The sequence below is a fragment of the Numida meleagris genome, chromosome 18 (genome assembly GCF_002078875.1).
Source record: "Numida meleagris isolate 19003 breed g44 Domestic line chromosome 18, NumMel1.0, whole genome shotgun sequence".
NCBI lineage: Eukaryota > Metazoa > Chordata > Aves > Galliformes > Numididae > Numida > Numida meleagris.
Genome location: NC_034426.1, coordinates 3923908 through 4153804, shown reverse-complemented (window position 1 = coordinate 4153804; position 229897 = coordinate 3923908). Strand labels below are relative to the sequence as shown.

At 45.2% G+C, this 229897-nt stretch overlaps 1 protein-coding gene across 7 annotated transcripts; it reads right to left on the bottom strand.

Annotated features, from left to right (window-relative positions):
- On the bottom strand, positions 16996–193767 carry CUX1 (cut like homeobox 1). 7 transcript variants are annotated; one of them, XM_021415472.1, is made up of 23 exons: positions 193657–193767; positions 147766–147813; positions 137471–137549; positions 124942–125079; positions 121489–121612; positions 119439–119515; positions 118559–118625; positions 87448–87496; positions 77861–77965; positions 75435–75623; positions 71157–71215; positions 66802–66850; positions 65685–65781; positions 63918–64589; positions 62905–62970; positions 61414–61515; positions 58540–59366; positions 57003–57168; positions 56335–56391; positions 40754–41056; positions 36319–36507; positions 31335–31599; positions 16996–26889 (listed from the first exon to the last, which is right to left on the bottom strand). In XM_021415472.1, exons 4-23 carry the CDS (start codon positions 125024–125026, stop codon positions 26172–26174), a joined length of 4266 nt encoding a protein of 1421 aa, XP_021271147.1. In that variant the 5' UTR covers positions 125027–125079; positions 137471–137549; positions 147766–147813; positions 193657–193767; the 3' UTR covers positions 16996–26171. The 7 variants fall into 7 exon arrangements, with proteins under 7 accessions (XP_021271147.1, XP_021271152.1, XP_021271148.1 ...); XM_021415477.1 differs by having other exon boundaries at positions 63918–64283; XM_021415473.1 differs by lacking the exons at positions 56335–56391; positions 147766–147813; positions 193657–193767 and having other exon boundaries at positions 63918–64283; positions 137471–137545.

Below are 229897 nucleotides of genomic sequence, written 5' to 3'. Positions count from 1 at the left end.
CCTCCCCCCGCTTTAAAGGGCCCCGCCCGGCGCTGCTCCGCGCCGTGCTATGCCGTGCTATGCCGTGCCGTACTGCGGGGTCAGCGGGGAGACGGCATCCCCCGGGGCACCCCATCCCCCCAGGGCAACCCCGAGTTCCACAGGGCCCCCCACATCCCTCACGGCGCCTCGTACCCCACAGAGCATCCCACACCCCCAGGGTACTCCGCATCCCGCAGGGTACCCCGCACGACGCCCCACATCCTGCCTAGCCCCCCATATCCCGTGCAACATCCCACGTTCTGTGGGGCGCCCTGCAGGGTACCCCAAATCCCATTGCATCCTGCGGGGGCATCCCATATCCCATGCGAAGCCCCATCTCCCATGTCGCACCTCATATCCCGCACAGCACCCTGCATCCTAAATGCACCTCGTGTTCCATACGGCACCTCCCATCCTGCAGGGTACCCCAAATCCCACCGAGCACCACATATCCCACTCGGCACCCAGGGCACCTTGCATCACGCGCAGCACCCCGCATCCCACAGGCACCCCATGTTCCCCAGTTCTGTGATTCCATATCCCACCCCGCATCCTGCAGGGCACCTCGCATCCCAGAGGGCATCCCGGCAACCTACAGGCACCCCATATTCCGCATCCCACCTCACATCCCGTGGGGCACCCCTCATCACACAGGGCACCCTGCATCCCCCATGGCATCACGCACAGCACCCTGCATCCCACAGGAGCCCCGTGTTCCACATCCCACCCTGCAGCTCTCGTGGCACCCCACATCCTGCACAGCATCCCGAACCCCACGGCATCGCATCCCACCCTGCACCCCCATCATCACACAAGGCACCCTGCCTCCTCCACACACCCATATTCCACACCCCACCCTGCCCCTCACGTGGCTCCCCGCATCCCGCACAGCACCCCAATTTCCTCCTCCAGCATCACCCCGAGGGGCAGCACCTCCACCCCCCCCCGCGTGACCCCAAAACTCATTTCCCCACTGCTTAAGGGAGGGGATTGTGGGCCGGCAGCCCCCCAGGAGCGCACCCAGCACTGGGCTGGGCCATGCAGCGGCTTCAGCCCCAGGTCAAGGTGTCAAGGTCTGTGGGTCGGCGCTGGCCTCGCTGTCCCGCTGACATATTTATAGGGCCACTGCCGTCCCTGCCAAGGGGGTCAGGACACGGCCATAATCCTCCTCTCGCCGCGGGGGGACCGGAGCCGGGGGAGCTTTAAGCGATTTACAGCGGGGTCACATTACGGCGGGGGCCTCCCTGGCGGGCGGATCAGGATGACTCACCAAAAAAATGTAACGGGGATTTGCGGGAGGAACAAATCCTTTTTAGTTCTGCGAAGCACCTGTAGGATTAAGGCAATGCCGGTTATGTAAGGGGCGGAGAGGGGAAGGTTTGTTAGGATTGTTGTTGTTATTTATTAGGTTTCTCCGCCATCCTTTTACCCCACAGGGCGTCACCCGGTGGGATACTGGGAGAGGTTTGGGGTACGTGGGGAACACGGAACCAGGGCGGCTGTGGGGCCGGGGCTGTGCCTCCTCCATGTGAACCGTGGGGCAAAGGGTGCTCCTCCAGCCTGGGGGATGCCAATGGGGCTTTGCTCAGCGATCCCACAGAGCATCTCCGGCCCAGTGGGGCTGTGGGGCAGCCCCATAGGGTTCTCTGGGGCACCGCACGGCCGGAAAGCGGCGTTTGCCATCAGCCTCTTTGGAGATGGCCCTTGGGTTGGGTATGGCCAAATCTCCGGCTGGGAGGAGCTGCTGGTCACCAGCACAGGTCTGGGAATGGGCTGAAATGAGACATAGGGTGGGGAGTCACCGGGATGAAAGGGGGAGAGGGAAGAGACTGGGAACAGCTGGGAAACCCCAATGCCCACTGCGATGGGAAACTGGGAGCAGTGCAGGGAAACCCCACTGGGGCCATCCCGCAGCAGCACCACACCGCCATCGCCTTTCTTCCCATGAAAGACCCCTGCAGGTGCACCCCACGACCCCCTGTGCATGGGGACCTGCAGAGCCCCATCCCCTCGTGTCACCTCGCAGCATCGCTCTTCCCGGCAGCGCAGACAGCGCTCGCATGGACCGGCACTCGCAGAAAGGTTTCCATAGCGACCGGCACCCGAAAAGCCCCAGATCCCGGCTGCTCCGCAAGGACGTGGGGCTTACTGCCACGTGTGCCCCCCAGCAGCACGGTGGCCTTGGGCACTGTTGTCCCCAGGATGAATTCGTGGGGGTGGCATCTGTGCAATGGGGACAGAGCTCCGTGCAGTGGAGACAAAGCATCACGCAGTGGGGGCAAAGCATGAATGCACGGCAGCGACGCATTAGGGATCGATCTCTGTGCAGTGGGGACAAAGCTCCACTCGATGGGGACAGAGCACCAGTGCAATGGGGACAAAGCACCAGTGCACCACACAGAGGACAAAGCATGAATGCAACAGGGGCGAAGCTCCTTGCAATGGGGAAAAAGCTCCGTGCATGAAGACAAAGCTCCATAAAACAGGGACAAAGCACCAACGCACTGCACAGTGGGGACGAGACAGCAATGCAGCAGGGACAAAGTTCCATGCAATGGGGGCAAAGCTCCGCTCAGTGGGAACGAAGGACCAATGCACCACACAGTGGGGAAAACCTTAATGCAAGAGGGAGAAAACTCCACGCGGTGGGCGCACGGGGGAGCAAAGCAGAGGTGCACTGTGCAGCGGGGGCAGGACGCCGAGCTCCATGCAATGGAAGCTCTGTCAGTAACGTGGGGGGCACGCGGGGGCCAGGCTGTGTGCTGCCCCATCTCTGGGCCCGGCTGCCATGGGGTGGGAGTGACAATCCCCATCGCTGCTCCCCCCAGTGCTGTGCATCAATCTGTCCCCGTGTGGGCGGGGTGGGGGCTCCCTCGGGGTATGGGTGCTCTGCTGTTGGGATGCTGGGACATCTGGGGTGCTGGGTGGGCACAACGTGGGGTGGGCAGCAGCGGAGACACCGCTCCCCACGAGGTTACATTGCACCACCAGAGCCCTTCTGCCAAAAATAACCACTCATACAGAACCGCCGATCGATCCCCGGGGCCGGGCTGCACCCGCTGTTAACCCTTTGGGCCCCGTGCCCGTGTTTCCAGCTGCGGTGCCACGGGGCAGCGGGCGCTGCTGGGCGCGGGTGCCTGCATCGCGTGCACCCGGTGCTGGCGAGCGCTATCGATTGCAGCGCTCCATTTGCAGAGCACGGACCCGGCGCTGCCTCGTGGCTATGGAGACAGCAAGAGGAGAAGAGCTGGGCCCCCACCGTGGCCCCCGAAATGCGGCCCGGGTCTGCGTGAGCAATGCGCAGGTTAGAGGGATACAGAAAGCACAGGTTTCCCTTTAATTATTTCCCTGAATGGCTGTCGATACTAATTAAGACTGTTTCCCATAATCAAATTTAAAGCAGCGAGGGAGAGCGGGGGGTCGCCGAAACCCTTCTCTTTCGCGCTGCATTGGGATCAAAGCGGCTTTCAGAGTAAATTAGCAGCAAGCTCCCAGCTCCCCCAGCAGCTGCAGTACCAAAGGACGGCGACGTCTGAGGGAGGGGTCCTGGCAACCCTGCAAAAAAAAAAAAAAGGAAAAAAAGGAAAAAAGGAGAAAAAGTGCCACTCTTTTCTCCCGTCTAGGGATGCCCGTCAGCTGCTCAGTGGGGATAGGACAGGGCCCTTACAGCACAGGGATGGGGATGGGCATAGGGGTGAGCAGAAGTGGGGCTGGGGCTGTGCTTGGGATGGAAAGGGAAGGGAAAAAGGGTGGGGGGAATCACGGTCAGCCCCGCACTGTCCTCTTGCCTGCGGGGATGGGATCCTGCAGACTCCGAGGATCACTGGGGTGGGGAAATAACCACAGAGCTCATCTCATCCTAACATGCACTTGAGCAGAACATCCCGGAAAGAAATCCCCAAACAACTCGCTCAATGCATAGCTGTTTATTTCATCAGTCATCCTGCAGAACTCTACATTATTTGAAATCATTTACGAAGAGTACAAGTGTGAATAGCGGCAGAAGTTTTGCGGTTCCAAGCCACCCTACGTAACATCTAAAAAAAGCCAATGGAGCCATCCCAGCGAAGCCCCAGCGAGCAGCCCACCCCTCCCTGGATCATGTTTCCCAACAGCAGAGAGCAAATACCATCATCTAAAGCCAAGGGGCTTGCGGGGGAGCAGCCCTAACACCCTGCCCACGGGTGGTGCTGAGCATCCCACGGCCCCGGCTCCATCCTTGGTGCACGCATCCTCAACGTGCCGTGGGTCGGTCTTACCCCGCACTGGGGCTACTGGTTCCCAACGGGGGCTGAGGGTGCGGCGCTGCCTCCATCCAACGAAGCAGAAAGCGAAGCGATAGCGAAGGGCCGGATCCTGCTGCGGGAGGAGCGGCGCAGTCAGGCTGTCACTGCCACATGTCACCCGCGTCCCCGTTCTCGTGGAACTTGTGCAGGTGGTCGGCGAACCTGGGGAAAGGGCACGGCCGGGTTAGGGCGTTCCTGCAGACGTGGGGGGAGCCAAGAGATCCCATCCTGCCCTCACTCTGCCTTTAGCTGCTTCCCCAACCCGACTCCCACCCTCACTTGCAGCACCCAGCGGTGCTCAGACCCCCGGCCCCATCTGGCCCCGCTCACACCCACTTCTTGGCGCAGAACGCAGCGCAGTCCCTGCCCACGCTCTCGCTCCAGGCGGTTTTGTAGAGAACCTGCAAAAGAAAGAATGTGATTGGGGTGGGCTCGTGTGCCAGACTCTGCCTGATGTGTCTTCGCTGCGGCATCCCATCCCTACCATGACATTCCATGACATCCCATCCTCACCATGACATCCCGTGACATCCCATCTCTACCATGACATCCCACGATATCCCATCCCACCATGACATCCCACCCCCACCATGACATCCCATCCCTACCATGGCATCCCACCCCACCATGACATCCCATCCCTACCATGACATTCCATGACATCCCATCCTCACCATGACATCCCGTGACATCCCATCTCTACCATGACATCCCACGATATCCCATCCCACCATGGCATCCCACCCCACCATGACATCCCATCCCTACCATGACATCCCATCCCTACCATGACATCCCATCCCTACCATGACATCCCAGTCCCATCATGACATCCCACAACATCCCACCCCACCATGACATCCCATACCTACCATGACATCCCACCCCACCATGACATCCCATCCCTACCATGACATCCCAACCCCACCATGACATCCCATGACATCCCACCCCCACCATGACATCCCAACCCCACTATGACATCCCAATCCCACCATGACATCTCATGATATCCCATCCCTGCTGCAGCATCCCTTCCTCACCATGACATCCCACCCCCACCATGACATCCCTCCTCCCTGCAGCATCCCATGACATTCCCATCCCCAGCAGTGCTGCAGGAGCCGCAGCTTTGCCCACCCTCAGGCAGTGCTGGGCTCGGTCTCCAAGCCCTTTTGTTTCTAGGTGAAGCCAGATCTTCCCAACCATGCAATATTTATGATTTTTTTTTTTTAGGTTAGAGCTTTAAACTTTAATGATGCTTAACTTTTTATTTTCTGTGCTCCTTCCCTCACCAAAATAACACAAGGTTGGATTTACTTTGAGACGATCGGGATAGAAATATTGTTCTGACTTGTCTTTCATCTCATTTCATCCTTTAATTATTGATGTTGAGATTTTTTATTTTTTTTCCCCTTGAAATGATAACTCAGCCCCCAGCAACCACGTGAGGTACGGGAGCTTGGGCAGCCCCAGCACTGCTCCACGTGGCCGTGCTTTGCTCCCACCACACTTACCAGGAAGACAAGGCAGTGCAAGAGCAGCGTGTAGAAAAACGCGACGGTGCGAGCGGTCTTGTTGGATAGGATGAGCCGCCCCTGCAGCAAGAGCAGAGATTAAATCCCATTTTGATGTGTGCTAGAGATTCAAAGCCCAGGGTGAGTGGCTCGGAATTTGGGTGAACTCAAGGCTGCGAACCACAGGGCTGAGCCCCCTGGCAGACGTCAGCCCTCGAGGATGACATTGGCCATTGATGTTGGCTGAGGTTGGATGGAGTTGTGTGTCCATCCCTTGGAAAGAGCCAAGCTTGGGAGCGACCACAGCCCAGAAAAGCAGCTTATGGAGAACAGATCCTACACTGCCACTTTGTATTCCTGCCGTGAAAGCTGGGGATTCATTATGGACAGAAGCAAATTCCCCAAAACACCATGTGGGATTTCCGAGGGTGGCATTAAAACCCACAGATCTCCCACCAAACCAACCCCGTGCTGAAATCATCTTTGCTATTCAGGGCCACGGCGGAGGCTGCTGTAACAAACAAGATTATGTTCTCAAATATTCCCAGGGAGTAACTCCCGTAAGTCAGTTTTTTTGTAAATGCCTCTCATTAATTCTCCGTGGCGCTGGCACACCACCCGATCCATATTCATGCTGGCATTTGCTTGGTTTTTATGCAAATGACAACTTTGCCTTCGTTACGAGATATTTCAGCATTCTGTGGCTGCTGCAGGCCAGCGTTAACCTCTGTCGTGCTGGATAGCTGGGGGTCACCATCCCAAACCCCACACCCGGGACATAGATGAGCGTGCTCCGTGTCTCACCATGCTCAGCGTGGCTTTGTCCCAGGGACTCAGGCTCAGGTACTTGCGCTGGCGCTCCTGCAAGTAGAAGGGAGCACAGAGCTGAACTGGGGGCCGGAAGGGGGGACGTGGGGGATGCAGAGCTGGGAAGGTGCGGTGCTGGTGTGGGTGCGGGGTGTGGGCGCACAGTGCGGGGTCCCGTACCTTCCTGCTGAAGGATGAGAAGGGGTCCAGGCGCTCTTCGTACTGCGAGGAGTAGCGCAGCTCTGTGTCATCCCTGCTGCTGCCCTGTGGGAGGGAAGGCACGATGAGACCCGTGGATGGCACGGCCACGTGTCCCTGTCCCACACCCCTGGGCACAGGCGCTGCCCGGCCTTATTGGGAAGAAGTGGTCCCAGTGGATGGAGCAGTGCAGGATCCAATGGACAGACCAGCAGGACAAACACTTCTGAATATCACACCCCAAATCCCTGTTGGACGGAGCAGTGCAGGATCCAATGGACGGACCAGTAGGACCAATGCGTTCTGAACATCACACCCCAAATCCCTGTGGGATGGGCAGGACGAGGACAGTGGTTTATGGGAAAGAAATCAGTGTTCCACCCCATAGCTACTGCCAGCAGGGCAAACGGTGAAGAAGAGTAAGGAAACCCCTTGACAGAAGGGAACGGTTGGGATGGGCTCAGGGATGGAGGCCCTGCCCTGCCCTCACCAGCACATGGCTGGTGAACCAGTGGCTTCAAGGCACTCAAACCGCGCTGCAGGAGGACCTTTAGCAACTATGCCCTTACGTCCTGCAACGCGATACCCCGATGAGGCCACATCCCGATATAGGGACGGTGAATTCATCAGATCTGGCCTTATTGAATGATCTTTGATGATTATTTTTAACTTGTCACATGCCTGATTAGGTTGTGAATTATGCAACGCAGCGCGCGGGAGCCGTGTGCTCTTTAGCTCATGCCAATGGCATCCAGGGGTTGCCCTGTGGCACAGATAAACATGGGGATGATCTTCTGTGGGAGACACAGGGAAAAATGTCAGAGGGGCCAACCTCACCCCGGCGTGAATGAGACCCAAATAAGGTCCTGCTCAGCTGTGGGAGTCTCCCATCCCCAAACGTCATTAAAATGTCCATCAATGACAGGGGAGGAAAGGCAGGGAGGTGGCAGGGGACAGTCTCCTGCTGGTGTTACTGGGACGAAGGGGGGGGCTTGGGGTCTGCCTGTCTGTGCCAACCCAACTGGAGGACAAACGGCAGCACTCACCCGGCCGGGGTAGCTCTGCAGGAACTTGATCTTCTCATAGAGCTTGATGTTGTCAGCCCGCAGGTTGTCCAGCTCGCTCTGCAGTGCGTGCACCGTGTGCTGCATCATGCGGTTCTCCTGCACGGGGAGCAGGTAGCAGCAAGGTTCAGCCCCCGTGGCACTGCTGTCATATGGGACGCAGAGCCCCACTGCACCAATGGGGCTGGAAGGTTCACCTGTCTGAGGTCCCTGAAGCTAAAGGTGCTGGGTGTCCTCAATAGCTCAGTTGCATGGCTCCACTCTTGGTTCAACAGAGCCATGCAGTGAGGGTGATGGGGACGTGATGGGAGCCTGCACTGCAGTGTCCCCCAGTGGGACTCAAAAATGTGGTAGAGGGGGCTTGCTGATGCTCAGTTTTGCCACCCCTGATGCAGCACCACATTCCTCACCATGCTCTCCCTTCTCAGTACCCCAATCCCCCAGATCTCAATTTAAACTGCTCCTCAATTAGAACTGTCCCTGCTGGCCCAGCCCTGCCTCACTGAAGAACCCAATCCCATGACGCTATGGGAGCTGCAGAGCCTGTTCTGCCCATGTAAGAGGTTATTTGGAGCTGTCCTTCAACTTCTAGAGCTCTTGGGTGAACTCTGCCCCAATCCACACACATTATGTGCTCTTTTCATCCAGCAGCCCCAGTGCTACGCTGGATGGCCAAGCACATGGGGATGCAGGACAGCCAAGCACACCTGCACCGCAGCAGGGATTTGGATTGCCCTTTGGAGCAGCACTGACAGGTGGAAGGTCCTGGTCCCACTAACCCTAGAATTTATATTTCCTACTGCTTGCACTGGCACTGTGCTGATGGCAAACCCCACACAGCAGAGAAGCAGCCCACCGCAGCACACAGGAGCCCTCCCCACCCTGCGTACCCCCTCCAGCTCCTGGTTTCTGGCTCGGAAGCGTTCCCTCTGGCTGGAGATGATGGAAAGCAGCGAGTCCACCTGTCCCTCAGGGAATGGGGCACTGGAAGACGGTGGGTGACCTGCGGACAGCAGTTAGTGTGAAGCAAAACCCAATGGACACCCACCACCCACCTTGCAGCAGCACTGCCCCATTCCATGGGTGCCCCCTATGGGTGCTGGGCTGTGGCCAGGAGGACCAGCAATGCGTGCTGGACATAAAACCCATCACTGTCCCCAGTGAGGGATGTGCTGAGCGGGTGCTGTCTGTGTCCACCTGGGAGCATCTCCATGTCACTGTCCCCAGGAGGTGAGCTCCCTGCCCACGGCTTCAGGATGGCTCCCACCCGCACCCTGAGCAGTTTCATGGCTGCCTCTCACCATAGAACAGCGCGGTGGCCTCCTTGATGGGCTCCGGTATCTTCTCCAGGCTGGGGATGGCTGCACCCTGGGAGCAAGCAGAAGGGATTCAGCATTTCCCACTCGGTGCCCATCTGGGAGCATCACTGCCAGACGGGTGCTCAGCAAGGGTCAAGCCAAAGACAATGATGCTTGACCCTAAGAGCTGCAATGCTCAACCCTAAAACCCATCCCTTCGTGGGAGGAGAAGGGCTTGATGGTGCCCAGATGTCACACCTGCAACCTCTCCCATGCCAGCACCATCCTGTGGTATGGGCTTGATGCAGCACCCAGCTGGGCAAGGGGTGGGAAAATAAAAGGAAAGAAAGAAAAAGTGGGAAAAAAAACAACAACGAAACCAAACAGAAGAAGAAAGAAAAGAGGAGGTGCTAAAACATTCCCACGCCTGCTGTGAGCCCTCCACTGTTGGTGGTCATCCCTGGGGCCACCCCGAGTCGTGGAGCCGCGTGCCATGGGGTTACCTCTGCGTCTGGGCGATGCACGGCGGAGAGGGCCTGGATGGTGCTGAGGTCGTGCTCCAGTTTGGCCACCAGCTCCTTCTGCCCCGCCAGCGCCGACACGGCCTCCGTCAGCTGGATCTGCAGCTCCGCACAGCGCACTGCAAAACAGAGCCGGGGCCGTCACCCGGGGCCAAGGGGACACCAAGAGATGCGGAGTTCCCACCCTCACAGGCAGCAAATCCCATTGCTGCAGGGCTCCATCCCTGCTTCTGGGGGCAGCAGGAGACATCAGCAGCCCCGGGCTGCTCCGAACAAAGTGCCCACCTGGCTGAGATGGGGGACGGGCACATCTCCGGCGATGGTCCCTGCCCAGCTTCCAGCAGGAGAACATCGTGCCAGCACCCCCAGCCAAACCCACACCCCAAACTGCAGCAGAGCAGGACCCCAAAAAGGGCCCATCCAACCCCAGAGCTGCGCTGGCGGAGCTTCCCACTGGAGGTCACTATTTCTCAAGAAATGGGGACGGCTCCGATCCCAAAACATGGGTGGCCCGATGCGAAATACTTGCATTAACAAGATTTGGAAAGAAGAAAACCTCTCCCCTGTGGTGAATTATTTAATTGGATATTTTATTAAATTTGCCTGTTTAAGTGTAATGGGGAAGCTCTCGTTGGCCAACGGAAAGCGGCCCTGATGGCGCGATGCTGCCCCGCACTTCCCCATGCCCCGCAGTGCTGGAGCAGCTTTGCATCCCCATTTCTTCCTCAACCTTTCGGGGTGCACGGAGCAGAAGTGCAGTTTGCTTTGGAGAACAGAAGGTCTCCAGGGCAGCGCGTCTCCCAGTTTTAAAGAACAACTCATTCCTCCTTCCCTTGGGGTTCATCTCCATGAGAACAGAAAAGCCGGGAACCACCTCTAATCCTAAAGCAACTGAAACAGACGGAGCTGCTCTCTGATCCCACCACCCTGCATCTTTGTTCAAAGTTTTTTTAATCATAACTTTCCCTGCCCCAAAGGGCAGCAGCAGGAGCAGCCCCGGCACAGCTGGGCACTGGGGATGAGCGTTGGATTCCGCCTTTGCGTCCTCGGAGCTGCTGTGCTGCCACGACCCGGCCCTGACCCTTCAGATGTGCAAAAGCCTCGGAAGAAAGACAGAGGCACTGCAGAAGACAATGGGACAAAGAAGGTGAAGCCCTGAGGAAAATGGGATTTTAAACCCTATGTCTTTATCCTCAAGCCTCACTGTCCTTGACTTTTCAGACAACAGAGAAGCCACGTCCAACTTGCCATTGCTTTATGAAGGCGATGCAGCAACCGGACACCGAGCGCTGGCAGAAGTCCCCAGCCCTGCCCCGTGTCCCACTGCAGTGCTGCCTGGCACAGCGGGTCTGGCTGTTCCTTGCCAGCTCCACCTGGGACACAGGAAACACGCAGTGCAGATGGCAGCGGTGCTGCAAACCTTCCCATGCCGTCCTTGGCAAGGTGGTGTGCAGACGGGAGCTGCACCAGTAGCTGTGCGCGGGGCACTGGTGATGCATTCGCAGTGGGCCGGGTGAACCTGCACCCGATGACGGCTTTCCTCAGCCAAATCCCCCAGGACACTGATCTAAAAGTCTCAAACTTTCACTGCACCCGGCTGGTCAGTGTGGGTCACTGCAAGGAGTGCAGAACCATAGAATCATTAAGGTTGGAAAAGACCTCTACGATGCCCCATCTCTGGAGGTGCCCAAGGCCATGGATGGGGCCCTGGGCAGCCCATGGCAGGGGTTGGCACCAGCTGATCTTTAAGGTCCCCTCCAACCTAAGCCATTCTGTGGTTCTATGATAAGATCATCAAGCCCAACCACCGGCCCGTCCTCATCATGCCCTCTGAGTTCCTTGGTGTCTGCAACAGGGCTCCCAGCAGCTCAGCACAAACTTCCTACCCAAACACAAGGGTCCACAAATCCACTCAGCTTTGGCTACCAATCACTGAACTTGGGCTACTGCCACCGCAGCACAGCCCCGCAGGCACAACCGTGGGACCCTCCCAGGAGCCCTGGGCTCAAGCAAGTGACCGACCACACAGCTCTCCCCACGGCCTTCACTGCTGGCGTGGAGAAGAGTGAGGGTCCCTGCTGCTGAACAAAACTCATGGAAACGGCGTAGCACTGACCAGATGCATTCTGCGTTAAACAGGCACTGCAAAAAAAAAAAAAGCACAAACACGAAGCAAAGATGGAAAAGCCCAGGTCCCCTACGGGCACGTTGTGTGCAGCTCATCAGGAGCGCCCACCAGACCTCGAGCCCCACACGGCTGCCGAGCACTGGCAGCTCGGCCTCTTGCAACAAGCCCCAGCAATGGGACTCCCTTGGCAAATCGTCCAAAATAAACAGCATCTGTTTTCACAGATGGAGAAAATTAAGACGTACTAGCAACTTAGTTTGAAGTTATAAGGCCAGACATAAATAAATGAGTGGCAATCTTTCCATAAGATGGTGGCTTGATTACTGAGGATGGAGACAGATGAATAAATCACCTTGGGGTGAGATGGGCTGTAACTTGCTACACGTCCATGGGACTGCAGGAACTGCTCGTGTGAATCCTCTTAGCCTGAAGGAAACGGGAGCTGAGTGATACTGCAGAAGGGACCTGCAGGGCAGGAGCACACACATGGGCAGTTACTGCAAATTAGCTGACGCTTTGCAAGTTCACACCCTCATTTGCCTGATGCTAACTTTTTAATCTGCCTCCGTTACTGTCTGGCATCCTGGGATTTACAGAACTGTAAAAAAAAAATAAATAAGAAAACAAGAAGAGAAATGATGTGGCATGCTTGGAGCTTTCTTTGAAAAGCTATCCTTTCAGAAGTCAACTGAAGTGCACTGAAATCCAGTACTTCAAAGGCTTCAAGCCCATTTTATTGACTGGAAGGAAGATGATGGCAAGATAAGGAAGGCTCGGGCTGCCTTGAGCCAAGGCTGAGAGCCAAAGACAGCAGCAGGGACTGGGTCTGCCCTTTGCAGGTCACCGAGCCCTGCCCATGCTGGGCTGCCCTGGTTAATGACCGTGTGCTGAGGACAGTCACTTAGAAGTCGAAATGGGCGCTCTTCCTCGTCCGAGGGCTTTTTGGCATCTCTCCCCCATGAAGCTTTCCAAGCCAGCAATGTCTCAGCTCCAGTCCTACCTGATGGCAGAGCTCCCAGGTTTATATTTGTATTAAGGCACAACTTGAGGTTCTTGAAATACTTTGCACTGGGCTTTTAAGGAAATCCGAGAAAGATGGTACTATTATAGCCCAAAGTGCTGCTCCCCTTCCAGGAGAATCAAAGGGGGATGACCGTGATTCGTGGCTGCAGGGATGAGGGGGGCAGGGTCCGTGGGCTGCAGATCCACTCCTGGATGAACCAGGTCATCTTCTTTGTCCTCTTCTGATCCCAAGGAACAAAAGATCAGAGCAGAAGTCCTTCCCATAACAGGAAGGTCGTCAAAAGCCTTTCTGTGTTCTACATCTCAACAGTTCGTGTTCTACCTTGTCCTTTTTGTGGTGTGGGACAGCGTTTCTGCGTGGTACACCACTGCATGGGGTCATTCATTCTGTCCTAACTCTCTTCCTTGGGGCTGCTGTTGCTGCGAGCTGTCAGTGGGCTGAGGAGCAGGACAAGAAGGCAGGGAATGATTTAGTATTTCTTTACCCAGGGCGTCAGAGCCCTCTCTCTCTCAAATCTGGCAGCGTCTTCTCTGATGCAAATCTGTTCTGCTCAGAAGGAAATGCTGCCATCAGGCTGCAGCCCAGCAGCCCAGCCAGGCTGCCCCTCAGGTTCATCTCATCTTACAGGGCAAACAATAAACATCACCATCACCTGAAGGGTGTGCATTCTTCCAAAGACCTCCCCAGAGTGAACGAAAGACACTGGAGATGGGAGCCAAGTGCTCCAGAAAGCCCAGCAACTCCACAGAAGTTGCACATGGATTGGTCTTCTGAGGCATTTTAAAGCAGCCTATCTAGAGAGGGAAGAAAGGTCTCAGAGAGGGAGGAAGGTCGGGCAGCTCCGGAGCAATCAGAATGTTCGTGTTTGCCCAGGAAGCAGATGACAAAAAGGAAGGGATGATGCCATCCCTCACAGCACCTGCAGCTCCCGGGCACAATCCACCCCATCTCTGGCCACAGGTAGCAGCCCTGGAAGAGCTCCAAAGACCAAGTGTAAGGATTGCTCTGAAGATGCAGAGGATGCGGAGAATACATCAAGAGGAGCTGTCAGTGATGTCCTTCGGGGATGCGTGCAGAAGATGCGAAGACCAAGATGGCAAGGGCTGGGCCTGAAGGCAGTGAAGGCAACAAATCTCCTTTTCACTTCTGTGCACTGCCAAAAGGACAAGAATACACGGGGCATTCCTGCTCCCTCCCTTCCTTCACCCGTCCTTTTTACCCCTCTCTGCAGTGTGAGGGCTGTGGGATGGGAAGGGCTGAGGGCTTTTCTCCTTCCCCTTCCTCTGGCCCGGCCACTCCATAATAAACAGCCCCCAGAAAGCAGCACAGTGCCACTTCAGAAGTTCACCCTGCGAGGAGAGATTTCATAGAAGAGCGGATTATTTCCGAGGGTACTAAGATAATTACATGGGTAACGAGGAAGAGTTCGAGAAAACAGTTTGAATTTTCTTATCAGTTTCCCATAGCTTGGAGCAAAAAGAAAATAAAATGCTTCGCTATAATCAAATCATGCTTTCCAAAGCCCTCTGTTGGCAAGTACGCCGTTTCTTCAGCGCTCCCATTAAAACAGAAATGCTTTTTGAAGTGGAAAGAAGCGGGGCCCAGGAGCACGACGTGGGCTGCTCGGCCGCGTCCCCTCCCGCGGGGACGTCCCCATCGTGTCCCCATCTCGCGCCGAGTGCAGGGCGGGCCCAAGGCCACTGCCCACCCAACGCGGTGCCAACGCGTTCCTGCACCCAGGGCTACAGAACAGGTTTTCTGCCATTCACTCCGTCCCTTCTCCAGCACCAGCTTCTGTGTTTCCACGCCAACACCGCGCCGCTGCCACGGCCACGTGGGGCTCCGCTCCTCAGTGCAACACCACCGCACCGAAAGCAAGGCGTGAATTAGAAGCATGCACATTAAGCAACTCGAGGAGTCACACTGTAAGAGCTTTGAGCTCAGAAGCTTCAAGCGATTACGGTGAAATTACACAACGCCGGTGATGGCCATCAACGCATTGACCGCACATCAAGCAGCAGGAAAAGAAAGTGTTTGTTAAGCACAGAACCTTCACATCTGTGGAACAAGCTGTCAGACACGTCAAAAACAGCAAGCAGACATTTGCAACGAAATCAAGGCAGGACAGAGCTCCACGTCCAAGTGAGTCGCTCCTGAGCAAGGCGGGGCTGGAAGGTGACGCAGCGCACGCACCCGCAGGCGCTGCCTGAGAACCAGAGCGTCCCAGCTCAAGGCTTGGGCTGCTGGTTTTCAGAACGTAATTCAGCGGATGGGTTAAGGTACCTGCTCCTTACCAACACCAAACTCCAACCTCTCCACTCCGTAAAGACTCAGAAGTTTATAGGCACAACATCTTACGAGGCACTGGAACTGGAACCGATCTTTATATGCAGTAAAAACACAGCGCGAGCTAAAGATCTGGCAAAATTCCCATGCCTTCCATTCACATCTATTTTTAATCAGCTCATATATTGGTTTGGTGCTCAGCACCCCCCCCCCTGCAGCCTTAAAACACAACTCTTCTGCCCAACATTCGCACCTGAACGTCGCTGGAAAAGAACACGGGTTGGAAGCTGGCACTTCAATCAGGCACCGACGTCACCTCATCCCCCCTTGCACAAAATGATGCAAAAAAAGGTGATTTTGCTTCAGTGATATCAGAGCAAACCCCACGGAACCCAGCCCCACCGCCGCCCCACACGGAGCCAAAACCACCAATGTAAATGTTTGCTGCTTGGACTCAGGTCTCACCTTAATAAAGACAGCCCACGCGGGATTGTGTTTGTATAAAAGATATTTACTTCAATTATCACACCTAGGGTGCTAGTGAATAATAATAATAATAATACATCGTGTGAGTTTCATACAGTGATATTGCTTCTCCATATCATATAGGGACCGTTGTACAGTGCTGAGAACAAACATTATATGGCTAACCAAACAAAGACAGAGAAACAATGCCATTCTGCTGACGGAGGGAGCGCTCCCCGCTACTGCCAGCCATATAAACTCTTATTTTTCTTTTTTTTTTTTATGTTTAAACAAATACCAAGAAATAAAATGTTACAAAAGATGAGTCACAGCAACACAACGTGGGCTTCTCGAAGCTACTTGTACAAAAAAAAAAAAAAAATTTTTGTTTTTTATTTTTTTGAACCTCAAAGTACATTTTTAATGTTTGGGTTTTTTTTTTTTTTTTACTTTTTTTTTGTTTTGTTTAAATCTGTGATTGTGAATATAACAAACAAGCTCTAAAACCACCTAAGACTTAGTGCGTTACAGAAAAAAAAAAAAATATAAAATACTGCTAAAAATGTAAGACACCACAATACACTGGGGTAAAAACTGAGCTTATTATTTAAAAAAAAAAAAAAAAAAAAGTTCTCAGGAAAAAGTACACCACTTTCTGTTTGAGTTCATCTTGTGCTGTGTTAGTAGTCGGGGCATTACCAAGGTCTGCCCATCATCATGGCAAGTAGTTATTGCACAAATGCAGAGAGTTACGTTTTCAATAAAAACATGACAAAAGGGAACATGAGGGAAACAATTCTAAAAGGAAACGAAAACCAAACCAAAGCCGACAGAAGAGACGCCATCCCCCCAGCCCAGCCAGCCTCCATCCGCCGGGACGCAGCGAGCAGTGCCCGGCACAGAGCGCTTCCAGCACAGAACTGCATAGAGAATTCCGACAGCAACAAGCTTCTTTCTCTCTCCCCTCCCCACCCTCCCCCCCCATTTTTTAAGGGTTATCCAATCATTTCCAGAGGGGTCTTCCTTGTTCTTTGCTTTCAGACCACGTCACCAAAGGAAAGAAACCTCGCGTGGGAAGTTCGCCGGGTGGTTTCTAGCGGGACACCCTCGAAAGGCAAAGTGCAAATTTGCTTCCCAACCCATTGGCAGCAGCTCAGCCCCGGCCCCACCGAGCGCGGGGGGAATGGCCATTTCATTTTTGCTTTGGCAGCTTTTCTCTCGTGTCACCTCGCCAGGGATGGGCCTGTCCTAACGTGGTCCTGCACGGCGAGAGCCACGCGGGATCAGCGTGCACCAGGAAAAGCTGCTGCTGCACAAGGTGGTCGGTTTTGTTTTTCTGGTTTTTTTTTTTTTCATATTTTTTTCCTTTTTATTTTCATTTTTTTTTTTTTGTCGTTTTCGATCTCGACCAACTTCGAAGGAGAAGAAAACCGGCTCTGAATGCAGAAATTCAAACCTATGCCAACCAAGATGAACGTCACAGGAAACCAGTCTCTCGTTTTACATCAGCCCTGCAGGAGATGGCAGCGTGCTCGGACAGGGGGCACTGCGTCTTCATGACATTCTCAGTAGAGGCTCTAGGAGGCTAAGGGGATTTTCTCTCTCTGTATATTTTAAGTCTCTTCTCTCACCACTGAGGCTTCTTATTCTCAGTCCTAAATTACTTTAAAACTATTTAAATAATATTATTTATTAGGCATTTAGATAAAACATCTTTAAAAAAAAAAAAAATGATTGCTCTAAGAAACACAACAGGGGCACAATGATATGGATACTCAGACAAGCCGCCAGCACCCCGCTCCATCCAACGTCCAGCTGCAGGATATGTATGCTCCTGCTGTGTTTATATCCAATAAAAACAAACCTCAACGAAGAAACTGACAAAATCAATCTCATAAATAGGAAATACGACATGGTTTTCCTAACGACAAACCGCCTTTGTGTGTTACACCTTAGGATGCTGTAGAGAGAGCAAGCTTGGAGGATGACACACGAGTGCTGCTAAGGGCTGAGGGCGCTGGCGGGTGGAAGCCTGTTTGTAACGACTGGGTGAGGACTGGGATGAACTGCGGTGCCAACCACGAAGGATGGCAAGTGGCACCAGTAAGGATGGCCAATGGCACCAGTAAGGATGGCCAATGGCACCAACATGGCACCAGCAGCAATGGCCGGAGCCCACGAGCAGCTCCTGAACGCTGGCAGACCGCGAGCACAAACCAGGCAGGTTTTGCCTTGCAACCTTTCTTTCCAAGCCCAGAACCAACCCTGCTGCCGGAGCCAACCCAGGCAGGCTTGTTTTTGGGAACCCGAGTTCTCTACGCTACCGCTCGCCTACGCTCATTGGATGAGCCAACGACCTCCGGATGCAGAATGAGAATTTCTATTGCACAAAGACGTAATGCACAGTGCTTGAAGTGCTCATCAGCAAGAGAACAACGAGCGCTGGGCCACGAATCGCTCCTCAGTTGGCGTTTCCTTTCCCACACTAAATGACAAGCAGGTGGCTGTGAATGCTGCCATCGAGATCACTGTGCTTTAGATTATTCTCCACGAAGAGATTAGAAAATAAGGCACATAGCTTTCCGAGTATAGAAAGTTTGTTCAAGAGTGAATTTTAGGAAAGTAGCGAGAACTGAAAACTGAACGGGAAATGCAGTAGCGTACAGAATCCTGACGACACGCCCGCTGAATCAAAATAAAGCATTCCAAACTAAACTAAACTCTTCTCATCCCCACTCCCTGCAGGTGGAAGGAACTGGAAGCCCTGACGGAGGAACAAGGACCAGGACCCGGAGGTGACCTTGCCGACTGCCCGCACGCTGGAGCTCGGGTACCGCTGCGCAGCTGTGCAAGCATCCAGAGGTAACCAGGTACTTTGGAAACACTTTTAAAGCTAGTAATAATTTACTCACATAGATCACGCGTCAAAATAGTAGGAGGGCTCTAAAAGGGAAGCTAACAAAAGCCAGAGAGGTCTGACTGAGGGACTGATTGTAGGGACAATGTTCGTTACTTGGGGATAGGATTGTACTTCGGAGCAAGTCAAGTGCCGGGTTTTACTTCTTCTCTTCCCAACACAGACGCGTGCCCTCGGAGAGGAACGGCGTAACACAGAATTTCAGTCTCGTTCCACAGAGTGCTTGAATATTCAGCTCATGGAGAGCAAGACTGAGCCACGTGCTCATATTCATTACTTGGCTTTGTGTACCCAATCGGCTGTTTTTGCACTTTTCTAAGTACATGGCAAACTCTTCACCTTCCCACTGTACTCAGATACAGAAGAATACATGTGACTTGAGCAAGCGTCCATCATATGAATTTCCTGCAGGCTGTGTTGAAGGGGGATGTTACAGACACAGCTTGACTCCAAATTTTGAACCACCTGGCTCTGGCACATCTCAGACCCTCAGAATTATTCATATGTATTCTGAACGCAATCTCTTCCCTACCCAGGTGAGCAAAACCCACAAATCTCAAGAAATCCGACCTCTCCGATGGATGATTCCGCATGTACAACATGGAACTTGTCTGACAAGCAGGAAAGCAGCATCCTATGCATTATAATACATATTGGTTTTATGCCTCTGCTCACTTGTGCCCCGAATGATTTCACGTATCTGGCTGCAGCAGTTCTATTGATGCCAAGCACGTCAATGCTACACATACAGAGGGGCTTTCTCCCTATGGAAACACTTATGTAGACACTTAAAAACTCCAAAAAATGCATATTAATTACCCGCATAGATGGAAAATGACAACGGAACTCAACACTGCTATTCTTGCTACCGACAGAGAGGCTGTGCTGCTACGAACATTACGACACGTTACACAGTAACCATGCCACCCCCAGCAATGTCACCACGAGCAGGAATTCCTGGCCTGACTCTCCGCTTCCATGGCTCTTTGGATGAGTATTGTACCACGTCGTACAAGTGGCTCTATAAACAAAACTTGAAGACGTGATGTCATGGGGACTGGAGGCACCCCCTGCTCCCTGCATTATTTTGCTGTGGTTAAGAATTTAGTCTGCACACGACTGTTTCAACAAACTGAAACAGCATCACGAAACCAACAACTTTAGTGTTACCTAATCTACAGCACTGTGACAAAACTCCTCTACTGGCATCCACGTGAATAAAGCAAGCCTGAACAATGGCAGAAACTGTCCTTTGTGGAATAGCTGGACAAGGGAAAATACAATAATCTCATTAATTTTTTAAAAGCAGACATCTCACTTTAATGCACTTTTGTGCCTGAGCATGTCTGCGCCTAGCAATGGCAAACCAACACCGGGCATCAGATCTGATTTAAATTTCATTCACAAAACAGCTGCAGAAATGCAAACTTCCCTGGGCAGGCAAGGGCTGTCACGTGGAGGGTTTGGGTCCTTGGCTGCACCAGAGGCTCTCGCTGCTAACACTGCAATGAATGACTTCCTCCTGCTGGGAAACAACCTTCCATCCAGTAATTGCATCACATATGCTGCAGAACCGCTTGACTGGGAGAAATCATCCCTGAGGAGGGGATGGCACCACTCACACACCTAGTTTTAAGGCCTTTTTGAAAACTCAAGTGCACAGCCTCATGCTAACCTTCTCCAAAAGGATAAACCTCACCTTTGGAGCACAGAAGCTCAGTATCCTTGCATATTCACAGGGCAGGGTACAGGACATGACCTAGTCATGTAGGACAGATTAGTTCCTAGGCATAGCACAAAGGGCTTGTCTCGCTTTAAAGATCATTAACAGCTATATTTTACATATGGCATAGTCAATGCACCCTACAAAAGGGGTGGGGAGGAAAGAATTAATTCATGAAATAATATTTCTACATGTCAAAGCTCAAATGCACACAGGGAAAGAGACAGGGACCACTCGGTCACTTCTTCAACTAAGACAGCTGAGTGTCAGAAAAGAAAGTTAAGATTTTGTGCTTTCAAAGCCAGCGATTGCAATTTAAACCATCTGGCAAGATTTTAAACAGCTGGAAAAAACAACAACAACAAAAAAAGGAACAAAAAAAAACTTTGCTCAAACAGAATTTTTAAATTCTCTATTTAAAAAAAGAAGAAGAAAAAAAGCTGATTGTATATGCAACGCAAAGGAAGAAAACGTTGACGTTCCAATTGTGGGGCAGCAGAAAGTGCAAGGGGAACGCAGCAGGCCAACGTGTGGGTGAGCTGAGCGCTGCCCCACAGCCGTGCCAGCCGTGTGAGCCACACTCCTGAGCACCACGAGGATGTGAGCAGCTCGTCTCACCACCCCAGCACACACTGCATGTGTGTCCGTGAATGTGAAATCAGGTTCCCCCACCTAAGGACCAACTTCTCTCTTCCTCCCGTGTTTCTGATAGTCTTCAAGGAACGCTCACAGCACAGGGCTCAGCCACGCGGCGGCTCTAGGACAGGGAATATTCTAGGATATGTACACTGATGAAGAAGTAATAGGAGAGCGTTTGAGATTGGTGTTAGAAAGACACGAAGCAAAAATAGTGCCCTCCATCTGCACGCAACAAATCGCTCAGGGAGATGACTGCTCTCTTTGCAACCTTGCTAAAGGCACTGCTCCGGCTCACTGCAACCTTTTGGACTTGGACTCAATGATCCCTGGGGGCCCCTTCCAACCCAGGATATTCCACGACTCTATGATTTCAGTTTAAATAAACTGGTTTGGATTTAAGTGCAAAGAAATGTTCAAAACCAAGTAATTTTTATTACTTTGTCAGATTTCCCTCAACCCTATTTTATGTAAATGTATCACCTCTATAGTTTGAGCTACCACCAGAACGATGCACTTGTCTAGCTCCCTATTTCTCCTACTAAAGGACTGAAAAACAGCCACTCTTCAGTAATTGGACAGGGAATATTGCATAGAATTCTGCCACGTTCATTAACCCCCTTCTCTTCACCATTCCCATATGAACAAGTTAGATAGAAATAACGCAAGGATCTTTCACCTTATGAGAAAGGCACATGTATTTTCTTCTCTTTAACTCTATGATAGATCTTTCTTATTACAGCAAGGAGTTCCTACTGAAGGATTCACTAATTCACGGTATGGACACAGTGCACTCATAGAGGTTCCTTTAAGGACTGGCTCTATCTACAGACATTTTACAGATGAATAAATAAAACGGTCATATTTTACAGCATCAACAGCAACTCTAATTAGAGACATTTCTGCCAATTATAACGTGCAGTCTCCTTGCCTGAAGTCTGTATCCTCAAAAACGGAAGCGTACCGACAATCCCATGTATGACAATCCCATCCTCTCCAAGGGATGCTCTTCCCTACCTTTCAGCTAAACCAAGTATTGGACCTTTCTCCTTCCCCAGCCACCCAGAGAGAAAAACAAGTTCTGCTGCAATACAAAGGCATTTGTGTTAAAATAGCCTAGGCCCTTCACCCACAGCTTTAGTAAGAACGCGGAACTGGAAACAGAAAGAGAAAATAAAAATATTTTTGAAGAACCTCAAGATAAAACCAGGCTCTGGGATTACAGGTTTTCTGCAGTCTGTGCTTTTATCCACTGGGAAAAGAAACGCTGGCAGTGAGTGCCTTGCTCCCAGGCTCCGCGCTCCACAGAGCGATGGTGCCATGGGACAGCCCCTACCCCATGTCCCTAAGTGCCACCTCTCGCCTTCCCGTGACTGAAGAACACAAAAAGCCCCAGTGCTACTCTTTGGCATTTCTTCTCCTACAACTTTTTTATCCTCATCTGTTCACCAAATGAAAAAACGACCCCAATATACATCTTCCTAGAAGCGTTACTTTCAAATGCCGCACTAGATAAGAGATATAGCTAACATCTTTCAGCGTTGCTGAAGTTGAGTCTCTAAAGCAGGGAGGTCTCGGACTGTTTGGAAAGCCAGTAGGTAGCTCATCTCCAGCAAGAGAATCTCAGCAGTAGTTCAAGCTAATCCATTTACTTTCCACTGGAACAGAAAAGCAGCTGCGGTCTTGGCTAAAAACGGGGAACAAAAAGCTGGGCACATCGCTTCGACTCTAGGAGCTCGGCCCGGGGGTGTCGGTCTGCCCGTGCCCCTGCACAACGCGGCCACGAGGGGAGCGGAGTGACGCCCAGCCGGGGCACCCCCCAAGCATCTCAGCAGGCTAATCCACATTCAACGCAGATCATGACATACGAAACAACAAAAGGAGCTAAGTCATTAATAAAGTGCCAAAAATATTGGAAATACTGACAGCATTTTATTTGATTAATTTTTTTTAATAGATACCAGTGACAACCCTTGGCAGGATGGAGTGACTTCTGACTTAGGAATGCTGTCTTTATCCAGCAAAATTACATGATTCGAATGGAATAATGGAGCTCAGAATTAACAGTTAGTGTTATAAAAGAAACATTTCCTCTAGGGCAAGCTACAGATATGCTTTTAAAAAACCATTATAGCATTAAAAACCGGGCAGACGCTAAGGAACCCTAAAGAACTAGTGGAAGTCTGAAAAGCAACCCAAAAACGAACAGGAAAAGAAAAGATAACAAGTTTCAAGGCACTTACGTATTGCTTATTAAGAAGAGAGATTGACCTTAAATGCTGCATTTGTGTTCAACCTGTGAATACAGTTCTGCTGTCGGATAATGCAGCAAGAGCTCTCAGTAAGCATTATGGAATGCAATTATATAGACACAGGCACAAGAACAGTTTGGGGAATATTAATTTAAAAAAATAAATCAAACAGAAAAAAAAACCCTCCCTATCGAGAAAGCCGAGAGTAACCACTTGGCTGCATCAAGCACCTGGATCTCCAATCAGCAGACAAGGACAGTAGAACCAGACTGGCAAACGGATTGCCCAGAATTAATTAAAAAACCCAACCTGAACCGAACAACAACAATTAAAAAAAAAAAATATTAAGAACATACGAAAATATCTGTGTCTTCTTGTCAGAAGCTTTGCTCCGTGGCTGAAGACACATCTTGTTGTGACTCGTATTAAGGTATGCATACTTTTGCCAGGACGTGCATTTACAGATGGAGCTGTGCTTTGTAAGTCAAACCACTGTACAGACACAGAGAGGTGCCACTCTGCTTCACCACGTTATTTCCCTCGCTGGCCATTCCTGTGGGCTAACTGCACTCCAGATAAGAAGCCGGAATCGCTTCCAGCACTGTCACACGCCGGTGTTTGCTCTTACAAACCATCTCCTCAGCTCATCACAGAAAGGGGCAGTTGCTCTCTCTGCTCCTCAGTTTGAGTTTTGCATCACAAGTCCCCAGCTACCCAAGGAGGTATCCTGAAACAGCTAGCAGTAGAAATAGGAAACGAGTCCCTGCCTTTCAGCCTCCTAGAGCCTTCTTTTCTCAATCATGAAAAGGATTGGTTTTAGTGTACTGATTCTCAATTTGTGAAACTTGCACTAAGTGCTGCTGTTGCATGTTAAGAGACTGTAAATGAAATACATACGTTCTAAAACATCATGCAAGAAATGTGGTTTCACATCTTACAGTCAAAAATCCTACTAATGAATTAATACAAGCACACTGAGGTGTAATATTGGGAACATACCTTTAAAGTCGGAACTCCTCTCCCCATCCCTCCCTCCCCCAAAATCAGAAAAGTAATATTAATTAAACTTAAGAAGTAATGAATGCACCATTAAAGTGTCATCAAAAAGATGCTGACCTAAGACAAAAGTTCAATGATACACAATACGGTCAAAAAGTCTTCAATCAATAATATACAGTATGACAACTACATCTTGTAAATTATACCCAATACTGCCGGCAGTCTATCCCTCTAAAGAATATTTGCCCCCTTTCATCCCTTCCTAACAATCAGATAATAAAATACAGCACCTATAAATAAGCAAAAAAAAATTATATATATATATATTTATATATATATATATATTCCGAAATCATCTATTGTTAGTTTTAAAGATATGGCAATAAAGGAGTCTAAATTAGCAAACTTGTAGAAGCCATAACTGATAAAACAGCTTATTGAAAAAAGGTGGCAGTAATGCACTCTATGTGTGCACAAGTACGTAAGAAAATACACAGACGTATAAAATTGCACGCACACGCTCACGCACACACATCCTTCCACACACCTCTATGCTCACGCATATACATATAGACAACAGGAGGAGTTAGAGACAAGTTAGAATTTGATTTGTACTTTGATCAGCCCTAACCTGTGCATAAAATAATGGCGAAAGGCTGTATTTCTGCGGGGCAGAACGGGCGAGACCGGGACTGGAGAGCATCAACGTTTTGGTTTGGAGTTTGGGCTCTTCTGCCCTGGTAAGAGCCTGTCTGGTCATTGCCATGTACTATTCCTCCACGTAAAAACAAGCTTCCCACGACTAAAACATATTTAAAATCAGTGCTTGCGGTGGGAAGAGAGTCAGTAAATGGCCACCTACAGCAGGAAAACTTCTCCATCTGAGGCAGCTCCCGTCCCCTTAGTGGTGTGACAGCAGTCGTACACATGAACTACGCTTCCCTCGATTCCAGGTAAGGTGAACATTTCGGGTCACGGAGCGTGTCCCCGAAGAAGCAGGCTGAAATGTTACTGGCCAACGTTTTTGGAGCAATCTGACTTGACTGAAAGGAAATCCTGTACACTACGACCCAAGTGAAATGATCAAGTACATGCTGTTTCTAAGTTGTCTCCTAAACCTCCCAGATATGAGGTCTGATCAGCGTGCTCTGTGGTTAGAGGTTAAAAAGCAGATTATAAAATACCTAGATTCAGATTTTTTTTTTTTTGTCCTGATTTGGCCTAAAATGGAGTGTATTAAACAAATTCTGGGCTGCAAAAGACCAGAATCAGTTAAAGCTATGAAACAATGTGCACTACGTGTCAATATTCTATTTCACTTACAAGAAAACACTAAGTCAGCTACCACAAATTAAGATATTTTCCTGATGTGACTTTTTTTTTTTGTTTTGTTAAAAAATATGTGGAGTAAATGTGTTTTTTTTTTTTTTAATTCAAAGTTTCAAACAACAAGATTCTTTTCTTTTCTTGAAAATATGTAGGAATCCAAACTAGTGTGTTTAGAGTCGGTTGACTGTGCAATCTCTTAGTGGCAACTGAACAGCTACAAAAAACTTTCTTTTTTTTTTCTTTTTTTTTTTGAAAAATCTCCCCTTTTTTCCTGGTTTAAGAAGATAATAGTGTATTATCGCTCTGTAGCCATTAGATGGCAGATAAAAAGCCCCCTTTTAATACGTGGGTTCGATTTTTTTTTTTTTAAAACGTTTTTCTTTTTTTTTTTTTTTAAAGCCCACACCAAAGAGGAGGGCACAAGGCAAAGCTGTATGAGTTATTCCAGAAACTGTGGAAATCACTTAGGGCAATAATAAAAACACTTCAGGGTACAAAAAAGCTCGACTACACATTTCAGTTTTCTTCCTCGAAAACACAAACATAAATTGGGCTTAACGCTCCTTTTGTTTTCTATATGCACCTTGGCCTATGGCGTTTTTGCCCTGTGGCCCGCAGGGCGGATAAGTGCGCAACACAATAAAACCAGTAGAGGTCCAGTTTCACTTCCCAGCTCTCCAGAGTTGGGCGAGTTTTAATCTCAAAACTCCCACTCGGCAGCCTCTTCCCGACTGGCGGCCTTCTCCAAGCGGTGGATTATGTTGTTCAAGTTTGCGGCTTTCTTTTTCCTCAAGGAGCTGTCTCGTGTGTTCCTGGAGCTCGCGGCCTCGGAGAAGCTGAACAAGCTCTGCAGAGAGTTGGCTTTCTGCGAGCCTGCGGCCGGCGTCGAACTCGTACTTGGCACGCTGGAGCTTTTCTCTGAACTTTCCTTTGACTTGTAGGAGCTCTCCCCTGTAAGGACTGAGGTGGAGGCAGCTGAGGTAGAGGCATCCCCTTCCGTGGCGGAGTTGGGCAGTGTCTCCGGAGCTTCTCCCGAGCGCTGAGACCTCGCCGGAGAGCCCTGGCGCGGTGCTCTGGGCCTGCCCTCGTCGTCAGTGTCCTCCAGGCCCTCGGCCGCCACGAGGAGCGGCTCCGCTCGCTCTGTGGGCCGGGCGCCCGGCACTGCCTCTTCCCCCGCCTCCAGAGCCGACTCCGCTTGCCCTCCCTGAGACTTTGTGGTTGCATTGCTGTACTCGTCCGCCTCCGGACCGCTTGGCTTTCCTTCAGGTGGGCCCTCCGCGTCCACGCCATCGCAGCTGTCTCCCTCCGAGCTGTGGGCGGCTCTGCTGCTTCGCGCCGAAGGAGAATCGCTCGACCCGGCCTGGCTCTGGCTTCCCGCTTGGATCTCCTCGATGAACAGCTCCCGGCGGATGCGAGACCTGGGGGGACAGACGAAAGGGACGGTGAGTGCTGCCACGTAGCAGGCTCCTTCCCAGGGAGCCATCAGCGAAAACCAGTCTGCCTTGGCTACAGGACAGCCGGGGTGGTGGAAGGGCCCACACACTAAAATTCAAAAAGACTGGCAAAAAAGGCATTGGGAAAAATGTGAAATATGGTCAAGATGTTCTTAATTTCATTCATCCCCGGCCACACACCCACTTCTAAGCCTGCTGTGCAAGGAGGGACCCAGGCTGCAAAATGCAGCTTCTCCAGAGCGCGGTGGGAGGGAGGCTGGTGGAATCCCAGACTTTCAGCAGAACAGCACTGCAGGTAACCTGCGTGGTGCTTGGTTATTGAGAACGACCCATGTGTCATCATAGAATCACTGAGTTGGAAGGGACCTCCACAGGTCATCTGGTCCAACCCCCTGCAATGCCCAGGGACACCTACAGCTCTAATGGGTGCTCGAAGCCCCACCCGGTCTGACCTTGACTTCAAGCAGGCCATTTGTTTTAACGACCGTTTCTTCTAAATAACCACAGCAGGCATTGTGGAACAAAGCGAAAATGTAACGTTTTACGCAGATGATGATCAACTTGTAATAATATGATTGCTGAAAACCAACGTGAGAATTTTTCCTTTATGATTTTAAATCAAGTAACATTCATAATTTTATGCTCTATTTTTACAGGGCTGGATGCAGTTTCATGGACAGAGATGAAAGGCTCTGCAGTCTCCCATTCTCCCTGGAAGTCTGACATCAGGAACATGAAAATTTACAATACACTGGACCACAAAAGGGATGATTTTAAAAATATGAATACATTTCTAGTAGATCCAGAGGAAAATAGCTTATAAATACAAAAGAATTCAGACTTCTCTAAAAATGAGCCGCAATTTGTTTCAACATAAAAGAAACGAGGAAAAAAATCGGGGGAAAAACAGCCACCAAGGAGAAAGCAAGATGAAAGTCCGTCGTCCCAAAACCCCTCCGGGGAAGCACAGCCTTCTGACAGGTTGTCAGTCTAAAAGCTAGCCTGACTTCTGTCTAATTTTTTATTTAAAAAATCAATTTCAGAACATGAATAGTGACAAGGCAAGCAGTGCATTTCAAGGGAATTAATACACTCCACATGTGACTAAAACTGCCTGGTGTTCCACCCTGTGCCTCCTGTTACTGGAAGCATGTAATAATCCCCCAAACACACTGTCTATGCCATCAGCAGGAAAGCTTACGACCACTGTTCAGGTCCCAGTTTGCAACCAAGAGGGAACCTCCATGACCCGTGATCAGGGATGAGAGCACAGACCAGCAGAACTTTATCTTTCACCTTTGGTTTTTACCAGGAACAACTGCTAAGGGTCCTGCAAATCGCAAGTGAAACACTGTCCCACAGATGGCTGTAAGAATTTTTAGTTTATCCCTGATCTTGCTATCAAAGGCAGCACACGATGGAAGGAAACTGCAATGAATGCAAACACCAACTGAACACTGCTTTTGAAGCTAACGATATTATTGACTTGCTTGAAATGCAACGGAGTATTTCAGCAGCACTTGCTGACTCCACACTTTTGAAGGATTTAGAGGGTCTGTAATTTTCCCTAAGAGAAAATTTTTCACCTAACACAAGAACACAGGTGCTAGCATTAATTTTCTATTACCATCAGTGGCATGCATTCTGGAACATCAATTATCAGGCGCTCTTCATGCCTATAGCCTCCCTGCATGGACAGTGATACAGAACATGCTGCATCTGTAACATTCCCCAGGTCAGGAGAGGAAACGAGTAAGAGCTTCATGCTTGCATGGCTTTTAAAATACCTGAACACAGGTTCAGTGTCTGCGGAAATCCCTGGAATTCACTCCCAATCCATCGCTTCTGGAATCTAATCTGGCTCCAGATTAACTTAGTATTAAAGCCCTATGGTGCTGGCCTTACAGCAACACATCCTGTTGGCATTCATCAAAGTAACACAAAATATCAGAGATCTCTATGCCAGTATCCCCATGTGAAGATGGATAGCAATTCCTAAGACAGAGGAGCATCAGACTCCAACGCATACGTACAGGGCTTCACTAATGCAAGTATTAATTCAAGGTATATTCTTATTTTTGTTGTTCCCAGAGCTCTGCAGTTGGTATAGATGCAGAACAAAAGACTGGGACAAGTTTGCAAACACAGCAAAATCCCTTATACCTATTTATTTATATTCTGAAGTGAATTACTTCTTCGCCTGCTGAGGACTTTTTTTGAAGTTTCTTCTACTGTGGCAAATAAACACTACTGCTGACTTCCCACCTGGCAGGCAAAAAGCCAGATTCTGCTGTGGCAGCCACCTCTGGAAAGCGAGCTTTGAGCTGAATCCCAAAGGAAGCATCACTGCAACCAGATTCCCAAGAGACAGCAAGACTAACGTGTCCTAATCTGTCCCTCCCTAGTGAAAGGTTCTTTAAGGAAAAACTAATGTTACAGAACAGCTAGGTGGTCCAAGGTGTGGAACTGCTTCTGTATGAAGAATCTTCAGTGTGGAAAGGAAACGGTTGAGGGAGGAGTAGAAAGGGGATAAATAAAATTGTGCGGCCTGAAGAAGATGGAATTACTATCAATTACTTGTAGCATATGAGCTGCAGAATAGGAAGATTCTGTTCCCCAAGGAGAACTCCTAAACTGTATTTCTCTGGTGACGTCCTGCAAATGTGCTAAGAGTACTTCATGCATAAAAGCTACGGCAGTTACTGTACTAAGCAATGGAACAGGCAACGTGACTTGATCTTCAGTGCCGCTCCAAACAGGCTTGCAGCATCTCTTTAAAGCCCTACAGACTCAGCAGCAGCACATCTGGGAACAGGTCCAGACCACTCAGTGCTGCGAGGCTCGTGCTACCCACCAGCTTACAGCACCTTGTTTGTGCATTTCTCTTTTGTATACAACTGTCAGCACCTAGTCTGCATCGATGTATAGCTTGGTGTGGCTAAACGCGCTGATCAATCATGACTTGTCACGCTTTCTCGCAGCACGCCTGAGCAGGAGATCTCATGATAATGAGGAAGATGACACATGCCACCAGTGCTCCCGCACTCGTCTGCGTAAGTGAGAACAGCACATTTTGCTGTCAGGCCGAAGGGAACATATTTTCATAGGCATTCCTCCAACTTGTGTATAATTGCCTCGAAGTGGGAGCTGGAATAGAGGCCTGTATTTGGAGAACTGAGCAGTGAAAGAGGCTGCATCTGTAGCGAATTCAAGTCAATGAAATTCAGTGTAAATATGATTACTGGATGGTTATAATTTTTCAATTTTACATTGTTTACTATAAACATTATTTTACCATTGTACATAATATTTCTGAGATATCTCATTAAACTGTGCTTCTGCTTCAGCAACTTGCCTGTGAAAAGCTGAGAAGGGCTAAAGTGGAAAATACCCTTTAAATGTTAGCAGTTTTCTAAAAACAAACAAGTTTAGCAAGCCGCTGTTAGAATAATTAGGAACATTACTGGCTCCGAGTGAAGGAGCAGAATGGCATTAAATCTGGTGTCTTAACTGTACCTGTTTAATATTCATTAGAACAAATTTCTCGGAGAAAAGTCTGCTGAACTAATTAAGATTCCCAATCCTAAACACAGCTGAAAATATGTTTATTCAAATCCTCCTAATTCTTACATGCCATTCCAGCATTGTTTCTTTTTATTGGAGTCTCTAGGCCAAAACCTACTTCAGCTGTCCAAACGCTGAGAAGGTTCCCTTTAATAAGAGAAAGGAACTACACAGACCTTATTTCATCTCAATGAGACTCAATGATTTAATTATAATAATGAAATAAGTCCGTGGCAACATGTGACTTCAGGTTATTGGTTCTCTGTCCTTCATGACTGCAGAGCTTCCCAGCACACATCTTGCCTATTTTCTGAGCTCACTGACCCAAGACATAGAAGAAAACCTATTTTTTGCTCTTATTCTGCAAAGATGTATGATGGAAGCACTGCAATTCTGATGCCATCCAGTAGAGGACACTTTCAAGCAATCCCCACCAAGGTATAAAATGCACAACACACACCTATACGTAGATGTATGTGAGTGTGTCTGAGTGTATGCATATGCAAGTAAAGAAGACCAGTCTTGCTTACTGCAGTGGGCTTTATAAATATTCAGCACAGCCGTGGACACCTCTAGATCAATGCCCATCCCGAAGGCAAGACTTTCTGTCTAAGAGCTCTGCTTACATCAGTATGTGAAGATTGCTCTTCCTCAGGGATGACTTAAAATTAGGCTGGAGCACTGGCACTGCTGTTAGTTAGAACCTCCCCGCTGTCGAAACTGTTCACTTTGTACAACCGCTAAACGCTAGCAGAAGCAGACACAGCGTGCTGAAGGAGAGCAGCGCCCTGCCAAAGCAAATAAAATAAATCCTTTACGAGCAGGGCTCCTGGGAGATCTCCTACCTGTAATTGTGGAACCAGTTGATCACGGTGCTGGTTTTCAAGTTGAGCTGCGTAGCCAGTTCCTCAATGGTTTTTGGTGATGGGTATGGCTTTTGCTGGTAGGCTCGTTTCAGAGCTTCCTTCTCTTCTGGTGCCAGCACCACCCGGGGCTTCTTCAGCTGGTGCTGAGGCTGCGGGCTGGCGCCCTGGCTGTAGTCGATTCCAGTGGAGGAGGACTCGCACGACTGACTGTCGCTCACGGAGCTGTGTCGCCGCTTCATGTAGGCTGAAAGAGAGGCGCATCGGATCAGCCCCGGCTGAATACAAATGCAAAATCAATGAATATACAAGCCGCGGAATAAATGAGAAGGTGACAGGCTGAGCCTGCACGGATGGGCTGTCTGGGGAGAACAGGAGGGAAGGGGCATCACCAGAGGGAAGCAAAGGTGGGGAAGATGCAAGAGACAGAAAAAGAAGAAAGAAGGGAAAGAAAAGAGGGTAAATCAACTGGAAACCTGCCAGGGTTCTCTGCTTTTTCACCGGATATGGGACTGGGGTCAGCTAACAGGACGTGCCTGAAATTCACAATTTCGGGGTGGTGAACTTCCACATAAGCACCTGATTAGGACAGTTACCCCTCACTTCAACCTAAATGGCTCTGGCTGTTAGACACGAGGGTCTCTCTAACACTTAAGGTCTCTCAGTCAGCACGGTGGAAGCTGGAGGCAGCCGCAGCTCCGTCTCCAACACACGATGGCGCCCGGAGCCCGGGCATCCCAGCGAGGGGCTGCGCACCCACCCGGCGTCTGCTGTTTTCTCTTCCAGATTTTTGCTAGAGCGGTGACAGGTTACGAAAGGAAAACAGCCTACAGCATCCTCCTCCCCTATACAAGGCTCTTTTAAAGATGCCTGTACTTGTAATAACTCTCGCTGCGCTGCTGCAGCTCCGGGGCTGCGAGCCACCGCCAACTCCTCCCCTACAGGGACTGAATTATCCTGAAAAATCCTGCAAGGAGAGTCCCAGCAAACGCTGTCACCGTCTTGATGGATTTACACTGGGCAAAGGCAGGTGGGATTTACTGTACCTGGCAGCACCATGCACAAGCATTGCTAATGAGGGGGTTGAAAACGGCAAGTATAGATGAATCTTGTGAATAAAACATTTAATGCTCTGTTAAATACCTTCTAGATATTTAAGAGTTTAGGTATTCAGGAGCTGCAATTTGATAACCTTGCCTATTCAGTTCCAGCTTACAGCAGCCTGACATCAATCAGGCAGGCAGTAAATCTCCAGCAGGCAGGAGCTCTGATTGGAGCCAGGGAGCAATGCAGGGCAGGTCACACCGGCCAGAAACCAAATTATTCAAAAAAAAAAAAAAAGGAAAAAACCTTTCTCTGCACAGCTCTGCCTTTAGACTGAGGGTGCACAAAGAAGAAAAATCCGATGCAATCAAACCAACTGAAATGCTGAGAGCCTTTCTCATGCATGCCAACCCTAAAGGTCTAGCAAGGTCTTCTGCCTCCAGTGGGTTTCACCATCCTGTCCTCTACATGGAGCTGTGCCCACTGGGATCTTTCTACACAGTGTCTTACTTTTGTTGAAGTGAATTCTGAATGTGCTCTGTAACCTTTGGGGCTATCTGCATGGCCCTCATTTTGTTCTTCCTGAATATGACAGATTACCTATGGATTGCCTGCTGTGTAAGATCACTGATACGGAACAGAGCGTGAGTTGCTCATGATCCATCACTCTGCTATGATGCAGTGCTGCATGTGCTTGAAATAACTATAAAAAGAAAAGTTTTGGTTTCCTTTTTTATTATGATTTTTCAGCAAACTTCATTAAAAACCACCCATTTAAGTTGTACTACTCACTGTGAAGTGATTACAGGTAAATGTAATGCCTTCAGTTTCCAAGACTGCCAGGTGTTATTTCAAACCTGCACTGATATGCAAACTATATACAAGGTTCCCTTGCCTACTTTGACAATACAATTAAGAAAGCCTCTACCTCTTCAGCAGCGTGCAGCAACTTAAAGGAGGCCATGAGACAAAACAGAAACTTGTGTTGAAGATGCTGAAAGTGTGTAGGCTATCTCCAGCTGGAGGTGCTGGCATTTGGTCAGGTGATGGTACGCTCTGCATCTCTTCCTGCCCTCCAAAGGATGGCATTTCTGGCAGCTCAGAGCTCCCAGGAAGGCTCCTGAAGACAGCACACAGCTGTGACAGCTCAGGAAGAACTCCATGCCCAATGCCCACCTCTGATTTCGTAACCTCACTAAAGGTGTAAAGACTTAGTTGGGTCTCTCGTGTGAATGGAACCGATTTTACAAATGTTCATATTTCTTTAACACAGAAATAAAGAAAAGGAAGTCCCACTGTTAGGACACAACCATTTCTGGAGAACAATATATTATTAGAACAAACTTAGAACCACGGAATTATTAAGGTTGGAAAAGACCTCTAAGATCGCCAAGTCCAACTCCAACCCACCTCACCGTGCCCGCTGACCATGTCCCTCAGTGCCACATCTCCAATGGTCTTCAACACCTCCAGGGTCTTCCATTGGGCCAAAGGCACAACCCTGGCACGAGGCCACATGCTGAACTAGTACCCAGATTTTAGGCTTTAACAGAGCTCTCTGGAAACTTTATGAAAGCTCTTCCTTTCATTTCTGATTTTAAACGTATGCGTTGCGTGTAGACAACATCAGGAGATCACTGAGCACATTTCCAGCAACAGTGAGGCTCAAACTGCAATCCAAATCGCAAGCACACCTGATGTTTGGAGACATTTGATTTTTTTGTGTGATTGGCCTCCGCTTCTCAGGAGACCAAAGAAAAAAAACCATGCATGTAATTTGGGCAAAGGTCTGGAGGCGAGTCTGAGACCAACCTGTCAAGGCCAGCTCCATCTGCTGAGTTTCGCTACCTCTATTTTCCCCCTGCTGTTGCCAGCCCAGCATCCCTGCGTTCCTATGGGCAGACTCCCCAGCATGGGCTCAGCTTCAGATGAAGCAGCCACCACTGCAGAACTAGCAGCTGCCCACTGAGGTAAAACAGAGCCCCTTTTAATATAATTTTTATCTTATGCAGTATTGAACAAGATTATTAAAAAGTGAAATAATGGGGAAATAAAGGGAATTAAATTTTCTCCTGACAGCAGGCTTCAGTACTGTTCAGTGAGGAGTGTGACGTTACCAGCAGCACACACACCGGGAGCTTGGAAGGAAGGGAATGAATTCCTCCCTGGCAGAAAACATGGAGCAGAGCGTCTCAGCCTAGTGAGCGTGACCCCAGCTTCCTCCATGAGGTTACTTAATGTACATTGCAGATCTTCAGAATCTCTTAAAAGGGGCATTTATGACATAAACTTCAGGCTGGCAGAATAGGAGGAAGAAAAGAGGTATGTGCAGCTCAGCTTTATCGTAATTATCAATCTAGTCTCCTAATAAACTGTGGCAGAGAAATAATTGATAATAATGTTCTACTGGTAGTAGATACAGCTGCATTGTTCTTTAATTGACATTAGCTTAAGGGAAAGTTAAATTCTTAATGCGGTTCTAGCGCAATTTAAAAGCTTACATCCCAGGATCCCTACCTGCGTGAAAGGATTTTGCAGAAAATAAAGGGCTGGATTCACTGCAGAGTGCTCTGCCATGAGGCCAGCACTGGCACAGCTCAGGAGCTCAGCACTCAGATGATTTACAGCCCTCTCTCTATTCAGGTGCCATCTACACAGCGTATGTATTGCACAGCATTTGATAAGAACCCAGTTTAGAAAACAGCTTTGAAAGGATATTGTCAGTACCACTTTTAAATTATTTTTATTTTATTTTCCTGCATTATGGCCGAAATTCTCTTTGAGGCTATAAAAACCCACCTAGTTGACAATTTTATTTCTGCTGTATTTCTGATGCAGCAAAAACCATCATGGCTCCCTCTGGTTTACAGTGGGAAGTGGGAAACCCCTCTGGATTGCGCTCCCAGCGGCAGATTACACACAGCTTGAGCTAAGGTCCCGCCCTGCATGTATCACACGGGTTTCTGTAACGAGGATTTGAATTTCTTTCCAGAAGCATGCAAGATCGCTACTTCCCAGAACCTCCTTCACTGTCATTTTTAATATATTCCCAAAATTCTTGATCAAATGGATTCATGTTTTCAGGACATCAGTCAACAGCAGCGCTTCCAGTGCACACGATTAATGCTGTCTGTGCTAATATCATTAAGGGATAGCTCGAGAGATGGATACATCATTAATCAGTTAACTGCTGGTAATGGCAGCCTATAAGCCTCTCTTTTAAAATCACATGTATGTACTAAAAGCAGGCTCTGAATAACTGCTGTTTTCTAGTAATGAATTTAAAATATATAGAGTAGGCTGAGATTAGCAGGATACGCTCCCTAGTAAGAGACCAAAAGAAGTTAATCTCTCACAGGTGCGTGCTCATGGCACAGCCGCTTTACACAAGCGTGTCTGAACACAGTCACCTTCCCCATCCCTATACAGGCTACAGATTTAATTATTTGCACACAGCCTCTTATAAATGCTGCATTTCTCTTTCCTCTTAGTGGCCATCCATGCAGGACTGGCAAGAAGCTCTCTCAGGAATCAAAGCATGGTTTTCAGCGCAACATCTGTGAGCAGCTGCAGTGCCATTAACTAACAACCCAAAGCCAGCTCCCCAACTCACATTTCTCATTTGCTAAGGCAAGTTATCAGTGATACACTAGGGCCTCAGTAATTAATCTATAGGAGAGTACAGCAATGATTTCATGACAGCTGGTGAATATTCAGGGTTGTTTTTTTTTTTGTTTTTTTTTTGTTTTGTTTCTGAGATGCGTCTGCTTGAGCTAGCCTCAAATAAAGCTAACAAAAAGCTGCTTGAGCTACCTTCACAATACTGGATCAGCGTTGCCTCTACACTCTTTATGGAGAATTATAAAACCCAGTCATCTTTGAAACAATGGAGAGCGGGACTCAGCAGCCGGCTCCACGTTACCTTTTTTCTCCATCCGTTTCATATCCATCAGCTTCTCCACGTTGTTGGGATCGTTCAGCCACAGCTGCATGCGGACAAAGGGCTCCCGGCCCTTCAGACTCAGCTTGTGCCAGGGCTTCGGGCGAGCCAGCAGGTCTGAGACAGAGCCTTGTGTCAGCCCCAGGATTGTCTCCCCAAACAAACGCTGACCTAATGCGGAATTGAAAACGGCATGAATTCACTAAGAGACAAGGCAAACTAAAAAGACAGAGCACATCTACAAGATCACTCATCAATTATCCTCATTTCAAAATCGCTTGCAAACCCGAAAGAGGGATTCAGAGGCATAAAAGCTCTCCCCACCCACTAAAGGTGCAAATATTGAGCTTCAGATTAATCCTTAAGATCTGACCGTGACAAAGATGTGAGCCCAACACCTCTGGGGATAAGGACCTCACGGTGGAAACAGTGTGCGAAAAAACCCCAAATTGATGAGATTAAAAATAAACCAAACTTTCAGCTCAGCAGGCAGCGAGTGAGAGCAGTGAGGCTACTTAGCTCTTATGCAAGAGGTGCTGCAACAGCTTCGTTCCAGCAGGGCAATCTGAACATTTCAAGCTATCAGCGAACCAAAACCAAAGCAACACCCATTCAGCAATAGTCATCTACATGTCCTCAAAGGCATGTAAATGTTTTCTGCGTTGTACTCGCTGTTGTGCTCTAACAGTGTTTTAGCAGCTGTGGATAATCACATTTTACAATATAACAGTTTTTCCTGTTTCTATAGCCTCTACAGTGCTTCTGGTTAATTATTACTTCTACTTCTTTCAAAATGCTATTGCCTAGCAGGGTAAAAACTAAAAATGGTTTTCAGTGTATGGCATTTGTAAGCACATTAATAACACTAGTTTTACATGGTTAAGATCTCACTCACTGAGGACTGTGGAAAATGCCTGTGCAGCACAAGCCCAAACAGACAGCTGGTTTCCTGACAGCCTCCCCTCAGCGTTCTCCCTAAGCTAAGATGCCCTAATACGCAACAGCTTTTGTTACAAGACAGAGCCTGGAGTCATCTGAGTCATTGATGGGGATTTCTGATGGAAGTGAGGCTATCGTGGCCTTGCAAGTTAACCCAAACATCTTCCCATCCCGATCAAGTCGAGGCCTCAAGGTCTGGTGTCTGATCCTTGGCTCCTGAACCCCTCACTCCAGCACAAAGCAGAAGGCTGCTTCACTTGCCAGTAGTGCCAGCAGTATCAGCCAGTGGCAACCAACAGATCCCGAGGGACAGGTAAAGGACCAGTGAAAATATCAGGTCCACACAGCCAGCCCTCTGCATGCCTGACTCCATCATCTCCCCCTCTGCTTTACACCCCCCAAGACTTCTGGCTTCACCCCACAGGCTAAGAAGGAAGGTGGGAGCAGCCGGGAGCTGCAGCACATCCCATGTGGATGGACTGGGGCAAAGCTTTGGAAGGCAGCAGCTGGGATCATGAAAAGTGTAGAGGGAAGCAAGGATAGGGCTCAGAAGGGCATGCTCATGCCTCTAAGGCTAACCCTCAAAATGGATCTTACAGACTGAACAGAAACCTAAGATCAGAACTTAATTTCCTAAGTGTTTTTCAACTTTCAACTCAATATCAGGAAAATCAGAAAAAAGCTGTACTTCAGGGCTTATTTTAGATCTGCATTTCAGAGGTAACGTGCTCTCTCCCTTTACGTTAGAAAAGAAAAATCAGGAAGAACTCATCAATTTACCTTTAAAACAGCTACTTTTGAGCCAAAACAGCTACTTTAAGCACCTTTCCATCTGCCTCTGCAAATAACTTCCCTCTGGCATTCCCACGCTCCCTAAGGCCACGCTTAGGCATCAGCACAGGCACTGCAACCAAGGCAGAGCTGTGCTGTCAGCAGGACCTGCCGTGGGTCAGAGCAGCCCCCCAGGAGTGTAACAGCCACCTGTGACCCAGGCAGCTGCTGTGGTTTGCTGTGCAGCCACCAGTAAGGAATACTGGAATACAGAAGGGGCAGGAACAAGCATCCCAGGGAAGGTACGAGCAATGCTGCTGAAGGAAATGACCTTCAAATTACAGTCTAGAAATTAAAAATCCAAGGGAGGAGACAGCATTGCATTCTCTAGGTGTAAAGGAAGAAGCTAAATATGTTTGTGTCACTTATTGTATCCTAGGATACAGGAGAACAGGATAAAACACCTGAAAGACTCCTGAGCTAATAGAGACTGTGTCAGAAACCATTCTCAGGGGGCAGCAGGTGTATCACACTCCATCTTCATCAGTGCTATTAATAACTTTAGTATTTTTAAGCACAGGCTTCCTAAAATTCCTGTTAAATCTCCCTGTCTTTTTGCCTCCTATCTTTCCCGCTCCTGTAATTCCTCACAGACACAACCTCCTGCCAGTTGTGATAGTTACAGGCCTAGTCTTGGACCTCTCATGGTGGTGATGGGCTGATGGTTGGACTTGGTGATCTTACAGTTCTTTTCCAACCTTAATGATTCTATCATTCTACGAACCCCAATACTGCAATCTTCCAACAGCTCACTGCCTTTGCTTCCCTCGGTATCTAAGCTGTATGCTGCCCAACACGAAATCCCTGATAATATGATATTTGGGGCTGGGAGTACTAGCAACATCCCAGTGTCAATGCTGTATCGTCATCTGCTAAACTGGTGACTGCTGCATGAAAGCTTAAAAATCACGGGATGGGAGACCCACCAAACCCAAGTCTGGTTTGCTGAGCCGCCCTGAATGGCTTCACACAAATGTGGTCTTTAGTGGCCAGTGGTGTCGGAACTGGGCCGCCAGCAGCTGCCTAAGACAGGACGACAAGGCCCTGCGGCCTGAGACACAGAAAGCTGTGCACCAAGTCAACGTGGTGCAGCAGCACACTGAGGGCGCAAAAGGAGACATTGAAACTGGTTCCACACCTAATGCAGAGTTTGGGGCACATTTCCTGGCTCTTCTGCTGCTTTTTAGGCTTGTCAGCCACACTGTAGGAAAACAAAAATCATGGGAAATAAAAAAGACTAAGTAAAAATGGCATCAAAGCAAATGTAAACAAAAATACTTTTTCAAACCTCCCTGGAACACCAGAGCAGGCACAGCACTCAACAGTATTTTGCTCAAAAAGTAGGGGCTTGAGCCTGCAAACTCTTACCTGCGGCTTTATCTGTACATACCTCCACTGAACAAGCCACCACAATTGGCCTACGCCAATGTGCAAGAGCAGTAATGCTGCTGGGTTCAGTGGAACATACTCTCATGCAGGGTATGCCCAGGATAAGGGCCTATTTTTTTTCCTTCCCCAATTATATTTAAGGAGAACTTGCAACCTCCCCCACCCCAGTAAAAATCGAAAAGAACAACACCTTGTAGTCTGTGTCTAGCTGAAAAAAGGCTTCCTTATGTACTAAAATAAAGGAGTTTTTAATGAGACAGTCATCATGCTCAGATGATACGGATGTAATCCTTCTGACGTAAATATCAGTAATCAAAACCTAGGTTTATCTTTTAGGTTCTAGTTCTTGTGAATAGTGGGAAACTGGCATCTCCGGAGAGCGATTCCTCTCCACCATCTCAGACATCTCTTCCGAATCTCTCCATGCAGGTGGGATGGATACATGCTAAGCACCAAATGCACGTGCAGGTAACACTGGTGCAACCTGCCTGCCTTCCAGCTAGCAATTTCAAAGGACTCCTACAAGTTTCCCAGTGCCGTGTGAGGGAAGCAAGCGTTAAACAGGTATAAAGAACTTGGGATTTACAGGGATAGTGGCAGTATTAAGTGTAGATTTCACATGCTCAGGTGCGTTATTCCCTTTGACTATTCCAAATATTGTCAGTCATATCAATATTACACTTAATTTGATACCCAAAACCTCATCTGCAGCAAAAGCAGCCTTTGCTTTGCACGTCTCAGAGCAAAATAACTGAATGACCCCACGTGATTACCTAAGGCTTCACATAAACCTCCACTGAGTCTGAATTTGCCCTCCTAGCTCTAAGGCACGCTACTTCCATGTGATGCACCCCCCTTTGCAATCACATTGCCCAGCCCTGCTCCTCTTCTGCCTGCCCTGCTGGGGTCCTGAACCTACAAGCACTGGGAAATCTGCACTTCTCAAGGGGAGACCTCACTGGCCTTGGGGTTTTGGCCCTCTCGACAGCCTGCCGGCCTGCATTGAGGGAGGTGGGACTGGTACCTGGCTGCTGAGCCAGAATCAGAGCTTAAGGACAGCGAGGGTAAGATAACATATTGTTAAGCAGATGTGACAATCCAGAAGGATTTTTTTACTGGCTAAAAAAAATCTTTAAAGGATGAAAGCCAAGGCCAGAGTCAAAATTGAATGGTCTTGTCAACATCTACTGAAATATAGCTTCAGAACAACAAAACCAATACTTTACTTCAGCCAAGAAATGGGAATAAAGCGATTTACCAAGATTGTTGTCCGTTAGCACTTCTTTGACCCTTTTTGTAATGCCATACGTATCCAGCTCCGGGGACATAGCGACCAGCTCTTGGATGCTGAGTGCTGAGTGGCCTGACAGCGGCAAAGGCGTCGTGGACTGGGATTCAGAAGCAGGCGGCTCGCTGGGCTCCTGGGATTTGCCATCCTTACTGGTCTCTATAGAAGGACAGGGCTGCTGTACCAATTCTGTCAGGCTTTTTACCGATTCGCTGGAACTCATGGGAGATTCAGGAGCAGGACTGCAACTGGCAGAAGTCTTTGGAGTGCTTTCTGTAATTAAAACAAAGAAAGAAGTCCCCACTTTAGCATAATTGTAATGTTTTGATTGCAGGATATTTAACTTCCCTTCCCGTTTATATTCTACCTACTTAAAGAAATGCCTACGTTTGCAAAACACTACTTCTTACAACTTGGTTACTGAAAAGCCTCCTTTCGAAAACAGAATTATTTTCTTATTTTATCTTCAGTAATCTTTCATAAAAAGACAAGAATACACACCTAAAAATCAGGAATAAATGAAGTGCAATACTTTGCAGGGTTGCAAGGAATCTCCTTGGTCAGGAATTTTTATCGCTTTGCCTTCGCAACATTTCTGTCTAAGAACGCTCTTTAATACACGACTACAGAGGTATAAACCTCCTCCTATGACCTGTAAGAAAATCACCACTACGTGGAAGTGTTCGTGGGGGATTTTCTACAACTGATGCAGCTTTGTATCTTGAGAGTGTTATAGATTTCATATTGTTTCTTATCACTCACATCACATTTTTGCACCTCTCTTTGCCCAGGAATAACTTAACACAATTAAAATACAGTTTGCAATTACGTCGTATTAATTAATGTGTTTGAGAATCCAACATAAAGATAGCTAGTGGATCAGGAGACAACCAAATCTGTTATTTTGACACTTCGAAAGAAAGCTTTCTGAATCTGTTAATTTGCCAACAACAATAGTTTCTGTACAAAATGTTGTTTTCCCTATGCAAGTTCACGTTTATTTCTAATACAACGCTCTTCATCGTGCAGAGATGAGGCCAAGTCCACCCCAAATCCTATTCTTCACAACAGGACTGTGCTCCCCCGAGCGCTGCACCACCACAATGGCAGCCAGCACCATAAGCTGATGGTTAACAGCAAATTTCACCATTTTTTGCTGTCCACAACACCACCAAATCCTCACAGTCTATCTGGGCTCTATGTTTCGTGGAGCTCAGGCAGCATGGGAAGCTTATCCTGAGCATTACAGGAAACACTGCGCAGGTTCAAGTAGGGTTCACTCGGCGCAGGGTTCACAGCATAATCGCGTTGTTCAAGGCAACAGAAGCTTCCAGGATGCTGCAATTTAAGAGAAGTTCCCTGCCACACTTGCATAAAGTTGTCTCTCAAACCCAGCACCTGGAGCTTTCGCTTAGCGCTTTGTGAGAGATGCAAAATAGGCAGGCATAAAAGGAAAGCGAGGTGCATATAAATCTTTAAGGCAAGAGGGATCTTGCAAATCTTATTTCTTCTCTCTGTTCACCCTAGGTCATCATACAACTGAATATAAAACCCAGCAAATGTTATTTTTGTATCGAGAGCAGCAAAGGAATTGTACTGTAAATTTGCCCTGATTCACCCATGCGAGGGACCAATTTGGCAGATCATCCATCTTGTTCACTGTACACTGTCAGGGATGGCATGAATTCCCTACATGATAAACAGATTTCTTCTCAGGTCTGCGTCCTTTAACCCACAGCAAGGTCAAAATTATGGCTGCCTAGCTAATAAACAGCGCGGCACTCGCTCAACTTCCCTCTAATTTTGTCCCCTGTGCCAGCTTACACAAATCTTACTGAATAACTAGAGCAGCTGCAAATTTCCTATACAATTCCTCATCCGTGCACCGCAAAGCACACGCACGCACGGAGTGCAGAAAAAATCTGAAATAAAAAAAAAACCCAACACCCATAGAGGAGTCAACAAAGCATTTGGTAATGCCTCCTCCTCCCGCTCCTTCCCTGCCCAGCCTAATTATGTAAACAACAGAGGTAATCTCTGCCATCATCTATCACTGCGATGCTCGATGCCGCTCACATATTAGCTTATTTATTTTTTATATCACATATCAAGAGCTTACTTGAATTTCATTTTTAAGACCAATCTGCTGCTTATTTACTCAAAAAGGTAGGATTATGTGGATCTAATTTTGGAAGGCAGTACAGATGACAAACTGTTTTTTTTCCTCCCAAGGAAAGGCAAGTGTAGAGTGGTTCCAATGAGACATTATGTGCATAAACCACAAATAACTCCAAATATGTTCCCCATTCACTTCTGGCACTTTTCCATTATGGAAAAACATTTTAAATGCGATACAAATATCGGAGGAAAAGGCCCATTATTTGGAAAAGTCAATTCGATAATCGAATAATGCAAACATTTCCCGTTAACCTATTAAAAAATTAAATAGACATTTAAAGTACATGTGACTGCCGACAGAACAAAGGGAAAATTGGATGTGTTCACTATTACAAATTGAACTGTCAATCTGCAGTCATTTCAGATGTTTTATGAAATAGTTTGTCTGTATTCATTTCTCCCAAGTTCCTCACAGGACGACGAAACAAATTCAGACATACGAAAAATACAGACTGAGATTTCAAAGCCAAACATCTCCGACCGAAATAAGAGCGAGAGAGCATTTCCTTAAAACCTGTTCTGCTTCCCTAACTCCAGACTTCACTGAAAAACAGTCCTAATCTAAGGATGATCCAGTTCCTATGCGAGCCATGCCCTGCACTTATAGAGCTCTAGAGAAAGGTCTGCAACAAGCTCTCTCCACGCCAGCTTGGAGGAATGATGGCGTCCGTCAGGGCCCAAGGATGGCGGTAAGACACAGTTCAACAAGGGCACTTTAAAGGATGAAGAGCTTGGTGTAACTCCTGCACATCTTCAGGTGGATATTGACAAGTGTCACTGAAGATTCCAAGGCACCGTAAGTGCGTTTAAGGGATGGAAATCTTCTAAAACTGCAGATACAACCAAGTCACGGAAGGCCAAAGCCATGTCCTCCTTACATTACTCATTCAGAATTCATTTTTGGGTACAGGGAAGTCAGGCATTATCAACTCATTTTTAGAAGCACGTTTGTACGTGCAAATAAACAACAATCAGATGCAAATCAAGTACTGGGAGCTGACATCCAACATCAGAAACACTTGGCAAGAGCGACTGGCCTCCACTCATAGCTAAAACAGAACGACCACTGGACACTGACACCAGGTATTTCACAGTTAAAGAAAGCAGGAAAGCACAGTGAGCTCTGGGCACACACTGATGGGGAGCCTGCAAGTCTCTGAAGGCGATTATGTCTTCCTGAAGAGAAACACATCTGATTCAGTTTGGGGGAACCAGAGCGCATTAGCTGGGCAGACAGCACTCCTGGTAAAACACACAGCCCTTATTCTCATGTCAGGAAATCCTTCACTTTTGTGTTTGCCTACTACAGCCCTAGAGAGGGACATACAATCTAAAATGAAGATATATAAATGAACGGAAACAAGGTCAACATGATACAAAAGCCTTCCAATTTTGTCTTCTTTCTAAATACTATTTTTCAAACATAAAATTGCTTCTTGAATGACCATCCTACTGCAACAAAACCCAGCACCATATTACAGCTTGCCCATCCCTCCATCTACTTCATCCCTATCAGGAAACGAACGCTGCAAACAACTTAGTGTGTAAGAACAGGGTCTGCCTGAGCTCCTTACAGAACTGGCTGAGAACTGGAACAAACTGGCTTTGTCTTCGTTATATGAATGCAGAAAATCTGTTTGATGATGGTCTTGCATCCCTCATGGCAATGGATGAAGCCAAACCATGCTTTGGTTCCATCCATCCTCTCTATACCTTAATCAGTTTCCACCATGATGGCGATCTGGAAAATGTGAGACAGCCTGAGACAGAGTCTCAGTTCATTGGTTATGATGTTTATCCTAAATTTAACATCAGATTCTCCTGTTCTTCTCCAACGACAAGATTTACCATTCTCATGCTGGGGTCAGATCTCCAGTATCGGCTCCTGAACTGCCTGAACACTGCCTGTAAATGCTCTGGACTATGACTATCCCACCAAGGCCCATTCTGGTGATGCACAGCAACTCCTCCACGTGCAGAATGCAGCTTCTCCACCACAGCCTCTGCGCAGAAGCAGCAGGACAGCCTGGACCCATAGCACACGTGTCCATACACAGCACCCTGTCCTTTGTCTGCCCAGGAACTGCTGTGTTGCCCACGTGAGCTCAGCTCATAGGCTTCAGAACGACTCAGGGGAAACAAGGTACAGAGCACGGAGAAGTTGGGGAAGATCATGCGAAATGCAGAAGGTATTCAGGGGCCTCTAAAAGGATTATGAAAAATACTATATCTAAAGACAGCAGGCAGACAACAGCTGCCTTAAGTTTCGGGGAGAAGTGGATTGGAAAAGCAGATCCACTGTAATTTTCAGAGACAAATCTCTGTAGTTTATCTGATCCACTATTTAAATTTCAATACAGAGTCCTCTATCTGCAGTAATAATAACCTAAATTCCATTTAGTGTTCATTTGAGCAGTCAGGATAAAGTCATTTCTTATTATCTCCCCACTGTGTAAAAAACAGCTTGAAGGTAGGAAGTCAGCAAGCATTTTCACCAAAAAGTAATTATTGTAAGTGACATTTTTACTGCTGGCATGCCATAAGGCGAACTGCGCATTTGGAAGGACAAGTTGCTAAAACAAAATGACAGGGTACTCCGTGACATTCCGACAGGAACCCAAACACGATTTAGCCGGCGCTCGGTTCGATGCACCGCTTCTCACGGTGTCCGGAGCCCGGGCTCCAGGTCTGTGCCATCCAGCCCCAAGTTGTTCCCCAGGAACAGCAGCAGTGGCGATGCGCCATGCAGGGCAGTGAGCATCCCGTGCTCTGCTCCCTTCCTCTATGGCAAAGTCCTACAGAAGATGAAAGCAGACAAACGTGGATAGGAAATTTCTTGGCAACCTCTTGAAAGAGCATTGGATACTTGAGGGCCCACGTTCACCTACTCGCACAGATGAGTTAATGGACAACAAGAGCCCTGGCGCGTTGCTGGAGATCCCAGAATCTCACACTGGGACAGGGTTACATCCTGTTTCCCCTGTTTCCAGTCACTGGGCTGCCCAGTCTGCAGACCCAAAACTCATTGCTCTGTTCGCCAGCATCTGGAAATCCCAGGCAGAGCTTTCGTTCCCGACCTCCCACCCAATCTAACCCCAGGTTCTCTTCAAGCACCCAACAGCTCCTCCCGTTAACAGAGCGTGGGTTTGGTCTCTAATAAATCAGATCAGCATTTGCAGAGCAACGCTGCAATGCATCCCTCTTCTGACTAATTCAACAAGAATATCCCTGAACGCTGAACCCTTTCTCACAGGTAGCATTTTTGGTGGATCTAATTTAAGTGAGTGAATCTTGCCTATCTGCAATGTGCAAATTAGTGTGGCTTATGAAAATACGATCCTCCCTAGAGTTATAAGCTCCCCCAGCTATATGTAGGGAGCATGAAAAGCTCCCTCCTGCGTGCACACAGAAGGATGCCATGCATGCAGGCACATGCAGCCATGACTGCAGCACGTGCTTGCCACAGTTATGGTTATAGATTTCCACGGCGACCCTGGTGATTTTGTTTGTTTGTTTCACAAATGTTTTAACTTTGGGGAAAATGTTATTCTGGGTCCTGGCTCGGGGAAGTTTCATGTGGCTGGGGGAAGGGATCAAAGGAAAAGCCCTTAGGGGAGGCACGCAGAGGTCTGCGTGTCTGCACCACGAGGGAAGGAACCAGCGCGGGTAACTCCGAGATCACCGGGGGAACAAAAACAACAAATGTCCCCATTCTGCACAGGAACAGATGTTACAGACAAGCACACAGAACGAGTTGAATGAGCAGGGTTCAATGCTAAAAGTACCTGAAAGTTCTGCTTCTGAGCATTGTGGAAGGATTGCAGGGCGTAGCAGCAACTTTATGCTGCGTGTTCTATGATTACATGTTAGCTCTACGCCTATACTAAAAAAAAAAGATGTTAACCATTTCAGAAAGCAGAAGGAATTAGAGCAATCTGAAGTTCAGCACGGGGCTGGCAACTGACTCATGAAGAAAGGCTGACAGCCGGACACGTAGAAGTTCTCCGTGCAGTCAGGTGATGGATTCTCCTCTTAATAAAGGCACAGTCCCAGCTGCCTCCCAGCCCGTCTCGAGGCGCTGTCTCGCACCCACACCCCATTAGAGAGGTGCTCTGTGTCCTGCTGATGCACGATGCCTCATAAGCTGAAAGGTGTGGGCTGCACAATGCACGTGCCAGTATAGACTGCTATGCAGGGCAGCTGGGACACGTGGATATCAAGGATCCCGTGCAGAAGGATGCAGCTTGAGTTCATTAAAGAGGCACAGAATCACAGAATGGCTTGGGTTGGAAGGGACCTCAAAGATCGTCTAGTTCCAACCCGCGCTGTGGGCTGGTTGTCCCCCACCCAGGGCCCTGTCCAGCCTGACCTGGGCACCTCCAGGGATGGGGCTTCCACAGCAATCTGGCCAGAAACATCATCAGGCCAGCACTCAGGTCAGTCCAGCAGCCCCAGAGCCCTTTCCAGCCTAAGGGATGTCCGTGGAAGAGGCAAACATTACAGCAAGCATGCAGGGAGAACTTCCTCAAATGCCTGCCAGCTCACGCAGAGGTTCTCGAGGTACAGTTTTTGCACTGAAAACTGCTGAATAGTGGGTTTTTTTGTTCCTTTTTTTTTTTTTTTTTTAAAATATCACCCTTAACAATTAAAAACAACCTTTATAAAATGGAATCGGGTTTTAATTTAGATGATTAATGGCAAAATCATGGCGGCTTTAGAAGGAATTCCTCTGCTGTGCTAATCTTCATTTAATATGCAGATTTTCCCGTGTTTCTGTACCTTAGTCAGAAGTCAATATTTAGCAATAACTGCTGGAAAACGCCTTCAATCACCTCGTTACTAAACCAGCTTGTGTGCACTAGCTTAATTCAGGATTTTCTGAATATCAGAACAGATATGCCATGAAAGTGATCAATCACCATGCCACAACCCCACACAGTTACACTTCTAGCACCAGCAACATAAACACGTGGACAACACCTTTTGGAAAGCAGAGCTTCTGGAGGCCCTGGTGTCTTTGCTGGCGATGACCTTGTGGTTAGACACTAACTCTGAGGTATTAGCATCTTTCTGACTGTTGTCCTCCTCTACGGTAAGCCTGAGCGTGGAGGTATTTCTGTGTCCTCCTTAAGATTGTAACCTGTTGTCTGCTCCAGACAAGCAGAACACAAACACGAGCTGTGCATCCCAATTTGCATCTATCCAAATTTCCTCCTCTAAGCAACGTGCTACGGGCAAGATGCTTATGGGATGGATCTGAGGCTGAGGACTGGGTTCCCTCCCCAACAGCCCAACCAACCACAGCAGTGCTCTTAAAAGCAAGCACTTCTTAAAAGAAGAGTGACCCTGACCACTGCTGCACCTAATGCACTCCTCTTCAGGAGGAGTGCTGGCAAAAGTACTGAAACAAAATGACATTTACACTGTATGCAACAATATTATAAAAGCGATTAAGGTACATTATTTTACACATCCTCATAATCTCTCCATACTGCTTTACTTAATTTGTGATAAAATTGTTGAGAAAGGGTACTTAATGTAGGACAGTCAGTAAAAGTAATTTATCATTTTCCCGCTTCGGTGCTCACGTTATCAGCGAACTCATTTTCTGCATTCATCATGCAATCAGCCTATTATTTGCATATTAATCAGGCAGTGGACCATGAAAGAGCCGCATCCCAGCCAAATGCTGCACTATCTCAGGAGGAACACTCAGTAATTATCATACATCAGTGTTATGATGTGGTAATTGATTATAACATCTTTCTGTTGCCCCTGGGGAGTCCCACTGCTAACCCAGCTTCAGGCATTCTGTGCAGATTTTTCTCTGAAAATTAGAGAAACCATTGCTGTCCTTTCATTAGATTTTTTTTCTACCTTTACAATAGGCAGCTCTCTGAGCATTTCCAAGTTACTTCTGCCTTTTTTTTTTTTTTTTAATGAAACCTTCATTAGAAAGAAGCACATCTGCCTCATATTAGAAAATGCAAAAAAAAACCCAAAAAACCCAAACCACCCTGAAACAACAGTTGGGCTTGTTCTTGTCCGTCCTCTCTCTTTCAAGGTCTGGTGGCTTTTTAGGTACTGGTATTGCTTACATAATGCCTTTCCCCATCAAACGCAACAAAATGTTGCAACTTCAATAGCCAGTAATTGCAAAGTTCGTATAAAGGCAGTTAAGCCGCTTAATTTAGGTGCCAAATGAGAGGCTAATTTTGGTCCTCTCGTAAAGGACAAATGAAACATCTGCCAGTTCAAACTTGCACTATTTTTAGGATCCTGGTTCCAGGGGGGGTAAAAAGAGAGAAACAAATACAAAACACCACCGTAGTTACAGGGCAGCTAATGCCACACCTCATTCGTTTGTGCAGAACGAGATGGGGAGAGCTAGGTGGGGAAGGCTCCCATCCCAACCTCCCTTCGGCAAGCAAACACACACGGGGTGGATGCTGCAGGAGAAGCCATGGGAGAAGCTGCAGGGAGCATCTGGGACAGAACTAAGGGTGCCTGGGCTCTGCGGCGAGGCTGGACGGCCAACTGGGAAGGCTGGAGAGAGGAACAAAATGATGCTCCAGAACAGCTCGTTGGCTTTGGACAGCCCCATCGGAGGGATCTGGAGCGCTGACACCAAGTGGGGACGTTTTGTCAAGCTTGGGCTGTGCCAGTGAGTGGAATCAGAAAGATTATTCTGGGGAACAATCACTCCTTTCAACCACACTATAGGGCACGATTCATAGAGCCAAGAAAAATATACTTTCAGTTGCTATTAGCAGTATCTTCAAGAAGTGTAAAAGTGGAATATTTACAGATCGGGCTTATTTTTTGTTTCTGATTGTCACTGGATTCTCCTTTCATTAAGCTTATTAATTAGACATTGTTCTATTTTCACTCGTATTTAAATTCGATTTCAAATCCATTTTGTTCTCAGCGCAAGCTGTGTTTCCTATCAGATTTCTATTAACCACAGGATTCTTTCATTTACTGTTTCTTTGGGTGGCTGTTGGCAAAGGTTAAGACCTCCAATACCCATCAAATTGGGTGAGACAAAGTTGTCAGTTTTTCTCCCTTCCTACTGCACCCTAAAATGCAAAGGACAGGCTAGAAAGCAGCTTAAAAGATATTAATTTTCTGGTAATTTTCTTTTTTTTTTTTTTCTTCTTAGGAACAATTTGATATAAGTAATGCATAACTCTTTATAACCATAAGAGGATTTTGTTGTTCGAATCTAACAGGCTGCTTATTTCCCTGTTTCAGAGCAGAAGACAGCTGCTTCGTAGCTCCATCCCCATTATAAAATGGAAATAACAACCTGCACATTCATTGCCAGCACACCTCTTTTTCAGTATTTTGGGAGGAAAATAGCCCATTATCTGTTCTTTGAGTTGAAAGCAAGGCAATTTTCATCCCCAGAGGAGCACGGTGTGACTCAACGGGCAGTGGGTGGGGCTGGTACCTGGGAGGGCAGCTCCATCCCAGCAGCTCCATCCCAGCAGCTCCATCCCAGCAGCTCCATCCTGCTGGCAGCAGCTCCTGTATTTCCTCTTCCCATAAACAACCAGCGACCTCCTGCCAGCTGCCGGAGCCTCCCAACAGCAAAACGCCCGATCTCCTCGGAGCCCTCCCGACCTCTCCTGCAGCTGCCAGCCCACGGGGACGGAGCCCAGCCACTGCCCCAGCTCCCGACCCCCCCGAAGCTGTGACAGCCCTGCTCGCCTTTCAGTGCTGCTCCAGTTATTTTTGTATTTGGCTTTGTAACGTAGAGGCTCAGTGCCTTCCACCCGGCTCCACTGCGGTTGGCAGCTGGCAGGAGGATCCCCATGCACCCAGGAAGAGGGAGAGCAGGCACGGGCCCCTTCCATAGAGGCCGCTTCCCTCTGAATGAGCAACGGAGGGAACAGAAAGCACCAGTAATTAATGAAAGGAGGTAATAAGTAATGAATCACAGACGCACAAAATGGTTGGGCTGGAAGGGTCCTCACAGAACACCCAACCCCAACCTCCTGCCATGGACTGGCTGCCCCCCACCAGCTCAGGTTGCCCAGGATCCCATCCAACCCGGCCTTGGCTGTCTCCAGGGATGGGGCACCCACAGCTCTGGGCAGCAGTGCCAGGGCCATCTTCATAGCAAAGAATTTCCACCTGACATCTAACCTAAATCTCCTCTCTTTTAGTTTAAAGCCATTCCCTCTTGTCCTATCACTACCTGCCTGCGTACAACATTGCTCTTCCTCTTGTTGATTAATGCAATGATGGAAATCGGAACTAACACAGTTCTAATATTCTGAAGCCATGGTTTCCTTAAAAAATACCTGACCAGAGAGCAAGGATGCCTGGATTGCTACCAAAGGGAAGTGGAAATACGTATTTACAACCAGACTGGGAAACTTCTTGAAAGCGGACACTACCAACTCAAAGCCACACTTCAGAGTGAATTAAATTTGTCTTCAGAATACAGCAGGAGTCTCCTCTTGCCATATTAATATGAAAAGTGTGTTGGTGCTTTGTCATCGTAATTCAGCCGCAAGGAATATCTGCCTAGAAAATAGTGTTTGCTCCATGATTATGTATTTTCTGTTAGCACTTTTCTAATAGTGCAGCTATGACCCCAATGAGGATGGAGTCATCTCCTGCAAGTTTAATCACTGGGTGGCTCAGTGCGCAGAATGGAACGCAACCAGGACAGGATTTCCTCCCCAAGTCCCAACTATCCACCAAGCATCCCTGATGGGCAAAGGGCTGCAAGGCAGCGTGTGCAGGGCAGACCCAGGCGGCAGGCAGGAGTGAGCAGGTGATGACATCCAGTGCTACGTTAAGAACTCACTTGACGCTCTGACTTCATGCTGCGTTCCCAGGTCCCAGTGAGGTGCCCAGTCCCAGCTCTACTGATACCAGAAAGGTTGCCAGGAAGGTTTCCATGGTCCAAATGTCAGAGAAATGGCACAGCATATGATCACACGGACCACAGACAGACTGCAACAGCTGCCTGTACCAGGAGCCAACTGATATCCCTTGGTTTGAAATCCAGGGCCAACTGCTGCAGCGCCGCAACCTCGAGCCCCACACAAAGAATGTGGAGAGCTCCCCAGTACGCACCAGTGTGTTTTGGGGCTCATGGAGACAATGCCTGGCTGGTTTTGTGGCTCAGCTCCAAACTCTGGCACCCAGCACAGAAGGAGGTAACTTCCTGACCAAACGCAGACCCAAACAGAACCTATCCACCCCAGGAATTCTCAGCTATTAAAGAGCCATGTGATCCTTCTCCTCTCCCCATACCAGAACCATTTCATGCCATGCACAGTTCTGTTCACTCAGAATGCCCGCAAATGGCTGCAAAAGAATCTCCCTCGTCCTTCTGATTCACCAGCAAAGCACAACTCAGACTGGGGAAAATCCAGCAGCGACACCGGGTCAACTGCTGGTGGCACCTCCAGGTGCTGAGTGCCCAGCTCCGTAGGCTGACCCCCATCACAGCCTAGAGCACCAGCAAAACAAACCAGTAAAACCAGTACAAGGAAGGAAACCACCACAGCCCATGGTCCATTGCCTTCATGTACCATCGAGCCCGGTACGTGTCGGGACGGTAATCTCAGAATCATCCTCTACGTGGGCTGCAAGCCTGAGATGTGCTCTCTCTGCACTTTATTTCTCTCAGAGCAGTAAATGTGACAGCATCCTTCTGTTAGTAGGCAAACAGGGAGCGCTACCTGGTGCACAGGAACCACCTGCCCCCTTGGCAGCTTCTGAGCTGAGAGATGCTACAGGAATAAGTAGTACAGACATAAAAACGTAACGCGTACCTGGGTCTGTCATCATTCCCAGTATGTCTGTTAGTATCATAACTACAGGAAAACATAGATTGCGTTCTGATTTTTTTTCAGATTTCTTTCCCAAGAGATGATAAGAAGTAATCTCCCTGTTACTACAATTGTTTTATTTTGAAAATAAAGCTTTTGTGCATATTTCAGTTGATCTAAACACAGTAGATCTTGGGTTTTAAAAATCACCAGATAATATGCAATTATCTCAAGCTAGATTCTGATTTTGAAACAAGCTCTAATTAGCTCCCCATTTTATGCTGCTATAATCCTTTCCTCAACTCCCATGAGCGTTACCATTGCTAAGCAGCATGAGGTTAGGAATGATGGATGATACCCAGAAAGGAAGACAAACAAAAGGGAAATTCAGAATCCCCTGAGATCACCCGCAGCTGTATCGGCAAATGAAGATTTCCACATTAGGTCATAAGACGACCCTTACAGAAACACATACCAAAAAGGCACGTCTTTATCCCGCTGAGTATTTGCTAGTCTTTAATGTAGTATATAGAGAGTGTATGTCCTTCACAAAGGGTATGCACTAAAGCGAATAAGAATTCAGCCTGCCTGGGAGTAGTCATGAAATCAACAGCAACAGAAACTTTTCCTTACTGTCGTGTAGATGCTCACTAAAGATATAAGATCCCGAAATAAAACCAACCAATAAGGGCGACATACAGTGCAAGTATTCAGAAAAACATCCAAGCCCATAAACCTTCTCCTGACACGTGGCTACTTTCCAAACCCAACCCAGCCCTGATCATCAGTAATGCAACTAAATAAGGGCCAAATTCATCACGAAAAACCGCTGATGCACTTGGGTGACACTAATTCCACTTTTTTTTTCCATGTGATTTGGTCCACGCTTTTGACACATAAATCATTAAAAAGGCAGATTTACCCAAGGGCATTAGAGCATTTAGGTGGAAAGAAATACACAGAAGAAATGTTCGAAGAGGCACAGTGATGCTATTTTTGGCCACCTAGGGTACAGGCACCATTTTTTGTGTAGATCACGTCCACTAGAACTTGCACAGAGCTCTCATCGCCAAAGCCTTCACCAAGCTCACGGGCACTAAATACAGATAGATGTATCTGGTTGGAACTTTGGTACACACAGTTTTTCAGAAATTCATAAATACAGCTCGCAGAGGAGAAAAACGAGCCCGGTTTATCTCTAATTATATCTACATAATGCTTCTCCATTCATCCTTACACACAAAAGGCTGATGGGTCCATCTGTCCACGTGTAACAATGGAAAAGTACCGGACAAAAGAACAGATTTTCATGAATGAGGTGTTAATCAAAGCCTTATGATCTGGAAGCGTAACTAACTGGGTCAGAAATCCAGAAAATCTTGCTAGTTTGATATCATAGTGCCAAACAGTAATGAAAATACTCACAGCTAATAAAAGTTCGAGCCGTTACTATGCGTGTTGACACTCCATACACTGAAGACCTTCTTGGCAAAGCACTCAGGAGCCACTGAATGTATTAGTTTAATTTCACTTCTTTCCCTTCATGCATTCAACAAGTTCTGTGCCAATTATAATACGTGGAAAAGGCTCCAGACCTCTTCTCATTTTAAAATTGTTCTGATTAATTTCTATTTTAAAGTTACAAGCATGCAACCTTTCCTGCCTTGATTTTCCTGGGAAATGTCTCGGAAGGCCTGAAAATTGTAGCTGTCTTTTTCTTTTTCTTTTTTTTTTCTGCCCTGGAGTGGAGGATCTTTCACAAAAGCATAATTATTTTTACCTTTTCCAAACTATTTGCTGCGCTTTTAATTACAGAACAGCTGCTAATAAAAGAAAATTACCCATTACTCATTCAAATATCTCGGTTTTGCTCTTTTGTTCTGCGCAGTGCCACAACCCCCTCATTCCTCCATACACAGAGAGAGGTGCTGAGAAAAGAACGCCTTGTAAAACAATTTTGTTTTTAATCATCGGGAAGGAGAAAGGAAAGGGCACGAACCCATTTTCTCATTTGTAAGTTTGCTTTAAGGGAAGAAGGACAGCGATCATCAATAACATGATTTTATTAGCTGATAGGAACACGCCGCGTCACAAAATATTAGCTCAAGGGCAGGAGCTGACAAACGAGATTGGGAGTGTGGGAGTGGAGCAAAATATCACGGCAGCAAAACTGAACTTCCTGAAGGAAACCACTTCCAGCTACCAGTGATCCTCCCGGGGATCCCGAAGGTGGTCGGATTTTAATGCTCTGGGCTTGTCTTTCAATCTTGTATAATCACAGTTAGTCATAAATATGATGATTAGCAATAACAATGCAGCCTTTTCCCAGCTCCTCTGATTTCAAATTCCTCTTAAAATGGCTATAATTAATTACTCATATTTTCCATGCTGTCTTAGGCATTTATAACGGTTACTCTTGCGCAGTATTGATGCTACAAGAAGTAGTCAATGGCACGCTCTTAATGAACAGCAGCGTATAAAATGTCATAGGAAATTTGCACGTTTGCTAAATGCTTGCCTGTAAGTAACAATAGCTCGATGACTGCAAATAATTTTTCCCTTTTTGGTTTTGTTTTCATGCCCTGTTTTTTTTTTCCAGGGGCATATTTTTGCTTTTATCTATTTATTTATTTTCAAGTGTTCTTAGGAAAAAAACATGGACTGAATATCATTTTCTTCTAGTAAAAATCTTTTAGAATGCAAAATAATTTCCCAGAAGCGAGGAGAAACAGTTCAGTTGGGGTATTCAGAATAAACCCAGCAAGCTCCAGAAAAGGAACGTTTCAGAATGGTAGGAAGGAGGAAAAACAGCACAACCCACAGCGCTCTGTACCCTGCAACGCCGCAGCTCTCGAATACAGGGCACGGAGCAGGGCACAAGAATTTTTCTGGAGCACAAAACAGCCGGAGTGGTTTCCATCAGTGAAGCAGATCGCCGCTAAGGAGTCTGTGTGGGTAGAGTTTGGTATCTAACAGCAGGAACACAGCTGTTCTGCTCCTTCCTATGCTGCGGCTGGCTTTGTAAAACCTTTAGCAATTCACTTCTCTTTGACGCTCATCTTTGTTACATCTGCTTTTTTGCAAACGGAAAGGGAAGGGTGAGAAAAGGCTGGCTCGGAATACTTAACGAAGCTTGAAGCAGAAACACGTAACACGGTCTTTTCCCCACCTTCAAATTAACAAAGCAGATTTTGTGCAAATGAAAGTGGAAAAATATGCCAGCGAATCAGGCAGCTGGGCTATGCAGATCGCATTACAAACCAAAGCCTTGTTTTACAGCCATTGTCACATGTCAGCCTGATAAGCTGAACTATGGTAAAAAAAAATCCTACGGAGCCAAGGATCCCTAAGATCAGACGGAGTCTCTTCATCTCATGTATGCAGCTAAATATGTGTATTCCCTATATCTGCCATAGCAACAAGGAGGGAAGGAGGAATTAACTGGGTTAATAAAAAAAATTGGAGGGTCTCCCGTATGATACAACAAAACAAGAGAAACCTCTTGGCATCAAAGCAAAAGAAATGTAACAAAAGCACAGAGAATTATTTCAGAGCAAATCATTGAAACCAGCTGATTACCTGAGCTTGCACATCCCTGCTGTAGGGAATCCTGTAATGATGTCACAGAGTGAAGGACTAGATAAGAGAGGAGAGGAAAATCAGGGAACAATAAAAGGAGATGCCAAACCACAAACTAAACAGTAAGCAGCTCAACAAATAGCAAACTGCTGAGCTCAGCAAGGGCACACTGCTCATAGAAGTCAGTGGCATTATAAGGGTACTACCGAGGCCAAGCTCTAGTCTGGCCTTTCTGCATCAGTGGATATTAGGATAAGAAAGAGAGCCACAATAAAAGCATAATTGCAACACAGCATTCCCCCTTCAGAGCTGAGTTCTAGCTCACCTCCTGAGAAAGCAATCAATATTCTCCTAGGAACGATAACAGTCCCCTGTGCAACACTAGAAAACAGCGCGCAACATTTTCCAGCTCTTTGGCCAAATTTTTTTGGATTACGTGCGGTATTCATGCCTACACAATATCGTCCTCATTAGGAACTCGATAACGGCTGCGCATCAATTACGCAGAAACGAGCGCTCCTCGTGTAAGCGTTCCCAGAGACCCCTAGGAGCTGGCTGGGACGCGAGGCCGGGCGCGTCCCTTCCCAGCACATGGGTGAAGTCCTGCTCACTGCAACCTTAAAAAGATCTCCTCCTCAACTCAAACAACAGAGTGGAATTTTAATTACCTTGTCCTTGTTGCTGCCCTTGTGCGGGCAGGACACACTGTCCCAGCTCACCATTCAACCAGAGCTGCATACGAATAAATGGTTCTCGGCCTTTTTGTGTCAATTTACTCCATGGCTTTGGCCTGGAGAGCATGTCACTGACACTTCCTTGGGACAGCCCCAATACCTGAAGTGAAGCAACCAAGAAGGGCACGTTAACACATTTGCTTTGAAGGGGGTCACGTAAGTCACCGCAGCTTCCTCTACTGCTACATTGCTCAAGTCATTTTAACGCGGACAATTAACAAAACTTTGAAATGACGTGGATATGCACTGGGATGGAAATGCCTTTCCCTTGCCATTGCTTTGCTCTGGAGAGTGTTTTGTATTTGTTTGTTTTATTTTTCCTGCAGGAGTGGCAGTACAAATAGCAAAAGGATGGTACGAGATCTGCATGCTTTCCATAGTGTCAAACACTTTCATTGGTTCTAACAGGAAAAACACAGCATAGCAGCACACAGAGGTAGATAAAACAGGACATGATTGTCATGTATTTTGTTCTCAAATGAAAATAATTGGGACTTCTGAGACTAGGCCCGTATTTGGTTCATTTTTTTTGGTGTGAATTCTAACAACGTGTGTTTTCACCTGTAGCAGCAGCTGGTCCATGTAAGTAAATACTCAAGAACACAGCCGTGCACAGCAGAGGGGTTCAGACAGGCAGAGCACACTCATCTGCCTGGAACTCAGCACAGGAGCAGGGATTAAAATTCACCCTTAATGAAAGGTGCCACGGGATCCTTAACGACCCCAAGAGGTCAGGCTTTTCATTGAGCATTTAGTGAAAAGGTAAGAGGGCAATAGCAGCTCCTTCTGCACTACTAGATCCATTCAATTTGTTGTGGGAAGAAGGAACACTGGATGCACGCCACTGCTCGCAGCCTGGAAGTGCCTTCTGGTGGCCAGGGCCTGGCAGCTCCACGTGTTCAGGGCTCCTTATCTCGGTTTGCATCTGTAATCAGGCGTGCTTAAACACCTGAGATGCTCAGCACCAGATACACGACACGGCTGTGAATTCTTGACTTAAGACGAAGGAGATGGAGGGGATTTTCAGTGTGTTTGTTTAAATACTCCTGTGCACATTTCCAAATATTAAAAAAAAAAGGAAAAATGCTCTCATGTCCATAATCTTCAATCAAAACAAATGTAAGACTCTCCAGTCACGACAATGGCATCACTCAAATATTCCACGAATTCATTACATTAAGCATGAAATATTGAGTCTCAGTAATGTTTGCTTCAGCTTCCCGTGTTTCTAAACTCAGTGGCCCAATTTTTAAGTGCAAGGAACTGAAGCCAATCTTTGTACAAAATCTGTGCAGTTCACAGAATGCAGGAAAACTACCACTTCCCTTTAACATCCCGAACAAAAACATTTTGTCATAAAACACGTGCATACCCCTTCCGCGGCACGGCTGGGTTAAACTGAGCCGCGCACTGATGTAAGGAGCACAAAGCACATCAAAACCCCGGGGTAATAAGAGAACCAATTCTTTACCTTTTCCCCAAAGATCCTTTGGCAGATGCCATTCTTTGCTAGCTTTTCTTTGACCTGCCGCGTTAGTTCTATCGTATCCACTTCCTGGTACATATAAATCTCATACTGCTCAGGTGTCAGAGGAGGAACTGAAGGTTTGGATGGCTTGGACAAGGACACGATAGGGGATGAAGGGAGGGGGCTATTTTGTGGCGTCTCACTGCGACTCGCCCCAGTCATGCTCAATTCAGAACTCTGCGAGTACGGAGATTCAGCGTTTGGCCACTCTTTCCAATACTCTGAAGAAGATGGTCCTTGGAGCTGGCTACGATCTGGCCTAGTCTGATTGCTGACCTTTTCTTTTCCACCACTGGCTTCCTCAACTTTTACATCTTCGGGAAGAGCTGTATTTCTTCTCTCATGCTGCACAGTATTCCACCAATGGTCCTTCCAAACACCACCACGTCCCAACTCATTTTTAACATGCCTCAACATACCCTGGGCAGAATCACTTATTCCATGAAGCTCTAAAACAGGTGCCTCCTGCGGCTCCTTTTTGAGCCCAGAGAGGTTCTGCAATGCAGAGATACTGGAATCAGTAACAGATGAATGTTTCTTCAGGGATATGGCCAAAGGAGGATAGCTGGAAACCGAAGACATTGTAGATGTAGATACTAGTTTGGGGGACAGGATAGAAATGTCAGCTTGAGACAAAGGTGTTGTTTTTAAGGCAGGATCAAGGGCAGCCTGCTGTGCCTCCATTTCGCGTCGGGCTTGTTGCAGAATGGATCGAATAGCATCATCAGAATTGCCACTGCTAGATGCAGAAGGCGGCTGAGCCGGCTCAGCTATGAAAAACAACCAAAAGACTAAATGCAACAGAGGAACATGCTTTATATTCAACATGCGCTACTGTAAATATTCTCCTGTACGAAAAAGGGCTGCAATAAATTTCTGGATGGGAGGGAGGAAGGGAGGGAGGAAGGGAGGGAGGAGTTTTCACTAAGCAAAGATTCTCACTTTTCAAAGTAAGGTGAGATTTCCAAAGTTCTTCACTGGAAATTTTTTTACCATTGCCAAAGGGCTGGATGTTTGCACACCCTGACTCAACTGCAGAAGTCTGTTATATTTGCATGCTTTCCACCATTGTAAAAATTTTCAAATAAGTGCCTTTGAAAAATCAAGCCTTCAACTCTTCTTCTCCCACCCCCAAGTGGTCAATAACGTTTTATGATTCTATTTACGAAGTTATTTAACCTTTCGCTTCTGTCTCCACAAATGAATCGTAACGCGCTCACAGCTGAGCACAGCTGCGTTCACCTGGATGGCCCATTAATAACCTCTGACAGTATAAATAAGGTGAATCTTTTTAACTCCGAAAATAAAACACACAGATTACGAGAAAGCAAGAAGTTTAGTAAAAGGCTTCATCATTTAATTTGACGAGCCAAATGTGCTTCAGCTTCCTGTTTTCTCATTCCATGGTTCCAATCACTGAAATAAACAGCTCTACAAAAACCAGACTGACGCCTGAACACCACTCTCTGCCCCATCCAAACCTCCAGAATGGAGACATGGGTGCTCTTGGAAGTGACAGCACCTAAACGAGATATTTCAGTTGTGAACTAGGGTTCTGCAGCAGTTAGGGGATGAGCAGAGCCTGGAACATGAGCGTACAGTTATCTCTGCAGAATATGAAAGATTTGTAATGGCATCTGTTTCCCCTGAGGATCCCAGTGCTTGAAAACCAGTTCCTCTGAAAGCTACTCTATGAAGAATGGGAAAAGTGAACCACTAGGGAAACCCATAAACTGCAAATAGTGACCTCAAAGTGAAGTGAGATTGTCCTAGCAATACGCCTCACCTGAACACATTTCCAGATCTGCCTCCCTCCCTTCCCTCCTGCCACATGCTGTAAGACACATGAAAAACTAAGAAGTGGGAACAGGCAGTGGGGCCATCTTTTTGGAGTTATCTGCTGGTTTCACAGGGAGTTTGGAGGCTGAGTTTGTATTTGAAATGAAGTCCGACAGGCTCAGATAAAAGATGATACTGAACAACCCGCTTCCAGCTTCCTGCACACAGCCCACATTTTTCTCTACGTAATCATTAGTGGTATAAACTCATTTAAATCATGTATTAACTAGTCTTTTGCATTTTGCCATGAAATCAGCTTAGTTTTCCTTTCAAAGATGACTATCCAAAACTGCAAATCAGTGTTAATTTTTTAGGAAAATGAAACAGAAGTATTGCAAAGCAGTGCCTACTTCAGCACCAGCCCTCTAGATGTACTGCAAATTCTGCTAAAGCTGGGAGGGCTGCGGAGTAGACAGAAATATTAACTACATGGCAGTAGTTAGTAGTTACAGCAGGCAGTAGTACAACGAGAAATTAAACTTATCTCAGGCAAACATGTTAGACATGAGTTAAATTTTTGGGAAACGAACTTCTTTTCGGACTTTACAGCTCATTCACTGAAAAGGGCCTATATCCTCCCATTCTGTAAGCAAAAATAAAGTCATGCTGGAGTTTGCCTGCTCTATAATTTCAGTACACAATGTCCACAGTAAGCTGGTAGTGAGGTTCTGGTAACTGCTGGCTGCCCTGTGGCCTGCACTCGGGCAGATCCCCTCTGCTCCCTCTCCCATGCAGCTGTGTCCCTGGGGCCTGAGCAGGAGAGCGCTGAGCAAAGGCCCTGTCAAGCAGTGATGTGTATTAACTTATCTTGGGCTGCATTACAGACAGAAACCACTCCACGAAATAAAGAAATTTTAAAAGGCTCTTTAAACCTACATTCAAGGTTTTAAGAATATAATTAACTGACCAGAAAGCTCAAGGTAATTGTTTTAATTAAATTCTGAAATAAAAGGAGCAAGAGACAAAATGAGGCCGTACCTGTTTTCTGTACTTGCAGCTCCCTTTTGGCTTGTTCAAGAATGGATTTGATGGCTTCATCAGAGCCAGTCTCTGTGGTTCGGATTCGTGTGGTTATATTACCTGAGGAGGAAAACAGAACTAATGACACTGGGAAAACGTATTTGTTTGATTGTTTTTTGAACACAGACAGCATAGACTGATGTGCTGCCAGCACAACCTGACAGCAGCTCACACTGAACCTTTACCAACATCTACAACACCAAGAGCGCCCTTAACACAACAGAGGAAAAGCATCCTCTGCATGAAAGCTGTCCACTAGCTGCACTGAATGACGAGAGCAGTAACATCACCAGAGGAGGAGCTATGTGGTCATATTTCATTTTCAAATCTAACACACACAAGTCTATATTTTTACCTTTCCTTTCCCTTTTTTTTTTTTTTTTGGTCTTTTTGGAGGGGAATGGAAACAGAAGGGAAAAGAACTGGAGGGGAAAGGAAGAAAGACAAAAACATAAGCTCAGGATCTATCCTTAAAAACTGCATCAGCTACCAGGCCAAGTAGGATGAGCGTGCATTCGGATCAGAACAGAATTTAAAAAACCTAGATACGGGAAATCAAAAATAATTGGTGCCTTTCTGGAGGCTGGTACATTAAGAGAAGCAGTCATTTAAGCACCGATACCATTTGAAGTACTCTCCAGCTAAGAGCTGTTTCTTGTGTTTTGTTGGCTTTTTTTTTCCCCTTTGGTTTTTCTTCTAACCACTATGGGCAGAGAAAGAAGGGAAAATTCCTAAGACTGTGAAACTACTGCATCGTGCATTAATAGATTATCAATTGCAAGTGAGCTATGTAATTTCTGACTGAAATCAAAATAACCGAGGGGTTTTGAGGTAGCAGTTTCTGTTTCTCTTCTTCTTTATGTCTGGCTAAAAGCAAAATTCTGCAGCTGATCTATTACAAGGCAAAATGTTCATACTTTAATGATAATTTACTGATCTGATGTTCCCTTGTCTTTTTGTTCAGTCTCTTTCATACACCATACTAAAGAAATCACCACACTAATTTAACAGCTTATTCAAGTGTATTTGTCAACATAAGCCCCGTGAGGAGAAAGAAGGAAAATGTAGAGCAGAAGCAGGATGCGACTGGACTTGGATTACACACAATCGTGCAACTTTCTTGCTCTAAAATAATAAAAAAAGCAAAGAGAGCATTCCAGTAGATGTGATGATTTTCAAAGCCACTTCTGTCACTTATCTCTCTATCTGTGTATCTAGTGAGGAGCAGAGCGCAGAAAGGATCCAAACAGGGTTAAGTTAGTACAGCAGCAGCAGAATTAGAAAAGCAAAGTGCTGGTCTAACCCATGGTTTGTTTTATACTTACTGTCTGTTTTTCTATCAGATTCCAGGCCAGAATCAAACTGCACAGTTTTAAGGAAACACACAGCTAAAGCACACTCCACTTCCTAGGTATTGACTGCAAAGAAAAACACCTGCCTGTGACGTACCTTCAGACCCATTTCTTCGTTTCGGTACTTCCTGAAATAGTCTGTTCAGGTTCTGGCCTGGATTCTCTGTTGAAAAACAAGTTTGGTAAGAACAAAACAATCAGGGGATGGTTGCTCTGACATCATGGGCTGTGTGACATGAGAAGATAGCAGCTGTCTCTAGAGACGAGGGTTCAAGCGTTCCTCAAACCCTCGAGTCTCTGTCTGAGCGCTGGAGGAGCTGGCTACTTTGGAAGAAGCAAGGCTGGCTGATTTGTTAATAAAGATTACAGCTACGTTCGGAAAGGAGATTAGACAGATATAAATAAATGTCTAGAGATACCAAAAATGAAGAGGTTAAAGATGGGCAGATAATCCCCTCAAGTACAATCATCAAAAGGAAGAGCAGATTATAAATCTAACAGCGTTCACTTCCAATTAAACAAAATCTAGACAAATCCTGCCTGTCCTTTCCAATATTTCTCGACTGTAAACAACTTACTTTTCAGTTTCTCTAAATGTAAATCTCAGTCTCTGTTTAAGATGAATCACAGTGAAATGCATACGTTGTTTCTTAAAACCACTGCCCTCCATACGCAAAGCCGCTTTAAATTGGCTTCCTTTTTTAATTACTCATTTCATGCATCACCTATGATATTTTGTCAAAATACCGGGAAAAAAAAAAAAAATCACAAGACACAACAAAAACATGGTGTCTATAAACAATCCCCAATAAGAACTGCCAAGTATTTCTGATGGCAGCAGCCAGAGAGCCCTTCTCACTCCGTATCTCAAAGTCAGGGATGTGAGTCCCTGCTCCCTGCCCTGGCTAGCCAGTGGCTGAAGCGTCGGCCAAGGTACTAACCTGCACCGGTGCTGAAAAGCACGGCTACAAAGCTGCAGCTTCTGCACCTTACGTGTGACCGAGGTAACAGCAGCAATGCACAAACAGCCTCGAACATGGAAACCTTCAGCTTTTTGCACTTGTAACTAAGAGGAAAACAGGGCAAGTCCCTCGGCTGCCGAGCGCTTACCTCTTTGTCTACCCTGGATGCTGCGAAGAGCCAAGATGTTCTGCTCGTCCGACAGGAACTGCTTCATCTTATGAAATGGCTCCTTGCCTCTCACAGTCAGTTTATTCCATGGCTTTGGCCGGGCTAGTATCTCACTCACAGACCCTTGCGACAGTCCCAACACATAATGTCCAAATATCCGCTGTCCAATATTGTGCTTGATCAATTGCTCTTTCACCTGACGTGCAATTTCGGCTGTGTCTATCTCCTCGCCTTCGGAGATGCTCCCAGCACTTTCTGACTGGCTGGGAGATGGGGCCATGCCATTTACATCCGGACTTTGTTGTAATGGACTTTGGGAAGAGATGGAGTTTGTGCTGTAAGGACCTGTTGAAAAAATCATGCTTGTGCTTCCTGCTTCCTGCATTGCCTTGGAGTAGAAGGACTGCATTAGCTGTCGCTGGAGGAGAGAGTTTAGTGCAAATTTTCCTGTGGAGGCCAGGGGTAAGCTGGGGCTTGCCAGGGATGAGCTGAAAAAGTCTTGACTTAAACCCGTTGGTGAGAACTGGTGTGTACCATTAGTATTGGAAGCCTGCTCCCCCGCGTTGCGGAGCAACTGAGAAGGAGGGGAAGCCGGCAAGGTTGCAGGACGCTGACTCTCAGGCTGGTCTTTCCCTTTTCTCCTGGCTGACCCTACAAGGAAGGTCAAACATAATGCATTATGGGGGATTAAAGAGGGAAAAACCAAGATAAAAAATGCAAAGTTTGCCCCGCAAAGGGAAAAAGTGCAGATTGACAAGGGCCAATGAAGTGGTGGTGGGATTTTTGTTTTTTTTTTTTGGTTTGGTTTTGGTTTGTTTTCATATATATATTTTTTTTCATAATTCAAATTTCAGTAAGCCAAACAAGGCCCCCAAAACAGACAACATGCATTTCATGTTTGCACCTTTCTTGTATGTTGCAGCCTGGAGAATCCCCCTTACAGACATTAAAACTAGAACAATTACATGAAGTGCAGTTACACATTTAAAATCAATGCAGTTACAGACAGCAAGTCCCTTTGATGTCTCTCATTCAAGACATTACTCGTTGGACCTGACTGAGCCCAAATGCAGCAAACATTTACATTTTGGAACAAACCAATTCGAGTAAAGGAATCACCAATAGGTGGATGCACCAAGATCACTCAGTTAAGTCATAAAACTCTTCAGAATTCAGTAATCCCAGTGCCAGTGGCAACTTTTAACTTTCTTCCAGCTGCAAAAACCATAAGCATTCAAGTATCTGGAAATTCCATGACTTGCCATTTAAAAAATGTGCACACAAAATGTAAAAAGCCCACATTAGGAAAGCTGAACAGCAAACACACTTCACTAAAAAGACAGTATTTTGTTTTTCCAAGCTGACCTGCTGGTAATATATCTAAATGTATCAGACAGGAAGATTATTGTGTTCTGCATGCAAACATTTTGCATAACATTGTGCGTGGGGGGAGAGACTTCTGGTGCCACAGATGAATTTGTTCCCAAAACAGCAGACAGCCTCAAACACTGCCACTCGGTACATCTCGGAACGCCTCTTTCCTAACCTTTAAAGAGTCTCCAAGGTCTCCAAGCTTTATTTTACTATCCAGCCTATAAAACGGCAGAAATCAAACACTTCTCAGCGTTCTCGTTGCCTGTTCATCTTCCTGCCGTGCGTTAGCTCACGCTCTCACATCTTATTCAACCCTCCCTCCCTTTATGAGACACAAACATACTAGAAGAGCCGAAAACGGTGTCAACCTACCACTCAGGTCACTGTTTGTGATACGCAGCGTGGCGTTCTCGGACTGCAGCGAGCGGTTCTTCTCCAGCAGCAGCACCTCCAGCGGTTTCGATGCATCCTAAGGAAAATCAAAGCGGGAGGTTTGTTTCCAGCAGCATTAAAAGTCTCACTCGGGCACTAAAAAGGGTTTCAGAAGAGGAAAACAAGTGCTCATCTCTGCTACGAGCGCAGCTAGGGAATTCACCATGCATACATTTGCAGGAATCACTCAGCGCTCCTACATGGGCTGTAGTAGAGATGCACTGTTTAATTTCCAGTGGAAATCGTTCATCAATTCTGCGTTACTTGGAAATGTGTAATGGAACATTTACTTAATCCTACTTCTTTTAAAATGAGACTGGCGTGCTTTCAGTTTAAGAGCTGTAGACTACTTTTAATCTGATTATAATAGGAGTTAAGATTATTTTATTTCTCCTAGGTCAAGCGACCCAAGCCAAGCGTTCCCTTGAAATATCGCGTTTCAGCACCGACACTTTGCTCAAAAAGAAATCCAGCCACAGAAAGCCGTCATTTACTTTCCTGTAAACAGCCAGCCCTTGATCATCAGAAAGCACTCTGAAAATTAACTGATATTCCACTCAGATTTCAGGAGCAAGAATTTAATGCAAGGCGTACAAACTCGTGTAAGAGTCGCTCATTGGGAGAGCAGAGGTCTTTTCCTGCTTTCTCAGTGCTCACAGCTCTGTTTTCTTTTGTGAGCACTGTTTTCAAGGCTAACATCTACAAATGCTCCAGTCCTTGCCCAGCGCACGACCAGTGCGAGACGCCTGCAAATCTCAGCTTAGCTGGGTATCAGCTCCAGCATCTTTAACAGACCCAACTGCACAGCATTACTGTTACCAGTGCAGCACCAGCTGAACAGGCATTCTTTCTCCTTGGCCGCTTAAAGGAAACTAACAGGCAAAAAAATGTTCAGTTCAGCTTTTTGCATAGAGATCATCAGGAAAGCAGCGATCATCCCGCATGTCTCAGCGTCAACAGCAAACTGCCCGTGCTAACGTGAGCAAGTTGAAAGAGAAATTCTGGTTAATTAACTGAACAGCCAAAGTAATTAAGAAAAGAAAAGTAGATTCAGTACCTGCGCACCAGAGCTTTCAGGTGGTGCAAACTCCATGGATTTCAATATACTGTGGAAGGCAGAAGAGAAATTATTTTCTGTTTCTTCTCCTCATAACAAGCGCACTAATGAGCATTAACATTATCATTTCCTAATCTCCAGCAACACTACAAGCGGTAACAACTTTCCTTGCAGTAATTCCATCTGATAATGAATACAGAGTAACTATTCAAACTAGTTATTGGATAAGAAAATTTTCTCAAGCGTCTTCTAAATCATTCCATATGCAATCCCACAAGGCCAGTTTAAAGCGTAAATTTAAAGGTTAATAAGGATATAACATTTTAAGCTGTCAGAAACAATATTAATTTATCTGTGAAGCTTGAAGGGAATGGAAAAGTTGCAGCAAAGCAACAAGACAGGGGAATCACCACCATGGTTACAGTGCTTTATATAATATACACCAGCTCACATATCAAGGAAAATATGCACAAATAATCTTCCCAACCAAGTCACTACAGGCTAAAAGGCAGTTTTTCATTTTAATAACCTCCTCGTTCTATGGCAAAGGGAGGACACAATGGCACAATATTTCTTAAGAAATAGGAAAGATCCACGTATGTATAAGTACATTAAGAGAAGAATCTGATAGTCTCATTGTCGATATTTTCCATAAATACTGAGTGGTCAAAGGCTGTCTCCTTTGTGTTGGTGTTGCCTGCTAAATGAGAGCCTTGCAGGAACACAAACTTATTACTGTGCTTTGTCTTATATGGTTTTTTAAATAGGCCACATGCGGGCAGGGTGTCATGCTCCTCAGTAGGAAGCAATACACAGAATATCAGAATCAAAGAATTACATGATTTGAGCTATCAATGGCATTCATTTGTTGAAGAAAAACACATCAGCAGATAGAGACAGCGCTTATGCAGCGTTTTTCACATGTGAAGCACCAGGAACTTTGTGAAGCAGGGAGCGTATGGAAACTGAGTCAAAATGAGGCAGAAGAATGGTGTGAATGTGAATGAACTGGTTATTTACAGTACAGCATCACTGGGTGATACTTTGGCCAGCAGAAATCAGCGTAGGGCTGTGGTTATCCTGGGAAGCACTGCACAGAAAGCAGTGCTGCCAACACTCTGCTTTACAGGGGCACCACAGCTCACCTATATGCACAAGTGCTTCTTTTCTGCCATTGATGGAGCCACGTCAGGTGAGAGATCATGCTCTAATGGCTCAAGTTCTCAAAGCTGCTGGCATCATATGGACTTCACAGATGTTTACTCGGGCTGCTAATTGCTGCTGAAAGCAAGGGTTTCCTAGGACACCCCTGCAGAGGAACAGCTCTGTCTGTCCAGAGCTGGGGAAGACAAATACACTGAGGAGATCCATCCAGGAAATCCCCCAGGCTCATGTAAGCAACTACGTGTGTCCTCCCATGGGCCCTGCACAGTATGGCCTTGAGAGGTCAGCACATGGCAGCGCGTCCCAACAGTCTAATATGGAGATCCACCTGAACTGAAAAACGTGACAACCTCTCACAGCAATCCATCGTGTGGCAAGCTTTCCATGGCAATCACTGTTGATTCTGTCACTTTAGTGCAAATCAGCGCCAGGCCTGGATCCCAATGCCCGCACTTACCGCTGTGGCCGTGAGGAGCAGTCCCGGAGCACACCAGCCACGTCCCCTCCTGGGCGAGCTGAGCCAGAAGCGGTGTGCTCCCACAGGTATGCACCAGACTGGAAGCAGTCTGGAGTGCAAAGTAAGCCTGGACGTACTCAGTGCGTGCACTGGGTTCTCAGCGCTAACACCAGGGCTGCAGAGCCCTGTCCTGCAGTGCTGACCACCTGCACAGGCTGCCCTACCAGTTCCTCTCAGCTCCCAGCACTCTCTGCCAGCTGGGACCAGCAAGGCCCTGAACCCTGCAGCCGCTGCGTTTTGCCTTGAGCTTGGAACAGGCATGAGCAACCTCAGCTGGAAACTCAGTGACCTCTGCCTGTTTGAAGTGGCTTCTCTGCTACCTGAAATAGCTTACTAGCAATTTCACAGGTAATTTCCTTCTCTTAGATGCCAAAATGAATTAAAAATCAGGTCGATGGTATCTTGAATTGCCCTTGGAGGGCTACTCAGTACAACAGGTTCATTTTTTCAAATCATGTACAACTTAAACATGTTAAAAACGACTCTCCAAATGTGTCATGAAAGAGACATTTTCTCAGCAATATGAGGAAGCAAAATGTTTCTCCTTCGGATTCCGGGAATATCTTTGCCCATGAGATCTCGACTCAGTCTGCTGCTTATCAAGATCAGTTATCCGCTTTTTAAAAGAACGATCTTGTGACTTCAATCTGCACATCTAAGACTACTTGAAAGACCTTACTCTAAAGCAAAATGTGTATTGGGACAGTTCGACTTTCTGTTTTTATGATCTTGGCTGCAAAGGCAGGAAGGTTAGCACTGTCGTATTACTCAAGAGGGAACTGAAAGGACACACAGAGCTCTCAGATCTCAAAAATAGTCTTAAAAGCCATACGGGACAAAAGCCTCTGCAGAAAGCAAGGAATTCTTCCACTCCAGATTTTGACGTGGACCCCATTCGGTTTCTCCAACATTGGAAGCTGGCTGCGGTTTGAGATCCCTTACTCTAGAATACCTCTACCATCTCTGGAGGATTAAGGAAAACAGAGATCAGTGCCCAAAGGTTTGAGAAATATATTCTCACTGACAGGATTCTTTTTCCTCGGTACACATGTGCATTATGAACAGCTAATTCTTGTCAGTGCTTCAGGGCACTGTAGCAATGTATGGGACACCAGATTTACAGCAATACGCTTTTTGTGGTTTCACTTCAGATCAGACTGCCAGGTGACGCACTTTCAGGTTCTGGCACATCTTTTGGACCAGATGGGACCAGAGAGGGTGGCAGGCATGGGCTGCTGTGACGATGCAGCACTGTGAAACTGCAAACAGTGCTCTCGCCAAGGGCTGCAGCCCCCAGCCCAGTCCAGCAGGTGCACGAGCCCCAGGCCACCTACAAACTAGCAGCTGTCTGCCCTAAGTCATGCTGCCCAGATAAAAGACAATACCCACACATGCAGTGACATAAAAACTACAACAAGAAGCATTTGAATTTTCATTGATCCAGGAAAATTGTTTTAGTTCCACTGATAAAGAGAAGTCCAAAGAACGGGGGATGATTTCTGCTCTTCTTCCCAGATGCAGGGCTGCATTTGACAGCACTAAAAGGAACTGAAGCGGTGAGATGGCAGACATGCCACCCATGCCTTCATCTTTGGCCAGGAGAAGGGGGAGTTAATTTGCTGGCAGCCAACACAGGCCACTTCCAAGAGGTTCTCCAGTCTATTTCACTGCAGGCTTCTCTTTCTCTTATCTTGAAATAATGAGAACATGCAGAACGATGAAGCTTTTTGAGACCAGTTAACACTCACTTATAGGGACCAAAGAAATGGTCAACTCATTTTACTTTACTGAAACCACACACCTGCATCAGCACACACTGCTGCTGGCACTGAACCAGAACTGCAGCCAGCATGGTTTTAATATAATAGCACCAGGTCTGGGAAGTCACTGGGTGTGCAAAACCAAACCTGCTTTCCACATTCTCCAGGGAAGTGTAAACAAAAGCACATGACTCCAGCTTCATCTGAAATACCTCATTAAACAAGGTAACATTTTTTCAATCTTCTTAAAATACACACAAAAATGCCAGAACGATGAAAGAAGAGATGGAGTTCCTTGCAGTTACTTAAACCTTGACAATAAACATATCTCAAGAACCTTCTCTTCTGAACCTGACAGCTTATCTTGTTATAGGTTAAAATGAGGCTCTTTTGAGTCTCTTAAAAAAAAAAAAAACACCCTAGAAATAGGAAGAGGCTGTTTGTGGCTTTAGTTTAAAACCACAATATATTAGCAAAAATATACAGTGAAACAAGCACAGCACTAAAATGGTAAGTGCTGAATGCTGGCTGGCAGAAGCAGAGAAAAGGTATTATGGCCAAAGGCCATGTATTAAACTCTATGTCCACACTACATTAAGCTGTTGGCTGGGGACTTCTGAAAGTGGTCCACCTAAAACACCAGAGAATTGCAAACTTTTTACCCTCGGTGGATAGAGCCCTTTCTTCACGGACACCTGTATTATTTGCAATACTCTGCTAGAACAAAAAAGGCATACTCTCAGATACAGCAGATGACAGGTTCTGGATGCAATTTCAGCCAATATTCCCTATTTCCCCGTCTTTGTGGTTTTGACTGAATTCGTTATTGTTCCAAGAACACAGACTTGTGGCTTTATTTAACAAGTATTGTTAAAATAGTTTGTGAAAAAATTATGTGAGCATTTAACACTTACTTTAATTCTTTCTTAACCTCTTCATAATCAGCCTGTCCTTTCAGTTTTTCTTCCAGTTGCTTTAAAAGAAAGAACATGAATTTAGTTTAGATGTTTTTTTCAGCAGGCTTTCAAAATCATCTTTAAATTATTCCATATACACAGCAGAGCACAAGTGAAGGTTAATGACTCATACCTAATTTACGTATATTAGGAAACAAACTATAACCAATTCAATGTAAACACAATTATACCTCACTGTTCCTTTATTTACAGGGTGCCAAGCGTTACAGAATTCACTAGGTCCCAATTTGGCTGTTTGTAATGTTGATGCCATACATTCAGTAAAGAGATCGGCGAAGGAGGCATTAAAAAATGGGGCAGCTGAAATTTTTACAAGAACTAATAAACTGAGTAAGCAAGCAGGATGCTTTGGCACACGCTGTATTCTCGAGATGACAGCTCCCGATAACCTTATCCAGATGACAAGAAGATTGAAGAAGCTGCTGTTGACTGGAGTACCTTAGGCTTGTAAGACTTCTGCAGCGCCTCACGCCCCAACAAAACAGCTGTATCAAGTTATTTTACAAGCATTGCTTATCGCAGTAACTAATATGATTACACAGCAGAGATGAAGTATTGAGACCACTCGGCTTTTTGCTCAGGTCTGCCTGTCCTGGGGCAGTCTCAATGGCTTCTCTCCGGTGTGAAGATGCCACAAAAGCTGAAACAAACCTCCTAACGCAATCTGGAACGCAATGCCACGCATTTGGACCTTACCCAAAAGCCCCTGCTCCCAACAACAGTGCTCATCACTACAGGATAAATGCTTCAGGAGGCCTAAAACATAGTGATACCTAATTGATGCCGGTGATGTTGCTTGTAGAAGCCACATTAATTCCCCACTAACCATTTCTTTGCTTAGTACAGGCGTACCTGACCTAAGCAGAGAAAGAACAGAATTTACTGACTTGCAATGTCCATGGTTAAGTTCAGGCTAGCTCTGCTTCGCTGCATTTCTGGTAGTAAAATTGGCACAGAATCCCAAAGGCCACAGAAAACAGAAATGACACAAGGGCGTACCACCCAGAATGAAAGAGCACCTGCTTTGAAAGGGAAAGAATGACACGACAAAGAACAGGGCTGCGTGCTCAGGAGAGCTGCCTTCGGCGGAGATGTGGATTCAGGACGAGGAGGGAGATGCTGGGTGAGGGCTGATGTGAACTTGGAGCATTCTCAGCAAACTGCTTTCACATACAGCCCCACAATGTCCTGCAGCGGTGCGGATCTGGGTACAGCAACGGCAGGGCTGGGGCAGCCACTGTGGGCAGTGGGAACCTCGGAGCCATTCTCCTTAACTCTGTGACTCGTAAGGTAAAGTCTTATTTTGGAGTCTAGAGCAGAACAGCTGTAACAGCAGGGATAACTGGCTAATTACACCAGTCCTCGGTGTAAAAAACACCGGAGTTGAGTGTAAAACAACCAGTGCTGTCAGTTAAGATGTTAGTTACTTAGGCAAGGGTACATTAGGAAAAAAGCCTTCTGCACAAACACACATAAAACACAGAAAAACGAATGATCTCCATTTTAATGCAACCCGTATTAAATGTAATTCTGCATGGGTATGTGTCATATTCAGTAACTCTTCTAGGAAATTTCAGGCACGAAAACATTTAAAAAAAAAAAAGATACAGATAGAATGAAGCTGGTTTGGACTCTCGGGGCATAAGACCACTTTTATGCTGTTATAGCAGTATGACAAGCAGCAATATTTTACTTTGAATTGTATAAAAAACACATACATCCATCATTCCCAAGTACCTAATACAGAGACTGTTGCCATGGAAAATCTGCACCTAAATGTATACTTTCACTAAACAATACAAACCAACACCCCGGAATGCAGTGCCCATATATAAGCAGACCATTTAGACACTTGGCATCTTCCCAGTCAATGACTACTTTAAAATGTATTAGTATGGTAATTGTCTTGAAGAACCCTGTAAAATGCACAGAACATAGCATAACAAAGGCTCAAGCTGTGAGACAATCTGGAGGAACTAATATCTTGCACTAAATATCAACCTGGTTAATTCAGACAAAATACATTCTAACATCCTCCAACACAACAAAACGCATTGAGCCAGAGGACAAAAGGAATAGAACGGTGGCGGTTCTGTAGACTACAATTGCAAGTATTCCATGTTAAGGAATCATCTTGCATTTGTGGTATGAACAAACCTATTAAGCATGCACATACTGGGTCCCCTCTTATTTAAAAAAAAAACCAAATAACCCTTATTGTATTATTAACTAAAGTGCCCTAGGAAAAATAGCATGGACTTTATTCATGGGCTTAAAGCATTAAAAACAAAAAGACTAATGTCTTAGCTTAGTCTGGAGTGATAAACAAAAAAGACCAATTAACCAAGGTTACTTGATGTATCTTTGCTAACTAGCACTGCTGTGCTTTAACTGGGTGGCAGGGAAGCTCTAACTCCCAGCAACAAAGGGTTAACATAATTGCAGCTAGAAAAGTCTTGTTACTAGAGGACATATTTTGATTATTAGATCAGATGAAGATAAAGAAGCAATAATTTTGGAAGTATTTCTGTATTGTTTCATTAAGTCATAGAGCATTAAAGAATTCCCCCAAGATATGGTCTGAGAACATTGCTTTAATTTGCGAAACTGTGATTCATTAGTTGTGGAGGCAACCATTACCATCTCAGCTATTCTAGAAGCAATTCCTCCACAATCAAACATGAGATCAGCACATCACCACTGAGATTTGGTTCTTTGCACGACAGACCTCAGACACAGGCACAGTTCCCAGCACTTGGGGAAAAAAGAAATGCGTGTTTCAAATATTTTTGTAGTGCAACAAATAAGGTTAGGGAAGGTTGAAATGACTGAAACTTTACCAGTAGCATCACTGCATAATCAACGGGATCCTAAATACAGAGCATCAGCTGGGCAAGACTGAGAAAATGGAAGGAGATTACTGAAATGCAAATCAAAGACGTGCTTTGTCATTTCTGTGATCCTATTCCCTTTGAAGTTAATGGCTCAACTGGTACTGACCTGAACGGGAACTTGCTTTATTCCAAGAAAATCTGTCAAGTGCAAGGATTCAAGATACTTTCTATCTGGTTTTATGAAAAAATTAAAAAGCCCCACTGCGTGGGGGTAGCCACCAACATCTGTCCCTCAGCACCAGCTCAACTCCTCTCTCCTGCACTGAGTGGTGCCCACATGGTGACAGATGGGCAGAGTCTGATCCCAGTGATGCAGGAACCCCTTGACTTCCCCAGGCTTCCTTGGCTCCACTGAACCTTCACAACAATTCTGCAAAGCTGTCTTAAAACACGTAGAATGCAGAAAGCGTACTGACTGCATCACTCTGACTTTCACCCCTAGCAGATATTTCCCCCCACATAAATTACACTACACCAGAGCAAAGTGAGTATCCTCTAAGAAATGTCAGAATTAGGACAATTTGCAAGAGTTTCAATTGTGCATTAAATCATCCTGATAGAGGAAAGCTACCCACGCCACAGTTAGAGCTAAGTGGGTACTATCAGCCTCCTGCTTTCAAAAAACTCTCAGACTATAAAATCTGCAAAACTGCGAGGTCTTTAATGGAATAGATAAATTTATCTTGTTTACAATTCGAAGCTCAGAGATGGTAGAACAATGGAAGAGACAGGAGTTAAAGGAAACTGATTCATAACGGATGTCAGGAAACATTTCTCATGCTTATTGATAGATCAAAAGTGTGGGACAGCACGACAAACAAAGTAAAGTTGCTGGAAAAAAGGGTAAAGGGGTCACTCACAAACCTGGTGCATGTTTCTGCTCTTCTAGTTTTAGTGCAGTGCTACTGGTACGCAAATGAGAATACGACTGCATTGGTAATTAAAAATGGGAATTACTGCGCAGCAAACAACAGCTGAAAAAAATTTCAAATGCTTGTTAAGGCTAAAAAGCCTTCTCTTTGTGTCTTAATTTCACTTGTTTTCACGCTCTAAATGGTACACTTCCTTTTTCAGTGGGTGGAGAAACTGACGGAGTAGCAGGTAAATTCAGAGATAAACCGGAGCACAACAAACAGCCATGGCAAACCTAGAATACCAACCACTGGAATGGGAGCTAAGTTTTAAAACACGGAAAGGATTTTCCGTGCCTTCTCACTCCAGCTATTCCACTACAGCCCTTGGCAAACCCAGAAAGCTTACATCAGTAAAACCCAACATTGGTACGTCAGCCGTGTACTTCTAGCACCAAACGGAGCCTTACTTTAAGCGTGCTGTTCTTGGCGGTCAGCTGCTGCTCCAGCTGGGAGATCTGGCTGCTGGAGTTCTCCCGCAGCTTGGTGAGGCTGCCCTGTAATCTCTGGACATCTTCGACGAGCTGGGCAATCTCCCGCTCCTTCGCGGCCAGTTCTACTTCCAGGCTGGACCGTGTCAGCACCTCGATGGCCTGCTCCTGATGTGAAAAACACATGAGACCACATAAATAAATGCAGGCAATGAGCTTGAGTTCAGGGCAGTTAGGTAAGGCCCATGCGTGGCATGGGACAGCATGAGAGACAGAAACAACTCCTAAACCTGGTACATGGACCGCATGAATCTGGAAGATGGGCCTTTCTACCCAGGACAGCTCCTTGGTAAAACGGCGATAGCAGGTTGAATAAATCTCCCTGCTTCCCAAGTGTACTGCAAAACTGCAGTAGTGAAAGTCAAAGGACTCGATTTAGATTTATTATTAATAGTCCAAGTGTTTTGACAACTCCGAAAATCCGTGCTAACAAAATACTAATCAGATAAAATATTCTGAAGTAATGGAGCAGAATTTCTTAATCAAGACTAAGGGAGACATGTGCCTTTGGCTCTTCATGCGTATGCCAGACATGTCAGAAATTGCCCCAAACTGCTATTTCCAATGAACTTGCTCCTCGCATGAAAATTATCCAGTGGTATGTTACTGCTAGCAAGCGAAGCCTCTTCTCCATAGGGATGCAGACCCACGTGACACCTGTAAGACAAGGCTGTTCTGCCTATGCACTCCACTTTAAAAAATTCCCTTCCCTAAATCAGAATCTTCATTCCAGTTTTCCATGGCTGCTAACTCTGTCCTCAAGCCTGAAACGTCCTTGCTAGACTGACAAGAAATAAGAAAGGACAGAGAAGGAAAGGAGGTAGATCTTTTCAGAAAAGGTAGCACAGGCTGACTGCAACATCTCTTTTGTCTCCTTTTGTGTTAAGAAATCAATAGCTATAATGCACTGGAGAGCTCTGAACCTCTCTTCCAGGAGGAACACAAGGAAACCCCTGGGCAGATCCAGGGAGCATGAGGCAGCCCAAAGATGAACACACATTCCATTAAAAAGCCTAAAACGCATCTTAGAAAGGTTAATGGCTGCTCCTCACAAAACACCAGCGAAGTAGGAATGAATCCATTTACCAAGAGAGAAACAATGATCGTGAGCATTATATCAAAGATCCTACGGTGAAGGAGCTGAAAATTCAACCCACCGACGCTGTCACCCAAGCACTTTCCTTACAATTCAAGCTGACATTGCGGCAGACTGAAATTTACTCCATACCCTCTCGTTTGGAAAATACAGGCACAACAAAATACCTTTTCTGTATCTCCTAAACACTTAGCTTGATTCTCAGTGACTACGTACCATTGTGTCTCGCAGAAAGCTGCATGTACGAACAGCAGTTAACAACGCTTTCCTATTACACTGAATTATACTTTTAACTTGAAAAAACCCTCTAATTTGCTTGCATGAAACATCACAAGTTGTATAATCATCTGCTGCTTGTGCCTATTGAGACTAGAATGTAGAGTCTGAAATAAGATAGATAATGATCATTTTCATCCTGCAGTAGTTGTCATATTAAATATAAATGAAGTGCAGAAGTACTATTAAATACAAGAAAGACCTAATGTTAAAATAATGATAAGACTAGGACATGAGATAGGAAGAGGCAGGTAATTCAGTTACAAGAGAGATTCAGGCTTTTTATTTTTTGCTTTGCAGCCTGCTTCTCTGTCTTTTGACTTCTTGAAGAAAATGTTGGGTCATGTTAATAGGCGACCAAACAGATGTGGAGGACTTGCAATTTGTTACTCATTCTCTGCAAAAGTATTTAAAGGCAACCATGTGTTTTTCAGATACCGTGCATGTGCATGGTTTCCAAGAAAAAAGCAATATAAGGAGCAAGATTTGTTTGTTTAATCTGCTGCTTAGAAGTGGACCAAATTTCACTGAATTGTGTCTTTGCATTCACCCACCCGGACTCGCTGATGCCCTTTGGGTGAAATTGGTTAAAGCCCCTCAATTAAAGGCCCTTGAGGCACGCAGTGTGTTAATGGCACTCTGTTACATGGTATTGCTGCTTTACTTTTCCACAGTTGAAGCCCGTATGAACGTGGAATGGTTTCTAGGAGTTGCTGCTATCCGCCTGCACTGGCAGCAGTGGATCACTGCTCTGGCCAGCACGGACCAGAGCCATTTCTGCCCTTCTCAGGGTCTTTTGCAGCTACCAACCGCCTTCAAAGACTAACAAAACTGCAATCCCAAAGGAACACAATTCCACTGCAGTTAAAATATTATTCTGAACAGGTATTTTTATAGCTGCGAGCATAAATTGAAAGAGGCGTACGGCAGGAATGTCAGAAACCTGTAAGAGTCAGAAAATATTTTCTCTCACCACATCAGGTGCCTTCTGGATCTGCGTAGCGAGCTGGAGAGATTTGTTAGCTGACGAGAGCTGCTCCCTTAAGGTCTCTGCCTCTCTCTGAGCCACCTCTGCCCTCTGAAGGAAATGAAAAGGGGTGAAAAGAGAAAGTACATTCAGTTTAACAACTGACAATTATTACAAGAACATTCATCAATTCATGCCTGACTGAATATAATTGATTTTCCTAAACACTCAACCTAATAAATGTTAGAAAAAAAACATAGAATGTGATGGATTTTTATTTTAAACAGTACAAGGAAGAAATAATTGAGCGATTATGACAGTAATTTAACGCTAGGAGCAAGGAATCCCCTGCTGATACTAATGCTGCGGCCCACTGAATTTCCCAGACTGAATAAATACAAGTGGAAATGGAGTCTTTTTATTCAATTTCTTTCTATTCTCATAGACCAAGCAGATTTTATTGCAAGGTTCCTCATGGGAACAATTCTCACGGGTAAATGCTGAATTAAAAGATATTCTGACCATTCTCTCCAACACACATACAATGTTGTGGGCTGTCTTTCTTCAGTAATTATTTCCCAAAACATGAATAGTTTGATTCTGTTCTTTCAGCAGGTCGATTTATTCAACAATATTTAACCCTACACTGACAATTTTGTGCAGATCAGTTACAACTGCTGAGGATTTACGCAATATCTGATAAGCCTGGGACTTGGCTACCAGACAAAACTGCCATATAAATATTGAATAATAATAGAAAGGAGAAAGGCAGAGTTATGAGCAAAGACTCTCTGTACAAGAGTCGGGGGAGAGGCAGATGGATCAGTAACATCAGGCAATAAATAGCAGCAAACTCGTTTCCAGAAGTGCATATTAGCTTCTCTAAAGAAAAGTGGAACAACACCTGGTTGTCTTTATTCTGTATGTTCCTTCTGGCAAATTTCTTCCTTCTCTCTTTTCCAAACACATTGCTTACCTCCTTGAGCAATCACTGCTTTTCACCTGGGCTGTTCCATGCAAATCACACTGCACTGAGCTATCTCCATTTCCAAGACACGGCCAACCCTTCCAAACCCACAAACTGCCACCGATCAAGGCCAGAACTTTTCTTGACTACCTCTTGTCCTTTACACTGATGGGTCCCTTCCTTTATGGGATAACAAATCCATGCCTCCATTTTTCAGCTACCAAAACTGCCATATTTCTGTGCGCTAGACTCCTCTCTTTTTCAGCTAATCCTTTTGAAAACCTAAATCACAGAGTCGCAGAATCGTTAAGGATGGAAAAGACCCCTAAGATCATCAAGCCCAAGTGTCAACCCATCACCACCATGATACTGAGCCATGTCCCTCATGTCATTTAAGATACGTCATTAAAACTTTATGAGTATAAAATCCTATATACTCATGTATGTATGCATGCTCTTTGAGTCACTAGTCAAAGCAGATTCTGCTGCGTGTTTAATCAATCAGTAAACTAACAGCAATCAAACACTAACTACATCATCTGTGCTATTTGCTCACAACACTATATTAAATGATTTTGCATAGGTTCTACAGCTGTAATTAAAGTGCAATTGTAAAAAGTACAGTAACAGAGCTCTAATAATCAGAGCACGGTTTGCAACCCATTGTGTGCATGAATAAAATGGTAGCAGCATTAACAAGAAAGATCCAAAAACGAGAAAGTTTACGTTGTTTGTGCAGCTGGATGGTATTAGGATGAAAAACTCAGCTAACAATACGGATTGAGATCATTATTTTCTTGCATTTCTTTAGATGTGGAGGTGAATATACTGACTGAATAGCTGCTAAGCAGCTACAGCAAAGGAAGACAAGGTACTACACCACAGATCTTGCATCTACTGCTGTATAAGTAATGGGTTTTGCAGCCTTAAGCAATTCTGCTGATGGCTTCCATTCACAGCAGCATTGTTTTGAGAACCTATTCAGCTTGCATGCAAGTGAACCACAGAGGATATTTCTAATAGATGTTACATCTGCATGTACAGTAAGCCGTCAGCTGCCCTTTCTGCAGAGCCTCCCCAGCCAACTCAGAACACCTGTTGAAATCCTGCGAATAATATTAGACAACACGTCATACCATGCATTGTTAAAAACACATCAACAGAAACTTTGGCCATTCTATTTGGGAAATACGGGTCCATTTTTCTCTTTTTTCTCCCAGAATGTAAGTTCTTTACAGCCAGAATTATAGATGCGTTCAGTGCCTCAAAAGCACTTTTGGGTGCTATTGCAATATGAATTATAAATGACACACAAAAACCTGTTAAAAGAACGTTACGGTTTCAAAATGGAACGCGTAGAAGTTGTTCTGAAAGCCCAGCTCAGCACTGCTGTGCTCAGCCTCCCCTGTGCTCAGGGCTTTGCGCATGGTAACTCTCCACTAACCTGCTACCTCTGCACTCCAGCGAGCCCTCCTACCTGATGCAACCTTCAGGATGAATACTGCTCAGTGAACGAATATTTTGTTTTGTTCTCGTTCAGCGTGTGACCTCTGTGGCTTATTTGCTGCGAACTAATCCTACTCCACTCCGAAGACAGAATTCATCGCTTCCTCCCGGCCTTCCCCCTGCTCTTCCCTGCTATGGGACCCAAGGGCTTTGGAAACATTCATGAAGACACACGCAAAGCCCTGCACTGAGCCGCACACACCGCAGCGTGCCTCCTGCCAGTGCTCGGCACGGCCATGCCAGCGCTGGCTCCTCCATTCTGCCCCTTCTCCCCCCCAGCAATCAGCTGCACTGCTGCCTGCCTGCCGGGCACAAAGGGCTCTGCAGCCCTCGCTCTGCCCCTCGGGCTCCCAGCCCTCCTGTTTGTCATTTTGTCCCCTTTTGAAGTCACTGTGGCATTTCCATCTTGTGCACGTTTAATGGTTGCCATTAGCTCCAAGCCGGCGAAAGCAAGCTCTTGCCTCAGACAAGCCAATAAATAGATAGGAACTTCCAGAATTTGTCTTACCCCGATGACCTCCTGCTTTCCCTCGCTGGTTCTTCTCCAGCCTTCCCCAAAGCAGCGCCGTCCGGCTCCTTCCCTCCTCCCCACAGCCTCTTCTCCAACTCCTGCTCTCACCCCAGCATTTCCAGTTTCCCCCTCCCCTCCCACTGCCCCGCGTCGAAGCGGCACTGGCTCACTGCACCCAGCAGAACAGCCTGGCTGGTTAATGTTCACCCGGCTGCACAGTTAGACAGCAGCGTGCTTGGGACAGCCACGGACATCAAAGCCCTCAAATTCAAACCAGATCCCGTTGGGTTTGTGTGAACTCAGCTCTTGTCATCAGACACTTATGGGCTGGCCAAAGTTGGGGCTGGGTTGTTTTTTTTTCCTACTTTGCTACTTGAAGCAATGAGAAGATATAACCTTGAGAAAAAGGCAAAGCCTCCCTCACTGAGTGCCAAGCCTCTTCTCTTAAATCTGGGCACAGCAGGCTCCTCACCAAAACAGCAAGAGCAGCTCCTAACATGTGGGAAAATCTGGAAATTTTTTTTCCTAATCTTGTTCTTAGAAATGGTTGAACAATTTTTCCTGAACTTAACAGTAAGCAGCCAGAGACAGACGCCCAGTATGGAAAATGGATCAAACAGCAATCTTGCACAACTTGGAACCACTGGAAAGTTCACAGAACCTTCTCTTTGTGTGAAACTACCCTGTTTGAGCTGAGAAATAGGTGTTCCATAGCAAAGTGCTAAAACTCTTGGTCTGTCACTTCCAAATCTATTGACGTAGAAAGGCCTCGGTGACCGTGACAGTCACAACGATGGCCTTGGCAAAGACCATTCCAATTCAGCACTTCCTAAAAAAAAAGCCATTTTTCTGGATACAGCAGCCAAATAATTCCTCCTAACTTCTATACCCCTCGTTTTCAAGCATAGTGTTCCCTCCTTGCTACCATAATAGAGCAAAATACGTTTGTTCTCCCTAATATAGCATGTGAGCATTATACTCTTTACAGCAAAGCCAGTAGGTCACAATCAGAACGTTGCCGTGTGCTTTCCACTTACAAAAGATAAAAAGCCTAACACAATATATCCAGTTTAAATTATTCTCATTGTTTCCTGACAAGATAAATAACAAGAACTGAGCGCTCTTCCGCTCTCAGTAAAATGTTAATTTGATCAAGGACCAGTGGTGTGAAGGGGGAAATGAGATACAAGGAAAAAGTATAATCTTTCCCTTAGAACAGTTTGGCTCGTGGAATTTTTTCTTTTCACATGCTAAATCCAGGGCAGTACGTGGAAAAACCTTCCTATGGGCTAGCAGCATACATTATCACAAGTCACTCTGTTGAAGTTAATGAGCCCGGTTATGGCAGTCATCCTCACACTTGGTGTAAGCACTTCCAGTTCACGCTGTCTTATTTTCAAATGCTGTGTTTCTCGCAGTGCAAGATCAATTAAAGCACACTGGCTCAAGGTGATTTAAATTTCGTCTAACTTTTGTGATATACAAATTTACTTCAAGACCTTTAAGCCACCCAACCAGCTTCCACAAAACAACAGTAAGGTTATCAGAAAATCTGTGACATGAAAGACTCTCCAGGACTCTGGCACCTATTTTTTCCAGCAACAGAGAATTACACGAAAAATAAAAGAAAAAATACCCAACAAACAGAAGAGGTTGGGTTGTCTTCGTTCTTGTCTCCAGGCTATTGTGCTTTTCTTTCCACCTTGAAAGGCTGCCAGATAAATGTATTCCCAACTGAAAGCCGAGCATTTACAAGAAACTCCTGTGTTTGTATGAAACTAATATTAACCGTATTTTGCCTTGATACAGCCCTTTTCCATGCAAGGATCTCCATGCACTTAATAAAGTCAATGTTATTGTTCCCATTTTACAGACAGTGAAATTAAATCACAGTATTAAGTGCATGACCTCACCGGCTATAAAATGGCATCGCTTCCCCAGTCCAGGGGAGCCGTGGCACAGCACGGCAGCACCGGCTCCAGCTCATGGCAAAGGGGGTCAGAAACAAAAAGCTGTAGCACTCTGGCAAGTACGTGTGCTAGCACTGGTGCAGATGAAGGAAGCGTGTCAAGATGAATACCCATCTTCATGGAAACCCAACAACGAGGGCTGGCTCGTCACTGGGTTTGCTACCACTGGTGGTTCACAGCGCTCACACCTCGATTCTGCTGCCATTTGTGCTGCTCAGTGAAAGAGGAGAATTTATTCCATCCGCCGCTTGAAAACATACATATTTTATAGCGATCTCACTTAGTGGGAATATCTTTTCAAACCATTTTCCAATGTGATTTGTTAGAGATAGGAAGGTACCATAACCAATGAAATAGAAAAAAAAAAAAAAAGTACCTGAGAAGAGCTTTCCTGCTATGACCAAGCGAGGCTTTGTTCGTGCTTCTACAGCAGACACTGCTTTATTTATTTCAGTGGTAGTTTGATTCAAAAAAATGATAGAACTCATTAGCCCTCGCTTTATAGATCTGAAAATCTAGCACTGCATTTCTTTGGGATACAGAGTACTGATCCAGCCCAGATTCTGTCGTAAATGGCTATGTAATTCAGAAGGAGCTGTTGTTTTATTGATAACAGAAGTTTCTATATTTTATTTCCTTTCCCTCGGAAAAAAAAGCCGAAGAAATCTGGGAATACAATCAGCACTGCAAAGACGGGAAGAAAACCAATGGAAACGCTTTGCTTTTCCAAAGGGATAACATGGCATAGATACAGAAGAAAAAAAGAAATTTAATTATTTCTCTGTAACTTTCACAATACAGTCTGCAGGAAAAAAAAATTCCTGCGCACTCTTTCTATTATTACTCTCGAAGTCTAAGGATACCTCTATCTGAGACTTTTGTCAAGTCCATTTCCTCCTAAGATTAAAATATAATCATCTAGTGTCAACCAACCCTAGCTGAAGTCCTTCTCTTTATCTTTTAGAAGTGAAAAAGCACTTCCTTTCTTTTCTTTCCTTAACAATGAGAAGGGAGTGTACAAAGTCAGCAGACGTGGATACATCGATGCCGTGTAACGACAAACTTAGACTCGATACTAGAAGCTTCAAACCAGCTTTCTTCTCCCTCTTTTCCTTAAATGAAACACTCCAAAGTGTTTCTGTTTTTCCAGCACACAAGGGACAGTTTTGAACGGAAACCTCAGTGTTTCCCATGCACAACTGGATGACTCCGGGTTGCCAGATAAAAGATAGAAACAGAAGGACTGAATTCAATTTCATTTGAATAAATTCGTCATCCCAAATATTTGCGACTTACTGCCATAAACACTTATGGGAAAGGTGTAAACTTGAAAAGGTACAGAAAAGGACTAATCATAAATATTTATATAAAATATACATTCACATAACTGTTGTACATGCAGAAAAGTACACTGGAGCTTCATTAACTTCGCTGATTGGAAACGGTAATATTCTGGGAATCAAACAATAAAAAATTCAAGGATGCTATATCCCAAACTATGATAAATCATTTATTTTGACAAGTAAGGGCAGTTTTGTTTTAATTATTTATTATTATACTTCGTAGCGTATCAGAAAATATGCAGTGATTTATTGTGCAAAATGAAATCTTAATAAAACGAGTCCCTTCCTCAAACTACAGGATTATTAAATCTTCATGGAAACGCGAGGGTGAACTCTCAGGTTATTTTCCACTATCGAGCTGGCTGGTTTGTAATGTGAAAGTAAGCAACGCCTACTGCATTTAGTTACATTCTGACTTCAATCTCTTATGGGCCCAAGTCATATAACTGCAGGGACTGCGGGAGAAAGAAAGCTCACGCACACCCAGCTGCCCACAGCTCCCCTGCTGCCGTGCAGATGGTGCAGCAGCATCCTACTGCTCAACAGGAGGGGGCTGCTGGATGCAAACCTTCAGCCCCTACACCCCTACCACAGCTCCCTGTTACAGAGCTCTGGCATCACTGCTCTTAAGGGAGATACAGTAGTACCGGGCATTTTTATGCACTAGTCTTGTCCTTTTTGTATTGATTTACACTTCTCAAGAGGTTAAAGCAGACCACCGCTGACACCCACGCTCTTGCCGGGTCCTGTCTGTCTGTAACAGGGCAAGCTGCAATACTTCAGTTACCCTCTCTGAGCTTTGCCAGCCTGAGCGAGACCGTCTCAGCTGCAAAACATCACTCAAGCTCTTGGATTACCCACACTGAGTGCCTGGATTAGCAGCTGATGGAGGGCTGTCATCTGAGCTGCCACTGCATTGCTACCTCCAGCACCAGGGCAGCCACCCCGTGCTCCTCGGCCCCAGCAGGCAGCTTGCTCCTACAGGCCATGGATTTAGAGCTGCTTCTCTTTGATGAGAGGTACAGCTGGGAACAAAGCTCAACTTATACCTTGAGTTAATGAAGAGAAACTGAATTTTGTGGTCACTTGGTCACTACCTCTTTTTCTGTCTAAGCAGCAAATTGTGAAGTATTTAAAGGTAATTATGTCTGTGAGCTAGTCATTTCTTCTGGGGATGAGAGTGCTGTGATAACACACAAACACGCCAATAAGGCTCCTGCATGAAACAATTTGAGGCTCCTAATGAAGGAAAAACAGTGGAGTCTGAAGACGGAGGACAATGGTTCATGCAGCGGCCGTGCTCTATCCAACAGAGCATGAGGGTGGGAATTACATCCACTCTGACCCCTTGGCTTCCATCACACAGAACATGGAAACCTGAAGAAGCACCTGACATTTAAAAATTTAGACCAAATAAATGTTACAATTTGGCACAAGCATTTTGCAGTTCTGTGAATTTCTCCTCTGAATCCCAGTTCAGTTTGGGTCAGTGTTAATTCCAGAACAGCAAAACACTGCATCAAAATCAGCAAGGCAGTCGATTTAGCCTCAAAGTAGGAGTCATGCTGAGCATTACTCTTTAAAGGTAGCCATAATAACGGGGAGTAAGCACTTACTGAAACATTAAAAGGAAATGTTAATTTAACTATTAAATACATAATTATGTTAAGTACTTGTTTCTGCAATTGTAACACTTCAGCCTGATGCAAACTCACTTTCTGGCCTGTGCACTTGATTTAATTTCTTCCAGCTTTTTTCCAGCGGTAAAGTGAGGCTGCTACAAAGATTACTCAGTTATCATTTGTAGAAGTGTTTTACAAAGGTAAAGCATTGCACAAGGACTACAGGGATGGTCTGGTAACCAGCTCCAACACTTCCCCTTCCCTCCTTGCCCTGAGCTCATGCTCTCCTCCTGTCCCCCCTTGTCCCTTGCTTTGCTGAGCTGCACCAACACCCAAACCCACAGAAAATAAACTCGGTCCCTTTACCCAAATTCATGGTCTTCTGTAGTAAGTGAGCTCAATGCTTTTGATGAAACAACTGCACAGGGTGATTCTAGGGGGGACAGGACCATGTCTGCCCCGATTCACAAGAAGAGGTGGGGGGAAAAGGGGAAAGAAGAGACAGAATCACCTCCTCTGGCATTCCAGCACCTTAGAACTGCGCACTTATGTTTACGTGCAGATCCAGAATTTGCTTAATTATAACTACAACAAGGATCACACACATAAGCAGTTATAAACTTCGACTTATTAAAAAAAGATCCAAGTAAATTTAGAAAAAAATCATTGGAGGTTTGTTCCAGTAAGGTAGGAAAATATCGTCAGCATCTGTACGTAAATGGGTATCTTCCATTTTAATGCGGCGATAAGGAAGTAAGAAATACCTGTTCCTTAATTACAACTTTTCTACTTGAAGGAAAAAACCTACTGGGTAAATAACTGCTACAACTTTGAAAGACATACTGCCTTTGCAAAAATTACAAAATAATTCTACCAAAACATCTTTTACAACCTACATAATTTCTAGAAAGTCTATGGATTTTCAAATAATTACTAGCACTTTCATAAATATTTAATGCTGTCTACAAAAGTTCTTTGACAGAACTAAAAACCCACTGTGCAAAAACCCAATTTTCCTTTACTGACTATATAATCAAACCAACAACTTACAAATCTGCCTTCTCCTTTATTAATATCTTTCCCATGTATATAGAACTAATATAAAGAACAATACACTTGCTGTGATGATCCAGTCCCACATAACAAGACATCATGCAGACTGTGGTTTGGACTAAAAGGACAGAGGCTGAGATTCATGTCTGGTTTATTTATCTAAAAGGGGACAATCCTCCTCCTAATCCACAACTGTACATCCCCCCTTCTGTGCAACTGAAAGCAAGCTGCTCTTGCGTACGCTTAAATTGGATTATAAAACCATAACCTGAGCAACTTATGATCTGCAATCTCTGATCTTACCTGACAGATGGATTAATGAAGCTCACTGACAAAGAAATGCCTGGCTGAGGTTTCTCTCTCTGAAACCATTACCTGTCTCATACACCACCTGGGAATCTGCATGTCCATACACATCTTCCTCATCACCTTATATAGTCACTCCGCATACAGAATTGAGAGTATCCACAAAGATCTGTATTTTTCTCTGAATGTATTTTCTTACTGTACAGTTATAACTGTTAATTGCATATAAAAGAACTGTAATGAAATCCCAAGGAGGAGGGAAAAAAAAAAATCAACGTCATACTTAGAATGCGAGAAACTGATTTTAAATCCTACCTGATTTGCTCTTTCAAGGTCTGTCATGATCATCTCGATTTCATCAGCCCTGGGAGAACAAGAGAGCAGAGGTTCTGTTATCACATGAAGAATGCCTGCAGTATGAGTTCATGCACTGTACAATTGTGATATTCATACAAACAATACCAATTTTCTTTTTTTTTTTTAAGGGCACACAGTAAGACTGAGCAACTAAGCTTTGGACTGGTGAAATCCTGTTGGATTTTAGCTCTGTGGGTTGGTTTGTAAATCTCCAAATCTTCTGCTTGTTCCCATTTTCCAACAAAGCACCATACTGATATCTGAGCACATTTATTAGATCTTACTCCTAAACCTTCTGCAGAATAGCTGCATCACCTCTCCTCGACATTAGGTTGCTTAAAAAATGATTATTATGAAGAAGCCAAAGATTACAATTCTTCAGTCAACTACCTGCATATGTGGAGACTCTATGTACACAGCCTGTTACTCCTCTGTTTGGCTCTAAATTCTGCCAGAAAAAGTCAAATAGACTCAGAAATTTGAAGTATGGAGAAGAGAGTTTTTTGGCAGAAATTTAGGAAACTAAATTTAGACTCAGGCTCTCAATGCACTTTACAAATTTGGATGGGAAACTCAAAGGGTTGAAAGCTATACAGTTAAGGAAAAATGATCCATCATGTACATGTGTGTTAGGTGCCAGGTACCGGTCCGGACCCTTTAAAAACTCCAGCATTTCTAAGACTGGCTTACACAAATGGATATAATAATTAGGCAATAATTTCTATCGCCACGCTAAATCATGGGCAAATATTTCAGTCATACACTCACCTGTGAAAGGGCCTGCATTGCTAAAAGAATGTTTGGCATCAACATATGAAGACATAGTACTTCTCCCTAGACACTTTGCCTGTCTTCTCTCCGGGCCATATGGATGCAATAAACACTATCCTCTTCTCCTATGAGCAGTAGCTTTAACCAGCAAGTCATTTTGCAATCTGCCAACACCACGATGCCTGTTTTTTGTTTTTAATCTGTAGCAGATCATTATCAGTAAAAACTGTGAAATACTGGAATTCCCATCTTCTGCTGATGTGAAGAAAGTTGGGACTTGTTTGTTTGGCTTATCCCAAAGAAAATCCATTTTTTCTATGCAGGTATTTTTTGGGAAAGATGGTTACTGAAGTACACAGGAGTACTAGCATACCTGACACTGAATATTGACTGATTCTTCAACAGCATTTGGGAAATGCAGTAAAAGATCATGACAGGTAAATGCATATGCATGTAAAGAAATGGAAAATTATTTTTTCATCACAGGTTGGGGCAACATGAATAGCCTTTTGGAAAAATCTTTTGGACCATAATGGAAAACAGATTAATGTGTATTTTCTCATGCAGAAGAAGCTACTGTGCCCTTCCATTGGAAAGAAACCACGCACAAGATGTTCTGAATTAATAATAATAGATAGTATTCAATGAATTGAACAATTGCTCTCTGGGCAAATAAGGACTCAAGAGCGTACAGGGACTAACCAGGAGACTAACCCAGACAGGTTCAGGTTCAGGTAAGCCTACAATAACATCTTTCATCTCGTTAGCCTAGCTGTGAAATAGTATTTTTGTTTAGGCTCCAGGCCCAAAGAACTCCTCCATCCTCTTAACCTACATATGGAAATCACATCTCACATGAACAAGATGTCTGCATGGACATGCAAGTGACCCCAGCACGTATTCGTAACAGAGAAGAAAGCATCCAAATGCATTGTAAAAGGTTTCCCAGCATTTTACAAATATTTTTAGCTGGGATAGTTTAAGGATCCTCTTTATATAAGCTTATGTATTCAGGTTGAATTTATGTGTGAATGCCTCAGGTTATATGGAGCCAGTAAATGGTGTCTGGATTGTGTCACACGCCTCCCAGAGCAGTGCCGGGAGCATCCCACTCCAACACGTGGCTGCAGCTCCAGAGAACCCAGTTTCCGCTCGCTTCTTTCTGGGCCCGAAGAGCCATAAAATCCCTCCTTTCCCCCCAGACAAGGGAATGCTGTGTTAAGTATCAGCCAAAGGTCTGAAAGGCTCTAGAGCCTAGGAGCAAAGCACAAAAACCCAGGCCAGGAGAAGAAAAGCGCCCTGCTTTTGCAGCAGAAGGGCCATTTTTCAGTCCAGCCGAGGGAGAGGGTTGGCTGAAGAGAAAAGAAAAAGGCTGTGACGCAGAAAAGAAGCGTGTGAGGGCGTCTAGGCCCACCACAGGACCCTCAGCCACCTGTAAAGGTCACAGCAGTGAGTGCCGGAAGCCAAGGGTTGGGAAAAAAAGCCAAGAACATTCCAGATTGATAAGCATTCTAGCAACATGAAGAAATTCTATTGCACACAGCTGCAAATGGGAATGAGGAGCCCTCAGAACGAGGAAAGCTGAGCCCCAACTCCTGGAGAAGCAGAGGCACAGCAGCACCTCAAGGTGTGCCTTTACAGTGGGGCCTTTCCAGCTGACATGAGTAGCAATGCCAGTACTTGTATGCTATTTTGGCTGGGGTCAGGATTTAAGAGCTCTATTACAGCACTGGTATACGCAGTCAATTACAAAAAAAAGCGACCGAGGATATAGCATGCCATAAAAATGACATTTCTGCCCTTCAGCATGCACAGATAATTCTGACCGAATCTGGTGGAGTGTCAAACTGTAGCCAAGGGCAGAAGTGTGCCTTTGTCCTTGCAGTCACACGCAGGGCTGGTCCCGAGCCCCCTTCCAGCCCTGCATCCACACTACCCAGCCTTCCCCACACACCTCACACAAGGATGTTGCATCTCAAAAAAAAAAAAAAAAAAAAATCCCAGCAGAGAATCTCCATCCTGGCAGCCTGCACACCTACCAAGGTTAATGCTGCAACCGTACATGTTATCTTCAAGTGAAGAAATGAATTAAATGACTCTGTATTCTTTACAAGCACAAGTGTCAACAGCATTCAGAAGAGCCTTCAAAAGGAATTCAGTCTTTTCATTTTAAAAGCTCAACTCCCACATTGGTAGCTGGCACTCAGCAGCTTAAAATCACTTATTTGAGAAAAGTCTCTAATAGCTACATTTGCTGTTTGCTCAGCAGAAGTATTTATTGTAAAATAAATTACAGTTCTCACACCTTTTATGCACTCACAGAAACAACTTTCATTGATTTATTGTTTACAAAGCACTGTGTTGAACTCAAACCTGTGAGGCACAAGGAAATCCCACTCTGGCTCACTGAATTGGGCCCACAAAGGTCATTTCTGATGTATTCACCATCCACTACATTTGCTCATTTTCAGACCTTTGATTTCAGTGGCATTTTCTGACAGCTGAAACACCATGAATCAGCGCTGATGGCATCTTGTCCTACAAGTTTTCACTGTACGTCCGATGGGAACCTTGCAGAGAACAATGGCCAGGTTTAACAAACCTGTGACTGATCCTACATCTCTGACCAAAGCCATTCCAAGAGAACTAAGCTCACCTGAAAGAATCACAAACCAGATGGTTCTACTTTTGACCTTAACTCCTGACGCAAAGGTGACGCGGCCTCTTGTGAGGGCCTACGCCTTCCCCACCGCCCCAAGAGTGAGAGGCAAGGATAGCAACAAAAAAATCAAAGCTCCTACTTTGTGTGAATACTGAGAATGAGGGTCATTGGTAGTGAGAGAACCTACTACTGGAATAAACTGGTGTTAATGGTCTTAGAGCAGATTTCCACATCCCAATGGTCAGGATTAACGCCAACTTTATCCAGGGTTTGTCAAGGTTGATACTTTCTTAACACTGAAGCAGGTAATGAAAAAGAGAGTGGGTAAAAGCTGCTTTCAGGAGTGTGTATTATCTGTCCTGAGTTTTCTCATTCCAAGATAGTACAATCATCAATTTGATCTATTTCTTTATAATAATCTCTTTGTTACAGCAAAAATAATCACATGTGTTCAGTCTGTGTTACAGATAGTTTGTTCTAAGTTTCTGCACTTTCAGCCTAAAGAAATCAAATCAAAGTTTAAGCTCAAGCATTTGGAGCTATGGAACAGATAGAATAAAAAGAATCCCACCTATTGAAACAGCATGACCACAAAATATTATAATACCTACTACTTCTTCTCTTGCAGCTGTGTTTCAAGTGAAAAACAAAATGCATTAAAAGCTATAGATCTCACAAGGTGTAAACTTTTACCATTTATGAAAGAGCCCTCAAAACTAACACGTCATCTACAAAAAACAACAAAAAAAACCCCACCCAACCCCCCTGCAAACCCCCCCAAAACATAACTTATGGAGTTAAAAAAAATACCACCATTTACTCAACTCTTATGGGGAGTAAAAAATGCAGAAAGGTTCAATTTTCTTTCTAAGCTCAAGTTGACTGATTAGGTTTGAACAGCATAACAAGCAAGCAAATTCAAGTGCTGTTCAAATGGATGCAGCTCAGTTTCTTCTTCTAAATAGATCAGATGAAAACCCTAAACACCATGAAGCTATTCACTTGCAAGCAAGAAGAATGCAGACTTTATGATTAAAATCCAGTTGATCCGACTCCTTCATTTAGATACTAGCGTAAAGAGGCAGAAACAATTCCTTTTTTATTAACATGACAAGTGAGTGGTTTGCCAAATCCTGTGGCTGCAGCCCCCTGAACATTCGAACTTACTGAACCTTGAAGGAAACTGCTGTTGGATTCTTAATAGATGGAAGAACTGAAAAACACAGATGACACTTTTGAAATTGCAGTCAATGGCGTGGCCAAGAAACTTCACTGGTGGGGCAGATTCGTGTTTTGGCTTGGCAAAAAACAAACAACATCTTTTCCCACAGATTTGTTTTCTTAAAAAATGTGTAAGTTTCCTGGTCAGAGCAAACAGCACATGGAGCCAGAGGGTTTCATAAAACGTTCTAATTACTGCAACATTGATGCAGTCCATTTCAAACTAAAAGCATGCATTTTCAACGAATATCCATTTCTGTTTAATAAAAAAGGAAGAAAAATCCTACACCTAATACGTATCTGTGATCACCACAGAGCAGAATTTGGTAGAATTATGGAGCATTTGGCAGAAACATCTAACCCTCTTAAAATCGGAGGCACTTTGCTAGCACGAGAACAGGGAAGTTTTTGGGGAGGGTCAGCAGAAAACTGCAGCACGCTGTATTTTTTCAAGTTTCAATACAACTGCTATCAGGAAATGCTCCAGGGTTGAAGAGGTAATTTTGAATCACTAAACAATGCCAGAATTGCCTGATGTCCAATGATCACGGCATTCACTCAGGGCACAAGAGCATTCCTTCAATGGAACACTCCATTTTACTTTTCCTTTGAGCAAACAAAGGCAACACATCTCCTACCCAAACTCAAGATTCTGAACTCTGCTGGTAGGTTCCCTCATCTAACTCCTGCTCTTTGGTGACCACTAACGGGGTATGCTGGGCTGGCTTCCTGAATTTCCAGGGCCAACTCACAAGGAACCTAACATACCTAATGCCTTAGGAAATCCCTAACAGGAGGTAATACAAAGCCACCACCACTTCTACGTACCTTGCATTTTATGAATGTTGCTGCACACACACTTTAGGCATTTTTTTGAATTCATAGTGATTCGAATGCAATAAACACCCACATTAGATAAATCCACATCTACTGCTAATGCTGCCTCCAAAAGTTGGAGACACAAAGGTTGTAAAAATGAAAAAGAAACACTTTATTTCAGCTAACTGAGCAGCACGTCAAAAGGCAAGAACTCTCACACACATTTTAGTACTAAGTTCTCAAATCTACTTTTCAAATTGCAAGAGCTATAGGTTAATATTTTCTTTCACAGCAACCCTCTAAGGATCTTCAGATCAGATAATCCTTTTTCCAATGTCATATAAATCCAGGCCTCTCGTAAAAGAATTTCTCTGTTCAGGGATTCATAAATCCACCAACTTTAGTAATGAATTGGGTGTTTCCTTTCCTAGGAACTCAATTGAAGAAAAAAATCCTCTCTCTGCTAAGCAGTGAAACACTGAAGGCTTTAAATTGAGAGATCAAAGAAATGGTGGTTTCAGGTGCTCCGGCGATTACACAGTACGTCATCAGGATTAATCTGGGGAACAGTTACATGTCCGGTGTACACTGTCCAGACTCCTCCAGGCAGTTATCCCACACTGAATCAAATTCCTCCCCCCGCAAAAAGGAGAGAGACTCAAACCTAACTTTTCAGGTTTTTGGTTTTTTGGAAATTAAGTCATGTTTCCTCTCATTGGGAGCCTTGTAGCAACGCACTGCACTGGATACAGATTCAAGCTGAGAAATAAACGAAACCTCACGCAAACGCTTCTCATTAAACATACCAAGTTAGGGCTGTAAGCTGCATCTGCACCAGCTGCAGGTATAATCTTCAAATAAATGATGTCTTAGGTGCTTGAAAGATGTCAAGCGATCATCAAATATTGACAGAGATCAAAGAAAAGTTTATACAAAAGTTTCTAAAGCTCAAGATACCGTGCAATATTTGGACAATGCAAAACAACACCCTTGATTGCTAGAAGGAAATAAAATAAGCCCCTGTAGAATAAAACCTCTTTTCGTCTGTAGATACATTGTTTTCTAAGAAAACCTGTACAACACTTTGTTATAATAAAAGAAGAGGCATCACTTTTGGGGCAGACAAAAGTAAATAGAAATCAGCATCACTGCAGCGATACAACAGGGAGCAGAGCTTCTAAAGATCAGCAGTGTTTTATTAATCATTTTTACAGAGAGAAACTGGTATGAATGACACCAGCTAATAAAACACAAGGAGAAAAAAAATAGTTATGTGTAAGAGGAAAATGTCAGCTCCTAGAATCGCAGGGCTCCAAGTCCCATAGTTTTACAGCACACACAACCTCGGCACACTCTCCACACCAAAGAAGAATGCTTAACGTCAGCAGCTGGAATGAAGAAGAGTGAAGGCGTGCTGGCTGCATTAAAGCCTAGCCCAACCTATAAATAGATGGTGCACTTTTTAAATTCAATGACAATAATATTTTCTTATGTATTTATAAATGTTGTACCACAGCCAATGCGAATGCTGAACTCCCCTAGCGGCTCACTCCATTTAGACACCCTCCATCAAGGATCACTTTGGTTTTCTCTCAACAGCAGCAGGTCTTCCTTGTGCTGTGTGCCCAGCCATCGTGCTGCCTGGTCCAGAAAGGGACACCAGGCAAAGTAATGCCATCTTTCTTTTTTTCCTCCTAGTCTCGTGCCCTACTTCATACAGTATTTTTGCTCTACCCCATGGAGCCTTATGAGTAAGGTTCAAAGCAGTAATCAGGAGTGTCCAGATTTGGATTATTGTGGGTTCCCTCCCACCATATTGCTGGTAACAATCCTTCGGCTGCTGTAGCATGAGATTATGCCTGCACCTGAAACCTGCAGAAACAAATGACCTTGCTCAGTCTGATCTAGAAATCAGTTTCCAGCTTCTGTGGGAGAGGATGCGAAGCCCTAGAGCTCACGTGGGAGGTAAGGGCTCATCCCCTTGCAGGTCCTAATGCCAGCAGGCAAGGAGAGGCAGCTCAGCAGCGCAGCTCTGGTGCAAACATTTGGTCCTGCCTTCAGATACTATGGAGAAATTGAGACCTTTGGGATGTTTAATTTTGGATGTATTTACATCCGAATACTGCCTGCATTAGTACCTAGAGGCACATACACTGTGACTGACATGCTGCACCAGTATCAGTACAAATCCATCAAATTTGCAGGATAAAGTGCTCAAGGTGAGGAACACAATCTCCAGGTTCAGAACACGCGGCACACTCGTGCTCAGAGGTGCTGATTTAGACTAACCAACGTTCTTTCCTGCCCTCCCCACCACTGCCAATCTGCACTGCGCTGTGCCCTGGGCAGCAGGAGTCACTGCCTGATGCAGTACTACAGCTCTGAAGATTTTCTAACAATACAAGATGACACAGATATGACAAACTCTGTATTTCCTAGTGCCTCCTATCACAAATTGAAAGAGCTTGCTGCAATTCCCCCCTCCTGACTCCAGTTGATTCAATAACACATCAGAATTTAAACGCAGGCATCCTTCCCTCTGCCTCACTCACACACAAAGCATATCAAAAGCATGGAATTACTCCTGACTTGGCCTTGAGCAGCCAACATGATGTCAATTTTACATGTTTTATAAAGCAACAGCATGTAGAAAGCAACTCAAATGCAGGTCATATCAAGCATGTGACCCACAGAGCAATCAAAGACTGCCTGAAACTGTCATTCAAGGTTCAATCATCTTCTTGCAGGAAAAATGAAACATCTGTGGCCCAGAGAATTAAGTTATGTATTGCATAATTCATCTGGTATCTGCCAGAGCAGCCATTTTAATGCTCTAGTGATAAACATGTTTGATTACTTTTGTTTTGTTTCCTGTTGCCTCCATGGTATTTCATTTATCTACCCACACTACAACACAAAATGGAGATAACAAATATACAAAGCAGAGTTACAGTCGGCTGATAAGATGTGGGAAATCAGCAGTCTTATTAATCACATGAAGATGGCATCATTATTAAACCTTACAGTCCTTGTATTGTACTCATTCTGGTTCTTTTGGGCACACTCTGTAGTTTGATTTGATAAGAAAAATCATTATTTCCCAAAGATTCAAACATGAGCTGTAGAGGTCTTTCTATGATAAAGCTGCTCTCCTCATGAACAAAGCCAGTTTCTCACTGTTCTCTACCTTTTCCATCCCCTCATTTCTTTTTGGTCCCAACGGAAGCAGGAGGAAAGTGCATCTCATGCCAGACAATGCAAAGGACAGCTTTGTCGCCCACTTATTCCACTAATGGGTTTGTGGTCCACATGTGGAGAAACCCTAATCTAAACCACCCTTTGCAAGCCATTTTGGGAAGTGGCTGTTCTCTTAGTGGCAACTCGGTCCAATTTGCTCCTGGGCTCAGAAACCCGAACACCTTAACAACCTGCCACGAACTTCACCAACTTCCAGAATGTGTCCTGCAAATCATTGGGACTTCTAAAGCTCCAGGTCCGCTCCCGCTCTCCAGCTCTCTATTCCTGTTGCCAGGGTGTCAACGGTTTACGGGCGTTCAGCCCGGTTCCGTGACAAATGGGACGGGGGACCCACGGACCCACACCCCGGGAAAGGGAAAAGGGAAAAAAGGGTAAGGAGATGGGCCTGAGAGCAAAAACAGCGGCAACAATCTGAGGAGAAACAAACTAATTTACTAAGTAAGATATCAGAATGCAAAACAACACACTATAATACAATGTAATTACAATTTAAGCTGATAAATCCAATACAATGAGAGAGAATGTCCCAAAATCAAGGTAGGTCTTACTCTAATACCGACGATAAGACGGCTGGGGAGCGAGGTGCTGCCGGGACGAGACGGGCGGAAAGAACAAGGTCTTGTGATCTGCGAGTTTTTATCTTTCCCTCTGGCCAGAAAACAGTAACAGAGGAGCAAAGTCCCCTGGGGAATGTAGTAGTCCTTCTCTTCTGAGAACCAGGTACATACACTACATGGTGTTATGGTGTGGAATACCAATAACTGAAAATCATAAAACCATGACACAGGGTTTGGCCATTTCTGCTGTCTATTCGCGGAGCTTTCGATGTCAGTTAATTTCTTAAAGAATTAAACAGACCAGCTATCATTTGTGCAATATTTTACAAGACGTGGTCAATACTGGCTTGATCCAAAAAGGTGCTTTGCACTGATGGAAGAGAACAAGGAATGGCCTCAGAAGCGGAGCTGTGCACATTCTCATGCATTTTCATGATTTGGAATCTATAGGATTCCTACAATGAGCAAAATCCTCAGCAGAAAGCAACAAGTCAGTGCTACTGCAAAACCAAATTCAGTAGGCCAAGAGTTTTGCCTGACACCCTGAAATCTTGCATGCTGTTTCCTATGATGCTCTACACAGAGCTGAGTCAGCAGCTAAAATAGCACATTCTCCCGTAAGCCCGAATACAAATAAAGCACTATTTCCTATCGATTGTTCCTATAATGTTGTTTGGACAGTATCTATTGTAATAGTATCAGCTGTCCCATCTGTGCTTTGTAGCTGCCCCCCAGTGCTACATCCTCCTACAATATTTCTAGGTCACTCCCTTGTCTCCTAAACATCATCTCCTCCCTTCCCTGCTCACAAATGGCAATACGGATCGTGGATGCTTTCCAGCAACGTGGACATGGATGCTCAACCAGCAAGTGCACAGGGAGCTGCTGCTCTCCAAGTGCATCCCTCCACTCACATGGAGTATTTGTCTGTCTTTCCTACCCACTCCCAATTCCTACCAGAGACACCAGAACTAACTGTCCTGCGGATTTTTAATGCTGTTAATTTCCACTGAAGTCAATCACAAGTTAATTTAGGAGGTTAGCTGACCAACTGCACGCTGAGCACCCAGCAGGTTGGCAGTAAAGCAGACCACAAGGCCACGGAAGCTCTGTTTCCTTGGGAAGCCGGGCTGAAAGCTGTGCTCCTGCAGTGCTAGGGCTGCCTGTTCTGCTCTGCTCCCACTGCACCATGGCAGAAATTGCCAGTTTTGCTTCTGCTTGAAAAAAAAAAAAAAAAAAAGTGTATCGAGTACAAAATGAAAACTTCCTTAAAGACCAGTCACTGATTACCTATGCTGCTCTACAACTTGCATAAGCTGTTTCGTAACTGCTTCTTCAAATACCTAACAGTAACAATAATGGACATTATGTGATTTTGGAAATAAATCATCTGCAGCATTTACTTATTTTTACTGCTGGAGTTAAAACAGATCACATTTCCAAAATTAGAGACCTTGATTGGAGGCACCCTAGGTGCCATTCCTTTTTAAGGGAATGGTGTATTTTAAACCCTGAAGAATCAGGAAGAATGCTCTATGCTTTGATTAAAGATCCTCTAAATACACACACAAATATTTTAGCTGAATAATATCACTAGAGTTACAGTATGTGAAATGAGTACACATGGCTGGGCAAGCTCATGGCTTTTTGTTGATGATTTCTTTTTTGCCTTTTTTTTTTTTTGTCAGAATCATCACGTACCTCTGAAAGACGACCAGATTTTGAATGGTTAAAATCACAAAATGGACAATCTTCTCTCATTCTATATGAATGCTAATATCACATATTTCTGTATGTTTGTTTGCTCTCAAACAAAAATAGCCTCAAAAATTGGACGCCGTTCACAATTTTTACTATAGCAACGTACCAGATTCATCTTCAGGAGCTTCTTTCAGAGACACTCGGCATCTCCTGCCCTTAACTGCAAAAAGAGCTCGGTAATTTGGAAAATAAAGATAACTATTAATTTCTCCACTCGTTTATTTTGTATCTTTGTCCATCACTGTAAGAATCTATAAAAAGCTTTCCTTTAACTCAGCCTATATTCAGTGAAACAGATTTAAATCAGTTTGAAAATAAAACAGTACAGCGAGGCAGTTTTATGTACACGTGTCACTCCGCAGGCATATATCAAGGGAAAATTACTGTTTACCACTGCGGCAATGACAGAACATCAGCTCCTACCTTATGGAGAACAGTAATTTTCCAGTGGCCTGGACAAGTATTAAGGTAAATATAAGGGAAGAAAGAAGAGAAAGCCACACCTGTCCCAATCTTAGCCGAAAAGCTCCAGTTCTCTCTATTCTATTACACCTGACTTTGGTAATTGGCACTATGAAGACTACAACAGCATCCTCTGGCCTTTTGAAGGATCTGCTGGCATGAAACAAGATAAAACACATCCAGTCAGGCTTAACAAGCTCCTTCTGTATCTCTTCAAGCATTTACTAACTGGTACCCAAACATGCTAATATCCTGCTTCCCTACCTGGTCAACTGCTCCCATAGCATCTGGACATTGCATTATCATTAAGCACAACAAAACCAAAAATATTTACTGATAGAATCTGTATGAAAATACACCTTATTTTTTTCTTTTTCCTTTACTTATTTTAAAGATGTGCACTTTGTGCACGAGAAAGGCTAAATGTTGACTCTGCAGCAACACAGCATTCAAGTGGGAGATGTATTTGAATGCTTTAGTGCTCTTGGCTGTAGAAGTGAATATAGGTGATGTGCCTATTCTCTGCAAGCTACTGAAACAAGTATTTCCTTCTGGCTATTGAAGAAAACTGCATTACATGCTCTCTGATAAAGGCAACTGATGTCCTTCTATCCAATAAATGGGCTGAAAATAGCATAAGCTACGATGGGGGATGTGTTATACTGTACATTTCGAGCAGGCTTTACCTTTCCCATGAGCTATGCTGAAGATAAACAGCCAGGATGATTGCTATCTTTACAATAACGTATCCAATTACAAATAGAGTTTTCTCTCTTCCCAATTTGTTCTAGCTTTGTTCTGAAAGGAAGCACTACTTCTGTCAAACTGCAGTTATGTCACCGTTCTGCAGCTTCAGTTTATCGCTATCAGCACGAATCTTGCTGACCTGAGTGACAAAGCTGGGAAAAAAAAAACCCAACACAACAACAACAACAACAACAAATCAGGCAGAGAGAAACAAAGGAGGGAAGGGAAACACACTGAACTGAGAACGCAAACAGGAGCAAGGAGAAAAGGCAGGTACTGCCTAAATCTGCACAACAAGCACAGCTCATTAGTACTTAAGGGAGAGTGATCACCTGAGTCACAGAACGACCTCCCAGTCTCCAGATGAAAGCGCTGCCTGCCTCGCTTCCCCTGCCCTACTCCAGCCCTGCTCTCACCCCAGTGGGGCATCCTGAGGAGCAGCCTCAGCCTCCACTTGCTGGCGGGTAGGCTGGCCCCAATTAGCTGCTGCGTGGGAACGAAGCAGCACAGCTTCACGCCAGTCGCTGGGACCAGCAGAGCAGCTGGCATGTATTATTTTTACATCTTTGCTGAATACGTAAAAGCTGCTCTGTCCTTTTCTAACTTAAGCCTTCAGTTGCATTGTATGGTAAGAGATGCTCGCTGATACGATTGACAGAGTGCCTGTCTACACGGAATCAAAACTAGGTATGTATTAGACAAAGAAATTACTTAAAATAATTGTTGGTAAAAACCAACAACACTAGGTACTACTGCGGGCCCTTGGAGGACGACAGTGCAATATTTTCTAATTTAACCTTTTAGAATTTTATTTGCAGAAGCACTTTTCCTGTTCTCTATTTCCCTTTCAACAGTTGTTAGCCTTTAAAAAACTGCAGAAGTGAAATAGCTCCGGGCCTGACAAGTATTGTAGGCTGTGCTACGGAACTGTTTGATTATTCTGTTTCAACCTTTTATGTAACAGGTTTAGTATTCCCACAGAAGTGACGTTTGAACTGGAAATAGTCTTCTGTTGCTAATGGTAGCTCCTCAAACCGTTCTGCTATAACCAGAGAAACACTGATGTCACAAGCCTCCGCAGCGGACAAAAACCATCCCTGCTAACTGTATGAACAGCTGCAGCAGAGAAAGGAGGTAAGGTAATGCAGATCTCCCTTTTGGATATGCTTATTTTTTCATGCAGTTCTAGCTCTATTAGAGCATGTGTCTTGGAGTCACAAGACCAGTATATGGTTCATGACTAAGTTGACAGCACTCAGATCCTCACGTGGCGAGCTGGCTGGTCTGTAAGCTGCCGAGCTGGCCCCACAGGCTGGATGTGAACTGGGTTGCACCTGCACACCAGGGTGCATGCCTGATGGGACGCTACGGGGACACAGTGGCTGCAAAGATGCAGCTTGTCTGTCTCAGTCTGCTGGGACCAATTGTGCACTTCCCTGTTGCACAAGCATGTGCAAGGGCACAGCTACACAGCAGGGTAATTTCCCCTCCTGACACATTGGACATTTTGTGCAAGCTCCTGCACTGTATGTGTAAGAGTTTTAAACTTTCCAAACAAAGCGTATCTAGCCTTCCTCTGTTTTCCCTAGGCTTAGCTCCTTTTACGGCATTAAGTAGTAAATCAGTAATTCAGGGAACCTTACTGTGCTCCTGAAGTGTTTGTTAAACAAACAGAGAGGATAGGGCCAGACTCGCTGGCCCCTTGCGCTGCACACAGCCCAGGCCACGCAGTTTCTTCCAGAGCTGTGATGTACTCAGTACAGCAATCCTCACTGCAGCACCTAAACAACTTCAGGCAGAAAAGATGAGCCAACGGGAACTAACTACAAAAACTGGGGGGGAAAAAAGAGGTTGTATTCAAAAGTTTAGTTAGTACAGACATCAGACATGAGATTACCAAAGAAATGGTAATAAAGATGCAAGAGAAAGAGCAAGGCTTACATACTACACACGCACATTCATCAAATGGAGAGGTTGTTGCACAGTGACCTGGATGAGCACTGTGTGCACCCGGCCTGGCTCTGCGCTGACATCGCACCACGGCATCGCTGCCGATGCAGTGACAAAAATCAATCCAGCAGGCAGCAAGACAAACAAGTCATCGGCATCGCAGCTCAAATATGGTTTTGATCAATAACAGAAAATTAAGTCCTACTCCTTTGCCAAGAAAATAGATTATTTAATCAGAGTACAGGCGGAGAGAGGTGTTACATAATCCTAAGCAGTTCACTATGCTGTATTTAATGGCCACTGCCTTTCAGAGAGGGTGAAAGTACACCCATTATCGGTTCAAGCCCCATGCTGCAGTGGTGTTCTGCTGCATTAAGCTGGTCCAACATACTCAACATGAAGGTATCATGTGTTTAAAACCACAGCAACAACTGTAACAGGCTGAGGAACTGGGAAAAGAGAAGAAACTCACTGCTGTTGTCAGGAATCATCCAGCAGGGTCAGAGGATCACGAGAGGTTCTGAAAGAGTTCCAGCTAAAACTTATACACCAGGGGATCTATAATACTGCCTCCAGCTTTCTCAATCTTCTGATTACCTCAAGTTTTCCATCGAAGGATCAAACATCAGCATAGCACATTTGCACATCACGACTGGTTGCTTTTCACAGTTATTTTTGTGACCTCTTAGCAATAAGCAGAGGAATTTGAGGAATTTGCAGAACACACTGAAAATCACTGATGTAGACCATCAACACAGGGCTCGCTCAGTAGCACCACAGCTGAGGGCCTTGCACCACTCCCCAAACCCACAGGATCGTAATTAAAGGCTCAGAGAAATGCTGGTCTGTGGGTAGTCCCCCAGATGTCAAAAAAGGAACCATCAGTGCCATTGTCCATCTGTCTGTCCCTCCACCTCTCCCATCAACCAATGTATGCTGGAAAAGAAGAGTGCAGTTAGTTCTGAAGTCAAGCACTTCTGGCTTTAATGGTTTCAGATAAAGAAAAATCAAAAAAGGAATTAGAAAAAAAACAACTCTTCAGTGATTTGCTCGCAGACGATTCAGGCTTTTAAGCAGAAGTCAAAGAAAAGTGCATATTCCTAGCTGGAACTAACTAGAGCAGAAAAAAAAGAATGTCTAGCAGAATGGCCAATGATCAGATTGGTACTATCCACTTCTCATACTAGTTTTGGTATCAAAAGCAACAAGTACTTATGTCAGTGGGTATGTGCATCGGGTTTACAGAGCTGCTTCGCTCAGTGTGGGTGCCCAGCGATGGCAGCTCTCCAGGCACTGAATGCACAGAGGCCAGGGAAGGTGGGATTCTCCATGGCCATGCCTTCACTGTACATTTTACTCTGGGATATTCATTTTAGACATTCAGAAGAACAAAACATTTCATGCAGACTAGAAGTTCTTAGTGGTCGCTGCATTTTATAAAGATAAGAAAACAAGCATGATAAACTGAAATCAAACAGCATGACTGCAGTGTAACAGATACCTTAGAGATCCCTCAAATGTTTAGGAAAGCTAGAGAGGAAAGAAAGCACTATGCCCATTAAAAATAATAATAATAAAAGATAATTATAGCTGGCTCCAAATGTTAACAATTTAATAGTTACAGGATCTAAGTACTGTAAATGACTAATGCATGCAGCAAATGTATTCGTAACAGTGTGCAAAACAAAGCCCTTAAATGTAGATAGCTCTGGAAAAAAAGGATAAACTGTTTTATAACAGAAACTCTGAAGCACACAACATTGAGAAAGTCTGTTGTTGCCAGTCACGAGAGGAAGGCAATACAAGATCTCTGCCACTTGCCAAGGCGATGGGAAGACCAATAACGTGCAATCTGGGAACTCCAGAGACCTGCACGACCAGAGGAAAACCGCTGCATCTTTATACTCCTGAGAAGAATGAGACATTTTATAATCCACACAAAAAGTCACTGAGCAGCGTATTTCCGAACAGGCAGCCACACAGAAAGATTATGGACAAATTTAATTGACTGCAAACTGGAAGAACTGTCAAAGTTCTGCAGGTTAGTTACTACATGCCGTCCTGCGTGCACGTTTTGTGACAGCGATGGTCACAAATACAACTTCAATCCACAGCCTCTCACTTCTACTCTTCATAAACAATCAACACTTACCCTAAAGAATTAGGGAAACATGAGCATGGAATCAATCCATTCCTCCGAGGTATGTCTTGTAAATAAGTACTAATTGAATGTTGACTTTATTCAACTAGAAGAAGCTGGTGTGCATCTCATGGAGTAGCCACTGGGTGCCGGTTGAAGTTACCCTATGGGGTATTTCTGCTGGGTGCAGAAGGGTGGCCCCAGCTGCAGGACAGCTCAGCATCCCCCATCTGAACGAGAGCACTGAAGCCATTTGCACTCCAAACAAATGGAGACCATCACTTATCTTCCTAAACAAACAGCAACGCGGGTTACTCCTTCCTGCCTCTGCTTAGGAACTTCCCAGTGCTGCTGGCTAATGAGCAGCGTCCCTCAGGCGCACCGGCTGGAGCTCCGGACGTGGATTTATCAAGCAGGGAATTAGCAGAAGCCACAGATAGCAGGAGCTGTCTGGCCCTCATTTCCTTCGTGGATGGTCTGCTACTGAGCCACAGGCAGCAGCTCTGCTAGCTGAAACTCACTGGATATTTCCTATTATCAAAGAAAGAAATTCTGTTGAGTAATGCTTTCATTCAATTTGCTCACAATGTCCTCTGTTGACGAATATATCTGATTTCATGTAAATGTGATTAAATAAATCAGACAATGCTAGGCTGTGTCAGTCTCAAGAGGTTCTAGTTCAAGATGTGAAACACTTGTCCCAGAAAGCACAACCTGAACTAAGCCTGGTGCGTTATGGATTTTTATTACCTCTTCATCACAAAAATACCCTGGTCACCTCCTCACTGACACGAGTGTAACACCAGAACTACAGATTTTGCTTGCACTGCCACGTGGATTCCAAGGTTTCTGCAGTATCTAAAGACTGAAGGAAAAGGAAACGAAAAGGAAAAAAAAAACAGAAGATGGAAACATTCTTGTAAAGTAATTTGACTTATTTGGAGCTCACGGCTTTTAGCACACAGAAGGATCAGGTAACAGGGAAACGAGGGCCGCGCCTGACACCGCCTGATAACAGGAATCGAAAAGAACAACGCTGAAATCCAGGCTGTTCATAATCAGCTGTCTACGCATGATGTTACAGGTCTAATCTGAAGGAGCCTGAGTGCTCAACCTTCATCTGCTGCGCAGAAGTTCACGTTACACCATCCTCTTTGAGAAGGAAAGGAACATCAGCCAAAGAATACAGTGATCCCACGCCACGTACTCTTTGTAAAATAAAAAAGCCTTTTGGAAAAGCTATCAGCTGAACAGCAGCGTGATTAAGAAAAGGAACTGTGTCTGGCAACACGACCTTTCTCCTCTGCTCGCCACCAGCCTGCCTCGCTCTGGGAGCAATGCAGTGACAGGGTTATCACCCCCAGCACAGCGCGCCGACAGAGCTGGTTCCTGGTTTCCAGGTACCAGGGAGTGACACGGCAAGGACGTGACTTCTTTCTTCCTGGTGGTATAGCTCAAATTAATTTCAGATAGAACAAAACAACAACAAAAAGAGCAACCTTCCTTCTGCTACAGTCACCTCGTGTTAGGTGCGCCTCCTGACAGGAGGCAAGGATTCCAGCTCTCTATCACAAGCCCCCAGCTCTGCACTCCCATCTCCCACACAGCTCTGGTCGCTGCCCTGCAGGGATGAGGGATCCCCAGCGTGCGCATTGCTGGGACGGATTGCACCCAGAGCTGCAGCCCTGCATGGAGCTCTGCCTGCACAAGCGCCGCTGCCACCAGGGCGATGCCGCGTTAGCAATTAACGAATGCATCGGGGCTCGTCCATGCCCCTTTGTTCCACAGTTTGCAATCAAATGGCAGACACCGCACAAGCTGAACGCTAACACAGAGAAACTTGGTATCTTCAGCAAGTTGGGGACAACAGTAAACAACTGAGCCGTAAGCAGAACATTATTTTCTCTGATACCATACACAGAAGCCACTGTTTAATTAAAACTAAGCTGCTTAAGCCATTAAACTGGCAAATGGCTACAGCCAATGCCTTGTCAGTTGTTAGCATTCACGTAGCAGGAGCTGTTTGTTGTCACACTCAGATGGCAAGTTGTAATGCTAATGCACATTTCCCTACTGGCTCCACAAATCTGAAACAACCCGGGATTGTGAAGTTATTAAAAGTGCTGCTGTATATTACTGAGGAATACTTTCTTACTGTGATCTGCAAAGACACTAATACTACGCGCTCAGCCGCGATTTAATTATTTCAATCTCCGTCCTAAAAATATAAGCCATTCTAGTAATTTACGTGCATTTTTAAAAGCAGAACTTTCTTCTGGCTTTGAGCCCCCAGCTGAAGCCATCATCCTCACTTCCCCAGTGTAAGAAGTCCAGACAGATTCTGTATCCCCTGATCCAGATACTGCGTATCTCAACTTCAAAATCTTTAATTAAAAAGAATAACTTACAGCAGCCAATTTTCTCTGATCACATGCAATTAAAAAAAAAAAAATAATCAAAGATTTATCTTAGGTCAGGACCAGGAAAAGATCATCCTGGCCACCCAGGCAAACTTCAAAGCCACAGGAAGGGAGCAGCACTGAAAGCTGAGAGGCTCTGGAAGCCCCTCTGCATATTGCTTGAATTTAGGTCAAGAGAGCGAGCATCAGGCAGCGGCGTTGCTGGGATTTGGGACAGGAGACTCTGCCTCTTGTCCTCTGGAGCCTTCGTTCCCTTCCCCCAGAGGGGAAGGACGGTGGCAAGGAACTTTTAGAACAGTTGAAGGCACTGAAATTGTTGATCTTTTCACTTCCTCCGAGTCACGCTCCTCAACCTTACCACTATGCACGTTAGAATTTGCTACAACTCATTACATAAACGTTTCCACTTCGACTCAGTAAAAGCAACAGACTCATGCATTACAGCATCACACAGGTAAAATAATAGAAAAATGCTATGATGCTTAAAGTCACCCACTGAAGTGAGCTAAAATGCCCACGCTCTGGGGCAGCCAGTGGTATTGCAGCATTATTAGTACAGCAGATGTCACATGCATCTTCTTCATCTGGTGCGGTCTTCAGGAAAGAATATTTCCATTCATCACAGACTGACCTAATGGATGGGTGGCACTGCTCAAATGAATGGTCAGCAAGTGCATTTATTTTCTTCTATTTATGTACATTTATTTTTACGGGCTACAATGCAAGCATCAGAACAGCACTTCCACTTTTCTATCCAAGGACTGAAAGACCATCCACATTAATAAAGCCTTCCCTTACCCCATGTGCCCTTTTTACATATGGCAAAACTGAGTCATCAGACTTGTTTTAGGTAGCATAACTTGACACAACAAAAATAAGAGGTAAGAGCTAATTACCAGTATAGTAATGAAAACAGTAGTGTCCTTTCCCTAAGTCTTGAACATTGTATCAAAATACAAGGCTTTTTTTTTTTTTTTTTTTTTTTTTTTTTTTTTTTTTTTTACAGAAGTTAATAGATGCCTAGATCTACTGAATGAAATGATGGGATTTCTCTGCATTTAGCAACAAGCTTTGAAAACCTTGATCTCGTGAGTCAACGATAACAGTGGGGGGAAGTGAAGGCAATCTTGGGCCTATAACCAATAAGACAAGCTGCTTAAAAGACCTCACCTGAAATAAATGTGTACATGTCTCACCAGAGCAGAGATGCTGATTTAGGATTAAAAAGTGTAAATGTACTTCTGTGGTATCAGTTGAGAGCAACTCGCATGTTTCATTCGCAAGGGCTTAAGGCAAATGGTTTAACATCACCAGAGCACAAACCCCCTCCTAAGCCTTTCTCCCAAATGCCATTAACACCTCTGCATGTTCTGTGTCCCATCCAATTCTCTCTGGCTTACATCAGTTCTATCACAATTTAAATACATCAAACTTCTTTTCCATTATCAAAGTTGAACCTACAAATGCAGCATTCTTCTCTCAACAAAATCCTGCCAAGGTCCCCCAAAGGCCAGTCCCGGCTGCGACACGCTCTGCTGCCAAAAGAGCTGTCTACAAACACCCCAAAGACTGTGCAAACAGACTTTAAAGGATTTGGAGAGGAATATTCCCCCAGATAATACAACAGGACGGGTATTGTTTAATAAGTAAAGGAATGATTTAGAAAAGCTGATGAGCAGCGGGTGCAGTGGCATGAACAGAACGGGAGAATTATTCAAGTTTAGCAGGACTGCAACAAAACGATCTGGAAGAACATTCCTACAGCAAATTCATCTACAGCTATGCATTTTAAAGCTATTTCAGTTTCTTCCCCTTTCTGGACGTCCAGCATAGCAGCACGGGTCTTTATCAGAGATCAGACACCAGGCAGGGCAGCGCCCATATACCCAGCACAGAATGACTGCATTACTGTTGAGCCGAGGAAAGTAAATAGCCTTAGAAATTCCTTTTGTTAGAGGAAGAGGGAAAAGGCTAAAAACACATATCACAGATAGTTTCTGGAGTCAAATTCCAAGTTATTCTGCTACTTTTCCAATGCAGAAGTATCTGGAATCCTTCCACCCACGGCTGTATTAATCTACAGGGAAATTAACTGCTACAGCAGTCGGAAATGTAGGGGTTAACTCTGACTGCTGTCGAATGCCCCAAGTCTGTGCTCTGTTCATCAGAGCATTAAATCTGAAAGCTCAAGAGAGTAGTGCAGCCGTGCTGCAAGGGCTGTGTTATAAAGTTCTGCATTAAAAATTCATATCGGAGGCTTGCCACAGTACTCTGCTCTGGCTGAAAGGAGAGCTGCCGGGGAAATATTAGACACCCCACTGTCTTTCTGGCAATTGGAGACATTCCTCAACAAACAGCACCTCAGGAAGGGAATGAAAGGGCAAACAAACCGTGAAACAAATCAATGAGTTCAATTATCTCTCTCTCTCACAGAAAGGAAACTTTTCATTTTTAAGGCTGTTTCATGAAATCTTTTAATGACGGCCCTGAACGAGGATGCTGGGCACTGTGGGTGCAAGCCCAGCTGCTTGGCGGTGCTTTTTGTTTGTTTTACATGAGACACAGGTTCCCAGCCAGCGAGGGTGAAGCACAGCGCAGGGCAGAGCCATCCCTCCCCTAGAACCACTCCACTCACCCTTCGCATCACCGTGACCACGTGGGATAACGGGCTGGAGGAGCTGCTAGCTGCTTTCCCTGAAGTGTCTCCAGCAAAGAGTGAATTTAGATTTATTAAGATGGTTAGCGACTGCATGGTTAAGTTATGCACTCCTCACTGCTGGTTAAGGCTGCATGCATTTCACAGCAATTTATGGCAACCCAGCTGGTAAGACGACATGGTTGGCAATGACAGTGATGGGTGTTACATTTTAATGAAAGGCAGATGTGCCCCTCAGGTTATCTGATGTAACCACTGTGTTCGGGCAGGTTAATAACACAGGCACAGTAAATGGAGAAATACGCAGGAAATGAAACATCAGTAAATAGTTTCTTGAGGACCCGTGGAAAGAAAGCTACCTGTTTTACAATCTTCCCCTGCACCAACAGTAACAGAAAGATTCACTCTTCCCAGCGTTGAATTTTGAATCAAAGGTGAGCAAGATGGAAAACGCTGCCCTGGTGCTACACAGATAAATGTGTGTATGCGAACATCATTCATTTTGAGTAACTGGGCACAAAAAGACCACTACGGGCAGGGTGATGGAATTAACAAAGTTCTAAGAAACTTTACAAGGCTTTTTTCAGTTTTAATCTTTTGTTAGAATGCTTTCTTTTGTGTAAGACAAATAAATATTGCTTTGTACTTAAGGCTACAGCTTGTGTATCACTGCAGGGATGCTGTCACACACACCTGAAGGGGAATGGTTACAGGTGTCCAACTAAATGAGGCCCACCCTCATTAGCACAGTTGGAAACCCAAGTGACTTTAATGCAGTGCTCCTGGTTAAGAGTGGTTCACTCCCATTAGTTCACCAGGAGGATGGCAGTTTGTCATCTAGCACGTGCAGCCCAGAGAGAATCAAAGAGAAACCAAACCAAGCCCAAAGTAGCTTACAAACCCCCACAAATACATAAAAAATCTAGTGGGGGTGGGGAGGAATCCCTCATTCATTGAGTTTAAAGTTCATTAGTTAGAGAGAAAGAATCAGACAGGTTCTATAATCAGTGATTACAAGTAACCAGAGACCACCTGCTACAAGCCACTGAAAGCCTGCTACGAAAGATCAGGAACCCTAAGGCAGCGTCTCAGTCAAATTCACTTTTTGTTCAGAAGTTGTTGTGAACAGGCACTTGGAACTCACGAGATTCAATCAGCGAGCATTCAGCCAGCATCAAGAAGCTGTATCTAAGTGAAAAAAGGGAAGGAGCAGGCCTTCCTTCTAGCTGCTGCCTTCCGAGTGCTGATTCTTGCTGCAGTACTGACTGCCCTTCGCTGCCTGACCAAACTCCGTGTGACTCCATTTCCCAGCATGCTGAAAGAATGGGAGGAGAGGCTGTCAGAGCCAAAAAGCAGTTAATTAGCCTCTGCTATGATCTGCCCCTGCAGAAACACACTAGATAAATGGTAAGGGTTAGTAATATCAGGCTTACAGGATTGTAAACGCATTTGTTTATTTAATGCTTTACATGAATGCTAATGAAGTTATTAACAGGCCTGCATGTTGTCTATTGTTTTTCTTGGTGTCAGTGCCTGCACCACACTGCCTTATCCCTCCTGCTCCACGAGCTGGCCAACATCTTTCTCTTCCAAATCCCTGAATTAGTGCTCAGTCTTGGCTCCTAGCTCCTCATGTTTGGGATTATCGCTTTCTTACTCAGAGACAGAATTTTAAAAATCACTTTCATTAAAACATACTTTAAAAATCTTAAGATAATGAGATCCGTTTTCATCATACCAGATATTTTCTGGGGCATACAAAACTGCAGTCTCACGTGGTGTTCTTGTCTTTTAACTGAGATCAGAGGATACAAAAGTGAGACAATATTTCTTAGGTCTCATTAAGTGAAGTCTCCAGGATGAGGCAGGACAAGCATCTCTGATGTCCAACACTGATGCTTCTCTCCGAGCTGTGCTTCAGCCACAGGCATTGAGGATACGGGTTAAAATGGAAATAAAAGATTCACGTCAGGTGGGTAGAAGAAATCCTTCTCAGAAATTTTAAAGCTCCAGCAGTGGTGGAGGCCATTCATCCTGCAGCCTTCGCCCTGAGCTACATGAACAGCTGAAAGGTCCCAGCATAGAATGACAGAATCACCAAGGTTGGAAAAGACCTCTAAGATCACACAGTCCTATCGTCCACCTACCACCAAATTTCCCCACTAAACCATGTCCCTTAGTATAACATCTAAACGTTTCCTGAACACAAAATCAACAGTACCAATGGATAACATGGTGAAAACTAATTGGAAATACACTTTTAAAGCAACTATGGATAGGATAATGCCCTCGTTTGTGCAGTAAGGTGGCTTACAGCTGTAGTGTCACAGTAACTTTTTAAGGTAGGGAAGGGATAAGACACATTTATGAACACATTTAATGAGATGCTGAAAAACCCGTCTAATGAGGACACAGCATATGGATACTTTAATGAAGGTTGTGCCAGATACAGTCACTGACAGTAACTATGAACATGTTCCTGTTTCTGGAAGACAGACAAAAAAAGAAAATGAAAACAAACGAGTCATGGAAGCTGCTCAGGTGGAACAAGGCGAGACACAGGGGAGCAGATTCCCAGCTCCCAGGGCACACATGGCTTCCCAAAGGGAAAGACGATAAACGCAGAAAGAAGAGGCTGTTATCCAGGACGCTGTGTTTTGGTGGTTGGACCCTTGTGAAGTTTCCTCTCCATCTTTTTCCATTTGATGAGGCAGCACAACGTACACTATGTGACTCATTTTTCTCGCCCGCTTTGTTGTTGCGTGGGAGTGGGAAGCACAGCTGGAATCCATCTACTGAGCACGGGGAGAAGAGGGTGAGGTAAATGGCAGTGAGGAAGGCCTACGTGGTAACTGCTGCTTTTGTCAGGCTCGCAGGGAATGCAGGTCCTGCTGGCAGGAAGATGCTCGGGGTCTCTTCTGCTCAGCAGAACAATGCAAAAGCCTGGCGAGGTTTGGCCCCAGCAAGGGCAAGTGAGGACAGACAGGACAGGGCCAACGCTGCCCCTGCCTGCCTCATGGAGACCCACAAAGCAAGGAAGCTCCAACCTTGTCCGTTGGATTGCAGGCCCAGGGCACAGCTGAGCACCCAGCACACAAGCGCAGTGCTGTGAGACCCTCTGCAGCAATGCTCCATATTTATTTAAAGTCTTCCAGCTAAGGATCTCATGTCAACCCAAGGTTACAGATAACATAACTGGGTGATGACTAGAATATGCTGGAATACCCTACGGCTATTTTTTTCTACTTTGGGCTGTTAAATAACACCAGCTTTTAGGCTACACTAGAAAAGGGAACTGAACAGTCTCACTTGAGGTTAAAAAACAAATAAAAACCCTGAAAGGACCTAGGGCACTTCTGTGCTGTCAGAAAGTTACATTAACTAATTACAAGCATTACAAGCCTAGCAAGAGACAACGCAGTCCAGCTAGAGCGCTAACTCCTACAAACTAAACGCTCTATTTCTATGGAGTTCTCAAAAATGCACACTTAAATACAAGAAAATTCTTTTTTGCCAGCTTGTGGTTTATGTTTCTCATGTCTGTGCATTTCTCAATCCCAGCCAAGACCAGACTTGCTCGCCCTGAGCATCGTGCTTGCTCCTCTTGCCTCAGTCTCCCTACCCAAAAGTAGAGGCTAAGAGCAACGTTTCAAAGCACGTCTTTCACAAAGGTTTCCAAGTGTTTCATGGTAATGCAGTAATTCAGTCCTCACATCAAACAGCCTTGAGATTTGAGGGTTTGACTGTAGGCTGAAGCCAGAACTTGACCAACCCTGCCTCCCCCCCCCCAAAAAATGAACAACAACAACAACAAGCTGTTTTGCAGAGGAGCTTTCCAGTCCTGTTTTCACACAGAGCTTTACATCAAGAATCTATGCAGATTTCAAAAGTATTTTCATTCAACTCCACTTCTTGATTTTTAAGAAATATATTAAAGTTACATAGTGATTGTTCTGCTTTGCATAAGGTACAATTAAAACCTTTTTTAAAAAAATCTCAACTTGTAAAATGCATGCAGAGCTTTCTGTAAGATCCAAGACATTCCATTTTTTTTTCCTTTTTTAAAAAAAATTTAGTTCTCTTTAACATCTTCCCTGTATTTTCACCTCCCTGCTATCGCTGTTCCCAGGTTTCACTGACAGCAATACGACCAGAGAATTTAAAGGGAAAAGGCTGTAAGACACACGGCCTATGAAGTTCTCCATCTCCTGTTTTTAGGGAAATCACTTTAAGTACAGCAATAATTCCAGAGACGAGCATTAGAAGTTAATGACTCATCAAAAGAACAGGAAATAGGAAACTTTAAGACCTTAAAGGCACAGCAAAGAGAAGGTATTTCATGTCATGTACAACACAACCATCCTAACTACAGTATTTCATGCTCAATGGGGGGAAGCAGCATTTGAGGACATCTATCACGGTAATTATGTAATGCTGGAGGGAGCACAACTTTATTTTTTATTCAGTCTGACCCTGAGCACCGTCAAAATGGAAGACTACAAACATTTGGAACGTGATATATTGGTATGATCTAGTACTTAAACAAGAAAGGTTTAAAAAAATTAAAGTAAATAATTCATAGGCCAAATTCAATTCTCAGAATATATTGGGAACTATTCCCCTGAAGTCAGAGTTAAGTGAGACTTGTCCCAGTGTAACAGAAGATTTCACATGAATACTTGAACTCTAATTCCGTCACGTAACTTTGGGCAGAAATAATTCTCCTGATTAAAACTGCTGCTCCTGTCTCCAAGCCCTTCCCTACATGCAGAAAGCCGCACATTTAGAACTTTATTCCACACTGGTGCCCGAAGAACAGGTCTGCTGAGCAGCCAGCAGAAGGAGAGCCCTTCACCCCGAGCAGCCACCCGACACAACCGCGTCCTTCTGTCACTGCATTTTGGCACTTCAACCAAAAAACCTCCTCCTGTCCCCAGAACCAGTGACTCATGCACCTTGCACTCGGTGCAGGTAACAGGACGAGTCGCTTGCCTCGCTGCAGCCCTCCTGCCCGCGTTCCAGCATCACCTGCCTCCCTCCCCGGCAGTCCCCATCTGTCACCCAGCTCTGACTTTGTGCAGATTACTTGAGGATTTATTTTCAGGCAGGATACACGGATGGAAACAGGCACTACTCTGTCCTCCTGCTCCTGAGCTTCCACCCATTTGTTTCATTCACTTATTTTGGGTTGCCATGATGTTTTGCTGTAAGCTCTTCAGGGCAGAGATGGCTTCTGTAAGATGAATTCCCACCTCCCTGCCCCCAGCCTCACAGCCTGAGGTGTGTGACCACCGCAAGAGAAGTAATATTAAATATAAATACTGAAATGTTGCGAGCCACGTTTACAGAGTCGGGCCTTAAAACATCAAACATCGCGCTCGTATTGTAAAGCAGGGACTGCCAGCTCGCAGACCACATTTTCATCAACTGCACTCTCGTCATTTCCTGATTTCGTTTTCATTAAAATGTAGTCCAGGATTAAAACCAGTCAGCTGGATCCATGTGGTGGAGGTAATTTGCAATATTGCACCAGTGTTCAATCTTAATGACGCTGCACAAATACGCCCCTCTGTGTCATCCTTTACTATACTGCACAAAAATAATCATCAGCCTGATCTATAAATGGAAAGCAGTTTCCTGCTTCGTATATTGGAAAACAACATGTTATTCTATAAGTTATTAACAGTAATCGTTTTAGGATGAATCCTCTAGTAAATATGACAACGTTTTTCCTCCATTTCATTTCCTACGCACACACCACGTTCAGAAGATCAGAAAGTTGGCACCTCCCAGAAAATCACACAGGAATGAAAGCGGTGGCGAAGCTGCCTCAACCAGCAACCTCAACCCAAACATTTTCTGCTCCGTGTTGTTTTCCAAGGCTTTTTATTGCAGGACTGGGTGCAGTACCTAAAAACCTCACAAGACTATTTAAGGTTTACTGGTGAAAATGTAGCATTTCTGTGAAATTTGATATTTTCTTTCATCAAAGGCAGGGAGCCTCAACCCACATGTTAACAGTAATGTAACAAGCCTACTGCATGTGCTACAACTGAAGATCCTTTTCCAATTAGAATTCATTTACACTGGGGAGAGGAGGGGCAGGAGCAAAGAGGTGGCTCTGGAATTTATTTAAAACTGGAATTGGACCATTCCGGCTTGGAGCGTCAGCAGCTCAGCTGGGAACCTAAACACTCACTAGGACTCTGCTGTGAAACAGAAGTGAAAGAGCTTGTTAGCAAGGAGAACAGTTTGTCCTCAGAAAACTAAGGAAATCCATACGAGAATTTTATTTTTTTTTTCTACGGAGGGCAAAGAAAAAAAATGCCTGTTGTATTAGGGAAAAAAAATCATTTAATTTTCCTGAAACTCAAGCCCGAGTTTGCTTTTCAGTTCCAGCTCTGGTAGAATCTCCAGATCAAACTCATTAGTGTTTGTTAAAACCAGGTTTGCTGATAGAAATGTGTGGGACAGCAAACAAAATCAGTATCAGGCCTCGAGAGAGGATGTGCCTCTTTAATTGAAAAAGGCAGAGTAATCATTCATTTATTTAACCCAGAGATGATTATAATCTGAAAACCTTGAAATCCTCTTACACAACAACTGTTTTGGCAAGCCCCTCTGTGTTCCAACAAATATTAAACTGTGCTTGCCATTTGTCTAAGGAATCTTGTATTAATAAACATGAAGAAGAACACTTTTACCTCCCACACTCAATGACAGAGGAAAACAAAGACCAGCTGTATTCATCAATGGATCCTTGTTCTGCACATAAAGGCTAATTACATTTTACTTCAAGCCTACACATGGAAAACTTTTCTGCTGCCATCTTGTCAAATTCAGCGTCTGATATTCCAGCTGACAGACTGCAATGACTGCACATAATAAACTTCTTTTCGCCGTTAACGCCTTCAGCACCCTGCACTCAGGCTATCTGCGCCGCGCAGCGCCCGGCTGCTGCCAAAGGGAAGGGAGATTTCTGTGAAATCCAGTGAAAGCAGCTGATTTCACTGAAGACTCTAAGTCCAGAATCCAATCCCAGCTGAAGATGCCTCGCTAGCATCGGGCTCAGACAGCTACTTCCATACCTCCCTCTGCACGCAGCGCTTTGAACTGGGACATTCTGAAACCACCAGAAGATAAACAAACAAGCTGACATAGTGATTTCCAACTTCAAGATCACAAACACCAGTCACTAGGATAAAATCCAGACTCCTTCATGCTGATACTGAAGACTTCTTTTTTTTTTTTTTTTTGAAAGCTTTTCACAGTTACAAACAGTTAAAAGACAGATTTACTCCGAAACTGACAATCTTCAAAGCACTTTTAGCTTCAAAAAATTGACAATTATCTTTTCTTTCCTGAAGGCATTCCAATTCATCTGCATCAAATAAGTGTCTGTAAAACTAACAATTCTGGCCTAAGATAAAAATCACATGTTTTTAAAACACAAAATTAAAATTGGCAATACAAGTAGCTTTACAGACTTAGATCAAAAGAGGGTTTCTTTTCAGAGAAGAATCAAACTGTCTTTCACCATTTTTATTGGTGTTTTTTCAACTTTTCTCCCAGCTTTTACAATTAAAATAGATGACTCAATCTCCCTGTCTATATTCAGTTCCCTTTTCATGGCTTTCTAGATTTCCACGTTGCAAAATTTGGGCTACAACCACCACGGACGACTGCTGTTATGCAAGAACTATTCCTGCAATAAATATCCAAAATAATGATAAAATATTTCTGCTGTTATTACAGTCCACAAGTTTGTTTTCACAGTATTTTAGTTTAGGAGATGAAGCACATGCCTAACGCCTGCTTCAGGATTCAGCTCTGTGATCTCTACATTGCAGACCCAGTCTCCATAATCATTCTGCTGCAGATCACAATAAAACTTCTTGCTACTGCAGATCCTACTCACTTGATGCCATTCCCTGTGTTTAGGTAAGAATAGTATTCGAGATCATAAGAAAACATCTCTGTGTGACTCTCCCTGAAAAAATGAAATACACTAGAAGTGCAAACAATCTGCTTAGAGTACATCTTTTGCCCGGTGTAAGATAAACCATGCTACTAAGGCACACAGCATTAAAATCTGAAGCAAACACTGCAAATAAAAGCACTGAAAAAGGTGAGGGGCTAAAAGGCTCCGGGCCTACAACCACTGAGCCCTGACCTCTCTGTTCCTGCAGAAGTGTGCGAGACAAAAATCACAGCAACCACAGCAACAGAGCTGCCAAGCACCAGTTAGGAGCAGAAAGGGAAATAAAGGCAATCTGCAGTAATTTAAGGCTCCATCAGAAGCATCATTAGTATGCGTCTCTTAGAGAAGGATGAAATCAACAAGGGAAAAAAATACATTCGATCACCTTATACAGAACTCAAAGGGGACTGGAGTTACAGGGCAAAACCAAAATTTACTTTGAAGACTACTGTTAATGAATGTAAAAGGTATTTCAACCCCAGACACTGATTCTTAACCGCTGCTGACTGAATTGTGTAAGCTCCAAGCTCGCTGTGTTCTTCAGTGAGGAACTGGATCCTCTGTGCTCACAAAACCATGCTCTAAGAAATTAAAACTTGCTGTGAATTTAAGTGGTCCTGGGAAACCTGGTTCTGCCATGTGCCATACCAAAAAGCCACTTCCCTACAGGCCACAGCAAAGCCATGACACTCCTCTCACCAAGCCTGTGCTCAAGTCTCTCTCCCCCCGGTATGGAGACTGCCAGCAGCCTTCTCCTTCTGTACCTTCTGTACCAGAACAGGTGGCACAGTTGGGAGGAAGGGTTTTCCTCACTGTTCACCCATCACCCACCTACCTGGAAAAGGAGGAGGCACTGATGCCCTGAGTGTGACATGGGCACTTGGCACAAGGGTGTGACTGAGTCTTCCACACCTTGCTCTTACAGAGGTCACCCCTTTCTTTCCCATCTCATTTCCAGTAGAAGAAAGCACTGTATGGACTTAATACTGGGTTTACTGCTGCTCATGAGAATTCCTTCTCATCACTACATTTCCATAAATACGAAGGGTGCAAAGAAAAAAACAGCAGAAATCCATTTTGCTTCTTTTGTTTCCTACTGTTAATAAACCCGAGAGATAATTGAGAACAGTGACCATAAAGAAGACAAGGGTACATATATTTGAGACTACCTCTATGTTGTGCTTGAAAAAAGCAACAATTAGCCAAAAATGTCATTCTGTATAGTTTGGGGTGAATTCTGGAGACAGATGACTGTTATGCCACAACCAGAAAGAATCGGGGTGCTTACCAATGCAATAGATATCCCTGAGTAAACTAACTGTTCTCAGCAAGATTGGAAAATCACAGAAAATACCTGAATTCTGAAAGTGCTCAATTTCTAAATAAAATATGAGACACAGAATAAAAGATGCATAGCAGATGTAGCACCTGAGAATTAAATCAGGAATGCAGCAGCATGTGGGCCAGGCAAAGTGTACTGTTGGGTGGAAGAAAACATGGGAATTAATAAACTCTCTACAGGAGACCAAATTATGACAATGCTTTCAAAAAAAATGTGGACTCTAAACCTCTTCTTTCTTGTCCATTTCCAATAGGCAGATACAAAATAAAAAAAGCAATGATACCCTGAAGGAAGAAATAGGAGGAAAACAGTGAATTCTTACTTTGCAGTAGTTTCTTCATCGTATTTTGTTTTCAGATCAAACAGTTCTGTTCTGGTTTTTTCCAGGGCTAAAAGGCATAAACATGAAGCATTACAGCGCTGTAACAGCAGTGAAAAGCAAAAAGACTACTCCATTTTTTTAATTCAGCCATAAATAAAGCTCTATAGCTCCTGATGAAAAATTCCTTGCTCTGTCCTCTTACCTAGGCAAACCATTATGACTTTGCAGAAATTTATCTTTTGATTTTTCATTTTCCTTTGGTATTACGTCTACATTACAAAAATGTCCAGTTTGTATTCTGCTTAACAAAGCTAGACATTATTCATTTCTTATTAAGCTGGGTAAACTGCTTATTCATTTGAAATATTTATTGCGATAATTCAGGGAATAAAATTTCTTGTGTTCTCAAAGGAAACAAAAACAAATCCATCCTGACCTGCAATATGTAAGAATGCAGAGATGGGCAGAAATATTAATGGCAAATCATAGAACAGGCAAGACACACCAGGAGATACTGGGCTCATACTGAACCCAGACCACTACAGATATTTATCATAGATCAGAAACGTGTGAAACCAGAGCAAAACACAACATGGATGAAAAGTTCCATGGCCTGTTTTCGTTGCTGTGATGTTCTAAAGCTGTGTGTGCTTTGTGCTTGGCCGTGCCCACCGTATTTATCAATAGACTGGCTGCAACTCAAGTGTTCATTTAAGGTGTGAAGCCCCAAAGAAGCTCTGATTCACAAAGTACATTCCAGCTCTGCTGGATCTCTGCGTGTGAGAGAGCTGGTTCACGCACAGTCCTGACCCACTGAAGGATCTCTGTCCTCTCACTTCCAGCCTGAGCACTGGTATAGGTCAGAATAGCGATGCCAAACCTGTTTGCAAAGCTTGAACTTTGTGTTCGGCTTCTTCCAGCTTCGAGGCTGTCGACATCTGTGTCTCCTGCAATTTTCTGTAAACGGAAAAGAAGAGGTGAGAACAGAGCACGCAATCATGTTAAACAACTTACTTGTATTTTGCAAATTTGGAAGATAAAGTGATTAACTGTCTCCACCGTAATCAGACAACTGACAACACCACACAGACTACAAGGTGCTTCACTGGGACCCATAAATCATGTCACATTGCAATACTGTTCATACTTTGCAGTCCCACTTATTAAAATTTTAGCAGTGTAGCCACCTCATAACATAAGCTGTGAACATTATACAAGAGTTGACTGCTATATAAATGACAACTTCAGTGGAAGGTTTTCTTGAGCATAATTTGTTTTGGAAATGTCACACACATTAAGAAAATTGTCACCAAGCACCCTCTGTTGTACAAAGTTAGTACAAGGAGAATGATACATTTCCATTTTACTGTCATAATGAAGAAATTTCTTGCCATAAGTGATGTACTGGATAGATGAGGCAGCTGTTTCATCACAGCTATAATGGATGCCAATTTCAGTATAATATATATAATATTATTAGCTACTTCAAAAAAAGTCCACATATTTCAAAACAAATTTCACATTGATATTTTCTATATAGCATAATCAGACCTCTAATATGCTCACATTTCTTATGACCACAGGCAGTATTTTCTGGTGTGTGTCAGGAAAACACATGTTAGCATCATCCTTCCACACAGCCACTACACCCTTTGCTAATGGCTAAAGGAAAGGAGTTATAAAACTCATCTTTAGAAGGGAGTGCGCTCAGCATCTCCCAGAAGAGGTTATTTGTGTGACACTGCTTTTAAGATATTCTGCATGTCTTGGAATTGTGAAATGCCTTATAAAAATACCAGCATCTGACTTGTACTCCATAGGGTACATACATTAATTCTCCAACATGGGTGACCAGGTTGGTAACTATTATTTGTAGTGAGAATCATGCAACAGCTCCCTTCATCCCCAATTACATACTCGGAGAACTCAAAATCTCTCCTATACATTCTTTTTTTGTTATTTGCTTTCTAAGACCTGTCATTCTATATTTATGCATTTCTAAATTGTACTTATTGAAGTCACTACTTACATGTTACTTATCAGAGAGTAGCCACGGATACTGACGACCAGAAGAAGCCTTGTGCTCATAGGTAGATCCTTCCCACTCAGCTCTGAATTTAAGCAATCCATGCACCAACAAAAAGCTCACATAAACTGACAGGTTTCTATGCTAAGCTGAACGTGTTAGCCTCAGTGTTATTGTTCCATGGGAGAACTAAGTTCTCAAGATAGGGAACTCAGCTTGAAAGAACTCCCTCTTACAACTCTTGGTCTTAGCCAGATTTGTTGCCCACTGACCTCCAAGATTCAAACATTCCTTATTATTTGCAGAAGATTAGAAATTCATCCAAGATGAATAAAATAAATTAAATAAAACTAACAATAATGTAAAAACTGAAATGCTTGTTAATTTTAACACCGGAGTATGCAAGTTATTTTGAAGTTCTAGGTCAGGAACACAGTCCCCTTCTTAAACATGATCGTATGAGCAGGAGTGAAGCACCTTTTTGCACAGTGTTCCATCTGAAATACCTCAGGGTTGTACCAACTGCACAACGACACTGACACAGCGAGTGGGCACAGTGGAGTGAATTACACTCCTAACTAATGGAGAAAGATTAGTGTCACAGAGGACAGTACAGCCAGTGAAGAATAAAAGCAGGTTTGCACTCTTCTGAACATGATACCCCTCCACACAACACTACTGCCAAGCAACAATCTGTCCTTGTTTTACTCCTACACTTTCACAATTGTTTTTCTGTGCAAAGTTGAGTATCAAATGATTCCATGTCAAACACATATATCACCAGAATCCCTCAATAAACGACTTGTCTCAGCACACCAAAGAAAGGATCCTGGATGGGAGGAGTAAACAGAAAAACACGTCTCTCTTTTTCTACAATACATACAGAGGACACATGCACACTCACCTCTCCTTCTCTGCGAAATCATTTTGTAATTTTTGTTCTTTTTCAAGAGCTATGTTCTCAGCTTGGTTCTTCAGGGTCTGTTCATATTCTCGGATTTTCTCTTTAAGTGCTTTTATTGTAACCTCTACAGAAAAACAATAGGGAAAGAATGAGTTTACATGGCTCCACGTGGCTCCACAACACAAGGCTTTCTTTACCCTGTAGGCTCAGTGTGTTTTAAACTTTAGCTCTTCAACTCTGACACAAAATCAATGGATATGAGTCCCTTCAGAGACCTTTTACTCCCTAAATGTTAAATTGAACTTTAAGTGTTTATGTTGAGAAGGATCAATGCAGTTTGCTGGAAAGCAGAGAGAAGGTTTCTCTAACATGACTTAAAAAAAAAAATCAATTGTAAAATATAATATCACCTTATTGACCAGTCTCAAATTAGCTCGCTGCTGAGTACAGATTAATAAAGTCCCAGTGTGGGTTTAAGTATGCATTTATACATAGGACAGTTAATTCACCTAACTGTGCTCATGTAAAAAGAGGCAGTTTTACTATGGTTCATGCACAGACGCAATCTAACACTAATTGAACACATATCTCGGCTACAGCTTTGTTCTGCTTCACAACTGATGACAAACACAGCAGTTAAGATTTAACTGCAGTACTAACAACAGATCAGATGCAACAGACACTCTGGAGCCCTTCATACTCCCGTTACTCAGACTGCCTTGTCATCCTCGTCGGGCTTCATGCACAAGCATCAACTATTACAGCTCTATAAGTGAGTGCACTTGCAGTCTTTCAGGGAATCTGAATAAACCCTCCTCTCAGATAAAGGAGCTTCCTTGCATTTGCTGAGCCTGGTGATGGATGAGAGATGAGGCAGAAACCTGGAGAGTCACCACAGAGCCACTGATGGACAGTGTCATGCGTGCCCTCACCCATTCCTACGCGAAAGCCCTCTGATCCCACCCACAGGAAAGGACCAAATCCTTATAGGGGCCACGAGAGGAAAAGCAGGACATTCACCAGAGTATGCTTTGTAACAATAATGGAATTTGGAAAAAGCATCAGAGTGCCAGAAGTCTCGCAGCTAGCAATACACTTCAGTGGACTTAGAGAGAGATGTGGCGGGTTAAAGGCATCCGCTTATTAGCAGCTGCCATTAACAATGCTTTGGGAGAAATACCTTTGGATATAGAACATTTCTGGTTCCACAGAAATATGGGAGAAAGACAAGCTCTGCTATGAAAAGTAAAGCCTAAGTACTTGGGAAAAAATATCTCAATAATACCACCAAAACCAAGGATAATCCTTTAAAAGCCTCCACTTTCAGACCTGACTCGGGAACTGTCACAGCAGACAGAGATACCTGGAGATAAGGTCTGCAGGCTGGGAGCTGCACTGAAGGCAGCTGGCCAGGGAGACCACGAGAGCAGGGGAAGAGTGGTGAACTGAGTGCCAGCACAACTGCTGCTTCTGAATGAAGGAGTGGGATTTTGCTCGCCACGCAAAAATCAGATGAGTCTCATTACTGATTAATAAGCCATGAAAGGGACATGGCGCTTTTTTTTTTTTAAGGAGCAAAGAGAAATGCTTCTGAGATCTGGGAAACATGAATTCTGCTCTCCTGAATAAGCAAAGAGTGCTCCCTCACACTCGCAAAAGGATGCTCATTCATACATACAAAGGATGTACTATTTGTGCTGGAGGTATCTTTGCTGCAAGTATTTTCACACCTAAATGTGCAAAAGTCATCAGGTATCTGAACAAGCATAGAGTCAAATAAGCAGCTTCCATTTTAACCACCTCAAGGAAATTATTAGAGTTGCATCTTATCCATTCTGAATGCCTTATTTTAAAAGGAAACAGAGTACTAAAATTAATGCAAAAATGCACAAATATGGGGGAAAAAAAGTGTTACTTTTGCGACAAAATCTGTTTTTACCCCTAGGTACAGACTAATCCTCTACACTGTTCCAAGAACTAAGTGCCTCTTTTGCTGTTCAGGTCAGCTGAAGCTTGTTAGCCACTGCCACTTATACCAGTTTTGGAAGAAGTTCTTAAAGGCATTGTACAGCTTGTGTACAGCCCTCCAAACAAAGAGATTAACTGATCAAAGCACCCTTAGCTAACAACAGGCTTTTCCCTGGATATCTTATTAATGCCTGTTTGAAATAGAGTGTGAAACTATTGCACTGGCGTCAAACACAGCGCAAACACCAGAGTGGCAAAACAGAAAGGAAGTCAGTGTGCACGAGGGAAAGCAAAACCACCAGTTTGTGCACAGCTGCTGCAAACAACTATGGGAGTTGAGATCTCCTCTGCTTTCTGGGATGAATCCCTACGTCATGCCTGCATGTATGGGATGCACAGCCTCATGAAAACTGCACAGTGAGCAACAATTCTTGTATGTTTCCAGCACAAGTCTGCCCGGCATGCAGCATTATGGCTCCCACATAACACCTTCTGTAGTGCAGCCTGAATCTTTGCAGGCTGGGACCCGTCTTCCCCAGGGGCCATCCCATCCGTGTCGATATCATGCAGGGGTATAGATGCTCCTTCTGCTGAAAACGAGATACAGTGAACCCAGCCTGCTCGCTAATGTTGCTCTCAAATGTTACCCACTTGTGTGCAGTGGCTCCATAGTCTAAGAAAGTTTCAATTTCTCCAAATGCCTCGAAAAAGCCCCTTCTATGATCCAGAACTTAGTACTGAATATGGAAATGACAAGCCCCGTGTACAGGGCAGCAGGCATACAACCAAGCAAATTTTGTTTCCTGGTGCAGGAAACATGTTCTTCTGAGATACAAGAAAACTTGAACAGTCCTAAAGACAACAGGCTTTAAATCTAATTGAGATTTTCATCTATGTCCATCTACTCCAGTCTCGTCAAAACTTAATTAAAAGATAATTAGCTTGTTTTCATTGCTCTACACTGCTCTTTGCACAGTTCGTACAGTAAATGTAAAGTATGCATGCTGAACGTACTCCAGCAACATAATTCAGATTTACATGAGGAAAAACACAATACAGTAAAATTTTCATTTGTACAAGTCTGTACCCATGTATGAAATACTGGGGGTGTTTTTGTGCATGTCTGTGTAAAATACGTGTTCTACACACACCCACATGCCCATTCAGCTTGATGTCAGCAGCAGCACAGCCTCCATGTAACTTCAGCCAGTGGAGTCACTTCCAGGCAGCACTGGAGGAGGCTACAGCGCAGTAACAGCCTCATTCTGTGATGTGGTGTTACAGAAACTTTTCAAGAAATCCAAAGAGTCTAACCCAAAGCCACACATGCACAGATGCAGAAGTGGCAGTAATACACCACAGCACTTTCTTTACTGAATTTCAATGCTACTGTCAACAATGCCCATAAGAAATAAAACTGGATTTAATCTGTCTTCAAATGACAGTATGCATTAAAAGCTATAAACAAATACATTTGCGACCTACCCTGATTTTTCACCTCGGCAAATTCTTTATTGTATTCCTCTAGAGTTTCCCTAAGTTTCTGGTTTTCTGTTTCAATATCGTGCATACGTTGAACCTTCAGCTGAAGCTGCTGTCCTAAATCCAAAGCTGGAACAGGATCTGGAAAAGAAACAGTAAAGTAAAATGTAAGGTAACAGCAACACTTCTGCAACTCCAGCAGCTCAGGGTACAAGTACCCCTTTTTCTCTTCTTGCTCTGATATGTAGTTCAAGTGACAAGTTTTAATTACTTTTTGTTTATGTTCCTCACTCTGTATCCTACATAATTAAAAAAATACGGATAGTTAACTTTATCTAGGCTACCCTTTAGAGTGGGGCGTGCCTTCCTCATTGGGGCATTTACCCACAGGGTAGTTTGCCCTGGGGGCAGTCACAACACAACAGCATGTGACAGCCTGAAGTTTCTCTTTTCAAAATGAGGAGTTTGAGGCAAAAATGCAATCCAGACAGTACCGTCCATGGACAGCTGGTGTCCCTTAAATACCTTCGCTTTTGCAGGAGTGAATTTCTGATGAAAACTGTGTTCTCCTGCACAGCTGAGCACTAAAAGGTTATTTGATCAGAGAGATGTAAGCTGTATTTTCTCAGAGCGGCTGATCAATAATAATTAATTGTGTGAATTTAATACCATGCATCTTGGATTTTGTGACCTGCGTTCCCTATTTTTCTTACGCTTCTAATAGAATAAACGTAAGAAATTATTTTGTAAGTTCTTGTAATATTAATTCTCCGACGCCGGTTCCCTTTCCGAGGACACACCTGACACGTACACATGTGATTTACTCTGGGCTTTCTTCCCCATCAGGATAGGAAAATGCTGGAGTCCGGCGGACTTATAAAAGATTATTGAATACATTTCTGTTATGGGCGCCAGCATCTCTTGTGAAATGGCTGCAAAGATTTAGTCTCCTGTCGAGGAATGCTAAACACCAAACTCAGCGGATCAACAACAGTATATGTTAGGGAGTTCACTTAATTTTCAACCACCACAGTCATTAATTTTTCAGACCACCCTCAGTCTCTGGAAACACATAATAAGTCTATTGTACCTCTGTTAACACATTAAGCATGAGCCTGTGTGTTTTTTCAATATGCCAGCATTGTTTCATAGTTTATAAAAGAATAGTACTGGGTTATGTTGAGCTCAGAGACATTGTAAGTAGCAGTCTGCTGCATTTTGTTACTTCAGTTCTTCAACAGCTCATGGCATTACCCCGTTCATAATACAAAATCTAGGTTGCTTGTCATCTGTTCTCTGTACATACATAGTTTATGACTACATCGCTTTTTCATTTATGCTTTTTAGGCCAAATACTTTTCGTTATTATTATCTGCATTAAAATATTTATAATAAATCAAACTTAAAATGTTACTGTGGCAGAGACAGGGGGGTACAGGTAAGGAACCGCACACCAAGTTTAAGTCACAGCAGTAGCACGAGTTGAAGCCCGTACAATATTTATGTGCGGCCCCATTAAGGCGCGGGCTGTCACAACATGCCCCTCTCCCACGGAGGTCTGCGACCCTTCTCGGGACCAACCGCTCCGTCACGTGCGTGCAGCTCAGCACTGCGCTGAGGAGCCAGGCCCGGGCAGCCTGATGTTCTCACAGGAATTAGGGGAGACGGGGATCTTAGCTCTTCTTGTGGTATTTCTATAAAAGAGCATTAAAATGCCACAAGGAAAGAAAGTGAACTTTACAGAACTGTGACTGTGATTTTACCCCCCCCCCCCGCCCCTTTTCATTTTTGCAATTTAAGCACAAGTTCAATACAATCAAAAGCACTAAGCATGAAATATGAAAGCTTCCCAAATGTTTCCCGCTCGCACCCCGCTGCAGCCGGCAGTTTGAGTTGCGCTCCTTGGTGCGGTTTTCTTTTCTTCTTCTTCTTTTTCCCCCCCCCCGCCCCTTTTTATTTTTCTTTACTAAGCCCACTGTAGGAAGGCCAGACACCACAGATGCATCTTGCTCCAAATACACACGGCTTTCTACTTTTAAATCAGACAAAAATAACATGGGCATTATAAAGCGAATGATGACAAAACCCTTAGTCAAATTTGAGGTCCCTCAGCAGCTTTATGCACAAAATGAAAATGCTCGCGATCTCATAATTATTCATCAGGACATGTATATTTAATTTAGCTCTATTAAAGGTTAATGTTCAAGTAGCAAAACAGTGGCAGAACAAACAAAATGGAAAAACAGTCTCTGTGCATTAAGCTTCAAACTTTACCAGAGCCTATTTGAAGGACTGAGGGCCTGCAGCCACTAAATGCTGCCGAAGGACAAGGCTCAAGCACCTCTTAGCCTTAATTTTTACAAACTGCATTGAAGAAAACCAATCACTGCATGGCAATAAGATGACCAAGACATTGTGACCGGAGACACAAATAATTCAGTTCTCACGACAAGCCTTAACGTGCTCTTTAATTAAAAAAAAAACCAAAAAAAAACCCCTAAAAGGCCATGATTTCTGAAGTATTTATGAACACCAATTAATATGAAACAAGTATAAACCCTATTTGAGTGGAGTGGATTTAAAAATAAATAAAAATACTCCACTTTTCCCAATGTATGCATGCATGAAGAAGCATACCTTTGTATATTAACCAGGCTTACAAAGTGTGTTTCATGTCATTTAACAGGAGGTCACTGAATTTTTAAACAAGCAATGGACCAAAACTTTCGATTCATTACACAAACAACAGGCACACATGCTTCAGACAAATCAAATGCCACTAGCTTGTAGGCAGCAACAAAGATAGAAATGCCTTTTCTGTAACTGCTAAAAGAGAAAAATCATCTCAGTTAACACTTAAATGTAGAAAACTCATTGCAAATTATTCTCCTTGTTTGGCTCTTATCTGGCTTGCAGAAGTTCAGGATCTCTGCGCGACACGAGATAAATAAGAAATGAGAAAAAAGACAAAAAGAATCAGCTCATCCAAAACTTAAAGCGCTTAGCGTGACTGTTATTGCCCAACAGTAAATGGAGATGCCTGTTCTTCTACAAAGTTCTGTACATGCCTCTATCTTTTCCTGCTCCGTTCTGCTCTCCTAAGCCACCTGTTGCACCCTACCCCACAAAGATGCCCTCTGTACCGTGTGTCAGCACAGAGCCTCATGCACCCAGACCTGATCCCTGATGAGCTGACAGTGCCCCTGCTCATGGCAGGGTAGTTGGACCTGATGGCCTCTAAGGTTCCCTTCCAACCATAACGATTCTCTGATTCTCTGAGGTTTCCCCACACTACAGAGCAATACTGCATTTTAGCACCAGCATTGCTGCTTTCGCTTCCCCAGGGCTGAGCAGCTGCTGTGCTCACAGAGGAGCTGAGTGGACAGATCCCAGCTAACCAAAATGTGAGCAAAGAAAAAGGGCAACGTTGTTATATTAGAAGTTAAAGTCGTCCACCAAACAATCTGGGAGCAAAGCAGCAGCAGTACCACTTACAGACCATTCTTATGCCATATTCATGCCCCGATGATAAATCATTTTTGATCAACAATGCAAGAGAACAAATTTTCGGTGCTCCTGCTTCTGCATGTAAACAAAGCACAGTTTTCAAAGCAACCTATAGACAGACCTCGATGAAACGCTGCTTTACATTACAAGCTGGATGGAGGCAGCGTCTCACACCTGCAGCCTCAAACCAGGAGGCACCACCGGGCTAACGGTGGCCAACTCCATTTCCAAACTGAGTTTTGTTCAGAAAAACCAAACCCTGGCTCAGCGCTGAGCTGGACAAAGGCAGCACTCTCAGTGACTCGGTGTGGGTGCCTGCACAGAGCAGTGCCCGCTGCCCTCCCCGGGCACTGGGGGGGCCAAGCACTGACATCACACTGCTCACGTTGCGCCGGGGCACTCTGGGCTAATGTAATCATACGATTACATAATTAACCCAGCTGTCTCATTAAGAAAATCAACTGGAATTCAGGGCATAATTAGTCATACAGCAATTAGCATGCTGATGAGCGACTGATGAAAAGCTGTCTCGATATGGAGTATGCTGGGACCACCCTCGTTATTTAAGGAGAGGAGGGGAAACGCTCCAGAACGTAACGCTGCGTTGGAGGTCGGCGTTCAGAACCCCTCGGTGGTGTTTCGGAAGGTGGATGCACAAAAGTTGCCTGAACAGCGCGCGCTGCTCGGAGCTGTCAGCCGAGGGAAGAGAAAAACGCTGTCAGCGCTTAAACACGGAGAGAAACAGACAGGACCGCGCGGTGCCCGCAGCCCGGCGGGACGCTGGGGCCGCCCTCACTCAGCCCTTCCCGGCAGCCCCGGGCGGCGGGGGGCGAGCGGCAAGGCCCGGCCTGGAGCGGGCGGAGCGGGACGGGGCGCGCCTGAGGCGGCTGTGTGAGCGGGAACGGCGCTCCCTGAGGCGCTGCGCGGAGGCAGCGGCCGCACGCACCAAAAAGTCGCAATTCGCCGTTTTAAAAAGCGCCCGAACCCTTTGTGAAAGCGCGGTGCCCGCGGCCCCGATTTGTTTGTTTACAACGTGGGCAGAGCCACGCAGCAATTTGTCCGTATCTTAAGATGGAGCTCTTTTCCAAAACAAAGGGCTCCGCGCTCCCTCCTCGCGAAGAAAGCAAGTTATGAAACAGTGCCAAACTTCGGGGGCAATTAATATTTCATTCCGCCGTAATGTGTTTCCAAAGGTTTGGGTCTAAAAATAATCCGTTCCACAAAGACCGTGGTTTTGTTGCCCAAACTGTAGTGTAAGCAAGGCTTCCTCTGGTCGCTCACAAACACCCACGCAAAGCGATAAGGGAGGGAAGGAACAACTCCTCCTCAGCACGGCGTTATTAACGCAATTTTAACTCTGTTTTTATTTATTATTTTTAAAGCACGGCGGTGCCGCAGTGCTCTCGCCACAATGCAGAAGTTTTTGGGTTTCCTGAAGGCACCACTCCGGGTCCCGAGCTTCCTTGGGAGACTGTATCTGAAAATAACCTGAAAGCCTGCTTTGGAAAAAATAATAATTACACTGTAGCTTTTGAATATTCAAACACCTCACAGCATACTTAATTAATTCATTAATTATTCCCCAGAAATTTCAGGGGTAAATTGAAATAGCCTAGAGAGACTGAGACAAAGATTTCGCGGAATAAATGATAACTTTGCTCCTGTTCCCCCCTGACTCTGGCAGCCCAGGGACAGAGGAGCTACAGCCGTGATTTTGCTTGGAACAAAGCTCATCATCTCTCCAGCTCCTTGCTTCATAAAGAACATGAAAAGATCCTTCCTTCCATCAAGAATTAAACACATTTTCTTACTCCCTCACCCCACAGCACTGGGATCTCTCTCCTCCTCTTACTTTTCCCATTTTTCATAGCGTTCTCCTCACCCTCCTGCCCTCGGAGCATTCCATAAGGGCTCCACCAGCAATCCCGAATGCCCATTTCCCTCACCAGCGAGAAAGCAAGCACCAAATTCTGTCAAGCTCCAAAAGCAGCAAGGCAGAATTTTTCCAGTTCTAATGCAGCCCCTCCAAATAGGGATGACAAAGACACAACACAACAGGCTCCGCTCCCCATTAATCGCAATAAAGTGGCAGTGGCAACACTCTGATGCCCACAGGGTCAACTGAAATGGTGTGAGACGGGGTATGGCCATTTCAGCCACAATCCCACAGATCCCTTTACCACTATGTGGCTTTTAAATTTGTGGGCTGTTATCTCAAAACATCCTCTTTCTGGTGACCAATGATGGAACTCGAGGGAACAGCATGGAGCTGCGTCAGGGGAGCATCAGGTTGGGCATCACGAAAAGGTTCTGCACCAGAGTAGGCAGTGGGCATGGAATAGGCTCCCCAGGGCAGTGGGCACAGCCCCGAGCTGCTGGTGTCCAAGAAATGTCTGGATAACACTCACAGACATATGGTCTGATTTTTGGATGGTTGTATGGAGCCACGAGTTGGACTCCATCCTTATGAGTCCCTCCCAACTTGGGATATTCTATCATTCTATGATCCTTTATTCATCCACCAGCATGGCGACCTGCTGGATGCTCTGGGCCTGCATCAGGCCATGAGATGCTTCTCTATGCCGGTAACCAACAGTCAAACAAGGCAGTGTAAATGATTGATTCCTTAATGAATTGTGTCTCAGTTCCTTTTATTTTCAAAGAAGGAACCAAAATTAATCCACAGAGAAGTTCCTAATATTCAAAGTGGGTATGCATAATAGGTGATACAAGATTTTATGGCACTATAATATGCCAGCTAAAAAAGGAGCTAGTGAGTTATAAGAGAAACCATCGCAACTGAAAGTGCTCCAGTTTGTCATTAATATTCTTGTAATGGCTGAAGACATTGGAATTTACTGCTTGCACACTGAGCTCAATACAAAGCAAAGGGCATTTGCAGAAAATCACTCGTATGCTGAAAGTTTCATTTCTTCTGTTTTGAGATTATAAAAAGAAAAGAGAACCCTCCATAGTGTTTGAAAGCTCTGTGTGTACTCAGAGGGGTTTGTTCTGATTCCACTTCACATTCCTGCAGCTGAGGAAGGGAAAGTCTGATACTCCCCATCACACGTGCATCCACACGCTGCCTCTTCTGCTCTGAATATGCAGCCGTGCTCCAGCTACCAGGGTTAGGGTTGTCCTAACCCCAGTCCCTAAAGCAGGAGCTTGCACAGGGTGTGGCAGTGGCACCTCCAGGTGCAGGTGCCCATTGCTGCAGGGCTCTCCTGTGCCCGTTCACTGCATCCTTCCCCTTATCTGCATCTCCCCTCTTCCTTCCGTGCCTCCAGCCTACCAGCTAAAATAGGGCTTGACAACCACGCAATAAATTTTTCAAAGTGCGTGCTTTAGGGATATTTCTTCCTTAGAATATTTATTCCAGCTTTTACAAAGGAATTTATCCATTTATTAATTCAGCGAGGAAAAATGGATGAAAAAAGTATGTGATCAGACAAGCCCAATTGGAAGCCGCATATTCAAGTATCAAAGCTATTTTTAGTTATTGTGACTCTCGTTTCAATAAGGATAAAGTGAACGAGTATAAAGAGCAGCAGTGGCCAGGACTTTGTGCCTCATCAGAAAATAACCACGTACCCTATCAGGGTGCCCAACCAGCACGCACTCAGCCAGCACAGATCCCAAATGGTTTTTTATGCTGCGTTCCTGAGAGGCACGGTGCAGAACTGCGACCCCAGAGGGGAGGAGGCTGAAGTGATTACGAGCTGCTTCCACGTTCCTCAGTGCTGGAAAATTAGGGGTAGCAGCCACTGACCCCAGCGAACCGCCGCTCCGCATCTCCCCACGCAGCTCTTCACCCCCACCTCAGGCATTCTTTTGTGCAAAGGTTTGCAGAACAGTTTGTGGGAAAATCTCCAATGCCTACGTTCCCTCATTTTTTATTCTATAGACTTCTCTTCCAGCCAAAACTGGGGCATTTTAAATATGTTTACATAAGTCTCTCTTTTTTTTTTTTTCTTAACCTGGCCTGAACATGCTGGCGAAGCATCAAAGCGTCAGCCTTCAGATGGGATACAGTCACGAGCTACATCACTACCTGCAGCCGCATGGGTTTACTAATTTTCACTCTTTCAAGTATTAACTACGTCCAATTTTCTGCTTAATTTTATCAGATTTTCAAGTGCGTTTAGAAAGACACCCTACTGCTCTCTCCGAGGTGGTGTATGCACTGCTGCTGCTGTCCATGAATAAGTTCATTTTGCTTCCTTCCCTCCTAGGACTACTCACTGTCACGCTGATTTGTTTTCTCTCTAACGTTGAGCAAAAGCACTCGTTATGAATATTCATTTCCATTGCAAAGTTAGGGACAGCAAAAACACCATCAGCCTTTTCATTTTACGCCTCTTGCTCCAATTTTATTTACGTGTATTTCATTTGAGAAAGGGTGATCACTTTGACACCTATCACTGTTTATCAAACCTGGAAGTGCTTAGAATTTTTCACATCATGTGTACCGGCAGCAAACACTCCTCAGAAATGGTCTGTGCTGATCAGTCGGGATATACCACAAACTCGTATTACAGCCCAATCTTGCTCTCTTAGAGTTTTGAAACAATTAACAACTAGCCGAATGGAAAGCACGCTTAGAATTAACTTTTGCATGCCATGTTTTTAGCATGAATTTCCTGAATTGCATTTGCGCAGCTCTCCTCGACAGGCACAAAGGCTCTGCGTGCTTGGCTTTTCATTTCAGCACACTGTGCAGCCTTCTGGTCATCTGGGTGCAAACAGACTGCACAGACCTCCTCCTATCAGCACGGGTATTAACCTTTATGCCTTCTGCTTAACATTACGCTCTACAAAAGAATCCAAACAAGTCACATAATGTCCAAGAATACGACGACTTCATACACATTTACCACCTCCAACATAAGCAAGAGATAACTTTTCTGAAAAAGAAATCTAACCTGTCTTTTTCTCATGTCACCTTTAATCACAGGACACTGATCGAGCGACTTTTTGAATGGCAGTCCTCTCACAGCCCAAGCAGCAAAGCAAGTGGCTAAATGGTAAATGATCACAAGCAAATGGAGCTGGGAACTGTGTTCCTTGAGCTTTCCTTATGGGTGAGAAACAGATTTCTGCCTGTAGAAGTAATTCACTAACATTTACTTTAATTGATTATTTATTTTAAAAGAAGTTTGTGCTTGCTCAGCTCAATCACCCCTTGGAAAAGAAAGCCCTGTGCCGGGCAGTGTAAGACCTGCAAGGCTGTGACTCCTGCAAACACTCCACCTCCCTCCAGCCCCCGCCGCAGGGCAGCCCGGCGCTGGGCACACAATTTATGGCAGCCAGGAGCAAGGGAAAGACAATATTTCCACTTCAGCCATCTCTCATGGTTACTGCTTTTTATTGTTTTGACAGGATGCATTAAAAAAATTGTACGTTTCTTCTCTTTACCCTCTCTTTTGTTTTATGCTGTCCTTAGAAGGGGCTCCTCTGAGCTAAAATGCACATTATGTAGCACCAAACTGATGGTGAATCTGATCACAGCAGACCTGTGAAGAATCTCCAATAAAAACACAACCCTTTTATGCTGCAAGAGACATTTCATTTAGTTCCTTCTTGATGACATTCAGATCAAGCAGAAGTGTGCACAGTTTACAGTTCAGCCCTAAACAGCTGCACAGTCCCACCAAACCGACAGCAAGTCTGTGCTAACCTACCTTGCCCCTCAGAACATGCAAATGCTGAAAAACCTCCACCCGATTCCTTACTGTATCCTTGCAGGGTGTAACGAGGTGCAGGACAGCGGCAGGGAGGCTGAGGGCTGAGCGTGGGACCTGAGCACAGCAGCACCTGAGTGAGCTCTCCCCAAGCGCAGGGAGCAGCAGGAGCAGGCAGACTTACAGGTATTGCCCTGACAGCTTCGGGCACTGCTGCAAGGTGTGCACCCGAATTCAGTTTAATTGATGCCACGGCAAGATAGAGGATTTTCTGTTTAAAGGCAGAAGTTGTTTCTTTTTGTCTACACAGCAGCCATTCGTAACGGGAGCATTACTGAAAGCCAAGAAAATGAAACTCTGGCATTGTGCAGTAATTGCACAGCAATAAAGAGACAGCATAAAGTGAAATTCAAGCAGTTTATGCAGATACTGCTGTCTGGCATTCAACTCTGGTCCCTCTTTTAGCCTTTACTTGGAAATCGCAGTGAAGCTGAGTTTAAGAAAAGAAAAATAAACTTTGTAAGTATCGAACACAGTTCCTTTTTACAAGAAAAATACAGAATTTTTAATATTGTTCACACTTGTTATTTTTCTGTTTCAGCTTTAGAAAGAGAGAATTAGGAATGTACCGCAAGGGAACACTGCTCCCCCAAACACTTAGAAAACCGGGCTCCTATTTCACTCTCAGTGTTTGCAAGATTAAGACCCTGAAAGCCAAGGGTCTAACATAACACACTTATTCTATAAAATTAGAAGGAAAGCAATCTTGCACAGATGGCAGAAAGCTTCCTCCAAGTACAAACTCAACCTCCCTTCACCTCACAATAAATACATCCACATTATTTTTAAAGGTAAGTTGTGACAACCTTGCTGATTAGTGCAATTCATGTGGCAGCATTCACTTTTCTCTAGCTCTCGACTGCATACTGAAAGTAAGGCAATTAAATGAGAAAATTAATTCCATTAATTAAAAAGGTTCAGTCTCAAGCATACAGAGTGATCTGAGTGAGAATTACAGCTGTATAAATGCACATAAAGCGAAGTGTTTTCTGTCATATGTACTTCCCTTTAGGAGGGATACATTTTGCAGCACAAACCAATGATAATTCTCTTTTAACGGTAGCATAAAATTGGAGAGACGTGGAAAGGTTTATTCTATCTCTTAAAGAGAAAACCACTTGATGTATGCAGAAAAATGCACAGAACACCAGTTTTCCCACAAATCCTTCACTTGGAGAGCCTGAGTGAAAACTCTGCTCCAAGTCAGCAAAGAAAATCATTAAACGTAGCTGAATCCATAAAGCACCATCGCTGGAGTTTCAATACAGATCATTGTGTACTAAAATTAAAATAGAAGCCCTTTTTAATTATATAAAGTGTGCACGTTATTACTGAAGAGAGGAATACAAGCTTTCCTCAAGAACCATAAAATTGGCTGCTGGGAATTAAACTTCAGCTGCAATTATTATATGGTCCTATAAAGGATATTGAACGCCTGATAAAACTGCGCCCTTGTCATGTAACAGCGATGCTCAACGCTAAACAACCACTGCAGCATTCCAGCCATAGCTTTCTCAGAACATCACAGCTCCCTTCTCACACTGAAAAGAAAACACGGCAGGGTTTCGGAGCGAAACCTCTACCTAAATATCTGAAATGCCAAACGGACAGGTCTGAAGATTTATAAGCCGCACAGAGGCAGAACAGCACATGCAATAGATTAATGCTGCTGTCTTCTGGAAAGGACAGCCCTCCACAAAGACAGCCCCAGTGTGGAAGTCTGTGCGTGCTGCGCCATGAGCACGTTTGCCTAACTCAGCCCCACCGCATCGTGACCGTTACCAGTGCTGTACATTCCTAATGGCAGTTTTCCTTCTTGTTGTATTATTTGTTGTAAATACTGAGTACTGGCTGTGCTTCCACACGGCTAAAGGAGATTGGACAGACTTCTGCAGAATCTGGAATGTGCCTCTGACGGCACTGGCATGCTCTGATACTCACCGATGTAATGTGGAACTAAGACCTGCAGATATTTCTAATCCCATAGACTCCATCGCACTCACAACTTCACCAAGCCAAAATGTTTACATGGAGTCAGAGTATCAAAGAAATACTTCTCTGACACTTAAGATAAGGCATGTGCAGGGAAGGCTGGACAAAGGACTATGACTGTGTACAGAGGGGTGCAAATTTTGCTCTTGCAAATGAAGGAGAACGTTCCTTCTGTGTAAAGACATGTCCCATCACAGCATGGGAGGTCTGTCCTACCTACTCCACCAGGCTTTAGCCTGACTCTGCTATTCCAATCCCAGCACCTGCAATGATGCAAGGCTTCAGAAAAAAAAGCCTCTGCATGGGAGCATCTGAAGGCTCCCATGGAATTCTGGTGGCGAAAATTACCCAAACCACCAGACACCAGATTGGCCTCCCAATTTATAGTGGGAAACGAGCACGCTGGGCCGGGCTGGGACAGAGAGGGAGGGCAGTCATGGTCTGGGACAAGCAATGTGAGCCCCTGCATTGCTCCACGTGTGCCACGCATAGGGACTGGCCGCTGGGCACCACACTGCTGTTAAAAACATATATGTTAGTGCTGAGTGAGCTCCTGAAAAGCACTGGCCTTTCAACCAGTTAAGCTGTAGATAATACATTAAAAAGGTGCAGTTGCATAAAAACAAAATAATAATTAAAGAAATAAAAAATTCTGTCCGGACAGTAATGTCTCCAACATTGAGCAAAACAAAACAAATCAACTCCCAGAATACTGTAAAAAGAAACGATCTGGAGAACAGTGATAACAAAACTAAAGACAAGCTGAAGATACATACTCAGAAAAGGCCTTACAAAAAATGTTTCATCACACTTACACGGAACAGAACTGAAATTTGATAGTGATTTATTTTTCAGTATCCAACGCGTTCCCGCTCTTCACACATGAACAGGAGCACAGCAATTGGCCTTTGCAAGTAAAGAGCAAGGCCTTTTTTTCCTCCTTCAGAGGTACGAGAAATTTTCTGCCCTTTGAAAGCACACGCATTGCCTCTCGATGGAATTTTGAAATGTATTTCTTTTTAAACTGTGAACCCAAATAAATGAATTGTTCGGAATCACGCAATATTTTAATAATAAAAATTGATTCATACAAACACTGAAAAGTCAAGTCCATGAACAGCTTCAAGAGAGGGCTCACTCAGTTCCTTCCATTAGAAAGAATGCTGGAACGTTTGGTTTCAGAATCAAAACATAACTCAAGTTTAACGTAGCAAAGGGAGAAAACACCCAGCAGCATTCACACCAAAATACGCCGTAAGGTTTTCAGAATAAGGAATTCATTTTCTTACCTGGGACATCAATTAATCTCTTATAAACATTCAAGAAGGCTGCCTCTGCTTCTTTGCTTCTTTTACCCAATGCGTCAATCTAAGGGGGTGAGGAGAAAGGCAGGTGTTAGACTTGGTCCAATAAAACCCGTGTACTCAGAGCTATAAGAATCAGCGAAAACGTAACACATAAACTGGGAACTTAATCTCCTGTGTACAGCTCCTAGAGCCTTGGAAGAGTATTTCTGCTATGTTTGTGCTGAATGTAATTTGAAGTCCTGTTTCAGCACAACAGCAATCGATATTTTTAAGAACACTGCTGCCCACTGTGATTCTTCCCTTTAAATCTTCATACAAAGAACAAAAGCCAGGCGCTTGCCGGACACGCGTTCTCCTCAGTAACTTTCTTTTACTGCTCATTAAGATGTAACGCAACGAATGGGATCTGTGTGCCCTTCTGATGTCACGCTCTGCTTTCATTGTAGGAAGCATATTTTTCTATTATTTCCACTAAGCCCGTGAGGAGATGAAAAGATGTACTCCTGGGCACCCTCTGCTACTGAACACTAAACAGCTCTGAATCTTTTCCATGCAAAGACCCATGGAGACCGAGCTGCCCTGTGCTGCGGAGCTGAAGGCAGGCTGCTCTGGCTTCACGTCTGCTCTTACTCTGCATTAATTCATGCAGTGCTCATTTAGGAAGCTGCCTGCCCAGGTAAGGGGAAAAAAAACTATCTCCCACCATCTATTATTTTCTCTGAACTTGTATTTTCCTCTAAAACTCCACTGTGGAAGGAAGGGCAGCCTTACAGCACTGACAATAAAGTATTCATTCCACAGAAACTTTTGGGGTTTTTTGCAAACTTTTTCTTAACGTACTGGAAAATACAGGATTTACAATCACTAAATATTGACAGAAACCACCCAAACCCAACAAGACCAGTTCCACTGGGTTACTGCTCCGAAGCAGAGACAGAAAGGGAAGCAGAAAGCCTGGCAGCGCTTTCCAGCAGCTTACTCAAATCAGGAAACCTAAAGCACGGAGATTATCGTTCCCATATTTTAATAAAAAGCAAGGAAGAACTGCAGATACAAAGGCCTGATACCAATTCTTCTGCATATTTGAAAAGCGGCTAATATTATGAAGCCATTTAAAGGTGCGTACGTCAACATGCACTAAAAAAGGAAGGTCCTGTCTGAAAAACGTCCTTGAATTCTTTAACCACTTATTGATTCGGTAGATAAGGCAGAAACAATGGACAGAGTTTACTGTCTCTGTGTTTCAGGAAAGTATTTTATTGTGGTACTTTGCCGCGCGCGCTGCCAGCCCGACGCGCCGCCGGGAAGCAGAGGTGCCAGGAGAGGAGAGGAGCTGCCGTCCTCGGTGCCACGGCCACGCTGCCAGAATGAAGTGGGCAGGGGAAGGGGCTGGGGGATGCTTAGAGTAATGAAGGGAGGCACGGAGCACGGGGGCAGAGCGCGGGACCTGCACGTGACTGCTGTAGATTAGTCTTACGGCTGAGAGTGACCTGCAGGGATCACCGCGGAGAGGATTAAGGGCAGAAAACTGAACGGTCAGGACGACCGTGGAAACTGCACGGGAGCGCGAGGTACAAAACCCTCAAGAAGCACTGCCTGTGCTTCCAGAGCTCACCAAGAAAGGCTGCGGGGAGGCACCAGAACCGCAGAGGGCATCTGACGTGACGTGCCGGAGAGCAAGGATTGGTGCTGGTGAATAACCCATTTATTAACTCCAATCCAAGCAGTCACAGATGGACCGATGCTCATTAGGGAACGAGAACATAAGCAACTCAGAACATTCTTCACACGCAGAGTATTTGAAATGAGAATACGGAACAAAGCGCCAACGCTGGAAAGGCATCGGGCAGCAGAAATCCGTGCCTGAGTGTCAGATGGGTGGGGGGGGGGCAGCCACCAGAAAGGCTTCGGAGATATTTGCTGGGTGCACGGAGACAGACTTTGAAGGCCAGAGCACCATATGTTGGACTTCGGGACCTCTGCGTTCCCACATACGATTTTCTCTCGCTGCCGCTCAGCACAGCGCAGCCAAATTTAAATGACTATTATTAAATACAATTAGCATTGCAGAACGGATTCTGTGCTGTATTCCGAAAAACTCATTTGCCCCTTCAAGGAAAACCGAAGCACTCAGAATAAATGCACTTCCATTCCTACGAAACAACCGAATGGATCTGTTTTCCTATTACAGCTTTTTACATTTTAATAAAGGGCATTTGTACTTATGTTCTCCTTAAATATTACACATGGTTTATTCACTCCTCGCCAGTTACACAGCGACTGAAGTATAAAGCAGAACTGAAACAACATATTCCGAGGGGATCAGAGACTTTCTGACGGAAGCAGTTTGTAAATCACGGGAACTTTCACACCTTTTCTTTTTTCCTCCCAAAATTCAGTACCAGAACTCCAAACAATCCCACCAGGCAGAAAGCTTTGATTTAATTTTTTTTAAAAGCAGTTAAAAATCAGTGAAGCTGCCTGGTTTAAAGTTCTGTTAAAAATGTGCTCTGCAACTATTTGGGCTCTTAAAGAAAGCACTCTGACAACTTTAACTTGAATAAAAAACGAATTACATATGCCAGCTTCCAGCTGCGTAAGGAGATATGGGACGAGAAGGTCATCAAAATAGCAAGATATAAATAAAGTCCAGTGACAAAGGAAGCAGAGCACTGAAATGACATGGAAATAAGTGTTTGGAAACTCACTGAAAACTTTTCAAATCCGAGTAAAATCGGTTCGGGAGCCAAGAGGGATCAGCTGCAATCAGATCACACTCTCAACACTTAAAGTACATTAGAAAAGTCTTGCTGAACACTTTTATTTGACTCTGAAAACTTGAGGGACCCAGAAAGAAGTCAACTTATAATTACACCAGTGCAGTCTTGACACGAGCTAAGCTCCACATCTTAATTTATCTGAACCAGGCCCCATTATGTCTTCTGTGACTAGAAAGAAACAACAGTGACCTCTGTATTCCCTACCACCCCCATAAACATATGTTCACTTTTAAGTTCTGGCATACTATTTGTCTTGATAATACCACTGGAGCTCCACGGAGATAACAGAAATGAGACGCGAGGAATCCTCCCTCCTTCGCACACCCTTCATCTTCAAATCCTCCCCGGGGCCATGTGGGGAGGAGCGCGCTGAGACACCACGTTGGGCACAGCCCTCCCTGCACCACCAATTTTTCCAGGTCAAGTGCTTTCAGGGCTTGCTGCTCAGGCACCGAGCTGCTCCCAGAGCTGAAGGATGCCTTGGCGATCTACGTGAAGCACAAAGAACTTGCACGCCCATACCGAGTCTCAAACACAAAACGATGCCAAACATGAATGCTGTATTCCCAGCTCTTCTACTTATCATCACTGTTCTTCAGTTGCAATTCTCACTCTCATTAAGACCCTTAATATAAAAGATACCAACTTTTACTGTCCTGCTCCCAGTCTGGAACTAAAGTAGCAAGTAAAAATAAACAAACCAAAATTTACATTCCTGTTGTAATTTTAAACTAAATAGGTGCCTTTACTCATAGAATCATGACGGTAGGAGAAGACCACTAAGATCATCAAGTCCAACCATCAGTCCAGCCCTGCCATGCTCACTCACAAACATCTATCATATTGTTTTGCATTACAAAGTTTCTTCATTTGACTTCAGTTCTTCTGAGCTACTGAAGTGCCATTAAGAATTGCAAGAAACATATTAAACAAAGGGAAAAGCACGACAATAACTCATTAATGTGAACTTATTTTAAGCTATACCCTTGAATAGCTGCCTTGGACTCAAACAGGGGTTACAGCAAGTACTACTGGCGCTACACAATGGCATCATTCTTTCTTTCAAGCCATTAGAATAGAGCTCACCTCTCTCATGTAACAGTGCATCATCACTGTGGTGCACTGGAACAGCCCTACAGCGTGCTCTGTGCACGCATTAGGAAGCAAACATGGTCTGTGTGCAGTTGGCTTGATTTGCCTCGCTTGATACCAACAGGTGTCTACATGGAAAATTAGTGAAAATACAGAATTCGTCAGGACGACTGGAGGTCTTGCAGCCGACAGAAGTAAAATTAAAAATGCTGTTTTGTTTTTCTCTTTGCTACAGTTAGAAGCTTTCTGAGGCGAATTCAAAGACATGATTGCTGTGAAGCTCCTTAAAGCGTATGGTGTGTATTTTAGCACCGCTGCCTGGGTGCTGCACGGGCGCGCTGCCTGGGATAGGCATGGCAGGAGCACACACACCTCCCAGCTCCCAGCTTTAACCTCACGTTAACGAGAGGGCTTCAAGGGGGACTCAGATCCTTCAGCTTTTCAATTCTGCTCCTGCCAAACAGCTGCAACCTCCAGCCCTTGAAACCTTTTCTTCTTTCATGCCCAGAGAGATCCTGCTCTTCCCAGACAAAAAAACGCTGCCGTCCCTCAAGGAAAGCTCAGCTCCGTCCTCCCTGCACAGCTGCTTGTTGCTCTGCAGCCTTTGATCTGCCTTCCCAGTAAACCAGCCCAGCCCAACGTGTGCCTCCAGATATTGACAGCTGAGTGACAGCTCTGTTTAAACAGCTTTTCCTATCTGCCACCCTGCCTTCAGATTCCTGCAGCGGGGGGTCTGCGATGACTGCTCAGCCTCCCCTGCATCCTTCCATAACCTGCATGCCTTCCTCCACGCTTCTCTCTGCATTTCTGAGCAGCGTTTCTCAGTTTACGCTCTCACTCTGCTCCTCACCCATCCCAGGGCAGGCACGAAGGGAGCAGCCCGGCTCCCTCCTGCCTCGGGCCACCGGCTCCTCCTGCATCAGACCCAGCAATCGCAGCAGCGCCGGAGCGTGATTCAGCTCACTGACTCAATGGAAAACTAAGCAACGGAGGAGAGAAAATTTATTTTCCATCGTGTTGGTGAGCTGAACTGACTCATCCCATACATTTGCTAGACTCAGCATAAGGGAGGAGGTGGGTAATGGGGCTGGGGTGAGGACACTGCCAGCGGCGGTCCTGTGTTGGCATGGGCTGGGTATGGCGTGAAACCCGTGTCAAGGTGTGGGTGGCAAATTGGGGTCAAAGTGCTAAAAAAAGTCAAAAATGTCAGGAAGTAAGGAAGCAGAGAAGACACTTTGCAGGTGAATATGACAGCAGCTCGGTTCTTCAACAGCAAGGCAACAAAAGCAGCAGGATGTGTGGCACTCACCAGGGGATGCTGAGCACCCTCAGCACGAGCAGGCGGTAGCTTGTGGGGACACGTCCCCCAGGACAGTGATTTCCATTCTCCAAGCTCTGTGTGAGCACAGGACAGCATGCAGGACACGTGCCCAGCGAGGGGCACGCTGAAGCCCAGCGCATGGCACAGCAAAGGGTCAGGGAAGGAAGGAGGACACGGTGCCAGCCGGTGCCATCCTACAGGAAAGGGAGCAGGAGCTTTCCCCTGCCCAGCAGCCTCCTCCTGCCTCCGTAGCAGTGACCCGGGCCCCACAGTCGCTCTTCTCTCTTATGGATGCCCCAAACTTTTCTTTCAAGTATTTTAAAAATTAGGGCAGTGGAGTCCTTGCAACAGTGAGCTCATTAACTGCCTCTGTGCAAAATCCACCTGCACATAAATACCAAAGTGCAATCTTTTGCTCGTATTCTATACTGGGATGCCCTATTAAAAATCACTACTGCTTTACTACAGCAAAGCAAAACCAGACACTGGCTTGAACTGAGCCGTGCAATAATTCTGCAGTAAATACAGGAATAATTCTGTATTTGGAGAAGCAGGGACTGGATTATGGTGATGCTCGGCAGAATCCTGCCCTGCAGAGCCCCCCCCATCCCCATTCCTTCCAGCACACTTCAACTCTCTTTTTTTAAGGGGAGGAGAAGATACTTCTGACACTGTGAACTGAAACAGTGCTGCCTATCTGAATTTTGCATAAATAGTTTCCCACCACTGTTAGCATTTCACCCAAACGCGTGGCAGCGGCATAGCACGCCTTAATATAGACAGCCCACCAGCTGCCAACAGGAATTTCAGCACATTGTCAATTACATAAAAATAAGAGGATTTGGGTTGATCCCCTCCACAAAGTTACCCCAGGAGCTATGAACGTTTCTGTAGGACTTTGCACACCAGACGGGATGGAGGCAAACCTGCGAGAGCTTCAGAAAGGCGCCCGGTGTCTGGCTGGAGCCTGTTAAGTTTGGGACTCGGTCTGTTATCCCCATCGCTGAGGTCTGTCCCAGGAAGATAACAGTAGCCACCAAAAGCACCAGATTGACTCCATTTTGTTGCACGGCTTGGCTTAATGGGACTTTCATGGGAGGGTGGCAGCGACGGGATCGCCTCGACGCGAGCTCTGAATTTTGATGTGTGCTGTTGACTTCCACAACACGGAGCAATTTGTAATAGCTTTGCCACGCTGTTGTTTTCAAAGCTCCTGCTACATCACAAGCATTTATTTCTGACCACAAAATTACATTTATTCAACAGAAAGCAGCTCAGGGTCTTTAAGAGGTTAACTTCTGGAGTGCTTGGCTGCTCTCCAGCCTCTGTACTCGAATCAGCGCTAACGCAACAGCACACAACAGCACCCAGGCTAGCCGTGATTAATAGAGTGCTGAATACGCTGCTTTCCACATACACACACTTTTCATTCCCTTGCTTCCATAGATCACGGACTTATCCTCAAAATATCTGACTGAAATTGAATTTGGCTTCTCTCTCAACCGTTCATTTCCTATGTTATGCAAGGTTATATCCTTTTCTGCATGAGCAGAACCAAACCAGCTGCAGCTTTTGAGAAGAAAATGTGTTTTCAATTATGAAGCTGGCCTGAATATTGAACCACAGTTCTACTGCTACTCTAATTGAGCCATCATGGAGCGAACCTACAGGAAAGAAATTGTATTAATTAGCTTTGTAAATTTAACATAAGGAAATTAAAGGGGCTGAATATCAGCTCAGGAACACTCCTTGAAAAACACAGAAGGAAAGTACGCCTGAAGTTCTGTAGGCATTATTACAGCGCTGCTTCAAAGGCGTGATTAGTAGTTCCAGCACACCAAACAGATTTTCAGCTTCTGTTGTCTGCGTATGGAAAATTATTAAATTACTCTGCTGACCAAATTAATACTTTAAAGAGCAATTCAGCTAAGTGGGGAGCCGGAGTGGTCTCATCAGAACGGCAGCACTCTTAGAAGTGCTCACTTTGTGAGAAGAATCTGAGAAATGGATTTTACAGAAACCAAGCCTAGCGTGTTGTCTGCAGTCTGTGCCTTAAAGGGTTCTCCAAATGAGGGATTACTGCATTACTGTTGGACAGTGCTGCTATGCCACATGAAAAGAATGCTAATGACCTCAGGAAATCCTTTCCCAGCCTTAAAATATCTATTTGATGACTTCACAAATACGGATTCAGACATTTTATTTCCATACCACAACGTCAGTTCTGTAAGTTCACGTAGCCCAAGAACGTAAAGTTTTATTTTTAAGATCTCTTGTACAAATATCCATCCGCTCCCATAAACACGGCCATGCAGAACGGCCTGGTGGGCAGCAACACAGCTCATCTCAGGGCTGCTGGAAGGAGGGCCATGCCAACTCGAAAATGATAGATTATGATTTAATGACTGAATGATAGAGCTCTTAAACCTCTGGTTCTGTCTTGCATTTAGCTATGAACAAGCCATGACCACGATGCATCCTCAGGTGAATGATAAGCAAGCAAACGTGAGATTTAACATCGGTGGTAGGTAAGATTTCATTTCATAATGCTTTTACTTCAACCATCATCATAAAAAATCCACACTTCCTTAAAGCACCAAGATCTTTACAAAAAGAGTTATTCCCAACAACTCATGGAAAGGGCGTATTTGGTAACTGGAACGGTTTTCATTTGCAGTTTCTTCTGATTGAGATAAATATCCACAGAACACAGAACATTCTGGTTTGTGGGTTGGGTTTTTTTTTTCACACATGAATTCGTATTATCCAAAAGGAAAATAAAGAGTGGGGGTAGAAAGGTGTCAATATCCACCTCCAAGCTGAGAAGCAAAACTGGTTGAAGTGATCGCTGCATTTATTGTAAAAAGCGAAGTAGCCACAGGTTTACAAGCAGATGTCCCACAAAGCATGCTCGGGAGGACACTTAAAAATGTGAGCTTAAGGCAACCTCTCCAAGTCACGTCGGGCTTGCGAGGATACAGTTCAAGGACAGTTTAAGTCAACCTGTGCTGGCACAGCTGCACCTCCTGCCCTTGGCTCTGCTCTTCTGCCCTCCCCATCCAGCAGAGCCTGCAGCGAGCTGCGTCAGCCACCGACCTGGCACAAAACGACGCCAGCAAAAAGAGAAAAAAGAAGAGGCCGTGCTCCTGAGGGCTCACTGCAGCAGCAGCGTGGAGGTGAGGCAGGAGCCGGGGACGCAGCCCAGGGCTCGGCCGGAGCACAGCAGCGGGCACGTAAAGCTACATACGTGCCTCTGATCACTGTGGAACTGCTCGTTTTCATCTCCAGGCTCTCCCCCAGCGCCCGGAGCCTGCGGAAAACATGGCATCCCGCACGGGATTTGCAAAAGCCCCTTCTCTTATGTGGCAGAGTGATAACTGAACAGCGTAAGGCAATGCGTCTCCAATGGATTTCAAGCAGAGAAAAGCCTGCACGCTGAACGGAACCTCTTCCCGGCCCACCTGGAGCATTCAGCTCGTCAGCCTTCAGAAAGCCTTCACTACAAACAGCGACCAAACACGATCAGTTCAATTCTTTTAGGTTTCTGAAACTCTGTACAGTTCAGGGAAACCAGAATCACTGGTAAGAGATTCATCGGCACAGTTCTGTGATATATTCATGCTTCACTTCAGTAAGAGGGGATTTCTACCAACGGATTTTACTCTTATGCTTTATGAGATTGAATTTATACCAACATAAACTTCACTCTTACATGAGTGAAGCAGATATCTGCGCAGGAGGAGTGCGTGTGAGCCACACCAAGGCCTCCAACAGGCAAGATCCTACGGCAGGATATTCCTTCACTGCAGCAAAACTTGGATTTATGGCTCTTACTTGATCCTCAGACATTCCCTTCATTAAAGAACAGTGCTGAAAGCATACATACACTTCAGTCAGTGCTTTGCAAGCTTGAAACTAAAGTGAAAAGGTTTTAAGAGCACAGCAATTCACTTGGAGCAATTTTGAAGTGTAAATTTCTACTGGCAAATGGACTCACACAAGTCATTCTTTGTTCTCACAAACTGCTATTAGATATATCAAGGACAAAGTTGTTCCACTTATTTATTTATTTATGGCAGTACTTGGGAAATCGGAGAGTAAACTAAGAATTCCATGCTGCTCTGAAGATGAGAAATTGTTGCTTATTTGGGATACATATTTAGCAGGATGTGCAAGCAATCAGAAATGCAACCCTCATTACAGATAATAGGAGTTGTGTACTTAATTCTCTACGCAGACTTCTGAAAACATGCTCCTGAATTTCTCTGCGCGCTGATGGGAACTGCAGCAGCACAAGATCAGCTAACAACTTGCTGCAGACAGACAAAGCCAAAAGTGCTGCTGCTGTGACAGAGCGGGCTTTAGAAGCAGAGCTCTACAACAGAACACAAAGTGTGCGCTAACCCAGGCACTGCTACGAGAAATACAGCTTGCAAACTCCATCGCAGCACTTTCCTGAAGGAGTACAACAGCCCCCACGGGGCCTTCACCTGGTGAGGGGGTGCTGCAGCCAAAATGCTCCGCTCTGTGACTGGCTCTGCTGCCTTCTCCTTTGCAAACCCTTGCAAATAACACCAGTTGGCTTTTGAAGTTGTGATCGCTCTGATCATGCGCTTCTCATGGAGCGGAGTGAAGAGACACCAAGGAACGAGGCAGCCCCGGAGCTGTTAGCACTTTCTGTTGGTTTTCCACCCAAAGTTTTCCAGCAAGCCCACTAAAATACACCTAACATACAGTCTTTCACAGCTGGAACTACTTGTAGCATCTTCATAGTTTTGCACACATACGTCACATTGCGCTCATTGAGCATTCAAACCAGCCGGTCACCGAGGCATACCAAGTGTGTGCACCTGAGTCACAGCAGAGAGCTTACATCAGGGCTGCTAAATGCAGCGGGACTGGACGAGTTTAGCTTGTCCAGCACAAATGCAACGTGTCACACACATCCAGCACGCAGGGAAGCGGAACCCCTGCAATGCTCCCTGCTCACAGCTTCCATCCCGGCCCGGCCATGCTGGCAGGCTGCGGGCACGCTGATCACACGGAGCAAAAATGAAAGCACGAAGAGAAGCAGAAGCTCTTACCTCTCCCTGGAAACTCTTCAGTAATGGAGCTACCTGTTTGCGCAGGTCCTGGAAGACAGAAGCAAAATATTCCATCAGACAAATGTGAAAGGATGTGTCGTCGTCAAGTTTTCCCTAACTCTACTTTCAGGTCTGGAACACTACTTAAGACGTGGCCGCGTTTTGTGGGAGCTTTGATTAAAGAAGAAGTACATCTAAAATTAAGTTTGAACACTTCCAGCTTGACATATACCTGTATCTGTTGTGATAGTATTAATTAACAAAACCGTACTGATGTTAGGTAAGCACTGAATGTCTTCAATCTCATCACTCAGCTGAAACACTAATGCGATTAGAAGCAAATGCCTCTATCTACCTACACAGCAGCTACACCTCTGAACTTACACGGAAGAAATTCCTACAGATGGAAGCCAGGCTTAAAGAAATATGACCGGACCATCATTCCAGCTAGGAGTGCTGTCATTTTGTACAAGGTCTGTTTTATTTGTTGTTCTCTCAAGATTGCTCGGACTGCAGCCATCAGAGAACTGGAGATAGCCATGCTGAAGATGAGAGCATGGTTTGTTGCTTTCTGTATAACTCAAGTATTTCTTCAGAATTACAACACATTTTGTACTACTAAATTCATTAAAATACTGCCTACAGAAACATCCTAAAAGATTCTAGCATGGTTTTACTCAGCAACCAAGACAAGATAGGACAGCAGAAGCAGTTCTGCCTTCTACAAAATTCTCAGGGGCCCCACTTTTCAGCTGGCTCAGGTCTCATTTTCTTACAAATTCTCAGAAATACCATTATGTGCATGCCAGCAGAATGAAGTCCTGTGACTTTGCAGTGGACCCTCTCCATTCCTCATGCACAGCCAAGAAACTGGGCTCCTGCTTTTCACGCATTCTGATACTGACAGAACAAAGGGGAACGGCTTTAAACTAAAAGAGGGGAGATTTAGGTTTGACATGGGGGGAAATTCTTTACTCAGAGGGCGGTGAGGCCCTGGCTCAGCAATGTGGGTGCCCCATCGCTGGAGATGCCCCAGGCCGTGGATGGGCCCTGGGCAGCCTGAGCAGTGGGGGCACCCAGCCCATGGCGGGGGGGGGCTGTGAGCCCCCTCCAACCCAACCATCCTGTCAGTCTGTGACTCCATTTCTGCCATCATACTCCACCGCTGAGGCACAGCCAGTAACTCCACAGCACATCTACGGCCAGAAAGAAACTGCACGAGGCACAACCCAAGGCCCCAGCGCTGCATGGCTCCAGGGCAGCACTGATGCTGGTTACCCAGGAGGGGTGGTCCCATCAGAACAGTGGGTTCAGAATGCCATGAAAAGTTGGGACGTTCTCTTTTCCAGCGCAATAAGACGTTTACATCCAGAGTCGCGCAGCCAGTTGGACATGAAACCACACACCAAAATACGCAGCACAGGGTTTAGTCTGATTTGCTGAAGGAAAAGCAGGCTTTCAGAGAAGCGGTTGTTGTCATTTAAATGACAAGTGGCAGAGAGAGTTGGAGAATCAGGAGTTCTCGCACTCCCTGAGAGATGGCTTAGGGGGCCCAACGCAAATGAAGCTATCAAAGACAAACGATCGGCCAAATTTCACTTCTTTCGTGGTTACTGCACTACCACACAGCTAATCCCCATCAAGCTGAGGATAATGTCACAGCTTTGTAAGCTCATTCTTCCGTACCAAACCTATAAACGCTTCTGTTTTTACACCTAAACGGTTCCTGATATTTTCTGTAGTGCTTTGGGACAGAAAAAGGGCCGGTGCCATCCGTCTGCACCTCCACCGCCTGCCTGTTCCGCCTGCCCCAGAGCAGCCGGGCGGGTTGAGCAGCTTTCCCCATCTCCTGGCTACACGGGGAGAGCAGGAGGCTTTGCACGTTTTGCAATGCGTTTTCCTTGCAGCCTGATGATGACGACGTTGAAGAAAACACAAAACCATCAGTGGCAAAGTAAACTCCCGCATTTGGGGCCAGGATCTTAATGCACATGGAAATACAAAGTGAGGCACGCAACGCACAGTCAGGACGCTGGTATCCTTCTAGACTTCGTAAAATCGGGGACAGTGACAGCGTTCAGGCAAAGCAACGCTTCATGAAAGTGGACACAGAGGGGGTTTAACCCGTGACCAACCCCAAGTCCTACTGCACAGCTGCAAAGCACCCAGCTCCACTCCCAGAGCCTAAGCACGGCTGTGCACATCAGCACCCATCGCACTGAGCCCCGCAGGGACGTTGTGATAACCACATCTGCCATGCAGCTCAGTGGGCCGATGGCACGGCCAAGGAACACACCTCCCCTGTGCCAGCCCAGCTCCTCCTCGCTGCCCCTGAAGCACCTACAGGTACTTTTAGAATTCCTTCCCCGGCTAAACAGCATCCAAGCTTCAGACAGCTCGCAACAAAGGGAAGTACAAATCAACAGGCAGAAGTCAGGATCACATATGCCACAAGTCACCAGCGAACACTGTGCTGCTGAGATCTCTTTTTGGCAGCTTGGAAAGATTCCAGGTCGGACTTAGTCTCGAAATCCGACATGAACATCAAACAGAATTTTACCTTCATTTTCACTAAACCGAACAGAAAGAAGGACGTTAAGTTTGGGCCCGGGGGAGCGTGCAGGGCCGGGCAGCAGGGACACCGTGTGATTTAGGGTCTGCTCAAATGTGGTGGCCTTTAGTGCCTGGACTGGGATGAAGTCAGGAAAGGAGCCCAGCTCCAGCCCTCACATGCAGCTGGCAAATCACCACCCCCGAGCAGAGCGCCTACAAGGGTACGTGCAATTGAACACTGAAACAAATGATAATTTATCAGCACGATGCACTGACATCTTCCAAGGCTCCGATACAATCGTGTTATCCGCCTGTTCCTCCACGCTGCCCGAGCGTGCTCCGTCTCCCTGCCTGCAGATGATGTATTGGGATGGAGAGGTTTTCTGAACAAGGCTCTATCACAGACGAACTCGATATCTGAAGCAGAGACGATGAATTAGGATGCTGTATCATTAGCTGAATCAAATCTGATAGCTGAAAGCTAATGCAGCCTTTTCCTCTTTTCGGGGGCACAAACAACTAGTTTATATTTTGATTAAACAGCCACACAATGAAATCTGAATCCAAACCATTCTTAACTCCCTTTCCATTCGCATTAAAAATAACTCCGTGGAAAATAAGCCAAGAATAAACCTATGGGAAAAACCTGGGCGACACACGCATCGTTCAGACAACTGCATTACTTCACCCCCTATCTCAATACACGGCGCAGCACAAAGCACACATCAGTGGTCAGGGTACCAGCGCCGTGCTGGTAATTTACTGGAGGTCTGAAGCTGCATCTTCTCATCTCCCCTCAGACTCTCGATCTCATTTACTTCCCAAGCGCTTATCTCTGGATGTCACTACAAGAGCCCTCTGACCCTGGTTTGATAAAGCAGCGCGGGAAGCCGAGCTCGACCTGCGCGCACCTTCATCATCTGCACAACCACCGTGCTGCTGTAAAACAAAGCAAAACCCAAAAAAACGGGCAAACCCCGTTTCCTGTGCCTCGGCACCACAGCTCCTACCATCTGCTCCATGTATCGCCGCCCCGAGAGCCACGCGGGCTGGCAGCCACGCCGGGAATGGCAGACAGAATGACATCGCTGCGAGCCGCGGCCCGCTGGCAGCACTGCTGACGCCATCAGCTCGGCTGTCCCCACCTACCCGAGCCGCCCTGTCACCCATCAGGTGCCCGCTCCACCACATCCCACCCTTTGCATTTCCTCCTCGTTGGCCCACACAGAACGAGGAACTCAGACCTGGCCGAGCACCCAACACCGGGCACGATCCACCAGCCCAAGCCAGCAATGCCAAACCGGCAGCCCAGCACGACACCCATATGGGTTTGCTGTGTGGGACCGCGTGCATCCACCCGATCCATGTACAGAGAAGGAAGGGCACGGCCCCGGGACGAACCCTCATCTCAGCCCCTCTCCCAATGGGCAACGTGCCGGCCCACTGCTGGGGGGGGGGGCTGCAAAGAAATAAATCCACCATCTGCAGTTCCTCCATCGGAAATCATGGGCACACACGTGGAGCTGCACTATGGCAAACAGGGAGGCTTCCTCTTCCATTAGTTTCACTTAGCGCTGCTCTGAAACTGGCATCCCAGCCAGTTGTCCAAACAGGCACCGCGCAGCGGCTCAGATGACTTATTTAATTCCTAAAATATAAGACAAATTAAATCATACGAGCCAACCATTTATTGCTCAAGTCGAACTACGATTTAATGAGATATAAAAGCTCTTATTGCTTAAGGGTGCTAAAGTATTTACTTGAAATCTGATCATTAAGGAATGAATCACGACGTTAACTGTTTTCTGTTACTTTTTAGTTATTTGAATACACTAACGTGCCGGTATTTGCCCGCACACAGAAATGTGGTTTTTTTCAGTGACATTCACAGATACGTTCCCACGTAGCGCAACGATAAATAAAAAATCCCGATTCGCAGTCGCCGAGCGTACGCCGCAGCGCTCTGAAATATTTCAGCTCCCAGATCTTGTGCAAATTCCATTAGCTTTAATTATTTATTAGCAGTAGATTTAGATTACTGTTCTTGACCTATTTTCCGGCGCGCGGACCCACCCAGCAAGAAGTGAGAAAATATTCCATTTGCGAGGGGCTCCGAGCTGCGGGGAGGGAGCGGAGCGAGGAGACGCGCGCTGCGGTTCAGCGGGACACGCTCAGCCTGCGGGGGTCAGGAAGCAGGGCACGCGCTGCTGCGTGGGGAGGGACGCCCTGAAATGAGGCGCCTGGATGCTGGGCAGCATCCTCAGACCTGCACCACCCTGAGCTTGGAGAGAAGCGAGCCCGACAGCCGGCTGCTTGGGGATAGCCCCTGCTTCCCTGCCACGTGTGGCTCCCAGTTGCCATGCCAGCAGCCGGGGGCTCATCCTGCGGCCCCGTGTGCTGCTGGAGGCAGACCCTGCTCCTCCGGGCAGGAGCAAAGCAGAGCATTGGTGGAGGTGTCCCGCGGCCGCGCTGCCGCTGGGGCTGGTGCTTTGCTCGCAGCGGCACTACTCACTTGAGCAAATCTTAATGGAATCTTCGGCTGGCTTCTTCCAAGCTCAAGTAAACCGAAAGCTAACAAGTTTACCCTGGGCTTATGCGGCAGCGTATAAACAGAGCAGCTACCTTCACAACTGTTTAAAGAATCAGCTGTGCAAAAGAAGAACTGTTGCACCCATATATACGTATATATGAGTATGCCTATATATACACACACAGACTATATATAACAGTAAAAAAGATTCTTTTCTTAACCCGACTTCACAAACGAATGCACAGAACCATGCTGAAACCTCGCTGTCATTTATAAACCGGCACGTTAACATCGGCTGCAAAAGACACTGAACAGAAACAATTCGGAACTTTAAAACCGGAGTTGCTAGGAAACTGAAAAGATCATTCAAACAAAAATGACTCAGGTAGGAGAGCTCTGGAAAGAGCCAATTCCAAGCAAATGAAAGGCTGATCACTGAAACCTCGGTGTAAAATGGGGAGCGTCTGAAAAAAGGTAATTATTATGAGTCTTAAAAAATTAACGTGCCTAATGAGAAGCTAATGACCTGGGCCGTGACTCTGCAGAAAAGGCACCTACGAGTGCTGTGGTCCAATTAACAACACCAGTTCAAACACAGACTAATGCTTCACACGGTGGATTTTAAACGAGGAGTATTTAACACGAAACCATAATTGTACTGGTAATTTTCCACCTTCCCTCCACCACCAGCAGAGCTGCGTGTGAATCAGCGCATCTCATCCGAGCTACATGTAGAAGCCCGAACCCGGCGTGCCAGCGTGGGGCTTCTGTCCTGCCACGTTGGGAAGGTGCGGCCACTAAGAATGTTCATGGTCTAGGATCATAGAATCACAGAATGGTTTGAGTTGGAAGGGATCCCCAAAGCCATCAGGTCCCACTGCCCGCAATGCACAGGACACCCACAGCTCCATCAGTGCTCACAGCCCTGCAGCCTGACCCTGGGGGTCTGCAGGGACGGGGCACCCAGCTCCAAAATGACCATGAGGTAGAGCAGAAGAAATTCCCAAATGTAACAATGCTCCTTTAAAGACAGGTGAAGTTTGAAAGAAGAATAATCCTGCGTTAAATATTACAAGAAGGAAAGAGATTTTATCCTCCCAGATCCGTACCGACCGCAGGTGAGTCAGGGCCAGGCCGTGCGCTGACGGGACATCAGATATTGCACAACTTTCTTTCTGCTGACTGTTACTTATCGCACGGGCCGTGTTAGTAACCACCATCACACCCGCATGTCAGAACACAGGTACACGCACTGATCTGGACTGTTACAGCCAGCCTTCCCTTCTGCCATGATTCCAATGCAAGCGTCAATGGTTTTGGGCCGTGGGTGCCCTGTGTGCTGCAGGCAGTGGGACCAGGTGGCTTCGGGGGCCCCTTCCAACTCAAACCATTCTGCAGTGCTACCATTTACTACACGTCATTCAGCACCCCGGCTACGAACACCTCGCAGTCCGTCCAGCTGTCACCCTGCTGACCGACATAAAGACGAAACACGGCGCAGATCTCGTCGCGTCGCTTCTGTAAATGAAGCAATGGAAGAGAAAACAAACTTCTGCTAGCACGGCGCTTCCTGGCCAAGCTCCCGGTGCCCACAGCGCATGTGCCTTGGGAGCGCACAGCAGAAATAAATGCATCATCCAGATGAAAGAAAGCGAAATCTCACTGCAGCCTTCTTCAGCGCGTTTACGGCCTGTTGGCTGAACTTTAGGAATAAAAGACCCACATAGAGCACTTTGGGGCAGCAGCATCTCCTCACGCTGTGATATATGGTCTCAGCCGGGAGCGATTCCCAAATTCAGATGGCGAACTGAGAACTGCTGCGGGGGGATGAGAAGTCAGGGGGAGAAATGCAGAGGACTGAAGATTTAAAAAGGAGAAGAGACAGAGCTGAGCCTGCGCCGTTGTGAGTGCTGTTTTTCCATCACGGAAGGCATGCGAGCCCAGCGCTGAATCACAATGAACTCAATAACAGATTAAAATGAGACATACTTGTGTAATAATAAATCAACAGAATTAATACAAGCTTATCTTCTAACTCAGAAGGGGGAGGTGACAAATTGCACTTAAGGAAAAATAGTTTTACTGTTGCTAGCACAAGCCGAGCGTCTATAGGAGACTGCTAAATTTAGCAAGCCGGCTTTTGATTATAGCAACGGAAATGAATTCAAGGTTTTTTTTTGTTTTTCATTTTTTTAAGAGCCCCAGAACGTTACTCATCTCCTGAACCTCCCACCGAAAGCAGAGCCTTCCGCGCGCCCTGTCCTCCCGCTCCTCCTCCTCTCCCCCTGCTCCCCCGGTTGCAGCAGTGCGGGGACTCGGTGCGGTTTCACAAATTCCCTATCTCTTGGCTGGAGCTGTTTGGCTCTGACAGATGAATCAGAGAAGTCCATAAACGTCTGGAGGATTTGTGCAGACTTTTCCTTGTATGACTATATATGGCAACTGCAGATGGAGTTATCTACCATCACTTCAGCCCAGGCTGCAAACTTTTTACCTTATTCCTAATGGCAAAATTCCTTGATCTGCAGCGCCACGGAATCAGACAAACTGTCAGATAATTTTCTCAAACGTATTTTCCCACTGGTTACATGAATGTACAAGGGATGCAGGACAATACTTGGTCTGGGATAGGTGGAGGTGACTGTTTGGGCATGGTCAACAGCACGGCGGGGTATCTCACAGGTCTTTTCCTGCCCTAACATCCCTGTGACTCTGCGGAGATACTCTTCAGTAAAACCTAAACTACTAACAACTTGTTAGTACTCTGAAATACGTGTGTATGTGCGAGTAAACCAGAGCGAGATGCTATGAGACTCACATTTGCATTTAAACTGGAGGCATGCACCTCAGCAGACCGTGGATGTCTTCCATTACAGCTAACCTGAAATCCCAGTTACCGCCACAAGCACTAACTGGTAACTGAAGAGAAACAGGGGAGGTGCAACCTGACGGACTGACGTACACAGGGACTGACGGAGGAATCCCAACAACGCCTGCAACGATCCCTAAATCCAGAAGAATCTCTTCTTTTAGCTTCTTGCAGTGACCACCTTTCGTACGTACGTTAATTCTTACACTATGCTCCAAGTGTGTCCCAAGCAATGTGATGTGATAACGTACTGAAAGCTTCCAGCCGGATCCAAAATCTGCTCCAGAGAGGACGCACTGAGTCCAAGCGGCCGCCAGCAGCGGGTGGTGGTGACACAGCCCCAGGATGGGGGGGTGGGGGGAGCAGAGAGGCCCTGGCAGCGTCACACAGCCCTCCAGAGCCGTGTGAGATAACTCACTTGTGCGAGGGGTTCACCAAAGCAGGCAACGGTGTCCAACACGCTGTGCTTGACGCTGGTGTCCAACACGCTGTGCTTGACGCTGGTGTCCAACACGCTGTGCTTGATGCTGGTGTCCAACACGCTGTGCTTGACGCTGCTCTTGAAGTTCTCGTTACAAAAGCAGGGAAATGTTTCGTTGCCATGACCGGATGCTGGAAGCACTAACAGCTGTTAGCTCCTACTGCAAGAGGAGGGACAGAATTCTGATCTATTCCATACACTTTCTAACAGTGTGGAGCTTAGGGAAGGACGGCAGTGATTTCTCTTCCATCGTTCTGCTCAATGCTTCTGTCAGCTCTCACTGATACTCCGGAGTGTTACCCATTAAAACCAGCACACCGAAGCACGCGACGCATTCACGAAGTTCATATTTATATATATTTATCCATATTGACAGAACAACGGGGAATGGCTTTCAGCTAGAAGAGGAAGAAATGCTGCGCTCATGGCGGTGAGGGCCTGGCTCTGCCCAGGGCAGTGGTGCCCCATGGCTGTGGATGGGCCCTGGGCAGCCCATGGCACAGGGGCTGGAGCTCCATGAGCTTTAAGGTCCCCTCCAACCGAAGCCGTGCCGTGATGCTGGGATTCTGTATCCACCAGACCATCACAGAGAAGTACTCCATCGTCTTGTCTATAATGGGGTAAAACTTGAAGGCTTGCATTGAAACGGCAAAAGCAAAAGAAGAAAAGGAGGAACACCAATCCCAGTAGAGTGAAAATCATCGCTCATGTAAACTGGAGTACTACAGTACAAATCACGCTGCTTACATTAACTGATCAGGAGTTTCAGCCGATGTAAGTAGGAAGCCAGAGTTAGGAAAACCTACTGCTGAACTATGGAAGGTTAACGGATGGCTGCTCTGCCCCTTATCAGCTCAGCCAACACCAACGGGTGTCAAACCAACCCGGTGACCCACGGAGCCCTCCTGCATGAGGGGAACAGAGCTCAACTCAGCCAGGAGAGCTGCCAGGACCCAGGGGCTCCTCTCAAGGGACACATGTGGAAAGAGTTAAAGCTTCAAACCGCTGTTTCCAACCCCCCCCCCCAACAAGCGTCAGCTGTGATAAGCCGAAATTAATGGCCCCGCGCTGTGCCACTTCAAATGAAAGGGGAAAAAAAATTCTTCGTGCTATTCTAGGTATTTTAAGTTGCATATGAGCGTGGTGCCTAAATATAGACGGCAACAACAAGAGGCGGCATTGTCCCTTTGGGCACATTGAATATTATCTCAGAATTCCCATCTTCCTGGGCTGAGCCTCTGTTCTCTTTTCCTCCCTGTTACTTTTCGTACTTAGCACAGTGTGCGTTAACCCCTGTTTGGTTGCAGATAGGTCGACTTAACCAAGGGTGGACTTGTAAAAAAACAGAGGGGAAAAAAAGAAATCCCGATTCCACGAAAGCCCAAGGGAGATGTCCAGTATCTGCCTGGCCCTGCGGTGCTGTGCTGGTTCCTGAGCACACCACGGAGCTGCGCAGCGGTGAGCAGGGCATCGATGCAAGCTCCTACAGCTTACCGAAACACAAAGCCAAGGTAATATATTTAAGACGCAGAAGCACCTTTTTCTCCAGGCAGCATGCATTTTGTTTTTGTGTTTCAATCAGAAACCTAAGAAATAAAACCAGTGATGACTATTTTCATAGCATCACAGAACGGTTTGAGTCGGAAGGGGCCCCCAAAGGCCAACTGGTCCCACTGCCTGCAGTGCACAGGGACACCCACAGCTCCATCAGAGCTCAGAGCCCTGCAGCCTGACCCTGGGGGTCTGCTGGGTTGGGGGGAGCACCCCTCTCTGGGTGCCTGTGCGGTGCCTCACTGCCTGCAGTGTGTGCAGAACACTTCCCAGGAGCACGGCCGCGCTCACTGGAACCAGCAGACCGCTGCGAGCCTTTAATATTGAACACAACAGGACCTGGCTGACGTGGCTGCTCCTGGCTTCTCAAGTATTTAAATACCTCTGAGGGAAGCGTACACTTGTGCTTAATGTACCCGATGCACTTAGAACATGGACAACACTCCATTTTTAAGCTGGTTTCTATATAAAGTTTAATTTTTAAAGGCATCTATAAATTATCAATGACATCTGTTCTGAAAAATGTCAATTCCTATCCTTAGGTTGGTGGAATCTTTTTGTCTTGTGTAACATCCTCCTCACATTGAAGCCGTGCTAAAGCCCTATTGACACACGGTTTTCAAGTGATACGCTGCTATTCTAGGATTTCATTATTTAGACAAGTCTCGTTCTAATGTAATGACAACATTAAGTAAACACAACTATTTCTGGTGCTCTTCTAATCCCATGGCGATAACTACCAATGATCTTGGAATCACAGAGCCATAGAATGGCTTTGGTTGGAGGGGACATTAAAGATCACGGAAAGATGAGAGCGGCCACTTGGTACCTAAAGGGGCTGTAAGAAAGAATGGGACAGACTCTTTACAGGGTCTGTTGTGACAGGAGAAGGGGAAATGGCTTCGAACTAAACGAAGGGAGATTTAGACTGGACATAATGAAGTTGTTTCCAATGAGGGCAGTGAGGCACTGCACAGGTGCCCAGAGAGGGGCCGTGCCCATCCCTGCAGACCCCCGGGGTCAGGCTGCAGGGCTCTGAGCACTGATGGAGCTGTGGGTGTCCTGTGCATTGCAGGCAGTGGGACCTGATGGCTTTGGGGGCCCCTTCCAACTCAAACTGTTCAGTGATTCTGTGATTAACATCTCATCTTTGTTCTCAAGGCTAACGCATGGGACTTGGTTTTGCCTCTCTTCATTCTCCAATGCATACCAATGCACCCCCTACACTCAAAGCAAGGTTTCAAGAAAGCATAATCTTGAAGCTACTGCTGCACCGAGTGCTCTGGTTCTGTATGAACACATCATACGCTGACACCAGAACTCCCTCCACCATTTGTCACAGGGCAGCGCAGCAGACGCTGCCCGCCTCGCGCTGTAATTGCGCAGCGCTGCCGACTGGATGCCGGAATCCTGCTTCCTGGTCATGGCCAACATAAATCAAAGAAAAAAAATCTGCTCCATTAAATCTATTTGCTCCGGGAGAATGGGGATTTATCATCTTCTAAAACAAGTGGTCAGCGAGATTCAGACGTGCTTAGCGCAGACCTGGATGAACCGGGACGGAACAGGTGAGGCAGTGATTGTGCTTGGAAGGAACCCACAAACAGAAAGGTGCGTGCTGTGCTTATCTCAGTGGGCTGTGGGCTTTCCCCTCTGCACCCCTCGGGGACGATCCCTAACACGTCATCCTGAGGGACGAAAGCAGGAAGGCAGCAGATAGGGCTGCTGGAAAAGTAAATCTGAAGTGGGTATTTCTTACAGGGCCGTCACAAGCAGCGGTCTGTCTACATTGCACGTGGAATAGCGGCCTTGTGTTCAAACAGCTGCAGCAGCAGCGTGGCTCTGCTGGGGCAGAAAAGGGTCCCACGGTGATGCTCAATACAAAAAGCAGTTTGGTTTCACACTTGGGATAAGAACTAGGTCCCAAAGGATAGAAAGGAGGCTTAAATAGCACAGCCACGTAGTACATATGGAAACTAATATAGCTGTATTGTACTGACAGCTTTGGGAGATGTCAAATTAACCACAAACGAATCTCTCCTCTCCTCCCGTGTCTGAACAGGGTGGTCTCATTCTGCTGCTTCACGTGTTGGAGCTCTGCTCCGACATCTAAAAACGCTGCGTGGAACCCACACCCTTCCAGCCAGTCCTGGTGCAGCGCTCCCAGTGAGATAGAAGCTCTCTCCCACGGCTCCCAGCTGCCCAAAGCCAGCCCTGGACGGCGACGCTGCATCTGGTTTCACTTTCCAATAACACAACAAAAATCTCAGGCGCTATTATCTCCGAGGCCCAGCGCGAAGGCTTTCAAATACACTTGGAGAACGAATTAAATGCTTATTTTACACCGAACTGACGGTAAATACTAAAGCGAAACCCAGCTGATCAGCTTGCAGCGTTTTGTGCCTGATTATCTTCCTGAACGACGAGCTTTTGGCGCTCTGGACGGTTGTGCTGGAGGATCAATTTCCTGTTCGCATCAAGGCTGCTGGGGAAATCTTCCATGCATTCGGTTCAGCTGATGTTCGAGGGCTTTGCTCTGCCTTGGACCCAGGACCAGACAAAGACGGGGCTCTGAATGGGTGAGACGGGGGCTGAACCGGAGCTGAACTCTGCTGGTGCTCCCATTGGACCCAGCCATGCTCCGGGCTGTGTGTGCTCAGCCCAGCATACAAACTCTGTACACCACTTCCAGAACTCCGCGTTTTGCTTTTCTTTCTTTTTTTTTTTTTAACGTGCCAGCAGACATTTGTGAGATTCATTCCCCTTCTGCATTTGATACAGCCAAGGAGGGAAATGAGATTCGTAAGCTATAGCCTTCATTCTGTTCCAAAATATGATCCCAGTAGCTAAAAAAAGACATGATTTGCTCCCACTATTGTTCCTTCTGACAGTTCCGTACTGCAGCCAGCCCTTCTGCAGCTAGGGATTCAGAAGTCATCTTTATATACTGTTTACTTCTGCGCTTCCTCCACTCGAACATATGATTTTACGTATTTGTATCGGGGGAGCACAAAGCGAATCGCAGTCGGCCTCTGCCCCGGCGCGGATCCTCAGACAGGATACACGAGGGCAGACGGACGTGGGCTGGGGAAGAGCTGCTGACACGAATAGCAGGCGGGCAGCAAATGGGAGCCCGCGGCTGCAGGAGCCATTTCCACGCCGCATACTTCCCCGGGAACATCACAGGATATAAAAAATGAGCCCGCTGCCTGCGCTTTGCTATCACAGGATCGCAGCACGGCTTCGGTCGGAGGGGATCTTCAAGCTCGTGGAGCTGCGTGCCCTGTGCCATGGGCTGCCCCCAGCTCAGGCTGCCCAGGGCCCATCCACGGCCTGGCACCTCCAGCCATGGGGCACCACCGCTCTGGGCAGTGCCAGGGCCTCACCGCCCTGAGTACAGCATTACTCCCTCCCATCTAACCCAAATCTCCCTGCTTCAGTTTAAGGCCATTCCCCCTCGTCCTATATATATCCAGCTTCAGCCCCAGACAGAAGCAGCGCAACCAGAATTAAAGGCATCTGCTGCTCTTTTATTGCAATTGTTGCCAGCCGCATTAGTATAAATTTGCGGGGTGTTTTAACATATTTTCATTCGAGCTTAATTAATTTTCATCGGAGTTCGAGCTTAATTAATTTTCGCACAAGTTTGAGCTTAATTAATTTTCATAGAACTTTGACAATTTTCTCATTTGTTGTTGAAATCACAACACGAGTTTTCCATATGCGAGGCAACCAGAATAATATCAGCTCGCAGAGCCGTTCTTGGACTTGTTTTTGTATTTCACAACCAAAAATACTTCCAGTGTAAACTGTTAACTGAAGCCCTGACAAGTTTTATTATAAATATTCCTAGCTTTAAAGAGAAATTTGAATAAATTCACTTAGTGTATATTCAAGGCACAGTTTAGGTCTGACAGCTTCAGATTATGCCTCATTTATATGGAGCAGCGATCAAACTCGTTAATATGTGTAAGAGAGGAAGGAGCAGAGGGCCGAGCGCAGCGACATGGGATGCACGCAGCACGAGGACGGCTGCACCTGCCCGCAGCTCGCTGTGCTTGCTCATGGACAGGCAGGCTGCAGCCAAACCTCCTCCTCTGCGGCCTCTGTGCTGCAGTGTGCAGCGCTCAGCACCTTCACGAGGCGCCGCGTGGTGGAAAATCACATCTCCTGGGCCGCGGTCTCCTTGAGGTTCATCTGCTGCTAACACAAGCTGCGCACGCACCGTCGTGGGAGATGATCATCTGCTGCGTGCTACACTAATTCTGCTATTATTCCATTTATTAAAACGTGCTCTCGTGATAATTTGCGCACACCTTCACTAGGAAGAGAGGTGAGTTAGGAGATGGGAACGCAGCACGCCGGCACTGCGGCCCAGAGCGGTGGTGCCCCGTCCCTGGCAGTGGAGGTGGATGGGCCCTGTACAGGCTGAGGGGGGGGCACACTGACACAGAGCTGGGTGGGCTTTAAGGTCCCCCCCAGCCCAACCGTGCTGTGGTTCTGTGGGTCCGGGTCCTGCCTGGGATTTCCTGCTCAGGCTGGGGCTGCGGGCGAGCAGAGGGCACGGAGCGCTCTGTTCTGCTTGGACAAAAGGTCCAGGCCAAAAGGAGAAGAAAATAATAATAATAATAAAAAGAAGGAGCTCGGCTGGAGAAATCCAGGCTAAAAATACTGGATTAACATTTTCATGTGATTTACACAAACTTCAAAGGAACAATGCAGTGATTGAAGACCAGACACGCACAAGTCCCGATTTCTTAAGCTCTTTCTGCAGGTACGGACCCTCCTGATCCACCCTGAACCTTCTGTCCCATCTTCCCCTCATCTGGAACTTCAACCCAGCCGCATTAGGGCAGAATTCTTCATGGTAAGAGCAATAAATAAAGTGCATTACTGGCCCGCAGCACTGACTACGAACCAATATGGGCTCTTGCTCACCTCTGGCTGATCCCACTTCGCTGGCAGCGTACACAAAACCCCTCCCTGCCCAATCCTTCCTACCAGACAATTAATGGCAGCTGGGTCTTATGCTTTCTAATCAAGCCATACCTAGAAGCTACCGACAGAACAACCACTTCTAAATTATTCTGATTGTGATTTTCTCATTACACAAGCTTTAAAAAGCTGGTAGCAGCAAGCTCCACGTAGCACCCTTAAATTACAACCTGCACTCCAGTTACTTTAGACAGGGTTGCTGCTGAATTTTCCTGGTTAAGCCCCATGATGTGAACTGCTAGGAACTGGATCCAGGTAATTTATTAAGCACCAGTTGATAGATTTAGAATAGCATTCCCAATCATCTCAATCTTTTCCGACCTTGGCTGCCCTTGTCAATGGCCACATTCAATTCCAGCCCTGAGTCCCGCGGTTCCTGGTGCTTTATCTGTCAGCAGCAGCGTGGAGCCGGACCAACTGCAAAGGGTCATTTCCTGACATTAAGCCAAAAGGGGAAAACAGGGAAGGCCAGGACTCCTGATGCATGTCTTCACTACTCTGAATATAAGCCATTCGCAGAGCAACCAGAAAAATTAGGGTAAGTAACAAGTCTGATTAATACCATGGCATTCCAGCAACTTCAGATGCTTGAAAAAGTTCTATTTTACCAGGGGTTTAAATCAAGGTGTGTCAAATAACCACGCTCAGGTCCAAATCTTGTAAGAAATACAAAAGTTTGGGGTTCACAGATGTGGGGAGCAGTTCCATCGCTTCTCAGAACGAGAGCTCTTCGGTGTTTGGAACTGAAGGGCTCAGAAAGCTGGACTCGATCACCTGTCTGTGTCTCTTCCAACTGAACTACCCAGTTCTATTCTAGACATGACCTGTGCCGCTCTGAGCGATGAATGCCTTACTCACAAGCTGCCCTGGGTTGCAAGCTGTGCATTTTCAGTGCTCGTTGATGCTGTGCCCTTGGCTGTGCGCTGGGATGGCCGGTGTGGGTTACATGGCACCGACCTGCTCGCCTCTGTCCTCCTGCCCTAAGCGCAGCCTAAAGCAGCTTCAGTCCAAACCGTGCACGGTCATTTTAGCCGGGAACATTTAGGAGTGATAATTCCTCACCAATTCCCTAGACAATCAGCTTATAAAAAGTGCGTTTTTACCGTGGATCGCCAAACGCTCCGCTCATCACCTCACGCCGCCTCCCCACTGCAACAATTACTGAGGAACTCTTTGACAACGCACAAACGAGCATTCAGAGCTGTTACCTCAGACGGAGCGGCCTGGCCTTCACGGGCCGCACAGAGCTGGGGGTGCCCATCCCGGGGGTATGGGGCAGGTGGGAGGGGGCCATGGGCAGCCCAAGCTGGTGCCTCATTCATGCTCTGCGAGCTGGAGGCAAAGCACACCGTAACCCAACGGAGCAGCAAGCCACCGCTGGGCCGTGAGCTGCCCGTGTAACTGCAGGCCTGCTTGTTCCAACCCAACCGACAGGACTTGGGTTTCTCCTCGGGCACCGACGCTGCCTCGCGTGGAGCAGGGAGCGCCGAGCGCTGCGATGCCGGAGGTGAAGGCATCTGAAAGCCAGCACTATGTACAGCGTACACATGGCAATTTGTTACTGTGAAAAACCATCTGTTTCTCGGTATTACAATTCTCAGAGGGGAAATTATAGCTAGCGTTCAACATAAAACATCAATTTAAACCATCAACTATTCATAATTTCAATTCTTTATTGGAAACCAAGGACATAAATGTCAGGGAATAAAGCAATATTTCTTTTATTAACTGTTCCATTCATCTGGCTATTAAATAAAACCAGGACCTTAATAAATAGCATTAGCCTTTGTACTGACAGCCACCCCAACTAGCACCATAATTCTAAATAAAACACATTATATTTCCACTATCTTTTGGCTTTAAAGTAAAAATCAGGACTAAAAGCATTCGCAAAAATATTCTATACGTATGTTTCAGGCGGTGCTGCTGCTGCTGTGTAGTTCAAGGCTTTAAGGAACGACAGTGATGAAAGAACCCCCCACTCTATTTGCACGCAGGATCCCAGCGCCCCACTGCCCCCGGCCACCTCCCAGCATCACTAACATCACCAAAGGACAGGGAGGATCCCGGCACTGACGCTGCACGCCTGTTGCCAAATGGAATCACTCTTTTAATCTCCTGCTCACTGATACCATGTCTGCCACAAAAATAATAGTAATGACAGCAGTAATAATATTAAAGGAGCGAGTGGATGGAGAGCAGGGCAAAGGAAGAACGGCAGCGACGGGGCACGGGTTCTGCTCACAGCACGTCGTCACCCATCACTAGCACAGCACGGCCTGCACTGGAGTTATGGGGCACGGCTGCAGTTTGGCTTTCAGCAGTGACACACAAACACACCAACGTCCCGTTGAGCGGGATGCAATGCGGCGATCCGCTCGTCGTCCGTTTGTCTGGCAAATGAAGGCAGCCCTCCCTGTGCTTGAGTGAGAGCTGCACAGCTCGACTGGGTGTGAGCAGATAAATCCACGGAGGAGCCGCCCCGCGTCCCAGAGGAAGAGCAGCACAAGTGTTCTCCAAGAGATGAGGAGGCCTAAGAAGTCCACAGATCCTCTGCTAATGTTCACATAATTGTCCATTATTCCCCCTTAGGAGCAGCTCCCCTGCTCTCAGCGCTGCCAGCATGGGGTACTCAAGAACACCATTACAGGGGAAAGGAAGCACAACCGTAATCAAAACAATGATTACTCTCACGTTCATTTAAATGCAGAGTGAGAAATGAATACAAAAATATTCACTTGAAAGTGAAAGGTAAGAAATTAACTTTTTCCCCATGGACATCAGAAACGTAACCTCCAAACCAGGGATGAGTGGTACATTTTTTACATCCCTTTGGAGCGCACATTAGTTTCTCCTTCTGCATTTCAATGACGGTGACGGTAATCATTGTTTTGATTGCATCCGTTGTTTCCTTCCACCCAGAATGGTGTTCTTAAGGACCGCACGCTGGCAGGTCTAAGAGCAGGAGAGCTGCTCTTAAGGAGTAGTAATGGACAATTAAAAGTGTTATCAGTGAATCCACGGACTCTACAGGAGCTGCTCATCTCTTCGCTGCACAATTTCTTGCAGTTCCATGTAGAATAAAAACCATCTCGCCAACATTAAGAAAAAAACAGCAAGATTAAAATACAGCTGCCACCGGTTAAACATGAAAGCATCTTCTCCATCCCCTAAAGCTCCTTTATGAAGATGGAACCAGGACTGTGAAGTCAAAAGATCCCCAAACGTTCAGAAATTGGGCTGTCAGCAGAAAGTAACAACGATGCTCGGCTTCATTAACCAGTATTAACCACATGCATCAGCCACAGGGTTAAAACACAGTATGATAGTCCTGGAAATAACTGTGGTACTATCACAGGGAGGAACGAGAGCCAGGCACTGCCTGAGAGCTGGGGTTTTCTCCCAGAAATCCAATCTGAAATCCTCTGTCACGTTTCTTATGACGCCTCCTAACTGCACCTGTACTGCACGCATCACGTAACGAACGCTATTTCAGCACTTGTCAGGACATCTAGTTAACCAAGTTTAATAAGGCTCTTAATTTCCTTGCAGTATCTATTGCTTGCATCCCCCAGAAAGTTATCAATTCTGCCCTCCCACCCCTTGTCTTCATCCATTAGCATCAGTGAGCTTCTGAATAAATGCATATACATGCAGCTCCCAACTGGGTCTCCAGCACGTACCGTCACTGCGTGTTTACATCACCAGATGCAGTAAATTCAATCACAGTGTCAGTAGAGCCACCACAGACTTGACTCTGCACATTTTTAAGGAGTAAAAATCAGGGCAATCAACTTCTGTCACACCTTGTTACTGCTGCCTTCAGGTTTCGGAGCATGTGCTCGAGCACAATGCTGAACAGAGAGCGCCCTGGGATTCTGCTCAAAGAGGAGCAAGCATGGTGCAAAATGCACAATGAGATGGAGGCAGGGAGCACAGGGCTAAAAAACAGAAGGGTTGTCTCAATTATCAACATCTGATCCGAGATTCAGATACCTGTATGTGACAAACTGCACAACGTCTCCGGTCACGACCAATGCAGAACACTATAGAGTAGATTTTATAATGGGAATCTACTCTCAACTCCAAATGGAGAACGTGCAGGGAGGGGTTTGTGGGACACAGCACAATTAAGGACAAGAGACCAGTGCAATTGGTGAAAGTAATGATGGACATAAACCTAGGGGGAAAAGAAGTTAAAAAGACCTTGGCAGCATCTTAAATGAGGCCCTGGCACCAAAGGCTCTCCTGCTCCATAGCTCCATCGTGAGCTCCTCACTGACCGCAGATGGAAGCAGAAAGCCCGAGGGATGAAAGGATTTGGGTGAGACTGCCAAAGACAGGCCTGAAAGTACAGCGTAAACATTTGGAAATGAAATTAGAAGTGTTCCAATACAGAATATGAGAAAACCAGCAAGAGATCCAATAAAAAGCAAGAAATACCTCTTATAAATAAAGGAAGAGTGGAATGACAACCAAGGAGGCTGCTGGCTTACCACAGAGTGGGGAAAGGACACCCAGCAGAGCACAAGGGAGGCCCCAAACCAGGAGCTGCCCTGTAGGGACAGACCTGCCAGCAGAGGCTAACACTGGGAGAAAGAGGCTTACAAACTCTATGCAGAACACATTACAGAGATGTCAATTACAGCACTTAGGTATTTTCTAACTGGCCTGGCTTCCTAAACGTCGTTGCTCTGGATGCTAAAATACCTGAGAGATGATCCAAGACATTATCTGTTACCTTAAAAAGAACCCAGAAAGCAAAGCGTACAGCCCAGTTTTAAAGAGGCATAAAAAAAGAAGGAGATGGATGCTGGACACCCTTACCAGCAACCCAAAAAAACCTACAGAACAAACAATGACCTGCTTGTAAGCGCCTGGAAGAAAACACGTCACTGAGCAATACAAAGCACTTTACACTTTCATACTGAAAAAAAAAGCAAAAAAACCAACAAAACAACCAGGAAAGAAAAAAGACGGAACCCCAAGACTAAAAAGAATTGTGTTTTCTGTAGGAGCAACCGGGTGAGGAACACCTTGGGATCACAGCAGACCTCATGCTGCCGAGGGCCCGGCAGTGCCCTGCTGTTTCAAAGGAGGAAGGTATCACACTTGTGAACAGCAAACCCACACGTATGGGCAATGAGATGTGAGATAATTCCTCTGCCCCAGTGCTGCTGGACACAGTGCTCCAGCTGCGGCCTCGCTGGCTGTGGGTGCTGCACTTCCAATCCAATAGAGCTCAATGTGAGGAAGTGCAAAGCAGTGGAAGCACTGAGGTCTGCAGGAAGGTGATGCTCCTCTGCAGCCCAGCCTCCCCAGCCTGGCTTCTCTACAATACAGAGCATAGGGAAGTCTCCCTGACGAACATGTGGTCACTCCAAAGTGCTGGTTTCCTCTCTGCTCCACACCAAGGCCATGCGTTCTGTAGACATTTAGCATCCTGCTGCGGATGGTCCTCTGTAAACAATAAAACTAAGCAGCCTCAGAATTGTAAAGATGATTTTTTTCAATGCAGCTTGCTAATATGCTTTGCAGAAAAGTGCAACAGAAGTATACACCCAACCTTCATCTTTCCACAGCAACTGCAATGCTTAAGTTTCTACAAGTATGAAGCCATGTCCCATTTTCTCTACCTGACTCTCTGCACTGGTGTTTCCAACTTCCACCACTAAAATGAAAGTTAATTCCTCAAGTGCAATATGAAGCTCATTTGTTCTCTCCCAAACACTCCTTTTTAAAGTGCACTGCACTGCCTGGAGGAAGGCAGATGTCCTAACATTCAGCACCATGATAACAGGGTTGCAGCTTCCCATGTTTTCCTCAAATAGGAAGACTTCTATCTTTAATTGGAAGAAAACCGAACTTGTTTTGAAAGCTGAAATGTTCTTGAATTTGGCAAGAAAAACGGTCTCAATCTATTTCCCAGCGAGTGGGGGGGTCCCATCCCTGGAGGTGTTCCAGAGCCGTGGGGATGCGGCACTGAGGGACGTGGTCATTGGGCACGGTGGGGTGCATTGGGGTTGGACCTGGGGATCTGAGAGGTCTTTTCCAAGCTCAGTGGTTCCCTGGTTCTATCTATCTGCTCTCAGCTAAGCACTGGATAATTTGAACTTGAACCTGCAGTCACAGACAGGGAAGATGCACTTCCGTCAGTAAGCAAGATCATCAAGGAATGGGAAACTTCACCCTTCTCGGACGCTTTGCCTTTCTACATTTAATGAACCTGAGTTAGAGGTGAAACAATTGCTTCAGTCAAACAGAAGAAAATCAAAACTAACTGCATAATTTATAGACAAGTCAGTAGTTTTTATTTAAAACAAGACAAGGAATGTCTTTAAAAGACTTGAGAAACAGAAGTCCAGTCTCCTATACCACACAAAACACAGTTTTCCACTATGCATGAGTAGTGCATTTCCTCGTAGGCTTTGTGCACAGCCTAACAGCAAGAATCTCATTTTAATTCGCTTCTAACCTTAAAGCTTCCCAGTAAGCATTCCTACCTCCTGGGACCTGCATTAGGAACAACAATATTTGCACACAGGTCTCCCTTGGTCACTTCTGTTTTCATTAGCCCAATCTGACCTTAAGCTGCATTTACCTTCAGCAGAGCTCTGGTAAACCTGGGTGCCGAGCTAGGAGCTCCTACTGTGGATGACTGTCATCATCTGGATGGAAAATGGAATAATTCTAGAGACAGCTACAGCGAAGCTTTTAGAGAAACAACACACTTAGTGCTAAAATGCATTTCAACATGACTTTATTGCACAATTGGAAAGGCTTTAAAAACCTAAACAAGAAGCTGACTCATGCACCTGTATAATAAGAAGCAGAATCTCATGTTTGATTTCTACATTTTGAGCCAAAGAACGCGAAGCCATAAAAACAATGCAGTTCCTTGCAACAGCCTCATAATGAATCTGGGACCGTGCTCCTTCCTTACTTTGAAAAGCTGCTTTCACAACCAAGCAGTCAGGATTCTGGCACAGCACTTGCTCCAAACTATAAAATTCTGAGCATGATTTAACATGAAAATCTGAGGACACTGCTTTTTGGAGGCTGCCTATCTGAAGGTGCGTTTTCCCACTTGCAGGAAAAAGAAACATGAGGTTGGGATATTTATGACTGCTCCAGTTCAGCTGCCCATCATACAGCATCTCCTCTTAGAAAGAGCAATGGCCACATTGCTGGTCTGTGTATTAATTCCCTCTACTTCGACTTCCTCTCTCCCTTGCTGCTGGTTATTGTCATGACTAACTGAGATAATACATGATGGCATTTTTAGGAACACAAAAATATTTATAAAATCTGCCCTAATTACGGTCTCCCAGAACTACCCGCTTCCCTCCTCTCTCCAAAGACATCTTCCTAACTGGTTTTTCTGCATTCCTAGGAGCCTCCACAGCACCTCCAGTGGTGCTGACAGCACTGTCGTGGATAGTAAGGATAATTTACCTGCTTTTTCCTCGCAATAAAAAGATTCAAGATGCTTTTCAATGCCAAGATATCAGCAACACCTCTATGACCTTAAAATGGTAGCTATACATAGTTCACCTTTATGGCCTCTGCTCCCAGGTAATAGCGACAGGATGAGAGGTGATGGCCTTAAGTGGCAGCAGGGGAAATGCAGGTTGAGAATTAGCATTTCTTCTCAGAAAGAGCGGTGATGCAGTGGCACAGGCTGCCCAGGGACGTGGTGCAGTCACCATCTCTGGAGGTGTTCCAGAAAAGGGTCAGCATTACACGAGGGATATGGTCTAGAGCGGTCACAGCCATGGGCTGATGGTTGGACTGGATGATCTTAGTGGTCCTTCCAACCTCAACGATTCTGTGATTCTATTAACTGAGGAAGAATGCATACTAACAAACTCAGCAGACATGGGTTTGAAGTTGTCACTAATGTGCTAGCATCGATCCTCAAGAAAAACAAACAAAAAAATCACAAAATATTAATATACACAGCATTTCCAGAATGTGTACAGAAATGATTTACTTGCCAGTGTAACACAACCATACGTTAATAGGACCACAACAGATGTTCAGCCACAAATAGCATCTCGAGCTGTTCTGGACCATATAAAATGCGACATGCAAAAACTCTCGGATAGTAAATTTGTTCCTAAGGGTGGACACTGAACACTCATTCACCTGTAGCAGTCAAAAAGACTTTAGAGAGTAAAGAACCCTCCCTTCCCACTAGAAGTCCCACACCTCTTAACAGATGAGCTAGATGTAGAACTTGCCCAGCCCTAGCATCATCTATTCAAGCACTGTTCACAGCCAGCATTGAAAACTTTGCCTGACTACAAAAGATCAGCACTGCTTTTATAGGACGAGAGGTGATGGCCTCAAGTTGCACCAGGAGAGGTTCAGGTTGGATATCAGGAACAATTTCTTCTCCCAAAGAGCAGTGATGCAGTGGCACAGCTCCCCAGTTTGGGGGGAAGGAGGGGTCACTGTCCCTGGAGGTGTTCAAGAACCATGGAGATGTGGCACTGAGGGACGTGGGCAGTGGGCAGTGTTGGTGGTAGGTGGATGGTTGGACTGGATGATCTTAGAGGCCTTTTCCAGCCTTAACGACACTACGATTCTATTTCAAGTCTTTCACACACACAAAAAATAAACTAATAGATCAGTAACTGCTGCTAATATAATGAGTCTATCCCAAAAATCTGGAAAAAAATGCTTCCTTTGAACTGCATGCTTTCTGTGGAGCTCCTTCAAAGCAATTAAATCGACTCTAATTTAGGAACGACACATGATGGGATTGTAAAATGATATTTCGTGTGGCGGTTCAAAAGTGGAATGTAGACGATTTCTAAAAAGAGAGAGGCTATTAATGAAATGAGTTGTGAGTGCTTTTTAAACTTTCATTCTCTCATTAATCAGTTACAAGAATAAGTCAAATCAGAACCACGGCGACTGCCTCAGAGAAGCCCATATTCGGGAAGAAAACTACTTCCAAGTACGGAGTCCAGAAAAACCCCTCACACAACTACAGGCAGCTCGTACAACCCCAGTCAGCTCTTGTGAAAATAGGATTCATTTCATGGAGGAACACACCTCCTGTTTCTGAACCATTCCAATTTCAAGATGAAAAAGATTATTAATTTTCTCATACGCATGTGGTAGTGTCTGGGAGACACTCAGGAATCTTTCTTGAGCAGAAGTGCTCTATAAATATAAAATACGTAATTGACATCTCAATGACCCTATCATGATAAGCTATTGAGCAAAAGGCTGCTCTTCCCAATCATCCTTTTTGGTACAGAAACAATAAATTTTCATCATCGCTGAAAACGACCTGCTTCTTCGGTACACCCATTCGGGAATCTGGCTGATGACCTTTTGATTTTGATTATAATAGCCTTTTTGTAATTATATATACATTTATATTGGAGTATTTAAAACGCTATTGGAGATGAGATGAACGGCGGTTAAGACAGACTGAAATCAATGGGGTTTGCCTATGCAGGCACTCAGGCTTACTTGGAGGGTTATTCTGGTTAACTTTCTGGGTTATTGCAAGCCTCTGTCTGCTGGAACAAATGTGGCTGGCACAAGGGCTGGGATTCTGCAGAAAGCAGGAAAACTCCTACGAAGTTCAACTGACACAGAAACACGAGTTTAATAAAGGGGATTTGCTTGATAAATTGTCCTCTTATCAGCAGTAAAATAGTTAGTGCTATAATTTTAAGGTGCCGCACGATCATTTTCAGATTTTAAACAACTGTTTGAAAGTACTCTAATAAAAATGTAACTGATAATAAAAGGATGTTGCAGCAACTAAAAGGGTATTAAAATCATGCTTTCGTTGGTTCTGAGTTAAGGAACAATGGCAGGATTAGCAGGAAACTATTACGAAATTAATCTGATTAATGCCTTATAAATAATGAAGCTATACTTAAAAGGGTCCACAAGCTTCACCATGTCAGAACGTGGATCTTACATATGATGCAAGATTAAAAAGCAGAATGCTTTCCCTATTAATTAAATAGCAATACCTGAATCCTCCCAAAAACCAAGAACGGGGAAAGGAAAAAATAAAAGGTACAGCACGTCTAAAAAAAATTAACTGCAAGCGACTCCACCCTTGTTACAATTAGTTTCAGAGGAAAGAGCAACAACGCTTCATTCCCATGGTGCTCACACTACGGCCACTTTGCCATAAACAAGGACACCTTCCATACGAGCGCCATGAAATCTTTCCTTTCTGAAAAAAAGTGTAAAATAAGATTTGTTGGGGACAGTAAAATGTTTTCTGCTCCTAGATGGAGACAGCTGCACTACTTGCTACCCAAACCCCGACTACCTGAACTTGCTTCAGTGCAAACAACCTGGAGCTCCCCCCACGGCCCACGCATCATGCTGTGCAGCCGGGCACAGGAGAGTTAATGGCAAAAAGATCAACTTAGTCAACAAGGACAGAATTATGAAGATATGGTAGATGATGGTGATAGCAAAAGAGAATGACTGTTGGACAAAAGACAATTATCTGCTGTGTTAAAAAGGACAGGAGAGCGTGGAAATACGCATTATTTCTATCTAGAATCTCCCTTACAGGCAAAATGCAGTGCCAAAACCTAAGGATAAGGCTGCAGAGGAAACTCACCTGATAATCCCTACAATATTTTTAATGATGTACTCAAAAAAGTGCTTTGCTATCGAGGCAAATGCCAATACATGCAGCAGTGGCCAAGGGCCAGTTTGGGCTAACAAGTTAGATTTACTGAAGCTACAGCACAGGGGTTGAAGATTGTAATCTTACTAAAATCAGCCCTTTAACAGCACCGCTCTAAGTCTGCTTGAGAGGAAGCAGTGCCGCACAACAAGAAGTTGCTTCGGGTCAAACAAGGCAGAGCACCAAGTGCAGTCTGCCACATAGCAGAAGAACGTCCTGGCTGCCATGCTAATTAACGGGAACGAGACAAACGCAACCATCAGGAGGTGGGAACGCAGTGTCTGGTTTGCTATTCCTTTTAAAATGCGTGTATTTCGTTATTTCCTTCCAAGGTATTGCTGCTGTGCCAATCGAGAAAAGCGGTAAGATTTCACGTTGATAAGTTTTGCAGCGTGAGGATTTGGCATTTCATGCCCCTTCTATTCAACTCTAGTCAAACCATGGAAGTTACAGGAGTTACGGCAGTTCCATTAAAGATAGTTAATGGAAGTTATATTCTGAAAGTAGAATTGATTTTTGCTCTCAAAGTGAAACCAAAGCACTGCTCCTAAGGAAGTTACCCAGGAATTCAAGGTAAAGCCACAATTAGAAAAAACAGCAGTGAATGTGTTTCAGTGAACTACCAACAAAACCAATCTTCTTGTCAAAACCACTATCTACCAGGGAATGTGAAGCCATTAAATTAAAATACTTCTTACCCAATGATCTAGCCCTTAAGCTAACGCAAGAGAAATACAAGGGAACATATTAATTCCGTTCTCCATATCAGATTATTACTAGGTGACACTATCAGGAACTCATTATGGAAGCGAAATAAGTCTACAAAGCGATAATCACATTTGTTGAATATTGAAGGATAAAAGCTGCATCAGATCAGCCAGGCATGATCTTAGAAGCCCAGACCATAGAAATAACTTCTCTGTGGAGCCAGCATCCAGTCCAGGCGTTTCAGAGCACATCCACCAATGACCGGCTCCTGCCTCCTGATTTAGCGATACACCACAGGTCACCTGCATTACAGACACTGAAATCAGAAAAATAGTTTCACAGCATTATTCTGCCTCGCAGAATAATAAAATAAAAATGTGTGGCCCCACCTTCCTGCAGCATTTGATTCTGATGTGGAATGTCTGAGAAAAGCCGCTTGAGAGAAGCCAAAAACAGAGACCTACTTGAATATGAAACTTGCTATCAACAGTAGAGTGAAGGGATATAAAACCTTATGTAAAGTGATGAAAAAGTCAAGTTTCTGAATGCATTTGCAATTGCATTACTGCTCCATCTTCCCCTACAAGAACATTTTTCTAAGTGCTGACACAGCTTTGATCAATCCTAAATGTGTAGGTCTCTCTGAAAGTAATGCCTCCTATTTATTTCCATGGAAACGACAATGGATACAAAGAGCATGATAACTGTTTGATAGAGCAAATTCCCAGCTACAAAACACTGTTTTTCAGCATGGTCACCACCATTAGCTGTGCATTTTTGCCAGTGATGAAGGAGACCCTGCATGCCGCACTCATAAAGATCTGCATGGCTGCCCAGAACATGGCTTGTCTTTCATGTCACTGTTTCCGCTGCTGAAACGCAGCACCCACCGCCTCACTGTGCTCACACCCACTGTTAGGTCTCCATAAATGTTCAGCAGGCATCGATGAATGCCAATGGGTGCCATTTTTTCTGCATGGAGGAGTTCAGTGACACACCTTTGCTCCATACGCTCTCCCACATCAGACACCGTTCTGTCAGACTGCTGCTCTGCTGCTGTCCCATGCATGGCAATAAAGTGGAACAGAGTGCTGGGGGGAAGGTTCAAGCTCTACTGCCTCTATACTAACATCTCCCTCCGGTGTTGTGGGCCAACATCATAAAATAGGAGGCATTACTTCTGGAGCAGCCCTAGCGCAGTCTTTGGTAAATGCAAATAATTGCAGATAATGTACTTTTTTTTTTTTCCTTTTTCTTTTTTTAGATCTGCGTTAAATGGTATTAAACACATGCTGTATAATTCTGCATCTACTATACTTATATTGTATCACTGCAATTACCTGATGAGAATTTTGTGAGATGGCTTGTAATTCTCTTTACAGCAGTAATTTAATGGAGTCAAAATAACTGAACAAGGAACAGAAAATAGAAGAACAGTGTAAAAATGGCAATTTTGCTATGGGAAGTTGGGACTTGCCATTTCAAATTAGCAGAAACCATGAAGTGGGCATTACTGACAACGTGAATATAGTAATTGGGGTTGATTTCCTGGCGCTTTGCCGAATCCTCTGACGAGCGCCTGCGAGTTAATTACAGCTCTCCTCGCAGAGTGGGGACACTCAGCAGTGACGCAGGGACACCGAGCACTCAGCCCTCCACTGAAGCAACCTTGGGGCACTGGGTGAGGGAGGCAGAGCTCTGCTGCTCATCCCATTCAGGGAAACCCACCTGGAAATTCAGAGTTACAGTGCAATGGGATGTCACGAATAAATAACCTGTGGGGCTGGGGCATGGAAATGAAAAGAAAGATTCTGATCAACCAAAGGGTCATCGTTTCATCCATTAAAACAAGCCACCTGCATCCAACACTCAACAAGATTCTTATCATAACCTTTGCCTTTAACTAGTGAAGTTTAATTAATTTGGCAGAACTACATAACTCTTTTCTGAGCGATAACTAGCTGCCCTCTTGGGTTCCTTCTGTAATCATTTCCTTTGATTAACTTTACTGTATTTACTCAAATGAACACATGTATTTCATACATGTTACAACAAATTAGAAGAAAGAATTAAAAAGCAGCCTGCCAACTTAGGAACTGAGCAAGTGGAACTTCTGAATTAAAGCAGACAGCATTATTAGCTGATTATTATATGGAGAGCGTTCAGAAGAAAGAACATGCCCTTTCCCTTTTCATTTTGTATTACTAGTGATTACACGATATATCTTAAATTATAATTTGAGGTAAAACTATGATTAAAAATAATTTAAATATTGCACAACAAGTTAATTGCTCTGGAATGTCTTCATCTTTGTTGCTGCTCTTTGACTGCAGGCAGTGCGTGCAGGGTCCCGGCTCCCCACACCTTGCCCCGTGTGCAGGCCCAGAGCACGTCGCATCATGGCGGCCATTGAGGCCTGCAGGAAGGGAGGCTGTGAGCGGCCACTCTGTGTCCCCTGCCGGCCCCATGGCACTGCCTTCAGGCAGGGATGTGTGGCAGCCCTCCCTTCCCACAGAACTTTCTGCTATGAAAAAGGAAAAATAGAAACAAGGGAACAATCGGCCCTCTCCTCGTGCCGGCCCAGTGTCCACATAACCAGAGCTCTTTGCAGGTGGCCTCCTGGAGCGGGCATCCCCATTAAAACTTCATCACCCCATCTTCCCGTGAGAAGCTTGGTTTGATCAGCTGGCACTGCAAGACAGTTCTTTTGAGAAACATTCCCAAATACCTGTACTTGGGGAACACTGCACTTCCAGCTTTGAGGCCAATAACAGGCTTACACATGATAAAACGGAGCTAACCCTGATTAAGGCAGTTGGTGAAATTTAGGAGTCCTGTTTGGACCTGCTTGCTTCAGTCAATGAGAAAAGCAAGAACTTCAGGCAACTTTCTGTAGTTGGGGTCAAATTAGGGGAAAGGAGAAGCTGCAATGTTGTCTAATTTTTTTTTCAACGCAACCACGAGGAATCAGTCTCCTCAGATGAAGGGGAGGACAGTGACTATGCCCGTGCTGTAAGCCTAAAAATTATTTTAGCACAAGAATGCCACTTACATAGTTAAATTTGGATTGGGAATTTTAATCTGCAAGATCCAAGCCTTGAGATACGTGTTGCAGGAGTCTGCACATAACCCCCCATAAGGATTACTGAGTAGTTTGCCCATCTTTAAATAAATGATTTGCTTTCAAGTGCAGGTACTGAGGGACGTGGTTAGTGGGCATGGTGGTAATGGGTTGACAGTTGGACTGGAGGATCTTAGAGGTCTTTTCCAACCTTAATGATTCTATGATGTAAAAACTATCCACAAGCCCTGTGATATGAATATGTGCCCATGCAGGATGAGACCACCTCCTTCAGCAGCACTGCAGTGGGACCTGCTTAAACCTCCCCAGAGGTTTGTTTTTCCAATTATTCCTTGCTCTGCATTTCTACTTTGCTATTTTACGTGGAGTTAAGAGAATCAATGAGAGTAAGTACAAGCCTCAGCACTGGAGTATATAAACTAACCTCTTGTACAAATAAGCCACCAGAATTACTCAGACTACCAACCTGACAAAAACAACACTAAAACTTTAATAGTCTCTATGGAAAGAAAACACCACTATCTGTTTTGCCAAAAAAGTAAAAAAAACCAACAAACCAAAGCACTCAGAGCAGTTAAATCTCTGATGAGAATGAGCAGATAAAGCCATAAGAGACCCCTGAGGTTGTTAATCTGATCAGCTGTAGTCTTGATACCCAAAGATACGGGCTGCGGGAAGAGGTGGAGAGAGGTGAAAGGAGAAGGGCACAAAGGTGTGGGTGGGAGGAGCAGCAGATTCAAATATGTCACTGTTGTATAGAATCATAGAATCATTAAGGTGGGAAAAGACCTCTAAGATCATCTAGTCCAACCACATTCAACACCACCACTCGATCAATGACATAACACACTCCAACCTGTTCCAGGTTAAGGAAACTGTTTATACACCCAAGATTTTTGTAAATATTGTGACAATAAGTTACCTTACCCTATTCCAGTTGCTGATAAATTGAGTACACAATTTATGGTTTTAAAAGTGAAAGAAGACAATGTACCAGTGAAATTAACGAACTTCTTGCAGTCAACAAATAAAACAATACAAGTTTTATGGGAGGCGGCTGAGGGAACTGGGATGTTCCAGTCTGGAGAAGAGGAGGCTCAGGGGAGACCTCATTGTTCTCTACAACGATGAGTGGGGATTGGCCTCTGCTCCCAGGTAGCAGGGATAGGATGAGAGGTGATGGCCTCAAGGTGCACCAGGAGAGGCTCAGGCTGAATATCAGAACAATTTCTTCTTTCAAAGAGAGGTGATGCAGTGGCACAGCTGCACAGGGAGGTGGGGGCATCCCTGCCTCTGGAGCTGTTCCAGAAACATGGAGCTGTGGCACTGAGGGACGCGGTCAGTGGTCAGTGTTGGTGGTAGCTGGACAGATGGACTGAATGATCTTAGAGGTTTTTTCGAACCTTAACGATTCTATGATTCTAACTGGGTGCCTTGAAGACTAATTTCCCAAAACAAAAACCAAACAAGCAAACATCATCTTCAGAACAATATAAAAGACCAACCTCTGGAAATTTCCTTTGATTTTGTGTAGAAAACAATCTCTGACTTTTAGTGTTCTCATTAACTTAGCACAAACTACCTTCTAATTAGCTCATGTGCGAGAAATACAACAGAAAAGCGCAGCTGAATGCTTGAAAGCACGAAGATTTACTGATGACAAGGATGCAGATCCCTGCCAATCCATTCTAACTAGGAAGTGTTTGTCTGCAAAGCATTTTATCAATATTAAAGCAATACATACTGCTGTTGCACCTTCACACCGACTTACTGCGTCACGTTGTATATAAAAATCTGGCACCTACCCATAACTTCAGCAGAATACATAACACCCTACAGAGCTATTCAGAAAAATCACATTATTTGTACTGATTTGAAAAAAAAAAATCAAGTTCATACAGCCCAGCAATACAAGGAGGTAAATATTAGAAATTTATAGTTTCCCCCTAAAATGTATTTTTATGGGAAAGATCTAGAACTTTGATCTTCCCCAGTCTTTCTGTACAGGACAAGAAACAGTGCTGCACTGCACCTTGATTCATCTCTTTCTTTCAATTCTCATCTCCCCTTCTGCTCTTATATGCTAAAGAAATATTTAGAAGCATTCTATTGCATGTCTGCCATCTCTGTTCAAGCAGAACACGCGTATCCTGATTAGAACCACTGCTGTACTTGAGAATCTGGAAAACTATTTAAGATATTTTTAGGGTATTGATAAGTGAATAATCTTTGGTTTAAAGAATTCCCATTAAGGAGTGATTGTTTTCCTTTCTGGGAATTAGCTGGTACCAGCCTAGGAACTCCACCCAGCAGCTTTGGGAGTTGTCTTTTCTTACTTAGTCATTCTGCGCTGGAAAGCCTCCAGCCAAAGATCCCAACCTGCAAGACCCTGCTTTTAGGAAGACAAATGTTGTGATTTTTAGCGGCTAAGCGTCTTTTTTTCTATCCACCTACTGACATTATGGTTAATATTTCCTTTTTTTAATCTAATAAGAGTTACTACATTCCCAGAAATAGCTCTTCCTCATAGATATATATACCTTTCTCTTACTTAGACTCCAGAATGTTAAGCTTATAAGCTGCACATACTGAAGATGAAACATCAGTGTTCTTCTCACCTGATTTTTTATCCCACTAATATCATCCTGCTGCCAGCATCCCTTCTGATTGTGCATCACTCTGTAAAACCATACAACAGAGGATTTGCTCCTAAATATGAAGAAGGGAGGAAAGGGGAGAGAAGCAGCGTGGCACTGCCCCCAAATGCATCAATTTACCTTTCAGAAACTATCCTGCTTCTCTGACATTTAGAAGCCAATCTTTTAGCTTTTAGAAACTGACATCAGAAGAGCAAATGTGCAAGTTTTACCAATAGACACTTCAATATCATTGTGTCTAAGGGTTTTAGATAACTGAATTAACGCCCAGGACATTTCAAGCCCAATGTATTTGTTTACTAGTTATCCTTTCATTATCTTCTACGGTCAGCAAATGTAGCTGTTCAGTGTTCCAGATTTTAATTAATTCCAAGATTAAATTTTGATTCCTGGCACAAATTTAAAAAGATCACACTGAAGAATATCAAAGCATGGAACACATTAGGTTCTACAAATGCAACGTATCTGACAAGATAAATCTTTTCATCAGACTGGGTCATTGGAATGCTCACTGCCAATTTAATCCACGGAGAGCAAGGAAAAGTCAGAACACTGGTAAAATCAAATTGTTAGCTTCAGTGAAAATACTTTATTTCTCAGCAGCACAGATTTGGCAGTCAGATTTTATGTAACATCATTTACACCTGATTGTGCTTCACTCCCAGTTTTTTTAATCCTGCAAGGTAAAACGCAACTACTTATGAAAGGGGCATGCAACTAATGCCAAAACTTCAATTATAAACCTTTGCATTTGGCAGCAGCAAGTCGAGACTTGTGAGCCATTTTCTATTCCTTCAAATCACCGCGCTTGCTAAAGGAGGAAACAAACCTAGAGATGTTATTAGCACTTAAGTACCTGCTTATCCTTAAAAGCTGCAAATGATGTCACATCTAAGCACTTAGCATGTGTGTGTATTGACAAGGACAAAAACATTTTTTCACCCTCTTTTATAGAAGGGAAACCAAAATAAACAGGATAACAGCTGTTACTGGAAACTCTCAAATTTGTGAGCATTAACATTATAACTTACGCTTTTCCACATACGTACATTGCATGGGCTCATAATTTAAGGCATAAAGTAGTGGTGCATTTAAAAAGCTGAACTGTTAATTCAGAAAAAAAGCCAGCCTGATTTGGAACTATAAGTGCAGAACACAGCCAGTGATGCCTCCTGAGCAACCCAGAGCAGACTTCCTCTCTTCAGTGCATTCTGAATCATAGAATGGCTTTGGTTGGAAGGGACTCAAGCATGAAGCATGAAGATACCATACATAACCACTTCTCCATACACTACACTCAAAAACCTGAGTGTCTACGAACGTAATATGTGATCACCGTCATAATAAGGACTTCTGGAAAAGTTATCAAAGTTGCTCATTGCTCCATGTGAAGTCAGTCTATCTTTTTAAAGTCATAAAATGAATGTAGGATCAGATAAACAGAAGATAACACAACATTCATACCCACTGAAAGCTTCTGTTTCTGAACAGTGGTCCAACAACACGCACTTTGCCAACTAATCTTTCTCCCCAAAATATTTCTGATATTTCAAAAGCTCACAGGCAAAAACTTGTTGTGTCTCTTTCCTCTTTTATCAGGAATAGGAATATCAAGGAATGCAGACATCTTTCTTTCTTGCTCTGAAATTACACTGATTTGGAAAACAGCACAGCAATATTTAATTCTGGACAAGCAGCAGGTTTTAATAGTCAAACTCTAAAACATATGTTCTAAACAGATGAGTATTAACTCATGTAAATAAATACTTACTGGAAGCTATTTTCTGAGTCCTAACTTAGGTACGCATCTAAAGATGTGCTCATGGAGAAATTCAAGCAGGTAATGTGAACTCACAGATTACTTTTCTCGGTAAATAATGCTGAAGGTTAGGGTTGTTGGGGCCGTTTCTGAGCAAACTGCCACCTATGGGAGATCTGCAAGGAGCATCCTCCACAGAGGGCACTGGTAGCAGAGCCTGTGGGGCGGCTGAGCATCCCTGTAGATGTCCCTGGTCGCTGCGGGGGAATTGGACTAGATGACGTTTTAGGGTCTCTTCCAACTCAAAGCATTCTATGACTCTATCCAGCAGCACTGGATTTACACAACTCTCTACACTCCTTTGCTGCCGACAAAGAACAAAGCTCTAGCACCAGCAAACCACAGCTTTACGTCTAAAGATGCTCTTTTATTGGGGAAGGATATTACCACGCAGTAGAGCTTGCCTTGATGTGCCACCATGAGGTGGGGAAGAAGCCCTCAAAGCATTATGTTAATCTCCTGAGCAGAGGGAATTGCTATTAAAAATGCTATTTAGACAGATGGGCATCTGTGGAAGCCTGCAACACAGCCTCATCAAACTCATTAAAACTATCTTTAAGTCCTAGGCTTGGGAGCATAATCCCTTTAAGAAACCTGCAGACTAGGCTGCGAGAATAAAGGTACAGTGGGAACGGAGCTGAAAGATGCATGAGCCCCGTGCAGCCCGCAGTCAGCACAGGGAAAGGATACCCAGTGCAGCCCCCACCTCCTCAGCCATCCCCACCACCGTACTGCTGCACATTGGTTCCTCTGATGCCAATAAAAAACTATGAGTTGAACAGGCTGTGTGATGGAGGAATCACACAGGTGTTCCCGTGCAGAGGACAGGGCAGCCCTGGCCTGCATGGGGCCTCCTGCTGGGGCAGCCCGGGCGCAGGGATGTGTGCTGTGTAGTGTCCTCAGCAGCTCTGTGCCCTGCCAGACACTGCCCAAGGGCTGCAGGAACAGCCACAGCGCTGACTGCTGCCTCTGAAACTCATCTGTTAGGCACACAGAGCAGCACCGCTCCTTGGATGGGCCACCAAGAGGCCCGAGAGGGAGATTCCCAGCACGGTGACTAGACAAAATGCAGAGACATGGAATTAGATGGTTCCCTGTGGGGTCAAAACAGAAAAAACAATTCTGATCAAGCTGCATTACCAGATAGACGCAGGATCTCAATAATTTACAGCCAGAGATGGGACGAGCATCCATTAGCATTAGTGTCTATGGATGTTCACTTTCTTTTGTTCCACATATTTAAGGCCTCTGAGACCAAGGCTGGCCCTGTCTCTCCCTCTTCGTGGCTCTCCACACCCCTTCCCCCCAGGCGTAACAGGAACGTTCCTCTTCAGCATCCCAAGTCCCCGAATGAGAGCTAAGGACGGAGGAGGAAGAGAGCAGGGTAATTTGATGTGAATGCAGACAAAGTAAACAGTCTCTAATGGTAGCCACTACCCTGAACACAGGGCAATTTCGAAGAGTTATGAGGTCAGAGACGATCCAAATTGTAGAAATGCATCAGAGCTGAATGCTCTTCAGTAGCTCTTAAGTTTGGGAACAAAGGAGCCTGATTTATTTATTTTTTTAATCGCTGTCTTCCAGTATCAGCAATCTTGTGAACTTGAAGCCAAACAAAAGTGAAACATTGAGTACTAACACAAGAAGATAATAAACTAGATCAATCATTACAGAAAACTGGGTCTCATGATGCTAATGGTGTCTAAACCTCTGTAAATGTGTTCGTGCCCTTTCTTCCTTCAGAAGGCAACAATGACCGATGAAGTTGGTTGTGTCTCTTCCACTACCGAGCAGTGCATGTCCCACTTCAGGACCTCTTTTCTCCCATAAACTAAGACGAGCACTGGGACAAATATCCATCCTGTACGACTATCCCCAGCTTCTGGAGGTTCGAAGAACCCATTCCAATGTGTTTACTGACAGATCAGAGTCCAAGCAGTCTCCACCAGAAACACACGACTAAGAGTATTCAGGTCCAAGTTTGGATTCTATAAAACCAGTATATAACTTTTATATTCAAGTTACCTGTACCCTGGTCCTAGTGGAAAAGGCAAGGCAGCATTGAGTGACCTTCCTCACCATGCCCAGGGATGGTCTGGACACAGCATCCCTGCATGGTGCCAGAGATAATGGCACGATCCCATTGGGATGAACCGGGACCACTGGGAGCTTTGCCTTTCCCCCAAGGTTTCCATGGGAAGGAGGAAGGCGAGCACAGCAAGCTGCCAGCCACTGCTGCGGCTGAGTAGCACCAACCACCCAAGAGGTGGTTGCACGATTTTGTACACATACAGCTTGTAAAGCACTTTAGGAAGCTGCAGGATGAAAAGGACTATACAAACGTAAGACATTATTATTATTAAACCAGTGATCTGACAAGAAGAGACAGCTTTTCAAATCCGTACAACAGCTTGAGCTGAAGAGATCAGGGAGTCTAATTTGAAAAAATAATAATTTGAAATGAATCTGAGGATTAGAAGTGGCAGCTCTTTTGTGGATTCTCCATGGCAGGTAAATTTAGTAGGCTACTTTAATTTTGCATCGTTTTAACTCCTGGCAATGTCCTGTGCATTGAATCTGACAGAGAGACAGAGTGTTTGAAGCTGTCGTGGCTACGTTTTAGTCTCCCAATTTTACAATCAGTGTTTGAATCTGCTGCTACAACTCTGGGTACAGAGATCAGAGGCTTATCAAAGAGGCATCCATTTCAAAGACAAGCAGCAGCTTTGACTTCATTCCTTCAGTGCTTAAAATTCCTGAAAAAGCAGATGAGCACACCACAAAACAGGTCGGAAAGAAATTTCTCTCTCGACTGTAAACCTATTTTAGTATTAATTTTTTAAGGATCTATTTTGGTCTCATGTAAAATGTGTGTGTTTAGCAGAGATAATCCTCTCAACAGGTGAGCTTAATATATTCCTCTTCCTGTAACTGCACAGACATTTTAAACTGGCTTATTGCTTTATCAAGCATTAATTGAACAACTACTTCAACCAGTTACCTGATTTTTTGGACTAAAAATGTCTTCCTAACAAAGCATCACTTCATTTCTTTTATTGTTGCCCTTATTTTCACTGCATGGATGAACCAGGCGCACCGCAGGCACAAGATGTGCTGCCTGCAATAAGTGCTTGCTTTAAAGGCACACTGCTCTCCGGGACTGCTGCACGGCTGTGGTGTGCTGCTGGCCACATTCAACCTTTGACTTACAGATGAATCTCAGCACTCTGAGGGCTGACAGCATCAAGACCTTACCAGCGCTGTCACCTACCCTAGGGAACTGCCAGGAGTTGGATTTGATGATCTCTGGAGGTCCCTTCCAGCCCCTATGATTCTATGACAAGACTTAATGTCTTTATGGCTTCAAGTTGCACCAGGGGAAGTTCAGGTTGGGTATTAGGAACAATTTCTTCCCTAAAAGACTGGTGATGCAGTGGCACAGCTGCCCAGGGAGGGGGGGGGTCACCGTCCCTGGAGGTGTTCCGGAATTGTAGAGATGTGGCACTGAGGGACGTGGGCAGTGGGCACGGTGGGGTGGGCTGGGGGTGGACTTCAGGATCCGAGGGGTCTTTTCCAGCCTTAACGATTCTATGATCACTTCTGACACACAGGACTGAGGAGGCCCAACACATTCAGGCACTCTAGGCTGGAACTACGTGATCTTTAAGGTCCTTTCCAACCCAACCCAACTCTCACTTGGCACCATGCTGCAAACCCAGCCCAATGCCAGTGAAGCACAGATCTGCTGCAGCTTCCGAGAACTTTCTCTTGGAAAGTCAATGCATGTTCAAAAGATGAATAACCACCTCTCTGCTTAAGAAATGCAGAAATATTGCCATAAATAAGCATTAGTGCTTCGCAAATTGTGAAACCACAATTTTATGGTCTTAAACAGAGACAAGGTGGAATCATGAATGGTAGCAATGTATTTCAGATGAAAGCTTTCAAGCAGATGAGAAATAGTAACAGGAGCTGGAACCTGAGTAACTACAGTTGCATTAAACTATTCCATCTGCAAGTCCATTAAAATTTTTTAATGGTTTTGTATGGCTTTTATATTTATTGGGTGGGTTTACTCCTGTGTGAGTCATACATATTTATTGCCAGGGTTCAGATAATGGTTATTAATAAAACTCCTTTTATTTGCATACTGTCTTGAAGCTGGTCTAAATATTTACAGCTAGACTATAAAATAAAAGAATCCTCAAAAATTCTAAATATCATGGCTTTACTTTTCGTACACTTTCATTTTTTTATTTCTTCCTCCAAAAATGGAAAGGAAAAAAAAAAAAAAGAACAACCTGGTAAATGCATTTCTTTTTTCAAAAGCCCAAAAGACACTAATTCTTTCAAAGGTTTAAGGCACAATTTCTGTTGAGGAAGTAAGAGATCCAGAACTGAAGGCGAGCTAGTTTTTATAATTAAGAAAACACATATATTACTGCACATAATTATGAACAGTAACAAAAGCTCAGTATTAAAGCAGGTCCACTGAATCTCTGGAATTGTGTCTGCCAACTAAAACACCTACTATGAATTTAGTAATGGGTTATGCAAACATAAATTACAAGGCCAGACATTTTAAAAGGAAAAAAAGTTGATTTATTGTCACATTGGAGACACGGCGGGATAGAAGCACAATTTCATTTTTCCATATATTCATCAACACTGCAGATGTGTTAATGCAAGAAGAATTCTAAAATAAAAATGACTCTCCACTGCTCTAATTCTCACATGTCATTTAATTTACTTAAAAATGGTTACCAGGAAGCCTTTTAAAAAAAAAAATATCAAAAAAGAAAGCAAAACATGCTAGAAGTACGTGGATGCAGGCAGGTTTTAAGAGCATTTTACCAATATTTCTCCTCCTAAACATTTCCCTCGAGATTTCGTCCAAAATCTGACCCTACACAGAGCAACTGTGCAGAAAGTTTGTTGCCTCCTTCTTTGTTTGCTTTCTAAAGAGAAAGCTCACAACTCTGTAACGCAGTCACTTTGTTTGCGAGCTTTCTCCCTCGGTGCATTAATCGTTCCTGCTCTTGTTTCAAGTAGATCCAACTTTTCACTTCTCCCCTGTCAGAGCAATGAAAAGAATCCCTCGTAACTGGCAACTGTTATTAAAAGCTATTCACGACAACATAGTAATTTTAATGAGAACAACATGTGCCTTTAATTACACCTGAATGACTTTGAGGTGGTCCAGTGGATGAACTGGAGGAGATTTACAGAACATTTGCTCACAAAGTTAAAAGGAAAAGCACCGATTGAAGACGTTTAATTACTTCTTCTGGGAAGCACACGCAGGAAGGAAGAGCAGGCATCTTGAGAAGCTGAGCCTTGAAAATAAGTCCACCTATTGTGCAAAGGCTTGGAGTGAATGTAGGATGTGAACTTCAGACTGGCTTTGGGAGCATTCAGCCTTAGCGCTGTGGGATCTGTATCTACCTGCCCAGCTTCACACTTACCTTTATAAATAAATAGCACGGTGCAGAACGCAGGAGCAGCAGTTTGCTGTTGGTATGGGCTTGCTTACAAGTATGCTTCTTTGTGAACTACTGAAATATAAAAAATATCACTCACTCCTCTCTTCTGCAATGCAAAATACAGCACTCCTGGCATTACTGAGATCCAATACCTGCAACTGATGCTGCTAGAACAAAAATGCATTCAGCTGTCAAGCATGTTTAACCAGAAAGATGCTTAAACAGAATAAATCAAAATCACCAAGAGCAAGTGGTTTCGGGGTAATTAATTGCTTGAACCACACTAACACATTCAGTTCAATCAGATGTGCCTCCTTCTGGAATATTTTTGGAACTCCTGAATAAAGCAATCACCCATATATTTTCAGCTTCATAAAAAGACTCTTGAGGTAAATGTGTTGAAAATTGATTTCATGATTTTTTTTTTTTTTTTTTTAAAGAAGATGGAGATAAGAGATGGTAACTCCACGTATCCTAGATGGCACGCTTTCCAATTAAATGCTTCCAATTAAATGCTGTGCCTGCTAACACAGAACGCACGGCCGCTACTCCTGCAGGTGAGGGGAATGATCTCCGAGCCTCCACACCGTCACACATGCACACACAGAAGAATATTCTTAAGTGAAATATGTATTAAATAAAGACAATAAAATGATGGAGTACTCGGAATGAGGGACCTGCAGGATAAGGTTAGAGCTGATTTAACCTCACTGCCTCCTCAAGACCGGATTTTAGGTTACGTTTTATGACTATATCGCACTAGATTTCTGCAAGTTCTGTAATAATCACACACTTCATTTACCTTCCGAAATAACAAGGCCACAAATTCCCAGACATGTCATTCACCTTGCAAACAGAACCTCTTCAGAAAATGGTAATACTCCATAAAAACACTGACAGGGAGGACAGAGCACCTGAACAGCATTATCCTGAAGGTATCTGTCTGTGTTCTAGACCTGGAAGATACCTACTTCTCTGTTCTTATTGTCTTGTTTCTTTACAGGAGGAAATGGCAATGTTTCACATCAGTAAGCGAAGTGTTTTAACATTCTGCTAAGGTTTTAAATATGTGAGGAATCTTAAAAACACGGAACAATTTTATAATAGGATTGAAAGAACATTGATAATGACGTTTGAGTCACACACAGAATAGAAGAAAGATTCTTTCTGAACAAACTGCTTATCTGCAAATTCATTTCTCCCTAACAACAATCTCTCTTCACAGTCATGGGGGGAGTGAAGAAGAGGAGGACGGATGCTCCTGCAGGAATTTTTTCCTGCAATAATTTTCAAGTGATAAGTACGGAAAGACATTCAAAGGTGTTTTATTTCATTCCCTGCCGTGCACTGAGACATCCAGATTCACACTGCACTGAGCTGTGTTCTGGCATAGCACTGTGCCCTGCTCAGCACCCGGCCATCCGAGGGCTCCCACCGCTCCCCGGGGAAGGGGAGGAGGGACGGCCCCACGCTGCACGGAGGGAACGCAAATCAAAGCTGTTTGTAACAGAAGGAAGAAGAGCAGAAGAACCCAGCTCTAGATGGCAGCAAATCAATATCCACCCCTGCACACAGCCCTGAGCACCACGGCTGTTCCGACGGGGCTGTGTGTTTCTGGGAGCTCTGCTAGGCAAGGGATCCTTCTCCCTTTGCTGCACAGCAGACCCGAGCTGACCGTGCAGAGCTGTCAGGATCCCAGCACACTTCACTACCTGCAATTAGAACGTGGCTCCTCTCGTTTCAGGAACTTTTTTTTTTTTTTTTTTCAGCTTAATTTGATTATCTTTTGCTGCAGACCAGCTAGCTCGATAGAAAGAGCCAGAACCACTGGGGACGTTAAGAATTTTGGCAGGTTGGATTTTCAAAAACTGAGCCCTCACTTAATAATAACTGAGCTCACTTCCTTTAGTTACAGCTGCCATCAGAATGCCATTTCTGGAAAACAAACGTGGGCCTTAAAACCACGTACCACCTTCATACACCATCTCAAGAATAAACCATAAATACTGTTTAGAGGGGTCTGGATCACACACAGGAGCAGGACGGGTCAGGCAGCAATGGAAGCCCGGGGTGTTTGTTTTCTGGCACCTTCCAATATTCCATTTCCCAGGGCATTTTAAAGCTCTTTACTTTGAGAACACCCTTCTGCTGTTTACGGGTTCCCCTGTGTCCTTTCCTAACTGCTGATCCAATCTTTAATCTGCTTTGCAAAACACAGCTGTCAATTTGAGCATTTTTAGGTAATCGTGGCTTTCCAAATCTCACGGACAGAGCACATTTGCAGCCCAGGAACAACACTGAAGGGCAACAGCAGTGAGGAACCCCCAGCTCAGCGTGCCCCCAGGAAAACGCAGAGCAACCAAAGCCACGAGCTGGGGGGGAGCTCCTGAGGCCCTGGAACACGAACCCCCCATTTTACCATCCCTGTTGCAGGTGAGATTGGCAATAGTCAGCACAGCTCAGCAATTCACCAGTTCGGACGGCTAAATCAGAAACACTGAACTGTCTTCTGTTACAATGAGCAGTAAAAAGTGGCTGCAAAGCGTTTGCCCGGGTGTTGGCACTCACGTAAGTGGCGGTGGCCGCTAACCTCAGAACCTCCCCACGTACAGCTGCGTGCAGAGCTGTGCTCATCCTCTCCCAGCCTCCCAAGAGCCCTGATCCACCGCTCCCCAGGTCTAAAACTGGACAGGAATCCACTCCATGACACGGCCACGCCAACAGCCAGACCTCATTACAAACCGAGAGCAGCAGACACACCTAAGCACGTACAAATAACTTGCTGTGCAAAGAATCAAGAACGTGCGTGCTGCAATGCACCGTTCTCCGCACTGAAATACATCTTGCTTTGGGAATCAATCTCAAACGTGCAGCTACATAATGACTGTGGACTGGCAACTAATAGTTAATAATACACTAGAAAACTTGGTAATGTTTATTAGTCTTCCGGACTAAAGCTTATTTTCTTTTCCAGACATTTGGAAACAGAGGGACACAGAAAGGAGATTCTGAAAATAGATTAAAACAGCTTTAAATATCATTGTCTTCCTTCCCCACAAGCGTTTAACAACTTACTGATTTACTTATTTTGGTATTTTTCACTCTGGTTGTTGACAAGATTAAAAGTATGCAGGGTTCTACATGTTAGATAAGCTCTCAAATGATTACAACAGTAGAAAGGGAAGCAAAAAGCAGTTGCTCAAGCAGGCATCTGGGTAGAAACCAAGGCAAAACTATCGACCAGCATTTCAAAGTACCTTCACTTTGTTCCAAAAACTATTGATTTGTGCCACCAGAATTACTTAAGATCTTTCAAATCTCAGGCTGTCCCTCTAACACTCGTGTCTTCACACTAAACCAGCACATGAGGGCACGGTGAATTAGACCAAGAACTTCACAATACACAAATACTGCAGTTGCTCATAATAGCTCTGGAATTATCGCTGCAAGAAAGCAATGTGATGCAGGGCAGCGCTTCACGTGACAGATCTGGGGATGTCTTCCAAGTAACAGTCACATAAAATCGGTGTTTCAAGTAAACTCTTGATCACTGTCAGCATTCCACAGTAGCTGCTCAAGATGGAACAAATGGAGGCTGAAAATACCCCCAGACATCTGTGGTAAGAGGGCCTGACACGGGCGCTTCGAGGATGCGATGGGTAACAAGTACTTCTGAAATGACAAACTCTTAAAGTTTCTGCATGCAATATCCACCTCTCCATCTTCTATCCACAGGGCTCCCAAGCATTAAATACTTCCTCCTAGATTTACGTCCCAGTATGCCAACTCAGAAACGGTATTTTAATATTATATTTAATACTTTGCAATACCAAGCCCTGCAGTCATTCCTATAAGCATGAAAATATTATTACATTTCTTTTGCAATGTGATAATTTGCAAAGAAGGCAGAAATAATCCCAACGCATCTGTCACATCTTTTCAAGTCTTCTGAAACAGCAGCATAAATATCCTCAACTTCATTAGCAGTGTTTAAAGTCCTTTTCTGCTACACAAGAGATTGCTCACAGCAGACATTATGGAAAGTCCAGAGGACACCTCAGACAGCAACGGATAGAGAACTCAAGGCAAACGACATTTGTTTCCTGATTTATGGTGAGACCAGCTAGGGCTGAGGGCAAGAGATGCTGGAACAGACCAAACCACTGCTGCACCAGCAGGGATGCATCCAGAATGAGCAATGAAAACGGAAAGCAGGGCTCTGGAGCAGGCTGTTACATTTAGGGATTCCACCCACATTCTTTATAGAAAGAAAGATGTTCCTTCATCTTGGAAATGTTAATTAAGCTGTATATGGAGTTATTTATTCGAAGAACAGTTCTGCAAACAAGCAAGTTTTCTACTAGAGTTCTCTTTCTGTTATGAAAAAGGGCATGCTAGAAGTTTCAGTAACATAAATGGGTGAGTTGGGAAGTGCCAGTGGCTCACTGTGTGTTTCCTGCCCACCTCAGGGAAGGTTTTACCATATGGCATAGGTTTTTTGATAAAGCTGAAGTTTTGGAAAAAAATTAGGCCAAGGTGTTAGAATCTTGCCTTCTGTCATCCCCCTGCCCTCCAAAACGGCCTAATCTTTGAGTATTACTCAGTACTATTCCTTCTGGGGAGGACAGAAAGCAGGTGAAGATGAACACAGCAGTGCTGCTGTGTGGAGGAAGGCTGCTGAAGTTTTCCAGCAAGGACAGCAGGGCACTGTGTCACTTATTCTGGTGGAACTGCCCACATCTACCACTGCCCACATCACCGTGGATGGGACAGGGTGGCCCAGCCAGACCCCGCTCGGCCGAGCAATACCTGCACACCTGTCTGTTAGAGCTGCTCTTACAGTTCAGAGGCTCTTTTTTAATTTTTTGATCCCATTTTCTTTTTTTTAAGTCTGTCAAAGAAGAGGAGTTAGATGGTGGTGCTGCTGAGAAACGAGGCCACAGAAAGAACATCGCAGCAGAAAGGAAAGGAGAAGAAAGAATATCAAAAGTCCACGCAGGTTTATAAGGGAATGCAGTTCCCTAGGAGACCTAGGGCATCAGATCAAGGTGCAGAATCTAGCACAGATCCAAATTCCCCCAAACATTAGGGATGTTCAGAGCCGTCATTTTGCATCTTGCCTGTGAATGAATAAAACCCCGCCATTCCCTTCCAAAACATTATACGGAAGGCTACAATAACTATATATTGTGAAAGTACCTTTAAAACTTTACCACCAAATGATTTGGCAGTGGAAGGTGTTCGCTCTGTCCTGCTAACAGAACAGAACTAATTGCAAATCACTTTCCCTCTGTATCTCTTGAAGTGACTACAGAGCGCAGCATTTTCCTTTGCGCATCAGCTCCCACTGAGTTACCACGGCCCTCTCACAACGCTCCTAAAAGCGCAGCGCTGGATTTTTTCCCTGCCAGTAACCTGCACTGTAAAAATAAAACTGGCCTCAAGAAATCATCCTGAGATGAATCTCAGTGAGTGTTCTACCAGCAAGGAGCCGACTGCTGCAGCCCCAGCCTGCAATTTTCCTTACAGGAAAAAAGGAAGGAAGCAGGAAACTCAAATAAGTTTTGGAGAATGAACTTAAGCTTCTAGCAAACAATTCAAAAACTGTGGCCCCAGATAGCAGTTTATTTTCTGGACTTTGTACGATTTCCTATACCTTCGTATTCTTTTACTTCTCTCCATCCCTACAGTCTGTTCTCTGCAAGGGGAATAAGCTGACTCCTGGCTGGTACCTGGAAGGAACCAGCACTTGTGTTCCAGCCATCTGGCAGGGGCTTTGCACTGTGCAACCCTGGGACACTTCTGGATGAACAAATTGCCGGCAATCTTCAGGATTAAAGAAGCAAACAAAACAAAATAAAAATGCCCTACGCGCTGCTATCCATTCATTACCGACGATAAAGTGAGTTTGTATCTGTCTGATACACAACCACGCACGAGTGTGCACAGATGCACGCCGCACGTGCTACCGTAGTGACAGCAGAAGTTTGAAAACCATCCGCTCCCTCCACGCAGCGCTCACCTCTCCGAGGTTGGCCCAGCACTGCTCCCTGCAGCCTTTGCACACCACCTGGTGCACGAGGCACGGCCACGGCACCAAGCTGTGCCCGGAGCCCAGCGCTGACCTTGTTGCGTTTCCACTGCAATCAACAACTGAACTTCGTTTGATTTTTGGTGAAAAAATGAGCATCTTTGAAGTCATGGCCTTGATGTAGATTTATTTAGGCAGCAAAACGTCACCTGCTACACCCAAGTGCTAAGAGAGTTCAGTTTAGCTGAAGGATAATTTTTTTTTTTTGCAGTTCTCCGGGTTTTAGATTATTACAAAGTTTACAGTGAGCCTGACTGAAGACTAATGCTCAGACTTGCTCTGAGACATCAGCTCATATTTCAGTACTCACAACACAAAGGCGGTCTCAGCTGAGAATATCATGGAAACAAAACATTAAGAAAAAAGCCCTAAATGTGCCTTAGCTCCTTACCTCTGGAGTGTTCTTCTTGAACTCCCGACTTTGCTCGATAAGTTTTTTCCTAGATTGCTCGCTTTCATCTTGCCGGTTGGCCAATATTGTTGCTGTGGCATCGAGTTCTCTCTGTCAAGAAAAAGGGCAAGAAAAGGGACTACAGTTAGAGCTGTGTTCATCACAGAAATCAAAATAATATCATGTACGCGTACATCACATGGTCTGGGATATCGAGGCAGCTGGGCTGTAGGGCAGTACAGAACAAAACATCAGGCATTTCCAGAAAATAGACTCCCAAATTAAGTCCAACAAAGGTCTACAGCTTTTTCAATTCTATCTTGCAACCAAAATATCACTGTTTTTCCTCAAAAGCATTGACGCCTCTACCACAATATTATGCGTGACAGCAGCAGTGGTGTGCAGCACACACCTCCTATTTCCCCAAATCCAGGGAAGGTTACACATCTTCAACACACTAACGTCGGGTTTATTTCCACTTGTCTGCAGATATTGGATTTTCCCTTAGAGGGCTTTTTGGGGAAAAAACGTTATGACTAACTCAACTATTGGCCAACCCTACACTTCAGCTGGTGGTTACGCTTCAGTCACTCTCAACGTCAAGTCACCATGTACACAATTCTACACTGCCATCACAATGCTCTTTCTTCCATTTCAGTCTTTCCTTATCTGAATACAAAATTTTCTTTTCGTGCCACTGGAATCTGTTCCCCTAAAATTATTAGGAGATATCCCTCCACTCCTCCCTGCCTCCTCCCCAGAAGATATATATATATGAGCAACCCGACGGAGCTGTGGGTGTCCCTGTTCGTCGCAGGCGGGTTGGACCAGATGGCCTTTAAGGTCCCTTCCAACTCAATGATCCTATGACATACATACACATCGTCCAAGTTCTCTCCCCACCAGTTCCTTTGCTCATGACTCTGCTTCCAGAATGCCACTGCACTGATCTGGACTTGACTGAATGTGTCACTTCTCAGTGCATAAACCAACAGCACAGTCTTCCTTGTCTGTCCATTCCCTTCTTGCAATATTTCCACGTAACACTAAAAAAAAAAAAAAAAGGCGAAATCCTCCACTCAGCTATGAACTGCATTCCCAAATCACTCCGAGTAAAAGACTGCAGTAAAAATAAAGCAGATGCTGTTAATTTTAGATAGTCGGTTACTTTTTGTGGGGGCTGAGTGCTGGCACCTTCAGCTTCGGGATGGAGACGCGTTTCATGTGACCCCACGGCCTGAATTCTGGAGGGAAAAAGTCCTTTCTGCAGTTTCCAGCTCAGAAGAATCAACTTTTTTCCCCTTTAAGTCTTTTTTTCTACGTGTATGGACCGCAGTTATCTTAATCCTTGGAAATAAGCTAAATATGACAAATGGATTTGAAGCTAGGCAGCACGCTGGAGCCAGTGACCTAAATATCGTCACTGTAAGGCTTTAAAAACACCATATTTCTGACTTTGAGGGGAAAAAAAATAGGGCAATATGTCCACCAGATCTTGGTTTGGAATTCTGTAACATATGTGAAATCTATTGCAGAAAAGTGGGAAATACTTAACAGTTGGATAAACCACATTTGAAATTCATCCCAGCTAAGTTTATGCAAGAAAAAAGAGCAACAGAAACCAATGTGGTTAAGCAGTACTATAAAGAGCAATATAACGGCTAAGCAGAAGGCTTTTAAAAAATATAAACAATCTGGTACGGCCGGCAACTTGGAAAACTATATTTAAAAAGGAAGCACACATTTGAAGCAAAGCAAAGCAAACAGTAATCGTGAAGTACGAGGGAATTTCAGCCGACCAAAGAATCCAGTGCTTGTTTTACAATACAGAGGGCTAGCGAGGAACTCTACAAATGGAAGAGTGGGTTTTTGAGACCTGTGCTTCCAGGCTTGGAGACAAGAGCAGTGTGAATATCTAGCCCAGAATACAAGACCTGATATATAATAAGATATTACATTTTCAAGCTCTGTCACGGTTAACAAGCCCCAAATCAAGATTACTTGAAAAATATCCTCATTTTTTCTTCCTTACTTGGTCTCAACCACATACTCTACAAATCTCATTTTTTCGATGTAAATAACAGATAGAGGATTGCAACCCACAAGCATCACCGGACATTTCTCATACTTTGTGACAATCTTATGAGATACCCCAATTATTGCACAAATTCAACATGGCCCACGCATTACTCCTGCAAGCACATGAGTATGAAAGGGTAAACAGCATTAACTCAGAGATTCCAAACCTGAGCTCTCAAAGTAAACAAAATCCCCTTCCCCAGCCTTGCAGCCACCAAGTGCAAGGAGATGGAACAGCACAGAGACAGAAGTGCACTGCGCTGTCCTTTCAAGCAAAACAAAAATAGAAGACCGTGTCTGAGGGCCATACTCCACCTCTTTGATATCAAAAAGGCTCCCAGAAAAGCAAACAGAAACCAGGGCTCGAAGGTGTGGCAGCCTGACCTGGCTGCAGGAAGCACGCGGTGCCTGCAAGCTCCAGTTCTCAGCGCCGAATGCCAACGAACATGGGCCAGCAGTGGCCAATGAACCTTCTGGCCAAGAGCTGGCACAGTTCAGTCATCCCCGCAGACAGAACCCAACGTGGAACACACTTACGGAGCAAGCAGAACAAGCAGCACTATTCTCTTCCCCATTTCTTTCCCCTTGCCCCAGAGTGCCATCAATTTAGGGCAGACAGGTGATGCTGCCTGAGACACAGATAGCTGGGGAACTCTCTCTCTCCAGGGCTCCAACTTTGACTCGTTGCAACAAGTTTATTGGGGGTGGGAGGTGGTGCAAAGTGAGGAGACAAGAAAGTCTTAGGCGCTAAGTGCAGGAGCCATTAAAAGCAACCCTCAGAAAACAGGCATTGCAAGGTTTCCTTTCATGCTGTGTATACAAAAAGAAATATAAATTGAAGAGGTCAATCTGGTACTCGCTGTAATAAGCCAGCTGGAAGGCAACTTGCCTGCCTGCAGAGCAGACACTGGGTGCTCCATCACCCCCAGCACCGTCCTGCTCTGCTGCCGTCACCCCAAGCATGGGACAGTGCAGGAGCACAGTGCAGTGCAGTGAGCACGGCACAGCTCACAGCCCACCTTTCCCCTCTGGTTCTTTATAGTGAATCAGCTCACTGTTCAGGCCTAAAAGCGTTGATCCCATCCCAAAAATGAGGGAAAACACAGGGGGAGGTTGGTGGAAATCCCCTTCCATTCCCCACTCACCACCTCTGACTGACAAGGTGGAGCTTCTCCCTCCACAGCAGTGTTTCCTTTTCATCCAAAGGAGCACCAGCAGTGTGCATACTACAGGAGGGTTTCTCTGTGCTCTAGCTGACCCCGTTCCCATGCCCAGTCTCACGCCAGCACTGCATGGCTGGGACCGCACCGCATGCTTCAGCATCTCAGTCCCCCCAGAAGCTGCTCTGACAATCTGCTTCTGCTCAGCACCAGTGTCTCTGTACAAATTCAGAAGTTTCATTTTTGTTCGCGTCCTTCCTCAGGATTGCATGTGTTGGATCTGTGGTGGTTCTCAACACGACTTACTGCAATTTTTAATTTCCTACTGCAGGACAATTTCTCAGCACAATGATGACACCACAGCAGAAGTGCCTGACCCAGCCCTGCATACCTGCAGCCTCCTTGTCTTAGGGGGATATTACGCTTCCCTAACAGACGTATTACGTAATCTTTCAATCTGAAAAATCCCAACATTTTCCCCTGTTCTGAAGTCTACATACTGATTAGAAAAATATTTTAGGAACCATCAACTGCTTTGCGAGCTTGATATGTTTCCCTGCAAAAAGAAACGCAGGCGTGCGAGATGGAGCTGCAGATTACAATGTAGGAACTGATCACACTGGTGACATTTGGAAATTCATATTTTTTGTTAATCTCTGTCTCCACTGCCCTCACTTGCAAAAAGCGAGCCCCAATTCCAATGCAGCAGTGCTCAGAAAGGTAGAATATACTGTAAGGATGCCACAGCGGGAGAGGTTTCTCTTCTGCTCTGAAGCCCTTTCTAACAAAGCCAAAGGAAAGTTCAGAGTTCAGCGAGAGCACAGCACCTCGAGAACCACTGCTCTCCTGCCTTACAAATAGATAAAAATAAAAACCCGTCAAGCATTAAAATGAACTTGTTTCTTAAGAAGCATTCTGCCACTTGGCAAAATGATGCAACTACCTTTCACACGCAGAATTAGCTGGGAAGTTTCAATAAACACATTTTATTTCCGCGTTCTCAAGTAACTTGACTCCCAGTCAGCTTTTCAACGAGCTTTAGCTGGAACAAACTCTGCGCTCTGCGCAGTATGTCTGGACAGCAAGTCAGTGCGTGTGTGTGGCCTCTGAGTGAAGCAGAGACGGAACAAAAGCAGAGGTGCCAATGTAGCTTACCAGTAAGGTATCTTCACTAGCAAACTCTCATAAAAAAAGAGAGATGTAAAAAAGTTTCTTGTGGCTTTGCTCAGGCTGACATCAGCCCCTACCGCAAACGCATGGAAAGCCTATCGAAAAATCTTGCAAGAGGGGAAAGTTAGTGCTGGCTTTTCAAAGGGAGCTGCTATCAGCACAGACCAGCTGCATCAAAACCCACACCAGCAACAAAACCACGGCAACTGGAGCAGCACAGCACTGCTCCATCTTTCCATCTACACTTTTAACTCTGAACTTTGTTAAAATGCAAACAACTGTCCAGAGCTGCAAAGACCTCAGTGCCAAAGGTCTGTCGGATCTATTTAATGAGCTTTTCCTCCTGCTCAGGAATAACAGAACATCGGATATTCATTCCAAGAGGCAGTTCTCACCCTTTGGCATTGTTTATTCCCTTTCCACCCTGCTCAGCACGAGATGCCCCAGGCAGCCAGCCCCAGGCTGCACCTGTACTGCAGGGCCAGGCCGTGTGCTCAGGACCGCCATCACGCTGCTCCCCAAAAATAGGCCTCAGTGGCACTGCCCTCATGCTGCTCCCCAAAAACAGGCCTCAGTGGCACCGCCATCATGCTGCTCCCCAAAAATAGGCCTCAGTGGCACCACCATCATGCTGCTCCCCAAAAATAGGCCTTGGTGGCACTGCCATCATGCTGCTCCTACAAAGAGGCCTTGGCAGGCACCGCCATTACATTGCTCCCACAAACAGGCCTTGGTGGGCACCACCATCACGCTGCTCCCAGTAACAGCCCTCAGACATCACAACCATTGTGCTGCTCCCAGTAACAGGCGCCAGGTTCACTCACAGTGCTCCAGCCCTGCTATGAGGCTCCTTGCCTCCTCCTCACATGTCTCAGTAGTCCCTGTTTCCCTTCCCACATACTCTCACCCATCACTACCACCCAGCAGCAAGCATCCCCTTAAGGTGCCAGGCAATCCAAGCCCAGATGTGGTGTCACTGAGTCCCCAAAGCCTTGCTCTCTCCCTGTCTCCCTGCCTGCTCCTCCCCATGCTCTCTGTGGAGGCTCTCACACAGACGCTCTCCTGGCCACACTGTAATGCTGTGAAACCACCACCTTCCATTACCTCACCTTGTCGTTTGGTTTCAAAACCTGGCAAAAGAAAACCTGTCAGCAAGCCCACTCCATCAGTTACTTAACACCCCGCTAGGTCCTGCGTTTCAGTTCACTGCAGTCTCTAAGGACAGGAGTTTCCTGAACAGAAAGCACAGCCGTTTGCTGGGGAGCGGGCTCCCTTGCCTCGGAGGACGCAGCACGGCCCCGCTCCAGCTCCCATCCTGCTGGAAGTGCAAACTGCTTCTTTCAAAAGCTACAGTGAAAAAGGCCAAAAAGTAACAAATTGATTTAAAGGTGGCTGCAGTCAGACTTCCCAGAAGGTACTTCTGGGAGCAATCTGGTCATCTGATGGCCAGCCCTGGCCGTACAGCGTGTCAGCCCCAGCTCGCACTGCAGCCCTGCACACACTGCTGGTGGCCTTAAAGGAGAGGGAACTCATTAGCTTATTGCATATGCATTAGGTAATTACTTTGCAAGAAGCAAAAAAAATGCCTCAAACATGTTATTTCGTAGCAACTACAGGGTGGTGGGGAACCAAACGACATCATCTTCTGCCAAGTAAACTAGAGAAACCAAAGAAAACCCACTTTGCCCAGACAAGGCAATAACACATATGTGCCCAATCTTCTGTTTTGTGAGCTGATCCTGAGCGGAGCAAGACACAGCACAGGCTCCTGTGCTCAGTCTCACCACGCTACAGACCACCCTCCTTTAATAATAAATCAATGAAAACTAATTACAAACTACTTAGTGCGCTCCTCTCATTTGTTTCAACTTACTAATGCAGCACCACCATGCAGGTGAAGGGATTTGCACTGCCATCTTGTAGCAGAATGCCTTCACAACTTCAATTCACGTCCTAGCTCCACCTAAGATCAGATTCATGAGTTACCCTCGCTAATTCTTTTGATCACAGACGAAAGCAAAATGCAGTATTAAAAGAGTGGTTCAAATAACAAAACGTTCAGTCCTGCATCTAAGCTCTGCTACATCATTTAAAGTATTTGGTTACTCCTCTTTTCAGCCTAAGCTTTGCTAGCAAATGAAGCATGACCGTGCTTTAAGCAAGACACATACTGTAACACACATCGGGATTTATAACTTGCTCCAAAGGTTGCCACTAATAAATCAATAATTCATGTACATTCACAGTCTCATTTCACTGTGAGTTCCGGGTACTTATTTAAAAGAAAGAAACTCAAAGGGTTTTTTTGGTTTTGTGTTTGTTTTATTCTAAATGAAAACAAACTCATTGCTCAGATTTTATTTAACTTCACCCAAATCCTCACTACACCGTAATTTAGAACAAGAAGTCAAAATTGTTTTTCCTTTGATGACATTTTATTCTTGGAAGGCTTTTAACATGGTTAACCATTGAAGACAGACCAACTGTCTGCCCCGAAGTCCATCACAGCAGCCGCTCCATAATCCTTCAGTCTCCAAATGCAATCACCAATCTGAAAGCTACTTAAGCTGTTTCCTGATGTAAAATATGGACAACAACCATCAGACATAAAATATTTACCAACAAAAGAATAAGCACATACTGAAGGAGAGACCCAAAAATACTTTTTAAGCCACATTCCAACCAAATAATTCCTTGAGGAGCAGGAGAGAATCACTACGGCCTTGAGCTAACGAACCACCCCACTCCCCTGTGACGCTGGACGCAGCAGAAGTGGCACAGTGGGTGAATGAACTGTCCTACCTTGTGTACCACAATACAATTTGGAAAGACGGGGTACACTCAACTTGGAACTTCCTGTTATTAAAGACCTCAACAGCAGGCATGTGCACTAGCGGAAACCTACAAAATGCATCTTGAAAATACCTTCTGGTTACCCCTCCTCGTAGGCTCCCCCCTCACCTGCCCCTTCTCTCACTGATGGAAGGACACGTTTACATGCTGACCGGGTCCTTCACAGACTGCCCGTCCTCTGCACAAGAGCTGTGCACCCGGACTCACAGCACAGCTGCACAGACAAACAGACACCAGGCACAGGACAGTGACTGCAGCGTTCCTCACAGGAAGCTGGATGGGGAACTTCTATTAAGAAATCAGTAGTAAAAAAAAATATAAAAAAATTAAAAAAAAAAAACATCAGAAGAGAATTACTGGCAAATGAAATTGTTGTTTGATAAACAATTTAAGCAGGAAGAGTATTTGGCAGAGGGTTTTCAGAGAACGGTCCTTGACTCCTGACTAACACGCTTCCTCCCTTGGTCTGAGTTTGTTGACTTTCTGGGCACACTGCGAGGTTTATGCGTTTTCCCATGATGGGAAAAATACAGCATTTTTGTGAAGTCGCCTGTGAATGCAATTGGTGGATGTTTTCTAAAAAATTATAGATATACATAGGAAGCAAGAAAGCAACATTTTCTTCATTTAGATGTTCGCTCCTATTGAAGTTCCATTTAGACTCTTCGTATTCTTTCACATCTAAATCCCAAATAATGACTCAGCTTGCTATGACAATACACAACTTTCAAATGTATGTTTAGCTTTTAATGCCAATAGCACATGTTACATATTTTGGACAATAAGGAAGAATTTGATGCCTTTACAGCTGTTGATCTTTGATCTGGCCCCTGACAGTTCAGCTTAAGCAGCACGCTTTATGCAGACCTCGGATCAGACCGCAGAACGCCCTTCCTGGCTAGGTGTTTCCCAACAACATATTGCACGACTTGGTTAAGCTCATTTTCTGTGGCATGAAAAGGAAAATAGCAGAATTGACTCATGAAGTAAAATTAGCTGATGTGCAGTCACAGGGAGGTTGGACTGAGGTGACAGCACACAACAAAGAATAGCGTGCTCTGTGTTAAATGGTGTTGCAAGCTAATTTAGAACCAGCAGCACTCTTCTCATTGCTGTATTTTTAACATAGACTGCTGATTTTTTTTAGATCAGCATTTCTGGTAACATTCCCTAAAGTATATATATATATACTGGTCTTCTAGATCATGCATTAACAGTCATACACAAAATATCCTTAAATGCTGCAAACCTGGCATCCTCCAGCACTGAGGAACAGGGAAAGTTCCAGGCCTCCCAGCATGAACACTGAACTAAGAGCAGCCCACGTCTGCTTGCACCATCAACACAACTCAGGTATGCAGTACAACCCAAAAACCTTGTAACTTGAAGCATATATATACACTCAGTGATAATTTATATAATTCCACCACTATTCACTGTGACAAAATCACACTAAAATGAGGTTTGCAATGAAAACAACAGATTAAGCCGCAGTGGCACCGTCAACTTTGCTGTGACACGCTGTCACTAAAAGTCCTTAATTTTGGTTATCAAATACAATTTCAGTTCCTTGCACTTTAGAGCAGTAAAAACAGTTCTGTGTAAACTGTGTGTTTACAATCCCTCAGTAAAGAATGCAGCTGCCTCAATCAATGCTGATTGTCTGTTAATTAGTTCAGTTTTAGAAGCTGATGGAACAGATTACTTCATTCCCTTCCCACACACAGAAAAAGCCTCTACAAAAACAGTTATCTGCAATACAGGAATTTCTGCTCCCCAGCAGTTTTGGGAGGTACATGATGTACTTGGGACAGAAGCGATCTCTCCACCAAGAAGATGTTCCAGTTTGGATCTTTTCAAGGCATTCTCTTATACGGATTTTCATTTCATATATATATATATATATCCTGGAAGAAAACTAAACTAAACAGCAACACTCTGACACAGTGGGACAACATCCCCTCTATTTTGCAGTGGCTGAAACCATGTCTGAAGTTATCTCAAGTCCTTTAGAAAAAGAAGTCAGAATTTGCTATGCATGTGATGTATGCAGTCATGTATATGATGTATGTAATTGGTAACACGTTCTCAAATCAAAAATAGCATTCAAATATCGGATACACAGCACTGAGTGGAAGGTTTCCAGTGACTGATCTGAAGCTGTTATCGCCATTCACTGCCTCTAGTGTCTCACTATCCTTTAACTAGAGACTCTTGACGAAGAGCCACAATTTAATGTTCATATATGCACGAGAGGGTTGGACACTCTCCTCCCAATGCTAGAAAACACTTTTGTTGAAAAAAATGATGAAATAGTGTAAGGCTCTGGGCCTGACCAGTGGGAAGTTTGATGCAAAATGCCTCTTTGGAGATGACACGTATTGTATCGAATAATAGAAACTTCTGTTTCAGATTGGTTTTCTTCTTTCCATAGTTTAAGAGAGAAAGAAAAGGAGACTCTACATGATTAGGAAAAAGGTTTTGGTCAAAGAATATCCGTGTCTTTAAAACACAACGCGTTTCTGATACAAATGGAACATATAACTGCTCAGCTTATTACAGAAGAAGCAAGTGGACAAAGGTCAGGTCCCACAAAACCATGGAATTATCAGCCCACAAGAGCTGGTTTTCTGACAGTGTATCAGGCTGAGCAGTACAAAGGCTAAACTGAGTAAAGGCACGTTGACACCTACAGATGCCAGCTGCAACAGCAGCATCGCAGAAAGCCTAAAGCCTCTTTGTGCTTTTCAGAGTTCAATATACAAAGCATACAAAAGTTTTATTTTTGCATTATTATGGAGACAGATATTCAAAGCAGATCACTGAAAACACCTCGCAGGAAATTCTCAGGAGCCACAGAAACAACACTAGAGGAGGAAAAAGTTTGGGAAATGGCAGTCGCCTTCCATTAGAGATGTTAACCTGAACTACAAGGAGCCAAGAACAAAAACCATTCGGTTGAAGCCTGATTTTTTCAGCTACTGTCTTCCAGTTAACTTCAGCTAAATTATATTTCCACAATTCTATAAGTGAAGGTTAAACCCTCTCAAACCCACTGCTCATTTATTCTTCTTTCCTTCCTCTCCACTTCTTCGGCATTATCCAGGAAAAAGCCATGGGGAATATGATCTGCCTGTCCCAATCCCTTTCCAAATCCAAATTCTCAACCCAGAATACACGTGGAGAGGTCATTTTTGGTTGGTTTGTTTATTACATCAGTTTTACCTTGGCATTGCTTTGGGATTCATTTATTTTTGGCACGTTCTGCAAGCTGCATGACCCAACCCCCAGGTTCCAACAGCACACAAACCACCTTTGCTAAAATTTCGGCACCAAACGCAGACTCGGTGACAGCTACAACACTCAGCCGCTGCCCTGGCTCTCCTGTCCTAGGGAGCAGACTCACCACCCTGGGAAGCCTCCCCCTGGAACTAGTGCCATTCTGCTGAGTTGCATCCTTTCCCACAGCAGGGGGAGGGTGCCGGCTCCCAGCTCTGTGCAGGCAGGACCTCAGGCTCCATGAGTCCTGGACCTTGCAGGAATGTTGAATTCCCATCAGAAGAGACTGACTTGGAAAGGAGCTGCTGCCTGCTGTTTGATCTACCACTGCAACTTCAGCATCATCCGTAAGCCCCCAGAATTACTTCCCACCACGTCTCTGGTTATACCAGCCACGGAACTACAAATCAGCCTTTAGTTCTTCTGCTTTGTCTGCGGTAATACAGAGGACTCTGCAGCTGCAGGAGGAAATCACCAAAGGACTTGCTAAGCCTTCCTCAACCTCCGTCTTCGGGGGATGCATGCTTTACACTTAGCTGTGGGATGAACTCAAAAACTATGAGAAACATTTGGGAAAAGGCAATACATGCTTTGTCAGCTAATTCAGTGTACCACCATTAAGTAAGTTACAAGGCAAAACAGTCACACATATTTTCTTATTTTTGTGCAAAAACTCACTTGGTCCCTTATCTTTCACACCTTGTATTTCAGACATTGCTAGACAGACACACTGTCCTCTGGAAATTAACTGAGAGAGAAGGGGAGAGGGACATACACCATGGGGCTATGAATCATGCTTTCAAAATACAGTTTCTTCTGTATTTCTGCCTACACAATAACAGGGGGAAGAAAACCAACCAACAGCAGAACCAGAAACCCACCCAGAGCACGGACTGGGGGCTGTGTCTGTCCAACCAACAACCCCACGGAGGAGCTATGTGGGGGAGCAGTGCAGAATGCCTTTTCTTCTCCTGGTACTCCTCCAGCGTACCTTAACCTTGTGCTTTAATCCACCCCTTGGTGGGCAAGGAATAAGCTCACCACTGCATTTTACTACTGACTACACACAGCGGGCCAAATTTGACTTCAAAAACCTCCTAATAAAGGGCCCTAAATATTTCGCCAAAAGAAGAACGACAAAACTCCACGTTACTTTCATCACAGCACAGAATGGTATCTGCATAATGCATTCAGTCCTGGAGTGAGCCTGGACTGTCGAGGCTAGTGAACCTGAGGTAACCCTCCATCGCTTATTTACTGCATCTCTAAAGCATTTCGGATTCCAAGCTGAATATATATTTCACACAGTACCAAAACTTTTAAATATCCACATGAAGATTTCATTTTTATAGGCAATAAACATTAAATCTAAAGGACTGGAACATAAAAAGTGTTTTAATACCATATAAATCACCTTTCCCTAGACAGAACAAATCTCTGAAGGTTTTAAGGACTGCAATATAAATTTTTATGGCAAATTATCTACATAGAAATTATCTGCATGAGATGCACTTTCACTTCTCTTTCTCATTTACATAGTGCTGACAATCTTTTCAATCATGACATCCAATCCAATTTGGGAAGTCCAGAACACAATGCACAGAAACGCCAGCTGAACACTGGGTGGTTCCTCCTCTTCTTCATCAACGTTTTCCTGACTACTGCTCTCTATCAAATACAGAAGTTCACTGTAGCAGACAACAACACTAACATATGAAAATTAAGGCTTAGATGAACAGCTACATCCTCTTTCGAAAGAATTTGCTGGCTTCCCAACACAGAGCCCCCAGACAGGCAGGAGCTCACTTCATGTTGCCTGCAGGAATCCTCTAAAGCAAAAAGATAACAAGAGCCTTAGCAGGGAGGTTTTGGACTGAGGAGCAATAGCTAAAATTACCCCTGGAGAAGCTCAGAGCAGACATTTTCACTGCTTTCTCAGCACAGGGCAGCACTGAGAGGTCATGACAGCCGGACTTCCCTCCATCCCCAGGGACTGCCAAAGCTCTGCTAAGACAAAGCCACAGCAGAGCTGTGACGTGGGGGGCAGTCCCAGCCCCACGTCAGGACATCAGACTACAGACGTGCCCCCAAACCAGCCTTCCTACAACGCCACGAGTCTTCCTTCCAGGCATCCAGTTTCAGATGCCTCTAAATGAGAGGGACTGTGAGGAGATGACATGCTTGGCCAGATTTTTTAAAGGCTCAGGCTTCCAACCAAACACTTAAGAACCACAGAAGGTGAGAGCACAATTATTACCCATGCTGAGACAATAGGTGATCACTCCTGAAAGCTTCTGCCTCGGCCTGTCGGCATAAATACTTCCTCATAACTAAAGCAGAAACGCGCACAAGATGTGCAATACCCAAGTATCCAAAGCACACACATCACAGAGGCACGGTATATCACTGCTATGAAAATACGATGGTTACTCGCCATTTCATTACAGCAAAAACGTGCTGACAAGGATTCTCACGGGAAAGGTCAGAACTGCCTTTTGGAGAAGCTCCTGTTGGAGTCAGTTCTGAGAGGTACTGGGCACCTCACCGAATCCTAAATACAACGTGAAGTACGTGAAGAACAGCAAAGCCCCAAGAAAAAGAAAAAAAAAAGAGTAGGAAGTTTGCAAAAAGAGCTAAGAATAGTACTGTGTTAGTTCCAACATATATTTCCCTTACAAAATATTTTCAGGACTTCTGTACCACCAATCAAATTAAGATAACACTGCAGAGGAAGAAACACAAATCGGTTCCCAGACGGCTTCCTATGCTTCAAAGGTATTTATTTAGTAAGTACCATGTATGGATGAAATGAGATCATCAACCTAGTCATACGATGGTTCTCCAAATTCTTAATGAAATCTTGCACTTCGTGATTTAAAGAGTGATCATTTGTGCACACTGACTCCAGCAAGCACACGCAGCAAGCCTGGCTGCCAGAATGCCCCAAGAACTTGGAGGGTTTAAGCTCACAGTGTGAGAGGAGGAGGAAAAAGCGCACTGAAATGTATGAAACTTAGCGACTCACAAAAGAAAAAAATTACAGGGTCATTTCCCAGACGCAGATTTTTGGCCAGTGAAATGAGGTATTTGCTTTCTATCTGATGAAGGAGGGAAGTGACATAAAGCTTTCTTCCATATGATTTCACAAGCTTTTATTACTTTCCTGAATTATCTTTGAATCTAGAGGACAGAATATTATTTTCTTTTGAAATACCAGGTTGTTGCTAGCCTTCCCACTTGTTCAATCCACAAAACCTATTAACATTTTCAGTAATTAATGCTAATACTTGAGAAAAAAAAGCCATTGTGTTAAGAAATGCTTTAACAAGATCAAGAAGGAAAACAAGTGCTTCTCAAACTGTACATAATTTATTTTGCTACATGAATATTTTTTCCACAGAAAACCAAGTAGGGACTACATCCCACTGCGTGCCAGCACTCATCTTCAGCCTTCTGGTTTGCTCCTTTCCCCGTGGAGCTTTGCTAAGAGGACATGACGATGGCCTCACCAGGCTCATAACGCAGCGCCCTGCATGCAGATGAGTGCAACGCATGGGAGCAAGAACCAGGATTCCCCTTTAAGTCAGGGTGATGAACTTCGTAATACTGGAACCGGGACACACTGAACTGGAAAGTTTGAGTCAAGTTGCAACTGTTTTTCTAAACAGATCATCAAAGAATATTCAGCCCTAAAGTCAGAGCAGCCCAACTATGCATTTTATAGAACACTTATCTATGAATCAGCAGATCACAAACATGAAGCCCAGACATTCTTCCCACTCCAGCTTTGAGTCATTCCATTAGGAGAGCCAAAAAAGAATTTGTTGAAGAACTTTTTGCTGGTACTTTTCAGGAAAAAAGCAAGGGTTAAAAAAAAAAACAAAAAAACCTAAAACAATAAGGAAACAGCAACCATGAAACTAGCAAACACAGACATTCAAACAGGAAGAAGCCGGGGCCTGAAATGCCAAAGCAAACTGTGCTTGCTGCTTTGGGGTGGAGGGCACCTTCAAAATAAGTACAGAATCAGAGAACCATTAAGGTTTGAAAAGACCTCTAAAACTTCCAAGTCCAGCTCCAGCCCACCCCACCGTGCCCAGTGACCACGTCCCTCAGTGCCACATCCCCACGAATCTGGGACACCTCCAGGGATGGGCATTCTCCCCCCCCTCCCTAGGCAGCTGTGCCACTGCAGCACCGCTCTTAGGGAGAAGAAATAGTTCCTAATATGCAATCTGAACTATCTTTAAAGCAGTTCGAGATTACAGACAAATCCCCTACCTAACACATCCAATCAAAAGGCAAGTATATTCCTTCGAAAAATGAACTTTTTTGCAGAAGAAATGGATGATGAAGAGAGATGTGGGAATTTCTGTCAGCTGTGCCCTTCAAGTAGAGCTGGAAAGCAGCATGAGCAGAAGCTGCACCTGACAGGTCTGACTCCATTCCATCCCTTCACTCACCAAAACCCACCCCAGCAGTAGCAAACCAGCCGAGGCAAACCACCTAATTCAGAGAAAAATAATCCACAGGCCATTGTACATCCTGCTGTAATTTGGTGACAAGAGAAGACAGAGTGCTCAGCACTCTGGGAAATAAATTGCTGCTGTTTACTAAATTATGGTTTTGCTATTATAAGTTATAGTCATTTGAACTCAAATATTACAGCAGAATAATGCAAACCCACCCTGCCCATGGGCACCAGCCCAGAGCTGTCCCCAGCTCACCCCAAGGGCGGGGATGAGGGCCAGGTGATGGCCCAGGCTGCGTCACAGGGTACAGGCCGCAGGGTGGGTGACACCGGTACCGAAAGACGTGACAGAACTTCAGCCTTGGCACCTTCTTCAATTACTTACCCAAAAAATGATGTGGTTCTCTGGGGAGAACTGTAATCCAAAGCCTTAACCACAAGGCCTTTCTGGATGGTACGAACAAGACCGTACCATTTGCTGTTAAGCTTAATGAGTTCCCTCACAGCTAGACGCAAACCTCAGATAAATCTGTAAAACAAAATCTTTTGCTTCTGGGCACAGGTCAGTTATAGAGTTAATTGACTTTTTCAGACTTTCCCCCCAGGGATGCCTCAGCTACAGAGCTGAAGAGATGGAGATATGTGCCATATATATAAATGTGCTGTCAGAGGACTCTGCTACTCAAGGCTTCAAACATTTTGCCCCACGGAAAAGATGCTTATGCTTTTACTTCATCCCACACTCCTCATAAAGGGCTTTGGGGGCATCAAGATCCAGATGAGATACTAAGTTACTTCTGGACAACTCGTCTGGCTTGGCTGGGTTCGCTCAACCCTATGATCAAGCTGCATTATTTCCCTTTAAGCATATGCAGCAACATTTCCTCAAGCTGACGCTCTCCTGCATGCATCAGCTAGAAGGCAACATCCTCTGGTTGTGATGAATAAACCAAATGCTTTATCCCCTACAAACCAGGTACTTCCTATGCTTCCCATAGCATCACAGGCCCAGCAAAAACCTCCCACAAACCTTCCTGGCACAGGTTATGTATTTTTGGATTCAAAGTTCTTGGTAAGATTCAGCTCAGTACTTTAAAAATGTGTTCTCATCTGAAGAAAACCTGATTTCAGTAAGATAAAAGATATAGTCTGCCTTCATCTGCAGCTGGCTGTGAGGAGCCCAGGGCAGGCTCAACCCTAGATGGCACTGCTCATCGCTCGCTGGCACGCTACGCGTGGGGAACCGCGCCAAGGAACGCGTTCATCCCATCATAAATTATGCATTCAAAGGTATACATGAAGATCTCAGCCACCCCGTACGGGGGCAGGGAACCTGCGAGGACCCAGGAAGCGGGGTGGCACGGCAGCCTGTCCCCGGACACGTCCTCGCACCGCACACCATCACCCGTCTGCACGAACCAAGCGTGGGTGTGGGGCCACTCGTGCTTCAGTGGTATTCCCCAGGTACGGGGCTGCCCCTGGGGAGCAGTCTGGGTTTGATGCCTCGCTCTACAGAGCCAGTGAATTAAGTCCTATGTTATTTTCTCAAGAAATCCACTGAAAAAGATTCCGTCACAAAAAAAAAAAAAAAAAATAGGCCAGCAAGCGATGATACTAGAGATACTAGAAACACAGCTGTTCTGTACAGCAGAAGGTGCTGGATTGGATTTTTGAACATTTTTACTCAAATACAAGCTGGATTTACATATCAAACTCGCTGATGAAGTGTTAAACAAGATTTGATAATGGCTATTTTCAGAATATCCTACGTCTGGTGCTCTTCAGTTAACACGGTCTAAATACCAATTCCCCCCTACCTCTTCCCCACCCCTCTCCTCCGTTATTATTTTTTTTTTTTAAAATCTGCTCACATTTCTACAGCAGCAAAGGATTTCACAATTTCAGGACAGACTCTAGGGTTCTCATTATTTTCTACAGAAAACTCTGAAGTAGGAACAAAGGAGACCTCTCCTGCTGCTGCCCCAGACGGAGCTGACTCCGCTGCCAAGCAGAGCTCTGCCCTCTGATTTTAACAAGCCCCTCGCATTTCAGGTCTGCACCTGAAATCGTTGTGCATTTCAGGCAGCAGCACAACAAGCAGCATCCCAGCGCCCTGGATGAGGAGAGACAGAATTTGTTGTTCTCCATCACATGCAAAAATTGAGAACGGGACCTCATCACTACGCTTTTTATAACCCAGTGTGTTGTTAAACTGTCACAGATTATTAAAATTTCAGATAGATTTGATAATAGTTTTGACATACAAACACAGGTACGTTTTTGTTTCCGGAAGATCTGAAATGACAAATCAACCCAGTGTCAGCTTATAGTCTTGCCTATCTACTCCAATTTATTTACTTATTTCTACTGTCTGCAGCCCTAAACCTGGGGAACAAAACCTGCAAACCTCCTCTTAGGAAGGCCGTAGGGCATCCCCTCTTCTGATATTCTCCCCCATCATCCCCTCTGCATCCCAACATTACCCATTACCAAGTTTTCTTCCAGCCAGCAACAGAAGCTGGTAAGGAAAATGTGTTCATTACTACTCTATTCCTACACCGGGTTTAGCACATCAAGATGTTTCAGATGTCAAATCTGAGAGAGAATTCAGAATTTCATTCTAAGTCTAAAGGTTTCCAGCCATGAAAGGTGGGCATCAAATAGTTACAATGGCAATCAAATTTGGCAGAGAAATAATATGAAGTTGATAACTGACATGACGTTTAAGAATTGAAGTCTGAGAATTACAGTAAAGCCCTACAAAGTCCATCTCCATCTTCCATAGAATAACATAAATCAGATGGAGTTAAGTTCTTCCAAAGCGCACATTCGCAATGCTTCCCATTCCTGGGAAGAACTAATTAGAAGACAACCTGGCAGTGCTGAGCCAGGGGAGAGGTTTGAGAGATCCGACCTAGCACGCCGGATAAAGGAGATGGTTTGCTTACAGACAGATCCCTTTTTTCCCTCCTTTCATTTTTATACAAGAGGCGCAACCTTAGAACACAGTACGATCCCACTAACACCGAAGGGGTTAAGATGAAACCTTGCATGCCCCTCTACCCCCTTAAGAAAAATAAAAATGATCAGATTGTACAGGAATAGCATCACCAAGACATCCGTGCCCCTCCAACACTACGAGTCCCACACTGAAATGGAGAGTATGACACAACACAAGCATGTTCTACTGCTTGAATGTGAACAAAGTAATGCACTAAAGAGGAAAGCGAAGCGCTAAGGACAGGTTTTCTGCTTGCACAGAAGGAACACAGAGAGAAAAAAAGTGTCTTTAAAAAAAAAAAAAGAGAGAGAGAAAAAAAAAGTTGATACACATCACCTTGCAGGAAATCCTGCTAGATAGCATCTGCTGTATGAAACTGGGATTTTTCAGAGCAATGAAATAATTTGCATAGATTGTCTTAAAGAAAGAGAATCATTGAAAGCAATAATATAGTCCTGCCCAGCCCGGTGTGCGGCTGCTCTGGGGAGGGAGGAAGAACAACAACAAAAGAGATTGCTATGACTTACAATTTATCTATTTCTTTTATTTTTAATACCTAATACTTCATGTTCCAGTGTAAGAATGTATGAAGTTCAAACTACGAAAGATAAAGAGAAGTTGGGAAACCTGTTTACATTTTTGCCTTTGCACAATCTTGTGCATTAGCAGGCCAGCAATAGTAACGAAAGTAACTCGTCACAAACAGCTCGAGCCTGCCAGCAACGAAAATTAATGGGAAGGCACGGATTTTCTTTTGATGTTGGAAAGACTCCAGTAAAAACTGGTTTGTACATGGGAACATGGTGTCAGACTAGAAGAGAATCAGCTTGTCTGACTTGTGGTTTTCTTGACAACATTCATCTTCTCTTGGCCTGATAGAGAGCAATTAGTGCTTGTCAGTTGAATCATGTGTTATTAAGATCATTCAGGCATTTTTTAATTATGATTACCTAAACAGACAGCAAAAGAAATTCTCAAGCAACTTTAACAATCTACTTCCTTTTCAGATGCTTCCAAGTCTTTCTCCCTTTCATGTTCTAAAAGTAACGTTTAATATTCTACCTGCAAAAACCCTTCGCGCATTTTCCATTTTAACACATTTGCCAAAAAAAAAAAAAAAAGTACCACCGCCCAAAATCTCTGCGCTATCGCTTTATCAGATGTTGTCTAATGATTTTTTTTTCCCAGTTACGAAGTAGATCAGACTTCTGTAAACCCAGTAAGCTGCTCCATACGCCAAGGCTTGTTTTAAAGCATCTGAAACAATGCCTCCCAAGTTTATAGCGAGCGGGCGCTGCTGCTCGTCCTGCTTGCTTTCACCATCACAGATCCAGAATCGGGATATGCACAGTGTCTGGAATGACATCATCTCTGGGTGTTGTTTGAAACTCCTCCCCAAATAAAATGGTTCCTTATCACCGACTTGGACAATTTTTCCCACTGAAAAGAAAGCTGAAAGCAAGACAAGACTAGACAAAAAGTTTCTAGTTATTTAAATTCCAGATATCAGAGTAATTGGGTTTTATAAAACCACGCACGGGTGAGATCAGGATAGCGTTTTAGTTTCACGCTTAGGATGAGAATACCACTTTTAGAGCAATACCATTGTTTCTCCCCTTTGGCATTTCTCCCTTCTCTTTATCAGGGGATTTTTCAAGTTTCTATATTAGCATTTCCTTTTTTTCCGCTCGCTCTAAACCTTGGCCAGCAGAATTTGCAAGCTCTCCCTGCTCGAGCATCTGCTCCATGCAAGGCCAGCCAAAGGCTGCACTGCACCTCCGGGAACGGGGAAAGCGAGGTCCTGTTCTGCAAAAACACCACCTCCCTGGGAGCCCAGGGACCGCTCCCCGAGCGCTGCATTTACACCGCAGATGCAACAGAAGCTCTGTGCACAGGAATACACATTTCAAAACAAACCGAGTAAATATTTAGCGTGAGCGCTGATTTTAATAGGCATCAAATCCTTGCTCCTAAAATGAATGATATTCAAGTATCTATTACCAATTCCCAGGAGCGCACCTAATGAATGATCCTTGAGGAGTTTTCTTTTCGGAGGGATTCTTGACGTTTGTTTGCAGCAGCAGCAGCGAAACAGAACAGCCACACGCTGACTTTGCCTGCAGTCAGTGCCAGATTGATACCTGTTTAATGGGTGATGGCCTCAAATGGGGAACTGTGAGAATTTCAGGAAGAGGATGGAAGATAACAACCCATTTCCAAGCCGGGAATGGAAGCACGCTAGCTAACACACAGCTAAAAGCTTGTTAAAATGGCAGCTGGGCACCTGAAGGATGCAACCACTGCCCTTTGTACGCAGATGCACACTAGATTAAAAAATGGAATTCTTGGGATCATTTTAATTCAAATTTGGTTCTCTTATGGACTCCGCTTGCAGTGTATTATGTGCCTCGTTCCTCCGCTGGGGAGAATCTTACAGACTGGTTCCGGAGTACTCTGAAGAGAAAAGGAAATTACTCATTTTTTGGCTGAGCTCTGAGCAAAGCACTATCTGCAGGTTTATGAATTATGGAACTACGAGGGCTGAAAAAGGTAACTTTGACCACAACTTACATCCCTAGGTATGGCACTCAGCTGATTCCTGAGAAACTGGCAGAAAACTGAAGCGACACCCAAGACCCTTCCATCTTCTTAGGAAGCATTTTGCTGTTCTCTGGCCAACTTAATCAAAACCCACCTTTCTGCTTCCTAAATTAAAAATCTGAGTGAATCCTTTTGCTCCAGTAGTCAATCATTATCCGAAGCAACAACATCAGACTGGATATATTCAAGGCATAATTAAACAGCACTGAGAAAACTTGGAAATTAGAAGAAACAAGCTCTTTTATCCTGGATTCAGCATCCCTTAGTAACAGGCTATTCTAAGGAATGTGACGTTCCCATTCCACCACACAGCCTGCTCTACCTTCATAGGCTTCTCTTGCTTGTGGCTGGTAGCATATTTCTGTACACCGTTTGGCTTTGTATGGACTTGGAATATTTATATGGATTAAAAAGAAAACAACACAGATCACAGGGATAAGAATTTCTTGCAAGATGCTGCTTTATGGCTTAAATAATTTAGGCCTGCGGTAAATATAGCTGCAAGTATTGAACACCTGAAAGTTAGAAATACTTTCCTTTGTTTAGAAACTCTTGGAATCATATGTTCTACTGAAGCACTCAAAAGTATGTATCCAGAATTCCTGAGTCATTCAGATTCTTATTTCTAGATGCTGGTAGATCAGAAGAGCAAGCCAACAGCTTAGCTACCAGACGTAATTTCTGGATGAGAATGGCTTCTAATTTTTGGTTCAGATTCTCCTGCTTTCTACAACAGGGCTAAATGACAAAGAAACGTTCTCCCATCAATTAAAGGCCACACTCAGCAGCCAAACATACTTTAAAATACAGACAAGGCTTTTACTTAGTGCTGCCATCTCTATTTTGAATCAAACCCTCAAGCTTACAGAAACGCTGCTCAGTAATACCACTGTTTAAGCTGGCTGCTTTTTTAATGCACCGGTGGATTTAGATTACAGGTATAAAATTGCCCCTGCTCTCTTCAGTAATTCCCCCCTCTGGCTACCCACGGAACACTAGAGCAAAGCAGCTCTGCTGCAACAAGCGCCGCTGCTCAGACGTTCCCCATCTCCAGCAGGAGACAAGCAGCTGTGCTTCATGTTCCCCCCATCACAAACAACTCACCTTCTGTTCTCTTTATGCAGCCATAACAAATATTTCCACTCCCTGCTCAGGGCAATGCCTACTGCTCAATACTTTGCCCAACGCTTGCTGCCACTCAGCCATAAGATTTTTCCAGTCTTTCTTACATAAATTAAGAGAAAGGTGTCAAATATTAAACTACACATTCTACACTCTGTAGTTCTGCTACTTGCCTTTTCATTAGCCACTTTATTTCATCGTTCAGTATACCATTAATTCCTGTTTCTAATACTCCTCCTCCTCCTGCAGATAACCCACTGATGTTGATATAATCCACAAATACCATCAGTCACATCAGTTTGTGCTGCCTTGCATGCTGCTGCAGAGAACTTCAGCACTGAGATGAGCAGGCGAGGCTCCGGCGATGACTCGGGGGCAGGCACCTTGCTGCTCACTTACAGAGGAAGCCACGAGCACCAATAGTCCATTAGTGGGTTTCTTGCCACTTTATTAGGTTTTGCTCAGGGATCTGAGGACACAACTAGCAGCACCCCCCACTCCTGGACTATTTTTTTTTTTAATATTTTAAGTATACAGAAGATATTCCTTAATTCATACAAAATTCTGCGCAGTCTGTAAAACCACACCCAAGTCAGAGCACCTACAGGAAAAAACTCTCTAAAAGCAATGCAGTTAACTTGATATTACGTGCTGATTTATTAGGAACAAAACATGACCTCGCAGTGCAGCTGCGTATTTCCACTTGCAAGTGAAACAAATCACCCGCAGCCCCAAGCATCACTGCCACGATTTTCATTAGATTCATTCTGCAGCAATGTGTTCTCAAGGTGGAAACCAACCAAAAAAATAAAAAAAAAAAAAGTGAGGTAAGCAGAGATAACGGAAAAAGATAAGAGACATTTTTCTCTTCTTAGCTTACACACTCCGACCAAACACGAACTATTGCACATGCACAGTTCCCTTCCTTAAAGTCTGCTGTACCACAACAGTGAAGAGAACTGCGTTTAAGAAAATGTAATTACAAGACCACAAAGAAGAAAAAAAACTGACTAGAAGGCAAAGCTCTTCAACCTGGTAATGTCTGCGTTTGTTCTGGGAAACAAAGGTTTTCTGTTTGTCTCCGAGGTCGGTGCGGAGCCGAATGCAAAGTGAAAACTTCACCGCCAGAGCCTGCAACGCCAGCAGCATGCACAGCCCTGCACACACACACACACACACACACACACACACACACACACACAGCCATCTGATAACACCATGGCGATAAAAATATAGAGAAATGGCTCCGTTGGTTCATTGGTTTCTTATTTTATAAAAAGCCAGTTGCTTCAGAAAGCCTGGACAGAGCCTCCAGTGTGAATAGTTAGTCATTATGTTTCATCACAAAGCAAAATCGGTCCTCCAGAAATGTTGCTGGTTTTAAAGCAGTTTCACAGAAAAATTTGTAAGAGCAAACTTCTGAGAAAGTACTGAAATCGATTCAATGTTCTTTTTTTTTTTTTTTTCTCCCCTTCCTTCCTCTTTTTAGAGGACAGAGAGAAGTTTTTTTTTCTTTTTTTTTTTTTTTTTCTCCCCTTCCTTCCTCTTTTTAGAGGACAGAGAGAAGGAGAATGTGTTCTCTGTGTAGGCAAATTCAACTGCCAAATTTGAAAAAGGTATTTCTGTTCAAATTCACCTGCTAACCTCCTCTAGGTAAAGTGCGAGCAGAGGCAGAAGCACAACGCCAATCTGAAAACTGCAGCTCTCCCCATGATCTGCTTACACACAGCACTGGTGAGAGGTGCAGCAGAGAGCAGCCCCAGCTCAGACCCACGCACGCCGTGCTCCGGAGCCCTGTGGCCGCTGCCATTTACCAGTCTGAAAGGAGCCCCCCAACTCCGAAATGTGAAGAACAGAGTCTTAAAATCTCCAAGAAAGCAGCGAGACAGAGATGATCAGTGTTAAGTATTTCTTTCACAGCTGGGAATCATCCAGCTCTCAATCATTCTACAGGAAAACTCTAGTGCATTTTACTGAAGAACTAGAAATTCAAGCCATCTAGAACAAGTCTGACTCTCTAAAATGAATGACACTCCAAACATATTCACTAGCTAAAAATACAGTAACTCTTCTCAAAATGCATGCCAGGCGTCTTCACAGCACCCTGCCCTCCACCCCAATCCTTCCCCTCCTCCCACATCCCTGTACAAATGTAGGCAGCTCTATGGGGCTCTCACTGACTTCATTAGAATCCACAGATGTTCTGAAATCTGTTAAAAAAGGAAAATCAAGTGAGTATCCGAGACTGTATTTTCTTTAATAACAGATGCTTCCACTGAAACCTAGATTAATTCAAAAGATGACTAAAGCCTCTAAAAATTAAGAGCATGAAGCCTGTCCTTTTATTGTATTTATATTGAAGACTGAGCCACCAAAATTAAAAGATTACTGAGATTATGGGAAGATGCCATTACTTCTAGAAAATACCAACCACCAAAACCAAGCCTGCCTCTGTCAAGGAACCCTCCATCAACTAGAAGCATCACTTTGTTCACTACGTTACCATTTGGAGACATTTATTCCTGCATTACAAAACACAAAGCTTCACTCATCCATCACTTAATAAAACCATCTACATCTCTTACAGAAGTGACCTGTAAGAAAAAAATAGAGCCAAAGCATGCAGCCAGACACGCAGGCACGAAAGGTGAGCAGTTACATTCACCAGTACGGAGAATTCATAAACTGCTGGGCAGGAGAAACGATCCCCATTTCCACCCATGCAAACGAGAGGTGAAAGTACTGCGCGCCGAGCGGGGAGAGCTGAAAATTAATGCACAGTTCCCATGAAGATTATCCATTTTCAAAAGAATAGTTTATTTTTATGTAAACAAGTGGCTAATGTAGAAATCTACATTGACCCCCATCACCATTACTCATTTCCACTGGAGGAAATGGTATTCTTACTCAAAAGGAAAAAAAAAAAAAGAACAAGACACTGAAGTTATTCTTTTCCTTTTCCCTGGGAACAAAAAAGGAAAGGCCAAATCTTGCTCTAAGTAAGTACCAAGTATTATTATAAAACAGATAAGCACTGGAGCAAAGTAAATTACCGTTTGGATAAGCAAAAAATAACTTTACAAGGCTGCACAGCATCAGAATACCGTATCAAAGGAGAAAGGAATGGATCCTTTCTGCAAAACAGGCAGTTCTTCTCACTAGCACACTTCTCAGTTCCTACGTATGGTTCAAATCACACAAACTTCCACATTATTCAATACTCCCTTCAAAAGCGGTTTGCTTTAAGAACCATTAATCTTAATAATTAGCGCTATTCCTGCATTATGGAGAAACAGAACAGCAAGATGCTTCAAAATAAGGCAGCTGGAAACTGGGAAATTGGGTGGGAGAGCAGGCCAGATACCTGTTGAACGTGATGCAAATCCGATTAGGCTGTTTTAGCTTAAAAACAGATGCTTGTTTTTCAGCGGCTGCAGCAATGCACAGCTCTGCAGCTACACGGCACGAAGGAGCTGCCACACGATTGCTGAGGTATCCAGGAGGCCCAGCTCCTCCTCCCTGCTCACCGATCTGCAGACATTAATACAGCGATCGTGCCCATGTCTGCGTGGTTTAAACACATCATTAGAGAAGACACAAAAATTTTACGGATCAGAGACAAGGCGAGCAGAGCCCTCCTTCACTCAGCTGGATCTCTACGGTTTATAAATGTCTTTTTGTGGTCAAGTTGAGGGTAAAAGCTCCACCATGTGGGAGAAGCTTAGCACTAGCCCAGGTTACTGGTGGGAGATCCCTGAAGCATCACCCTGGGGGTCTCATGAAGTCACCCCACACGTGGGGACGGCTCCCGGCTCAGAAGCCGCAACCCCGTGTGCTACGTGTTGGTTTAAAGCAGCCACTGCAGTACGTGCCACCTCCTACCCTTAATGCCCCTCAGAATGCGGCCCAGAATGCTTCCTATGCTTTTGTTTTCTGAAAGAGTAACTTTTTCCAGGAACATGAATAATACTTCATGCTGTATGACTGAGGACGACGAATGAAAACTCTGAATAACTGCAAAAAAAGGGAACTGTTCCATGTTACAGTGAAGAGACAGACTGCCAAAACAAACATATTATGGCTGCAAAGGAAAGTAATGTGTCTGTAATTTTAAACTCTGTCCACTTTAGTAGTTCAACAAGTTTTTATCTCACTCAAACAAGCAAAGCAGTAACAAGCAGCAAGAAAACTGCACGAACCCATGTGTAATGAGTGCGGTGGGGGGGCAGTGGGCAAGGCAAGCAAAATGACATCCATGAAATCTCATGGCAAATCCCCCTTCAGAGCCCAATACAGCTGCACTAAACAAGTAGGACACTGCTTCTCATTAAAAAATACACATCTTCACAGGAATACTACCAAGTTCTCTCACTATAAGAAAGACACTGAGGCACTGGAGCGTGTCCGGAGAAGGGCACCAAAACTGTGAAAGGTTTGGAGCACAAGTCTGATGGGGGGCAGCTGAGGGAATGGGATGGGTCAGTCTGGAGACGAGGAGGCTCAGGGGAGACCTCATTGCTCCCCACCACTGCCTGAAAGGAGGTTGGGGCGAGTGGGGGTCGGTCTCTGCTCCCAGGTAACAGCGATAGGATGAGAGCTGATGGCCTTATGCTGCACCAGGGGAGGCTCAGGCTGGATATAAGAAAAAAATTCTTCTCAGAAAGAGCAGTGATGCAGTGGCACATCTGCCCAGGGAGGTGGGGGAGTCCCCGTCCCTGGAGGTGTTCCAGAACCGTGCAGATGTGGCACTGAGGGACGTGGTCAGTGGGCATGGTGGGGTGGGTTGGGGTTGGACCTGGGGACCTGAGAGGTCTTTTCCAACCTTTGTGATTCTATGATTCGTTCTTAGGAGCAGCTCACAGAATTCAACAAGCCAAAAAAAGGGAAAGAAAATGTTGTTTGAATAATATCAAATAATGCTGACAATGTTTCAGGGTTGCATTTATACCAGTAAGAACGGGGACGCATTAAGTGTTCTTCAGCATAAGAGCAAACAGTTTGAGAACTGTGCATTAAAAGAAAATAATTGGGGAAAATATCTCCGTTTGAGAATTGAAGCACATTCACCAGGAGATTTTTAAACACAAGAGCCTAATCAGCACACAGGGACTTCAGCAGCGCCGAATGATTTCGCAGGTGCTTTTGGCTGCCCCATGGAACAGCCGCTCCATTCAGCCAGTTGATTAAGCTCCAGTTGATTAAGCTCATGTGGGGAAAACAGCAGAGGGAGACGCGGGGCCCTGCCCAGCTCTGGGGCGAACTCCGAGAGCAGCCGGCCCGCTGCAGCGCTTGGCAGCAGGCTGCCGGCTGAGGCCTGCTCCGCACGCCGAGCCTGGGAGACACCGAGGTTAGGGGGCAGATCCAGACAGGTTTGAAACGTTCAGGGAAGGGCACGCCGGTTTTCAACGCTGACATGACAAGCTGGCCAGCTGCCTCCACAGCGGCGCTCAGGAATCCGCACGGCACCGGGTGCTGAGGGGAGCGGCCCTCTGCCCGCTGTGGTCACAGCACCGCAGCCCACCCCTGCACCTGCACGGACCCCTGCACGGTGTTGGCAGCCAGCTGCTCTTCAGCAGCACCTAGACACAAAGCTCAGCCCTGACAAGCCCTCCCTTTTAAAGCCCAGTCCCCAGAGCCCGCTCCAGGCTGGTTTTTAAGCATTTAACATCCCACCGGATGCTCAGCAGCCTGGGTGGGAAGGCGGTGGGGCAGAGGGATAAAATCAGCCTCTGTCATCACTGCCGAGAGCAGCCTTGTACCATGTCGGCAGTTGGCACCAGCCAACCATATCTCCGTTAATCTGAATTTATGCTAATGCTGTCACTCATCATTACCCGGCACTCACTCCTAAACCAGCTCTCTGGAAACCATCCCAATTAAGGTCTATCTTTGCTACAGAAGGATAGAAGCTAAATTTTAGGAACAAGTTTTTTCCTGAGTAAGACTGACTCAGAACTGAAGTGGCGGTGCTGCCCAGAGAGCTGTGGGTGCCCCAGCCCTGGAGACGTCCAAGGCCATGGCTGGGGCGCTGGGCAGCCTGAGCTGGTGGGGGAACCAGCCCACGGCACAGGCTGGAGCTCCATGATCTTGAAGGTTCCTTCCAACCTAAGCCATTCTACGATTCTGTGATTCTTGAAGCTGATGGGGAAGGACTGCTCAAAGCACAAGCACTGGCTTCTTTCCCAAGACAAGCCATCTTTTCAAACCCAGCTGCAACACTTAAATGCCTCTATACTAAGGCTAGTTCTGCCCTGCACATTGCTCCCAACCAATCTGTTCAGAGCCATGCCTGCCCTCAGTGCCAAAACACCTCAGGAGCAACACTGATTTTGACGTGGTCTGGACTTCCAAGTCAGTTAATGGAACTGCATCCAGGTCTGATCTAGGTGACTGTTTTCAAAACAGAACTGAGCTTTTGACTAAGGCTTTTATGACTGCTGGTCCGGACCACAACTCTTGGGATGCTTCTAGACACAGCCAGCATCTCTCTTTCTGCCAGAAGGGTGGACTTGCCCTACTGTACAACAGCCACCAAACAGGCCAGCCCCCTCCTGCCCAATGGAGACGACTCCTGCTGCTTGTTCCCAAGGGCTGGTGCTGATGGATGTCCGGCAGCATCGCCACAAGAGTCCTCTTAGGAAACTTTCCTTCCTGTTGAGTAAAACCTCAGCTGCTTTGTATTACAAATAGGAATTGTATTACAAGTATGAAGCGTTAACTTAAAACATTAATGAAACTTATGGAGGGAGAAAAAGCTGTAGACTATTCACACGCACAAAAACTAAGAGAATATTTGAATAAAATGCTAATGTCCCCATGCAAACGGAAAAGAATGCATTCAGAGACACATAGATCTATTTTATGTCTCATCTCAGGAATCACCATTATGTCAGTATCTACACTGGAGCTGAAATGAATTGATTCGAGAGACACAACGCACTGAAGTCACCAGCAGCACTTCCCATAGCAGTGAAATATTCATCACAGGTTTGACATCTAAATACTGACTTGCACTGATCATGCTTAACTTGTCAGATGTCTGATGATCCCCGAACACGGCAATATACCCATAATCGGTCATTTCAGTGGTCCATAAGTTTTGGATTCAAAATACCAAGTGCTGGGACATATTTCACTTATACACTCAATGGCTATGGAGCATAATCTTGTCACTGTTCAAACTGCTTAATCTGTCTCAGCATTTAAAATTAAGTTGAAAAGAACCACTAGTGCTTTTAACTGTTCTTAAATTACATTAATTGCGCTGTTAAGCACTTTAACGACCTTACAAAGGAAGCTAAGTAAATCACCGCTCAAAAGTATGTCTGTACAACCATTTCCATAGGCAGGACAGAGCTGCTGCTATCCCCGAAGTGCACAGCGAGGACCTTTCAGACTTGATCAGACCAGCAGCAGATCAAAGCAGAGGCTACTTGTACCATTTGCCCAGGCAATGAACTATGTCAACATCAGCTCCTGTAACATCATTATATTGTACGCGTGGAGAAGCGCGCAGAGTACTGAAGTTGTGCTGTCATGATACTATTTACACCCTGTCCTGCTAGCAAAGCAACTGATGTCATATGCCCGTACACAACAGAAACAAATTCACAACCTAGAAATTTCTGCTGGCAAGAGATCAGCAGGCTGTAATGAGCACTGAAAACAAACGACCCAGCCCTCAGCCAGACCTCACTGATGTCTGCTTGAACTATTACACCAGGCTAAAGCTCCACTGTTCCGACTACAAAGAAGTCATTACCAGCTTCAGCAATAATCTGAAGCAAAGCCAGGGACCACAATCTTCGGATTTTCAGACCTACGAGCTTATTTTATGGAATCTTCTTTCTTCATCCTATGCAACTGAAGAATATATACAGGTGTGGTGGTCCAACAGCTTGACAGAAATATCCCCGTGCATTTTAAATAAGCATTACCTGTACCAACACGCAGAACATTTGAACTTGTCCCAAACAGACGCCTTTCGCTGACAAGTCCTTATGACAACAACAGGCAGAAGTTAAACCCAATACGGCTCAGAATGCTTTAAGAATAGCCATTATACACCCAGAGATACTCGATATACTGAAAAGAAACAAAGGAACGAAATGAAGAAATTCAAAATTTTCAAACCATCTGTATATATCTGCACTGCGTATCAAACCATCTGTATCATATTCTTAGATCAGCAATAGCAAACCACTGGCACCAGTGCCAAGTTTGGCAGCGCAGACGATTTGGACCGCCACCAACAGGAATGAGCTACCATGCCTTTTAGAATAAATTTTGTAGCAAACACCAAAAGGGTTGATCAACACAGATTATCACAGCTACAACAAGCCAACTAGTTTAGAAAACAGGATTTGCCATCCCACAGGATTTGATTTTGTGCTCGTACGATATCCTCCGCGCTTAAAAAAAATAGAAAAAAAAAACCAAGAGCGAAACTAAATCAGGAACCTTCTCCCTATCCCCGTCCCACAGGGAAATGGCTGAAACCACTCCAGCAGGTTCTGAGCGGAGCCACCTGCACGCGGCGTCACCGAACCCGGGGCACCGCGCCGGCCCGGCCCGAAGCGCTCAGCCACGCTGGGGCACGTCACACCCTGCAGCAGCCAGGCGACACGGGGAACCGCACCACAAAACCCAACCCCGGGCAGCACGTGGTGCTTGGACTCCATCCTCCGAGCGGTCTCTTCCAGCCTTTGGGATGGCGCGATTTCCTGAGGCACGCTCTGAGGTCTCATGTCATTGTTGGGGGGGGGGGGCACAGCTTCTTTTTGAGCTCCCTGCCAGGTGTGAGGGGCTGAGCTGCCCGCACCGTTCCCTCGCCTCCCCCGGCTCCAGCCATCCCATCGCACCCCGCTTCGCCCGGGAAATTCCATCTATCCTTTGAAGTCTAGCCTAAATTTCAAAGGTAAAAATACCAAAATATCCTTGAGGATAAAGGTGCTGATGTAAAGAACGTTGACTAACCCCAGTGATTTTATTTTCATATTTTAAAAGAGCCCCAAAATAACTATTCAGCACCTTTTCCTCTGCTCAAGATTTTGAGAACGACCCGCCTACCAAAAAGTCTCATTCTCTCAGCGCAAAGAATTTTGCATGGGTGGAACTCTTCAGCTGGAAGTGATGATAAATAACACCTCCTCACTCCTGCAATCTTTCGGGGCAGTTTATGGGAGCTAACACTGATTTATCTGCGGGGTTAAGCCAAACTTCCCAGCTCTCTGATGTCCAGCTCATTTACGCTGCCTGAAGATCCCAAGGTCTGGGTACTACAACGCGGCGTCCAACAGCCTTGGCTCTCTGCTATCTTCTGCACCTTCACTGTCATGTTAACACGTAACTCCTCAATGTTTCCTGCGTGTAGAATCACCAAATGTAAGTCACAGCCATGACCGATGTACCAACAGCTCATCCATCACATCCTACACGCAGCTTGGCAGGACCCTCCGCTTCAGTAGGGAGCACAAGGTCATCCCTACGCTGAAGGTACAAACCTCCGATGCCAGAAATTGTTCAGTATTCACAGAGCACTGAGGTGTTAAACCAGCAGCGTTAAGCAGCACTTTTCCACCAGCTTATACATCAACTATGCTAATTGCTACAAAACAGGACCAGAAGTTCAAGAACTTGTCTGCACGTTCTTCTCAACTACCAACCTGCCATGCAAAGAACAGGTCCCCGCGTTCCTCCCCTCAATGAAATGGGTGCAACTTCGGCACGCACTGAAAGCAGAGCACCTGCTGAAGTCTCAAACGGAAGGTATCGAAGAACAGCAGCTCTTCCTTTCGCCAATAAAACATATTTGCACTTTAAGCTATGCATAATGTTTAAGTCTGTTAGGAATCCTATTATGAGAAACTTATTTTATGAGTCTGCCAAAAAGGATGGTTACCAGAAGCATAATCACAGTAAGCAATAAAGGCTGACATGGAGTATATTTCTAAGCAATTACAGCAGGTGTTTTAAAGGCATAAAGCCGCATTGTTATAAATCCATTTAGAGGCACAGACATGGAAAAAGCAAAAGGCTACCAGAAGGCTGAGCGCCTCGCAGCAGCACAGCACTGCTCCTCTTCCCTGCAGCACCTGCAGCACCAACCCACCACCAACCTGAGCAAGTCAAAGCAGTGCTGGATTGAGCAGTTACAGAGCAGCGTTACAGCTGACACCAGCCCTCAATGGAGGATGCAGCACATGCACACGCTGCAAAGCTCAGAACAATATTATCATCCAAGGATTGCTAGATCTGCTTTAGAACGCTATGAACCACCACTTGTTTTCAGTGTAAGCAGGGTGGCACAGAGCACCTCGGATTCTGAATGTGGTTGAAAGAGGAAAGGCTGGGATGGGGCAGCTCCTAAGTCCCAAGTACGGTGCTGGGTACTTTGTGCTGTACTTCGACCAGTCCTGCCCCGGACTTACAAGAACTTGCATGTGAAATCTATCTACGAAACGCTGGAGGAAACTCGGGGAAAGCTCTCTTGCCAAAGTAACACATAACTTTATAGAACAATTGCTGGTTATCAAAACGGCGGATGCCAAGAGACAACACTGACTATAAATATGACTACCAGCTATTCCACACAACCCCGAAGTGCCCTGCCAAGCCCTCCTTCGTGTTCTCTCTCTCACACAGACAAAGGCCTCAAAGCCATGGGACATCTGCCAGGGAAACAAATGAAGTTAAAAAACCAGAAGAACACGAACATGTACTAACCTAAACTTGCGTGTTCTTTCTTCCCAATTCCTCCCCCAGTGCCTCCCCCTACAAAGAGCACGTCTCGCTTTGCTGTACTCTTTTCCTTCTCCCAACCAGTCTTAACTCTTGGATCAATGTTTTAAAGTTTCCCTGCCTTTGAAAAAATAATGTTCTGCTCTTAAATGTTTTGCCAGATCTGGACCACACCCTGCCCTCTCCCGAAATCTCGGCTGTTTGTCTCCTATTGCACGTAATCAATTATAGCACTTTCAGGTTTGGATTTTGCATGGTGGGAGCTGATCCAGGAAGGAGATTGTGCCTGTGTGAGCTTGTGTGTTTACACAAACACACATACATGCATGCATACACACACACAGCTTTGTAAAATTGTTTTGTTTCCATATAACTTTAGGGGATTTTCCTCAAACTGAGCTTTTCCCTTGTAAGCAGACGCTACCTGATATGAAAAGGTAGCTGAAAAATTTCCACTTGCAGGTCGTGCTAATTACTGAAAACACAAAGGGAAAAAAAAACCCAAATCTTTGCCATTCTATCCCTGCAAGAACCGAGCATCAATCCCAAGCAATCACACCAGAGAAACGCACAAAAGCACCCAGCACGCAGCTCAGCTCCCCTCTGCATTTCGCCCTCCCTGCTTATCCCCGGATTCGGTGTCAGACACCAACTCTGATGTTTGACAAAAAAGGGATCCGGCAGATTGCCCACCAGCCGCATCATGCGCTGCCAAGTGAGAAATACAAGCTTGGAAACAGGCTGGAGATTCCAGCCAGGACAGCAAGGCTCGGAGCATCGCAGAAGTGACAGAGCTGAGCGCGGTGGGCACAGGCTGGAGGGGACACGGGGAGCTCTGCGTGCAGCCGCTCTGCAGGGCACTGCTTTCCATACCAACCAACACGACTTCAGCATTTAGGGTTACTGAGGAATAACTGCTGTTTTCTTCCTTCTGATCTTTCCTTATTACCTAAGCCCCGTCGCCACACTCCCTTACCTACACCGAGTTCACAGCTTCGGACTCCTACAGCATCTACAAAGAAAGTTTACCTCCCAGAAGAGACAAGAATCGTCTTGTTAATTTGTTCGGTAGCTCATACAACAACAGTGTGAACACCACGTGCAGACAAACACTCAATTTGTCTTCAGACTGTTTTTGGAAGACAGACATTTTATCAGCCTATCTGTTAACACTTTCCTTCAGAAAATATGTTTTGCCTGCCAGCAAACAAACAACAAAATAACGTGTCGTATCTGTACAACGAGAGAGAAGTAACCAGGAATTAGCTTCAAAGTGCTGAAAAAGCAGCAATATCCAAACGCATGGGGTCACCCACGGGTGGTGACAGCTCCTCAAGTGCACGAGCATCACCATGACCGACTGACCCACTGCTCCAAGTGACAAGGAGAAGAAAATCCGGGCTGGGATGCTGTTATCTTTTGGCTATCTCGTCCTTTAACTGCACTCTCCAAGAGCCTGGGAGGTTTTCAACTTCCAACTCAGAGCACAGAAGGAAATTTTAACGGGCAAACGCTGCTTGGGAGTAGTTTTGAGGGAGAATTCCAAGGTCCTGAAAGCATTTTTAGCAAGTTCCATAAACTGTAGTTCTAATTAAGGATTAAATCTGGAGACTAAACACCTCTTTATTTGAGGGCAGGGAGGCTTAAATCTTTTTGTATTAATGCTGAACTATATCATCTGATATTTTTGCTATGACCAACCTATAAAACCTGTCAGCTTCGCTCAGTTTACACAGGGCTCTAATTATGTTTAACTAGAATCTGAATGATCTAATTACTTAACATCTTACAGCACAAAGTACCGAGGACATCTGGTTGAGCAACTGGCAAAGGAGGCTGCGGACTGAGAGGAGCCTTCTGTGCTGCACTGGGCACCTTGGGAGCAGCTCCCCTGGCACAGCCCATGCCAGCCCAGTCCTTGCCCCCAGGCCGGCCACAGAGCCCACGGCACCACGCCGTGTACCTGAGGCTGCTGGGACACACAGCACGGTGCCATCGCGGCCCGTTTGCACAGACAAGTTCCCAGTTTGATTTCTTTCCCTTGGAAGCACTGCCCTCCATACCCACCAGATTAACCTGGCGCGGGCAAAGAGGTAAGACTAAAAGTTCGGGATGAAAACCCAGTGCGGCTGCAGCTCTCTCGTCTTCGCTTCTGCTACACGAACAGATGGAAACCAGCAATAACCATCTGCGTAAAGCAGCGAGAACGGCGAAGCACAGTAATTCCACAAAAATACACTAACGAGGTCGCCCGAGCGTTTCTCTAATTGCCCACTGCCCGCGACCTTTGCCAAAGATATCGGAAGGAAAACAAAACCGAAACAACATGTGAAAGATCTTGCAGCGCTCCGATGGAGGCACAGCCCAAAGCCCGCATCCTGGGGGGGCTGCGCTTTGGGAAGCAGAGCCCTGCCCTGGACACCTTCCCCATGGCAGAACCCACGGCCCAGCAACCGCAGCGCGAACCGTCCCCGCGTGCACCGCACAGCCCCGGGTGGGAATCTTCCGAGATCAAAGGCGCTCTATTAATAAACCCGTGTCTTTCTGTTCCTCGCCGCTGAAAAATCCAATTAAAACACGACAGTGACCTTTGAGAGCAGAACTCGCTCCTGTCGCACCGAGGACTGGTATGAGGAGATGCCCGAAGAAGGGCTCCAGCAACACGGGGATGGCTGCGGTACGGCAGCGCTCCGCCTGCCTTACTTCAGGCACCGGGGTGGCAAAGGATGGCCTAATTCAATGGAAAGATCTGAGAGGCTTTTATTAGGTCTCCCAAGGAGTGTAACTGACAGTGAAACAAACAACGTGTCAGGCCTTAAGTCAGCATTTAGAAAGTAAATTTATAATGAAGAGCTGACAATCAAGACGCCGTACAAAGGGGATGCTGCCGAGCGCCGGCGCTGGCAGGGCTGGCTGCAGCATCTCCGCTTCCAGCCGCTGAAATTAACTTCACCATTTGTCGGGGAAATGATTATAGCAAATAAATAGGGCGTAAAAACAGTGCGATGGATGACTTCATTTTGCCATGACATACCTTGAAGCAAATAAGATAAAGACCAAGGCATGCCCTGAAACAACAGAAGTAGGTGTTTTTTCTCTAACCCAGGCGCACCCGCCACCTCCCTGCTTCCATGTCACCTGGGCGAAACCCCAAGCTCAGGTGGGAACCAAAGAGCAACGCGTGCGGCCATCGCTCCCAGCGCACGGATCTGCAGCATCTCCCCCACCCGGGGAGCAATGGCGCCCAGTGGCTCAGAGCATCGAGCACCCAACAGCCACCAAAGGCAACATGGGAGCCTCTGTGGCCAGGGGCACGGTGGCAAAGCACCACGGGGGGGCCCTGCTGACCGCTTCCCATGACTGTGAAAACAACCTGAACTACTAAGTTCTTCTGCTAATCCCATTTAAAGTAGGTTTTCACCGTTCCAATTTTAGACTTCAAGTCCTATTTACAGGACAGAAAATCCCAGATAGTGACATTAATCAAGTTTTCCTTAGCCTGGTGTAAGACGTGGCACATTAAAGGACGGACTGTGCTCGGGATGTGCCAGGATAACTCAGATGCGAATGGATTTTAATTTACTGCCCTAAACAAGCTGATCGCAGCACTGCCTGGGCAGTTTTAATCACTTCTGCTGTATTTACCATAACAACCCAAGGACAAAAAAGTTCTTGTTTCCTTGTGTCCCCCCCCAGCCCTGTGCTGTGTGGAAGCAGGGGGAGGGGAAGGGAAGGGAAGGGAAGGGAAGGGAAGGGAAGGGAAGG

What these genes read in the sequence shown, in the direction of transcription:
- CUX1 (XM_021415472.1), bottom strand. Translation starts at nt 125,026, where the DNA reads ATGCACGATATTGAAACAGAAAACCAGAAACTTAGGGAAACTCTAGAG. An exon ending in AGTTCAAGCTTTGCAAACAG is followed by an intron (nt 118,626 to 119,438) that starts GTTTGGCATCGC and finishes TATGCCTTTTAG; the next exon opens with CCCTGGAAAAAACCAGAACA. An exon ending in AGGGCAGCAACAAGGACAAG is followed by an intron (nt 56,392 to 57,002) that starts GTAATTAAAATT and finishes TCTCTTATCTAG; the next exon opens with TCCTTCACTCTGTGACATCA.